General features: G+C 35.3%; 2 non-coding genes across 2 annotated transcripts; both read left to right on the plus strand.

Annotated features, from left to right (window-relative positions):
- Positions 1–44,097: 44,097 nt before the first annotated feature.
- LOC136402021 (U6 spliceosomal RNA) lies at positions 44,098–44,204 on the plus strand. Its single transcript, XR_010750926.1, has one exon. It is a non-coding gene; the product is annotated as a U6 spliceosomal RNA (small nuclear RNA).
- A 16,803-nt stretch (positions 44,205–61,007) lies between these two features.
- Positions 61,008–61,114, plus strand: LOC136401891 (U6 spliceosomal RNA). The gene has a single exon (XR_010750816.1). It is a non-coding gene; the product is annotated as a U6 spliceosomal RNA (small nuclear RNA).
- The last annotated feature ends 227,244 nt before the right edge of the window (positions 61,115–288,358 follow it).

The following is a 288,358-nucleotide window of genomic DNA, read 5'->3' on the forward strand; positions in this document are numbered from 1 at the left end:
CAGTTCTTCTTAAAGAGCCCACACACAGACTTATTCAGACTCACTTGCTCTGGGGCAGCAGCTTACAAGGCATCAAGGACATATGGGGAGGAACTAAATTGTGTAGCATGAGTAAGAACTGAAGAGGCAGGTTTTTCCCAGAGGAACGTGCAGGTAGAGGCCATTGTTCCTTTGATGAGCCCTCCCAAACAGAGCCAGCAGGTGGACATGATACCTGAAATTTCATCAACACTGCTCACACTGTTTTCCCTGCCCTGGTGATTCCCTGATGCCCTGCCTCACCCACTTAGGTCCATCCAAGCCGTTTCCAGTGGCTTTTCCATATGAATGGTCTTGGTTAATACTTCAGACTTTTCTAAAATTTCTCAAACAAGCAGCATCTGGCTTCCATGTGTGTCCTGTACTTCTTGCTAAGTGACCCCAGGCTTAGAGCTAGTGGCTGTGAGGCTTGGTTTGCAGGTTGGTCTCACCTGGGTATCTCCAAGCCCAGAAAAAGTAGCAGCTATCTGAAGATTGCTTTGAAGCTAAAGCCAGATGTCCCAGGGCAGGACACAGGTGGTGGCTGACCTTGGCCTGCACCTCTCAGGAAGCACCAGAAACACCTCCACAGGAACCATACTGCAAGGGCAGACTCAGTAGGCATCAGAGCCCCACTGAAGTAAGTCCTGCTCTATGGGGTGGGCCCTTGCACAGCTGATCCTCTGCTCTGGCAACAACCAGTCTTTGCAGTCAATCTGCCTGCAGGTAAATCCCTCCCATTGACCTACCAGTAGCAATCAAGGTTCAACTACAACAGGAGGGTATATGCAGCCCACACAGGGTAGAGTACTTGAAGTTCTCAGTGTGGGTGATTAGAGAGGCCATGTTACTGGACCCTACAGAACAAATACTACATAAAGCCATTCTACCAAGCCCAGGATATAGTAGCTCGGCCTAATTCATTAAACAAACACAGAGAAACTCCAAAATGAAGAGACAAAGAAACTGATTACGACTGATTAGACAAAGATACGTGAATTCCAAACTGCCCTCTTAAAATTCCGCTTATCTATCAGACCTCACCCTTGCTGGACTATCGCCCCTGAGACAGAGGAATTCCAAGAAGTTGGTCAACCTGCCCCAAGAAGGAGCATTCCAGAAAGCTAAAACCATAAAAGGAAACATACCAGAACCTTTGACTCAGTATCCCCTCAGGCTCTCTCAAACACTATATAATTTGCCCCTAGTCTGTAACTGGCACTCTTCTCCCCGGGAGAAGTGCCCGGCAAGGCTCCTTTCTTCCTTTCAATAAAGCCTGTTACTCTGGTCTTTTCAGACTCCCATGGATTCCAACAGAAACATGTCCCAAATAAAAGAATAGAACAAACATACTACAGAAAAACAACTAAACAAAATTGAGACAAGCAAACTACCAGATCTATGTTTGAAAGCACTGGTTATAAGGATGCTTAATGAATTAGGGAAAGAGTAGAGGAACTTAGTGAGAATATTAACAAAGAAATAGAAAACATAAAAACAAAACTAGAAAACATAATAAAAAAACAGTCAGAAATAAAAAAAAAATTAACTGAAATAAATATTACTGGGATTCAACAGTGAAGTAGATAAAGCAGAGGATCAAATTAGTGATTTGAAAGATGAGAAACAGAAAAAAATTCAAAAAATTGAAGGTAATATAAAGAGCCTCTGGGATAACTTCAAGTATACTAACATTTGCATCATGGGGGTGCTAGAAGGAGAAAAGAGAAAGCAAGGAATTGAAAATTAGATGAGGGATGATGTCAGAGTAATGGCGGGGTAGGAAGCGATACTGATAAATCTCCCCCAAAACTCAACAAGATCTTCAACCAGAAACAGAAAAACCTATACTTGGAGCCTCCAGATGCTTCGCAATACACCCAAAGGTATGGTCGAGTGAAAAATTGGCTAAATATATAACCAAACCCCAAAGGAAATAGGGAGTAAGAAATGCTCCGCCTTCCTCACTAACCTAAACAGGGCAGCTTTCTCTGGTAACTGTGAATATAGAAATTGAGGCGGGCAAAGGGGGTGAATAGATCCAGGCCGCGGCACAAATGGCCGAACCAGGCTGTGGCACGGAAATCCAAGCCAAGGAAAAACTGATCCTGTGGCAACCCGGGAAATACAAGCTAACACTCGTGCCAAACCCAAACAAAGAAAGACAAGCGGGGCAGCCATTTTACCCTGGTCGGTGCGCAGTTAGTGGGCGAGAGATTTCTTCCTAGGCCCCGAGAGTGGGTGCCTGTGTTACCCCACGGAAAGGCAGGTTCAGAGCCCTTTCTGTGGGGCGAGGACAGAGTCTCTGGGCAGCCCCAGCGCCCTGGGAAAGCCACGCACGGGAGGGAGTGAGAACTAATTCCAACGGTGGAGATTTTCCGTGCTGGAGGGGCTTTCACTCAGAGGGAAACGCGGCCGGCCTCATATCCTGGTTTGTGCGCGCAGACAGTGAATGAGAGATTCCTCCGAGTGCCTCGGCAGTGTGCGCCCGTGTTATAGCACAGAGGGGCAGAGTCAGGGGCCTTTGTGTGGGCCAAAGCAGAATCTCGGGCCGCCCCAGCGCCTTGCAAAAGCCACGCACGGGGACGGAGCGAGACTCAATTCCAACGCTGCAACTTTTCCCTGCGGTTGGGGGTTTCACTCAGAGCGTGAGACTGCTGTATGAATATCCTGGTCTGCGCGCGCAGATAGTGAGCGAGAGTTTCCTCCAAGCGCCCCGGAAGTGGGTGCCCACCTGTGTTACCGGACAGAGTGGCAGACAGAGCCAGAGGTCTTTGAGTGGGTGGAAAGCCCGCCTGATTAGGCTAGCAGCTCTGACTGACTAAGCCTTACCCAGAGCCCTGTGCTGAGTGGAAATAGAGTGGGGAGTTGCCAGCTCTTTGAGCCTCTTACTATCCAGGCAGAGGCAGCAGCAACCCCATAGCTGGATTATCAGGCTACTAATTGAGGAAGGAAAGACTAGGAGAAAGGCTCCAGGAACACGGACTCTCTCACTGTCGGAGCCTATAAATGCGAATGAGCCTCGACTGCCAACGAGACTAAAGCAAAATACATGACATTGCCATAGAGACTTATCATCTGCAAACCTCTACCTGAGCGTGCCAAAGGGGCAGAACCCGGGGTACAGAGTCACCGACCAGGAAGAGGCAGAGAAAAGGAAAAGCAAGAAGAAACCTCTCAAAATCAAAAATAATCTGCAGACTTTATAACCTATCCCATTTTATTATATTTGTTCATTTGTTTCTCTTATCTTCATTCTTGATACTATTTTTCCTCCTCCAATTTGGCCGATTAACTCTCTGCCGGTCTTACTCTCTCCTCTCCTTGAACTACACTACCCATAAGTGTTACATCTCCCATTATCTTTTCTCTTCTGTTCCTTTCTCTCTATGAGGGTAGCACTCCAAAACCCTTAACTCTCTCTCTCTCTCTCTCTCTCCTTTCTTTTTTCTTCTTTTAGTGGTTCCCTCTTTTTTTCTCTCTCTCTCTTTCTTTTCTCCCTCTATATTAGTTTCTTCCTTTCTCCTTTACATCTCCTCTCATTCAAACCTCAATAACAAACAAATTATCTTATCTGGGACTCAAACTTATGTTTGTGGCATTTTGGGGGTTTTTTACTTCACATTTTTAACTCACTAGCATTGCTCCCATCCCTGGCTCTCCATTTTATCTAGTTCTTGTTCCACTAAATACAATAGTAATTTTTTAAATTGTCCCCCCATTTTTCCATTTTCCTCTTATTCCTCTCATCATAACTCTTAGACAACCAATACCTAAAAGCAAATTATTTTATTCTTCACCCAAATTTTTTTCTTATTTGCTTTTTGTGGGTCCATACGCTCTTTTTTTTTCTTTTTTCTTTTTTTTTCATTTTTCTTTTTTTTTCCTTTTTTTTTTTGCCCCTTTATTACTTTTCACCAATTCAGGCCCTCCATCACAGGCATTGTTTGTTATAAATCACAGTTCACCACAAGATTTTCTCAAGAAAGAGGGGAGAGGAGAGGAGAGGAAAAAAGGAGGGGGGGATAATTTCCTTTTTTAAATATCCCTATTTTATTTTTTTTCTTTATTTCATTATTAATTTTTTTTTTAAAAAAAAACAACTCTTCGATTTTTTATTTTTTTTATTATTTTTTTTAACTTTTTATTCTTTATTAAATATCATTAATACTATCAACAAAACCACCCTCAGATGCCATTAAGGAAGAGAAAATCGAATATCATGGATACAAAAGAAAGAGAGGTAACACAGCTAGATGAGGAAAAATCTATGGAGAAAAAATTTAATATATTGGAAACCTTGGAGCTAAATGACAGAGAATTCAAGATAGAAATCCTAAAAATCCTCCAAGATATACAAGAAAACACAGGAAGGCAATTTAGGGAGCTCAGAAAACAACTCAATGAACACAAAGAATATATGTCCAAGGAAATTGAAACTATAAAAACAAATCAAACAGAGATGAAAAACTCAATTCACGAGCTGAAAAACGAAGTAACAAGCTTAGCTAATAGAAGAGGCCAGATAGAAGAGAGGATTAGTGAAACAGAAGACAAGCAACTTAAGGCACAGCAAAGAGAAGAAGAAAGAGACTCAAAAATTAAAAAAAATGAGATAACCCTAAAGAATTATCTGACTCCATCAAAAAGAATAACATAAGAATAATAGGTATATCAGAGGGAGAAGAGAGAGAAAATGGAATGGAGAACATACTCAAACAAATAACAGATGAGAACTTCCCAAGACTGTGGAAAGAACTAAAGCCTCAAGTTCAAGAAGCAAACAGAACTCCGAGTTTTCTTAACCCCAACAAACCTACTCCAAGGCATATCATAATGAAATTGACACAAACCGACAGCAAAGAAAAAATTCTCAAGGCAGCCAGGGAAAAGAAGAATACAACATATAAAGGAAAGCCCATTAGATTATCATCAGATTTCTCAGCAGAAACTCTACAAGCTAGAAGAGAGTGGACCCCAATATATAAAGTCCTGAAAGAGAGGAACTTTCAGCCACGAATACTATACCCATCAAAGCTATCCTTCAAATATGAAGGAGAAATAAAAACATTCACAGATACAGAACAGATGAGGGAATTTATCAACAGAAAACCCCCACTCCAGGAATTACTAAAGAGGGTTCTCCAATCAGATACAAAGAACAAAAAAAAAAAAAACAGAGCCACAAGTAAAAGCTCCAAGAAGACCACAATAAAACCAAATTTAAACTGTGACAACAACAAAAAGAAAGAGGGGGAGAAGATGGAGATTAACAGTAGCAAAGGACGATGGAGTGCAAAAGTACTCACAAAATAGTTCGCTACAATGAAAAGGGTAGGGACCCTTTTCATTACTCAAAGGTAACCACCATTGAAAAAACCACCACAGAAGCACATGAGATAAAAAAAAAGATAGCAACAGGGGAAAGATGTATGGAATACAACCAAATAAAAACAAAAGAGAAAAACGAAAGAGAAGGATCAAACAAGACACAAAACTAACAGAAAGCAAGATATAAAATGGCAATAGGGAACTCACAAGTATCAATAATTACACTAAATGTAAACGGATTAAACTCACCAATAAAAAGGCACCGAGTAGCAGAATGGATTAAAAAAGAAAATCCAACTGTATGCTGCCTACAGGAAACTCATCTAAGTAACAAGGATAAAAACAAATTCAAAGTGAAAGGCTGGAAAATAATACTCCAAGCAAATAACATCCAAAAAAAAGCAGGTGTAGCAATACTCATATCGGATAATGCTGACTACAAGACAGCAAAAGTACTCAGAGACAAAAATGGCCATTTCATAATGGCTAAGGTGACACTGAATCAAGAAGACATAACAATTCTTAATATATATGCAGCAAACCAAGGAGCACCAAAATATATAAGACAGCTACTTATTGATCTTAAAACAAAAACTGACAAAAACACAATCATACTTGGAGACCTCAATACACCGCTGACGGCTCTAGATCGGTCATCCAAACAGAGAATCAACAAAGACATAGTGGCCTTAAACAAAACACTAGAGCACCTGGATATGATAGACATCTACAGGACATTTCATCCCAAAGTGACTGAGTATACATTTTTCTCCAGTGTACATGGATCATTCTCAAGAATTGACCATATGTTGGGCCACAAAAACAACATCAGCAAATTCAGAAAAATTGAAGTTGTACCAAGCATATTTTCTGATCATAATGCCTTGAAACTAGAATTCAACTGCAAAAAAGAGGAAAAAAATCCCACAAAAATGTGGAAACTAAACAACATACTTTTAAAAAATGAATGGGTCAAAGAAGAAATAAGTGCAGAGATCAAAAGATATATACAGACTAATGAAAATGACAATACGATATATCAGAATCTATGGGATGCAGCAAAAGCAGTAATAAGAGGGAAGTTCATATCACTTCAGGCATATATGAACAAACAAGAGAGAGCCCAAGTGAATCACTTAACTTCCCACCTTAAGGAACTAGAAAAAGAAGAACAAAGACAACCCAAAACCAGCCAAAGAAAGGAGATAATAAAAATCAGAGCAGAAATAAATGAATTAGAGAACAGAAAAACTATAGAAAAAATTAATAGAACAAGGAGCTGGTTCTTTGAAAAGATCAACAAAATTGACAAACCCTTGGCAAGACTTACCAAGGAAAAAAGAGAAAGAACTCATATAAACAAAATCCAAAATGAAAGAGGAGAAATCACCATGGACACCGTAGATATACAAAGAACTATTGTAGAATACTATGAAAAACTTTATGCCACTAAATTCAACAATCTAGAAGAAATAGATAAATTCCTGGAACAATACAACCTTCCTAGACTGAGTCAAGAAGAAGCAGAAAGTCTAAACAGACCTAGTAGTAGAGAATAGAAAAAAACATTAAAAACATCCCCGAAAATAAAAGTCCAGGCCCTGACGGCTATACCAGCGAATTTTATCAAACATTCAAAGAAGACTTGGTTCCTATTCTAATGAAAGTCTTCCAAAAAATTGAAGAAGAAGCAATACTTCCAAACACATTTTATGAGGCCAACATAACCCTCATTCCAAAACCAGGCAAGAATGGCACAAAAATAGAAAGCTACAGACCAATATCTCTAATGAATACAGATGCTAAAATACTAAACAAAATACTAGCAAATCGAATACAACAACATATTAAAAAAATAATACATCATGATCAAGTGTGATTCATCCCAGAATCTCAAGGATGGTTCAACATACGCAAAACGGTTAACGTAATACACCATATCAACAAAACAAAGAACAAAAACCACATGATCTTATCAATAGACGCAGAAAAGGCTTTTGATAAAATACAACACAATTTTATGTTTAAGACTCTCAACAAAATGGGTATAGAAGGAAAATATCTCAACATGATAAAGGCCATATATGATAAACCATCAGCTAACATCATATTAAATGGCACTAAACTGAAGGCTTTCCCCCTTAAATCAGGAACAAGACAGGGTTGTCCACTCTCTCCACTCTTATTTAATGTGGTACTAGAGGTTCTAGCCAGAGCAATCAGACAAGACAAAGAAATAAAAGGCATCCATATTGGAAAAGAAGAAGTAAAGGTATCACTTTTTGCAGATGATATGATCCTATACATCGAAAACCCCAAAGAATCCACAAAAAGACTACTAGAAACAATAAGCCAATACAGTAAGGTCACAGGATACAAAATTAACATACAGAAGTCAATAGCCTTTCTATATGCCAACAATGAAACAACTGAGAAGGAACTCAAAAGAATAATCTCCTTCACGATTGCAACAAAAAAAATAAAATACTTAGGAATAAACATAAGAATGTAAAGGACTTATATAATGAAAACTATAAACCATTGTTAAGGGAAATCGAAAAAGATATAATGAGATGGAAGAATATACCTTGTTCTTGGCTAGGAAGAATAAATATAATCAAGATGGCTATATTACCGAAAGCAATATACAAATTTAATGCAATTCCCATCAAACTTCCAATGATGTTTTTTAAAGAAATAGAGAAAAAATCATCAGATTTATATGTAACTATAAAAAACCCCGAATAGCCAAAGCAATCCTAAAGAAAAAGAATGAAGCTGGGGGCATTACAATACCTGACTTCAAACTATATTATAGAGCCACGACAATCAAAACAGCATGGTATTGGCAGAAAAATAGACAATCAGACCAATGGAACAGAATAGAAAGTCCAGAAATAAAACCACATATATATAGTCAAATAATTTTTGATAAAGGGGCCAACAACACACAATGGAGAAAAGAAAGCCTCTTCAATAAATGGTGCTGGGAAAACTGGAAAACCACATGCAAAAGAATGAAACTGGACTACAGTCTCTCCCCCTCTACAAAAATTAACTCAAAATGGATCAAAGATCTAAACATAAGACCTGAAACAATTAAGTACATAGAAGAAGACATAGGTACTCAACTCATGGACCTGGGTTTTAAAGAGCATTTTATGAATTTGACTCCACAGGCAAGAGAAGTGAAGGCAAAAATTAATGAATGGGACTACATCAGACTAAGAAGTTTTTGCTCAGCAAGAGAAACTGATAAAAAAATAAACAGAAAGCCAAATAAATGGGAAATGATATTTTCAAACAACAGCTCAGATAAGGGCCTAATATCCAAAATATACAAAGAACTCATAAAACTCAACAACAAACAAACAAACAATCCAATAAAAAAATGGGAAGAGGATATGAATAGACACTTCTTCCAGAAAGAAATACAAATGGCCAACAGATATATGAAAAGATGCTCATCTTCTTTAGCTATTAGAGAAATGCAAATCAAAACGGCAATGAGATACCACCTCACACCTGTTCGATTAGCTGTTATTAGCAAGACAGGTAATAGCAAATGTTGGAGAGGCTGTGGAGAAAAAGGAACCCTCATACACTGTTGGTGGGAATGTAAAGTAGTACAACCATTATGGAAGAAAGTATGGTGGTTCCTCAAAAAACTGAAAATAGAACTACCTTATGACCCAGCAATCCCTCTACTGGGTATATATCCCAAAAACTCAGAAACATTGATACGTAAAGACACATGCAGCCCCATGTTTATTGCAGCATTGTTCACAGTGGCCAGGACATGGAAACAACCAAAAAGCCCATCAATAGATGACTGGATAAAGAAGATGTGGCACATATACACTATGGAATACTACTCAGCCATAAGAAATGATGACATCGGAACATTTACAGCAAAATGGTGGGATCTTGATAACGTGATACGAAGCGAAATAAGTAAATCAGAAAAAACCAGGAACTGTATTATTCCATACGTAGGTGGGACATAATAGTGAAACTAAGAGACATTGATAAGAGTGTGGTGGTTACGGGGGGGGGGGGGGAATGGGAGAGGGAAAGGGGTTGGGAGAGGCACAAAGAAAACAAGATAGAAGGTGACAGTGGACAAGTTGACTTTGGGTGGTGGGTATGCAACATAATTGAACGACAAGATAACCTGGACTTGTTATCTTTGAATATATGTATCCTGATTTATTGATGTCACCCCATTAAAAAAATAAAATTATTTAAAAAAAAAAAAAAAAAAGAATAAAATTAGGTGAAAACATAATGACAGAAAAGGCTGGTGAAGGGAACAGACATACAAATCCAGGGAGTCAGAGACTTAAACTAAATGAACCCATAAAGGCCCAAACCAAGACACATAATTAAAATGCAAGAGGTTAAAGACAGAAAAAATCCTAAAAGCATCAATAGAAAAGCAGTTTGTTACCTACAAGGGAGCTCTTCACAGCAAAGCTATCATTTAGAATGAAAAGACAGATAAAGAGTGTGTAAAGCCAGTAGTCAAGGCCAGGGCCACCATCACAGCAGCCTTCTGGCCCATGCAGGTTCGCATTGGATTCGGACAGTCGGTAAAGAAACAACGGAGCCACAAACTGGTGGGCCATAGTCTTTAATTCTAGCTTGCACCCGGCGGGCAATTAAAAATACACACTGGGCTCCAAAACCCACTCACATTCAGTGCTCACAAAGCTACTGACTTATTCGAGTTTCCTAGAATCAAAGGTTGCTAGCTCACCAGCCTTATTCACCTCAGTTCCCCATCTCCTTCCTTATCCCAGATACAAACTCTACACAAACTGGCATCTCACTCAGCACTCCACCATCTTGGCTGCTTCTCCTGGCCTACTCCACATGGCCTTTCTCTGCTCTCCTCTACTCTCTCATGCTAATCTCAGGAACCAAGAGTGCAAGCTCCCTTCTGTCCCCATTTCATAGTGTAGCTTCACAACCTTTAATCCAATATACAAAATAGGGAAGTCTCTAATACAAAGTCACTTCTCTGAGGCATGATTGGATTGCACCGCCCCACATCAAAAAGGGTAGGAAAGGCTTAATCCCAAAACCAAGCCCCAGGCTACAAGGATTCTGCCTGCCTTTAGCCCACCCCAACACACATTAATATCACCTGGGCGACGGCCTCCTCGTGGGCAGCGTAAGCTTTAATAAAGTGAGCATAATACATTTTATCTTCCCAACAGAGTGTTAGTGAAATAAGTTTGTAAATATGATTTATAGATTTGCTTGCTTATAGTTTGCATTGGGTGTCGGGGACAGACTGTAAGCATGCAGGGTTGTTATGCCCTAAGGCTTAGTTTTAGGACTAAGCCTTTCCCACCCTGAGTGATTTGTATAGAGACTTTCTTGTTTGTAAATATTGGATTAAAGGTTTTGATTTCTACACTATAAAATGGAGCAGACTGGGAGCTTGCTTTCTCTTGGTTCCTGAGATTAGCATTAGAGGAGAGAGAAGAGAAAAGAGAGCAGAGAAAGGCCATGTGGAGGAGAGGAGAGGCAGCCAAGATGGCAGAGTGCTGAAGGAGAAGCCAGTTTGTGCAGAAAGAAGGAGATGAGGAACAGAGGTGAATAAGGCTGATGAGCTAGAAACCTTTGATTCTAGAAAACTCAGATAAGTCAGTGGCTTTGGGAGCCCTGAATGGAAAGAGAAGTGTTTTCCCACTGTGTGTATTTCTTGCCCACCAGGTGCAAGCTAGGATAAAGATGATGGCCCGGAGTGACGTCACGGAAATGGCGCCGTGAGCAGCACGTCTGACAGAGCTCCCCAAAATCACAACAAATTTATCAACTAGAAACAGAAAAATTTATCCTCGGAGCATTCCGGAGTTCCACACAAACTGAAAGCGAAAGGACTGTTATCACTTGAATCTGAGAGAAGAGGGTGTGGAGGAAGCTAACTACCACAGAGACGTTCATTCAAGCCATGGAGGGAGTGCGCCTGTGGTGAGTCAGCCCACGCTTGGGAGCGGCGAGCAGCCGCTGGCGCGCGCCCGGACCGATTGCAGAGCGAGCACCGCTAACGTTCCCAGCGGCCCACGCACTGCGAGTGAGAGTCCCCAGCCACCGGTGCCTGGAGCACCCCTTTTGCACGTGTGCCCTACTGGCCCGCACACCCAGGGTGCCCCAATATCCTGTGCCCGGTGCGCCCTACTGGCCCGCACACCCAGGGTGCCCCATTATCCTGCGCACGGTGCGCCCCAGCCGCCAGCGGCAGGGCAAGCGGGAGAGGCGCCAGGGCGGTCTTCCCTACTTGGGAGATTCTCTCCGTGGGCGGGGCACCTCACCCAGCCATTCAAGCTAACAATCAAGCGTTGGGGGAGGGGCACGCAGGCAGCCTGAAATACCTTCGGGAGCACAGCCGCAGACCCAATCACTGAAATTAGCTTAACCCATGAAATCTGCGTACCCACGGGCTCTAATTGATAAGATCTCTCTCAGTTCAGCGATACAAGACAAGAGGCAGGATATTTCTTAGTGCCTCTCGCTAAAGGGGTGGGGTAACCTCTGATTGATAGAGCCTCCATATTCAGGGATAAACGCTAACAAGAGGGACTTGGCAGATAATAAGATCTTTACTACACTAGTCGCAAGCAGAGACTAGTGCCTCTTCTTCCCAACCAAAACAGGCTACAAAGTGTGGAAAGCCCTGGTTGAGTGGTCCAACTGAATGCTAGGCGCTGAACAGTCACCTTGACAACAATTGACTCCCACGCCCGCCTGATTACACTGGAGGCTCTGACTGCCAGAGCCTTTCCCAAAGCCTTGTGCTGAGTGGGGATAGAGTGGGGATTTCCTAGCTCTTTGAGCCTCTTACTCCCCAGGCAGAAGCAGTAGCAGCCTTATAGCTGGATCACCAGGCTGCTAATTCAGATGGGGGGACTAGGAGAGAGACTCCAGGAAAGCAAACTCTCTCATCGTTGGACCCTGCAAACGCCAACAAGCCTTGACTACCAGCAAGACTAAAGCCAATTATATGACATTGCCATAGAATCCCATCAACTGCAAATCCCTACCTAAGTGTGACACAGGGGCAGAGCCTGGGGTACAGAGTCACCGACCAGGAAGAGGGAGAGAAAAGAAAAAGGAAGAAGTTAACCTCTCAAAATCAAGAAAAATCCATAGACTTTACAACTTGTTCCACTAATTTTTTTTTTGCTGTTGTTTGTTTCTTCTATCTTATTGCCTTTATTATTATTATTTCTATTTCCTCCACCTCGGTCCTTCTATTCTCTGCCCATCTTATGCTTCCCGTTTCTTGAACTACACTACCCATGAGTGTTACATTTTATTTCTTATCTTCATCCTCACCCTCCTTTAAGGTTATACTCCAAAACACTTAACTCTCACTCTCTCCTCTTTCGTTTTTTTTTTGTTTTGCTTTATTTTGTTTTTTTCTCTTCCTTTTTTTTCTTCCTTTGTTTTTCTCTTTTTCTTATTTTTTTCCTTTCTATTCGTTTTTTCTTTTCTCACTTCACTTTTCCTCCCATTTAATCCTCAATCACGAACAAATTAGTTAATTTGGGACTCAAGGTGTTTTTTTTGGTTTTCTTTTTCTTTTTCTTTTTCGCTTTTGTTTTTGTTTTTTTTTGTTTGTTTGTTTATTTTTGTGGCATTTTGGGTACTTTTTACATTGCTTTTTAACTCACTAGCATTCCTTCCAACCCAAGGTCTCCATTGTATTTAGTCTTCGCTCCACTTAATACAACAGATTTTTACTTATTATTTTTATTTTCTTCTTTATTATTCTTTTTTTTCTCCTTTTTTCTGGTTCCCTCTTATCCCTCTCATTATATCTCTTAGTCGACCATCACTTACAAGCAAATCATCTTATGCTTGTCTAAGATTTTCTTCCTTTTTTTTTTTTTTTGCATTTAGTAGGTCCCTACTCCCTTTTTTTGCCCCTTGACCTCTTCACCCCAAATCAGGCCCTCCATTATAGGCAGTTTTTGTTCCATTTAGCATAATATAATTCACAGGTCATCACGATATTTCCCTGAGGAGGGGAGAGGAGGGAAAGGAAAGAAAGAAAAAAGGGGAAAATAATGAATTATTACTGTTTTTTTTGTGGGGTGTTTTACCTTTTTTTTTTTTTTTTCTTTTTACTCTTTATTAATTCTAATTAGTGCTATCAACAAGACCACCCTCAGATGCCAATAAGAAAGAGGAAATTGAATATTATGGATACAAAAGAAAGAGAGGTAACACAAATAGATGTGGAAAAATCTATGGAGAAAAGACTTAACATATTGGAAGCCTTGGAGCTAAATGACAGAGAATTTAAAATAGAAATCTTAAAAATACTCAGAGATATACAAGAAAACACAGAAAGGCAATTTAGGGAGATCAAAAAACAACTCAATGAACACAAAGAATATATTACCAAGGAAATTGAAACTATAAAAACAAATCAAACAGAAATGAAAAACTCAATTCATGAGCTGAAAAACGAGGTAACAAGCTTAGCTAACAGAACAGCCCAGATAGAAGATAGGATTAGTGAAATAGAAGACAAACAACTTGAGGCACAACAGAGAGAAGAAGAAAGAGACTCAAAAATAATAAAAAACGAGAAAGCCCTACAGGAATTGTCTGACTCTATCAGAAAGAATAACATAAGAATAATAGTTATATCAGAGGGAGAAGAGAAAGAAAATGGAATGGAGAATATACTCAAATAAATAATAGACGAGAACTTCCCAAGCCTGTGGAAAGAATTAAAGCCTCAAATTCAAGAAGTAAACAGAACACCGAGTTTTCTTAACCCCAACAAACCCACTCCAAGGCACATCATAATAAAGATGACACAAACCAATGACAAAGAAAAAATTCTCAAGGCAGCCAGGGAAAAGAAGATTACAACATATAAAGGAAGGCCTATTAGATTATCATCAGATTTCTCAGCAGAAACTCTACAAGCTAGAAGAGAGTGGACCCCAATATTTAAAGCCCTGAAAGAGAGGAACTTTCAGCCAAGAATACTATACCCATCAAAGCTATCCTTCAAGTATGAAGGAGATATAAAAACATTCACAAATACAGAAAAGATGAGAGAATTTATCAGCAGAAAGCCCCCACTCCAGGAAATACTAAAGGGGGTTTTCCAACCAGATTCAAAGAACAAAAGAAAACAACACCACAAGTAACAGCTCCACCAAGAACACAATAAAACCAAACTTAAACTGTGACAAAAAAGGAAAAAACGGAGAGAGGATGGAGATTAACTGTAGCAAAGGATGATGAAGTGCAGAAATACTCATAGGGTACTACAATGAATATGGTAGGTACCCTTTTCATTACTTAATGGTAACCACCCTTGAAAAAACCACCACAAAAACACTTGACTGAAAAAAGGTAGCAACAGAGGAAAGAAGTATGGAACACAAACAAACAAAAACAAATGATAGAAAAACAAAAGAGAAGAATCAAACAAGATACAAAACTAACAGAAAGCAATTTATAAAATGGCAGTAGGGAACCCACAAGTGTCAATAATTACACTAAATGTAAATGGATTAAACTTACCAATAAAAAGACACAGAGTAGCAGAATGGATTAAAAAAGAAAATCCAACTATATGCTGCCTACAAGAAACACATCTAAGCAACAAGGATAAAAACAAATTCAAAGTGAAAGGCTGGAAAACAATACTCCAAGCAAACAACACCCAAAAAAAAGCAGGTGTAGCAATACTCATATCTAATAATGCTGACTACAAGACAGAAAAAGTACTCAGAGACAAAAATGGTCATTTCATAATGATTAAGGGGAAGTTGAATCAAGAAGACATAACAATCCTTAATATATATGCACCAAACCAAGGAGCACCAAAATATATAAGACAGCTACTTATTGATCTTAAAACAAAAACTAACAAAAATACAATCATACTTGGAGACCTCAATACACCGCTGACGGCTCTAGATCGGTCATCCAAACAGAGAATCAATAAAGATATAGTGGTCTTAAACAAAATAATAGAACACCTGGATATGATAGACATCTACAGGACACTTCATCCCAAAGCAACAGAGTATACATTTTTCTCTAGTGTACATGGAACATTCTCAAGAATTGACCATATGTTGGGCCAAAAAGACAATATCAGCAAATTTAGAAAAATTGAAATTGTACCAAGCATATTTTCTGATCATAAAGCCTTGAAACTAGAATTCAGCGGCAAAAAAGAGGGGGAAAAACCCACAAAAATGTGGAAACTAAACAACATACTTTTAAAAAATGAATGGGTCAAAGAAGAAATAAGCGCAGAGATCAAAAGATATATACAGACAAATGAAAATGAAAATACGACATATCAGAATCTCTGGGATGCAGCAAATGCAGTAATAAGAGGAAAGTTCATATCACTTCAGGCCTATATGAACAAACAAGAGAGAGCCGAAGTAAACCACTTAACTTCACACCTTAACGAACTAGAAAAAGAAGAAAAAAGACAACCCAAAACCAGCCGAAGAAAGGAGATAATAAAAATCAGAGCAGAAATAAATGAAATGGAGAAGAGAAAAACTATAGAAAAAAATCAATAAAACAAGGAGCTGGTTCTTTGAAAAGATCAACAAAATTGACAAACCCTTGGCAAGACTCACCAAGGAAAAAAGGCACAGGACTCAAATAAACAAAATCCAAAATGAAAGAGGAGAGATCACCACAGACATCATAGATATAAAAAGAATTATTGTAGAATACTATGAAAAATTATATGCCACCAAATACACCAATCTAGAAGAAATGGATAAATTTCTAAAACAATACAACCTTCCTAGACTGAGTCATGAAGAAGCGGAAAGCCTAAACAGACCAATCAGCAGGGAGGAAATAGAAAAAACTATTAAAAACCTCCCCAAAAATAAAAGTCCAGGCCCAGACGGTTATACTAGTGAATTCTATCAAACATTCAAAGAAGACTTGGTTCCTATTCTACTCAAAGTCTTCCAAAAAATTGAAGAAGAAGCAATACTTCCAAACACATTTTATGAGGCCAACATAACCCTCATACCAAAACCTGGCAAGGATGGCACAAAAAAAGAAAACTACAGACCAATATCTCTAATGAATACAGATGCTAAAATACTAAACAAAATACTGGCAAACCGAATACAACAACATATTAAAAAAATAATACATCATGATCAAGTGGGATTCATCCCAGAATCTCAAGGATGGTTCAACATATGCAAAACGGTTAACGTAATACACCATATCAACAAAACAAAGAACAAAAACCACATGATCTTATCAATAGATGCAGAAAAGGCTTTTGATAAAATACAACACAATTTTATGTTTAAGACTCTCAACAAAATGGGTATAGAAGGAAAATATCTCAAAATGATAAAGGCCATATATGATAAACCATCAGCCAACATCATATTAAACGGCATAAAACTGAGGACTTTCTACCTTAAATCAGGAACAAGACAGGGTTGTCCACTCTCTCCACTCTTATTTAATGTGGTGCTAGAAGTTCTGGCCAGAGCAATCAGACAAGACAAAGAAATAAAAGGCATCCATATCGGAAAAGAAGAAGTAAAGGTATCACTTTTTGCTGATGATATGATCCTTTACATCGAAAACCCGAAGGACTCCACAAAAAGATTATTAGAAACAATAAACCAATACAGTAAGGTCGCAGGATACAAAATTAACATACAAAAGTCCATAGCCTTTCTTTATGCCAACAATGAAATATTAGAAAACGAACTCAAAAAAATAATCCCCTTCACGATTGCAACAAAAAAAATAAAATACCTAGGAATAAACATAACAAAGAATGTAAAGGACTTATATAACGAAAACTACAAGGCATTATTAAGAGAAATAGAAAAAGACACAATGAGATGGAAAAATATTCCTTGTTCTTGGATAGGAAGAATAAATATAATTAAAATGGCCATATTACCCAAAGCAATATATAAATTTAATGCAATTCCCATCAAAATTCCTATGAGATTTTTTAAAGAAATGGAACAAAAAATCATCAGATTTATATGGAACTATAAAAGACCCCGAATAGCCAAAACAATCCTAAGGAAAAAGAATGAAGCTGGGGGCATTACAATACCTGACTTTAAACTATATTATAGGGCCATGATAATCAAAACAGCATGGTATTGGCAGAAAAATAGACACTCAGACCAATGGAACAGAATAAAAAGGCCAGAAATAAAACCACATATATATGGTCAAATAATCTTTGATAAAGGGGCCAACAACACACAATGGAGAAAAGAAAGCCTCTTCAACAAATGGTGTTGGGAAAACTGGAAAGCCACATGCAAAAGAATGAAACTCGACTAAAGCCTGTCCCCGTGTACTAAAATTAATTCAAAATGGATCAAAGACCTAAATATAAGACCTGAAACAATAAAGTACATAGAAGAAGACATAGGTACTAAAATCATGGACCTGGGTTTTAAAGAACATTTTATGAAGTTGACTCCAATGGCAAGAGAAGTGAAGGCAAAGATAAATGAATGGGACTACATCAGAATAAAAAGTTTTTGCTCAGCAAGAGAAACTGATATCAAAATAAACAGACAGCCAACTAAATGGGAAATGATATTTTCAAACAACAGCTCAGATAAGGGCCTAATATCCAAAATTTACAAAGAACTCATAAAACTCAACAACAAACAAACAAACAATCCAATAAAAAAATGGGAAGAGGACATGAACAGACACTTTTCCCAGGAAGAAATACAAATGGCCAACAGATATATAAAAAGATGCTCAGCTTCATTAGTTATTAGAGAAATGCAAATCAAAACTACAATGAGATACCACCTCACCCCTGTTAGATTAGCTATTATCAACAAGACGGGTAATAGCAAATGTTGGAGAGGCTGCGGAGAAAAGGGAACTCTCATCCACTGTTGGTGGGACTGTAAAGTAGTACAACCATTATGGAGGAAAGTATGGTGGTTCCTCAAAAAACTGCAAATAGAACTACCTTATGACCCAGCAATCCCTCTACTGGGAATATACCCCAAAACCTCAGAAACATTGATACGTAAAGACACATGTAGCCCCATGTTCATTGCAGCACTGTTCACAGTGGCCAAGACATGGAAACAACCAAAAAGCCCTTCAATAGAAGACTGGATAAAGAAGATGTGGCACATATACACTATGGAATACTACTCAGCCATAAGAAATGATGACATCAGATCATTTACAGCAAAATGGTGGGATCTTGATAACATACGGAGTGAAATAAGTAAATCAGAAAAAAACAAGAACTACATGATTCCATACATTGGTGGAATATAAAAACAAGACTAAGAGACATGGACAAGAGTGTGGTGGTTACCAGGGGTGGTGGGAGGGAGGACATGGGAGGGAGGGAGGGAGAGAGTTGGGGGAGGGCGAGGGGCACAGAGAACTAGATAGAGGGAGGCGGAGGACAATCTGACTTTGGGCAAGGGGTATGCAACATAATTTAATGACAAAATAAACTAGACATGTTTTCTTTGAATATATGTACCCTGATTTATTAATGTCATCCCATTATCATTAATAAAAATTTATTAAAAAAAAAGATGATGGCCCACCAGTTCTTGGCTCCATTGTTTCATTACCATCTATCTGAACCAAATGCGAACCTGCATGGGCCAGGTGGCTGTGATGGTGGCCGTGGCTACTGATTTTACAAAGAGCTTCCCAGACAAGAAAAAGCTGAAGGAGTTTATCAGCACCAAACCAGTACTACATAAAATGTTAGAGGGTCTTCTTTAAAATGGGAGGATAGATGAAAAAAAGATGAAGGGATTAAGAATTACAGAGTGGCAGTTACAGAATTGTCATGGGGATGTAAAGTACAGCATAAAGAACGAAAGTAATAATGTTGTATTAACTATATATGGTGTCTGATGGTTACTAAATTTATGGGGGCAATAATTTAGTATTTTTGTTATATAATGTCTAATCTCTGGGTTGTACACCTGAAAGTAACATAATACTCCATGTCAACTGCAATTGAAAAGTAAAAATGTTATTTAAAGTAAAAATTTTTTTAAATAAAGAGTATTTCTTAAAGATATATCTTTAGTATTAGAAATAAAATGTTATCAAAAATAAATAAAAGATGATTTACAAATATGAATAAGTGCATATTTTTATATATGCCTACTATATCTAAAACAATATATATAAATATGTATAATTATTTTTAAAAATTGTTTTCTTTTTTATCCAGTGGGGATTTTCAAAAATTTTCATAAATTTCCTCAGCTTCTCTGTATCTGAAAAACATTCTATTTCTCCTTCATATTTAAAGAATAATTTTGATGGATGTATTATTCTAAGACTCATGGACATGGACAAAAATGAAATGGCCATCAAAGGGAGGAGGAGTGAGGAGAGCAGAGTAAAGAGGGCCAATATATGGTGACAGAAAGTGGTTTGACTTTGGGTAATGGGCACACATGCAGATGTATACCTGAAACTTATGTGTTCCTATGAAACAATGTCACCCCATTAAATTTAATTTCTAAATAAAAAAATTAAAATAAATAGTTTGTGAAGATAATACATGCCCTAAGAGATAATTTTTTTTTCTTAAAAAATGTGTGACAGTTATGTGTCAACTTGACTGGGCCACAAAATGCCAGGTATTTGATCAAACATTTAACCTAGTGTTTCTCTGATAGTGTTTTTACAAGATTAACATCTAAGTCAGTAGAATGAGTAAAGGAGATTTCCTTCATAATGTTTGTAAAGCCAGAAGCCGTGGCCAGGGCTGCCATCACAGCCGCCCAGCCCATGCAGGTTCGCATTGGATTCGGACAGTCGGTAAAGAAACAATGGAGCCAAAAACTGACAGGCCATTTTCTTTAATTCTAGCTTGCACCCGGCGGGCAAGTAAAAACACACACTGGGCTCCAGAACCCACTCACATTCAGTGCTCACAAAGCCACTGATTTATCCGAGTTTCCTAGAATCAAAGGTTTCTAGCTCACCAGCCTTATTCTCCTCAGTTCCCTATCTCCTTCCTTATCCCAGATACAAACTCTGCACAAACTAGCATCTCACTCAGCACTCTGCCATCTTGGCTGCTTCTCCTGGCCACATGGCCTCTTTCTGCTCTCTGCTCTGCTCCCTCTGCTCTCTCATGCTAATCATCCCAGGAACCAAGAGGGCAAGCTCCCGCTCCATCCCCATTTTATAGTGTAGAAATCCAAACCCTTAATCCAATATACAAAATAGGGAAGTCTCTACTACAAAGTCACTTCTCTGAGGCATGATTGGATTGTACTGCCCCACATCAAAAATGGTGGGAAAGGCTTAATCCCAAAACCAAGCCCCAGGCTACAATGATCCTGCCTGCCCCCAACACACATTAATATCACCTGGGCAAAGGACTCCACGTGGGCAGCATTATCTTTAACAAAGTGAGCGTAATATATTTCATCTGCCCAACAATGTTCCATATAATCAGTTGAAAACCTGACTAGATCAAAAGACACCATTTTCCTAGAATGAGAGTAGTCCCCTGCCTGAAAACCTTCAAACTCAACATTAGCTCTTTCTGCTCAATGCCCTTCAAAATGTGACATGGGCTCCTTCTGGTTCTACATAGCTGGCTTGGTCTTCTTTCTGAAAATGGGATGTTGGCTCTAGAAATTTTAGACTAGCCAGATTTCATAGCTTTGTGAACTAACTTATTATAAGTTTTTCCTTCCTGCCTTTTCTTCAATCTCTCTGTCTCTGTTCTATCTATCTATCATCTATCTATCTATCTATCTATCTATCTATCTATCCATCCATCTATCTATCTATCTATCTACATACATGTAGCATGCACCAGGTGAGAGAACAAACGTCGGAGACTTTCAGGAGTATAGATGTAACTTTATTGGCCAGTATAACCTGCGCAGGGGCGAATTCCCGAGATGTCCGGAGACACCGTACTCACAAGGAGCTGCAACTGGGAATAGCACCTGGCGCTTACAGCCTTCCCCTTGTATAGAGCCGAGCAAGCAAGCGGTTTACAGAAGCAGACATAGCCATTAGCTATTGGATAATTCAAACTTGCATCATAACAACCCAAATATGGAGTGGAAAATTTCAAAAACCTTTGAGTAAGCAGCGGGAAGCTAACAACTTAAATAATCTAGGTGGGGCAGGATACAACGGTCAGGATCAGGATGTTTACTCAACCCTTTCAGTTCTAATTGTGGACTTAGGCTCCACGTCCTGCCATTCAGAACTTTCTAACCTTTTCTGATTTTCTGATCCTAACAATACACACATACATATGTATCTTATTGACTCTCAGTCTGGATAACTAATACAGATTTTGGTACCATGAGTTTCTAGAATCTAGATTAAGAACAGACAGAATTTTAACAATGAATATTTAAATTAGGTTGGGGATTTCTTGAAGGAGCTTTCTAATCTGATTCAATTTAGAGACATTAAGACTCTATTTATAATAATAAAGAGAGCACTCATAATCTTTAGCATAATTTGACAATAGAGATACACAGAATATCTTCATTGAATATTTCCAATTAAACATTTGAAAGCAAAGATCTAGGTGATCTTTTATATGATATTTTTGAAAATTGTTGTCAAACTAATAAGTTTAAAAAGATTTCTTGGTTTCTCTAATGTTGCTAGACAAATTGATGCAAGGACATGATGAGCTCAGTAATTTAAATCTTCTGTTCAAGTGCCACATAAATAACCTAAAAGCTTCTACCTCTGCCTTAAAAGAGATCCTTATCCCCTGTGGCTGCAGAGTTGAGGTTGTTGAAAATCAAGCCAAGCATCTCATTTTACAAATGACTGAATTACAATACAAATTGAATTCCTAGCTTCACTGAGTGTGTACTGTTAAAAAATGTTAATTGGAAATAAATTTGATGCTGAAAGTTAGAATTGTGTTATATTTGAAGAACCTGATGGATCTGGGGACACTGAGCCTCTAAATTCTAATATCTTCATTTTTCAGTAGAAGCAACCTCTCCACCCCCAGTAGAATTGATCTCCCCATCCATCTCTACCCTCATATGAAGGGATTAACCCTGCATTGCCTGAGAAAACTGTAATGGCTTCCTCTTAGTTAGATGCCTACTAAGACAATTCTGACTCTTCTAAAAACTCCCACCATCTTATTTTGCTTCTAAAACTATAACTAGATTTAAATTGGTGAGGTGCAAAGTTTAACCTGTGAAGAGGTGAATTGCAATCTAAAAGAACTACTTGAGTTATCTAATTTATATAAACAGAAAACTTGGGAATATTTAAGAATAATTATTCATGGTATGGGATAATGGTGAAAAGAACATACAATTGGATCAGGCTGAGATTATTGATATGGGCCCACTAAGCAGATTGAGCATTTATTGTAGCAGCTCAAGGAGTTAGAAACTTCTCTAACAATATGTTTGGTTGATTGGCTGAAATATAAACAGAAAGGTGACCCACACTGTGTGAGTTAGAAATGCCAGATCTGCTCTGGTTTAATGTTGAGGAAAGGATTCAAAGACTTTGGGAAACTGGAAAGTTAGAGTGTATTTGTCATTTAAGAACCTCCCTGGGAGGGTCAAGAGATGTAATTTGTGAAGAAAGCCCCAGCAACCTTAAAAAGTTCTCGGATCATCTTCTCTGTAGGCCAGATATTAGAATGAAAACTATGGTTATTGAATTGAAAAATCTAAATGCAAAGAAGGTAATTAGATCCAGGAGTGTCAGGGACCAGTTGATGAGATTAAACTACCAAAAGTAAGGTAGTTATGTTAACATAATGGATACCATATTCAAATCAGAAGTCAGAGTAACATGATTTTTGCAGGCATACGCATTGGCTAGTTGATCATGGTGTTTTAGAATTGAAATATATAGGAAGTCTACTAAATTCTTACTTTATTTGAAAAATTAAAAAGAGTTCCAGGTTAAGGGAACTAAATTATAAAAATAGAGTCATGACTTCTTAATTAATTCTCAGACTTGAGTCAGTTTACAAACTCAGAACCACTTGAATAAAAGAAAGTATAGGTCCTCTTGAGAAAGAACTCTGGTACACTGCCAAAAATTTATACTATTAATATTTCTCTCAGTCTTCTTCAAAGGGAGCCAGTTTTATAATGATAACTGTATATTAAAGAAAATGAAATCAACCAATGAACAACTAAGGAGCTGCAACAAAGAATTGATACTTCTCATCTCTCTCCCTTCCTGTCTGTCTGTCCCTATCTGCCCCTCTCTCTGACTCTCTTTGTTTCTGCCACATAAAAAAGAAAAAAATTAAAGGAAATAATCAAAACTTTAAGGGTCTATTGGACACTGCCTCTGAGTTGAAGTAGTTCTAGAAAAACCCAAATTGTCACTGTGGTCCACTGGTCAAAGTAGGGTCTAATGGAGTTCAGAAGAACAATCAAGTTTTAGCTCAGATATGTCAAAATAGGCTCTGTTGGTCCCTAAACACTTTCTGTGGTTATTTCCCAGACCTCAAATGCATACATATAATAAAAATAACAGCTGTCAGAATCTCAATATTGGTTTCTTGACTCTGGAATAAGGGCTATCTATTATAGATGGAAGGTCATGTGGAAGCCATTAGAACTGTCCCCACCTGGAAAAATAGTAAACAAAACAATACTGCATTCCTGGAAAAACTGCCACGACTGGTGCCACCATCATTGTCTTGAAAGATGCAGGAGTAGTGATTCCCACCACGTCCCTGTGAAATTTGCCTTTTCTGTCTATACAAGAGACCAATGGGCCTTAGAGAAAGACAGAGGATTATTGTGAGTTCAACCAGGTGATGATTCTTATCACAGCTGCTGTATCAGATATGGTTTCATTGCTTAGACAAATTAATACACACCCTGGTACCTGATATGCAGGTATCAAGCATAAAAATGCCTTTTTCACCATACTTTTTAAATAAAGAGAACGAGAATTAGTTTGTTTTTAGCTGGTGGCAGCCATATATACACCTTCAGTGTTCCACCTCAGGAGTATCATATTTCCCCATGTAAGGTGCACCTTAATTTGGGGACCCAAAATTTGAAAAAAAAATGTATTACATAAAGTTATTGAACTCAAATTTTATTCATCATAATATTTCAACAACTCCTCGTCACTGTCAAAACTCCCATCCATTAACTTGTCCTACTGTAATATACCAGTAACAAGTGCAAAACAATGAGTGTAAAGATAACAAGCATTAAAAAGTAGAAAATGCAGGTAAAAGAAATCTACAATGACTGTGTAAGATGCACCCAGTTTTTTAAAAAAATATTTTTAAGACTTTATTCATTTTAGAGAAAGAGGGAGGAGCAGGAAGTATCAACTCTCATATGTGCCTTGACCGGGCAAGCCCAGGGTTTCAAACCAGAGCGACCTCAGTGTTCCAGGTTGATTCTTTATCCACTGTGGCACCCAGTTTTTAGATCCTAAATTTTTCAAAAAAAATGTGCATCTTATACATGGGGAAATATGGTATATTAGTTCTCCATCTCTATGTCATAATTTAGTTTTCAGGAATCTTTCCCTTCCACAAGCTATCACACAGATCCATTACATTGAAAACATTATGCTGATAGGACCTGGTGATCAAGAAGTAGCAACTACTCTAGATATTTTGGTAAGGCATTTATGTGTCAGAAATGAGAAATATGACAAATCCTCAGGGCTTTCTACTTAATGAAAATGTCTAGGAGTCAGAATTGCAGCATACAAAAATATTCCTTCTGGAGTTAAAGGTACATTTTTTGCATCTGGTCCTTATAGCAACCATAAATAAACACATACCTAGTAGGACTCTTTGTATTTTGAAGACAATATATATTTCATTTAGGTGTGTTTCTCTGGTTCATTTACCAACTGATCTATTAAACTGCTAGTATTGAATGGGACCCAGAATAAGAGAAGGTTATGCAATAGATCTAGGTGCTATACAAGCTACTCTGGTGTGTGAGCAGTTTGCACAGCTCCAGTGGTCCATGAAGCGCCAGTGTCAGGGATGCTGGTTGGAGTTCTTGCAGCCTGTACATGTAAATCAGCACAGACCTTCAGAATTTTGGAGCAAAGACTTGCCATCCTCTGCAAATAACTGCTATCTATTTGAGAAAAGACTTTCGCTTTTTCCTAGCCTTAGAAGGTTGAACACTTAATCATTGTACACCAGGTTACCATACAACCTGAGCTGTTTATCATGAACTCGATGTTACTGGCTAACCAAGTCATAAATTCGGGCATTCAGAGTATTCCATTATCAAATGTAAGTGATATACATGACTGGGTCTGAACAGACCCTGAAGGCACAAGTATGTTTTGTGAAGTGGCCCAAATGCCATGGTCTCACTCCTGCCACGTTACTTAGTTTACCCTAGCCTATACCTGTTGGGTTCAAATGGAGTTCTCCACTATATGATGACAGAGAATGAGAAGACTCAGTGCCAGGTTGCAGAGTTCTGTGTGATGTGTCAGCATCAGCCAAATAGTTGGCAGTTATAGCACCACTTCTCCTTTCCGGGACATCCCAGAAGGACAGTGCTGAAGGGAAATCCTCCCAATGAGCAAAGCTTCAAGCAGCACACTTGGTTGTTTATTTTGCTTGAAAGATTAACCTCTAAGATTAAGCAAAAAAACAAAAAACAAAAAACAAACCCCACAAACAAAAACACCCTTCCCCAAAAAAACATGCAGACATCAGTGTTCCAAATGAATGTCCATCAAAGGGTGACTTCATCAGAAGAGAATTTTAATATTCCAGTGGGTAAAATGATCTGTTCTGGGGATACCAGATAGTCCCTTTTCCCAGAGAGCCCTGTCATCACCTAATGGGTCCATTAATAAAGTCACCATAGTGATAGAGATGGAGGTTATGTTTAGACTAAGTAATATGCACTTTGACTTATGATGGCTGACTTGACTAAGGCCAATTCAGAATGCCTAATCTCCAAAGAGCAGAGACCAACACTGGATTCTTGATAAGGCATCATTATCCAAGTCAGTTAGCCATCTACCTGGTGGCAGGTTGATTACCTTAGACTACTTTATTCATGTAATCACTAGTATTTCCTTCTTACTAGAGCAGACACATACTCTGGGGACATATTTATCTTTTATATACACAATACTTCTACTACAACTATTTTCTGTAGTATTACAGAATTCCTTATTCATCATCATAGTATTCCATACAGCATTGCTTTTAATCAAGAAAGTTACTTCACAGCAAAACAGAAAAGGCAGAAATGGGCCTATGCCACCAAATTCACTGATCTTACCCTGTTCTGCAACATCCTGAAGCTGCTAGCTTGTTAGAACAATGGAATGGCTTTTTTTTTTTTTCAGAGACAGAGAGAGAGTCAGAGAGGGATAGATAGGGAAGACAGACAAGAATGGAGAGAGATGAGAAGCATCAATCATTAGTTTTTCATTGTGACACCTTAGTTGTTCATTGATTGATTTCTCACATGTGCCTTGACTGTGGGCCTTCAGCAGACTGAGTAACCCCTTGCTCAAGCCAGCGACCTTGGGTCCAAGCTGGTGAGCTTTGCTCAAACCAGATGAGCCCGTGCTCAAGCTGGCAATCCTGGGGTCTCTAACCTGGGTCCTTCCACATCCCAGTCCGTTGCTCTATCCACTGCACCACTGCTTGGTCAGGCTATGACAACACTTTTAACAATAACATGAAATAGCACAAAAGGAAAGGATCTAAGTTTATAATATGCTATAATGTATATTATGTTATATATGCTATTGTATTCCTAACTCCCTCCTAAAAAACTTCTTGTTCATTTATTCCTTACTATAGGCAAGATCCATCATCTACTTGAAATATAACAAAAAAGCTAATACCATAATATCTTTCACTTTTGCCAGAGTACCCAGTTCTCTTTGTAAGGAAATGTCAAGCACACTGAAATCCTTCCTAGCTCCATAAATGGTAAGTGAAATGCTTGACCTAAGCAGACTACCCACTGGTTCCTTGTAAAGGAATATTTTTACCAATCTTTGAGAAAAATGAGGAATTAGAGTAATAGACCCTTCATATCCTCAAAATGTTGTTGAGAAGTTGTGTTCCCCCCAAAAAGTAATTTAAAATTGATCACATAGTTTAAAGAGAAAAATAGGTATCAAGCCAAACCAAAATGAAAAAACTCAGCATAAAACTAACTGAAATAAGAGAAACTTATTTCTAACTATGTTGGTTGTAGCTGGGTGTAAATGCAGCCTAACCTCTAGGTTTCGGGAATCTGTTAATATTTGCTCACCAAAATATTCTACATAAAAGCAAAATTTAAAATTGATGTTGAAAATAATACATGGTCTTCTTACTAGTTAACGCTGTCACTTAGAATATTCTTAAATAAAGAGCAAGACTGGCCTGACCAGGCAGTGGCACAGTGGATAGAGCGTTGAACTGGGATGCTGAGGACCCAGGTTCGAGACCCGTGGTGCCAGCTTGAACGTGGGCTCATCTGGTTTGAGCAAAGAGCTCACCAACTTGAACCCAATGTTGCTGGCTTGAGCAAGGGGTTACTTGGTCTGCTGAAGGCCCATGGTCAAGGCACATATGAGAGAGCAATCAATGAACAACTATGTGTCGCAATGCGCAACAAAAAACTAATGATTGATGCTTCTCATCTCTCTGTTCCTGTCTGTCTGTCCCTGTCTATCTCTCTCTCTGACTCTCTCTCTCTCTCTGTCTATGTTAAAAAAAAAAAAAGAGCAAAACTGTACTTATGGATATAGATAGAACTTTAGAGCTCACTTAAAGTCTTTACCAATAATTATACTACTAGTGTCATTGGATGCAAAGGGAAATTGACCCAGGAAGGTTCTGCACATTTTGATACATGCACATAAATAAGAGCTAAAACCTCCTTTGCCATGAAAACTTGATTATCCTCCTGTCTCACCCAATCTTATGAATGTTTATTTTTTATATTTATGTTTGTATATTCCTTTCATTATCTGCTATCTACTCCATTGTCTGCAGGTGTTTGGTATTTTATTTATTTTTGAAACTACTATTGGTACTACATCTGGGATACGTTAAAATGATCAAAATCCATTGATTTAATGAGGGAGTTTTCCTACCACAGCCACAGTCTTCAATGACCATTTCATGCTACAGTCTCATGAAGTGAAGTGCTTTCATTAGTTTCTATGATATTCAAAGCAATGACATGAGGTCAATCAGTCAAAATTCAAGGCCCCATTTGATATGTCCAAAGGCAGACCTCAGAATTAAGCTAACTTCTCAAGTTAGTATTACAAGTAGGTGAGTTTCTAAACCAAAACAAGAGTTATTTGATTCCCAATGGGCTTCTTTCTATCACTTTCCTAGGTAGAAAATGGACAGCACATCATAAAGAATGTTGTATCTCTTGCTGTCTTAGGCAATGGGTAATGCCATACTATCATTTCAGCACTGAGACTGCTAAGGACAAATATTCAAAACAAACCTAAATCTGTTGTCCTGATGATTTTATAAAGTTTCTACTATTAGCACAAATATTTGTCCCCTTGTAATTATACGATTCTTAATGATGCAGTTTAATGTACTATCACCATGACTGTATGAGTCTCTGAAGGAGAAGACCATCTATTTTCCACATTATCTCAGGGAACAAGAAAGGGTAGAAAATTAAAATATACCTTGTTACAGCAGGACCCTTGGGAAGAATAGTATGGGTTTATCACGAAGGCACTTGAAAATCACAATATTTAGGTGATGACACTTTTTGTTTAATATTCTACAGTGCAGTGAAAACTTTACATTCTTCACCAGTGCTTTTTCAGGATTCCAAAATATGTATGCTCACATATCTGCTCCACTTAAAATGGCAACAATAATTCCTTTTAAAGCTTTAACCGATATGATCCATATTCATGCACCCTGTCAGATTCTAAATAGTCTTAATGTTTAGGTAATGGCATCTTTACACTTGACCTGTGCTGACAGCATCTAATCAGTCAGTGAAATGTTGGCTCCATGAGACAAAGCCAGAAAGGGATTGATCTATGCAGACAGACCTGTTATGGCAAGATAAAATTATAGGGGGAAGTGTTAATGTAGATTTGGAGTCTTCAACTTTCCTTCCTGTACAGAAACAAAGGCTTCCTGCCCAAGCCACTCATTCACTAGCCTCTCACAGCTTAACTCCCTGAATGCCCAAGCTACTTGCAAAAAAGAATTTCCCGCATTTAAAAATGATTTAACTTCAAAGAAATAAAAAGTCATAATCCATTTAGCAAGTTATAAGTCTACATCTAATTACCAACCATTAGTGGAAGAGGAATTATCTTTGAAAAAATAAGGAAGGTTGGAAAATATGATATTTTGGAGCATCCCCTGAATAAAGCAGATTGAAAGGATTGTGTCTGCTAAAACACATCTTTTCTGTATATTGCCACATATGTTTCGATGGCATGTTAGACTTGAGTTTTCAAATTCTAAATTTCTAAAATAGAACATATTTTTAATGTTCTTGTGTTATATCTAGATTAAAAATTATTTACAATAGTAAGTACATAGAAATTACATACAAATATAATTGGTAAGCCCAAAGATATATTTATATTTTGTGTACTGAGGTATTTACAACCCATACTCTAAATAAACAATATTATTATTAATTCTTTTCAAATATTTTTTTTGTATTTTTTTATTTTATTGTTTGATTTGAGAGAGAGAGAAAGAAAGAGGGGAAGCAGGAAGCATCAGTTCATGGTAGTTGCTTCTCGTATGTGCCTTGACCAGGCAAGCCCAGGGTTTCAAACCAGTGACTTCAGCATTCCAGGTTGATGCTTTATCCACTGCACGACCACAGGTCAGGTTCAAATCTTCTTGAACTTCTGTCTCACCTCTTGATTACAAATGTGTATCAAAATCTTTCACCAGGAATTTGGGGGTGGGAGAAAAGTTTTAAAAAAATCTTACATTCCAATTCCTTTTCTTTCATAGAATAGTGAAGCTTTTAAGTCTGCTTTAGAGTAATATGTAATTCATTTTCATTTGGAGCTTAAAGAAATCATTTCAGTACTTATCAACTCAGACTTGGGGGTCAGAATAAAATGAAGATAATGTGTTTGCAAAAGAAATATGGGCATTTCTATAGACCAAAGCTTTCTTCTTTTGAAGGTTGACATGTTGTGCCAGTTTAAGTCAATAAGAAAATCCATTGGAAGGTGATTTATGTTTAACTCTCTCCTTTTATTATAAGATGGTCTGAAATGAAACTTTTAGTCCATTAATGAGCAAACCCTCTTCTTCCTAGACCAACATCACAGAGGTACCTCAGGCCTCAAGGTGCCATATACATAGCCCTTGGTATTGTCAACTAATGGTTGGTGGTGTTAATTCAACACTAATAGAATTTCCTAATTTGGGGTGTGGTGAAGAGGAAACTATTCAGTGCAAACAGCTCTATTGTGCTAGAGCACAGCTGTGTGAATGGCACCCCTATAGAATAGCTCAATAGTGTTACAGCACAATTATAAAGCAGCACACCTGCAAAACAACATAGCTTTTAGGAGGCCCTGGGGTGACATGGCTTTGCAGCCAGGCCTCTCTTTAACTAGAAAACTCAGCTCAGCTCAGCTGTGCTCTGCCTTGCTCTACTCTGCTCTGTTCACTCTGCTTCCAGTCTTGTCTGTGACCAGGGAAATGTACTCTTCAGTCTTCATGGAAAGAAAGTACACCTTCCCAACTAGAACAGGACTGACTTATGAAGACAGAAGTCCCTACACTTAGTCTCTAATTGCTCTGTCCTCATGCAAATGAGTACTTCAAATATAAGTAATTTGATTGGTCCCAAAAGACATTCTCCTGATTGGTTAAAATAAAGACACTAATTGGTCAATCAAAATGTTGGAATAGGCCCTGGCCGGTTGGCTCAGTGGTAGAGCGTCGGCCTGGCTCGCAGAAGTCCTGGGTTCGATTCCCAGCCAGGGCACACAGGAGAAGCGCCCATCTGCTTCTCCACCCCTCCCCCTCTCCTTCTTCTCTGTCTCTCTCTTCCCCTCCCAAGGCTCCATTGGAGCAAACATGGCCCGGGCGCTGGGGATGGCTCCTTGGCCTCTGCCCCAGGCACTACAGTGGCTCTGGTCGCAACAGAGCGACGCCCTGGAGGGGCAGAGCATAGCCTCCTGGTGGGCAGGGCGTCGCCCCCTGGTGGGCGTGCCGGGTGGATCCCTGTCGGGCGCATGCGGGAGTCTGTCTGACTGTCTCTCCCCGTTTCCAGCTTCAGAAAAATACAAAAAAAAAAAAATGTTGGAATATAGCTGTGCAGCACTGATTGGTCAAGAAAAGCCACCATACTATTAGCTGAAATACAATTCCAGGAAATCCTTTATAAATGTTGGTTCCTGGGGCAGAAATAGTGCAGGCAGGCAGGCAGGCAGTTTTTACTGTGGGTGGCAGGCAGCTTACTACAGGCTTCTCCTTGAGGTGTGGATTGCATGTGAGGCCTCTATGTAAAGTGGCTGCTAGGCTTTGGTTTTTCAATTTGAGTCCAGTTAAGCCACTGGAAGCTGTTCTTAGTAGGTATCTTCTTTCTCAGGATCCACAATATCTACCAGTCAGCCTTTTTCCTGGTAGGACATTATTACTTGGTCCTACTCTTTCTCTTCTTTGGTCAAGTAGCAAGTATGTATCTGTGCACTATCATGTTGGGTCCTGTCTGATTTGAATTCAGATTAAATCCATTCAACTTATTGCAATGCATTATTTTGTTATTAAAATTTTCTCTAGCAATATAATCAATGCTAACAAATAGAAGGAAGGCAATTGCTTATGCAGATTTTGGTAGGCTCCAAATATAAAATAAAATAAACAAATCTCTGATAATGGAAATTTTGAGTTTCTTGATAAATTAGAAAGTAAGTGTAAGGCCAGTAGCCATGGCCACCATCACAACCGCCTGGCCCATGCAGGTTTGCTTTTAATCTGGACAGATGGTATGGAATTAACAGAGCCAAGAACTGGTGGGCCATTTCCTTTATTCCTGCTTGCAACTAGAGGGTGAGAAAATACGCACAGCAAAAAAACATTTTCCTTTCCATTCAGGGCTCCCAAAGCCACTGACTTTCTCCAGTTTTTGCTAGAATCAAAGGCCTCACTCAGTCCCCTCTGCATGCTGCCACTTTCGCTGGCTCTTCCACATGGCCTCTCTGCAAAATGGCCTCTAGCTCCTCCTTTTAAAACTTTTCGGTGCAGGCCCTGGCTGGTTGGCTCAGCGGTAGAGCGTTGGCCTGGCGTGCGGGGGACCCGGGTTCAATTACCAGCCAGGGCACATAGGAGAAGCGCCCATTTGCTTCTCCACCCTCCCCCTTCCTCTCTGTCTCTCTCTTCCCCTCCCGCAGCCAAGGCTCCATTGGAGCAAAGATGGCCCGGGCGCTGGGGATGGCTCCTTGGCCTCTGCCCCAGGCGCTAGAGTGGCTCTGGTCGTGGCAGAGCAACCTCCCCCCCCCCCGGGAGGGGCAGAGCATCGCCCCCTGGTGGGCAGAGCGTCGCCCCTGGTGGGTGTGCCGGGTGGATCCCGGTCGGGCGCATGCGGGAGTCTGTCTGACTGTCTCTCCCCGTTTCCAGCTTCAGAAAAATGCAAAAAAAAAAACAAAAAAAAACTTTTCGGTGCAAAAGTGCCTCCTCAGCACATATTAGCATAACCAAGCACCTTCCCAAACATAAAAGGCAATTAGCTGTATCACATAAGAGTATCATCACGTGAGCAGCAGCCATTTTTAACAAGAAGAGTGAGCATAAAAATCACATTAAACTCATTTGCCCAACAGTAAGGAAGAGAAGAAGATATATTTTTAGGCAGCAAAGAATGCAAGCATGTAAAAGATTGTACTTACTGGTAAATAGAGGCAGATTAAGGTCAGTTGAGGCTCTGGGGACAAAAGAAAATATTGGGTCCCTTAAAAAAAAGAGAGGCAGGGAAAATAAAATTACATGTTAACCATATTTTTAAATAAATAAAAAATATTATGCATTATTAATGTTAAAATTGCACATATGAAACCAAACTTGATGTCATTAGAAAAATGTGTAAAGTTGGGGTTTTGCAGGGGCCCTTCAGAGGCAGGGCCCAGGGTGTGCGCCCAGGGTACCTGCTATTAAATCCGCCTCTGCTGGTAAAATTGTATAAAATCTTAATTATCATAATTTACCTATAGTCTCTAGAAGTTATGTTTTTTCTGAATTGTTTCTGATTAATATAATGTTAATCTAGAAATCTTGTTGTTTGTTTTCTGGTTACCTTAGAGATCTTTTTTTCCCTCTTGCCATTACCATGGAGATTTAGGTAGGCAGCAACTGTTCTAACACTCCACATGAGGTAACATTTCGTAGCCTTCCAGGGAACAGAGGGCTAGATGAAGCTCTTCTCTTTCATTCCTTATTTCATTTTCAAATATGGCAAAACCATACCAAGCTAAGGACTCAGGGAGACAGCTATCTTTGTGTTGGTCTCTTTTCATATTAATTGGGAAGGTCTATTGGGAAGGAAGCTAAACATATTTGACTTTTGGACCTATTAGTGCCCATTCTCTAAACACAAAAGGTTTTACCTATTATGGAGGGGGAAAACTGTACATAAAATATATGCTCAGGTAAAATATAAATAAATAAAACATTTTTTCTCTTTATTTTTCAAATCTCTCATATAGGCTATATCTATTACTATTTTTGCGGCTCTAATTGTTATATTTGCATAGTGACAGTTGAACTCAGTGTTGCAATTTTCTTATAACAGAAGGTACTTGATCTATTTTCATTGATCTAATTAGAAAATTTACATATTGACAGACCTTAGAAGATGCTATCTGAAACTTGACCTTTTCATTTCTTGAGACACTGTTCTAAGTCTCAAGGCTCTTCCCTTTTAGGTATGAGCTAGTTTTTCATTAGGTAGCATGCCCTGGCACCCTCTGGAGGTGTTTCCAGTCCACTGTTTCCAGGAATTTGAAACTTGATTCATCTCTCTTTGTGAATAGCCTATCACATATACTATAGTGCTGATGTTTAGTTTGACTAATGCACTGATATGCAATTGATGCTGCTTTCACAAATGACTTAAATAAAGAAAATTATATCTTCTGTGTGCAAGAGGCTCATTTAATAAAATATGTATTTAGGTTGCATTTTATGCACCTGCATAAATTACGTGAAACATAACAGAATACTAAGCAAAAGTGAGTAAGATAGTTTTACTAAGGTTTCATATAATTTTGACCTAAAAGCACCAGCTAAACAAATTACAGAAAGCAATTTACATTTGTATTAGTATTTATTTTGTATATGCTTAAGTACCACCAGGAAAGGAGTTTACAAGATGTTCCCTATTAAATTAAAAAAAAAAGATAATAAGTTATATTGTTGTTTGTTAGTGCTCCTGAGTTATAAAATTTTTATAATTTTGTATATATATAAAGTATTTTCTTTATGAATTATTCTGTAAGGAATAACAAATTACCATATCTCTATTTGAATGTTTAGAAGAGCTGAACAGATAACCAATAGAAAGAAAAAAATTTTTTTTTAAGAAACAGTAATAAGAAATTACTTCTTAGATAATTCTACAAGTTTGTAAGTCAGCCTCTAACATGGGAGGAAAGTATCAATATCCTAGGCAAAAGGGAGTTTACCACTTCCTCTTTCTTTCTTTTTTATTTTTTATAAATTTTTTCTTTATTTTTTATTTATTCATTTTAGAGAGGAGAGGGAGAGACAGAGAGAGAGGAGAGACAGAGAGAGAGAAGGGAGGAGGAGCTGGAAGCATCAACTCCCATATGTGCCTTGACCAGGCAAGCCCAGGGTTTCGAACCGGCGACCTCAGCATTTCCAGGTCTACACTTTATCCATTGCGCCACCACAGGTCAGGCCACCACTTACTCCTTCTATCAAACTGATTGGTCAAGTTAAGATATTTCAATAGGTTTCAACACAGAAGCTGAGCTTTTTTCTTAGATACAGCAAAGGGAGTCCACAGAGGAGATACTGTGTCTGGACCTGCTTTCTTCCACGGGGAACACCCAGGTGGGAAGAAAGAGATTGCTTCACTTTGGGGAAAAGATGTTCTATTGTTCTATTCTTGCTCTTCAGGTTTTTATTTGTTTATGTATTGCCTGTTCTCTTTTATTTGTTTATGTATTACTAAACTAACCCGGGAAGAGCTTCTTCTCATTTAGAAGTAAATTTTCCCCCTCTCTTTGTCAATCCTCTTGAAAATCTATTGTTAACAAATGATGCATAGTGAAAGAAGACCTAACATTGTTCCTATTTGCCATTACCTCATATTTTTCAAGATTTCTTGGTCTACAGCTCAAAAGATCATCTGGCTTAGGATTTGAGTTAAAAGCTCAGCTAGCAATTGAACTTGTAATAATGCCATATATTTGTTCAAGAATATCATAGAGGTAAGAGTATGAGCTAGAAATCTGGATCAGATTGTTTCTGAATCTTGTATATTGAAATCTCTTCTTTTAATACCTTTACAACCCCAAAAATCAAAATATTCCACTGAGCCTTATGTTATTAAATTTAGAGAAAGATTTTTTAATTTTTTTATTTATTGATTTTAGAGTGAGGAGAGGAGAGAGATACAGAAAAATTGATCTCAGTAGTGGGATTCAAATAATTTAACAACTGGTTTTCTGTCCTAATGACTACTTTAAGTATAAAAAGTTGATATGGCTCTGGCCAGTTGGCTCAGTGGTAGAGCATATAGGCCCAGTGTGTGAAAGTCCTGGGTTTGATTCCCTGTCAAGGCACACAGAAGAAGTGACTATCTGCTTCTTCATCTTCTTCTTCTTCTCTCTTTCTGTCTTCCCCTTCTGCAGCCATGGCTGGAGTGGTTTGAGCAAGTTGGCCTGGTACACTAAGGATGGCTCCATGGCCTTGCTTTAGGCACTAAAATAGCTTGGTTGCCGAGCATTGGAGCAGTGGTCCCCAATGGGCAGAACATCACCTAGTAGGGGGTGTCAAGTGGATGTCAATCAGGGAGTATGTGGGGGTCTTTCTGTCTGCCTCTCTGCCTCTCACTTAAAAAAAAGATGTATCAAAAGATAAAAGAGGACATTAAAATAGGTACACAAAACTAGATTATGTTATGAAAGTTTTAAAATATTAATAAAAAATATTAAATAACACTTGACAAAAGAATTAAATTATTATTTAAAATATTTTCAGTAATAGCTTGTCACCTCCTGGTTGTTTGACACTTTTTCTCTTTATGTTATATGTTTGTTTACTGAAATAACAAATGCAAGGGAATTAAAATGTAGAATTTCATCAAAGGTATAATGAGTCTTATGAAATGAATAAATAAATATTACAAGCATAGTTCCATCAAATTTTTTTAACCTATGGATGAAATGAACATTACTACAGGCACTTAGAATACGCTGTTGAGCAGATGAACATTAAAAAAGAGTGAGGAATATAAATTTGTGATTCCACATTGGGTGGGTGTCCAGATACCCACCTTAGAGAGAATCCTGATTACAAGTGCCATTTTAACAACCGGTTTACTGAACTCAACAAAAAATTAAGTATTGGTTCTGCTGAACCAGTGTGAACTGGCTTGAATCTCACCACTGATTGATCTGTTCTAGTATGTGCCCTGACCAGGGATTGAACAGACAATTTTTGTATATCTGGATGACATTCTAACCAACCAAGCTATTCAGCTAGGGTGAGAAATATTTTATATTTACCTTACAGTTAACAATTTCTGTTTAAACCTTAGCTAGTCCACAATGGAGAATATTAAAAATCATTTTTATAAAGAGTTTATTCATTTCAATGATAATTTTATTTATCCCACTCACCTCTGCCTCCCATTCTAATATATCATTCTTATGGTTCAAAAATCCAAAATACAAGTGGTTTTTCATTTTTTAGCCAAAGATAAAATAATACTGTAGCATGTAAGTGGCTATATATTGGCTCAACTGCAATATGGAAGTAAAGCTTATTCAGGAAGACACAACTGAAATGACAAAAAGCTCTACCTTATTTTGACTAGAGACAGATAAGCATGGCCTAAAATTATGTTTGTAAAGTTTCAAAATTTTGATGAGTTCATATCTTCTGCTATGCCTTTTTCAATAATATTTTGAAACTATTTTTCAAACCATGCTGTGATTGATGAGTTTCTTGTTGAATACAGTTCATTTTGAAGATGCTATTTTTTCTCATTTCAAACATTCTGCTATCTTTTAGGTGAAGCCATTCACAAAAGCTTATGTATAAATGAATCATGAAGTAAGAAAGCAAATTCCCCACTCAATATTCAGGGTTTAATATTCAAAAGAATAAAATGTTTGAAAAGAAATACTTTTTTCTTTTGGTATTGCATATACTTTTATAAGACTTTAAGTTCTATGCACTAATCTATACTACTTCTAATATTTAAAACTAATTTGAACAAAAGTTGGGATACTTATGTAAATAGATATGTTTGAAATAGTATACCATTTTAACAATTACAAATAAAAATAAATAATCTATAAATTTTTTTTACATAGAATATGTTATTGCAAAAGTAATGCTACCATATAACCACGTCTATAATATAAGTATGTTCCACTGATGAATTTCAGGGCAAGAAATTTTCACCAATACTGTGATTTTCTTATACAAATAATTTATCACTTATGCAATTTAGTAAAAGTAGTCAGATTGCTGAGAAAACAAAGAATAATCTTAGTTTATTTTCCAGAAATCCCTTTTCTTATCATTACTTAATTTGATGATGCCTTTTAAAAAATTTATTGAATCTCAGCATATGCAAATTGTTCTCTTTAAACAAGAAACATGTAATGGACCAAGAAAATTATTTTCCAAATGGATATATGAATCAAATTATTTCATGAAGCTGAAAGAATCTAGGTTCTCAAATAAGAATGCTGGCTTTTAGGAAAAAAAAATAGTGCAGATAGATGATAAAATGATAAAAGTATGCTCTACAGGTATTCATTGGAACTGCTCCATGTCTAAAATTGACGTCTTTGTGAGTGTAGATGATGAGTTCTACCTTTTCAGCAAAAGTCTTCTTACCATCTACTAGCACAAAACTGACTAGCTTTTCTCTGGCAACTTAGATGTCACCTATTGAGACCTGGAAAAATACATTAGGTTAGGTATTTTACATCTTACATTGCTGGGTTCTAAAAGTCTATTTCTATCTATTTCTGTAAAAACAAACAAACAAATAAACAAACAAAATTAAAAAACACCACCATCACAACAGCAATCACCACTAAGATACCAACAGGCTATTCTCAGACCATATACTCAGGTAGTGACTTTGAGCATAAACAGTGACTAATTTACTTTAAAAATTATGCACTAAATCAAGTCAGGGTATATAATATATATATAGTAAATTCCTTTTTATCTCCAAATACCTTGCTAAGAGTTCCCATATCTAGGGCATACTATTTTACCAGAAAATAAGACAGAGAAAAACTAAAACTTACGATGATTTCACTTTGGAAAGAGTCAGTTTGACTCAGAAGACAGTTGAAAATATTTAGGTTTACAATATACACTGTTGAGTAAAGGAATAAAAAATCCACACATGTAAGAACTTAAAACAATGTTATTTTTTGTGCTGAAGTTTAAAAATACTGGAACCAGGAACATTTTTTTGTTTGTTTATTTCTCTGTTAAATAATGCAGAGAAAAAGCAAAATAATGAAAATACTTTATAAAGGGGAACATTTGCTAATGGAAGAAAGAATGTGAACCAAATAAGTACGTGATTATCAAGAATTACAGTTTGTTCATCAAGTGTTTTCTTCAGACTCTTGACTTCACTTTCCCATCAACTCAAAGCTCTCATCTCAAAAAATTGGCCCAATCACAAACAGCTCCTTACCAAGCAAGTCCTGCTTTAACTCATCCAGTTCAGGGTCTAAAAATACTATAAATTTTGTCAGGTGCCCCTTCTAAGACCAGTTAAAATTCTGTAGTGTCCTAATAAACTTATCTGTGCTTGACAAAAAGGCTATTCTTGCAATCGTTTAGTGAGCTAATGCTTGAAAATCTTGATTCTCAAGGTTCTATCAATACTTTTCTAAGACAATCATATTGCAATGGTTCAAAACCCTTAATTAATAAAATCTCATGGGTTTCTGGGCCTCTTGCTCAGGACAGTCTGTCAAAACATAAGAATGAGGTAGACTCTACATTAGATTTGAGGTTTAAGTTTCCTTTATTAAGTTTCCAAACTATATGTTTATTTTACTTTCTAGAAATAAGCAACAACTTTAACAATTATGTGAATAATTTATCAAATTTGAAAACTTTCACCCTTTCTGGAAAATTGCTTTGTTACTAACAGCATTACTATTTTTCTCTTTGTATTTTTTTTATATTATTTTGTAAATATGAAAAATAAATTTCATTAAAAAAAGAGTGGAAGGTCAGATAAGTCTATGAGAGCTGGCCTTGAGGCTTGATAATGTTAGTGTTTCACATCAAAATTGCATCTTTAAAAACAAACTTTTTCTTGGGTCAGTTATGAAACCTGTATGAGAAATTTTCTCAGCCATATCATTTTGTTTATGAGAGTCTTATTCAGACAGTGATCTCTCCAAACTTTCCTTGTATGAGAATTTCAGATTTTGTGGGTCTGCAATTGAAGATGGCTAAGTGTTAGTTTAGAGGCCTAAACGGTACAAGCAACATATTCAACAGATTATTGCTCTACACTCTTTTATTTACTTATTTATTTATTTATGTATTATTTTTTTTGGTATTTTTCTGAAGTGAGAAGCAGGGCGTGAGGGGATGGCAGGGGCAGACAGACAGACTCCTGCATGCACCTGACCAGGATCCACCTGGCATGCCCACTATGGGGTGAGGCTTTGCTCATCTAGGACGTTGCTCCACTACAATGGGAGCCATTCTAGTGCCTGAGGGGGAGGTCATGGAGCCATTCTCAGTGCCCAGGCCAACCTTGCTCCAATGGAGACTTGGCTGCAAGAGGGGAAGAGAGAGACAGAGAGAAAGGAGAAAGGAAAAGGTAATGAAGCAGACAGGAACTTCTGTGTGCCCTGGCCAGGAATTGAACCCGGGACTTCCACATGCCAGGCTGATGCTCTACTGCTGAGCCAACCGGCCAGGGCCTGTTCTACATTTTTAAAAGTCATCTTGGCCTCGATACAGGTTCAAATTGAGCCAAACTCCTGTAACTTAAATGTTTTTGAATTAAAATTATAATTCCCGAGCAAAGATGGCCCGGGTGCTGGGGATGGCTCCTTGTCCTCTGCCCCAGGCACTAGAGTGGCTCTGGTCGCAACAGAGCGACGCCCCAGAGGGGCAGAGTATCGCCCCCTGGTGGGCAGAGCATCGCCCCCTGGTGGACATGCCAGGTGGATCCCGGTCGGGTGCATGCGGGAGTCTGTCTGACTGTCTCTCCCCGTTTCCAGCTTCAGAAAAATACAAAAAAAAAAAAAAATTATAATTCCCCTGACCAGGCAGTGGCACAGTGGATAGAGTGTCAGACTGGGATGCAGAGGACCCAGGTTCGAGACCTCGAGGTCGCCAGTTTGAGCACAGGCATCTGGTCTGAGCAAAAGCTCACCAGCTTGGACCTAAGGTCGCTGGCTCGAGCAAGGGGTTACTTGATCTGCTGAAGGCCCACGGTCAAGGCACATATGAGAAAGCAATCAATGAACAACTAAGGTGTCACAATGAAAAACTGATGATTGATGCTTCTCATCTTTCTCTGTTCCTGTCTGTCTGTCCCTGTCTATCCCTCTCTCTGACTCTCTCTCTGTCCCTGTAAAAAAAAGGAAAAAAATCATAATTCATTTATCTTTTTTTTCTGTCATAATGAAGTAATACTTGCAGAATTAGGTTAGCTATTTGGGGAATTTTAACAAGCCATGAATTATTCATTTGTGAAACATTAAAATGAATAAAATAAGTACATTTTAGAAATTTCTAATTTCCGATAGTCTATTTTTTTTCACTGGAATACAAATGCTTGCAAAATAGATAAACTCTATTCTTTTTTTTTAAATAAGCTTATATATACCCAAGGCACATAACCACTGAAGAAAGTAAAACTATGTCTATTTGAGATCTTCCCAAACCACAACCTGAGTCTCACTGCCTTTATTTCATGATTCCTTTTCTCCTGTACATGTCCTTTATTACCTTCTCCTCGGAGCTCTCTTCTCTTACCTTTCTGTTAACAAGAAACCTGAGGTTTCTACTGCCTATTAGTGAATAACCCTGTTTGAAGAGAACAGCCTATTTGAGGTTGACTTTTAGGAATAGTTTAGATGTGAACTGAGAGCCATTGTTAAAAATGTTCTAGAGCCCACACCATTAAACAGAAATTTACAGAGGAATTTATTTGGCAGCACATAATCTCAAGATTCCATCCAATGTCACTTATTTCTTATTAGAAGAATGATCAATACAAATAATTTAATGGAAGAAAAACTAACTTAAACAACTTAAGAAACTGAATTTGTAGCAACTAGAGGAGTCTCAAAAATGATAAAGGGAAGACAAAAAATTTTGGAGCATATTTCTAAAATACTTTCTGTGAAAATTAACTAGAGTATAATCCAGTCATGAGAACAGAGAAAAAATAAATTGGTTAATTAATTCATGGATGGGCTTCTTATATCTAAGACAGCATGGAGGAGTAGCAGTTATGACCACAGTTTGTCCCTTACAGTTTGTGAATAGCCTTCAGCTGGAAATAAATAAATTTACATGTAAACCAAAAAAAAAAAAAAAGAAACAACAAAAACATAAAAACAAGGATAAGTTGATGAGACATATCTCCATTTCATATCACCTATTTAATCATTTCAAATTCAAAAGAGTAATAAAAATAAAAGGCAATGAAGACTCAGAATGAACACATGGCTGTAGAGCTAAACTAACTAGATTACTCTTTCAATAATTATTAAATCCAGAAAATATTTCTTTTCAGAAATGGACATGCATAATTATATGCAGAACATTAATTTCTTAGTACTACTGTAACAAATTACCACAAAGTGATAGTTTAAAACAATGCAAATTTATTCTCTCACAGTTCTGGAGGTCAGAATTTCAAATCTAGATATCAGGCTTGGTTCCTTCTAGGGACTCTGAGGGAGAATTTGTAATATCCCTCCCTCTTAGGTTCTGGAATTTTGGGGTGATCATAGCTTGTGGTAACATTAATTTCTATTTCTGCCTGTCTTCACATGACCTTTCCCTCTGTGTGTCTTTGTATCCAACTATCTCTCAACCTTCTAAAATATTGGCAAGATCCTATTTCTAAGTGAGGTTACATTCTAGATTATGGGAAGACATAAACTTTTTTGGTTAAAATTATTCAGAACACTACAAGCTTAAAGGGCATTATAACCACAATTGTCCAGCTCTAGGTAAAATGAAGAGGGGGGAAATAGGTTAGTTGTTTAATGAAGGCATTCTCAGGAAAAGTATAACTTTATTTTTCTTATACCCTTTAACTTACAGGAATAAAATGCCTCTAATAATTTTTAAAAAACTTCACAAATATCTGATACATAGTGAATATATCAGTCTATAAACCCCTCCATTATTATAAAGTCTCTTCTGCAGAATCAACAAACAACTCCATGATTTTTTATCTCTAATAATTTTGACATTTTCCAGATACATTCTTTTTTGCTTTATGATGTTCCCTCAATAACTTCAAAGAGGATTTACTGTGTCAATGGAATTGCCGAATTAAATGCTCTCTTGTGACCTGTGGTGGCACAGTGGATAAAGCATCGACCTGAAAGGCTGAGGTTGCTTGTTCAAATCCCTGGGTTTTCCTGGTCAGGGCACACACAGGAAGTAAATAGCATGAGTAAATGTTTCCTGCTTCTTCCTCTTCTTACTTTCCCTCTCTTTCTCTCTCTCTCTTTCTTTTCAAAAATCAGTAAATAAAATCTATAATAAAATAAGTAAATATATAAATAAGTACTTTCTTGATGTCTTTTTATTGGAAAATCCAAAAATTTGTACTATTCACATGCAACTAGTTCCAGTGGTGACTTACTTATACCGCTTGCTTTTAAAATATGAACAAATTTCATCCCACAGGATATGCCAGCCTCTATTATGTCAAATTATATTGACATATGCAGTTATTGGACCTGAACCTTTCAAGAATTATATTGAGTAAATAAAACATTTATCCAAGCATGCACAAAACCTTTAAAACTGAAAACTAAAACCTAATAGAGACAGGACTCATCTTGTTACCTTGCCACCTTGTCATACTCATACTTTCATTCAAGAAATCCAATGAGAAAGGTTATAGATATTTTATGATTTAGAACCATAAATAAAATAAGTATGTTCTTCTTTCCTAGGGAACAAAACCAAATAGTTATCCTCATCATAATCTTAGGCTATCTAGTTGACAATAGAAACTATGTTAATTAAGAAAGACCTTATATACATCCTTTTAGATAGTTATTCCTTAAAATTAGAACTATATATTTGGACAGTTAGTCCTTTGGAGTTCACTAAGAAAGCCACCTATTTTTTTTATGTCTTTCACCAGAACTTTAAAGGTAAATATTTTCATCTGATTCTATTCTTGTTCAATATGTGGATGAAATATTGCAATGTTCTAAATATAGCAATTGCAATGCTATTGATTAAATATAACTACATACTGTTCTAACTCAGAAAAGACAAAATTTCTAAAGAAATGTGATACAGTGATCCCGTTGGCAGTACATTTACTAAAATTGGAGTGATACAGAGATGATTAGCATAGCCTCTATGCAAGGATAATATACAAAAGAAAAACAAAAGAAAGAAAGAAAGAAAGAAAGAAAGAAAGAAAGAAAGAAAGAAAGAAAGAAAGAAAGAAAGAAGAAAGAAAGAAAGAGAAAGAGAAAAAAGAAAGAAAGAAAGAAAAAAAGAAAGAAAAAGGACGGAAGAGAAAGAAAAAAAAGAAAGAAAGAAAGAGAGAGAAAGAAAGAAAGAAAGCGAGAGAGAGAGAGAGAGAGAGAAAGAAAGAAAAAAGAAAGAAAGGAAAAAGAAAGGCAGTACATGCACTATTATGGTTAACCACACTTTGACTCAAACTTCTCCTTATCAACTCTTACTTCCACAAATTAACAGCTGGAAACAAAGGATTTTTTTAAAGCCCCAGATTTTTTTTTAAGATCTTATTTTTTAGAACAGTTTTAAGTTCACAGCAAAATTGAAGAGAATGTAGAGATTTTCCCCTACAATATATCCTACGCATGCATAGCCTTCCCTTAATCAACATCTCCCAACAGAGTGGGGCATTATTTGTTACAACTGATAAACATACACTGGTACATCATTATCACCCAAAGTTTATGGTATACATAATGGTTTACCTTTGGTTTTGTACAGTTTATGGATTTGGACAAATATATCATATAATGCATATATCTGTCATTATAGTATCAATAAACATAGTATTTTCACTGTTCTATTTTTTTAACTCCCCAAAATTTGCTGATAGTAATGAAACATCAAAGAAAAAGAAATAATCAGGCATTATTAACAGCTGTCATGGAAACTGAAGATTAAGTGCAGAGAATTTTTAGAACTTTTAGAGTAATAAGATAGTGTTTATTCAAGACCTTCAGCTCAAGTAGATGACAGGATGGAGACAGCGTCCCACAATATCCTTAGAATAATATCTAGGTACCCAGACCACATAATGTATGTTTTATTCTACATGTTGTTGTTTTTTTCTATATCTTAGTAGCTATATTTTTTCTTTTTGATAGTTTAAAATTCTAGCTCATTACCATTTTTTATTCACAAGGTTATTAATAAAGTGTTTATTTTTCATATTGCTATTTATAGTACTTACTTCATGTCATCTATCCAATACCTAGATATAATCTAATTAACTAAAAAAAAAAAACAAATCTTTGAGATAGTATTCACTTCCTAATGAGTGTCTCACATTTTCCTTTTATAGTAAATTCTGTTTAAGCCAGTTGATTTGGGGATAATTAAATTCGCTTAAATAGTGATATTTTAGATAGTAATCAATCCAAGCCAGGTATTCAGAAGTCTATCTCAACCTCCACTACAATATACCTAAAAAATCTGTTTGTTTGTTTTTTGTTAACACAAAAATAATACTTGAAAGTCTGTCATGAAAGTCATTAAATAAGTCATGAAAGTCATCTGTTGTACTATTGCACTTAAGCATTTACAATAATAAAATTGGAAAAGAGCAAGAAAATGATATATATAAATATTAAGAAATCATCAGAGTTTTCAGGTGTATTAAGAAAGATACATTGCTTAGACACCAGGAAGCTGTAGTTGACACTTGAACAACAAGAGATTGAACTGCATGGATCCACTTACACATAAATTTTTTTCAATAAACTCTATAAATATATTTCTCTCTTTTTTTACCATTTTCATTTCTCTAATTTATTTTATTATAAGAATACAGTATATAATTTGCAAAATATGTGTTAATCGACCTTTTATATTATTGATAAGGCTTCTGGTCAACAGCAGGCTATAAGTAGTTAAGTTCCGGAGAAGTCAAAATTAACATGCAGATTTTTGATTGTGTGGGGGGGGGTTGGCATTCATCAGCCCTGTGTTGTTCCAGGGTTACCTGTCTTTTACTGAAGCTTACCTGATAATCTTTCTAGTAAAAATTTTGTCTCCTACTGCTATATCAATCTTGAAAGGAGTGGCAAAATATTTTTTATTCTATTCAGCAAATGTACTATATAGATACTTTGGTTATAATACACATTTATATTTTATATTATATATAATATTACTTTATATGATATATTATACATAATATATCTATATCTATCTATCATCTATCTACTATACATATATATTTCCATGAATATGTGATTCTAAAAATTGCTATTTAGTTTGTGGCCTGCAAACCTACAGGCTACTTTCCAGAAATTGGTTAAGTGCTTATTTTAAAATACTGATAAATATATTCAAAAGTCTCTGATATTATTCAAAGGGATAAATTTATGACTCATTGACTTTTCATCTATGAAAAAAAAGTAATTTAATTTAAAAGGAGAAAAATTAAACTTAATTTGAGTAGAAAAACAAATAAACAAACAAAAAACTTTATCCCCAAAGTGGAATTTTAGACTATTTATATCTGTCTCCAAACTTTTTTAATGTTTTATAATTGGTCTAAAAAGTGGAATAATCTTACATGTTATGGTGCTGAGAATATTGTGAAGCCTAGAAAGAGATAATAAGGCCATAGAATTTTTTTCAAGAAAAGTTTAAGAAGTTGTGCAGATTGTGGTTCAATTAGATTTAGATTAGAAATAATGCAGTCTTGTTGATATAATGAATATGTACTGTGTTTAGGAGAAGCATATTGCATATATCCCTAAAGACCTCTCTTATTTTATCTATTATGAATAATATTTAAAAATATACATTCAAACAATTTACTAAAAGACACAATCTGACAAAACACATAATAATAAGAAATGGACAATCTCAATTGGTTTATATTTATTAAAGAAATTGAATCAATAATCAGTAACTTTGCAAAATAAGAGTTACTAGGCCCAGATTATTTCCTTGATGAACTCTACCCAACATTTAAACAAAGAATTTGACCAATTATGTATAATACCTTTTGGAATGTAGAGGCTGAGAAAATACTTTATACATAAATTCTTTGAGATCAGTATAACCCTAGTTAGCATCAGAATCTGACAAACTACAGACCAATATTCCTCATGCACAAATGTGCAAAAATTCTCAACAAAATATTAGCAAATTGATTTCAACAATATATAAAAACATGTACATCACAACTAAGTAGGCTTTATTCTAGGTATGCCTGACTAGCTTAATATTTGAAGATCAACTGATGTAAATCACCACATCAGTGAATCAAAACACAAAAATTATATGACAATATGAATAGATGGAGAAAAATTATTTGACAAAATCAAATAATCATTTATAATCAAGATTCAGTAAACAGGATAGATGGAACATTCTATCTCAATGAAAAATATCTATAAAAATTCTACAGCTAAATGTGAGAAACTCAAAGCTTTCACACTAAGATCAAGAACAAGACAAGGATTATCCTCCCCAGCACCATTTCTTTTCAACATCATACTGTAAGTCCTTGTTAATGTAATTAGATAAGGAAAAGACATATAAAGTATGCAGATTTAGAAAAAAGAAATGAAACTTTCTTTGAGCTTGACCTGTGGTGGCGCAGTGGATAAAGTGTTGACCTGGAATGCTGAGGTCACCGGTTTGAAACCATGGACTTGCCTGGTCAAGGCACATATGGGAGTTGATACTTCCTGCTCCTCCCCCTGTTCTCTCTCTATCTCTCCCTCTCTCTCTCTCTCCCCTCTCTCTCTAATAAAAATGAATAAATAAAATCTAAAAATGTACATAAATAAAAAAGAAACACTCTTTGTTCACAGAGGAAATGATTATCTATAGAAAATAAGAATCAACAAAAAAAATCTTAAAATTATTAACTAATTTTAAAAAGTTGCAGGATATAAGGTTAATATAGAAAAGTGTATAACTTTTCTATGCAAGAGTAATGAAAAATTGGAATTTGAAATTAAAAACATAATACTATTATATTAGCACCTCAAAAATGAAATACATATGCCTGACCTGTGGTGGTGCAGTGGATAAAGCGTCAACCTGGAAATGCTGAGGTCGCCGGTTTGAAACCCTGGGCTTGCCTGGTCAAGGCACATATGGGAGTTGATGCTTCCAGCTCCTCCCCCCTTCTCTCTCTCTCTCCTCTCTCTCCCTCTCTGTCTCTCTCTCTCCTCTCTAAAAATGAATAAATAAATTTTAAAAAAAATTAAAAAAAAGAATTAAAAAAAAAATGAAATACATATTTATAAATCTAACAAAATAAGTTTGGATCCATATTAGAAAAACCATAAACCTATAAACCAAACCAAATAAAGAAATATTGCATGTGATAATAGAAAACCTCAATATTTTAAAGGTATCAGTTCTTCCCAATTTAATCTAAAGATAATGCAATCTCAGTCAAAATTTAAGTAACTTCATTTTTAGATATAGAAAATCTAATACTAAAGTTCATATAGAAAAATAAAATACACGAAATAACCACAACATTAGTGAAGGAGAACCTAGTTAGAGAATTGACTGGCTTCAAGACTCACTATAAAGTTATGGTAATCAAGGCTATGGTATTGGCAAAAGAATAGATAAGTAAGAAAATGAAATATAATAAGAGAGCCAAGAAATAGACATATATATATATATATATATATATATATATATATATATATATATATATATATATATATATATATGGTCAACTGATCTTTGATAAAGGAGAAAGGGCAAAACAGTGAAGCAAAGATTGACTTTTCAACAAAAGGAGCTGGAAAAACTTGATATCTACATATAAGATAATAAATATAGATCTAAACTTGTACATTTTAGAAAATTTAACTCAAAATTGATCATAGACTTAAATGTAAAATAAAAAATACTAAACTCTTACCTGATAACATGATAGAATATCTACATGACTTTTGGTTTTGAAATTTTTTTTAGGAAATATACCAAAGGCATCACAATTCATGTGAAAAATAATGGATAAAGTGAAATTTATTAAAATGCAAAACTTTTACTCAGTGAGAAACAATGTGAAGAGATAAAAGTACAAGCCAAGCACTGAGGGAAATATTTGCAAAAAAAACACATCTAATAAAAGAATGGTGTCCAAAATATACAAAGAATTTTCAAAACTCAGCACGCAGAGAACAAACCAACCGATTAAAAAATGAGCCAGAGACTTGAATAGATATCTCTCCAAAAAATATACACACTTTGGAAGACAATTTGGATGCCTCTTATAAAACTAAATATAATTTTTTTATACAATGAAAAGTGTGGTATATAAAAGAAATGTTATTTAGTAGCAAATATATAGAAATAAGCGCTCAAGCCATAAAAAGACATGGAAGAAACTTAAATGCATATTACTCGGTTGAAGAGGCCAATCTGGAAAGGCTTTAGTGTGACTCTAGCCAGAAGACTTTCTGAGGAAGGCTAAATTGTAGAGACAATAAACAGAACAGTTGTTGCTAGGAGTGGGGGGGATGGGGAGAAGAGGGATGAATAAGTAGAGCATAGAGGACAGTTTTAAGACACTGAAATTACTCTATATGGTACTGTGATGGTGGATGCCTATCACTATATATTTGGCCAAACCCACAGAATGTACAATACCCAAGAGTGAACTGTATTGCTCATCAACTGTAACAAATTAACTGTTCTGGTGAAGGGTAATAAAATGGGGGAGGCTATGTATATGTAGAGCAAGGAATATCTGGGAAATCTTTGTATCTTCCTTTCAATTTTACTATGAGCCTAAAACCACTCTAACAAAAAAAAAATTAATTTTTTTTTCAAAATTTAGAGAATACCACTGTATCTTACTCTATGTACTCTTCAGTTTGGGATAGTTTATTGTATTAGTTATCTTTGCCATAATAGAAATTTCCACAAACTTCATGAGTTAAAACAATATGCATTTGTTAGCTTATAACATGTCAGTTTGTTTGATTAAAGCCAGCAAGGGAGAGAGTGTTCTAGCAAGAAGGATTTTATAAGTTCTTATAATGAAATCATTACTTCCCCCTCCAGGCTGATGTATTCTCCTGCTTAGAAGCAAATTACTCAAAGGGAGAGGATTATTTGACTGTGAATAAGAACAAATACTTCATATAGGAAACTTTTTCAATGATATTGATTTATGTATTTTTGTTACTTTGTGGAGGTTTTTTGTTTCTTTGTTAATTTTTGTTTCTTGGCTTAGAAGTAGTGTGTGTGTGTGTGTGTGTGTGTGTGTGTGTGTGTGTGTGTGTGTGTGTATTAGTATTTGACTGTTGCAGTCCTCAAATATGTAATTCCAGACTCTCATTTTAAGGAGCATGGCTGATTTCCTAACAAATGATCTACAAACCAAACCAAAATAGTTGACACTTCCCAGACATTGGAATAGCTGTCTTTAGAAATTCTCATCACTATTATACATTTAACAATGGAGATTGACTATGATCTTACTCAATAATGATCTATCATTATAAGTTTAGACCAGTCAAAAACAGGAGAGGAGCTTGGGAACTAAAAAAGAGTTTTCTCTTTTTGATATAAACAATACCAGAACCAAATTAATTTGCCTTTCTAACTTTAAAATGTTTGGGTATTAAACTTTATTGTATTGCATAAAGTTTTTAAAAATACTTATATATTGATTTAAGAGAGAGAAGAAGGGAGGAAGGGTGAGGAGAGAAGGGAGAAAGAGAGAGAGGAAGGGAGAAAAGAGGAGGGAAGGAGGGAGAGAGAAACAGAGAAACATGTATTTGTTGTTTCCCTTATTTATGCATTTATTAGTTGATTCTTTTTTTATAAATAAATTTTTATTTTAATGGGGTGACATCAATAAATCAGGGTACATATATTCAAAGAAAACATTTCCAGGTTGTCATTTAGTTCTGTTGCATACCCATCACCCAAAGAGAGATTGTCCTCTGTCACCCTCTATCCAGTTTTCTTTGTACCCCTCCCCTTCCCCCTCCCCCCTCTTCCTCCTCCCCTCCCCCCACCCCCCGTAACCACCCCACGCCTGTCCATGTCTCTTAGTCTCGTTTTTATGTCCCACCAATGTATGGAATCCTGCAGTTCTTGTTTTTCTGATTCACTTATTTCACTCCGCATAATGTTATCAAGATTCCACCATTCTGCTGTAAGTGATCCGATGTCATCATTTCTTCTAGCTGAATAGTATACCATGGTGTATATGTGCCCCATCTTTATCCAGTCTTCTATTTTTTTTTACATTGATTTAAAGCCTTTAAGCAAAATCTTGGCCAATACAGCAAGAATCCATAAAAGAGTAGTGTCCTTAACATGTTCACCAAGTCCAAGTTGGCCCCATCACCATGCCAAATTCCTGAAAAATGCAACCCAACCACAGTTCAGTCTGTTAGGAGCTGTCACAGGGAGCAGGAGTCCAAGAAAAGTCCGCATCCAGGAAAAGTCCTCATGGCACTGGAATTGTTGTCACCATTCTATACTTTGAAGCTCATGTCCAAGTCCCAATGACAGCTGCTTCTAGCTAGTAATGATTCAGGTAGACTGGAAAAGCCATTTGCAGCATGCGTGGATATGGAGCTTCTGTTCTCCTGTGCCTGGAGAGATGAGACCAGGTTGCTTTTCCCTGGAGCTCTGCGACTGTGGCATGGTAAAGAGAACCTTGGGATACACTAAGCTGGGTGGCAAAGGTAGATTCATAATAGAAGTTGGCAAAAGGGGGAAAGAGAGCTCTAAATTAGGAGTAGGTCCCAGCCTGAAATATGAGTGGGGCATTGAGGTAGGAGGGATAAAGGAAACACTATATATTAAGCAAAGCAGCAGAAAATAGGACTATCAACACCCACAACAGAGATCTTCGAGGGAAGAATAAAAAACCTGACTATTCAGGCAAAACATAGTTAAGTGGCCCTTGTGCAAATGAGATCAGTTTTCCTGCTTCTTGGAAGAAATACCCTAGGCTCGTCCACAGTGTCATAGATGGGGCTGACGGCCCTGGGCAACTTCAGCCTTCAGTGGCTAACCACAGCATTCTGGGCAAGGTTAGGTCATAAGTGGCTGGAACAGGGCTGGAAGAGACTGAACCCTCCCTTAGAGGAGCGAGGGGGAAGCCTACCTTCCAGTGTCCCTGTTTCCTCACAGCAGAGGCATGTAAGCCTGGCAGGCTTTAGCTCAATGACCTTCCTTTCCACTATTGAAGTAGGACCCAGATGGCATCCTATGAGACCCCTTTGGGGCGTTGGAGCCTTTAAGGGTGTATCCTAAAAGCTGGTAGTTCCCCTGATCTCTATTGGGCTTTTTCTGCCTCTAGGTATCTTAAAAGCCATGCTCAGAAGATCTTGCTGAGGGGTTTGAGGATCCCCATTCGCCTATATAAATCTTTTCCATATATCTGGAGCTATTTGGAAAAAGACAAAACAGTGTTATTAGCTGGATCTAATAAAGAAGGGAGTAGTTTGCAGGCGAAAAAGATTTGGTGTCTCCTGTTCATCATGTGCCCTGACTGGGGATTGACCCCAAAACCTTGGCATATCAGGATGATGCTCTAACCAACTGAGCTATCTGGCCAGGGCACAATGCAAAGTTTTGAATGAAAAAAGAAGAGATCATATGCCTAAGAATTAATACCAAGATATATTTTGGTTCTTATTTTAACAATTTTGTGACCAGGTGTACTTCCTGCTTTTATGCTAAATAATACTGAGCAAAAATGAATTCAGGTCCTGGCCAGATGGCTTTATTTGTTGGAGTATAATCCAGAACCTCAGAGGTTGCTGGTTCAATCTCTGGTCAGGGCACATAGAGTAACAGGTTGATGTTCCTGTCTCTCTCCTTTCTCTTTTTGTCTCACTAAAAGCAATTAAAAATTTTTTAAATGAATTAGGTACTTACTCTAGGAAACCTTGATTCAGGACTTTAAGACTGTGAACCAACAAAAAGAATCTACTCTTTAACAATAATTGATATGTCATCAGTTCAAAATCCTTGCTTTACTGTGTCTGCTTATCCCAAATTATCATGTGTAAATAGTGCTTAATTCTAATCAGTTTCCTACTTCCACAAACTGCTTTAATATCCTTCAGCTCAGGCCCTAAGTCTCTGTAAACAGGCTAGTCAGTGACTGACTGGTTATTACTATCTCAGACATGTCAAACATGCTCATCTTTCTCATCTCACAAGACAAAACTCAAATAAAACCTCTCAGTCTTAAAGTCTAATCTTGTTATCCTACTCTCATTCCTTTCTCATTCCTTTCATGATGCATGTAGCCTGTACAGTCCCAAAACCCTATTCTTAAAGGGTCCCATAGATAGTTTAATGCTCTGCTGCCATCATGTTGAAATTGTTAGCAATTTTTATTTTTATCTCTATGCTGTCCCTTGAAACTATGTCAGTTTTGCCTATTAATATATTCTATTAATTTTCTCCTTTTTGAGATATGACTAAGAATTGTTAGGGAATTTGCTTTTCTTGCTGAAAGCCTTATGCACTACCTTGGCTTGATTAACATATCTGGTGCTCTTTCATGAAGTTAATAGTTAATATCACTGTTGGCATATCCTGTCTTATTTATCTTACTGTTACTAAACTTTGCTTCACAAAATAAAATAAAACAGTTAAGTTTGACCAATAATGAAGAATTTAGTTTTACTGTTATTATATGATTCAAAATACCAATGGGAAACAACAGTGAAAATTTAACTAGATAAAAATTAAGATCCTACTTTTGCACAGAAACATTGTGTAAACATTTAAAAAAAGTTTAAGTTAGCTTTTATCTCAGCTTTGATGATATGAACATATGTTCTAGTTTAGCAGAGCACACTGGAAAATTTACCTTCCTTTTCTTATTTTTCCCTGGGAGATACAATGGGAATCATCATACTTTTTTAACGGGTCTTCCATCACAGTTATACAACTATGTTCTAAATACAGTCATCTATCTGAAGGTTTAAGTTACCCCTGAACTCTACATCATACTCTAATAACCAATTCATCAGCTCTAGAGTGAAACAGCGTCTTCCAGAGGAGGGGACACAGTTTTCCTAATTACACAAAGTCATTTTATAGTTTAGCAGTGGCATTGTGCACAAAAGTAGATGTTTAAATGGTAAAAATAGCTATTATTGGGACCAAAAGTGTGAGTTGAAGATCAATGGAGCCTAGGTACCACTGCCTTCTTCTTTTCTCCTTAATGTCTAGTAAAAAGAAAGGTCTAGTTATATGTGTTTCAATGAAGCACCCAGTGGTATGCATTTGGGAGAATGAGGAACATCTGCTTTTCCTGGCTTTTATTCTTCAAGTGAACTCAGGCTCTAGAAAGAAAATAAGCTAATGGTTGTTGCATACTAGTCAGTGACTGACTGGTTATTACTATATCAGACATGTCAAACATGCTCATCTTCCTCATCTCACAAGACAACACTCAGCTAAAACCTCTCAGTCTTGAATTCTAACCTTGTTATCTTACTCTCATTTTTTTTCTCATTCCTTTCTTATTATTGGAGTAATTCCTTATCTCTCCTAGAATTCTTGGCTTAGTGCAACAGGGCCTTTATTTTTGCATATGCAACTTTCTAGTGAACAGTTATATATAATCAGATGACATCACAAAAGGATTGGAAGGAAAAAGTTGCTTAGAGTGGATTAAGGTTAGTAATTGGGGCTGTACCAGAAGCTTGTCTGGAAAACGTCAGTAACTGAAGTGTAACTTAAGTACCTACGGGGGAAAAATGTAATTTAAAGTAAGCCCAAGAAATTGCTCCCCATGCAACTCATATGAATGTAGAAATTGATTTTTCCAAAGATGTCTATGTGAATATTTTATGTAACCTAGACAGACCAAAGACAAGGTTTACTCTCGTTTTGTTTCCAGTGGATAGTTTAACAATCCATAGAAGGATTTTAAGACAGGGCCAGGCACAGTGTTACCTGTTCCATTTGCATGAGAAGTCATGTGGACACTACTAATAAAAAGCATATATACTAGTCATTTAAATTTTACCCATATTTTATTTATTATTTCCAGCTGTACAACTAACAAATTGGTGTAGTGTTAACTGAGAACCAACCATAAAGCTGAGAACTAGGAGAAAAATCTGTAAAAATACTGAATGAAGGATCAGGATAATAGAGAGATGCTAATAACTTCATGTGAACTCCACAAGTTTTAGGTAGGAGAAAACAGTACTGCCTGTACTAAGACAGAAGAATAATGGGTGATCACCGTTTTCTGTCAGTAGGAAGAAGAAATGATGCTACACCTTGTCTTGGGAAAGTAAAAAGTACCATTAGAACCATTAGAACCTGGGTCCTTTGGCCCTGCTACTCATCACACCTTCTTATGGCAGAGTCCCCTGAATTCTGTGTGTGGGGCATTTCACTAGGTAGGAACATTCCACAGTACATCATCATCCATGATGGGGATAAATACTCAGCACAATAGAGAGTGAAAAGTAAAGTGTTCTATGATGTAATTGCAAGAATGGGCTACATCAGTGGTTTTGACATTTTTATACTTGGGGACTGGTGAAAATAGGAGAATTATTTTGAGAACCACTACAGAAGAAATCGCCCTAAGTGAATTCAACTAAAATCATTGGGTCTATAAGCAGTCATACTTACAACATAAGGGTGGTAAACTCTTTTGTGACTGGCACAGAAAACACTGGGCTGCATCATCTTTATTAGAGGGAATATCCAGTTTACCATAGATGGGATGGAAACTGTGATATAAATGACTCCAGCTTCAGCAAGAAGGCTTTTAAGTACAGTATAGGGAAGTATAAGGAAGAAGCCTTAGACTTAATTGGTATTAAAGTAATAACTTTGGCAGTGACTTAAACCAAAGATTATTACTGTTTTTATATTATGGCTCATACATATATTCTCATACATTTTTTTTATATAATGTTGTATCTCTCTTACATATAATTTTCTTCCTGAGCCTGTTTATTGTCCTTGGAGAGAGATTTACATATGTAAAACTCCCACAGGAAACTAACAATGGAGCTAAGAAGGCAAAGAATTCAAAATTGGAGGATAAGAGTTTAACAACAATATGCTAATTATTTAATTAAATGGTTAAAACCAACTCACTAATAATGAACTCAAAAATTTGATCTGAATTTTTAATTAAAAAAATATAACGGTAGAGAAATATTACAGATTTGCAAAGAGAAGTAGTCTATGAAAGGCTTCATGGAAGACTGAGGAACTATAATGCAAGGATAAGTAGGATTAACATACACTGGGGACAAAAGCTGGGTTTTTATGATAATTCAGAGAGCAAAATCTTCAAAACAGTTTTTTGTAAAATTGTTGCTTTGTAAATTGATGGAACAATTAGTTTCTACATCCTTCTCACTAAAACATTTGTCACACTTAATCTCTTCAATATGGGTCAAGTGCAATCTCAACTTTTGTTAAAATTATAGGCAAGCTACACCATTAGCAGGGAGAATTATATCCTTTTAGTTAGAAAGGAAAACCAAAACAAACTCAAAAACTGAATTGAGTTCTCTATATTAGGATCACTAATGTCTTTAAATAATCAACAGATCACTGGATTAGGCATAATCTTTTTTATTTATTTTCTCTTTAATAGTTTTAGAAGTATATTCATTTGACAGAAGGAAAAAATAATTAGTAGTACTGAAAAAGTATTGTTTTTAAAAGCTGCAGCAGCAATAGGATTTATTATTTTGAAAATATTAAAACAATGAACAATATTATGCATATATTATATCAACAATATTGTGTATATTATGTGTACATATTACAATCGTGTGTATATATTACATCATAACAATAGTTATTCATGTAAATAGAATAAAGTATTTTACTACAAAATTGACAGAAGATCAGCTAATAACTTTCAAATGCTTTTTTAGCATTCACCCCCATGAGATAGTATCATCTTGGCCAAAGGCTCAGATTCTAGAGATTTTGTCAGGACAGTTTAGCCAAATTACTTAAAGTTGTTGAGTCTTAATTTCTTGATCTGCTAACTGAGATAATGCCTGTATTTACATCATTGGGTTGTTTCTTGAGAATTAAGCAGACTAATATTTAGATATTCAGAAAATTACATATTTAGAAAATTAGACATTTAGAAAATATTTAGATTAATGACAGTGAATAAAATCTCAATAAATGTTTTTTTTATTATTACATCACATACTATATGGAAGAAATTATTTTAGGCAATTTTGGTGACATGAAGACTGAATCTTTACATTGTAGCAGACATTCTTCTAAAAGGTTAATGTATGTTAATTAATTTAATTTTCCCACAAATTAATGGTAATGAGTAAGAACATTCCATTAATAAATAGAGAACCAGGACTTAAATTTAGGATTATTTTCTCCAGATCTCACTTTCTTAAAGTTACAGATAGATAAATAGATAAATAGAAAGAGATAAATTTGTATGTTTCTTTAACTTACATATTAAAAAAGAATTTTTTAACTAAGTGATAAGATCACAGATGATGTTCATTTTCTGTACAGTTTATTTTTAAAAATTTTTGAGTTAAATAATAAAATAACCAAAATTATATTTCATTTTACTAAAATATATGCAGATTCTCAGATGCAAACTGTAATCTACTAACTATTAGTTTAATTGAGTAGTGATTGGATAAGAATTAAGATTTTATATTTTATTGGCTGACTAGGCTGTGTCGCAATGGACAGAGCATCAGACTGAAACGCAGAGGACCCACGTTCAAGATGCCACGTTTGAGACCCTGAGGTCGCCAGCTTGAGTGTGGGTTTACCTGGTTTGAGCATGTCTCACCAGCTGGAGCCCAAGGTTGCTGGCTTGAGCAAGAGGTCACTCAGTCTGCTGTAGCTTCCCTGGTCAAGGCACATATAAGAAAGCAATCAATGAACAACTAAGGTTCTGCAACAAAGAATTGATGCTTCTTATCTCTCTCCCTTTCTGTCTGACTGTCCCTATCTGTCCCTCTCTCTGTCTCTCTTTGTCTCTGTCACACAAAAAATATTTTATATTTTATTATAATAAAAATAGCTGTTAAGGATATTAACATTTTAAATGGTCTAGTTTCAGTGTGGTATGTCAAAAGAAAAGGAGGCTGTTTCAGGAGAGCAGATCCATGATACTAGTTATTGATGGTATGAGACACTAAAATGACAATGGAAAACTGGCAGAATCAATGAATGCAGGAGAGATTTGCAAAAAAGCACAGGCAAAGCTTAGTGTTGTTTTCTAGTAGATATAAATGTGACTCAAATATGATACTGTAGGACATCCTGTAAAATTTCTCACACTGTTTAGCAGTGCTCTTGGTGACATGCCGTCTTATAAATCACCATAACCAGCTTTTGTCATTGTAATATAAAAGTTCAATATGACAATATGTGAAGAATAAGAATTATCAACCAACAACGTTAAAGGAGGAGCAAAGAGACCACGATTCTTGCCTTCTTGAGAGAAAGAATTCAATCAAGAGACAAAGTGCAGCAAGTAAAAGAAGAATTTATTGGCCATGCAGGAAGAAAGTCAGAGAAAAGGGGGTCTTGGAGAGGAGTTCAGGGGGTTAGCCATGACGAGCTACTGCTGCTCACTGCTTCCTTGGTGCAAGTCTCATGGGGTCACTTAGAGCTTAGGAGAAAGAGAAGGGCAAGGAAAACAACAATGACTAGGGGGAAGAAGGGAAGGAGAAGAAGGAAGGAAAAGAAGTGGGCATGCTCCCAGAGAGAGAATGCTTTGGGACCTCAGTCCTAAGGGATTTTAAGCAGTGGTGGGATTCAGCCAGTTTGCGCAGGTTTGGCAGAACTGATACCTACTTTTTTGTGTTCGGCAAACCAGTTGTTAAAATGGCACTTGTATTCAGGGTTCTCTCTAAGGTGGGAGCCTGGGCAGCTGCCCAATGTGGAAGTCACACCTTTTTGTTGCTTACTCTTTTTAAAGGCTCATCTGCACAATAGCATCTTCCGAGCACTCGTAGTAATGTTAATTCCATCCATAGGTAAAAAAAACTGCAAGTGAGAACACCAATCAAGAAGCAATATGGAAATATCTTAAATTACAGTTTTACTGTTTTTTGTCAGTACTATTTAATATTGTTTCATTAATATTTTAAAACTTTTATAATAACCTAGTTTTGTGTACCTCTTTTATTATTATTTAAGTATTAAATGCATGAAATAATAAACTACCTTTCAGTATATCATTTTTTATTATACTTTAAAATGGTCATTAGAGCAGAGAACCGGTTGTTAAATTATTTGAATTCCACCACTGACTTCAAGGATGGGTATTTTTGGAGAGGTCCCAATGGAGGCTCTAAATAGAATATTCATCAGCTCTCCAGGTGTGTGTTTTAGGGTTATGATCTTCATTAATTAGTCAGTACCAAGGCAAAAGGGCATAAGTCAATGCAGTTGGTCAGCTGTGTCTTTCTGTTGTTTGGTTTTGCTGCTTTGCTGGGCTTGGAGCTGAAACATAAGTGAGGCCTAAATGTTACCTCTAGGGGTTAATGCTTAGGCACTATATTCTGGCTTTCTTGTTTGTTCCTCCTCTAAGGAGGTCTAACACCACTTAACCAGCTATATTCCAGGGGAGAAAAAGTCAGGGAAGGGAATGAATCCCATGACAAGCAATATGAAATCAGGAAGTCTCAACCATGGGACTAGCTAAGGGAAGAAAGGTTACACTGGGGGTGAGGTCCTTGTTTTCCCACTTTTGTCCATTGGTAGGCACCTGGGGCTTTCTACCCTGGTGGTCTCCTGTGGGTGGCCTATTGTCCTTGATCTGCTTATGTCTGTCTAATTGCCTACCACAACATTAGTAATGACTATGTGTTAATGTACCCTTGCGATACACTGATGATAATTTTTTAATCTAAAATTATAACTAGAATGTCTGAGAAAATACATTTAATCTCTTTTAACATCACAGTCTTTTAATGCTGAGAAATCTGAGTGGCAAAATAAAATTTAATTAAAACTTGCCAAATGAGCATAGAGTTTAAGTAAGGGTGGTTAATTACACAATTTAAACATTAATTGACATGAGTTAAGGTAGAGTGACAATTTTACCTGTGAAGTTATCTTTATACTCAGACCAGGGGATCTTTGTGCTAGAACTCTCCTTAGAGAGGGGTGAGGGTGGGTATATATATTTTTAGAACAGCAATGACAACAGATCTCTGTAAATCTTCTTATTCTCAACTTCATTAGTTGTTGACATCACTCATAGCACTTCTGCTTATTGACACAACTTTATGTTTCTTAATAAATTTAAAAAGCTTTTACAGTTAAGACCATCTAACCTGTGGGTTACTTGGAAATCAGATGTGATTTTCCATTTCCTGACTGTGATCCACTGTGAGTTGATTTACTTCTTGCTCAGTGAACAGTAATGGAAGCTGCCCTTTGACTTATTGTGAGAATAACTGAGCTAATATAAAAACATGCTTAAAGGGCGTCTGGCAAATGTACGCACTCTAGAAGTATTTGTTATCCTGCTATGATTATTATCATTATATTCTATTTTTCTTAAATCTTTAAGAAAGTAACACTGCAGAAAAATAGTATTGACATATATCCCAGGTTACTTTCCTTGATGACAAGTAGACTGATTCCATAATTCAAAGAGAGCACAGAAATTATGGTCACATTTATGTTTGACTTCCAGCTGTGCTACTTACTAAATATGAGTACCTGAAGAAAGTGCTTAACCTCTCTAATTCTAATTTTTGTAGCTGAAAATGTGGTCTTACCACCTTTCCTTGTTGTTTGGAGAACAGAGTACATATAGCAGCTGTTGGCAAATAAGTTTATAAAATGTAATTTTTATGTTGCTCACTTTTATTGTTAAAAATGGCTGTCCAGATATGTGATCTCTGAAACTGCTAATTATCTTCCCGCTTGGGAAGGGTCATTGTTATGCTAATGTGCCCTGGAGGAGGAATTTTTCACACCAAAAAAAGTTTGTGAGGAAGAAGGAGAAAAAAAAAGAAGCCAAGTGCTCATTTTGGCAGCACATATACTAAAATTGGAATGATACAGAGAAGATTAGCATGGCCCCTGGGCAAGGATGATATGCAAATTCATGAAGCGTTCCATATTTTTGTGTCAATAATTATACTAAATGTAAATAAATTAAACTCACCAATAAAAAGACAAAGAGTAGCAGAATGGATTAAAAAAGAAAATCCAACTGTATGCTGCCTACAAGAAACTCATCTAAGCTACAGGGATGAAAACAAATTCAAAGTTAAAGGCTGGAAAACAATACTCCAAGCAAATAACACCCCCCAAAAAAGCAGGCATAGCAATACTCATATCTGATAATGCTGACTACAAGACAACAAAAGTACTCAGAGACAAAAATGGCCATTTCATAATGGCTAAGGAGTCACTGAATCAAGAAGACATAACAATTCTTAATATATATGCACCAAATCAAGGAGCACCAAAATATATAAGACAGCTACTTATTGATCTAAAAACAAAAACTGAAAAAATACAATCACTTGGAGACCTCAACACATCGCTGACGGCTCTAGATTGTTCATCCAAACAGAAAATCAATAAAGATATTGGCCTTAAATGAAACACTAGAGAACCTGGATATGATAGACATCTACAGGACATTTCATCCCAATGTGCCAGAGTATACATTTTTCTCTAGTGTACATGGAACATTCTCAAGAATTGACCATATGTTGGGCCACAACAATAACATCAGCAAATTCAGAAAAATCAAAATTGTACCAAGCATATTTTCTGATCATAAAGCCTTGAAACTAGAATTCAACTGCAAAAAGGAGGGAAAAAACCCACAAAAATCTAGAAAACTAAACAACATACTTTTAAAAAATGAATGGGTCAAAAAAGAAATTAGCACAGAGATCAAAAGATATATAAAGACAAATGAAAATGACAATATGACATATCAAAATCTCTGGGATGCAGCAAAAGCAGTAATAAAAGGAAAGTTCATATCGCTTCAACCTATATGAACAAACAAGAGAGAGCCCAAGTAAACCACTTAACTTCACACCTTAACAAACTAGAAAAAGAAGAACAAAGACAACCCAAAACCAGCTGAAGAAAAGAAATAATAAAAATCAGAGCAGAAATAAATGAAATAGAGAACAGAATAACTATAGAAAAAATTAATAAAACCAGAAGCTGGTTCTTTGAAAAGATCACCAAAATTGACAAACCCTTGGCAAGACTCACCAACTAAAAAAGAGAAAGGACTCATATAAACAAAATCCAAAATGAAAGAGGAAAATTCACCACAGACATCATAGATATACAAAGAATTATTATAGAATACTACAGAAAACTATATGCCACCAAATTCAACAATCTAGAAGAAATGGATAAATTACTAGAACAATATAACTTTCATAGACTGAGTCATGAAGAAGCAGAAAGCCTAAACAGACCAATTAGCAGGGAGAAAACAGAAAAAAACTATTAAAAACCTCCCCAAAAATAAAAGTCCAGGACCAGACTGTTATACTAGCGAATTCTATCAAACATTCAAAGAAGACTTGGTTCCTATTCTACTCAAAGACTTCCAAAAAATTGAAGAAGCAATATTTCCAAACACACTTCATGAGGCCAACATAATCCTTATACTGAAACCTGGCAAGGACGGCACAAAAAAACAAACAAACTACAGACCAATATCTCTAATGAATGCAGATGCTAAAATACTAAACAAAATACTAGCAAATCAAATACAACATATTAAAAAAATAATACATTATGACCAAGTGGTATACATCCCAGAATCTCAAGGATGGTTCAACATACATGAAATGGTTAATGTAATACAACCTATCAACAAAACAAAGAACAAAAACCACATGATCTTATCAATAGATGCAGAAAAGGTATTTGATAAAATACAACACAACTTTATGTTTAAAACACTTAACAAAATGGGTATAGAAGGAAAATATCTCAACATAATAAAGACCATATATGATAAACCATCAGCTAACGTTATATTAAATGTCATAAAACTGAGGACTTTCCCCCATAAATCTGGAACAAGACAGTGTTGTCCATTCTCTCCACTGTTATTTAACGCGGTGCTAGAAGTTCTAGCCAGAGCAATCAGACAAGATAAAGAAATAAAAGGCATCCATGTCGGAAAAGAAGAAGTAAAGGCATCACTTTTTGCAGATGATATAAATCTATACATTAAAAACCCCAAGGACTCCACAAAAAGATTACTAGAAAAAATAAACCAATATAATATGGTTGCAGGATACAAAATTAATATACAAAAGTCCATAGCCTTTCTCTATGCCAACAATGAAACATTAGAGAACAAACTCAAAAAAATAATCCCCTTCACGATTGCAACAACAACAAAAAAATACCTAGGAATAAACATAACAAAGAATATAATGGACCTATATAACAAAACTACAAAGCATTGTTAAGGGAAATGGAAAAAGATATATATAGTGAGATGGAAAAACAATCCTTGTTCTTGGATAGGAAGAAAAAATATAATCAAAATGGCCATATTACCCAAAGCAATATATAAACTTAATGCAATTCCCATCAAAATTTCAATGACATTTTTTAAAGAAATGGAACAAAAAATCATCAGATTTATATGGAACTATAAAAAACCCCAAATAGCCAAAGCAATCCTAAGGAAAAAGAATGAATCTGGGAGCATTACAATACCTGACTTCAAACTATATTTTAGAGCCACAACAATCAAAACAGCATGGTATTGGCAGAAAAATAGACACTCAGACCAATGGAACAGAATAGAAAGTCCAGAAATAAAACCACATATATATGGTCAAATAATTTTCGATAAAGGGGCCAACAACACACAGTGGAAAAAAGAAAGCCTCTTCAACAAATGGTGCTGGGAAAACTGAAAAGCCACATGCAAAAGAATGAAATTCAAATACAGTTTGTCCCCTTCTACTAAAATTAATTCAAAATGGATCAAAGACCTAAATATAAGACCTGAAACAATAAGTACATAGAAGAAGACATAGGTACTAAACTCATGGACCTGGGTTTTAAAGAGCATTTTATGAATTTGACTCCAAAGGCAAGAGAAGTGAAGGCAAAAATAAATGAATGGGACTACATCAGACTAAGAAGTTTTTACTCAGCAAGAGAAACTAACAACAAAATGAACTGACAGCCAACTAAGTGGGAAATAATATTTTCAAACAACAGCTCAGATAAGGGCCTAATATCCAAAATATACAAAGAACTCATAAAACTCAACAACAAACAAACAAACAATCCAATAAAAAATGGGAAGAGGACATGAACAGACACTTCTCCCAGGAAGAAATACATTATTTCCATTTTATTTATATATATTTAAGTCTGAATGATGTTTTATTTTATTTATTTATTTTTTAAAGACTTTATTCAATTTTCAGAGAGGAGAGAGAAGAAAATAAGGAGAGAGAGAAGGGGGAGGAGCAGGAAGCATCTACTCCCATATGTGCCTTGACCAGGTAAGCCTGGGGTTTCGAACCGGCAACCTCAGTGTTCCAAATCTATGCTTTATCCCACTGCACCACCACAGGTCAGGCCCAGGAAGAAATACAAATGGCCAACAGATATATGAAAAGATGCTCATCTTCATTAGTTATTAGAGAAATGCAAATCAAAACTACAATGAGATACAACCTAACACCTGTTAGATTAGCTATTATCAACAAGACAGGGAATAGCAAATGTTGGAGAGGCTGTGGAGAAAAAGGAACACTTATTCACTGTTGGTGGGAATGTAAAGTGGTACAACCATTTTGGAAGAAAGTATGGTGGTTCCTCAAAAAACTGAAAATAGAACTACCTTATGACCCAGCAATCCCTCTACTGGGTATATACCCCAAAAACTCAGAAACATTGATACATAAAGACACACGTAGCCCCATGTTCATTGCAGCATTGTTCACAGTGGCCAAGACATGTAAACAACCAAAAAGCCCTTCAATCGAAAACTGGATAAAGAAGATGTGGCACATATACACTATGGCATACTACTCAGCCATAAGAAATGATGACATTGGATCATTTATAACAAAATGGTTGGATCTTGATAACATTATATGGAGTGAAATAAGTAAATCAGAAAAAAACAAGAACTGCATGATTTCATACATAGGTGAGACATAAAAATGAGACTAAGAGACATGGACAAGAGTGTGATGGTTGGGGGGGTGAGGAGAGGGAGGGAGAGGGGAAGGGGGAGGGGCACAAGGAAAACTACATAGAAGGTGACAGAGGACAATCTGACTTTGGGTGATGGGTATGCAACATAATTGAATGACAAGATAACCTGGACATGTTTTCTTTGAACATATGTACCCTGATTTATTGATGTCACACCATAAAAATTAATAAAAATTTATATTAAAAAAAAAGAAGCCAGGGTGGCAGGGTGCTAAGGAAGAAACAATTTGAGCAGAGACAAAGGTATGCAGATGGGGAACCAGAGGTGACTGAGGCGTTGGGGGCCTTTTTCCAGGAAAAACCAGGAAAGATTCTCCTTGTTGTAGAACTAGAGAATGTGTGAGTGGTTTTTTGGCGCCCTGTGTGTTTGTTTTTACTCACCTGCTTGTTGCAAGGCTAGAATAAAGGAATGGCCCACCAGTTTTTGGATCTGCAGTTTTTTACCATCTGTCTGGAACCAATGGGAACCTGCACCTGCCTGGCTGTGATGGCTGTGACTACTGGCCATACAATAGCCATTTGCCCATTTTTGGATAAAGTAATTACCATTTTGTAAAACCTCAGTGTTATTCACTAAATGTAAAGATTCCAAAAATTAAAAGTGCTTACAACTATATAGCCCTGATGATTAATTGTGTATATTTCCAATGTTTAAATAAGCAGATTCAAGATAAATGGAGAGTGATACTCATAATAAATATTTTAAACCATTACTACTCACTTCTATAAAAAAAGGTGTACTATACTAGATATGTTAGTAATTTTTTCCATTAAAATATCATATATAGAGAATTTTCCTACCTTCTCAGAAAAAATAAGGCATAACTTCTTTAGCCCAGTCATCCTATATTATTCCTCTTGGAACTTTTGAACCAGGACTCAGACCTAGAAAATTAACAGTAGGTCCTGGGTCTCTATGCCACCATAGGCTCGGGAGCTGTTTATACCATTCATTAAGTGCCTTTTGAAATCAGGAAAAAGAGCAGAAACAAAAAACAAGCAGAGGAAAATACAGAGTGAAAAATAAGTTTGTTGAATTTCAGTTAGACTTTTTTCTCTTGAGTGTGTAAAATACTCATACATCCTGGAAATAAGTCATTTTTATATGAAATCACCTGGAATAAATTTTGGTCTGTTTGCTTTTTTTATTTACAAACAAATGATTTCTGGCTAAAGTAGAGTTTGTTCAACATCATCATGTTTCAGTAGTGGCACATATTTGGAAAGCCAAGGATGTTGTCAGCAAAGTACAGGGCTTGAGATAAAGCTCTGAAACATGAAACATTTATTCTGTTCAGTGTTATTAGGGCACTGGGTGCAAAGCCAGAAGGCACAAGAGCTAAAGGGAGTTAGGCACGGCTCATGGATTGTCTTATTTGCTATGCTAAGTTTGATTATTTTTTCTCTGACAGGCAGGAATCGTGACATGGATAAATTTGCATTTTAGAGAGATTGCTCTTGGAGCTGTATAGAGAATAATGCAGGAAATTGGCAAATATAGATAAGGGAGGACAGATTAGGTCAAGGTATATAAGGTAAAATAAATACATTGTTTACATATGCCAGAAAAAAATGTGAACATTTTACTTACCCCTTAAAAAATTGCTTGAGATAATGTCAACTTTTGTTTCAAATGTGGTGAAAGCCTCTGATGATTTAAGTGGAGGCCAAAATTTGCATAGCTAGTCTGTAACCAAGACTTATTTTGAATCCAAAATTCTCACACTTTCAGATGTGTATTCTAGAGCTACAGAAAACTTTAATATGTTTTCCTCATTTCCCACGAGGTGTCCCAGCGGCCCACATGGCATCTGTGAGAAACACTGAGTCACTGGAGACTGGTTAACTTTTCAGCACTTCCATAGAGCCCTTGTTTGGAGTTCCACTGTTATCTGATAGTACACTTCTAGTTTTCACTATATTGAGTAGGACACTGAAACCATATCAACATAATAAATTAAAAATTACATTTTTGTTTTTACTTGGGATAAAAAGAATTAGGGTCAGGATGGGCTATACAGTTCTTAAAAAAAAACAAAAACAAACACCCAAATGTGTAACTATACCAAAATCAAACAGGGTTAAAAAAAGCCAACTCTTGAAACCTACACACTAAACAGTATGACCTTGAAGCTATTGTTTAAACAAAATGCCTTGAAGCAGGCAATGCAGAGAAGTGATCCTTGTGATGCTACATACTTCCAAATTGAAATAGGTAGGCTTTCATGAGGGAAGGAACTAATGTAGAACAAAGACTAGAACTCAGTTGTTAGCATCACCATTCTCCCTCAGGTTAAATCTGAACAATAATTAAAACCTGTTTTTAAGACATTCAGCTTCTAAATTAACTAAAAGTATACCTGATGTGTCTGCTTTGAGTGTTTTAAGTATATAGGCTATTTCAGCTACCCATTGAGTATGATAATAAAGTCTTTAATGGAAAAATCATTTTTACCAAAAACCAGAGATAATTTCAGATCTAGGAGAAAAACCCCAGTTAGAAGGTGGGTATAAGGCATGCCTAATTTGCAATTACATTGTATTGTATAATTAGACTGTATAATGCAGGAGCACTACTCTTCAGTAGAAATAATAATGTAAGCCATGTAGATAATTTGAAAATGTTTAGTAGTCACACTTAATAAGGCAAGGAAAGGCCCTAGCTGGTTGGCTCAGTGGTTGAGTGTCGGCCTCCCGTGTGGATGTCCTGGTTTGATTCCTGGTCAGAGCACACAGGAGAAGTGACCATCTGCATCTCCACCTTCCCCCTCTCCCCCTGGTTCAAGCACATTGTCCTGGGCACTTAGGATGGTTCCATGGAGCTTCTGCCTCAGGCGCTAAAAATAGCTCAGGTGTGAGCATGGACCCAGATGGGCAGATGGGCAGCCCAGACAAGGGTTTCCAGGTGGATCCCACTCAGAGCTCATGCAGGTGCCTGTCTCTCTTTCTCCCCTCCTCTCACTTGGAAAAGAAGGAAAAAAAAGTCAAGGAAAAAAAAAAACAGGTAAAATTTTTATAACATTTTATTTAATACAATATATTCAAAATATTATATTAACATAATGAAATAGCAATTGTTAATGAGATATTTCACTTAACCTAGATATTACATTGTTATTGGGAATTCTTGGTCTGTATTTGATTCTATGACATTTACAATTGCAAATATAAATTCACTTGACCAAGTCATTCCAAACATGCATAAGTGTTTTTCAATAACTAAATCTAGTTTTAAATTTGATTGAACTAAAATTAAGTAATATTAAAAATTAAGTTCCCCAATTACACTTGCCACGTTTCAAGGGCTCAGGAGCCACTTGTGGCCTATGAGTATATTAGAATGTCTGTAGATATTTATTGAGTGCAAATGATCAAGAAATGGGGAGTTGTAATTAAATACTTTTAATACCAAAGTCCATCTGTAGTTTTCATGCTTAATATTAAAAAACCATTACATTTTGGCCCTGGCCGGTTGGCTCAGTGGTAGAGCATCAGCCTGGCATGCAGGAGTCCCAGGTTCGATTCCCGACCAGGACACACAGGAGAGGCGCCCATCTGCTTCTCCACCCCTCCCCCTCTCCTTCCTCTTTGTTTCTCTCTTCCCCTCCCGCAGCTAAGGCTCCACTGGAGCAAAAGTTGGCCCGGGAGCTGAGGATGGCTCTGTGGCCTCTGCCTCAGGTGCTAGAGTGGCTCTGGTTGCAACAGAGCAACACCCCAGAGGGGCAGAGCATCGCCCCCATGGTGGGCATGCTGGGTGGATCCTGGTCGGGTGCATGTGCGAGTCTGTCTGACTGCCTCCCCGTTTCCAGCTTCAGAAAAATGAAAAACAAAATGAAAAGAAAAAATAAATAAATAAATAATTATTACATTTTTTAGTTCATTTTTCTGCCATGTATAGCCTAACTATCAGGAGTTTCATGGTTGCAATTTGTTAAGATATTAACTGGAGATACATGAGGTATAGAAGATTGGAAAGAAGAAAACTTGAAACCAGAAAATCATAGGTATTGTTATCTGTTCATTCACTCTTGTTTGCTTTAGTAAACCTTGAAACTTCACAGGTTTTCCTCTTTTTTCACAAAACAAGTGATGACTAAATCACTTTGTCCAATAGAAGTAATTGATATTCTGGGAAGTGTATTTTAAGACAGGTTTTCAACTGCTGATCTGCAGATGGGTCCGCCAGAAATTTTGTGCTGGTTGGCAAAAGTTAACCACCCTGATGTTTTAAGAAGGTTATAGACACAATAATCTTTGTTTAATTTGCTTATGCTCAGGGTGATTTCTGCTTTAGTGGTCTCAAAATAATTCTCCAGCTCTCAAATGTAAAAAGGTTGAAAACCACTGTTTTAAGAGACTTGCTTCATAAGTAAAGTAATACTTTACTTTGAGTTCATATAGTCCTCTGATTTATTTTTATATTCAGATTCTCTTTAAAAAAAAAAACTTCAGGTTTATAGAAAACTTGAGAAGGTGCAGAGATTTCTTATATATTGCTTATTTAGGGGAACTCACTGTGGTGATGTGACATGGCTGCAGCAGAGGTGCCTGGGGAGTGCTCTCTGTCACTCTGCAACCTTACGCAGACTGACTGCTTGGAAAGCCAGAATGCTGATGCCCAAAGACAAACATCACACCCCAAGCAGGAGGTACATGAATGCTCAGAGTGTAACAACTGCCTGATGTTATCCTTTAACATAGAAATGCATTGTTTTCCTGGTGGTCTCCATGACTATCCACATATGGTTTTGCTATTAGCCCCCTATAAAAAAAGGACCCTGTTGAAAGACCAGGTGGTGGTACAGTGGATAGGGCATCAGCCTGGGATCATGACAACCCAGGTTCAAAACCTCAAGGTCACCACCAACTTGAGCTTGTGGTCAGACATGACCCCAAGGTCACTGGCTTGAGCAAGGGGTCACTGGCTGGGCTGGAGCCCCCACCCCACCCACCAGGTCAAAGGTACATATGAGAAAGCAATCAATGAACAACTAAGGTGATTCACTATGAGTTTATGCTTCTCATCTCTCTTCCTTCCTGTCTGTCTCTTTCACAGGAAAAAAGTGGGGGGACCTTGTTCTGGGAGAGGTGTGGAGTTTGCTGGGAGGAAGCATCTGTAAGTTCCACATTAAAGTTCAAATGAATTTGGATAAAGCTACGTGTTGGTTCTTCAGAACAGGAGCTGCATTTAGATTTTTGGGGCTTTATCCCAACACCATGCCTCCCCCATTATCAACATGCTCCACCAGAGTAATACATTTGTTACAGTTGGTGAATGTACACCCTTATATTATAATCATGCCATGACTACATTTCACATCATGGCTTATCCTTGGTGTTGTATGTTCTATAAGTTTGAACAAAGCTTAATGGTGGGTATCCATTATTATGGTATTATATAGGGCATTTTTATTTCTCTGAAAATCCTCTGCACTCTTTATTTTTATCCCTCTTCTTCCAAACCCTTGGCAACTGCTTATCTTTTTATTTTCTCCATAGCTTGCCTTTTCTAGAATTGCACAGTTTGTAGCCTTTTCAGATTGGTTTTGATCGCATAATAATAAACATTTGAGGTCCCTCCATGCCTCTTCATTGCTTGTTAGCTCATTTCTTTTTAGCACTGAAGAATATTCCTTTGTGTGGATGGACCACACTGCAGGTTCACCTGCCACAGGATTTCTGCATTTCTTTAAAGTTTTGGCAATTCTGAATAAAGCTGCCATAAGCATCCGTGAGTATGTTTTTGTGTAGATATAAATTTCATAACCTTTGGGTCAATGCCAAAGAGAGAAATTGCTAGATCATATGGTATGAATATGTTCAGTTTTGTAAAAACTTCCAAACTGTCTGCCAAATTGGCTGTTCCATTTTGCATTCAGCCAACAATGAATAAGAGTTCCTATGGCTTTGTTTCCTTGACAGCACTTTTTGTCAGCATTCTTGGGGTTAGCCATCTTAATGGGTTTTTAGTTTAATGTCATTATTGTTTTAATTTGTATTTGCCTGATGACATATGATACGGAGCATCTTTTTCTACAATATTTTTTATCTGTATAACTTCTTTGGAGATGTGTTTTAGGGTCTTTGACAATTTTTTTTTTTAAATCTGGATTGTAGCCCTCTGATTTTAATGTGCTGCTAGCTACAATTTTCCATGATGGGTGCTATTTGCTAGACTATTATTCTAAAGTTAACATGATGTTTAAACTGGCAGATGGGAGTTATACCATTCTAGGTACTTCTGAATATTTTTGAACTTGTCCAGAGGTTACTTCTCTGGGCTAAATTTATTAACAGAATTAATATTTGAACCCATTCTGTCTGATCTCTGCTTTTGTATTACAACTTTCTTTGTACTCTTAACTACTACAAGAAATTAAGTCATGCATTCCTGGATGATAAACACCTTTCCAGAATTTTTTTATTCTTAGGGTTGTTCCTTCAGTTATGTAGCTTCTCGCACAGCATATATTTGTTTCCTATGTTCAATGAGAGATATATTATTTATAGGTAAAATAATTTAGGTAAAATTAATACTTAATAAGAAAAACTAGAGTTTAAACCTCTATCACAAGCTAAGTCCTATTTAAATGTTTATCTGAAAACAAGTTATGCAATACGTATAAAATTATGTGTAGAGTGATGTCAGAGAAATGGCACCATGAGGAGTGATCCTGATACCTCTCCTTGAAACTTCAACAAATTCAACAACTAGAGACAGAAAAAAAATCTCAGGAGCATCTGAAATACACATACATCAAACAAAGGTACAATTGGGCGAAAAGGTAGCTGAATTGGCTGAATATATAACCCACTCTGAAAGAAATAAGACAGAAAATGAAATATTTTGCTTTCCTCACTGACCTGAGCAAGGGCTGCTTTCACTTGGAACTGAGAGAAAGCGAGGGCTGGGGGCATGGAAAAGGCTGAGCTAGGGCAGAGATGTTTAAAGCTGAGAAGAGTGTGCCCATAGCTCAGCCCACATGGAGCTAATGCCAGCAGCAGACCCCGGCAGAGGTGAGCAAGCACTTGCCTTGTTTACTCCTGGTATCCTGGTTGGCAAGCGTGGGCAGTGTGCAAGTGGATCCACCTGGCACTTCGGGCGTGGATGCCTATGTTCCCAGATGGAGGATCTAGGTCAGAGACTGTCAAAAGTGACCCTCTGTGTGGGTTGTGACCAGAGTTTCTGAATAATCCCTGCTTCCCAAACAACAGCACACGGGAAGTGCACAAAAGCCGGCTTCCCTACACCCAGACCTGTCTGAGTGTGGCGCCTCTGCCAGCCATTCAGGCTAACAAAGAACACTCTTGGGGAAGAGAATTGCGGAAGTGGTGGGGGGAAGGGCACTCAGGCAGCTTGCAGACAGCCTTTGGAGAGCAGACCTGTGGAGTGCTAAGGCATACTAGGAATGCCCAGAGGCTCATAGAAAGACACCTGAAAGGCAATCGGCCCCCAGCCCTGCCTGATTACGCTGGTGGCTCTGGCTGGCAAAGCCTTACCCAGAACCCTGCATTGAGTGGGGATAGAGGGGAGATTTGGCAGCTCTTAGAGCCTCTTGCTCTTCAGGCAGTGGCTGGGGGAACCTCACAGTTGGGTTCCAGGCTGCTGGTTCAGGAAGGAGAGATTTGGGGAGAGGCTCCAAGAAAATGGACTCTCCCATTATCAGAGCCTGCAAACAATAACAAGCCCTGCCTACAAATGAAACTGAGGCCTAGTTTATGTCATCACCATAGCAACACAACAGCAAATCTCTACCTAAGAGTACCACAAAGGCAGAACATGGGGTATAGTGCCACTGGCCAAAAAGAGAGAGAAGAAAGAAAGAGGAAGAAGATAACTTCTCAAAACCAGGAAAAGTCCACAGTATAACTTTTTCATTTTTTTCTTGTATTTTTTATTGTTTTCTTTTTCTTTTTCCTTTCACCTTGGTCATTTTATCCTCTTTCTGATTTATTCTTTTCTTTTCATTTTGAACATTATTAACCATAGGTGTTACATTTTCCTTTTTTGTTATTTTCTATGAGTGTTACATCCCAAAATACTTAACTAATTTTTTTCTCTCTCTCTTTGTTTCTTCATTCTCTTTCACTTTTTCTTTCACTTGAATCTCACCCACATACAAATTATTTTATTCTGGATTCAAATATTTTCTTTGTGGCATTTTGTGTGCTTTTTATTTCACTTTTTATCTCTTTAGCACTTTCCCCAACTCTGGATCTTCATTCTATAGTTTTTGTGCCACTTAATACAATAGAATTTTTATTTTTCACTGTATTTTTTTTCTTTTTTCTCTTTTTCTTTTTTTTCTTTTCTCTTACACTATTTCTCTCATTTGACAAGCAAATTATTTTATTCTTGATCCAAATTTTTTCCTTGTGGCATTTTGTGGGTTTTTGCCTTGTTTTTTTGCCTCTTTGTCACTCACTCCCCCAACCCAGGCCCTCCATTCCGCATATATTTGTTCCACTTAGCACAACAGAATTTTCAGCTTTTCACTGCATTTTCTCAAAAAAAAATTTTTATTAACTCTTTTTAGTGTTATTAATGGTACCACCCTCAAATGACATTAAAGAAAAAGAAATAAAATATCATGGATACAAAAGACAGTGATGTGTCTCAGATAGATGAGGAAAAAACTAAAGAAAAGAATTTTAATAGCTTAGAAACCTTGGAGTTAAATAACAGAGAATTTAAAACTGAAGTCCTAAAAATACTCAGGGATATACAAGAAAGGCAATTTAGGGAGCTCAGAAAACAATTCAATGAACAGAAAGAATACTTCACCAAGGAAATTGAAACTATAAAAACAAATCAAACAGAGATAAAAAACTCAATTCATGAACTGAAAAATGAGGTAACAAGCTTAGCCACTAAAACACGTAGATAGAAGAGAGAATTAGTGACATACACAACAGGCAACTAGAGATACTACAGAGAGAAGAGGAGAGAGACTCACAAATTAAAAAAAAAATGAGATAGCCCTACAGGAATTGTCTGACTCCATCAGAAAGAGCAACATAAGAATATTGGGTATATCAGAAGGAAAAGGGAAAGAAAATGGAATGGAGAACATATTCAAACAAATAATAGATGAGAACTTCCCAAGTCTGTGGAAAGAACTAAAGCTTTGAATTCAAAAAGCAAATAGAACACCAAGTTATCTTAACCCTATAAACCCTCTCCAAGGCACATCACAATGAAATTGGCACAAACCAACGACAAAGAAAATATTCGAAAGGCAGCCAGGGAAAAGAAAAATACAACATATAAAAGAAGGCCCATTAGATTATCAACAGATTTCTCAGCAGAAACTCTACAAACTAGAAGAGAGTGGACCTCAATATTTAAAGTTCTGAAAGAGAGGAACTTCCAGCCAAGAATACTATACCCATTAAAGCTATCCTTCAAATACGAAAGAGAAATTAAAACATTAACATATACAGAAAAGATGAGGGAATTTATCACCAGAAAACTCCCACTTCAAGAAATACTAAAGGGGGTTTTCTGACCAGACACAAAAAACAAAACAAAACTACAAGTAAAAGCTCCATCAAGATTGCAATAAAAACAAGATTAATCTGTGACCAAAAAAAGAGAGGAGAGAACAATGATTAACAGAAACAAAGGAGGATGGAGTGCAGAAGCACTCATGAGATAATGTACTACACTGAACATGATATGTATGCTTTCCATTACTTAATGGTAACCACCCCTGAAAAAACCAACACAGAAGTACATGGCTTGAAAAAAAAAGTAACAGAAAATAAGTATGGATTACAACCAAACAAAACAAATGATAGAAAAATAAAAGAAGAACCAAACAAAATACAAAACACAAAACTATCAGAAAGCAATATATAGAATGGCAATACAAAACCCTCAAACATCAATAATTATACTAAATGTAAATGGATTGAATTTACCAATAAAAAGACACAGAGTAGCAGAACAGATTAAAAAAGAAAATCCAACTGTATGCTGCCTACAAAAAACACATCTAGGCTACAAAGATAAAAACAAATTCAAAGTGAAAGATTGGAAAACAATACTCCAAGCAAATAACATCCAAAGAAAAGCAGGTGTAGCAATACTCATATCTAACAATGCTGACTACAAAATGGAAAAGGTAATCAGAGACAAAAATGGTCATTTCATAATGATAATGGGGACATTGAATCAAGAAGACATAACATTTTTTAATATATATGCACCAAACCAAGGAGCACCAAAATATATAAGACAGCTACTGACTGACCTAAAAACAAAAACTGACAAAAATACAATTATACTTAGAGACCTCAATACATCGCTGATGGCTCTAGATCATTCATCCAAACAGAAAATCAATAAAGAAATATTGGCCTTAAATGAAACACTAGAACAATTGGATATGATAGACATCTACAGGATATTTCATCCCAAAGTGCCAGAGTATACATTTTTTTCTAGTGTACATGGAACATTCTCAAGAATTGACCATATGTTGGGCCACAAAACTAACATCAACAATTTCAGAAAGATTGAAATTATACCAAGCATATTTTCTGATCATAAAGCCTTGAAACTAGAATTCAACTGCAAAAAAAGGTAAACAAACCCACAAAAATATAAAAACTAAACAACATATTTTAAAAAATAAATAGGTCAAAGAAGAAATAAGCTCAGAGATCAAAATATGCATACAGACAAACAAAAATAACAATATAACATATCAGAATCTTTGGGAGGCAGGAAAAGCAGTAATAAGAGGGATGTTCATATCATTACAGGCCTATATGAACAAACAAGAGAGAGCCCAAGTAAACCACTTAATTTCACATCTTAAGGAACTAGAAAAAAAAAGAACAAAGACAACTCAAAACCAACAGAAGAAAAGAAATAATAAAAATCAGAGCAGAAATAAATGAAATAGAGAACAGAAAAATTATTGAAAAAATTAATAAAACCATCAGCTGGTTCTTTGAAAAGATTGACAAAATTGATAAATCCTTGGCAAGACTCACCAAGGAAAAAAGAGAAAGGACTCATATAAACAAAATCGAAAATGAAAGAGGAGAAATCATCACAGATATCATAGATATACAAAGAATTATTGTAGAATATTATGAAAAATAATATGCCACTAAATTCAACAATCTAGATGAAATAGATAAATTCCTATAACAATACAGTCTTCCTAGACTGAGTCATGAAGAAGCAGAAAGCCTAAACACACCCATAAGCATGGAGGAAATAAAAAAAAACTATTAAAAAAACCCCAAAAATAAAAGTCCAGGGCCAGACAGCTATACTAGTGAATTCTATCAAACATTCAAAGAATACTTGGTTCCTATTCTACTTAAAGTCTTCCAGAAAATTGAAGAAGGAACAATACTGCCAAGCACATTTTATGAGGCCAAAATAACCCTCATACCAAAACCTGGCAAGGACAACACACAAAAAAAGAAAACTACAGACCAATATAATAAATATAGATGCTAAAATACTAAGCAAAATATACTAGCAAATTGAATACAACAACACATTAAAAAAACAATTCATCATGATCAAGCAAGATTCATCCCAGAATCACAAGGATGGTTCAACATACATAAAACGGTTAATGTAATACACCATATCACCAAAACAAAGAACTAAAACCATATGATCTTATCAATAAATGCACAAAAGGCATTCGATAAAACATAACATCTTTTTATGTTTAAAACACTTAACAAAATGGGTATAGAAGGAAAATATCTCAACATGATAAAGGCCATATATGATAAGCCATCAACTAATATCATATTAAATGGCAGAAAACTGAGGACTTTTCCCCTAAAATCAGAAACAAGACAAGGTTGCCCACTCTTTCCACTCTTATTCAACATAGTGCTGGAAGTTCTAGCCAGAACAATCAGACAAGAGAAAGAAATAAAAGTCATTCATATTGGGAAAGAAGTAAAGGTTTTACTTTTTGCAGATGATATGATCCTGTACATCAAAAACCCCAAAGACTCCACAAAAAGACTACTAGAAACAATAAACCAATACAGTAATGTTGCAGGATACAAATCATTAGCTCTTAAAGAAATGCAAATCAAAACTACAATGAGATACCACCTCACACCTGTTAGATTAGCTATTATCAACAAGACAGGTAATAACAAGTGTTGGAGAGGCTGTGGAGAAAAAGGAACTCTCATCCACTGTTGGTGGGAATGTAAAGTAATACAACCATTATGGAAGAAAGTATGGTGGTTCCTCAAAAAATTAAAAGTAGAACTACCATATGACCCAGCAATCCCTCTACTGGGAATATACCCCCATAACTCAAAAACACTGGTACGTAAAAACACATGCAGCCCCATTTTCGTTGCAGCACTGTTCACAGTGGCCAAGACATGGAAACAACCAAAAATCCCTTCAGTAGATTATTGGATAAAGAAGATGTGGCTACTCAGTCATAAAAAATGATGACATCAGATTATTTACAACAATATGGATGGACCTTGATAACATTATACTGAGTGAAATAAGTAAATCAGAAAAAACTAAGAACTATATGATTCCATACATAGGTGGAACATTAAAATGATACTCAGGGACATGGACAAAAATGTGGTGGTTGCCAGGGGTGGGGAGGGAAAGGGAGGGGTTGGGGGAGAGGAGAGGCACAAAGAAAACCAGATAGAAGATGACAGAAGACTATATGACTTGGGTGATGGGTATGCAACATAATGAAATGTCAAAATAACCTGGAGATGTTTTCTCTGAACCTATGTACCCTGATAGATTAATATCACCCCATGAAAATTAATAAAAAAAATTATGTGCAGCAGGTAAAATTATCTTTACTTTGCAGATAAGGTACAGGGAGATTAACACCTTGTCCAGCCTCAGCTAGCAATTGGTGGAAACAGGATTCAACTAGAACAATAATTGTAGGCTTCCACTCCATGTAAAGCATTATAAAGCCCCAAATTGCTGCATGAGCCCTGCAATAGATTAAAACTATTTTTGAAATTAGGTGAGAATCTAGCAGGTGAGAAGCCTGTAACCTATTTAAGATGAACAATTTAAATACCAATTCAATTAAACCAAATATGTTGGAAACAATAATGAAAAAGTCTGGGTGATCATTAGCAGAAAGAGATTATCAGGATAAGCCTTTTGTAATGTTTAGAGTAACTGAACCCTGAAGGATGAGCAAACTTTGATTGTTGGAAGGAGCAGAGATGAGATTCCAAAGAAAGATTAAAAATTAATAAAAGTAGAAATATATGCCATTTTTGGAGCAGTTGGGAAGACGTACTGATTATAGCAAAGCTGCAATTTAGGAAAATAGACATTTTAAAACAATGAAAAATCAAGTTCCCAGAGAACACTTCTTCCTGGGGGTACAGATGCAGCATCTACTGTGTTTTCAATAGATTTATTTCTGTCTAAGAACACTGAAGCTAAGCTCCCAGCAAACAGTCAGCAATTGTCTCTGAGCATTTATTTGTACAGCCCTTGTGTTCATAAGCAAGTGCTAGCTGATCTCACAAGATGTTCACTATTTACTTCCTTCCTCAAGACAGTCCCACACCCTCTGTCAAATGTAAGCATACTTAACTGAGGTTATTCTTCTCCTCAAGTAACAAACTCAAGCCAATAGCAAATCTATGGACAATCCACATAGACAAATAGTGCTTGGCAAGGATAGAAGGACCTGAAATCTGTGAATGAGACACCAGTTAGGCTAAAGCCTGAACCACAGCTAGACTCACTTTGTGTAAAGCCCCCACTCTTGACTATTGCCTTAAAGAATATAAGCTCTGAGGAACTTGCTATTTCACAGGAGAGATACTCACTTAGACTTCACCTATTCAGGGAGCTCTGTGGATTAGAAGGTTAGAAAAAAAAAGGAGGGTCACAGAATGTTGTAAATATTCAGAGCAGGATTACACTGTCTGGTATTAAAAAAGGATAAGGAATTAGGTTGTTGAAGTAAGTTACAAACAAATATAAAGTTAACTAGCTCTAAGGGCTAGTTTGTGATTGTTCATCTAGGCAATAAGTCATTCTCCAGAAATTTTGAATGTGATCCAAACTGTGTTCTACCAACTTTCACTTGGTGCCAGTGTAAAATAACATTTTAGAAACTATTAAAGTAATTATGATTATTATTTTATTGTTATTATTAAATAGGTGAGGAAGAAATATTAGGTAATAGAAATAATTTATCCTAATAATGGTCAAAATTTACCATGTGTTTGCTTGCATATAGAGTTGTCCATAATGTTGTACGAGCCTGAGAGTTATCCATAGAAAAACTGTCCCATTAAGTGTTCAAAATCAGTAGATCAAGCTTAGGTTTATTAAATTTATTTTTCAAAATACTAATTCTGTCATACTCTTGTGTAAGAGAACTGCTAGACTAATTTTATCAATTCTCATTTATTTTGTCTATGGAGATATAACTGAAGAAAGGATTATTAAAAATCATGAAATAGTTATGTGCCTGTTTTATTGTGATTCATAATTTCAAAAGCTTATATATTTTAAAATTCACTAAACTTGTAACTATTATTATCCAGTACATTGTATCCAGTAATCATAAGCAAAATTAATAAAAATATTTATGACATATTTTCAATATACAACATATTGCATTCAACATAGATAAAATGCTATAAAAAGATCTATGGCAACTGTATATCAAGAGATTTTATGATTTGGTCCTGGCCAGTTGGCTCAGCAGTAGAGCGTGGGCTCGGCATGTGGATTCCTGGCCAGGGCACACAGAAGAAGCGCCCCTCTGCTTCTCCACCCTCCCCCTTCTCCTTTTTCTCTATCTTTCTCTTCCCCTCTCGCAGCCAAGGCACCATGGCAGCAAAGTTGGCCCCGGCGCTGAGGATGGCTCCAGGGCCTCCACCTCAGGCACTAGAATGGCTCGGGTTGCAGCAGAGCAACACCCCAGAGGCACAGAGCATCACCCCCTGGTGAGCATGCTGGGTGGATCCAGGTTGGGCACATGTGGGAGTCTGTCTGTCTGTCTGCCATCCCCCCACCTTCTCACTTCAGAAAAATACAAAAATAAAAAGAGACTTTATGATTTTATTGAACATATAATTTTGGTGTAAAGAAATAATTTATACATATGGAATAAAAAAGATGCTAAATCCTATTTATAATCAAGATTTAGGTTAAGTATGAGTTCCAGAAAGTATTTTTCAGATAGTTTGGGTCATTCAAGTGAAGTTCCCAGAAAGAGTTGCTTTGAGAAAATTATCAAGAGTAGAAGAACTGACAGGGAAAGAAAAAGCCAAATAAAAAAGAAAAGAAAAAAGGATAGATAAGAAAGAATACAAAGGCAATCAACTGTTGTTAGCACCAGGTACACCATAACCTCAAGTCTCCAATGTAGACATTATAATTTGAAGCTAGGCAGATTAGGTGAATTGTCAAAAGTTATACTGTTAGTGAGTGACTGAGAAAGTGTTTGTGCCAGGATTGCCAAGTTCTTTTAATTAATTACACTAAGGTATAGATAAGAAAGTAAATTAAAGTGAATATGAATAAACTATAATTTTAAGTTCACATAATATTACTACTCAAAGTTACATAAATAAGCCAACATATTATTAATGGTTGTAATAAGCATTCAATAAATTTGTACCCACTTTATAACAACTATATAGATACAGAAATAGAGATGATAGATCAAGATATGGGATTAGTATGCTAAAAACAAAGTCACTACATATATCAACTTTATAAATATGTACCCAGAGAAAACATCCAAGGACAAAACTAAAACTATTGTAGCATAAATTTTAGCATAAGAAAAGGAAGTCAAAAGACAATAAATATCTTTGGAAAAGTTCTTTTTGATTGAAAGTTATTATCATAAGATTCTAAAGCCAACTTATAGGAAGAACAAATCAGAAAACAAATGCTTATTTGTAGAAAAATGAATCTGGCTATTATGTGAAAATACCAAACTTGCTATTAACATCATTGGAGAACCACTTTTAGGGATTTTAATAATGCATAAGGCCTATTCTTTTGACTACAAAGAACACACATATTTATCATTGGGAGTTACTTTATAGATTGAGAATATTCAGTGAAAGTAACAGGGTGTAGAAAAAACTATGATTAACATTTTACTTCCCAAAAATTAAGAAACTTGTAAAGAATAAATAACAAGGGTGAAAGCTAGTAATACAGTTCTTATACAGAGATTGAATGCTTGCTTAATAAATACTTAATAGTAAAGTTAAATAAAATATATTAACATTCATAACTGACTAAAGTAGTCTCACCCTCAAGTGATTCATATAACATTTTCTGATGATTATTTTAGTAAAATATATTCACAGATCATTTTCAATGGAATGCATGAGATCCTAAGGCATGGTTTGGAATAAAGAAGCAACACAGAGAAAACAGAAAATTACATGGATATTGAGTTAGAGAGAATTAAAAGGGAGAGAAAAGGAAAACAAGCAACACATTAGAGTAGTGGTGGGTTGAGTGTTTCTAGAAAAAAAAATTAAAGAGAAATTACATCCTGAAAGTGACTTAAAGATTTTGAAGAATACTTGCATCTAATATTAAAATTAAAAATAATTTTAAAATGCAGCCTAACATCAGACAAGTGTACACTCATACCTTGAGTTGATACTCTTGAGAGACTATGGTCCAAACTGGCCCAGGCTCTAGGCAAACTCAAAAGAGAATAAGAGGTCAGCAAGATCATGCAAGTGAAAATCAGAGAATATAAATTTCTGGGATTTTCAGAATTCTAGGGAAGGATTTTGGACTTTCTACTAGAAATAAAAAGGAGGTTTAAAAAAAAGGTTTATGTAAATTTATTCTTAAACTCACAGTATTTATATTTGAATAGAGAAAAAATGAATACACTTACATCCCTCTATCAGTTTATGTATCTATCTTGGGTTATTTAAGAGGAAGCTAATTACAAATACTGTTAAAAATGATGATTGCCCGTTCCTTACATTATTAAGGCAAATAAAATTACCATCAATATTTGAATTTGTTATAAGGAACTAGCATTTATTACAGAGAACTTCCATGTGATTGACTTAATCTTTGTTGTCACCTTGTGAGTTAGAGTTTACTATCTAGTTTTCCTTTCAGGAAGTAAAGCTCGGAATAGCTAAGTGTTATGACTGATACAAATAACAAATTTTGTAGCCTAATTTAGGGTTTCTGATATCAATACATGTATTTTTTTTATGCCACTGCCTCTCCTGATGTTCTTACTTGACCTCACTTTGCTTTATTCTGATGGCCCCTAGGGAAAATTATGTCACAGCCACCATTTCCTCCACCACTAGGTCTGTGTTACTTCTTGGTTGCAGTTCAACTGTATTCCGGCTGCCTAGGACCTCCTGACCAATTATCTGACTCAAGTCTGTCTTTCCCAAAATTGCTAGTGTCCTTGATTTTCCTATCCAGGGCAGCTTGCTTCTGGAAGCAAACCTACTTTCATTACAGGACTTAACCTACTATCTGCTTATTGAATTCATTGCCTCTAAAAAGTTATCCTCTGCATTAATGAGAGACAATGATAAATTAACCAGAAGGTGCTAAAATCTTTTCAAGACCTTTTTCTCTCATATAATATGTATTGTATATATTTAATCTAGCATTGACCTTTAGATATTACTTTCTTTTTACCCAAGGGGCTGAAACATTTAATAAGGCACATCTGAGTCTTCTTTCAGGACCTAGAAACAATACAAATGGAGGCATCCAACAAATGACAATCTCCCTCACCTTGGACACCTCTGGGTGGTTAAGAGGTACATATTTCTGGGACAATTAGAACAAATTAATCCAAAACAAACAAACAATGTACTCAAACTGCAGTGACAGGTTCATTATACATGACCTACTTTTGGGATGATCCACTCTCTTTTCATTTTAAATGAATAAAATCATTAGGTACATTTTCGAATCTATTTGAAAAAAAAATACATATATTTTGATACCACAGGTGATGAGGTAAATAAAGGTAAGTTTTCATACAACTCTGAATACATGGCATGATTAGAAATTAGCTTTTTATCTTTTTGATATTTTAATATTTAAAATATAGGTAAACAGAGCTTAGTTTAAATTTGTAATTTTGAGCAACATGTCACAGGTCTGTTTTATGCAGGAATTATTCTAACCGAGTTTTTCTCAACAGAAATCTAAATTTGTAAAGGAAGGAATGCTAGAACATTTTGATATATGACCTTTAGTAAACATGTTCCATAAAATTTGATTTCATAAACTAATTTGAAAGGGCTTAGTTTGTAATATGTTGTTGAAGAGAAGAAAAAGAACTTGCCAGTTTACAGGAAAAGACTAAAAAACAATGAATAAATCAATCATTGTGATAAAATGTCAAAGAATATGAGTCAGAATCTGTGCTTCCAGGGATGCTGTGGAGTCAGGTGTCAATTAACATCTTCCTTAAAACCTTAGAAAAGAGAATTGATTGACATTGGGAACTGGAGTTGGCTCTTCTGCAAAAAACTATTTAGATAACACAAATGCTAGTTTTGAATTAAAATATACTCGTTTATTTTCTAAAGTAGAAGAAATTGGATTCTCAACAGAAACTTTACAGGTTGAAAATGTCAACAAATATTCAAAATTATAAAAAACAGGCCCTGGCCGGTTGGCTCAGTGGTAGAGCGTCGGCCTGGCGTGCAGGAGTCCCGGGTTGAATTCCAGGCCAGGGCACACAGGAGAAGCATACATCTGCTTCTCCACCCCTCCCCCTCTCCTTCTTCTCTGTCTCTCTCTTCCCCTTCCGCAGTCCAGGCTCCATTGGAGCAAAGTTTGCCCCGGGCGCTGGGGATGACTCTGTGGCCTCTGCCTCAGGCGCTAGAATGGCTCTGGTTGCTGCAGAGCATTGCCTCAAGATGGGCAGAGCATCACCCCCTGGTGGGCATGCTGGGTGGATCCCAGTCGGGCGCATGCGGGAGTCTGTCTGACTGCCTCCCCGTTTCCAACTTCAGAAAAATACGAAAAAAAAAAAAAAAAAAAAAAGAAAGAAAAGAAAAGCAAAGATCTGCAATCAAGATGACTCTATCCAGCTAAGTTAACATTTAGAATCAAAGGGAATTAAAATGCTTCCTAGAGAAAAAAAAATAAAGAAATTCATCACCACCAAACCAGCATTATGGGTAAATTTAAAGGTTTTCTTAAAGAAGAAAAACAAGAAGATCAAATATATGAACAATAAAATGACACTAAAATATGAATCTATCAACAAATCAAACAGTTATCAGTTATTCCAAAAGAAGTGTTGTCTTGAAACAATATTCTTATAAAATTAAAAAGCTGACCCTGGTCAGGTAGCTTAGTTGGTTACAGTATTTTTTAACAGCTGGTCTATGGACTGGTCCCCCAGAAATTTTGTGCTGGTCCACGAAAGAGGTCACCACTTGATATTGTATGAAGATTACAGATCCAGTGATCTTAGTCAAATTCGCTTATGCTCAGGGTGGTTTCTATCTTAGCGATCAATCCCTGAAGTAAGGCTCCTATTTTCACTGGTCTTTAAGTGTAAAAAGATTGAAAACCACCAGGTTGGAACATTGATCTTATACGCCAAAGTTGTGGGTTCAATCCCTGGTCAGGGCAGATAAACAATAAACCAGTAAATTCATAAATAGGTGAAACATCAGGTTGATGTTTCTGTCTCTCTCTTTCTTCCTTTCAAAAATCAATCAACACATTTCAAAAATTCAAATAGTTGATATTTTCTGATTTTATGAATGATCCAAGTTACTAATTATATAAGTTCAAGGCAATACAAAAGTTAAAGTAAAAATTAATTGGTAACTTCAGCACTTAGAGATAAGTATAGATGTCATTTTTTGCAAGCATTATTTAATGCTTATGTCTATGCATAAAAACATAGCCAAATGTATAACTTTACATAAATAAGATCACATTGTATATAATGTTTTGATTTTAAACACAATTTTATTTATTTTTAATTATCAATTATTTCATCTCATACCTTTTCTCTCTCTCTCTCTCTCTCTCTCTCTCTCTCTCTCTCTCTCTCTCTCTCTTCAGTGAGAGGAAGGGAGACAGTAAGGAAACTCCCTTGTGAGCTCAAACTGGGATCTAACCAGCAACGCTGTCTGGGGCTGATGCTTGAGTATCAAGCTATTTTTAGTGCTTGAGGTTGATGCACTCCAACAGAGCTATCTTCAGTGCCCAGGGTCATGTCAGAACCAATAGATCCACTAGCTGTGGAAGGGGATAGGAGAGAAGGCAGAAAGAGAGGGGAAGAGAAGCTGATGGACCCTCCATCCACTGAGCTACTGGCCAGGGTCTCACTCTCCTATTCTTTGACCTCCCACATCCTACACACTCTGCATGTCCAGAGTTAAAATATCAGATTTGTTATTATTTATTGTCATAATATATAATAATATAACACACACTAGCTTTTTGACTCAAACAGTATTCTAGAAATTTCTTCAAGTAAACTAGTAAAGCTCTAATTCACTATTATTAATGATTATATAATGACCCATGGTTGGTGATAACAGAATTTATTGAATGTTTCTCCTGTTGATGATTAACATTTATTAGAGTTCTTAAAGTTTTGTTTTTTCTGTCAGATAATACTACAGTCTACTGTTTTATTTTTATGGCATTAATCCTCAGAGTGGATACTATTTTAATAAGTAGGGCCATAATATAATCCAAAGACTTTTTAAAATATACATATGCATATTTTATTAGTAATAAATGAAAATGCCATGTTTTATGTCCAGAATCTCTGGAAACAATAAACTCATCACCCATTTTATTATTGTGTGTTTTTTCAGTCAGGTAATGGGGGTGGTACTTCACTATTTTTTAATAAGATTTTATAAAGAGAGGAGAAAAATAAGGAGAGTGAGAAGTATCAACTCATAGTTGCTTTATTTTAGTTGTTTCGTTGCTTGCTTGTTGTATGTGCTTTGACCAGGCAAGCCCATACACCTCAAACCAGAGACCTCAGCACTCCAGGTTGATGCTTTATTTACTGCACCACCACAACTCAGGCCCAGTATCTCACTTTTAATTAAGTTTGCATTTCCCTAGCTTCTACAGAAGTTACCAGCTTTTAGTGGCTATTTTTCTATGTACTTTAATGAAAAAATAATTTTTTCCTTCTATTTTTAATTGTGATTTTTAAATGCTTTTTTCTAAGTAATTATTTAAGCTCCTTATTAAATTTATATTCATGTATTATTTGCTATAAGCATTTCCAATATTTGATTGTAATTTATTATTTACATTTTTATTTTTAGAAGGGTAAATTATGTTACATCAAATTTAAAAATTGATAGTCTTAAATTATTAGCTCCTTGAAGCAATGTTTTTCTCTTGGGGGAAAAATAAGTCTTTGATAACAAATAATCACTCCATATTAATAGAGAATATAATTCTTATATTGAAAAAGCATTATCAGGGTTATGTGCATATATAGTAGCATAGGAACAACTACAAAGTCTAAAGAGAATTTCATAAAAATTTATACAGAGAAGTAGAAGAGAAAATAAAAATTCTCATGTACTTTGTTATTGTCTTATGTTTAGCTTTTAAGAGACCTTCAAGCTAGTTCTGGAGTGTTCCCAGGGTCAGAATGTCCATGGACTTTTATTTTAAAATCAAAAGATCAGTTTTTTTAAAATGGATCTATTATGTTCTTAAGGAAACACTCTAAGGAAAATGTGTCAGCAATCTCAGTTATCATTTTACCTCAAAAGTTTCAAAGATATTTTTTAAATGGCTGATTGTTAAAAACAATAAATTATTCATTCTGCTTTATCAACCATTCATTCCTAAATTGTTGCTTGTAAGCACATGACTCTATTTATGTAACAGTCACTATTGAACATTGGTTGTGTCTCTTGCTGTGCAACACAAGAAGAAAAAAATGATACCTTAACAAATATCATAATGATAAGGTGAAATAAGCAGATATTGTTCCAATTTTTTAAATGATAATTTTCAATAAATAGTGAGGGGCAAAAAAAAAAAAGTGGGAAGTTTGAAAGTTGTTCTGTGTTTAGCAAATGTGTGATTTTAACATCGTCACAGTCACAAATTATCCCTTTAAATGTAGCCAAGGGATTTGTACATTTAAGGAATTAAGAATTATTGAAAAGAGCTCAGGGCTAAATTGGCTAAAAGTGCATGTTAAGTGAACAATCAGAAACTTAGTCACACAAAATAGCTCGCAGCCAAAAGTAAATTATTTTCAAAAGTGAAATCAAAGAGTCAGTTAAAAATTGTAGACCATTGCATATCTTCTGCCAACACATTCTTTTCACAAGTAAGAACATCATGTTGTGAAATGAATGGATTACTTTGGGACAACCTTAGAAACTGTTTCAACAATAGAATTGTAGGTCACAAAGTGAATATGGTGAGTTTCTATTCTGTGATTAAAATTGATCATAAAATAATTCATCATATAAGGTTTAAAGCTATTAGAAAAAATTTTAGTATTTTGATCCAAAAAAGTCATGACAATAAATTGTATTTCAATTAACAGTAGCTTATGTAATTTAGATTCTTTAACACTATGAATACATAGAGAGGTAAAGTAACAAATTAATAATGCAATGATTTAATGTTTTAAATATTCTTTTTAAAGCAGTTTAAATGTGATGCCAGAAAATAGTGAAGTGAGACTATAACAATAAGCTGTATTTAGAAAGACAGAGAGAAAGCAGAAAATGTATTAATCACCAGAGTAGCTTTGTCCCTGAATAACTTAGAGACCAGGCCAAGCTTTGTCAATATTATCTATGAGTGCACTAAAAAGTGTACATGTGTGTGTATGTGTGTGTGTTTGTGTGTGTGTGTGTTTTGAGGCTAAAAAAGAGAGTATTTAGCTATCACTCAGCCGATCCATTATAATATTGTCAAAGTACTACTGGGCCAGGAAGGAACACTAATTAATGAAAGTAAAATGGTTGAAAGCCAGGAAAGTAAATCAATCAGTAAGTCAAATTAGAAGAATTAAAGAGAAAAAGAATTATAAAACAAGCAAAAAATGGTAAAAGTGAATACATTAGAGTTTTAGACATAATTCTTCTAACACCATTTAATATCTGGATCCACTCTCGTACAGGAGTGTCACTATCTCTTGTAGTAAATTCATGGCCCTGGCAAAGTCTGACCTATGTAATTACATAAACCTTTTCAAGGGTAGGTACTTCAGAAGATGGTAAATCAACTGCTCTGCACAGTTGAATGAATACCTTAGAGGCTTATATCTTCATTATTAAACTCTTACATTAAAATGGTTAACCCTGATTTCTTTATTATGTCTGATATGACAAGTTGTTATGTAAACACCTTAAAGCTATAAATATACATTTTGTGGATTAAATTTTTTTGATTCTTACTTTATATAATAGAAACCAATTTTGTTATAAACATTGCCATTTATTATGAACCTTTCACATTTTAGAAACATTATGTGCTTTTCTGCTCTCTCATAGGAAAAAAAAAACAACATTAAAAGGTAAGAGACCTAAGCTCAGGTAGAAGCAGTCTCTTGTCTAGTTATATAATTCAAAACTGCTCCTCTAGAATTCATCCCTGGGTCTGTGTGTCTCCAAAGCCTAGGCTCTTCATTTTATTTTGATATCACATGTTTGGCATATTTGTAGATTAAATATGCAAACTAATTCAGAATGGTTTGCTATAAACCCTAAGAAAAAACTTCAGAGCAAGCAATTAAGAATATGAGAAACCATTCCCACATGTCTGAAATTGACTTCTTGGGGAACAAAAGGACTCCATAACAAGACCATCAGAAAATGCCCTTGGTTAGAAGTATAGTCAAAGACTAGCTTAGGGTAGAATTCTCTACATTGTCATTCTCTTTTTTTATTCTGTCTTTGAGAGGACTTTAACATTACTAATTTCACCCTGTGCTTAGATGTATAACGCTAAGAACAAAATTAGAGACACCAAAATTTCCCTTTGTGCATGAGCCTTTATATTTTTATTTTTATAAATAAATTTTTATTAATTTTAATGGGGTGACATCAATAAATCAGGGTACATATATTCAAAGAAAACATGTCCAGGTTATCTTGTCATTCAATTATGTTGCATACCCATCACCTAAAGTCAGATTGTCCTCCATCACCTTTTATCTAGTTTTCTTTTTGCCCCTCCCCCTTTCCCTCTCCCTCCTTCCCCCCTATAAGCACCACACTGTTTTCCATGTCTCTTAGTCTCATTTTTATATCCCAACAATGTATAGAATCATGCAGTTCTTGGTTTCTTCTGATTTACTTATTTCACTCCATATAATGTTATCAAGATCCCACCATTTTGTTATAAATGATCCGATGTCATCATTTCTTATGGCTGAGTAGTATAGCATAGTGTATATGTGCCACATCTTCTTTATTCAGTCTTCTATTTTTTTTACAGTGATTAAAGCCTTTAAGCAAACTCTTGGCCAATACAGCAAGAATCCATAAAAGAGTAGTGTCCTTAACATGTTCACCAAGTCCAAGTTGGCACCAACACCATTCCAAATCCCTGCAAATGCAACCCAACCCCAGTTCAGTCTGTTAGGAGCTGTCACAAGGAGCAGGAGTTCAGGAAAAGTCCACATCCAGGAAAAGTCCACATGGTACTGGAATTGTTGTCACAATTCTATACATTGAAGCTCAGGTTCAAGTCCCAATGACTGCAGCTTCTAGCTGGTAATGATTCAGGTAGACTGTAAAAGCCATCTGCAGCATGTGTGGAGATGGAGCTTCTGTGTCCTCTGCCTGGAGAGATGAGACCAGGTTGCTTTTCCCTGGAGCTCTGCGACTGTGGCATGGTAAAGAGAAACTTGGGATGCACTGAGCTGGGTGGCAAAGGTAAATTCATAATAGAAGTTGGCAAAAGGGGGAAAGAGAGCTCTAAATTAGGAGTAGGTCCCAGCCTGAAATATGAGTGGGGCATTGAGGTAGAAGGAATAAAGGAAACACTATATTAAACAAAGCAGCAGAAATAGGACTATCAACATCCACAACAGAGATCTTCGAGGGAAGAATAAAAAACCTGACTATTCAGGCAAAACATAGTTAAGTGGCCCTTGTGCAAATGAGATCAGTTTACCTGCTTCTTGGAAGAAATACCCTAGGTTCATCCACAGTGTCATAGATGGGGCCAATGGCCCTGGGCACCTTCAGCCTTCAGTGGCTAACCCCAGCATTCTGGGCAAGGTTAGGTCATAGGTGGCTGGAGAAGGGCTAGAAGAGACTGAACCCTCCCTTAGAAGAGTGAGGGGGAAGCCTCCATTCCAGTGTCCCTTCTTCCTCACAGCAAAGGCATGTAAGCCTGGCAGGTTTTAGCTCAATGACCTTCCTTTTCACTATTGAAGTAGGACCCAGATGGCATCCTATGAGACCCCTTTGGGGCATTGGAGCCTTTAAGGGCATATCCTAAAAGCTGGTAGTTCACCTGATCTCTGTTAGACTTTTTCTGCCTCTAGGTACCTTAAAAGCCATGCTCAGAAGATCTCGCTGAGAGGTTTGAGGATCCCCATCCACATATATAAACCTTTTTTGTATATCTGGAGCTATTTGGAAAAAGACAAAACAGTGTTATTAGCTGGATCAAATAAAAGAAGGTAGAAGTTTGCAGGAGAAAAAGATTTGGCATCTCCTGTTCATCCGCATTCAAAAGAAATTTAAAAAATTTTAAGTAAAGAGCATGATATGGTAGACCCATAGGAGTTCCAGGATATGACTCCCCCTTATAATTTTTTTTTAAATTGACCTTAAAATATTTCCTGGGTACACTTGAATAGTACCTTGACTTTAAAGATTGTAAGAAATACCCCAAATTCGAAAGGTTTGACAAAATACAGTAAGTGTTTTTGCTACATATGCAGGAGCACTGTCAGTTTTAACCAGTTTAGAAAATCCAATAATAGAAAAATGCATACAGACAATGAGCTATAACATGCTTAGCAGCCTCTCCTGTTCTGACAGAGGTTACTATAAATCCAGAATAGGTATCCACTGTAACGTGGACATAGGACTGTTTGGCAAATGAAGGTATATGAGTAAGATCCATTTGCCAAAGTTGTCCTTGTAGGAGTCCTTGAGGGTTAACTCCAAATGAAGGGACAGATTGTAATATAGGACCCCTTGGACAGTATTTAATAATCTGCGGTGCTGCTTCCTGAGAAAGTTGAAACTGTTTACACAGGGCTGCAATGTTCTGCTGATGAATAGTGTGAGGCTGAATTGTTGATCTGTCATGGTTGCTCCAAATAATTTTCTTTTGGGTAGCTTGATCAACAAGGGCATTTCCTTGTGCTAATGCTCCAGAGAGCATGGAGTGAGGTTGAGTGTGTCCTATAAAACATGGAGCTCTATGTTGACATACAAGTCTTTGAAGAAGGAGGAACTGCTGAAATAGTTCATCAGCATTTGTCCCTAAGACAGCAGTCTTTATAGTGGAAACAACCATAAGTAAATATTTGCTGTCTGTATATAGATTAAAGAAGGAATATGGCAAATGCTGAAAAGCTATGACAATGGCATTTAATTCTAGTCTTTGAGCTGATTTTAAGTTGACAGTTTCAGTATAACGTTGTCCATTGATCTGCAAAAGCAATTTGCTATTTAGTGGAAGTTTCCCAGAGCCATTGTTGTTGATCCTTTGAAAAAAGGAACAACAATAATTTTGAGGCTCAAAACCTATAAGCTGTAAGGGTTGCCTATGCCCCTTGATAATCCAGGAGGAAACAAGATCAAAACGTGGAAGTGTATTCCATGGGCTATTAGATGGTTCAATGTGCCCAAGCTGTAGCTGCTCTTGTACCAATTGTGCAGCTGCCCTAAGTTTCTCCTGAGAAAGGGGCCATTGGTCTACCCATACAGGATTATTTGATTTCCAAGTAATTGGGTCTGCACAATGCATTATTAGGGTAGCAGGAGCTACTAAGGCCCTTATCCTAAATTTTGATATCCTAATCCACACCTTCTGGTATTGGGTGCCACTTCTATGGGGGTGAGAATTCCTCGCTCTTCTTTCCCTAGTCTATTAGTGGGCAAGAATCCCCAATCAAGCATCTGAGTACTGACTAAACCATTAGTACTGACAAGCAATGCTCCCATATTTTTCAAAACATCTCTACCCCACAAATTAACTGGCCATCCAGGGAGCACATAGGGCTTAAAAAATCCAGAATAACCTTCTTAATCTTCCCAATGTAAAAAACTAGAACTTTGTTTAGGGGATTTACTCTGCCCTATACCTTGTAATTCTGTGGCTGCTGCATGAGTGGGCCAGGAAGGAGGTCAATGTAGCTTAGCAATAACAGATACATCAGCTCCAGTATCTAAAAGTTCTTTAAATTTATACCCATGTATTGTTAGTTTCATTTCAAGGGCGTTCCTGACCTATTTTTTTAAATCCAATTGGCAAAATCAGAGAAGCCAAATCACCAATTTTCTTGGGGCCCCTTTTGTAGGATGTGGCCTGAGAAGCAGAATTAGCATCTTTATACTATTCTTCTAACTGCCTGAATTAGCCATGAGATAATTTTTTTTTATTAATTTTAATGTGGTGACATTGATAAATCAGGGTACATACGTTCAGAGAAAACATCTCTAGGTTATTTTGACATTTGATATGCTGTATTCTCATCACCCAAAGTCCAATTGTCTTCTGTTACCTTCTAACTGGTTTTCTTTGTGTCCCTCCCCTCCCCCAAATCCCCCTCTCCTCCCCTCTACTCTGTAACCCCCACACTCTTGTCCATGTCTCTGAGTCTCATTTTTATGTCCCACCTATGTATGGAATCTTATAGTTCTTTTTTTTTTCTGATTTACTTATTTCGCTCAGTATAGTATTATCAAGGTCCATCCATGTTGTTGTAAATGATGTCATCATTTCTTATGGCTGAGTAGTATTCCATAGTATATATGTACCAAAGCTTTTTAATCAACTCGTCCACTGACAGACACTTGGGCTGTTTCCAGATCTTTGCTATTGTGAAGAATGCTGCCATAAACATGGGGGTGCGTTTCTTCTTTTAAAACAGTGCTATGATGTTCTAGGGGTATATTCCTAAAAGTAGTATAACTGGGTCAAAAGGCAGTTTGATTTTTAATTTCTTGAGCAATCTCATACTGTTTTCCACAGTGGCTGCACCAATCTGCATTCCCATCAGCAGTGCTGGAGGGTTCCCTTTTCTCCACATCCTAGCCAGCACTTATTCTGTGTTGTTTTGTTGATGAGTGCCATGCAAATTGGCTGGTGTGAGGTGATATCTCATTGTGGTTTTAATTTGCATTTCTCTAATGATTAGTGATGTTGGGCATTTTTTCATATGCCTATTGGCCATCTGTATGTCCTCTTTGGAGAAGTGTCTATTTATTACTTTTGCCCATTTTTGGATTGGATTGTTTGTCTTCCTGGTGTTGAGTTTTACAAGTTCTTTACAAATTTTGGTTATTAACCCCTTATCAGATGCATTGTCAAATATATTCTCCCCATTGTGTAGTTTGTTTTTAGCTGTGCATAAGCTTTTTAGTTTGATAAAGTCCCATTTGTTTATCCTGTCTTTTATTTCACTTGCCTGTGGAGACAAATCAGCAAATATATTACTGCGAGAGATGTCAGAGAGCTTAGTGCCTATGTTTTCTTCTAAGATGCTTATGGTTTCACAGCTTACATTTAAGTCTTTTATCCATTTTGAGTTTATTTTTGTGAATGGTGTAAGTTGGTGTTCTAGTTTCATTTTTTGCAGGTAGTTGTTCAATTTTCTCAACACCATTTGTTGAAGAGGCTGTCTTTACTCCAATGTATGCTCTTACCTCCTTTGTCAAATATCAGTTGTCCATAAAAATGTGGGTTTACTTCTGGATTCTCAGTTCTGTTCCATTGATCTATATGCCTGTTCTTATGCCAGTACCAGGCTGTTTTGAGTACAATGGCCTTGTAATATAACTTGATAACTGGAAGTGTGATACCTCCAGTTTATTCTTCCTTTTCAAAATTGCTGAGGCTATCAGTGTTCTCTTTTTGTTCCATATAAATTTTTGGAATATGTGTTCTATATCTTTGAAGTAAGTCATTGGTATTTTAATAGGTATTGCATTGAATTTATAAATTGCTTTGAATAATATAGACATTTACATGATGTTTATTCTTCCTAACCATGAGCATGGTATATGCTTCCACTTGTTTGTATCTTCCCTGATTTCTTTTTATCAATGTTTTATAATTTTCCAAGTACAAGTCTTTACTCTCCCTGGTTAAATTTATTCTTAGGTACTTTATTTATTTGGTTGCAATGGTAAAGGGGATTGATTCCTTAATTTATTTTCTGACAGTTCATTGCTAGTATATAAAAATGCCTCCAATTTCTGAGTATTAATTTTATATCCTGCCACCTTGCTGAATTCATTTATCAGGTCCAGTAGTTTTTTGACTGTGACTTTAGGGTTTTCTATATACAATATCATGTCATCTGCAAATAATGATAGCTTTACTTCTTCTTTTCCAATTGGAATGCGTTTTATTTCTTTCTCTTGTCTGATTGCTGTGGCTAGGACTTCCAGAACTATGTTGAATAAGAGTGGTGAAAGGGGGCACCCTGCCTTGTTCCTGATCTTAAGGGGATTGCTTTTAATTTTTGCCCATTGAGTACGATGTTGGCTGTGGTTTTTTCATAGATAGCCTTTATCATGTTGAGGTATGTTCCCTGTATTCCCACTTTGCTGAGAGTTTTGATCATGAATGGGTGCTGGATTTTATCAAATGCTTTTTCTGCACCTATTGAAATTATCATGTGGTTTTTCTCCTTCCTTTTGTCTATGTGATGAATAACATTGATTGATTTGCGAATATTGTACCAGCCTTGCCTCCCAAGAATAAATCTCACTTGATCATGGTGAATGATTTTTTTCATATATTGCTGGATCCGGTTTGCTAATATTTTGTTGAGGATTTTAGCATGTAATTCGTTAGGGATATTGGCCTATAGTTTTATTTCTTTGTGTTGTCTTTGCCTTGTTTTGGAATCAGAATTATGCTTGCCTAATAAAAAGATCTTGGAAATCTTCCTTTTGAATTTTTTGAAATAGCTTCAGAGCGATAGGAGTCAGTTCTTCTTTGAATATTTGGTAGAATTCACTTGTGAGGCCGTCAGGCCCAGGACTTTTCTTTGTTCGGAGTTTTTTTTTTTCTCTTATTTTTATTAATTTTAATGCAGTGACATTGATAAATCAGGGTACATATGTTCTGAGAAAACATCTCTAGATTATTTTGACCTTTAATTATGCTGCATACCCCTCACTCAAAGTCAAATCGTCCTTCGTCACCTTCTATCTGGTTTTCTTTATGCCCCTCCCCTCCCCCCATTCCCTCCCTCTCCTTCCTCGCCCCTTCCCTACCCCTCCACTCCACTCCCTGTTACCATCACATTCTTGTCCATGTCTCTGAGTCTCATTTTTATGTCCCATCTATGCATTGGTTCATATAGTTCTTAGTTTTTTTCTGACTTCCTTATTTCACTCCAAAAAGTGTTATCAAGGTCCATCCATGTTATTGTAAATGATCTGATGTCATCATTTCTTATGGCTGAGTAGTATTCCATAGTATATATGTACCAAAGTTTTTTAATCCACTCATCCTCTGATGGACATTTGGGCTGTTTCCAGATCTTCGCTATTGTGAACAGTGCTGCTATATACATGGGGGTGCATTTCTCCTTCTGGAACCATTCTATGGTGTCCTTGGGGTATATTCCTAAAAGTGGGATAGCTGGGTCACAAAGCAGTTCGATTTTCAAATTTTTGAAGAATCTCCATACTGTTTTCCACAGAGGCTGCACCAGTCTGCATTCCCACCAGCAATGCAGGAGGGTTCCCTTTTCTCCACATCCTCACCAGCACTTATTCTGTGTTGTTTTGTTGATGAGCACCATTCTAACCGGTGTGAGGTGATATCTCATTGTGGTTTCAATTTGCATTTCTCTAATGATTAATAATGTTGAGCATTTTTTCATATGTCTATTGGCCATCTGTATGTCCTCTTTGGAGAAGTGTCTATTTATTTCTTTTGCCCATTTTTTGATTGGATTGTTTGTCTTTCTGGTGTTGAGTTTTACAAGTTCTTTATAAATTTTGGTTATTAACCCCTATCAGACATACTGTCAAATATGTTCTCCCATTGTGTAGTTTGTCTTTTTATTCTGTTCTTATTGTCTTTGGCTGTGCAAAAGCTTTTTAGTTTGATATAGTCCCATTTGTTTATCCTGTCTTTTATTTCCCTTGCCTGTGGAGATAAATCAGCAAATATATCGCTGCAAGAGATGTCGGAGAGCTTACTGCCTATGTTTTCTTATAAGATGCTTATGGTTTCTCGCCTTACATTTACGTCTTTTACCCATTTTGAGTTTATTTTTGTGAATGGTTCAAGTTGGTGATCTAGTTCTATATTTTTGCAGGTTGCTGTCCAATTTACCCAACACCATTTGTTGAAGAGGCTGTCTTTACTCCATTGTATTTCCTTACCTCCTTTGTCAAATATCAGTTGTCCATAGAGCTGTGGGTTTATTTCTGGGTTCTCTGTTCTGTTCCATTGATCTATGTGCCTGTTCCTATGCCAGTACCAGGCTGTTTTGAGTACAATGGCCTTGTAGTATAGCTTGGTATCAGAAAGTGTGATACCTCTCCCTTTATTCTTCTTTTTTAAGATTGCTGAGGCTATTTGTGTTCTCTTTTGGTTCCATATAAATTTTTGGAATATATGATCTATATCTTTAAAGTATGTTACTGGTACTTTTTTTTTTTTTTTTTTTTTGCATTTTTCTGAAGCTGGAAACGAAGAGGCAGTCAAACAGACTCCCACATGCGCCCAACCGGGATCCACCTGGCATGCCCACCAGGGGGCGATGCTCTGCCCATCCAGGGCGTCACTCTGTCGCGACCAAGGCACTCTAGTGCCTGGGGCAGAGGCCAAGGAGCCATCTCCAGCACCCGGGCCATCTTTTGCTCCAATGGAGCCTCGGCTGCAGGAGGGTAAGAGAGAGACAGAGAAGAAGGAGAGGGGGAGGGGTGGAGAAGCAGATGGGCGCCTCTCCTGTGTGCCCTGGCCGGGAATCAAACCCAGTACTTCCGCACGCCAGGCCGACGCTCTACCAGGGCCTATGTTACTGGTATTTTAATTGGTATTGCATTGAATTTATAAATTACTTTGGGTAATATAGACATTTTAATGATGTTTATTCTTCCTAACCATGAGCATGGTATATGCTTTCACTTGTTTGTATTTTCCTTGATTTTTTCTATCAATGTTTTATAATTTTCCGAGTACAAGTCTTTAGTCTCCTTGGTTAAATGTACTCCTAAGTACTTTATTTATTTGGTTGTAATAGTGAAGGGGATTGTTACCTTAATTTCTCTTTCTGATTGTTCATTGTTGGTATATAAAAATGCCTCTGATTTCTGAATATTAATTTTATATCCTGCCACTTTGCTGAATTCATTTATCAAGTCCAGTAGTTTTTTGACTGCGACTTTAAGATTTTTTACGTACAATATCATATCATCTGCAAATAATGATAGCTTTACTTCTTCTTTTCCAACTTGAATGCCTTTATTTCTTCTTCTTGTCTGATTGCTGTGGCTAGGACTTCCAGGACTATGTTGAATAAGAGTGGTGAAAGGGGGCACCCCTGCCTTGTTTCTGATCTTAAAAGGATTGCTTTTAATTTTTGCCCATTGAGTATGATGTTGGCTGTGGGTTTGTCATAGATGGCTTTTATCATGTTGAGGTATGTTCCCTGTATTCCCACTTTGCTGAGAGTTTTGATCATGAATGGGTGCTATATTTTATCAAATGCTTTTTCTGCACCTATTGAAATTATCATGTGGTTTTTCTCCTTCCTTTCATTTATGTGATGAATAACATTGATAGATTTGCGAATATTGTACCAGCCTTGCCTCCCCAGAATAAATCCCACTTGATCATGGTGTATGATTTTTTCCATATATTGTTGGATCCGGTTTGCTAATATTTTGTTGAGGATTTTAGCATCTATATTCATCAGGGATATTGGCCTATAATTTTCTTTCTTTGTGTTGTCTTTGCCTGGTTTTGGAATCAGAAATATGCTTGCCTCATAAAAGGAGCTTGGAAGTCTTCCTTCCTCTTGAATTTTTTGAAATAGCTTGAGAAGGATAGGAGTTAGTTCTTCTTTGAATATTTGATAGAATTCACTTGTGAAGCCATTTGGCCCAGGACTTTTCTTTGTTGGAAGTTTTTTGATAACTGTTTCGATCTCATTTGATGTAATCAGTCTGTTTAGGTTTTCTGATTCTTCCAGATTGATTTTTGGAAGATTGTATGTTTCAAGGAATTTGTCCATTTCATCTAGGTTGTCTAGGTTTTTGGCATATAGTTCTTCATAGTACTTTCTTACAATCCTTTGTATTTCTGTTGTTTCAGTTGTTATTTCTCCACTCTCATTTCTAATTTTATTTATTTGAGTCCTCTCTCTTTTTTTCTTAGTGAGTCTAGTTAAAGGTTCATCAATCTTGTTTACCTTTTCAAAAAACCAGCTTCTAGTTTCATTGATCCTCTGTAATGTTTCTTTAGCCTCTATGTCATTTATTTCTGCTCTGATCTTTATTATTTCCTTCCTTCTACTACATTTAGGCTTTACTTGCTGTTCTTTTTCTAGTTCTTTTAGATGCAGGGTTAAGTTGTTTATTTGAGCTTTTTCTAGCTTCTTAATGTGTGCCTGTAGTGCTATGAACTTCCCTCTCAGTACTGCTTTTGCTGTGTCCCATAAATTTTGAGTTGATGTATGCTCATTATCGTTTGTTTCTAGGAATTTTTAAAATTTCTTCTTTGATCTCATTTTTTACCCATTTGTTATTTAATACCATGCTATTTAGTTGCCAAGTGATTGAGTATTTTTCAGTTTTTTTGTTGTGGTTGATTTCTAGTTTTATGCCACTGTGATCAGAGAAAGTGCTTGATATGATTTCAATCTTCTTAAATTTGTTGAGACCGCCTTTGTGCCCTAACATGTGGTCTATTCTAGAGAATGTACCATGAGCACTTGAAAAGAATGTATATTCTGCTGCTTTAGGGTGAAAGGTTCTGTAGATATCTATTAAATCGAGTTGATCTAGTGTGTCCTTTAAGTCTGCTGTTTCTTTGTTAATTTTCTTTCTTGAGGATCTATCTAGTGATGTTAGTGAGGTATTGAAATCCCCTACTATTATAGTATTGCTGTTGATCTCACTCTTTATATCCATCAAAGTCTGTTTTATGTATTTAGGTGCTCCAATATTAGGTGCGTAGATATTTATAATATTTATATCTTCCTGTTGGATTGCTCCATTTATCATTATGTAGTGGCCTTCTTTATCTCTTACTATAGTCTTTGTTTTAAAGTCCATTTGGTCTGATATAAGTATTGGTACCCCAGCTTTTTTTTCATTGCCATTTGCATGAAATGTTTTTATCCATCCTTTTACCTTCAACCTATGTGCATCTTTTGTTTTAAGGTATGTCTCTTGTAGACAGCTTATGTATGGGCCCTGTTTTCTTATCCATGCAGCTACCCTATGTCTTTTGATTGGATCCTTTATTCCATTTACATTTAGGGTTATTATTGACATGTAGTTGTTTATTGCCATTTTATTCTTTAAAGCTGTATTCCTCTTTTGTTATATTATTTTCCCAATTTGATCTGTTTACACCATGCCCCTTAACATTTCCTGCAGCATTGGTTTGGTTGTAATAAATTTCTTGAGTTTTTTTTGTCTGGGAAACTTTTTATTTCTCCTTCAATTTTAAATGATAGCCTTGCTGGATAAAGTAGTCTTGGTTGTAGGTTCTTGTTCTGCATTACTTTGAATATTTCTTGCCATTCCCTTCTGGCTTCAAGTGTTTCTGTTGAGAAGTCTGATGTCATCCTTATGGGGGCTCCTTTGTAGGAGATAGCCTTTTTTCTCTCACAGCTTTTAATATTTTCTCTTTATCACTTAGCTTTGGTATTTTAATTATGATGTGTCTTGGTGTTGGTTTCTTTGGGTTTCTTTTTAGTTGAGTTTTCTGTGCTTCTTGAATTTGTGAGAGTTTCTCCTGCATTAACTTAGGGAAGTTTTCAGCTATGATATGATTGAACAAAGTCTCTATCTCTTGCTCTTTCTCTTCTTCTTCAGGAACCCCTATGATGCGGATATTATTTCTCTTTGTGTTGTCACAGAGCTCTCTAAGAGTTTCCTCAGATTTTTTAAGTCTCTTTTCTTTTTTGTTCTCTGCTTTCATGCCTTCATTCCAGTTGTCCACCAACTCGCTGATTCGATCCTCAGCTGTATCCATCCTGTTTTTAATTCCTTCCATTGTAGTCTTCATTTCTGATATTGTATTTGTCATCTCCGACTGATTCTTTTTTAATATTTTAATATCCTTTTTTATACTTGCTATTTCTTTATTTAGGTGTTCGTGATGACCAGCCATTGTTGTTCTAAGATCTCTAACATCCTTACAATCATTATTTTAAACTCCGCATCCGGAAGTTTGATTATTTCCATATCACTTAGTTCATCTCCTGAAGGTCTCTCTTGTGGTTTCATTTGGATTGCACTTCTTTGTCTTCTCATTGTGCCTACCCAGGGTGTTTTCTTTGTAGAGCTGGTTGAGTCTAGGCTTGGTGTTGTCTGCCTCTAGTTTTTACTTGTGTTGTTTCTAAGTCTTCTTGGGTTGGCATCAGCTATTATTTGTAATCCACTAGGATTTGGGCTGCTTTGAAGTCTTGATTTGTTTGTTTTCTTAACAGGTGATTGTCTTGTTTGCTGATCTCAACAGGGGGCTTATTTGAAACTGTATCCAGGAATGCGGTGGGTGTGACCTGAGGCTCTGAAGTCCTCTTCTGCCAGTTAATCTCTCTGGGGGCAGGTTGCTTTCTCAGCTTCAGTAGGGGGAGGTGTATCTCAGATCTCCAAAGAGATGTGAGTTACTTCCCCTTCTCCCCACTTCTTGTTTTCAGCTGTGTCTTATTGTGCTGATTGGAGCTGGAGAGATGTCTGTATCTCTGTGACCTGGAAGTACTTTTGTATTTTGCTTTGTGGAAGGATCAGCCCCTGCCCCAGTTATGGCCGCCTCCAGTACTGAATGAGTCAGCTTTTTATGTCATCACCTATATTCCTCTCCCCTTCACCATCTGTCTCTCTCTTTCTCCTCTTTTTGGAAGACAAGCGGGCCTTTTCAACACACCTCGTTCCCTGGTTGCCAGGTAAGTGGCTGTGAGCAGTATTTACCGCTCTTTTCCTTGGAATTGAGAGCCCAGCCTCCCCCCTCCCCCCTGTTCCTGTAAGCAGGAGAGATTCAGGCACTCTCTACCAGGTTTGTTGTGGCTTCTTCTTTGCTCCTTGATTTTTGAAAGCTGTTCTTGTAGTCCAGATTTGGTTTTTCATGCTGATTGTTTACAAATTAGTTTATAATTCAGTTCAGTGCTGTGAGCTGGGAGTCTGTGCATCTGCCTACTCCGCTGCCATTTCAGGTCTTGTATGTTCAGAGTTTTTTGATAACTGTTTCAATCTCATTTGTTATAATTGGTCTGTTTAGGTTTTCTGATTCTTCCAGATTAATTTTTGGAAGATTATATGTTTCAAGGAATTTGTCCATTTCATCTAGGTTGTCAAGTTTTTTGGCATACAGTTATTCATAGTATTTTCTTACAATATTTTGTATTTCTGTTGTGTTGGTTGTTATTTCTCCACTCTCATTTCTAATTTTATTTATTTGAGTCCTCTCTTTTTTTTCTTCGTGAGTCAAGTTAAAGGTTCATCGATCTTGTTTACCTTTTCAAAGAACCAGCGCCTGGTTTCATTGATCCTCTGTATTGTTTCTTTAGCCTCTATGTCACTTAATTCTGCTCTGATCTTTCTTATTTTCTTCCTTTTACTAGCTCTGAGCTTTACTTGCTGTTCTTTTTCTAGTTCTTTTAGATGTAGGGTCATGTTGTTTATTTGACCTTTTTCTAGCTTTCTGAGGTATGCCTGTAATGTTATAAACTTCCTTCTCAGGACTGCCTTTGCTGTGTCTCATAAATTTTGAGTTGATGTATGCTCATTATCGTTTGTTTCTAGGAATTTTTAAAATTTCTTCTTTGATCTCATTTTTTACCCATTTGTTATTTAATACCATGCTATTTAGTTGCCAAGTGATTGAGTATTTTTCAGTTTTTTTGTTGTGGTTGATTTCTAGTTTTATGCCACTGTGATCAGAGAAAGTGCTTGATATGATTTCAATCTTCTTAAATTTGTTGAGACCGCCTTTGTGCCCTAACATGTGGTCTATTCTAGAGAATGTACCATGAGCACTTGAAAAGAATGTATATTCTGCTGCTTTAGGGTGAAAGGTTCTGTAGATATCTATTAAATCGAGTTGATCTAGTGTGTCCTTTAAGTCTGCTGTTTCTTTGTTAATTTTCTTTCTTGAGGATCTATCTAGTGATGTTAGTGAGGTATTGAAATCCCCTACTATTATAGTATTGCTGTTGATCTTGCCTTTTAAATCCATCAAAGTCTGCTTTATGTATTTAGGAGCTCCTATATTATGTGCGTAGATATTTATAACGGTTATATCTTCCTTTTGGATTTCTCCCTTTATTATTATGTAGCGACCTTCTTTATCTCTAACTATAGTCTTTGTTTTAAAGTCCATTTTGTTTGATATAAGTATTGCTACCCCAGCTTTTTTTTATTTCCATTTGCGTGAAATATTTTTTTCCCATCCTTTTTCTTTAGTCTATGTGCATCTTTTGTTTTAAGGTGTGTCTCTTGTAGACAGCATATGTATGGGTCCTGTTTTCTTCTCCATGCAGCTACCATATGTCTTTTAATCAAATCATTTAATCCATTTACATTTAAGGTTATCATTGATATGTAATTTTTAATTTTTATTTTATTCTTTAAAACTGTATTTCTGTTTTGCTATATTCTTTTTCTCCTTTGATCAGTTTACAACAGGCCCCTTAGCATTTCTTGAAGCCTTGGTTTTGTTGTAGTGAATTCCTTGAGGTTTTTTTTGGTCTGGAAAGCCTTTTATTTCTCCTTCAATTTTAAATTATAGCCTTGCTGGATAAAGTAGTCTTGGTTGTAGTCTCTTGTTCTGCATTACTTTGAATATTTCTTGCCATTTCCTTCTGGCCTCAAGTGTTTCTGTTGAGAAGTTGAAAGTCATCCTTATGGGGGCTCCTTTGTAGGTGATAGTCTTTTTTTCTCTAGCAGCTTTTAATATTTTTTCTTTATCACTTAGCTTTGGTATTTTATTTATTATGTGTCTTGGTGTTGATTTCTTTGGGTTTCTCTTTAATGGAGTTCTCTGTGCTTCCTGAACATGTGAGATGTTTTCCTGCCTTAATTGAGGGAAGTTTTCAGCTATGATATGATTGAACAAAGTCTCTATCCCTTGTTCTTTCTCTTCTTCAGGAACCCCTATGATGCGGATGTTATTTCTCTTCATGTTGTCACAGGGCTCTCTTAGAGTTTCCTCAGACTTTTTGAGTCTCTTTTCTTTTTTCTGCTCTGCTTCCGTGCCTTTATTTATCTTGTCCTCTAACTCACTGATTCAATCCTCAGCTTCATCCATCCTGTTTTTAATTCCTTCCATTGTGTTCTTCATTTCTGATATTGTATTTGTCATTTCTTACTGATTCTTTTTTATTATTTCAATGTCCTTTTTTATATTTTCTATCTCTTTATTTAGGTGTTCAAAATGACCATCTATTGTTGCTCTAATATCTTTGAGCACTGTAACAATCATGATTTTAAACTTCACATCTGGTGATTTAGTTATATCTGATTCATTCAGGTCCTTTTCTGGGGATTTCTCTTGATTCATTTGTGTTGCATTTCTCTGCCTTCTCATTTTTTTCTGTGTAAAGGAAGGGTTTGGCCACTGGAGTCCACTGGGGTTGGCCTCTGTTCCCTAGGTATGGTCTTTTGCTGTTGCTGTCTAGAGCATTTGGGTATGGGCATTGCTGGTGCCTGCCCACTGGGGATGTTGCTGTGGTTTCCACCTCTCCTTCACGGGAGTGGCTGTGATCATGTGTGTACAAGCCTTGGTGGCCTTGGCCTTTGTTCTGCCCCCGTGGGTGGCATTATGCTCAGCCCTGAAGGCAGTGGCGAACACCTTTGCTCAGCTCGGGTTCTCCACCTTTTCGTGGGATGGCTGCTAGCCTTGGCTCCATAGGCCAGGTGGGACTACGTTCCCACACTCAGTAATGGGACTCTGCCTGTTCTGTGTTTTTGGCTCCACCCCTGCAGGAGGAGCCGGCTCCCAAGTCAGGCACAAACCTCGGATCTGCACCCTTGCTCGAGGGCTGGTCTCCACCCCTTTTTGGGTTCCTGCCCTTCTTCTGCAGGCTGGATTGCAGGCTGCCCGCAGCTGGGCTTGACCACTTTTGCACACCCCCTCCTCCCCAGCCGGGCAACACTGAGCTCACACCTGGGCTCAGTGGCGGCCAGCCGGCTTCCACCCTTGCCGACAGAACCACACTTCCGCATCCCACTGCCTGCCCTCTGGTGAGCCCTCAGCCATGTGGGTGGGGGTGCTGCAGCTCAGACCCTAACACTCACTACTGTAGTCCTGAAAGCTCCCTCCTTCTACGTGACACTGCTCTGAGTGCTGCAGGAGAGCTTGTTTGGCTGGTGTCCTGCTTCCCTTTGCTGGTATTGCTGTTTCCAGGGGAAATATTTACTTCAGATTTGGGGAATGACTCATCCCAGGGGTTATGATGGCTGTCTCCCAAAATGTTTCTCCCTGTGCCTCCTAGATTATACTCTCTTCCTGCTACTCCGGTCCTCTCCTCTCTTCCTATCCTCCAGAGCCCTGGGTGAGTGGTTTTGTGAGAGGTGTTCTATGCTGTCCCTTTAAGAAGAATACTGGGTCTGAGAAATCAGTCTTTCTCTCACAAACAGTATCCTGACTTTTTTCCAGCTAAATACTGACCATACGCCTCTTCTAGGCTCTGGGGCTGTAGGCTAGGGCTTTATTCCTAGAATTCAGGACCCTCCCCTCTCTGCTAAACTCACTTCCTGCCACATGAGTCTCTCCCAGCTGCCGTTTCCTTTGGGGAGCCGGGCAGCCCTCTCTGTGTTTCTGCTTTTCCTACCAGTCTCGGTGTGGCTTCTTCAGTGTTCCTTGGTTGAAGAGTCCTCTTAGTTTAGTCCAAAGTTGGTTCTTCCAGATGATAGTTCTTAAAATTAGTTTGTAATCCCCTTTGGTTCTGGAAGGTGGAAGTTGGCAATTCCTCCTACTCTAGCGCCATCTTGTCTTCTCCTTTTTCTGTTTTGTACTGAGATTTCCATGTTCTGAGAATATCCTCAGAAATGAGAATGATTGGCCACACTGCTTGAGATAGATACACTATAATACAAAAGAGTGTGGGTATACATCAACTTTTAAATGAAAGGTATTTTAAAGACAATGGATCATGTTTTCAAGTTTACATGGTGCAACTTGGTGGCAGTTTACAAAAAAGGTATGATAACTTTGACTTAAATTATTCTACAATGAATTAAACAAATAGAAGAGTTAGATTAAAAATATTTCATTTTTGGATTACCAAAATTAACATTTTTCTCCCTTTTGCCTATATTATGAAGAAGACTGCTCAGATCACCATAAACTTCTGTTTGAAAGATAGAGCTTTGTCATTAAGCAACTGAAATAGCAGGAATCTCTTCCTCCTTTGATGTTTTCTATTCATAACTTCTTGAAACTACAAATATTTCTAAAACATTTTACTTTTTATGTTTTAGTATGCATGTATCACAACTGGATTGCTTTCTCCAAGTTTGTTCTTAGAGTACTGGGAGTCAGGAGAGGAAAGAGGGAGAAAAAAGGAGACATGATAAAGACAATCAATAAAAATATTTGTCAAAATTAAAAAAATGTTTCAAAGGAAAATTATTTCTTCTTTTTGGACAGTAACACATTATCATTCTTGATGCTTATTCAGAATTTAAAAATCTAGAAATATAGTCAGAAGTCTTTTGTGTTAATTTAAAGTCACAAAGATAGAATAAGAGCCTATTTTCCAAAGGTGTATTTTCATCTTGTTTTTATTTACTATCTTTATCACTTTTCAGATCAGAGCAATATTAAATGAAATACTATCTCCATCAAAAACCCTTAATCCTGGGAAGCAGAAACCTATTTCATTGTAGAGGGTAGACCTGAATGTGTGATGTAAATGGCCTCACTCATTTTTTTCTAGAGTATCACAGAGGCACCAGCTGATTAATATCCCCATGGAGAGTTTGTGCATCTTTTATTTATTTATTTATTTATTTATTTATTTATTTAGAGAGTTTCTGTCTCTTTTTAGTAATATTTTTTGAATCATTTTTATTACTTTTTATTACTTCTTTCAAGTCATCAGTTTCTGAAAGCAATAATCTTTGTGGGAATTTGATAGCTCTACATATTTTATCATCAGCAGCTTGAGTTATTTAGGTGCTTCTTTTTAATATACATATTTTCATGTATATATTATTAAGTAATTGTACACAATTTAAGCAAATAAGGCTGAGATATCAAAGGCAGAAGAGCTTTATTCCTTATGTCAAAAAAAGTCACTCTATTAAATATTTCTTTTATTTGGTTTTGCATCCTTTTTTCATTTAACAGAATAATATGAACTCTTTCTCAAGTCAGTAACTCCTATGTACATATATAGATGAGGAGTGAATGGACTGGGTACATCTAACATGAATGACTGGTAGCATTAAAGCACCACTTGTGACTTGTGGTCTTAAACTACAGTGAGATGAATCAATGTGGTTATATATTTGCTCATTTCCCCCCCATGTACATAAACCTTACTTAGTATAAGAGCAGAGTATAAAACCTCTAAGTTTTACTCAGGAACATTGTTTTGGCAAGAAAGTTGGATTAATTGGTAGGAAAAATATTCAAGGTGTAGGTAATGGAGTGATTGATATGATTTATTATAAATTTTGAGCTAAACAAAAAATTGACAACTTCAAGGATGTCAGAGAATGTGAAAGATATTTATATGGAGTCATAGATTGTTGCTATCAAAACCCTAAAGGGGGTGGCCCTGACCTGTTGGCTCTGTGGTAGAGTGTTGGCCTGGCATGTGGAAGCCCCAGGTTCCATTCCCGGTCAGGGCACACCGGAGAAGCGCCTATCTGCTTCTGCACCCATCCCACTCTTCTTTCTCTCTATCTCTCTCTTCATTTCCAGCAACCAAGGTTCCATTGTAGCAAGGTTGCCCTGGGTACTGAGAATGACTCCATGGCCTCCACCTCAGATGATTCCTGTTGCAATGAAGCAACGACCCAGAGGGGCTGAGCATCAACCCCTAGAAGGCATGCAGGGGTAGATCTAGGTCAGGCACATGTGGGAGTCTGTCTATCTGCCTTGCCTCTGTTTCTCACTTCAGAAAAGTCCAAAAAAGAAAAAAAAAATCCTAAAGGAGGAAGGTAAAAAAAAGAAACAAACAGAGATACTAGTGGCAAAATAGAATGTATATGTAAAATTAAAGTGATGAATTGATTGTTAGGATTGAAAATGAAACTTGTAAACTACATCTTAAGTAGTGTAGAGAATATGATTGTTGGAAAAGATGAGCTCAAAAAGCAAGACCAGCCTGACCTGTGGTGGCGCAGTGGATAAAGCATCGACCTGGAATGCTGAGGTCGCCAGTTCAAAACCCTGGGATTACCTGGTAAAGGCACATATGGGAGTTGATGCTTCCTGCTCCTCCCCTCTTCTCTCTCTCTCTCTCTCTCTCTCTCTCTGCTCCTTCTCTCCTCTTTAAAATGAATAAATAAAGTCTTAAAAAAAAAAAGAAGCCTCAACTCTTAAAAAAAAAAAAAAAAGCAAGACCATCAAATGGATAATTTATCTGAAATTGAACCAGGGAGCCAGAGAATAATGTTTAAGCATTAACCCTTAAGTATAATATCTAGGCCTCAGTTGTGTTTCAGTTCTGAGCCCATAAAAGGAGCATAACCAGTTTGAGAAAAAGATCTTGCTTTGAGCATAAGAGAGCTGAAGTGGTTGACTAGTAGTTCATGTTGTTACCATCAATTAAAAGTCTAGACATGTTAACAAATATGAAGTCTGTGGAAACTGTGCATTAACAAGCCCCCCAAAAACTGTTGTGGCCATGCATAAAGAGCTTAGATTATTTGAATAAGAAGATAGTAATGTAATGTTAATTATATGAATAAAGGCAAAATTTGAAACTAAAACTGTTTATTATTAATAAAGGCATACTGTGTGAGTGGGAAGTAAATGAACAGATTATAAAATTTTCAATAAAAGGGGAAAGAATAAGTGTCCATTTTAACATGGGAACTGGTCTCGTTACAAGGCTAACAAACTATATCAGAGTTTAACAACCATGCTAGAATAAAACATGACTTTGTCAAATTAAACTCTACACAAAAGTAACAGAGGGCCTGAAGTGCTCCCTTCAAATAGTCTGCATTTCCTGAATTTATATTCTCATTATTGTTGCAAACCTTCTTCTGAACTCATTATTCAGCTCCCAGGCTTGCTATCTGATTCAATGAATATTTAGATTGCTTGGCTCAAGCTAACTTTATTTCAAAAGTTTAAGTTTTCCCTAGAGAAAATATTACCCCAGCTCAGAGGCTATAACATTTTTCTTCCATACTTCAGGCCTATTCAGGGAGGTGTCATTTTCCTAACGTTCACATTTTCTACCCCTTGATATTTCAGAGGGTTTTGATAAGCCTGACCTGTGCTGTACTGTAGCCCAAACTGGAAAGAAATATGTTAATAGGTCAAATTGATTCAAAGGCGAAATCCGTAAATCCAGTAATAATGGGGTCAGTTCTGAGAAATCATTTCCCTATCTTACACGATTTTCCAAAAACATTTGCATGTGGCCCACAGACCTAAAGGTGAATGAGTAACTAGAATAGAAGAAAAAAAAAAGAAAAAAACAGGATATTTCCTGATCTTGGGAATTAGCACAAAATAGGACAGAATTCAGTAGCCATCTAGAATAAGATGGATGAATAAGAGTACGTCATTAATAGAAAAGGAAAGAAAAGGCACATAACAGAAGATATTTGCTATAAATATATCCAATAAAGATTCATATATAAAATATGAGTCTTACTCTTTTATTCAATAATAAAAATATGGGTAAGTCATCAAAAGATACTTCATGAAAGAAGACCTCCAAAATGGCCAATTAATGTTTAAAAAGGCACATGCTGTAGTGGTCATCAGAATATCCTCAAGAAGCCTGACCAGACAGAGTGTCAGACTGGGATGCGGAGGACCCAGGTTTGAGACTCTGAGGTCACCAGCTTGAGCGCGGGCTGATCTGGTTTGAGCAAGGTTCACCAGCTTAAGCCCAAGGTTGCTGGCTTGAGCAAGCGGTCACTCGGTCTGCTGTAGCCCCCTGGTCAGGGCATATATGAGAAATCAATCAATGAGCAACTAAGGAACCACAACAAAGAATTGATGTTTCTCATCTCTCTTCCTTTCTGTCTGATGTCCCTATCTGTACCTCTCTCTGACTCTCTCTGTCTCTGCCACAAAAAAAAAAAAAGAATATCCTCAACAAAATCACTATGCAATTCTACTACATACCAATCCAAATAACTAAAATGTGTTTTCCTAAAAAACAGCATCAGTATGTGCAGAGTAGCACTATTCATAACTATGTATGTATCCACCCAGAGAAAATGTACAAGTATATGGTGGTATAGCCACAAAAAAATGCTACACATTAATGGAAATAAATAAATTACTTCAATAAGCAAAAACACAATTATATTTCACAAACATCGAGCAAAAGGAGACACACAGAAGAGTTCATGTTTCATGGCATCATTTAGCACATTTCAATGCAGGCAGAAATAATTTCAATAACTGATATCAGAGGGGTTGTTTCCTTGGTCAGATAGAGAGACCTAGTTAGGGTTTCCAGATTGCTGGAAGTGTTCTATCCTTTGAACTATTCTTAGATCTTGAAAATAGTAACATGGGTTATTCATTTTATAAAAATTAACTGGAATTTATGCATGATTTTTGCTCTCTTTGTGTGTATATACTATATTTTAATAAGTAAAAATTCACTCTAAAATGTATAAATCATGAATTTCTAATTATTAAAAAGAATGAAAAGTGTTTAATAATAATCTAGTGTCATATGTTTAAGCCAATTTTACATTATAACTTCTTCAATTTCCTTTGATTATTCAGATGGACTGAATAGTCTTGGTAAATTTCACTTATATTGTTTTTCCATGCATACTAGTTAATTGATTAAAGTAGTAATGTAGTCCGTCAGTGAGTAATGTATTGTGAGTCACTTAATGTCTTAAAACCTCAATTTTCTTTTGCAAAATGAGAGTTCATAACAGATAAGTAGCAGTTTGATATAATAAAAATATAATAAATATAATCAGTATTTCTGCCTTCAAATCTTGGCCAGCATCTTTATATAGTTGTGTAGATTAAGTTAGATGAATTTCTGGTGTCTGACCTTTTTTAATTTCTAACAGATTGGTAATACTACTTGTTCAACTGATTTTGGTAGAGGTGAGAAAAGTATAATTACAACATTTGCAACATATTAGATGCCCATTAAATAATAATTTTGAACATATAAAACATCTTTGCTCATCATTCTAAGTTCTGCTCCTATAGTTCAATGGCTTTTTAAAAATTAATTATTATTCTTTAAAATTTCAGAAAAGTAGTACATGTACATTAAAAATAACTTTAAGGTATTTCTTTTTAATTTTTAAATACAGTGGTACCTTGAGATATGAACAGACCAACATACAAATTTTTTGAGATTTGAGCTGCGATCGGTCTGTATTTTTGTTTGAGATCTGAGCGAAATGCTGAGATACGAGTCATGATTCAGGAAGCTGCCACTTCTTGGTGTGTTGTTGGTGCAGGGGTCCAGTATCGGCAGTTTGATATATGAGTTGACTGACTTATGAGCTTGGTTACAGAATGAATTAAATTTGTATCTCAAGGTACCACTGTATTTTATTAAAAGTAATTTTAAACTTAAAAGTTGTAAGAATAATAAAAGATAATCTATTACCCAGTCTATCTATTGTTAACATTTTGTACCATTTGCTTTATAATTTCCCTCTCCCATTTTCTCTCTTTCTCATCCTCTTCCTCTTGATGTATTTGTGTGTGAGAATGTGTATTATTAACTATCTGAGAGTATGTTACTTATATTGTGTCCCTTTATTAACAAACAATTTTGTGTGTAGTTTTTATAAATAAGGCTATTCTCTTATATAAGCACAGGTAGTTAATATAGTCTTTCTATTTAGCTTATTGTCCTAGTTTAGTCTTTTAAAACTAAACCTATAGTTTCCTTAATAATGCTTTTTATTATCCAGTAGAGGATCCAGTAAAAGAGTGAAATATTGAATTTATTTGTCATGTCTCTTTAGTTTTTTCCAACATGGAATATCAACACACACATTCTTTGTCCATTAGAACATTGATATATTTGAAGGTAATAGTGCTAGTTAGTTTTATCTGAGGTTTCTTCTTAATTCAGAGCCAGAATAGTACATCATTGATGTGTATCTTTCACAAGATATTTTCTTCTAAGAGCAGATTGTTGATGTTAATTTTGATCAACTGGGTAAATGTTATATGCTTCTCTACTGTACAGATATTATATTTTCCTTATAACCAATAAGTAATTTGTGAGGACACACTAATGGCTTTTTCTTTATTTGAAAGACCAAAGTGGCTAAGAAACTATCATTTTGCCACATTAAATAATGCACATTCTTAACATAATGCTATAAAGCACAGATTACGTAAAGTGTGGATATGAAGACAAAGCTCAAGACATCCCACTCTACTTGCACCTCTTGGACACTGAGAAAAGAGAACATATGTCTATGTGATTTAAACTTGAACAAACATAGATAAGAGCATTAGATATCCCTGATCAAGATTTGTGAGATTATCTTGTAAATTTCAATTAAATTTAACATAAGCATATAAACAGAGTTCCTTTTTATGTTACAGCAAAGCAAGTTGACATCAATATTTCTATAATGTTGTTACCCAATAAAGAATTTATAATTATTTCCAAGATAGTTGGCTAACAGGTAAAATTTTTTATCCATGTTTGAAGCTCTACATCGCTATTATTATTCCAATTCAAATTAAAACTCTGTCTTAGTATTTTTTCATTATCTCACAAATTTTAACAATAAATCACTTATCATCTAATTTTTCATTTAAGCCAGTTTCATTGTCATTCTTCTTCCTTCAGCTAATAATTCATAGCAGAAAATCACAATAAAGAAATTCATTGTTACAATTCTGAGGCAAAATTATACTAGGCCACCAAGTCTTTTATAGAAACACTATGGGTAGACTATTACAAACCAAAGGAGTGAAGGTTTGTTTTTGTTGATTTAAGTTCTGATGGCAGAGTACTCACATATAAAGTTTATAGTATCTATTAAAGATGCTCTATATTTATTCTTAGAAACAAAAATTATATATGCACAAATTTTCCAGTCAATTCAGCAAAGACAAAGATAAGCCCGGGCACAAGAATAAAAAGTCTTAAAGTGTTGTTTTATAAGACTATCTGGGTTTTTTTTTTTTTTTTTTTTTTTTTTGTATTTTTCTGAAACTGGAAACGGGGAGAGACAGTCAGACAGACTCCCGCATGCTCCCGACCGGGATCCACCCAGCACGCCCACCAGGGGCGACGCTCTGCCCACCAGGGGGCGATGCTCTGCCCCTCCGGGGTGTCGCTCTGCCGCGACCAGAACCACGGGCTATTATTACCACTTTTATTATAATAAAATATGATTAAAATGTTAAGAATTGAATTAATTTATTTGAAGACATGTGGTTAAGTACCAGTTATAATTTGATCCTAGGCAAGTTGGTTCTAGAGGTCACACTTTTATTGATTACATACCAGTCACTAAGCCTGGTTGGATGAACCTGGATTTGATATCTTGTCCCATATAAAATGTATGGTTTATTAACTTCCAGAATCTCTTCAGAAATATTCTTTTAATCCTGACCATTTTTAACTATATATATCTCTGTGTTTAATGCCTTTACTTAGACAGGAAGGACCCAGAGGACATCACCTAAGTTGAAATATGACTCTTGTAGTCACACCTTCCTATGAGGTAAATCAAAGCATTTTCCCAGAATGTGAGAGATGACACTGATTGGACACTTATTTAAGATCTATCAATTATGAGTGACCTTGAAATGAAAAGTTTTGGTCATATTTTCTGGATAAACTGTCAGTTTGAAGGAATAGATAGGAAGAAATTATCTAGAATAAAAAGTGGTAGATTCCAGATAAGAGGGAGATGATTTCAGGTTGAAGGTGGAGGATGAATTCAGAATCACTAAAAATGACCAAGTGTTTTACCAAGCCATTAAGAATATCTATAGTAACATTCCAAAGTAGATAAGTTAAACATATGAGATGAATATATGAGCAAAAATGGTTAAACAAAGTAAATATATGATAACTGCTGAAATAAACTAAGTGGTTTTGTTTATGTCCTTAAAAAAGTAAAGTTAAAAAAGTAAAGGTCTAGTTTATGCCAACAATCAGTCAAAAGGTATGACAGAAAACCAAAGCAGTCACTTTCCCAATAGTACTGCCTTCATATTTATGACAGCACAAGTCATTTATCATCAGTGCCAGTGCTGTTCAAGACACTGGATTACATTTATTTAAAAATTTACTATCATATTGCCTATAGTAAATCTAGGTTCTTAAATAGAGAATATTTCCAAAGCAGGGATAGAAATATATGAGCAGGGAATTACTCTGTATCAAGGTTATTTATCAAATTTTAATGAAATGGAGAGAAAATCACATTGCAAGGAGCATATGGTCTCATCATTTAAGGAGTTGCATGAGTAAATAATGCCATTTACATGATAATCAATTAATCAGTGATGGTAATTAAGTTGAATATACTTAAACTCTTACAAACCTTCAAGATATTTTTATTTTATTCAAGCTAAGACACTGAGAGTTCTTAAACTGGGTGATTCTATTAGCAGGCAGAGTCTGTTGCTGATGTAGAGGTTTCATACTTGGTAGTCATATGAACAGATAACATGAACAAAACATTGTCACTGCAAGGTGGCTGGACAGGACTCAACTGTAAATAATGGAAAGGCATGTCAGCCTCATACCTGGAGATTATGGCAGCAGATAACAATAGTCATCTAGCCAAGCAATTGCCAAAGGAAGAAATCACATGGTAGAATGAACATTTTGAGAGTGTAGGGGGAGGGTGTATCATTAGTATAAATCAGATAAAATAAAAAAAGATTAAGGTTGACAGTCAACATCAGGGAGGTTTTCCATTGGAATATTCTGGCTGAGTTTCCATAGAAAGTGTAGAGCCTAGCCTGACCTGTGGTGGCACAGTGGATAAAGGGTCAACCTGGAAACACTGAGGTCGCCGGATCAAAACCCTGGGCTTGCCTGGTCAAGGCACATATGGGAGTTGATGCTTCCTGATCCTCCTTTCTATCTGTCTGTCTGTCTGTCTGTCTCTCTCCTCTCTAAAATAATAAATAAATAAATAAATAAATAAATAAATAAATAAATAAATATTTTTAAAAATTAAAAAAAAAAGTGTAGAGCCTGGTTAGATTTAACACACCTCTCCTGTCCTGTTATTACACCTCACTTGTAATATGTCATAAAGTCCTTCATAAGGTGAAGTGTGGCTATAAGATTTACTCTGTAAGCTGCCCTCTCTTTCAAAATGGATAAATTTGGCTAGCCAAAATGATGCATTTGTTCAGTTGACCAAGAAAACAATATTAACAAACACCATTCCTACATGACAGAACATTTTTTCACTTTTTAGGCAACGTTTTTGTGTCTCATGGTACTAGCTGTTTCCTCATTCTTAACCAGAAAATTTAGAAAACAAAATATGAAAAGACCTTATTTTATAGAGTTTTCTATCTTTTGGTCATTATTTTTGTTCTCATTGTCAGAGTTTTGAGGATGTCATCTTCTTGATACCAGAACTAGAATTGTCTTAGGTTTTCTATAGGACCTAACAAAACAGGGTCAAAGCAAACCCAAAGAGGAGGTAAGATAGTTTATTATAAACAGTTGATCTAATCACATGGCCATTTAACTTAATTTGTTTTTTCTTCTAGTTATTAAGTACAAATAAGCATTTAAACTGAGCCAACTTAATAAGAATGAGGCAAAAAAGGAGTTAGTTGGACAGTTACTTCAATTAGTCTGACCATTTCTACAAATTCATTTTTAGGCAAATGTGGTAGGATTGGCTGGCTGATAATCAGTCTATCTGCAAAATGTGATACCTCTTCCCAAAGGTGTTTTCTCTATGCATCTTTGACAAATGTGGCTGCTTTCATATGCTAGCTAGTTTTTTTAATGTCAATTTAGGATTCTATTATATGTATGAATATAAATAGGCAATTCTCAGAAGAAGAAATATAAACTGAATTATAAATCAAATGAAGTGTTTCTGACCATATTTTAATTATTTAGTGTAAAAATAAATAAATCATGAAATTATTCCTTCGGTAAATTTTCAATATGCGTGTGTGGTGCATTTATGTTAATTTTTACTTAATACCCAGGATTAAAAAATTAAAGAAAACTTAAATATTAATATAAAAGTAGGTACCTAAATAATTTATAGTGCAGCCATACTGTGAAATTAGGCAGATTTTAAAATGAATGATTTTGTTATATGGTCCTAAAATATATATATAAATTTTAATAATTTTGAAAAACATTTTTTGAAACATTGTAAATCATCTAATTATGTTAGAAAAATGTAACAAAAGATATACATGTTAAAGGGCACAAGAGTATCCAAAATGATTCATAATACTGGGATAGAACTAACTATCTATTGATCGTAATAAAAGAAATTTAGGATAGTATTCCTTAGGGTAGAATGTGTGTGTGTGTGTGTGTGTGTGTGTGTGTGTGTGTGTGTGTGTGTGTGTGTGTGAAAGAGAGAGAGAGTGAGAGTTATATTTTTTCTATAAGCATTGCAAAAATTTTTTATGGTAAATTTACATATATATATAGAGAGAAGCACCCACACACATAATAATAATTAGGGGATCAGGGAGCATTGCTGATACTCCAGTACTTTCAGCTTCTTGTATAGGGCATTTTCCCCAATAAAATAAAAGTTGGTTTTGCATCTCATTTTCATAATCAAACAACTTTCTTTGACTTGTTGTTTGCTTTTCAGATGTTCTTGTTTAATAAAAAAAATCAAATGATTCTCTTTTTCTCTTTACAGTCATTTTGAAATATTACCTAATTTTTGTAAGCAGTATATATGTGTATATATCACACATAATCCTCCAATTCTATGCTAGCATTTTATCTGATTTGTATGATGTACCAGTGGTAGTCAACCTGGTCCCTATCGCCCACTAGTGGGCGTTCCAGCTTTCATGGTGGGCGGTAGCAGAGCAACTAAAGTATAAATAAAAAGATAGATTTAACTATAGTAAGTTGTTTCATAAAAATTTATTCTGCCAAACTTAGAGAAAATCCGACATAAAGTACTTGGTAAGTAATTATTATTATATGCTTTAAGTTGCTGTAACTCTGCTTTATGAATTTTATAAAGTAAAGTTACTTCCCTACTTTATAAATCACCATTACTGTGGAACCACTGTGTGGTTAGAAAATTTTACTACTAACAGAGATACAAAAGTGGACAGTAGGTATAAAAAGGTTGACTACCCCTGATGTACACTAAGACTGACTAGTCATAAGATTCATAAATGTTGAGTCTGCAAGAGAGCATTATTAGATTATACTCATCATAAAAAAAAATAGGTCTGGGTACTTGTTACAGTGAAAGATCAAATAACAGAACATTTAATTAGCAATTGTTTTGCTGAAGGTGTTTGATTTCTGCAATAATCACCTAACGCCACAAAGCCTGATTATTTTTAGTCAGGAATCATTTAGAAGGAATCATTTTTGTCTTTGAAACTAGGAATACAATACAGTCTCAGGAGGGTTCTAGATGCTATTTTGAGTGACTGCCACCTAGTGTAGTTTACAAACTAGACTTTATTGCTCACAAAAATTAGGGGATGTTTCAAAATGAATATGAAGCAATAAAATATCCCCTAAGTTTTGTGAGCAGTATATATGTCCGTACTATCAAACATGTAATTATTTGCTAGTTTTAATGTGGGTGCTTAACATCAGGAGCCCTGTATCTTTTTGGTTTTGTAGATTTTTAAAAAATTATATTTGCAGTCTCTTTGGCATCTTGAATTTTATCAACACTCATAAGTCTTTCAAATAAGCTCCCTTTCCTTTGCGGTTTTAGGTTATTGGTGTAGAAATCAAACACTTTCACCAAAATGATTGCTAATTAAATGTTCTGTTATTTGGTCTTTCATTGTAACACATACCCACACCTTTTTTATTTTTATTTTTTTCATGAGGATTTGACGTTTATGTATTTATGATTGCTCTGCACATTAAGTCAAGTAACTATCAGTCACTGTGCAAAGTTATCACACTTTTATTGACTATAGTCCTCCTCATATTTTCACTAATTTCTCTACCCTCTTCTCTTTGTCAGCCGTCACTTTGTTCTTTAATTCTATGAGTTTGTATATGTTTTGCTTTACTTTTTCATTTGTATCTATTTTTTTAATTCTACATATAAATAAGATTATATGACATTTATCATTCTCTTTCTTATTTCACTTAGCAAAATACCCTCTAGGTTCATTCATGTTGTTGAAAATGGCAGAACTTCATTATTTTTATTATTGAGTAATATATATATATATATATATATATATATATATTACATATATATAATACCACAACTTCTTTATTTATTCACCTATCAGTGGGCACATAGGTAGCTTCTATAATTTGGCTATTATAAATATAGTTGCAATGAAAATAAGAGTGTATATCTTTTCACATTACTGGGGGCTGTTTTGAGGGGAGGGCAATAAATACCCAAAAGAGAAATTGTTGGGTCTTATAATAGTTTTATTTTTAGTTTTTTGAAGAATCTCTATACTGTTTCCCATAGTGGCTTCACTAATTAGTGCACGAGAGTTCCTTTTTCTCTACATCCTCAACAACACTTGTTATTTGTTGACTTTTTGATAATAGTCATCCTGACTGAGATGAGGTAGTACTGTGGTTTGCTTTGCATTTCCTGATGATTGGTGGTGTTGAGCATCCATCTTTTATGTCTGTTGGCCATCTGTATGTCTTCTTCAGAGAATGTTTCTTCATGCCTTCTGCCCATTTTTTATGAAATTTTTATTTTTTTGGTTAGTGAGTTATATAAATTTCTTATGTATTTTGATATTATTACCTTATTTAATATATCATTTGTAAAATTATTCTTTTGTTCACTATGTTGTCTTTTATTTTTGTTACTGGTTTCCTTAACTGTGCCTAACCTTTTTAGTTTGGTTAAACACAGTTTCTTTATTTTTGCCTTTGTATTTTTTGCTCAGGGAGACACACTTAAAAAGATATTACTAAGACTGATAAAAGTGGCTTACTTCCTATTGTCTTCTAAAAGTTTTATGGTTTCAGGTCTTTCATTTAGATTTCTCACCCATTTTGAGAGTACTTTTTATAGGGTATAAGAGAATGATCTAGTTTCATTGTTTTGTGTGTATCTGTTCAACTTTTCTAACACCACTTGTTGGAGAGACATTGTATATTCTTGCTTCCTTTGTTATAGACTAATAAATAGATAAGTAAGGGTATACTTTTGGGTCTGTATTCTGATTAATTGATCTATGTGTCTGTTTTTTGTTTTTTCTTCTTTTCTCTTTTTAGTACCATATGTTTTTGGTTACAAGAGCTTTCAGTAGAGCTTGGAATTAGAGAATGTAATATCCTGTACTATGTTCTTTTTTCTTTAAATTGCTTTGGCTATTTATGGTATTTTGTGATGCCATATAAATTTTAGGATTATTGTTCTGATTCTGAGAAGAATGCTGTTGGGTAAACAAGTGGTTTTTATTTTTAGGATTGCTCACTTGTACTGGGGCAGCGCCATCATGTGTGTATTGTCTATGGAAGGCTGCAAATTACAGATTGCCTTCTTGCTTGGGAAGGGCCATTGTTTACTAGGGTATTTTCCCTCAGACTGTTTAGCTGCAGTGAAGAGAGAGGAGGAGAGAAGGCTGAGGGGTTTGGTGGCCAGCTGAGGCTGGTGGGGCCCTGTGGTTCCAGAGGGTGAGTCCAGAGAATGAGTCTGGGTTATGGAACCAGAGACAAAGTTGGGGCTTGGGAGCCTTGAGAGAAAGGGAAGAAGCTTTCCCTGCCTGTTTGCTCATTTGCCATTATGAGACTTTAATAAATGGAATGGCCCAACAATTTCTGGCTCTACTGTTCCTTTACCGTCTACTCAAATCCAATGAGAACCTGCATGGCCATGGCATGGCCACTGGCCTTACAATTGCCATTGGTATTTTGATAAGAATTGCACTGAATCTGTAGATTTTGGGGTGGAGGAAGTATGGTCATTATAATGATAGTAATCCATCCACTCTATGGTCAGGGTATATCTTTCCATTTGTTTACATCCCCTTCTCTTTCTTTTTTCAGTGTCTTATAGTTTTCAGAGAACAGGCCTTTCATCTCTGGTTAAACTTATTCCTAGGTATTTTATTCCTTTTTATGTAATTGTAAATGAGATTGTTTTCTTAATTTCTTCTTATTATTGTTTGTTAATAATTTGTAGAAACATGATGGATTGCTTTATATTAATTTTGTATTGTTACTTTACTTAATTCACTTATTAATCCTATAAATTTTTGGTGAATTTGTAAGATATTTAAAAATGTTCTTTCTTTCTTTTCTCCTTCCTTCTTTCCTTCCCTCCCTTGCCTCTTCCTTCCTTCCTTCCTTTCCTTTTCCATCCTTCCTTCCTTCCTTCCTTCCTTCCTTCCTTCCTTCCTTCCTTCCTTCCTTCCTTCCTTCCTTCCTTCCTTTCTTCCTGGTATTTTCTGTCTGTTTTAGCATTCTATTGCCACCTCAGACCATAGTGATTACCTAATCCTCCCCCTGTAACTACCTTAGTTATCTGCACCATAAACTTGAAAATTAAACATAAACAGGCTGTTTTATGACTTCTTCAACTCTTTTATTGAACCATTCTACTCTCCATATTCTATTACATAACTTCAAGTGTTATGGTCTTATATTTCTTTTTATTTTATACTTTATTGCATATTTAGTAAAATTCTACCTTGCATTTTAAGTCATAAAAATTTCAAAGTTCCTTTTCATAAATTAGCATGTTTCACAACAATTTATGAAGTAGTGTTAGGTATATATTATTTTCCCTAGTTAGGATGTATGAAAAATATATTAACTTAGGCTCACTCAAAAGAGTATGGAATAAAGTTCAACATTCTTACATCATCATAACCTTTAACACTATACCGTTAAATTTTAGCTGTGTGTTATTATTGGTATTTTATAGAGTGAAATTTATATTTTCACCTTTGTTTTCTCCTTTGAACAAATACATGTTTGTTATAACAACTCCTTTATTCTCTTAGTAAGGCATATAATTTTAAAAGTTCACAGATAATTATCAGTAATTATAATAATCAACATTATTATTTAACTACCATATGGTGGTATTCAACAAGGATAGAACTATCCTTAAATAAAATGGCTTTTCTTTGTGCTCCTGCACATTTTATTATACTCATTGAACAATTTTTTTGAAAAGGGGTCCTTAGACTTTAATATATTGCCAAGCAATTAATGAGGAAAAACTGAGGGCCAGAGCTGTCCTCCCACTGCTTTGTGTCACTAGTATCTCTGAACCCAGCGTTCCTCAAATTTTCAAATAAATATGTTTAAATTGTATGCCTGAATAAATGTATCCATATTATCCATATTATACTTTAAGGTCAAGGATTTATCTTACTAAAAATTTGTATTTAAATAAATCTTAGCTTTTATTAAAAAATAAAAATTTGCTTTAATATTTTTAATGTTTATTTTATTGATTTTAGAGCAAGAAGAGGGATAAAGCAACGGGATCATAGATTTGCTCCTGTATGTGCCCTGACCAGGAATCAGCCCACAACCTCTGTACCTCAGGAGGATGCTCTAACCAACTGAGCCATCTGACGAGGGCAAATTTGCTTTAATTTTTAAGTCTTTAAGAATTAAAGCTCTTTAAGGTTTAAAAATAAATCTTTGAATAGGACCAACTTATATTTTAATAAATATTTTACACTTTTCTATTTTTAAGTACCATTTGGGCAAAGTGAGCTCATATTCAGAGGGAAGTCATATTTGTTATAAAGAGAAAAGAGCTTTGCTCAGAAAACGAAAGTCCTGGCTTCACAGTCTGCTTCCTCAGGCAAAACAATCACTTTATTTAAGTTCACTTTGCTTATAACTAACACTGGAATTCATTAATTCATTTCAACAACAAATATTTATTAATAATTACCTATTATATGTTATGAGCTATGCTAATAAGACATAATAATACTTTGCCTTTACGAGGTTTTTGTGAGAATAAAATGATAATCTTTATGAAAGTATCTTATGAAATTTAATAAGCTATAAATATAAGGAATATCTCTAGTGTCCTGAAATGTTTTAAATTGCTTTTTAAAATAGGACAAAATTATATTCAGCAGATCTTTAGTATCCAGGGAATTTTATTGAATTATTTCTTGAATATTGCTTATAGCTTTTGAAAAATATATATAATCTTGTTTTACAAAATACCAAATTCTGTACCGCATTTTATATAGCTTTATTAAAGATTTTTATACTGTGTATGTTTTAGAGGAGAATGTTCTAGCTATTTCAGTGTATTCAGTTAAAAAACCTATATTTAAAAGCTTGTTGTGTCTGTCTCTAAATAAATGTAAGTTTTTATGAACCCCTCATTATTAATATATTTCCTTATAGCCTCCAATTCAAAATTTTTGCCCTTCATGTACAAAATTATTATTTGTTTTTGATAGTCATATCTGTCCTTGCATTCTTTAGAAGACATTCATGAAACAGACTTATGCTATCCATAATTTCTTTCCATTCTATCTAAAAGGAAGACACAGTAGCTTTATATTCAGGTAAAGTACATATAGGAGTTTAAGAGATTTGTATTATAACACTTCACCATTTTAAGAGAAAATATATTTGATTAAACATTACATGAACATTTATTAAGCAAAACTCACATCCAGAGTCAGTTAAATGTTATTGGAATAACAAAATATGAAGATTATTTAGCCTTATTAGTTTAAAAATTATAAATATACATTTTGGGTAGAATGTCAAGTGTTGATGGGGTGGTGGATGTGAGTTCTTTTCATTGTTTATGGGGAAGGCTGGAGTTGAAGTGATCCTTAAAGATGTTAGGGTAGGTATAAGTAGTGTGATGGATTATATATATGAGGACAACAGAAATAGAGGTGGGACATAAGCTCCCAGATAAGCAGGGATCCAGCAGCAGTGATGGAACAAAATGGGGGGTACCAGTTGCTTAAGGCATTAATCAAAAAACATATGTACATAACACATGGATACAGACAACTGAGTGGCGACAGCCAGACGGAAAGGAGAAATGGAGGCAGGCGGAGGAGGGAAAAGGTGGAAGAATGGGGAAAGAAAAAGACTTAGCTTGAAAAGGGCACAATGTAGTGTGTAGATGGTGTTATACTGAGTTGTACACTTGTAACCTGTATGGTTTGGTAAACCACATCATGCCAATAAGTTAGAATAGAGAGAGAAAGAGAAAGAAATAGCACGAAAGAGCTGCTATCACCAAGGGACAATGGGTATGTGATGGTGGTGGTGGGGGTGCTGAGCAGCAGATAGGAGTCAGCCAGGTTTCCAGACTCACCCAGAGAGGGAGAACAGGTGGAGGCGTGCGATTGTGGTAGGGAGGAGTGTTAAAGTGGGAAGTCAATTTCCTGGATAAATTAAACTTCTATGCTTTAAATACAAATATACCCTTTCTGATTCCTCACTCAGCCAAGTTAAAACTGCCTCTAGGGACAGCCTGGTCATCTGCAGGCTCTGCTCAATTGCATGTGTCCAAGAAAGTGGATTCAGGGCTATACTTGAAGCCATCTTTTCTTTTTCTGTGTAGGCATACTAGCTCATGCAATCCCATGAGTATGGGAGAGACTAAAACCTAAGTTACATTCCTCAATTACTTGATTATCAGAAAGCCCTGATTCAAATATGCGATGTAGGCTCAGTTATAAATGATAATTGATTTCCCTTTCATCTATTTTTTTCTCAAAAGTTCATATACTGGAATCTCTGGGTAATGGGACCCTGCCAGGAGAGTTAAATTAGGAAGAATAAAAGCTCCATATGGACTATCCTTTCTTTCTGGGATGAACCCACATATTCTATCCACCCTAAAAGGACAGTTGGAAGTCAACTGACATGAGTGCTGAGGTCAGGTGCAAGGAAACTCATTTCCAGATTCTTAGCCAGTGTCCAAACTGGATGTCATGGGAGAACTCATCAATTTCATAACCTCAAGTAGAATTGAGGTAAAGCCATGTTAATTGGCAGATGTTGTCTTGTAACTAAGACCAAACTACTTGTAGTCACTGTATTTATTCTGCATGTCTGATTGTAATGTGAATAAATGTGCAATCCTGATATATTATATAGTTAAATGCTGGTTCTCCCATATTAAACCAAAATAATCTGTTGATAGGCAAATTTTCTTCTTACTAAAACTAAAAAATATTTGCATCTGCACCTTCCTGGCAAGAGGATCCTGGCATAGTAAAGTAGTATTAATGAATAGAGTGGAGTAGGAAATTTATGATATAGAAATAGTAAGCTGTGTGAATGATCTCAGTTCTCATGATAAGCAAAGAAATGTGGCAGAACAACAAATGTCAGCATGCATGAAGTATACCAATAAATCAATGAATCAGGGCATATGTCAACATTACTCAAGATACTGCACAAGATTTCCACTGACTACCACATACTCTGTCTTTCATTCAGTACCCAATTCCTTGCATTGTGTCCTTGATATAATGAAACATCGCAGATCTCCGATGTTAAATGAGATCAGTATATTGCAGTGAAATGAATCCATGATACATCCCACTCAAATATTCTCCAGCTTGGTCAAAGACAAACTTGTCTTAACTTTCTGGAAAGATTGAGCTATGAAAAATAGAGTGATGCCAATCACTGAGGATCTTTTTTTTTTAATTCAGTGATAGGAAGGGAGGCAGAGACAGACCCTTGCACGTGCCCCAACTGGGATGCAGCCAGCAAGCCCTCTATGGGGTGATGCTCTTCCTATCTGGAGTGTTGCTCTGTTACTCAGCAACTGAGCTATTTTAACACTTGAAGTGGAGGTTGTGGAACCATTCTCAGAACCCGGGGCCAATGCACTGTAATTGAGTCATGACAGCAGGAGGGAAAGAAAGAGAGAAAGAGAGAGAAGCGAGAGGTGGAGAAGCAGAGGGGCACTTTTCCTGTGTGCTCTGACCAGGAATTGAACCCAGGACATACAGATGTATGGCTGACATTCTACCACTAGCCAACCAGCCAGGGCCATCACTAGAGATCTTCATAATGAAGGATTAACTGTGATGAAGAGAGTTTTTCAAATCACTTCAAATAGTTTTGACCTGAATTATAAGAAAGCCAATTCCCCATAATATAATTAAGATCAGCAAATAGTATAAAAATCTCTAGAAATTACTGCTGGTTTAATCCTTTATGAACCAAAATTAGGAGCCATATCAAAGTATCTGTCAGGGGATTGTTAATGCACCATGGACAGATATTTTATAAAGCATTTTGGTTTTAGTGGAAGGTAATAAAGTCCTTTAAGATATATAGGGATTTCAGACTTTGGTGAATGTTGAATTGGATACTCTAGAATTGTGTCCCCAACTACCTCTTTATTCTAGGAATTAATATTTTCCCTTTCTCTCCTACAACCCAAATGATTGTAGTGAGGAAAGACATAGTGTAATGTAAAACACTCTTCATTTAACATAGTTGAATAATCTAAAGATAGGAACATGTCCCAAATTTTACCATTTAAGATTTTGCTCTGATACTGTTGGATTTGGAGATAAGAAAATCAAGGTAAACTTTATCTCTATCCTGAAGATTAAATATTTTAATTATTGTACTTTTAAAGCCTGAAAAAGCAAAAGTTCTATTTGTAAATTAGAGGAAAGTTAAAGAAGTAGAAGCACCATGCACTAGGAAAAAGATATAGCATAAGGCTATATGCCTAGAGAAGTGGTTCTCACTGTGGCTAAAATATAGATTTCTCAGCCCCACCTTCAGATGTCCTTATTTATTAGAACTGTGGCAGGTCTAAAGGTTTGAATTCTTAATAAGTTCTCAGATGATTTAGATGAAGCTGGTCTGGAGACCATAATGCTCTAAAACCCTAATCTAGAATAAAGAGAAAAAGAGTACAAGGTACATGGAAAATCTTTTCTAAAGAGTGACAAACATGTGTGTGGTCATAATAATCCACATTACTGTAATTCCCTTCCTAGATTCATGTATTTAAATAGGTTCAGGTTACACAATAGTTGAGAAGAGTAATTTAAAGATAAGGAGAATATCTCAGGGTTAAAGGCTAGGGTGATTCTCAATGCAGGGTGGGGTTTAAAGTGAGGTAGAAATGCAGTAATTTTTTAACTTGAGAAGTGGGAGTTTACTATACCTAGCTGCCACTAGTTAAATCTCTCAGATAATTGCCAAATCTACTCTTGGCTTGTCAGTCCTGAATTAAAAGGAAATGTCAATATGCTAAATATGGCAAAAGGGACATCGTTACTAAGGTTTCTTAATAAGAGTGTATTTGACAGTTATGGAATAGCCCAGGGGTCCCCAAACTACAGCCTGTGGGGTGCATGCAGCCCCGAGACCATTTTTCCGGCCCCCGCCGCACTTCCAGAAGGGGCACCTCTTTCATTGGTGGTCAGTGAGAGGAGCACAGTGCTCCTGGAATACTGTATGTGGCGGCACCACGAAGCGCAGCATCACTCATGTACAGTACTACTTCCAGTGATACGGGACGCACGCTTCATGGCTCCAGAAGCACGTCATATCACTTGTTACGGCTAGCAGTGACAAATATGGAACTGGACATTGACCATCTCATTAGCCAAAAGCAGGCTCATAGTTCCCATTGAAATACTGGTCAGTTTGTTGATTTAAATTTACTTGTTCTTTATTTTAAATATTGTATTTGTTCCCGTTTTGTTTTTTCACTTTAAAATAAGATATGTGCAGTGTGCATAGGGATTTGTTCATAGTGTTTTTTATATTCTGGCCCTCCAACGGTCTGAGGGACAGTGAACTGGCCCCCTGTGTAAAAAGTTTGGGGACCCCTGGAATAGCCTGACAGTTCCTTGTGAGGTCGGTTGGCAATGGGAGAAGGTCACATGAGGAACCACCCACTCCCATGACTGCCAAAAGAAACAGCCCAGGAGCATTTTGAAAAAACAACTGTCCAATGAAATTGTGCCACGACCTATCACACCACCACCACCACCCTTCCAACGCTATAAATTACCCCCCTCCCCCTAAGGTGGGAGAAGCTGCGTGACTTCCCTGGCCCCTGTCTTGTGGACCAGTGAACCTCACTGGGGAGCACTCTAAATAAAGCTTTTGCTTGTCCACACTTGGTGGTTATGTTCTTCTTTCTTCCTTGGTGGAAAATACCTTACATTCCTAATAATAAAGTTTTGTGTTTCTGAGAATTTTTAGCCAGGCTAAACATGACACATGTATAACATGTTTTATATATATATATATAAACTTAAGATAGAAGTTTTATATATATATAAACTTAAGATAGATAGATTTTTTTTTTGTATTTTTCTGAAACTGGAAATGGGGAGAGACAGTCAGACAGACTCCCGCATGCGCCCGACAGGGATCCACCCTGCACGCCCACCAGGGGCGATGCTCTGCCCACCAGGAGGTGATGCTCTGCCCCTCTGGGGCATCGCTCTGTTGCGACCAGAGCCACTCTAGCACCTGGGGCAGAGGCCAAGGAGCCATCCCCAGTACCAGGGCCATCTTTGCTCCAATGGAGCCTTGGCTGTGGGAGGGGAAGAGAGAGACAGAGAGGAAGGAGGGGGGCATGGAGAAGCAAATGGGCACTTCTCCTATGTGCCCTGGCGGGGAATTGAACCCGGGTCTCCCGCACGCCAGGCCAACGCTCTACCGCTGAGCCAACCGGCCAGGGCCCATGTTATATTTTTTAATAAACAGTTGTAATGTAGTAGATGTTGGGGACCAACAAGGTTTTGCAGTTTATATTTTTGGGGACAGAGATATGGGGAACTAGCTGTAAGCTGACAGACTGCCCAACACCCCACCTCACTTGCCTGATTAAGTTGCAAAAGGCTAAGCCCTTCCTCACACCTCCATGTTAGCTGTGATGCTTGATTGTTTATACTCATCCTACCCCCTGTGACTCCCGGAAAGACTGGAGGCATGTTTCTTCTATCTTTTGTTTGTGTAAAATTAAGATGTTATGAATAGTGGGGGTTTTCTGCACTTGGTAAAATTTCTTGGGTTGCCTTGGAAACGTGATCAGAGATCTCATTGATTTGCTAATGGCTTCACTTTATAAATAAAGCAAGATCCGGTTTTCCCCGTTTTTGAACACTCTATTTTTTCTGTCAGCTTTGCAGAGCCTTCTGGAACCCATCCTTTTATTTTTTACGTGTATTTTCTTAATTTTGCGCCATTCCCACTCAGGACCTGGAATTACTAGCTGTGCTGGTTCACAACAAGTAGATATTTAAATGAAATTATAACCCCTATGTCTTGTCCCCGAGCTAGAAACAAAAAGCATCAATGTTAAAGACATTAATGAGATACAACAATTTTTATAAAAATAACCCTTAAGGTTAACACGTAGAATCAAATCCCAGCTATGTCTCTGTGTTAAGTAACATTTATTTGAATAATGAGCTTTGAGTAATTCTACTTGGATTGGTTGAAATATACAGTGTTGAAAACAAAAAGTTGCATGTCCACAGAAATGAATTAGAATTTTGAGAGGTCTTCAGTTTTCAGATAGAAGGCATAAAATTTCTTTTAAAAACTATTTTAAAAGTCTGACCAGGTAGTGGCGCAGTGTATAGAGCATCAGACTGGGATGCGGAGGACCCAGGTTCGAGATCTTGAGGTTGCCAGCCTGAGTACGGGCTCATCTGGTTTGAGCAAAGCTCACCAGCTTGGACCCAAGGTCCACTGGCTCGAGCAAGGGGTTACTTGGTCTGCTGCAGCCCCACGGTCAAGGCACATATGAGAAAGCAATCAGTGAACAATTAAGGTGTCACAACAAAAAACTGATAATTGATGCTTCTCATCTCTCTCTATTCCTGTCTCTCTATCCCTCTCTCTGACTCTCTCTCTGTCACTGTAAAAAAAATAAAAATAAAAACTATTAAAAAAATCACTCATGAAAGGATCTTCTCTAATAACATTCCATAGTTCTATGCAAAATGTAATGGACCTTAAAACAAGGCTAAATTCATTCTGTCACATTTTATAAATCTTTATTACTACATTTTGATTGTTTCTTTACTGTTGGTTCTTAATAAACATAATATGTATAATTTAGAGGCAAGACAATAAATGCATTAGCTTAGATACCAAATAGTGCCAAGCTTCTATCTTAAGTTTAAAACATTAATTGTTGATATTGATAAACCAATCAATTAAACCAATCTAATAGATACCTCTTTTTGCTTGTTTATTTAACTATTGGTCACTAGCATAATTTGAACAGTTTTTTTTATATTCATGAAATTTATTATAGGCTGATTCTTCACTTTGGACTTAACATATCATTATACTAGTTGGAATGAATAATTTTTCCTTACTTAGATTTTATGAAACAATATTATAAAACAAATTTAAATAATTTAAAACATAAAAGTAATTCATATGAGCTGTAAACATATGAAAAAATGTATAGCATCAGTATCTCCAATAATCTGGAGAATTCAAATTATGATAGAGATTTTTTCACTTAGACAATCATTTTGAGTTATAACTTATGCAAAATATATTGTACAGATTTTAGTATATAGTTTCATAAAAATTGAGAAATGAGAGCAATTATGTATTATTATCTCAATCAAGATATGGAATATGCAGATATTTGTTAATTTTGCTAAAATCATCAGTTACCGTTAATAAAGATATTTTAAATGGGAAAACTAATCTCTTTGATTATACATGTACCTACTATTTTCTCTGTTCTTAATTAATTGCAGAGTTCCAGATTTATATTGAGTATTCTCTTTCTGCATGAAAGAGTGCCTTTAACATTCATGGAATACACAGATAATCTCTTCTTTCATGTGTTGTATTTCAAAGAGATGATTTATTTCATCTTTTCTTTTGAAAGTTACTTTTAATAGGAATAAAATTCTAAGTTGACAGTTTTACCTCTTCAGTACTTTAAAGATGTTTCCCAGCTGTTTTTGAGCTTACATTTTTTATGACCAGAAGTCTTTCATTATCTTTGTTACCCTGTACAGAATGAGTTTTTTTCTGGCAGCTTTTAAAATTGCTTATCATGGGTTTCGAGGAATTTGACTATGATATTTCTTCATGCACTTTTCTTTATGTTTCTTGTGCTTGAAGTCAGTTTGTTAAATTTGTTGAATTTTGGAGTTGATATATTAAATTGAAAAAAATGTGGGCCATTATTTTTCAAAGAACTCTCTCCCTGCCACTCCTTTCTTTTAGGTTTTCCCATTACAAGAAACAGTCTGATATCTTCAAGTTTTGCTTTCAAGCTTATTTTTACAGAGAACTAAGAAGTCACTGGTCTAGGGACAGCTTTGGTATTCTAATGAAGCAAAACGTTTTCTGAGAATTCTATCCAATGTTCATTTTATTAAAGATTTTTCCATTTTAGCAGGTAAAAAATGAGCTATATGCAGCTCAATTTGAGCTCTGAGAATTGTTCTGCTTATTATTTTTTGATGGGCCTTTCTACAGACTTAGGTGTAATTTTGTCATATGCATGCACTGATCAGGACTCAGCTGAAGACTTGAGGGGAACCCTGTGTAGTTCTTCAGAAGTCTATGCTTAGCATTTCTCCTCTCCAGTACTCTGCCTAAAAATTTTAGATGGTCTTCCAAGTCAAGGTCCTCCAAACAAGGCTGAGTTTGAGTTCTACCTTTATACATTATGGCTTACAACTTCTCTCAGGTAATAAGTTGTGTCAACCATATGGCTACCTTATTTGCCTTTATTTCCTGCAGGGTATCTTTTCTAGGCTATCTATTGTCTCACATTAGAAAATTGCTATTTCATGCATTTTTTCTGGTTCAATAGTTGTTTAAACTATGAATGCCAATTTAATAAGTAGAGAAAATTCAGTTAGTCAGTTACTGATATTTATAGTATGTGTGAAATTGCTAAAACTCTATGGAGTTATCACATAGGTAAGATAAATTTAGAGAGGGTCCCTCCCATGTGGCCTACTTGGCAACTACTATAGTATAAATTGTGCTTCCCACCCAGAAAATTTGTATGTTCAAACCCTTAGCTTCTAATGTGATTGTAAATGGAGATAGGACTTTTAGGACTTAATAAAGGTTAAGTAAGGTCATAATAAGGGGGTCCTAATTCAATTGCATTGGTAGCTCTAGAAGAAGAAGAAGGGAGAAAAATGGCTCTATCTCTGCTATGCAAGGACAAATTGAGAGAGTAACTTGTCCACAAGTCACAGGGCTTATCAAAACCTTATCATTCAGGCACTCTGATCTCAGATTTTCAGCTTCCAGAACTGGGAAAAACTAACTTTCTTTTAAGTCCCCCAGGTTATGGTTATTTGTGGGCTAAGCTGACTAATACAATAACTGAGCAGGACAATTTGAAACTTCAGTGTACTTTAATAAAATCATAATAAACAATGATACTCATATTCCTGGGTAAGTGTATATTTGTGTTATATGGATGGCATAAGGACAGAGAAAATGTTTTTGGAGGAAATAATGAAGTGGGAAAAAGACAACAATGTAGAAAAACTAAAAAGGATATATAATGTTTATTGAAAAAATGAGATTGTATGCTATTTATGATAGTCCTGGAAATATTAATAACTTGAATATGATTAGGGGCTATTTTTGTAATAGTTACAGCACCAGAAAACAAATTCCAAATTTTAAAACTACACGATTAGTCCTTCACTTCAATTCTCAGCCCGCAAATAACATTATCTTCTCTATAATGGATTCCTTTCAAAAACTAAATAAAGGGAGGGTTACACACTATATAATTTGAGCAAAATAATAATAATAGTAACATTAAAATGTAAACCCCACAAAATATCTCAAAGAGATCAAGGTATGTTTATAAATATTTCAATTATCAAAAGGTTGAAGTCCAGAAATGAGAGATCAGTGCATAGATAGAGGAGGGATGTATAGTATATAATAAGTGCAGGCTTTATTTGTTTGTTTTGCTCTATTTTAATGAACACTCTGTTAGGTACTTAGCAGTGACTATATTGTGCAAAGAGAGCTCATTTGGTCAAATAATATTTATTCAGTTCCAATTTTATTCAATTCCAATTCTAGGAGGTACAGAATAAGGTTGAAATAGCTTGTAGGATTAGAAATGTTTATATCGTTTATCTATTATTAGTACCAATTTTTCACTGAGATGTAGTTGAATAAACCATTTGAGGCTTAAAATAAACATCAATTGTTCATATATAATCTCAGAACTATGGAATAAGAGAACTACTCTTAATGGCCAGAAGGTGATGAAGAAGGTAGACATGACCATCGTTTCGATTGTGGGTTATTGTTAAGATGAGCTTTTTTTTTATTTTTTACAATCAAAATTGTTCAAATATGAACTGAAGTATAGAAACTAATACTATGTTATAACTAGGAGAGCTTAGATTGTGCATAGGACTTAAAATTCAATTAGAAAGTACATGGCTGAATATATTAGTGGCTGAGTGATAAGGCTTTGCAGAGGGAAGTGAAGATTTTACTGGAAATAATTCACATATTATGCTGAAGAGAAATTATATGAGGTAAAAAAATAGAGAAATTACCTCTTTTAACCTCAACCTGAATCTTTCATAAAATGGGATAACTGTGATCATCTAAATGCCTGAATAAAATAAATTATGATTTATTTCCTAGCACTATAGATTATAGAAAAATATATATATATACACATGTATGTTTTAAAAATCAGTATTTGTTAACTTTTTCATATAATTAAATAATCTGTGTTTTGGCACAGAATTTTCAGTAAGAAATTTTGTGAGAAATGATAGCAAATGATTATGTAAAAATTAAATTAAAGCATATCAAGAATGTAAATATTCAATATAATTTTACATATTCTTTGTTTTTCTTCTTTTTGTTTTTTTCATTCAGTGAGAGGAAGAGAGGCAGAGAGACAGACTCTTGTATGCACTCTGACCAGGATCCACCTAGCAAGCCACTAGGGGGTGATGCTATGCCCATCTGGGGCATTGCTCAGTTGCTCAGCAACCTAACTCTTAGTGGTGAGACGATGGAGCCATGCTCAATGTCCAGGGCCAACTTGTTCCAGTTGAGCCATGGTTGTAGGAGAGGAAGCAAGAAAAAGAAAGAGAGAAAGAAGCAAGAGTCAGGGGTAGAAAAGTAGATAGGTACTTCTCCTGTGTGCCCTGACCAGGAATTAAACCCCAGACCACCACATGCCAGGCCGACACTCTACCACTGAGCAAACCATCAAGGGCTAATTTTATATTTTCATAATAGAAAAGTATCAATCAAGGCAATTAAAGAAATATATATTTATTCCAGTATCAGGAACCAGTTTTTAGATATTGAGATATATATGTTAAAAGTCTGGATTGTTATTCAAAAGAAAATAACTGAAAGTACTCTTTTTGATTCACTTATAACAAGATAGAAAAATGTATATTAGGGAATCATTCTTTAATGTACAGGCAGTTTGCAAATGCCTAAATGAGTAATATATGCATTGAAACCTATAAAAGACAAATACATATCTTCAGTTTTTAATTGATGTTTTCATTGCTTAGCTCTTCATAGATGGTTACTATTATTTATCTTTATTTATAACCAAAAAAAGCTGGAGTGAAAGCACTTTTAAAGCAGCATATTAGTAAATCTTCCCTTTACATTGGTAACAGCAATTTGGCTAGAAGAATAAAAACAATTTTGCTTTGAATTTAGTTAAAAAATAATACTGTCTATGAGAAATAGTCCCACAGTGTTCTTATATTTTAGTTCCTAAATACTATTCTTTATTTTTTTAAAAAAAGGAGAAGGAGGAAGAGGAAGAAGAGGAGGAGGAAGATGAAGAGGAGGAGGAAGGAAAGCAGAACTCTCTGGAGAAATGACTGATTCCCCATCTAAAGGCAAAGAAAATAAATAGTTTTGTAAAGCTTTTGTATGTGTGCTAGAAAGTATGAAGGAATGCTAAAGAAAAACGTTTAAAGAATATATGGTAGAGTTTGAGTGAATTTTTACTATCCAAGCCTAGATCTGTTAAGCATCAAAATGAATGATGACAACAATGAATTATATTGTTGTTATTGAAAAGAATAAGATTGTTTGAGGCTACATTGATAAATAATTGGAAAGAGATAAGGGTAAAAAATAAGAAAGTATAAAAAAAGAAGAAATAAAAATATGGAAGTAGGGAGCATAGAAGTAAAGATAAAAGAAAAGAGGAAAATAAGAAAAGAAGAAAAAAAGAGAAAAGGAAATAAAGAAAAATAAAAATTCTTTCTTGGGGTAGAAGGAATAATAAAGTTAAAAATGATAATCACCATTTTGCATCCATCATTGCAATGATGAATTTAGGCAAAAAACACTGGCTAGTGCTAATGTTATTGAGTAGAGATTTGATGATAAATGAGATTTTTACACCATTTCAAGGCCTCCTCTTATGAATCAGTTACTAATTACAAAATAAGGTCATATCTTCATCATGGAGAAATATGACAGGTATCATCTAATCCTGTGATCAGAGTTAATACTTTTCATGTTGGGACAAATCCTGTGGGTACTGATGTGCTGTGCTGACAGAAACATAGATGCATGTTCTTGATAGTCCTACTAAAACTGCACATTCTCAATGTAACCACAAATCAAAAAGCAAAACCAGCATAAGAGGTATTCTACAAAAGAACTGGCCTGTGCTTTTCAAAAAATATTATCAAAGATAAAGAAAGGCTAAGGAGCCTGACCAGGCATTGGCGCAGTGGATGGAGCGTCGGACTGGGATGTGGAAGACCCAAGGTTCGAGACCCTGAGGTCGCCAGCTTGAGCGCAGGCTCATCTGGTTTGAGCAAAAGCTCACCAGCTTGGACCCAAGGTTGCTGGCTCGAGCAAGGGCTTACTCGGTCTGCTGAAGGCCCACAGTCAAGACACAAATGAGAAAGCAATTAATGAACAACTAAGGTATGACAATGAGCAATGAAAAACTAATGATTGATGCTTCTCATCTCTCCATTCCTGTCTTTCTGTCCCTGTCTATCCCTCTCTCTGTCTCTGAAAAACAACAAAAAAGAAAGGCTAAGGAACTTTTAGAGAGTTAAAGATGCTAAAGCAGTTCAAGAGCTAAATGTAATTAATGCATGGTCCTGGGTTGGACCATGGGATAAAAGAAAGCTAATGATAAAAGTAATTTTAAAAAATCAATAATTAAATTTAAATATGGACTGTAGATTAAGTAATATGTAAATGTTGGCCCTGGCCAGTTGGCTCAGCAGTAGAGCATTGGCATCCTCTTATGCCCCCCTATCTCCGTCCCTTTTCTCTCTCTCTCTCTCTCTCTCTCTCTCTTTCTCTCTCTCTATCTATTTCTCTTCTCCTGCCACAGCCATGCCTTGGTTAGCATATTGGCCCTGACACTGGTGAGAATGGTCCTCTGGAGCCCTGACTAAGGTGCTCAAAATAGCTCAGTTGCCAGCAGCAGAAGTCTATTTCAGTATTTCCTCTACTCTCAGCTTAAAATACATATATATATATATATAAATGTTAAATTGCTAAATTTTTATTATTATGCTATTATTTAAGAGAATATACTTAGTAAATTCACAGTGAAGAGTCATGATGTCTGTAACCTCATCTTGCCTAATTCAGAAGAACAATGATAAACACCTATAAATGGAGAGAAATTGATTTCCTACAATTTTTCTGTAAATTTTAGATTATTTTAAACTAAAGATAGTTCCAAACCTTTGTGGATAAAAATTCCACACTCTAATTAAACATTCATTGTAGATGAGTTGGAGACTTCATTCTATATCATTACTTTTTTTCACTCCTGATGCTAGTTTGTAACTATCTTGAAGTCAACACAGCAGAAGGATCAGAAAAATAAAGATATACTCAATCATAAGGCTTTCAACTCAAAAGACACATGTAAACAGCTGCTCACAATTCATTGGCCAAAGTTGGCAGGAAGATATTATATTACCATGTGTATCTTTTTAGTGGATTTTTTTTTTTTTTTTCATTTTTCTGAAGCTGGAAACAGGGAGAGACAGTCAGACAGACTCCCGCATGCACCCGACCGGGATCCACCCGGCACGCCCACCAGGGGCGACACTCTGCCCACCAGGGGGCGATGCTCTGCCCATCCTGGGCGTTGCCATGTTGCGACCAGAGCCACTCCAGCGCCTGAGGCAGAGGCCACAGAGCCATCCCCAGCGCCCCGGCCATCTTTGCTCCAATGGAGCCTTGGCTGCGGGAGGGGAAGAGAGAGACAGAGAGGAAAGCGCGGCGGAGGGGTGGAGAAGCAAATGGGCGCTTCTCCTGTGTGCCCTGGCCGGGAATCGAACCCGGGTCCTCCGCACGCTAAGGCCGACGTTTAGTGGATTTTTAAAATTTAATTTTCTTAAAAATGTGGTTAGTTTCATAAGCCTACAAAGCAAAAGTGATCAAACGGAATTATCGTATATATTAGGCCTCAGTGTATTGGTATAAGATTAGAAAAATAACATGCTAAGTGTATAGAAAAGACAAGTGAAAGATACTCCATATCAATGCAATTTTTTTAGCCATTTGGTTATTTACACTAAGTATGCTTTTAATTTGCATTATTTAAAATTATTATTCTTTACTTCCATTTTTATTTGTAAATCATCAGAATGAGAATAGTGAACATAGGCTTTCTAAAGGTAAACTGTCAAATCTTAACTGGATCTTTATTTTAAAATACAACCACCAATACATGAATTTCATAGGACTCAGTCCTTAAAAGCATGGACTTTCGAGTCTTGAGTTCAAATCCAAGTTCCATTATACAATAATTGTGGGACTTTCAGTCAGTTACCTCAACTATCTTTGCTTCTATTCTGTCATTTATCATTTATGCTAAATGACATCAATTATTATACTTGTCTCATAGTTTTTGTTATGAAGACAAAATAAGTTAACATTTATAAAAGGCTTAGATGAGTGTCTGCCACATAGCAAGTGTGTGGCAAATGAGATAATGGTTTTAAGTGCTTAAATTAAATGAAAGAATAAAAGTACTGTACATATTTATGCTTCCCAATATAGTAATTGTAAAAATTAGGAAATTATACCATGAGTGGAACAGGGTGATATACTGATATAGGGTTCAGATGTTTTGAGTTACTGATTGGACAGGAAATACAGAACAGTAGTTTGTAGCAGGCATTGGCAAACTTCTTCTCTAAAGGCCAGGTAGTAAATATTTTACAACATACAATGTGCTTAACCTTGCCATTATTGTGAGGAAAGAAACATGGGATGTATGTAAATGCGTAGGTAAGGCTGTGTGTTGAGATAGTTTTATGTGCACAGTCTTTCAACCACTGCTCAGCCAAATAAGAATGGTCTTTGAGCCTTGAACAAGAGAGGAAGAGTCCACACAGCTTATGACTGGCTTATCATGACTTGCTAATTGCCTTCTGTGGAATATCTTTTCTTGTTTCATACTCAGGGAGCACGTCTTTGTTATGCTTAAGCTTGTATATCAGTGGTCATAAGGTTCACCTCAGCATTCAATATTTCAGATACCTCATAGGAGGGAGACCATACAAGGGGGTAATCATGGGCCAATTGCCTCATACCTGCATGGGCTAGAGGGGTGTGGTTGGAGATCTGCTAGATATAAGAGAATGAAACAAATTATTTGAGTTGGTCTTACACTCTCATATCCATGTGAATCAAAGCATTGTTCTCTTAGTGTTTGATTGCATTGTGTTTTCTTTGGTGACTCCCATAACAAGAGGAAGTGGGCAAAACAGTTTAGTCTTCTATTCCTGGTAACTGGCATTGTAATTACTTTTGTTATTCACCATGAACTTGGAGTCCAACCCTGGCATTGGTAACTGGTGCATTGAGTTCTGCTCAACACTGCTTTTTAATAAAATTTGACAAAGTTATGTTCATCCTTGCTTTTGAGAATGAACTGTGGAGATAGACTAATGGAGTTTCAGTTCTTGCTTTGCTACTTAATGAATGGATGACCTTAGAAATGTTACTTAACAAGTCAGTGCCAGCATTTCTTCCTCTAAAAATTTTGAGGATTCAAATAGTACTACCAATTTAGGACTTTCATGAGCATTAAAAGTTACTTTAAAGGCAAAACGCTATTTGAGTCTGGGCACATATTAAATCCTATGAAAGTGTATATTATTACTAATAGATTATGCAGAATTAACAAAGAGATAGAATTTTATTAAACTCTATATTTATTTTGACATTCTCAGCACTGTTTTAAAAATCATATTGTTCTACAACTTAGTCCTTACAGATTCGGCATAATTATGTACATCGTTTCTAATATCCAGGTATGTTAATTTAAATAAATTACATGGCCAAACTCAGCTATCAAGTTAATTATAGGGTGTTGCCAACTTTAAATATTATTGTATGTGAAATTCTCTGGTAGCTAAGGAACATAGTATATACCTAGCACTCTTTCTTTATATAAAGAAGATAATGTATACTGGGAAATGCACACACACACACACACACACACACACACACACACTGTTTTGAACAAAGATCCTATGTTTGATCTCAGCTCTCCACTTATTACCCACATTAATCTTAAAAACTACCTCTTGGTTTACTGATATATCTGGTGAAAAGTACTTCATGTGTAAGATTTCTGTGAAATAAAAATAAGAATGTGTGAAAGCATTTTCTGGACTGGTTTTTAAATATTAGTAATACTAATTGAGTGAAAAGTTTGTTTCTTGTAAATGTGAACTAAGTATGTTCAAATAATGACACAGTTACAGGTTTTTTTTGCAGAAGTAACTGAGTCCTTACATGCATTTATTAGAAACACAAAGCTAACACCTAGAATTTTGTAGTGAATTTATAAAAGTAAAAATACAACTTGTGACTGACTAGAAGGTGTTACAGATCATCAAAGAAGTGGGAGGAAAGAGAGAATGGAATCAATAGAAAAGACCTATCAAGAAAAGGTATGAGGTTGAGACCTGACCTGGAATTTGAAGAATGACTGAAATACCAATACTAGTCACTTATAAACCTTGCAGTTAATTAGCATTTGGAGGGAGCAGCCTTAGTAAATACCAAAGCCTGGGATTCTGCTCACATTCCAACTGGTATTTTTTCAAGTCTCCAGTTATTACAAGCAGGTAGCTGAGCTGAGAGGCAGCACTGTGAATAGGCTTTGAGTTGCTCTTACTGCAGCAGAACATCATGAGAGCTTGTTCAACATGTGAATTGCACTAACTCAGATTCTGCCCATTACAATTTTAGAAGTAATAGAAAACAAGAACAAAAAACAAAACACATCAGAGAATAAAATGCTAAAGTACTATCGGGCAGAAAGATGCCATTACCGACACTGAAAATCCCAGTCAAGGCTTTATGTGTTTCTTGTTCTGCATTCTGATGCTTGAAGTCATCTCCCAATTAAAATGACATAGACTGAGAACTGTATAGTCAAATATTCAATATAATTTTTTGAAATTTTAATAACATAAACAAAAATCCAGTTATATGTCATAAAATTTTCCTTTTGGACACGATCTTGAGAATTCTCTAATTTAAGCAACTGTGAGGAGTAATCACTTTCTTTACTTCTGTTTGAGGACTTAATAGTTTTATTTTCTTAAGTTGTTAAGACACTCATAATGTCTAAATAGATATCAGAATATGTCAGGGCCTGACCTGTGGTGGCACAGTGGATAAAGCATCGACCTGGAACACTGAGGTCACCGGTTTGAAATTCTGCACTTGTCTGGTCAAGGCACATATGGGAGTTGATGCTTCCTGCTCCTCCCCCCCCCTCTCTCACTCTCTCTTCTCTAAAATGAATAATAATAATAATAACAAAGAATTTGTCAGAATAAGAACACAGTTTAAATAGCATATTAAGTTATGAATGTTTTTAAAAAGCCAGATGTGGAAGTTCAAAAGTTGTGGGTTTTTTTTTAAGAGGAAGGGCTATTTATTGGCAAGAATGGAGTAGTTATTCATAGTTCTATGTTTCTTAGACAAGCATTCTTAGAAAATGACTCACCCCATGGTACTAAGCATACGAATTTCTCAGTTATTATTTTTAAAAATATAGTTTGAAGAAGTAGGTATTAATTTCTAAGAAATCAGACATCCAAATATATTGATCAGACAGAACTATATTGACCAAAAAAATTTATAAAGAAGAATGGTATGTACTGTAATAGAAGATGAATGTCTCTCTGCATCACTTTGCAAAATGATGTTGAAAGGGTTGTTTAAAGATAAGATGAGTGGTCCTCTGAAGATTTCTTTCATAACTTTTATAACTCAATCACTGCAAAATGGGTTATTTTTTTTTAAATAAAATGCATAAGAGCTAAAATCAAACAGGGAAGCTTGGATTAAATGCTTATTAAATTTTAATTTTGCCTGACCAGGTGGTGGTGCAGTGGATGGAGTGCCGGAATGGGATGCAGAGGACCCAGGTTCAAGACTCCCGAGGTCACCAGCTTGAGCGCGGGCTCATCTCATTTGAGCAAAGCTCTCCAGATTGGACCCAAGGTCGCTAGCTTGAGCAAGGGGTTACTCAGTCTGCTGAAGCCCTATGGTCAAGGCACATATGAGAAAGCAATCAATGAACAACTAAGGTGTCGCAAAGAAAAACTGATGATTGATGCTTGTCATCTCTCTCTGTTCCTGTCAGTCCCTATCTATCCCTCTCTCTGACTGTCTCTCTGTCTCTATAAAATAAGTAAGTAAGTAAGTAAGTAAATAAATAAATTAATTAATTAATTAAAAAAACAATTTTTAAATTGATTTTAGAGAGAAAGGATAGGGTAGAGAGAGAAAGAGAAAAATCAACTTTCTTGGATGATGCTAATATGTGCTCTGTACAAGGATTGAACTCATAACCTTGGTATATCAGGACAATGTTCTAATCAACTGAGCAGATTATATGTTCATTAAAACACTGCTTAGTAACGACAACATATAAGATGCTCAACATGCACAAATCTGCACTTGTTAACCAAATCCGGAGTACATCCTGTGTCATGGGTATTTTATAACAAGCTTTCTTCATTAGATCCTACTTCTTGTGACTGTGTCCTTTCTCATTTTCACAGTTTTTTCCTTTCTCCTAGGAGATATGTGGGAAAATTCAGACACTGAACGAAAAATCTTTCAATATGCTACAGAAACATTTAGATTTAAAAATAGAAGTAAGGAGACCTCTATATAAACTCAAAAAATGAATCATGAGTGATAAATTTAAATATGGCCTGGAAGTTAGGTAGATATATTGGGTGATACAAAAGTCTTTTTTCGTGTCCTTATCAATTCCTCCCCCCCCCAAAAAAAAAACAAAAGCCAAAAAAACCTGCATATTTTGTGAAAATATACTATTGATCTTTATTCCTTAAAGAATTCTGCTTTCTGAAATAAATTGTATTTTATTTTAGATTATATTTCTTTTTTTTATTTTTTTTTAATAGAAGACAAGATTATTTTGGTTATATTTCACTTTCATGGACAGTGACAATAGGGTCTTCAAATTTTCTTCGTGGCTACAGAGAAGATCCTAAAAGATAATAAAGGTTCTGGAGTCCCACTTCTCTTCATCCACTGATTTCTCATGTGGCACTGGACAAGTGTTTAAAAGATCCTCAGTCCAAGTTTGTTCATCATAAAATAAACACCTTCAGCCTAGCGATCTATAAAGTTACATTCTGCAACAATAGCCCAACTTTTTTTATAAATGATATCATTAAATCAGTGAATTATCTTATACAGTTTCATGAGTTTTGTACCATTTTCATCTCTATTACAAAGTAAAAGGAATTCAATGTAGTGTGAAGAGAGTAAATGAGTGTATTTTTTGCTCTTGCTCTCTTCCCTCTCCTACATGTGTGTTTCAAATATTGTTGAGCCTTTGAAATCTTTACAAAAATGTAATTGTTGTAGGCCATTGACAGACTTGTTATTTATGTATGTCAGAATCTCTGAATATACTACACAATGCTCAAGTCAATAGCAAAATTGCATACAAAAATTATGACCATTTAGATATATTAATTTTAAATAAGCACTCCTTAAACTCATGAGAAAGAGAATTACAAACTGTAATTGAAAATCAGTTGGAAATATTTAGATTAAGGATAATAATTAAAAATATAAAATCTTACATAAGTTATATTTAGAGGCAAATATATAGCTGTTCACACCTTTAATTATAGTTTTAAAACAATGTCTAAGACTTTATATTTTTAGAGCAATTTGAGGTTCATAACAAAATTGAGAGACAATTATAAAGATTTCTCATATACTCTCTTCCCCTCATATGCAGTTTCTCTCTCTCATTATCAGTATCCACTTACCAGTGTGCTACATTTCTTATACTTCATAAATCTATATTGCCACATAATTATCACTCAAATGACACAATTACCTGGGGGTTCACTCTTAGTGTTGCACATTCTATGGATTTGGACAAACCTATAATGACATGTATCTACCATTATAGTATTATACACTATGTTCACTGCCTAATAATCCACTGTGCTCTGCCTATTCATCTCTTCCCTTCAACCACGAGCAAACACGGGCACTTCAACTATCTTCAAAGTTTTCCCTTTTCTAGAATGTCATAAAGTTGGAATCATACAATATGCATCCTTTTCTGATTGGCTTCACCACAATGTTTACAGAAAGGAGAAAACAAATGTAAATATATGTAAAAGTACACTAATTAAACAATATGGAGAAAAAGCATTATATATATATATATATATATATATATATATATATATATATATATATATATGGTGCATATATACAGTGAAATACTACTCAGCCATAAGAAATAATGATGTATTGCCATTTACAACAGCATGGATGGACCTTAAGAACATTATACTAAGTGAAATATGTAAATCAGAAAAAGTTTAGAACTATATGATTTCACACCTGGGTTGGATATAAAAATGAAACTAATGGACAGGATAAAAGTGAAGTGGTTGCCAGGGAGAAAGGATTGTGGGGGAGGAGGTTGTGAAGGAGGAAAGTAAAGAGGGATTAATATATGGTGATGGAGAATGATTTGACTTTGGGCGATGGGCACACACCACAGTCAATAGTTCAAATGCTATAGAAATGTTTACCAATATCCTATGTATTCTTATTGACCAGGGGCACCCCATTACATTTAATTTTTTAAATCAAGTTTTTAAAAAGAAAATATGAAGAAAACATAGTAGTTATTATGACTAAATTTTAAATCTAGTTGTAAAAGTAAAGTAAAACTCAGATATAGAAGATACAAGAATAACCAGAAAAAAATAACTATACTGTTCTAATAAGTTTAAAATTTCAATGAAATTGATACTTTAAGACATTGTAAGGAATCAAAATTCACTTTTGAACAACATAGCTGGAGACTATTATATACTATGTCAAAGTTTCAATTAAAGTCACACATAAAGATATAAAAATATCATTTTCATATAAAATTATTATAGAGAAACTTCATTTTACAGTAGTAGTAGGCAGAACAGGTTAAATAACAAAATATGACCTACCTTCTCACTTAAAATATATATAATATCTTTAGAGCTCTTCTAAGATAGATTTCCATTTTCTTCATGTGCATGCAAGAGTATAATGAGATAAAAATATCATTTTCATATAAAATTATTATAGAGAAACTTCATTTTACAGTAGTAGTAGGCAGAACAGGTTAAATAACAAAATATGACCTACCTTCTCACTTAAAATATATATAATACCTTTAGAGCTCTTCTAAGATAGATTTCCATTTTCTTCATGTGCATGCAAGAGTATAATGAGATGGGGCTTATTTAAAAAATTAAGAATGCAAAAAAATATGAAGAATCATATATATATATATGTCTCTATTTCTATCACCATATTTAACTCGTAATCACTAAAATGTTTTACAGGGGATATTTAAAAATGAGAACAGTGGCATTTTTATATATTTTTCAATATACTTTAAAAAATAAAATACTGCATTGACCTAGATTTCTTCCCAGCCTCTCTGTGATACTATTTTTCATCAGAGAATTCTTATACACTGTTGGGAAAATGTAAACTGGTTACAGTCATAGAAAAGTGCATGAAGATTCCTCAAAATATTAAAAATAAAATTACTTTTTGATCCAGCAATTCTAGTTCTGGGTATATATTCAAAAGATTTCAAAGAGAGATCCCAGAGAGATTATTGCATTGCCATGCTCATTATGCTGCAACAATGCTGATAGAAATTATGCTTTATTCACAATAGTGTAGAGATGAAAACTACCTAAATATTCATCAACATAAGAAAAGATAATGGCAATGTGATCTATGTATACAATGGATATTATCCTGTCTTAAAAAAATATGAAAATTCTGTCATTTGAGGCAACATGGATGAACTTGGACATTATGTTGCATAAAATAATTCAGACACAGAAAAACAAACACTGCATGATCTCACTTTCATGTAGGATCTAAAAAAAGTTTTTTACTCATAAAGACAGAGAATAAAATAGTGATTAATAGAGGCTAGAAGTAGTGGAACTAGGATAAGCTTGGTAAAAGGGTATATACATGTTTATTTATAAGATAAATAACTTTGGAGACCTAATATGCAGCTTGGTGACTAGAGTTAATAAATATATATTGCACACTTGAAATCTGTTTTTCTAAGACAGTAGATCTTAAGTGTTTTGATCACACATAACAAAATGATAATTAAATGACATGTTGTGTTTGTAAATTATCTTAATTTTGGTAATTATTCTATAATGCATATGCATATCAAATAGTCACATTACATCATAAATACATATACTTGTTGCCAATAATACCTTAATTAAGCTAGGAACAACAAAACAAAATGAAACTAATACTCATGTGTGCCCTCTTTCTGGTTTATAGCAGGTATTATTTTATGTCCTGACATGGTAGAAGGAGTAAGAGATGACTTTGGAGCCACTTTTAGAAAGGTACTAATCCCATTCCTAAGGGTGGTGCTCTCATGCTCTAATCATCATCTAAAGTCCCACCTTGCCAAATTATCAGCTTTGGGATTTAGGATTTAAAAATATAAACTTTGGGGGGATATAACCATTCAGATTTTAGGAAGGACATAGAGAAATGGTGAAAGAGACCAGAACTGTTTCATTAATAATACAAACTACTCTATTTATATCTTAGTACTGAAATGTTTATAATATATTTGAAAGCCTCAGTCTCTGAGTTACAATTTCACCTACCAAAAATCTCATTTAAAATTAAACATAATTAAAGGTGATATATCTCAAAAGGAAAAATTTCCCAAAAGGAAGTATATCCTACACCAGGGAACTGACAGGGAATTAGCTTGTACTCTGCTGATCTCAATCTTTATTTATTCTGATAAAATGCTAATATGAGTGAAATTAAGGATGAGTTTTAATGTAATTCAAAAGAAGTTCAAACTGAGGATTTTAAATTTCAGGCTTTCCAAGGATTTTAGTTTTCCAATTAGGCATCTTTATCATTAAGACTTATGTATTTATCTAATTAAAATGAGTGAACCCATTGAAGTAATATTTTCTGATTGAAGCGAACATGTCTGTTTGGGAAAACTCTGAGTAAAAACTTGCCTAGGAATCCGGAACCATGGATCTGCAACAAAATGCCACAGTCTGTTTAGTAGGTACATTTTCTGCTCCCTGGTGTCCACGCCCTATATAATACTCTTCCTTTGAGTGTGGGCAGGAAGTGTAAACAGGATAAAATATCACTTGTGATTAGTTTACATTACATAGCAAAGATAATGCTAAAGGAAGTAATGGTTAAAGCCTTCAATCAGTTGATCTTGAGTTAACGATAAGGGAAATAACCCAGATGGGCTAGACTTGATCAGATAAACCCTTAAAATAATGTCTTCAAGTAAAAGACAAGAAATGTGAGGATTTCTCTAATAACTAAAGAAGATGAGCATCTTTTCATATATCTGTTGGCCATTTGTATTTCGTCCTGGGAGAAAGAAGTGTCTGTTCATGTCCTCTTCCCATTTTTTTATTGGATTGTTTGTTTGTTTGTTTGTTGTTGAGTTTTATGAGTTCTTTGTATATTTTGGACATTAGGCCCTTATCTGAGCTGTTGTTTGAAAATATCCTTTCCCATTTAGTTGGCTGCCTGTTTATTTTGTTATCAGTTTCTCTTGCTGAGCAAAAACTTCTTAGTCTGATGTAGTCCCATTCACAATGAGATACCACCTCATACCTGTTAGATTAGCTATTATTAAAAAGACAGGTAATAGCAAATGTTGGAGAGGCTGTGAAGAAAAAGGAACCCTCATACACTGTTGGTGGGAATGTAAAGTAGTACAACCATTATGGAAGAAAGTATGGTGGTTCCTCAAAAAACTGAAAATAGAACTACCTTATGACCCAGCAATCCCTCTGCTGGGTATATACCCCAAAACTCAGGAACATTGATACGTAAAGACACATGCAGCCCCATGTTTATTGCAGCATTGTTCACAGTGGCCAGGACATGGAAACAACCAAAAAGCCCGTCAATAGATGACTGCATAAAGAAGATGTGGCACATATACACTATGGAATACTACTCAGCCAAAAGAAATGATGACATCGGATCATTTACAGCAAAATGGTGGGATCTTGATAACATTATATGAAGTGAAATAAGTAAATCAGAAAAAACCAGGAACTGCATCATTCCATACATAGGTGGGACATAAAAGTGAGACTAAGAGACATTGATAAGAGTGTGGTGGTTACAGGGGGAGAGGGGAGAGGGAGAGGAAAAGGGGGAGGGGGAAGGGCACAAAGAAAACTAGATAGAAGGTGACAGAGGACAATCTGACTTTGGGTGATGGGTATGCAACATAATTAATTGACAAGATAACCTGGACATGTTATCTTTGAATATATGTATCCTGATTTATTGACGTCGCCACATTAAAAAAATAAAATTATTAAAAAATAAAAAAAAAGAAATGTGAGGAGACGTTCCATTGGCCTTGCATAATCCAACTGCAGCAAGGTGGAGAAGGCAATACAGCAGGGAATGTCAGCCTATAAGAGCTAAGGTCCTGCCATTTCAAAGTTCTGAAATCTATCACAGCCATGTGAGTCTGAAAAAAAATTAATGAAATTGCAACTCAGCCAACATATTTTTTTCAGCGTTGTGTGACCACGTGCAGAGGACCTAGTTAACTTGTGACTAGAATTTAGAGGAAGACAATCTGTGAAATAATAAATGTGGGCTGTTTTAAGCCATTATGTTTGTGGTAATTTGTTTTGTGACAAAAAGGACTAACATCAATTCTTACCGTTGTGTCAGAGGGGGTCCAGTTGAGATTTTCACCTCAGTAGTGACCTGATTCAACAAGTGTTAGTTAGGGTCCATAATCAAATTAAATTTTTTAAAGGCTGTATGTTATGTCCTATGTTTGAGCATTGGCATTTGGAAAGTACATTTATAGAGAATAGGTGTATAAAAATAAATACCACTTTATGCTCATGCACTGGAAGACATAAATTGTTAAAATGCTCATACTCCACCATAACTGACCTATAGATTTGTTGCAATCAATATTCAGTAATTCCTAAAATTTCTACTAAAATTCTGATGATAGTTTTGAAAAATTAGAAAAACAATCATCCTAAAATTATCATGAAATTTAAAAAAAACCTAAATAGCAAAAACAATCTAAAAAAAAACAAACAAACCAGATTTGGGAGCCTCCCACTTTCTGATTTGTTTCCCAAACAACAATAATGCAACAGTGTGGTACTGGAACAAGGACATATACAGACAAATGAAACAAATTAGAAAGCCCAGATAAACCCTTGTACACATAAAAAATTACTTTTATCAAAGGTGTCAAGACAACACAATGGAGAAAGAACAATCTCTTCAACAAGTAGTGCTGGAAAAAGTGGTTATTCAAATGTAAAGGAATAATTTTGAATCATTACTTTACACTGTATGTGAAAATTAACTCAAAATTAATGAAACACTTAAAACAATAAAATTCTAAAAATAAATGTAGAAAAGCTTTAGGACATTGGACTTTACAATGATTTCTTGGGTAAAACACAGCAATAAAAAAGAACTGATAAATGGAACAACATCAGACTTAAAAACTTATCTGCATCAAAGGAAATAATCAATAAAGTGAAAAGGCAATGTATAGACTTGGATAAACTATTTGAAAATCAAATAATAATATATATGGTAAGAAGTCAAGATGGTGGCATGGTAAATGTGGTACTGGCAACCTTCCATAATCATATCAAAATAAGAAGTAAACTACAAAACAACCTTCATTCAGAGCCACCTTAAATATGATAGATGAACAGAAGTCCTATACCTAAGGATATATAGAAAAAGCCATATTAAGACTGGTTGGAGCAGCTGAGACAAGGAATGAGCTGGTCCCACACCCACATGTAGCAGTTAAAAAAATTGGGATGAAAATTTCAGCTTTGAAGTTCTCTCCTGAAGATCAAGAAGTCCCAGACCTATGCCATGCCTCTCAGCCTAGGATGCCAGTGCTGGGAAAGACTTTCTAATAACATCTGTCTATAAACCAGTAGGATTGTGGCTAAATGAGACAGAGGGCTGCTGGAGTCCCAGGTGTTGCTCCTAAAGGAATCACACATAGACTTACTTGGACAGACTCTGAGCTCTATTGATGGAGCAGTAGCTCAAAAGACAGGAGAAACATAGAGGGGAAATGGGATAGTCTGGCATCAGGTGAGGGCTGGAAGCGCAGCTTTCTCCCAGGCAGAATTGCTGGCAGAGGCTATTGTTCCTTCGCTTAGCTCTCCGTGCCACAGAGCCAGTAGGTAGGCTCCATATCTGTCTCTTTCATCCTGGCTAACACTATTTGCTCTGCCTTGGTGACTCTCTGAGACCCCCCCCCCCAAATTTGGGGGTCAATGAGCCTTTTCCAGTGACTAATCCATACAAATGCCCTGCCTTGGTTCATGTTGCTCACTTTCTTAAAATCTCTCAAACAAGCAGCATCTAGCCTCCACGTGTATCCTGTAACTTTTGCTAAGTGGCCCCTGGACCAGCACTAGAAGCAGCCAAACTTAGATCCCAGTTTGGCTCTTCTGAGACACTTCACAACCAAGAAGTGGAAATAACACAAAATGTCCAATGTTGATGATATATAAAAATATATATGTATATATATATATATATATATATACATATACATATATATAAGTTTGTTTACATGTATATATAAATGTGTATATTGCAAACACACACAAAAATAGAATATAACCCAGCCTTAAAAAGGGAAGGAAACCCTGTTACATGCAAGAATGTAAATGAATTTTGAGAACATTATACTAAATAAAATAAGCCAGTTAAAAAAATACTGTATGATTACCATTCATAAAATACCTGAAGTAGTCAGAATCATAAAAGCAGAAAGTGGAAGGGTGGTTGCTAAGGGTGTTTGGGGTGCATATCAGTGTGTAAGGGTATAGAGTTTCAATTTTGCAAAAGAAGAAAGTTCTGGATTTCTGTTGCATAGCAATGTAAATATACTTAATACTATTGAATTTTACACTTAAAATGATAAAGATGGTAAATTTAATATGTTATTATTATTATTATTATTATTTTACCAAATTAAAATGTGTTTAAAAATCTAATTTAGAACTTTTGGAAATAAATACAATAATATCTAGCTCACATGCAGTAAATCAATTCTGTGAATGATGTCTTTTTTTTTTTTATTATTATTATTTTTTTAATTATTTATTTATTTATTCATCTTACAGAGGAGAGGGAGAGACAGAGAAAGAGAAAGGGGGAGGAGCTGGAAGCATCAACTCCCATATGTGCCTTGACCAGGCAAGCCCAGAGTTTCGAACCAGCGACCTCAGCATTTCCAGGTCGACGCTTTATCCACTGCGCCACCACAGGTCAGAAATGATGTCTTAAATTAAGGATAAGATGCTGCTGACTCAAAAATACTCAAAGTGTAAAAGATATAAAAGTAGCAAAAGAAAAATGACAATATACATTTCAGAAAATTGACACAGCAAGATTATTTAGAAGAAAAGTTTGTATATGCTCCTTATACAAATTCTTCCTCCATTACTTTTGAACATATATCTTGATATTAAGAAAAAATCAGCTTAGCCTGATAAGGCAGAGGCACAGTGGATGGATCATTGGACTGGGATGCGGAAGACCCAGGTTGGAAGTCCCAAGGTCTCCAGCTTGAACGTGGGCTCATCCAGCTTGAGCATGAGGTCGCTGGCATGAGCGTGGGATCGTAGACATGACCCCATGGTCGCTGACTTGTGCCCAGAGGTTGCTGGCTTGAAGCCAAAGCTCACTCACTGGCTTATGCAACTGCCCTCCATCAAGGCACATGTGAGAAAACAATCAGTGAACATCTAAGGTGCTGCAAGGAAGAATTGGTGCTTCTCATCTCTCTCTCTTCCTGTCTGTTTGTCCCTATCTGTCCCTCTCTCTGACTCTCTCTCTCTCTGTCTGTCAAAAAAAAAAAAAACAAGAAAGAAAGAAAGAAAGAAACATAAGCTCAATATGGCATTCAGAAAACAAGTACTGTATACAAAGTGGGGCAAAAGTAAGTTTACAGTTGTGAGTGTGACACAGAGTTTATTTCTGTATTATTTATTAATTATTGTATTATTTTTCATACAAACAACTGTAAAACTACTTCTGCCTCACCCTGTATAATTGTCTGCTGTTCTTGAAATGATAAATTCTAGGTCAAATCACAAAACTGTTGCTTAGGCCAACTGCTATCATCAATCTGTCTGATTTTCTTACATAATATACCAGCATTCACTTGCTGACCCTATAGATTACTTTTTGCATACATCATAAGGTGTAGAGTTAATATCATCACTGAACATCATCTGTCTATTTATTATATTAAAATAAGGTACCTAAGGAAGCCAGTGGTAATCAGAGCTGGTGGAACTAACCAGCCAGTTGAAGAGAAATCACTGGCCTGAACAAGTTTTCTATGCATATCATCACACAATATAAAGGTTTTAATCTATCTGGCCTGCCCCTGAGGATAGTTATTCTCATGGATGGGTCACTAATGATAAAACTGACACCTTTGATTCTTACCTATAAATAGAGTCATTTGGGGAGATAACCTTCATTCAGATCATTAAGAAGGAATTGAACCAGATAAAGCAAAAAATGGATTCTATACTGAAAATCCTGGAAAAAAAAATGAAAAGGAACAGAGCAAACAGGGAGCTGGAGTTGACCACGGATGATGGAAAAGAAGCTGAGGAAGGAAAGGTTGACAGACACAGCACCAATGGCGAGGAGGACTGCTAAGCACATAGTGGAGTTTAGAAATCTTGTCCCACTGTTTCTTTGTCTAGGCACTTATCTAAGATAAAAATTTTCACCAGATCCTCTCCCCTAGTATCTTCAGAACATGCTCACTGTTCTCCCTATCCTTGTCCCTCCCATGTTTATTAATTCATATTGCTCTTTGCCTAGTCCTATTTTCACTCCCTTTGACACTTCTAGTAGTTATGTTAAGTCTTACCCTGTAATTTTTGCTTTTAATTTTGATAGCTCTTTACAATGTAACAATAAAAAGAATGTACAGTTTAAAACAACAACAAGATGATATATAGGAAAAACACTTAGCGAACTATAAAAGTCCATAAAGGAAGTATCAATGCAATTTTAGAACATCTTCTTTAGACATTAAGTCCTAGTTAGAGCATGATGAATAAAATCTTTCCAAATTTCGAGATTTGAACTTCTTGTTCCTAGTTGTGCATATAAGGAACTTGAAATCACCAGTCCACACTTTCAACATGTAAAAAGCTCAGTAGACTGAAATTTCAACAAGTCTTCTTGGATTTATAAGTGAGGGGAGGACACAGGGCAAACCACAACCCCAAGATTCGAGAGATAGGTGAATACAGACAGTTGCTGTTTACCAGAGCAGAGATTCCTGAGAACAGGAACCACCTAGAAAACCAGTGCTGGAGTAGGAAAACCTGAACTGTATTTGATGACATACAAAAGGTTCAGTTGTACGAAACCAAGAGTTGAAAAGTCCAGGGAATCCCCATTTACAGGGTGTCCTCCACAATACTGAGAATGACCTCGATAAGCTTCACTAGTTTTCACAGTAGAAATCAGAGAAAAATCACCATATACTCCAACAGAGGGAGGGGAAAAGGATCAGTATTGTAATATGCCAAGCACATCATTTTTATTAACAAGATGTGCCCTCAGGAGAAACTTGTTATTTAGAGCCTAACCTGCTGAACTATTATCAGAGCCTAACTTACCCAAGGGTAGGGAAATACCCAACTCCAGCAAGTCCTAGCCATCCTGTCCCACTTGAGGAGGAAGAAAAATGCTCAGAATCGTCTGTGAAGTTAACAGCCCAGAGGCATAGTCTCACTAAAAGATTGAGAGCTGCTCATGGGAATAAGCATGCTCCCCATCCTCCTTCACTGCAGTATTACTAAAGACCTATTTACAGCAAGTCCTTTTAGCAGGTATGCCACATCCAGCTATCAAGAAAAAAATCACAAGGCATACTAAAAGGCTAAAAATGCAATTTGAAGAGACAAAACAAGCATCAGAATGAGATGTGGCAGGGTTTTTAGAATTAAAATAACTGTGCTTAATTTATTAAGGGTTCTAATGGTTAAAATAGAAAGAATGTTAATATGGGGGAGGTTATGCTTGTAGGTGGGTAGTAGTATAAAAAAAGCTCTCTGTATCTTTTTTTAAAATTTTTGCTATAAACCAAAAACTGCTCTAAAATAATGTCTTAATTTAAAAAAAAATAAAGCAAAAGAATTATAAACAATGCATATATTAGAGGCTCAATGAGAAAAGCAGGATGATGGATGGCAAAGAAGCAACCAGGTACAAGCAAATGATCAAGTTGTGTTTAGGGAAGTCTATTTCTTTATGGTTTATAACTCCCATAGAGGTTATATACCTTTCTTTGTATATCTAAATATTATGTAATACAACTTATAAACAAACTAAGTACATTTTTTATTTTATTTTATTTTTTTTCTTTTCCAACTGAGAAGAGGGTAGAGAGACAGACTCCTGCATGCACCCTAATGGGGATCTACTTAGCAACCCCCATCTGGGAATGATGTTCTGCCCCTTTGGGGCCATGCTTCTAACCAAGCTATTTTTAGCGTCTGAGGGGAAGGCTCCCGAGAGTCATCCTCAGCACCCCAAGGTGATGCACTTAAACTAATCAAGTCATGACTGCTGGAAGAGAGGAGAGAGAGAGAGAGAGAGAGAGAGAGAGAGAGAGAGAGAGAGAGGAGAGAGAGAGAGAGAGAGAGAGAGAGAGAGAGAGAAAGGGAAGAGGTGGAGAAGCAGATGGTCACTTCTCCTGTGTGCCCTGACTGGGATTTGAACCTGGGACATCCATATGTCTGGCCAATGCTCTATCCACCAAGCCAACTAGCCAGGGGCTCAACAAATTTTTTAGATGAGTCAACCTAATCATGGATAGTTAAACCAGCTTCCTCAATTTAAATTGATCAAAGAAAGAACCAGAGATAGAAATAAGTTTCTTGATAACCCTATCCTTTTACCTTTTTTTAATCTAACAAAAGTATATAAGTATCTTTATATATATGAAGTACAATATATTCTTTCTAGAGTCTCTAAATTCACTTCAGTTAAATCTATTTTTTTCTGAAATTATATCTTTTCATGACTTCATAATTCCATTTACCTGAAATGTTCACAATGGTTAAGATATACTGGAGATTAAAAGAGAAGTCTTTATTCTAAGTGGTGGTCTCACTTTGTCCATTGTGCTTAAAAGTATACCCTTCAAATATTTTATAGTTTTTTTATTATAATATATATAAACAATAATTTTTCTTAATAATTATTAACATGACAAAATATCTTAGTAAACTGTGGAGTGGTAACCAACACAACAATTCACAGTTCTTTCTCAACATCATTTAAATCACTGACATAGCTAAAGTTCTGTTTTTTGTTGTTGTTTTCTTTTGTGACAAAGACAGAGAGAGACAGAGAGAGGGACCAATATATAAGAAAGGAGAAAGATGAGATGCATCAATTCTTTGTTGCGGCACCTTAGTTGTCCATTGATTGCTTTCTCATATGTGCTTTGACTGGGGGGTTACAGCAGACTGAGTGACCCCTTGCTCAAGCCAGTGACCTTGAGCTCAAGCTGGTGAACCTTGCTCAAACCAGATAAGCCCACACTCAAGCTGGCGATCTTGGGGTTTCGAACCTGGGTCCTCTGTGTCCCAGTCTAATGTTCTATCCACTGTGCCACTGCCTGGTCAGGCCTAAAGTTCTGTTTTAATACTAGTTTCCATGATCATTTCTGTTAGAAAAAGTAATGAATAAATTATTAAAAATAATCACTAAATATCTTTCTTTAAGTGGTAGATATTATAAGAAACACAAAAGTAAATAATAGGTGGTCCCTTTCTTAAAGCTACTTAGATTTTAATAAGTTTCTTTTAAAATGTAATTAAGTACCATTATCATTACATTGAGAGTGGGGAAGAAGGCTTGCATTTCCACTCTTACTGAGGGATACCTACCTGGATCAATTGTTTTCACTGACTCTAGATCCAGAAGGACTAGGAGAGTAGACCAAAGAAAATATTTAAAGGTAGAATTCTGAGACTTTGTAGAACTGAGGAGTGACCAATGATAGAAATTATAAAAGATTTAAGAAAACCAAAGACTCACAAGAATTAGAAGCAGAATAAATGAAATGCCATTTATATATCATATATAATGAAAACCACCAAAGATAAGACATAGATTTTATAAACTGCAAGACTAAAATTTTACCTTTAAAGGGGTAACAATTTGACAGAATACTTCTTTACTGTCACAATGAATGTCAGAAGACATAAATATGATAATGTCAATGCACTGAGAAAGCAATAGCTGTCAGCCAGAATCATCATAAACAGTGATGGCATCTTTCAAAATGAAAGAGATATAAAGACATAATGTGCTAAAAAAATTGACATGGCATGCCACCCATAAATATTCTTTTAAGAAAATTCTAAATATTGTCATAATGGAAGATTTAACTATTAAAAAAGAAAGAAAGAAAAAACTGAATGTGTTAAATATACATAAGCAACATTAAATACATGTTAATTGTGTAAAAATAATAGTTTGTGGATTTTAAATTAAAAAGAAAGTAAAGTACACACAAATTAGCATTTTTGTAGTGAAAGAATAAAGTGTTATAATATATATATTTACAATACCTGGGACAAGGTAAAATATATTAATAAAATTTAGAGACTGATAAATTGTATTCCTTTTGTGATGTATAGAGTACATAATACAAGACACAAACAAAAATAACTTTCAAACCAGTAGAGGAATAAAGACAGAAAGAATAAAAAATAAATAAAATGGAAGCTAAAAGGTTAAAGGGAGAAGAAAAATCAGAAAATAAATAGAAAGTAAAGTGAAAAAAAGGTCCACATAAAGTATTAATTTATATAACTAAAATTAATAAAAATAGTTCTTATTTTTTTAAATTCATTTTTAAGACTTTATTTATTTTTTTTTTTAGAGAGGAGAGAAACAGAGAAAGAAGAGGAGGAGGAGCAGAAAGCATCAACTACCATATGTGCCTTGACCAGACAAGCCTAGGGTTTAGAACAAGCAACCTCAGTGTTCCAGGTCAATGTTTTATTGACTGCACCACCACAGGACAGGCTCATAAAACTCTTTCAAAAATTATCATCAGGGGTCAGAAATATAATCCAAATTATGCTATTTATAAGGGATGAAGCTAGATGATAAAGTATCAAAATGATTGATTGTAAAAGATGAAAAAAACTTTTAAGCAAATTTAAACTGAAAAAGCTGATACAGCTATTTAATAACAAATTAAAATTTAAGTTAAATATAATTAATAATATAAAAATGGATCATTCCAATGATAAAAATATCTAATTACTATGGTTACATAAATACTCTAAAAGAGCATTTATGGCTCTGGCCGGTTGGCCCAGTGGTAGGGCATCGGCCTGGTGTGCAGGAGTCCCGGCTTCGATTCCAGGCCAGGGCACACAGGAGAGGCGCCCATTTGCTTCTCCACCCCTCCCCCTCTTCTTCCTCTCTGTCTCTCTCTTCCCCTCCCGCAGCGAGGCTCCACTGGAGCAAAGATGGCCCGGTGCTGGGGATGGCTCTGTGGCCTCTCCTTCAGGTGCTAGAATGGCTCTGGATGCAACAGAGCAACGCCCAAGAGGGTCAAAGCATCGCCCCCTGGTGGGCATGCCGGGTGGATCCCGGTCCGGCACATGCGGGAGTCTGACTGCTTCCCCGTTTCCAGCTTCAAAAAATGGAAAAAAAAAAAAAAAAAGAGCATTTACTTAATAATTCAATCTCAAAATGTAGAAAGCAAAAATTAGAAATGCCAGGCAACATAGTACTAGAAGTCGTAGCCACAGCAATCAGACAAGAAATAAAAGACATCAGAATTGGAAAGAAAGAAGTAGAACTGTCATTATTTGCATATGATATGATTTTGTATGTAGAGAATCCTAAAGATTTCACCAAAAAACTAGAATTGATAAATTCATTGAAGTAGCAGAATACAAAATTAATATCTAGAAATAAGTTGCATTTTTATACATCAATAATAAAATATCAGAAAGGTAAACTAAGAAAACAATCCTATTTTCAATTGCTTCAAAAAGAATAAATTTATCCAAGGATGTAAAAGACCTGCACTCGGAAATTTAGAAGACACTAAAGAAGAGAATTGAAGAAGACACAAGTGGAAGCAAATACAGTGTTTATGAATAAGAAGAATTAATGTCATCAAAGAACTGTCCATAATATCAAAGCAATCTATAGATTCATTGTAATTCTTATCAAAATACCAATAGTATATTTCACAGAACTAGAACAAATATTCCAAAAATTTACATGGAAAGAAAAAGAACCCAAATAACCACAAGCAATTTTGAAAAAAAAAATAACAGTGTTGGAGGAATCATGCTTCCTGATGTCAAATTAACTATAAGGTCATAGTAAACAAAACAGAATGGTACTGGCACAAAAACAGACATATAGATCAATGGAAAAGACTAGTGCTCCCAGAAATAAGCTCATGCCTTTATGGTCAGTTAATAATGGACAAAGCAGGCAACAACATATAATGGGTTAAGGATAAGTGATGTTGGGGAAATTGGGCAGGTATATGCAAAAAAAAAAAAAAAAAAAAAGAGAGACCAGACCACCTTCTTACACCATACACAAGCATAACCTCAAAACAGATTAAAGACTTAAATGCTAGTCTAAAAAGCATAGAAATCCCAGGAGAAATAATAGGCAGCAAAATCTCAGACATTTCTTAAAGCAATATTTTTTTTCATATATTTCCTAAGGCAAGAAGGGTCAAAAAAAATTAAAGAAATAAAACTATATAAAACCAAAAAATTTTTGCACAGCAAAGGTGAATAGTGCAAAATAAAAAAGCAATTTACTGAATGAGAACATATATTTGCCAATGACATATCTAATGAGAGACTTATATCCAAAATTTACAAAGAACTTATAAAACTCAATACCATAAAACAATCTAATCAAAAAATGGGCATAAGACATGGATAAATACTTCTCCAGAGAACATAGGGATGGCCGATAGACATATGAAAAGATACTTCATGCCACTGATTACCAGAGAAATGCAAATTAAAACCACAACAAGTCAAAATGGTTCATCATCAATAAATCAACAGATAACAAGTTTTTCCGAGAATGTGGAGAAGAGGAAACCCTCATGCACTGTTGGTGGGAATGCAGATTGGTGCAGCCACTGTGGAAAGCAGTATAAAGTTACCCCAAATATTTAAAAGTGGAAATGTCTTATGATTCAGCAATTACACTTCTGGGAATTTATCTGACGAAACACTGAAACACTAATCTGAAAGATTACATGCACCCCTATGTTCACTGCAGTGCTATCTACTATAGCTAAGACTGGGAAGCAGCCCAAGTGCCCCTCAGTAGGTGAGTGGATAAAAAAGCTCCGGTACATTACTCAGCCATAATAAAGAAGGAAATCTTACCTTTTGCAACAGCATGGATGGACCTGGGGATTATTAGGCTAAGTGAAATAAGCTAATCAGAGAAAAACATGTGTCATGATTTCACTTATATGTGGAATCTAATGAATAAAATAAACTAACAAATAAAATAGAAACAAACTCATAGATACAGAGAACATACTGAAAGCTGTCGAGATGAGGGTTGGGGAACTGGGTGAAAAAAGATTAAGCAAAGAAATGAAACTCATTTGACACAGACAACAGTATGATGATTACCAGAGGGAAAAGTGGATGAATGAAAGTATAAGAGGTTAAAAAGGGGGTAAATGGTGACAGAAAGAGACTTGAATTGGGGTCATGAACACATAATACAATATTCAGTTGATTTTGTATAGAATTGGACACCTGAAACCTGTATAATTTTATTAAACTTTGTTACCCCAATAAATTCAATAAATGTTTTTAAAAAGTAAACCATTTAAGGTAATTTGCTATATCAATAATCTAAACAAAAAATACATTATCATTTCAATAGCTAAAAATAAACAGTTGACAAATTTAACACCAATTAATATCAAAATTCTCAGTAGAATAAGAATATACAAAGACATTCTCAACCTGAAGAAAAACATCTACAGAAAATACAAAATGTGTATTTTTTTATTCTGAATACTACTAAAAGGCTAAATTTTTGCCCTTATATTGGTAATAGCCCTCATATTGGCACATATGATTATTATCACACCTCTTCAATATCATATTAGCTGTCTTATAACCACAATAAGGTAAGAAAAATAAAATAAAAAGATATAGAATAAAAAAGAAAAATAAAAAAAGTGTTTTTTGGCAGAAAGCAGGACAGTCTACAAAGAAAACCCCCAATATGTCTACAAAAAATATATTAGAACTAATAAGTGAGTACCTTATAATTGTAGAAATAAGTTTGGTATACAAGATTTAATCATATTTCTGTATATTCACAATAAATAATGAAAAATTTAAATCATATTAATAAGATCACTATTGTTAACACGAAATACTTAAAAATATTTAATCATATGCTTGACAAAATATATGCAAAATCAGAACCCTAAAATCAACAAAACACTGATAAACAAAATCCAAGAAGACAAATTAATGGAGAGATAAATTAGGCTCATAAATTGATTATTTCAATATTTTTAAAACATTAGTTCTCCCAAATAATTATAATGGTTCATAGCAATCTCAGACAAAATCCCAGAAACATGTGTTTTGTTTTGTTTTGTACAGAAACAGAGAGAGAGAGTCAAATAGAGGGACAAATGGAGAGAAAGATGAGAAGCATTAATTTTTTGTTGTTGCATCTTTGTTGTTCATCAATTGCTTTCTCATATGTACCTTACCCAGGGGTCTACAGCAGAGTGAGTGACCCCTTGCTAAAGCCAGCAACCTTGGGCTTCAAGCCAGTAACCTGTGGGCTCAAGCCAGCAACCATGGGGTCATGTCCATTATCTCATGCTCAAGCCAGTGACCCCGCACTTAAGCCTGCAACTTTGGGGTTTTGAACCTGGGTCTTCCACGTCCCAGTCTGATACTCTATCCACTGTGCCCCTGCTAGGTTAGGTCCCAGAAACATGTTTTAATTGGAATAACAACCTACTTCTAAAATGTATATGAAATTGCTAAATGCCTACAATTACAAAACAATTTTGACAAAGAACAGTGAAATCAGAAGACTCAGATTACATGATTTCAAAACTCATCACAAAACTCTAGCAGTGAACATGGATAAATCTCATACATTTTATGCTAAGTGAAAGAAACCAGCCTCCAAGGACAATGCTGTATGAATGTATTTATGTGACATTTTGTATAAGGTTAAACGACAGTGACAGTGAATAGTCTGCATTTATCATGGGCTACGTGTATGGTGAAGAATTCACTTGAGGGAAGCTTGGAAGTAGTAGAGTTAATCTAAATTTTGATTGTGGGAGTTGTTACATAACTGGAGGAATTTATCAAAGCTTCCAAAAACTCTAACAAGAGTGAATTTTATTATATGTACATTTTAACTAAAAAACTCTAACAAGTATAACACTGGAGAACAATTTTATTTTCATTTTCTCTTGCATGAGGTTTTAGAACTGTTTCTATATATTTCTGCATTGCTGATTCCAAATCTGAAATCTATTTTTGGTGCATGCTCTATTTTTTATGCAATTTTAATTTATTTTGGTTACAGTTAATAGCATGCATTAGTTTATAAATTGGAGTTAAAGGGCAATGACTCTTGGATTGAACATAACCACAAGGCAATTAATGTTTTACATGCATCACTTTTACATAATTAAGTTGTTTTTAAATGTAAAAAATTATTATCTGATAAAAAACATATATCTGAAAAAATGACATATGATCACATATCTTAATATTCCTTCAGCAATACGACCTATGTCACACTCTGAGACACTCCCAGTTCCAGTTTTCAATGGTTTTATTTCTTCTAAGGATGAATAAAGTAGACATGATGATCAAGTGTATTTTGATAAAATGCACGAGGAAATGGCTGTAGAATCTGAAGGGTCTTCTTCTGATGCCAAGCAGTCATTAACCCCTCAGCAGTTTAGCCAACCCAAATTGAATGACTTAGTAAGAGATTTGGAATGATCAAAAAAAGCAGCTGAGTTATTAGCCTCCACGCTTTAAGAAAAGAATGTACTTCACCGGTCAGCTAAAGTATCCCATTTCAGGAAGTGTGAACAAATTTTTGTGGATTTATTTTCCGAAGACAAACACTTTGTTTACTGTCATGATATCAGTAGTCCTGTCAGCCGGCCACGTGTTACCACTTACAGTCCAACAGAATGGCAGCTATTTCTTGACAGCTCTAAACAGGGTCTGAAATGTGTTCTCCTACACAACAGTAATGTTTACGCAGTGGTTCCAGTTGGTTATTCAACTCATCTGTGAGAAGATTATAATGACATAAAAATTGTCCTTGACTTTCTGAAGTATGAGGAGCATAACTGAATCATTTATGTGGATCTTAAAATAGTAAATTTCCTGCTAGGACAACAGAAAGGTTTCACAAAGTATCCTTGCTTTCTGTGTTTGTGGGACAGCCGAGCTCAGGAGAAACACTGGACACAGAAGGAGTGGCTGAAACATGAAGCTCTGGAATCAGGGGTGCAAAATATTGTGAATGAACCTGTAGTTAATCGAGACAAGATCATTTTTCCCCCACTTCACATCAAGCTTGGCTTAATGAAGCAGTTTGTTCAGGCTTTGAATAGAGAAAGTGAATGCTTTCAACATATTATTTCTGCTTTTCCTGCCTTGTCTTTCGAGAAGATAAAATCAGGTGTATTCGATGGATCTCAAATTCAAACCTTCATATGTGATGAAGAATTTGCCAGGAAGATGAATAAGGAGGAGAAAGCAGCATGGCAGTCTTTTGTGGCAGTTACAAAGAACTTCCTTTGCAACAAAAAAGCAGAAAACTATGAACTTCTGGTCCAAAGGATGCTGTTGGCTTTCCACGACATTGGATATAACATGAGCGTTAAGATTCACTTTCTGAACAATCACCTTGATAAGTTTCCCGAAAATCTTGGAGCTGTTAGTGATGAGCAGACTACTGCTGGAGCATCAAACGAGATTGTTCTCAACAAGTATACAAACTCAAGAGCTACAAACACAAGTTTTTGCCTGAGTACAATTTAAATAAGTTTTGTGCAAATTTTATGATTAAAATAAGTGTCTTAATATATTCTATTTTGAAATTGGAGACAAATTTTGATATAATCATATCTTTTAGTGTATTAGTGTATTTACTACATTTTATAAATTATTATATTTTCACAAAGATGATGCCCAAGAAGACATTCTACTTCATTATGTTAAACTAAATGTTGAAAATTTTACAATAAGATGAAAACCTAAAATCTTGAATTGCAAAAAACTGTAGCTTACAGAGAAAAACTAATGTCAGATTTGAGATCAGCACACTTGAATTAGGTAAGAATAAGTGTTTTTGTGGATACAACAAAAAATTTTTTCCCCAGTGAAAATCATTCAATTAAAAATTTTTCCGCCCTGGCCGGTTGGCTCAGCAGTAAAGCGTCGGCCTAGCGTGCGGAGGACCCGGGTTCGATTCCCGGCCAGGGCACACAGGAGAAGCGCCCATTTGCTTCTCCACCCCTCCGCCGCGCTTTCCTCTCTGTCTCTCTCGTCCCCTCCCGCAGCCAAGGCTCCATTGGAGCAAAGATGGCCCGGGTGCTGGGGATGGCTCTGTGGCCTCTGCCCCAGGCGCTAGAGTGGCTCTGGTCGCGACATGGCGACGCCCAGGATGGGCAGAGCATCGCCCCCTGGTGGGCAGAGCGTCGCCCCTGGTGGGCGTGCCGGGTGGATCCCGGTCGGGCGCATGCGGGAGTCTGTCTGACTGTCTCTCCCTGTTTCCAGCTTCAGAAAAATGAAAAAAAAAAAAAAAAAAAAAAAATTTTCCAAGCAATAAAAGTAATTAATGTAGTGCTTAGGAAAAAACAAATATTACTAAGTCAAAAATAATGTTTATCTAATAAGAGAAGTAAGGCAGACACAATTACAGAGGAATCTACAAATAAACTGGAAAGATTCTACTTTTAACTGGCATGTGGTTTCCAGAGAAACATGCTTACTATTGGTTTTAAACTGTATATGTATGTATATATTTTTTTCAAAATCTGTAATACATTTCTTAAACAAATAAATATGAAGAGAAAGCTGTGTACTTTGAGAGAGATAGGAAATGATAAATACAAATGAGTATTTTGATTACCAGCGGCAGAACTACAATTGGCTAAGATTAAGATGAAAACAGAATATATTCTCCAATCTTATTTTGAAAACTAAATAGCTAAAGCTTTAAAATAACTTTCATACATTTTGATCAAGGGGCATAAAAATATTTCTGGAGTTTCATTTTTTTCATGCTTCATTTCTGCTCTGCAGGCTTAATTCTTTGGCCAATTGTTTGTTGTTATTGTTTGTTTTGGCAGATATAGGGTCATTACCCTTTGGCTTAAATCCTACTGATTTAGGTTGTCCGTAAGAGCACCAGAAGTTCTTCCCCACTATTTAAGATACAGTTTCACACTTGATTTTTTTCTTGTGGCAAATTGGGTCAGTTTGAAATGAAAGAAAATGAGAACCCAAAGTAGTGTAGAGCAAATAAATGTAAAGACACAAAATGTAAACACTCACTAGATATACAGTGTGTCCGTAAAGTCATGGTGTACTTTTGACCGGTCACAGGAAAGCAACAAAAGACGATAGAAATGCGAAATCTGCACCAAATAAAAGGAAAACCCTCCCAGTTTCTGTATGATGATGTGGCAGCATGTGTGCATGGCAGATGATGACATAACACCGTGTATACAGTGGAGCAGCCCATGGTCATGCCAGTCGAGATGTGGATGGTACAGAGAAAAGTTCAGTGTGTTCTGTGGCTTGCTAAATTCGAATCTGTGACTAAAGTGCAACATGAATATCGGCGCGTTTATAACGAAGCACCACCACATAGGAATAACATTACTCGGTGGGATAAGCAGTTGAAGGAAACCGGCAGTTTGGTGGAGAAACCCCATTCTGGTAGGCCATCAGTCAGTGATGAGTCTGTAGAGGCTATATGGGATAGCTACCTAAGGAGCCCTAAAAAATCTGTATGTGAGCCCACATCAAACTGCACTAAATAAGTATGAAATTGGGAGAGTTTTCCTTGTATTTGGTGCAGATTTCACATTTCTATTTTCTTTTGTTGCTTTCCTGTGACCAGTCAAAAGTGCACCATGACTTTACAGACACACTGTGTATAAACACACAATTAGTCCTGCAGGGGGAGTGCCCCCTTTGATTTTTTTCCCTGAGGTTCCTCAAATTACTCTCCCTATTTCCTGTCCTAAACAACGACATTCTAATGAGCTAAGCATAGGTGACATATACCCATTTCTTGAACAAGGAGTCTTTTCTGATTTTTCCATACCTTTAGAATTTAGAATAAGTGATTCTTCTAGAGAAAGCCACATCTGATTTTTTTCTTCTCGTAAGTAAGGAGTTTATAGTGTTCACTCTTGTCTAACCAGTAAAAAGCTAAACAGATTGAAAAAATAACAACTCTTTTAGGATCTGTAAGCGAGATTAGGAAACAGGGCAAACATCTGTTACCACAATTAGAGAGAGACAGCTGAAAAAAGGGAGTCCTATCTACTAGAGTAGAGACTCATAAACTAAAAACACTGTGAGGGACTGTGCCAGGAAAGAAAACCTGTACTTAATTGATGAAATTACTGGAGACTCAGTAAGAAAATTACTGAAAGCTGAAAACAAGAGGGGGCCCCAGTCATAGGGAAGGCCACCCAATTTTGTAAGATTTACCTTCAGGCTCTCTGCAGGGTTCTCACAATAAATATCAAAGAAAAATTACCTTGTGCTTCCCACACGAAGAAGGGAAATGGAACCATTTTGAAATACACCATAACACTGTGCTTCTTCTTCTTCTTTTTTTTTTTATTAATTTTAATGGGGTGACATTGATCAGTCAGGGTACATAGGTTTACAGAAAACATTCTATGCTTCTTAACAAGGCACTTTTTCCAGTGAAACCAGTTAACAAGTTTCTAACTAGCAGTATTATTGCCAGAGCCTAACTGCGGAGATAGAAATGCTTACCAGTAGTTAGCTTTAACCTTTCATAAAGGAGTGGGAAATGACCAATTCCAGCCCACTCCAGACATTGTATCACATGGAGGTGGGGAAAATAAAACTGAGACACACTTGTGAAATTCAATGAAAAGATTGCAACCTAAATATGAGACCTAACCTCCAAATCTTGTTATTAACTTACCAAATGCCAGAGGCAGATTTAACAGAAGGTGCACCAAATACATGCTCGGGGCCCCGACTTCTGAAGGGCCCCACAGAAGCCCAACTTTATATTTTTTTCTAATGACACTAAGTTTGGTTTTATATGTGCAATTTTAAGATTAATAGTACATAATATTTTTTTATTTATTTCAAAATATGATTAACATGTATTTTTATTTTCCCTGTCTCTCTCTCTTTCTAAGGGGCCCAACATTTTTTCTGTGCACGGGGCTTCAACTGACCTTATCGACCTCTGTAAAGGCCTAATGGCAGCATTTTTTTTTTTTTACCAAGGAAATGTCTGAATATCAATTAAAATATATATAAGCTATAGTAAGAGACCAAAAACAGAACTAAACAACAAAATAAAACAAAATTAAAGTGACAGAAATAGTATTAAAACCAGACATAGCAGGGATGTTGAAATTCTGAGACCAGGGATACAAAAAAACTATGCTTCATAAACTAATAAGGCTTTATTAGTTTGATGCTGTGACATAGGTACAATGAGGATAGCAGAAGAAGAAAAGAAAAAGAAATATTTGAATGAACAGTGCATGAGATTTTCCTACATGAACATCAGACACCAAACCACAGATCCAGGAAACTCAGAAAATACCAAGGAAAAAAATTCAGCCTCCCCCCAAAATAACACCTAGATATATTAATTTAAAACTATATAGAAGAATGATAAAAAAGATTCTAAAAAAGGTAGAATAAAATTCTTACCTGTAAGAGCACAAAGATAAGAATTATACCTGACTTCTCAGAAGCCATGCAAGCGAGAAGAAAATGGAGTAAAGTGTTTAAAGTGTTGAGAGAAAAATATCAACCAATCTAGCATTCTGTTTCCCTTGCAATTATCGTTCAATTAAGAGAAATAAAGATTTTCTTAGACAAACCAAAAATTAAGAAATTTATTTCCAGTAGATCTGCTTTGTAAGGAATATTAAATAAGTTACTCAGAGAGAAGAAAAATAATACTTGTATCTATATTAAGAAAACAAGAACACCAAAGAAAAAATAAGTAAAAGTAAAAAAAACTTTATTTTTCTTATTTCATCTGAAAGATATAATTTTGTCAAAAATAATAAAAGCAAAATGTATTTTTATGTATGCTTATCTATATGCATGCTTATGTGTAAGTGAAATGACTGTCAAGAATGATATAAGAGAATTGATGAAGAAATTAAAATTATTTTATTTTTATAATAAACTGCACTGACTGGGCATTGATATATCTATATAAATAAAAATGTAAATGCTTGTTTGTTCAAAATATTAAATCTCTGAAAGTTCTTCAGTGATTGCTTTGAAATTTTGATCTGACATTGCATTTGAATACAGGTGTGTTTCTATGTTTTTATATACCTACTATTATATAGATGTCACACCTGTAACAGGACATGATTTTATAAAAATTGGTGCTATCTGTTGGACATAAAAGGAACATGCTATACTAAATATTTTACAATTCCATTTCAATGTTATGGGAGAAATATAAATCACACATGGCTGAAGATATTTTCCATCGAATATGCAAGGAAAATTCAAATATGAACATGGATTTCATAGCAGAAATCTACAACGAAGCATTGATAATGATTGAAGATTTGTGCTTTGAAATTGCAAACAAAGTTCTCAATCAATTGGGAATGCCATCAGCAAATCAATCTGCTGCTGCTTCATTTGATGTAGAATTGCATTGTGAACAGAATTACAACACGGGCGATCTTTTGTCGTATGTGCAATCAAATATTCCTAAGCTAACACCTGAGCTAAAAGGCATTTATGATCAAATAATGCAAAACTGTCAATAACAGGGTTGGAGAAATCTTCTTAGATGTGCCGGGGGAACTGGTAAAATGTTCCTAATTAGATTGATTCTGGCATCAATTTGATCACAAAATGACATAGCCTTAGCTCTTGCATCATTCAGAATAGCTGCTACATTGCTACCAGGTGGAAGAACTTCTCATTCCGTTTTGAAATTGCCATTGAACATGCAATTCATTGAAACTCACACATGCAACATTTCCAAAGCATCCGGCATGGGAAAAGTATTGCAGAAATGCAAACTTATTGTTTGGTATGAATGCACAATGGCGCAAAAAAATTGCTCGAGGCTCTTGATCAATCATTGCAAGATTTGTGTGGAAATATCAGACCATTTGGGAATACATTAATATTGCTTGCAGAAGATTTCAGGGAAACATTACCTGTAATTCCTCAATCAACACCAGTGGATGAAATACAAATATTGATTGACTTATGACCTATGCAACTTACGACCATTCGACTTTATGACCACAATCGCTAGCTATGACTGCTCTGCTCTGGCAGCACAAGTGTTGCCCAGCTAGGTGTACAACAGTGCCGACCAGCTTCCGGCAGCACTACTATCTCCACATGCACCATTTCAACTGTTATCCCAGACTTGGTACAACAATTTGTGTTTTATGTCTTGAATATTTTTCATCAAACCCCTCCCAAGATGTCTACCAAGAGAAAATTGTCTTTGCAAATATTAAACCAGTTGTACTGGTAATGCAGTGTTTTACTTAAACCTGATGAATGTAAAATAAGAAACAAAATGGTGTAGAGATGATACAAATGGCATAAAATGAACAAAGAAAATTATGATATATAACAATAATGAAAGAAAATTATGATAAAATATATAACATCATTTCACAGTATTGTACATATAGCCTACTCAACTTATGACCAAATCATGTTACAACCAGTCTGTTGGAACCAATCATGTTTGTAAGTCGAGCACTAGCTGTAAATGCTTGCCTGAAATACTCTACTTTGTGGTGACATGTGAAGACATTAAAATTAAGTACAAATATGCATGTCCAGCTGCAAAACGACAATCAGCTGAAATATTCTCACATTAATTGCTGAAAATTGGGAACAGAAAGGTGCTGGTTGATCTGACCTCAGGACACATTTCATTGTCCGCAATTTAGTGATGTCAAAAGAAGAATTGGTTGGAAAAGTATTTCCCAATAATCAAACCAATTATAAGAATCATGATTGGCTGAGTGAATGAGCTATTCTTGTGGCCAAGAACAAAGACGTATACAAACTTAACAATATTATTCAGCCTAATATTCAAAGTGAGGCAGTCAAATACAAGTTCGTCAACACTGTTGTGGAAGCAGATAAAGCAGTTAATTATCCAACAGAATTTTTGAATTCACTATATCTGCCAGGGATGCCACCACACGTACTGCAGTTGAAAATCAGCGTGCCAATTATCATGTTGCAAAATATCAACCAGCCAAAGCTTTGCAACGGCACGCGGCTTGCAGTAAAAAAATTAATGAGCAACATTGTAGAAGCAGCAATCTTGACAGGACCTTTCAAAGGTGAAGTTGTCCTCATTCCTCACATTCCAATTTAAGAGATTGCAGTTCCCAATTTGATTGGTGTTTGCAATCACCATCAACAAAGCTCAGGGCCAATCTTTAGAATTGTGCAGTTTAGATCTAGACACGGATTGTTTCTCACATGGACAATTATACATTGTGTGTTCTAGAGTCAGCAAACCAGGCAATCTCTATATCTGCACAAACAATGGAACAACAAAAAATATTGTATACCCACAAGCATTGTGAAATTAAACAAATTAGATACATGTGCTTTCTCTTTTCTTTCTTTTCCACCTAACCAGACTGAGCCACAGCAACACGTGGTTGAGTACAGCTAGTTATTTCTAAGTGGCCTTAGGTAAGTTGTATACATATATACAGTGGTACCTTGAGATATGAACAGACCAACATACAATTTTTTAAGATACGAGCTATGATTCTGTACATATTTCTGTTTGAAATCTAAGCAAAATTCCAAGATACGAGTCATGATTCGGGAAGCTGCCACTAGTCAGTGCATTGGCACATGGGTCCAGTATCGGAAGCACAACACCAGCATCTTGTTCTTTCTCACTTTTTACCCGCACAATCAAGTCAAATCTCATGTGCTGTATTTGTTCTTGCATCATTTTTGCACTTTTTACTAACTTTTTTTGTATGCTATCATGGGGCTAAAGAAAGTGAGTGTAAAAGGACAGTGGTGAGAAGAAGAAGAGAAGTAAAGCAAGAAATAATAGAAAAAAATGAGTGTGGTTTACAAGTGATTGAACTGGCAAGGCTGTATTACCACAATACATCTACAATTTGTACCATCCATAAACAAAAGGATGCCATCAAAAGTGCAAATCCATGAAAGAAACTACAATTCTGACACAATTAAGGACAAATATCCATAAAGAAATGGAGAAGCTTCTGGTGTGGGTGAAAAAGAAAGAGCTGGCAGGAGAAACAGTGACGAAGACTGTAATATGCGAAAATGCACGTATTACTTATGGTGACTTGAAGAAGAAAGAACCATCAACCTCAAAAGAGGCAGCAGAAGATAAGTTTAAGGCAAGTCACGGCTGGTTTGAAAATTTCAAGAAAAGATCTGGCATCCACTCGGTGGTGAGGCATTTTGAAGCTGCGAGTGCTGATGTTAAGGCAGCTGAGAAGTACATTGCACATTTTGCTGCACTTATAGCAAAGAAAGTCTACATCCCCCAACAAGTGTTTAACTGTGACGAAACAGAGCCGTTTTGGAAAAAAATGCCGCAGAGGACTTTCATCACTGCAGAGGAGAAGAAGCTGCCAGGCCATAAACCCATGAAGGATCATCTGACTCTTGAAGTGTATGCAAATGCTAGCGGTGACTGTAAAGTAAAGCCACTGCTAGTGTATCATTCTGAAAATCCTCGAGCCTTTAAGACTCACAAGATTCTTAAAGAAAAACTGCAGGTTATGCGATGCGCCAATGCTAGGGCGTGGATTAGGTGGCAGTTTTTGATTGAATGGGTGACTCTCATCTTTGGTCCTGCAGTGAAGAAATATCTTCAAGAAAATAAACTCTCAATGAAAGCATTACTAATCCTTAAATATGCTCCAGCCCACCCACCTGGTCTTGAAGATGACATTCTTGATGAGTTCAAATTTGTGAAAGTACTCTATCTCCCACCCAACACGACTTCAATCTTGTAACCTATGGATCAGCAGGTCATTTCCAACTTTAAAAAGCTTTATACACAAAGCACTTGTTTTGCCATTGCTTTGAGGTGACTAGAATACAAATCTAACCCTTTGAGAGTTTTGGAAAGATCACTACAACATCGTGCTATGTTTATGCATTATTGACTTGGCATGGCAAAAGGTTACAAGAAGAACCTTGAGCTCAGCGTGGAAAAGTTATGGCCTGATGTTGTTGCAGACAGGGACTTTGACGGATTCAAACCAGAAACCAAGACCGAAGTAGAAGTGTTGAAGGAGATTGTGTCCCTTGGAAAGTTGATGGATCTGGACGTAGATGAGGGTGATATAAACGAGCTCGTCGAGGAACATGAGGAGGAACTCTCAACTGAAGAGTTGAAGGAGCTACAGATGATGCAACATACAGAGTTTCTGTAAGAGATTAGTAGTGAGGAGGAGGTAGATTTGGAGGAAGTGATTTCTACAAGTGAAATTAAAGACATGCTGGCAATGTGGGAGAGCTTTCAAGTTTCATTGAAAAGAAACACCCACAAATAAGTTTCAACTGTTCTCGCTTCAGCACTTTTTAATGACACTTGTTTGTCACATTTTCATAACATTTTAAAAGGCAAGCAAAAGCAAACCTTTTTGGATAGATTTTTTTCAAAAGTCCTGCAAGTGAAAGTGCTGAAAGTGCAGCCAAAAAGGCAAAAACAGGTGATGATTAAATGAAAAATACGTAATGTTAAGCTTAGGTTAAGTTTAAAGTTAAGAAAGTGCAGTTTTTTTTAATTAAGTTTTTGTGGTTTCATTTTAAGTAAAGAAAGTGCAGCTTTAGTGTTGTTTAATGTAAAGAAAATGCAGTTTTAGTTTACATGTTTACAGTGCCTGCATCTCTTCCTCCCTCCCTCCTACTCCACTACTCACCTCTGTTAGCAGCACTTGTCTGTCTCCAAGGTAAGAATACAATACTAAATAACACTTTTTTCTTTTATTTCATATATTTTGTTATGCATTGATAAAGTATACATGTGTGCTTCTTAATTAAAAACATTTCTTTTTTCATAATTTAGGATGGTTTGGGGATGTTTCACAGGGCTGGAATGGATTAAATCTATTTCAGTTATTTTAAATGGGAGAAACTTGTTTGATATACAAGTTGACTGATGAGCTCAGTTATAGAACTACTAAAAATTAAAGAAAAATGAAGACATATAACTGATCTGTTAAATGAGGGGAAAAATGTTTTAACATATAATGCTCAATTAGTACACCAATTAAGAGGTAAGGAAACATATTTAAAACAGTTATAAGTATGGTAAATCTCATTCAAATCATATTAGTATCCACTGGGAAGATCAATAGTTAAAATATAACAAATTTTAAAAAATTGTCTAAATGTGTCAAAAAACAGCCAACTACTAACTATATGTTGTCTATAAGAAAGTTGCATTAAATATGAAGACTCATATAAATCTAAAATAAATAGCAAGAGAGAGATATAACATGCTGACTCTAATCAAAAGAAAGCAGGAGAAGCTATATGAGAAAAGTTCAGAACAAAGAAAATTATAAAGGTTAAAGGAATGTATTACATAATGATAAAGTGATGAATTGTCTGAAAAGACTTAACAATTCACAACGTGTATTAGCTAGACAAGAAAGCCTCAAAATATGAGGCAAAAAATGATAAAAATGCAAGGAAAAAGAGATGAATTTACTACTATAGTGGAAAAGGCTAACATCTGTCAATTAGAAATAGATTGATTCAGTAGAGAGAAAATCAGGAAATTTAGTTGTACTCAACAACATCATTAATCAACTGGACAAAATTGACATTTGTAGACAACTTATTTCCAAAAAACAGCAGAATATAAATTCTCCTCAAGCTTATGTGAAATATTCAACAGTACAGATCACTTTCTAGGAGAAAAACAAAAGGAACTTGAAAATTTTAAAAAATAGAAATTGTTCAATGCATGCTCTCAGGACATCAGTGATCAATGGAATGTGACATTAGAGACACAGTACTATTTACATTAACAACCATAAAAATAAAACAAAGTAATTAAGTATACATCTAATGAAAAAGATACAAGATATATATGATAAAAACTACAAAGCTCTTATAAATGAAATAAAAACTGCAAAAAAAAAAGAGATATTTCAAGTTCATGGACAAGAAGACTCAATATTGTCAAGATATCTGTTCTTCATAGATTCAATACAATCTCAACCTAAAACACAGAAGTCATTGTGTGGATATAAGCAAACTGATCTTAAAATTTATATAAAAATGCAAAAGACCCAGGTTATCCAACATGTTTGAATGACACTATCTGACTTCAAAGCTTACTGTAAAGACAGAGTAATTAAGACTGTGTGGTATTGATGAAAAAATAGCCAAATAGATTAATAGAACAGAATAAAGACCCAGAAGTAAACTCCCATAAATATAGTCAACTAATCTTTGACAAAGGAACAAAGGCAGTACAATGGAGCAAAGATAGTATCCTCAATGAATAGTGCTGGGATGACTAAATTCGCATGTGAAAATATTATTGTTTGAAGACTTTACCAAAAGTTAACTCAAAATAGATAACAAAACTGAATTTAAGAGACAAAACTATAAACTCCCGGAAGATAATATAAAAAAAAAAACCCTAGAAAACCTTGTGAGCGGTAATAAAAATTTTTTTTCATGTTTTTTTCCTTCTTTTCCAAGTGAGAGAAGGCAAGACAAAGAGACAGACTCCAGCCTGCACCCCGACCGGTAACCACTTGGCAACCCCATCTGGGGTCGATGCTCTACCCATCTGGGGCCGTGCTCATAACAGAGCTATTTTTAGCCACTGAGGTGGAGGCTCAAAGGAGCCATCCTCAGCACCCGGGTTGATGCACTCGAACCAATTGAGCCATGGCTATGAAAGGGAAAGAGGGGTGGGAGAAGGGGAAGGGTGGAGAAACAGTCACTTCTGTATGCCCTGACCAAGAATAAGGATATCCACATGCCAGACAGATGCTCTACCACTGAGGCAACTGGCCTGGGCTGATAAATCCTTAGATACAGCCCCAAAGGCACAATTTATTTATTTATTTATTTTAAAGAGAAGTAGGGAGAGAGAGAGACAGAAACAGCAAGGGGCTCCTGTATATGCCCTGACTAGGAAATCAAACTGGCAACCTCCTGCTCTGGGATGATAAACTATCCGGTCTGGGATTATATTCATTACATGAAATAAATAAGTTAGATTTTATTAAAATTAAAAATTACTGTTCTATGAAAGACAATGTCAGTAGAATAAGAAGATCCACTGAGTAGGAGAAAATATTTGCAGAAGACATATCCAAAATATACAAAGAATTTTTAAGTCTCAACAATATAAAAAAACAAACCAATGGAAAAAACACCAAAGACCTTAACAGACCCCTCATCAAAGAAGATACAGAAATAGTCAATAAGCATATGAAAGAATGCTCCATATTATGTCATTAGGGAAATGTAAAGAAAAACAAGATATGCTAAAGAGAATAGAATAATACATCAATAAGAAAAGTTAGAACCTGAAACTCTGATAACAACAAGTGCAGACAAGGCTGTGGAACAAAAGATGCTGTCATCAAAGCTGTGAGAAAAACAAAATAGTGGCCCTGGCTGGTTGGCTCAGCAGTAGAATGTTTGCCAGGCATGTGGAAGTCCCAGGTTCGATTCCCGATCAGGGCACACAGGAGACATGACCATCAACTTCTCCACCTCTCCCCCTTCTCTCTCTTTCTCTCTCATTTTCTATTTCTCTCTCTTCCCCTCCTGCAGCCATGGCTCAAATGAGTAATATGGTCAAGGCCAGGCCTCAGGCACTAACTAGCTCAGTTGCTGAGCAATGGAACAGAGGCCCCAGATGGGCAGAACATCAGCCCCAGGTTGTGGTTGATGGGTGGGTCCTAGTCAGGCACAGGCAGAGTCTGTCTCTCTGCCTCCCTGCCTCTCACTTAAATAAAAAATAAATAAAATAAAAATAAAATTAAACAACAACATGCAGCATAGTATAAACACTCTGCAAGACAGTTTGGCTGTTTCTTACAAACCAAATGTATTGTTACCATATCATATAGCAACTGTCCTTGTTATTCATTGAAAAGAGTTGAAAACATTTGCTCACACAAAGACCTGCACTCAAATATTTGTTGTATTAATAATAGCCCTTACTTGGAAATAACCAATATTTCCCTCATTAGTTGAAGGGATAAATAAATGTAGTGCACCAAGACAATGTAATATTATTCTGCACTACAAAGCAATGAGCTGTCAAGCCATGGCAAAATATGGAAAAATCTTAAATTCATATTACTGATTGAAAGAAATCAATCTGAATAGGCTGCATACTCTATTATTTCAAGCATGTAACATTCTGAAAAAAGCAAGACTATGGAGATGGCAGAAAGATCAGTTGTTGCAAGGGGTTTAGATTCAGAGAGGAATGAGGTAGAGCAAAGAAGATTTTAGGGCTGCAAAAATACTGTATTATAATGTTAAATACATGCCATTTTACATTTGACCAAACCCAGAGAGTGTACAACAGTACGAGTGCACCCTAATGTGAACTATGAATTTTGGGTGTTTATCATGTATCAGTGTAGATTCATCAATTGTAACACTGCTGCTGGTGGTTGTTAAGAATGGGGGAGCCTATGCATTTGTGGGGTGAGCTGGTATATGAAAAATATCTGTATTTTTCTCTCAATTTTGCCATGAACCTAAAAGTGTCCTAAAAAATTAGGTCTTTTTAAAAACTAAAAGCTATATAAAAAGAAAAAAGAATACTTTAATAACTCATGTGCACTCCAAAGAAAGTTCAGTTTTATTTCTCAATTTCTGCCACAAGCCTGAAATATATTGGTTTTTCATATCTGATAGTTAACTATTATATCTAATGCCATTTAATCTTAGAAGAAATATATTTCTTTATGTTCAAAGAGGCAACAAAGTGTGAGACCTAGTTTCTCTAATTAGTAATTGTAAAAAAAATTGTCAATATTGTGTTTGTACTAAATTTCCATTTGGATCAAAATTTTTCCTAGAGAAGTGGATTTGTTAGCTTTTGCCAAAGCAACTGTAATCTAGGATTCAACACTCCAAAATAAGCTGTCAATATGCTTTAAAAAATGGGTGGGATAAAAATGTGATTCACAAACACAATGAAAGGTACCATTTGAATTAAAAAAATGGTTTTTAGATATCTTTATCACTAAGAAATTTGACTTTAGTTGATACATCTTTATGTGAAATGGTGTTTAATTTTAAGTGGGGTAATTTAATTGGGTGTTATGTATAATTATAAAATTAATAAATTGTCTATAGGTAAAACAAATTGGTCTGTATAAATGGATTAGTGGAATATAATATTCTAATTTAAATTTATGTTTATTTTTATTGGTGACTTGGGAAAAACAATAACACTAGTTATGAGAGCAATGGCTATTTAAACATTTTGTTATTGGGTTGATGTTCTAAATACTCTACATATATAATTAATTTTAATCATTACATAAATTCTATGACTCAAGTGATTCCCCATTTTATATATAAAGAAATTGACTCTCAAAGGCTGAGGTCACATAATAAAAGATGAAGATATAATTCAATTTTTATTCTGAGTCCAAACCTTCAACCTGCTTTTTCAGTTTGCCAAGTCTTTGGATAAAGGAAAGATGAGTATGCCAATAATTTTGATGGTAAGTAAAATTCAGAAGGAGTCAGGCAGATGGGGATAATGGACTGAATCATCTAAGTAGAAATTTAATGGTAAAAATAATGAACCATGAATTTATTAAATAAAACAATTATATAATGACTTCACTAGATTCAATAATATATAAAAATACATCAAGTTGTATATATCTGACCATTTGAGTAAATAATTTGCTGTTGCAATTCTGTAGTCTGATGTAATCAGTGTGATTGAAAGGAAGCGGTGTACTCAAGTAGATGTAAGCTGAAGATACAATACTGTGTTCCTGTTATTCCATACCACCTACAAATTAGTTTTGTTCTGGGAATCACATTTTTAAATGGTGACACTGACAAACAGGAATGTGTCCAGAAAAAGTAACCAGCGTAGAAAAGAAATCAATACCATATATAGAAAAAGAATTTTCAGTGATTAAAGACGATTCATTTGGAAATGTATTTTTATTTCATCTAAGTGCTGGTATTTGGAAGAAAGATTACATGTATTTTATCTGTACAACACGAGAGATTTTGGGACTAATATGTTAAATGTAAAAAGAAAGATATGTCATTATAACAAACAAATTTCTAATAGTCATAATTTCCAAAGAACTAAAATACTCTAGGATATCCGGATTTCCTTGAGTTGTTTAATTAGAAAAAATATATTCTCTCTTAGGAAAATTTTTATAGAAATTCATGCACAAGGAGTGTTACAACCCTTTATATGATCTTCCATTTTTAGAATTTACTAATGAACCAAATTTATATGTCAAAGAACCCTCTAGAAACAAACAGATACAGGACAAAGCACCTTTATCTCTAACTCCTCCACCATTTTTTTTAAAACTGGTAAATCTAAGACCATGTAATTGAGTATTTTATTATCTGCCCCAGCTTCTAGAGGAATCAAAATAAGTGTACTTAAAGCAGATAAAAATGACTGGAATATTAAAAAAGATGTCTTATAGACTAAGACTAGCCTTTTATTCAACACATTCTTCTTGCTTTTGAGTGCTCCTAATGCTTAGGTATCCTGAAAATTTCCTGATCATTCCTACCAACCACTGAAATAAGATCTTTGGAGACTAATCCTTACTCTGTTAAGGTTTCCTGCACATCTTCTAGAATCTAATTGATTTATTAATACATCTGCTTAACTCAAGAATGCCAACATTCTAATGAATCATGATTGAGTATTATCACTTCTATATACATATTTACATCTTTAAATACAAATTTTAATCATTCAATTTTTGTACTAAAAATAATTACAGTACAAATTCAGATCCAGCCTTAGGTCTGGGTCAATTGTTAGAGAGACTCTTTTGTTTCTAAAATCCCATCTCAAAATTACTGTACTTCTTGTAACGTTCTGACAAGCATGATTTAAATGGCTATATCAGATGATATTATTTTCTATTGAGCAAAGAAAGGAAGCATATTCTTCTGCTCACTCATTAATTGGCTTTTTCTTATCATTTTTATGGCCACTTTGGCAACATCAAAGACCAAGGAGGGACTGGGGGCCAGAGTTCTTATGAAGGTCAACAGTGTAGACAAAAGAAATTGTGAAAATTTGATCCCTATATATTTAATCCCTAAAAATTATATTTACAAAAGTTAATTTGACTTTTTGAATTGTAGTTTTTTTTGGTTTGCATTTGTTACCCTCCCAACCTTCTGGCAAAGTTAACAATGGGGAGCCATTGGGAGCAAAATGAAGCAAGAGAGGAGAGATTTATCATTCTTCCCTACATGCTCCTGACAGGTAATTTCTGCAGATTTTCTGGAGCCCAGTGTCTGAGTACTCAACTGGAAATGCCTGTTCCTTGTCTTCTTTGAAAACCAAGGTCTGTTTTACAACTGTAACCCTGTCGTTGTAAAGTCTTTAATTAGTATTGAACGCAGCCTGGCAGAATCCTAAGTATCAGAGAGACTACATTAGTTCTGTGATTTTTCTGCTCCAGTGCCTATGCATTAAGGACACTATCAAGTTCAAGGTTCTTCTTACTATTTCTAACTTTTCAAGATAGCCATTAGCTAGATTAATTTTATTTTTTCTTAATGGTTGTATCAGTCCTTTCTCCTCCAAATTATGCCTTTCAGATGACAAGTTTTTTTTTTTTTACCTTGGACTGAACGGGGAAATTGCACTTTTCTTTCCAAAAATTTTATGATGTCTCTAAGCTTAATTTAATTAACCTTTAAAATGTAGTCCTACATGGCCTTTATTAGCAATGAACTGTGACCTTTCTTCATTATTATGTTTATGTTTCTTTAACAAGGTTTTTAACTTAGCAAAAGGTCTTTCTGCAATCCAGATGACTGGACATAATTTCTTAAATAAATTAATACTAATATTGCTGGACAGCTCCTTTATGGCTGAACAACATTTCACCCCATCACAATGTTTATGGGAATAATTTGTAACACTATATAAGATATAATTCTTTCACAATAGTCCAATAATAAGCATATCATTACATGGCTGCACATATGTCTTTCCCTTCAATAAAACTTTTAGCAAAGTGAATACTCTGTTTTTCTTAATGACTTACAAATAAAGTATCTACCTTGACTTTTGCATTATAATACGGGGAGAGGAAGCAAAATCTATTTTTCAACATGACCTCACTACCTCATGATGTGTTTACCTGGGCATCAATATTTGTATCTGCCAGAGATTTTCTCTTTCCTTTAACTGAATTGGCATAATGCTAATTTAAACACAGAATGCCCTCTTAAGAGACTAATTGTAAACATTTTCTCAGAGTAGTTTGAAAAGAACCTCTGGTTTTAGAGATAGCCCTTTTCTCTCAGAACAACAACAAAAAGTTCTGTTTCTTGTTCCTTTTTTCCCCCATTTGAGGAATGATGAAAGGAAAACAAATTATTTTCAGAAAAGATAAGGCATATAAAAGTATTCACACATGTTTCCATAAAAAAGACAACTTAGGTTTAAGGAACAATTTTAAGAAAATTTGTTATGGTGTAGGTTATTTCTTGGTGCTGGACATGACTATACTTTGAATACTTAGCTTAGATCAGTGGTCACCAACCTTTTTTGGGCCACAGACCAGTTTAATGTCAGAAAATATTTTCATGGACCGGCCTTTAGGGTGGGACGGATAAATGTATAACGTGACCAAGACAAGCGTCAAGAGTGAGTCTTAGATGGATGTAACAGAGGGAATCTGGTCATTTTTTAAAAATAAAACATCGTTCAGACTTAAATATAAATAAAACGGAAATAATGTAAGTTATTTATTCTTTCTCTGTAGACCAGTACCAAATGGCCCACGGATGCAGTACCAGTCCGTGGCCCAGGTGTTGGGGACCACTGGCTTAGATAACTCATGAACTTAGCCATACAGTGTATGAGCTCATGCAGCACAACTCTCTACTCCTTAGCTAAAACATGCACATGGAAGTACACTCCATCTCCACCAGAGCCACCACCACAAATTCCATACCTGCCATGTGTCTTAGTCCACTGGGTTTGCTGTAACAGAATTCTATGGATGAGTGGCTTATAAACAACAGAAAGCTGAGAAGTCCAAGATCAAATTGCTGCCAGATTTGAAGTCTGAAGAAAGCCCCCTTCCTGGTGCATACTACCATCCTTTTTGCTGTGTCCTCACATAGCAGAATGGGAATGAGGAAGCTCCTAGCAACTCTTTTGTAATAATAATACATTTATCATGGCTCTACCTTACAAACTAATCACCTCCCAAGTGCCCCACCTGCAAATTTTATCACTCTGGGCATTAAGATTTAACATATGAATTTGGAGGCTACACAAATAGTGTATAGTATCAATTTTCTTAGTAATTTATACTGCACAAGAATCTGGTCATGGAAAGAGTTTCACTAGGTATCCAGGATTAATATTCTTAGTTTAGTAAAAATATTTCCAATAAAATAAAATAATCTCAGATTATGTTTTCTAATTCCATGGTTCCATAAATCTCTCTGAAATAGTTTCTTTAGGGTGGTTAGAACTTACTAATATTGGGGAAGTTAAAACAAAAAAAAATACTGTTTTGTGAATGAGATAATGAGTTTCATATCCTACTTAATGAGACTCTCTTTTTCACATAGGTTTCAAGTAAAACGAATGTAGGTTTGTAGGAAAAAGGGCTATGGTTACTTGTAATACTGCCAAGATAGGTGTTTTTCACATCTGTTCAAATAAGTCAATAAAATCCATATGGGCATATACATTTACATCCCTCCAATAAGGACACAAATAATAACAACAATAGCAAAATCCTTAGCAAAAGAATCAATGAACCCTGGCTGGTTGTTCAGTGGATAGAACATCAGTCTGGTGTATGGACGTCCTGGGTTTAATTCCCGGTCAGGGCACACATGAGAAGTGACCATCTGCTTTTCTTCACCCTCTCCCCTTCTCTCTCTTCTCCTCCCTCAGCCAGTAGCTTGATTGGTTCAAGTATGGCCTTGGATGCTGAGGATAGCTGGGTTAGTCCTAGTGCATCAACCTCAGCTAAAAATAGCTCAGTGCTGGAACATGGAGCATGGAGCATAAGCCCCAGCTGGATTGCCAGATGGATTCCTGTCTGGGCGCATATGGGAATGTCTCTCTCACTGTCTCCCTTCTTCTCACCTGAAAAAAAAAAAAGAAAAGAATAAATGGGAGTCTTATGGTAGAATGTATTGGATGCAAACACACACACACACACACATACACACATACTCACAGGTACAATGTGTTTGCAGCACAATTAAATTCAACTCAATTTCAAAGAAGCAGAGAGAGAGAGACAGACAGACAGAAACATCGAGCTGCTCCTGTATGTGTTCTGATGGGGGAATCAAACTGGCAACCTCTGTGCTCCAGGACAATGCTCTTGAGTTATCCAGCTGGGGCTTAACTTTTATTGATTTTTAGAGAGACAGAGAGAGGGAGAGTGAGGGGAGTGTGAAGGGAAGCATTTGCTGTTCCTTTCAATTGTGCAATTTTTGACTGCTTCCCATGTGTGGCATGACCTGAGATCAAACCCACAACTTTGTCATTTTGGGATGATGCTCTTAACCAGATGAGCTAACTGAATGATGCTCTTAACCAATTGAGCTAACCGGCCAGGGCCTAAATAATTGTTTTTAATTACCAAAGAGGCAACTGAGTTAGACTGGCTATAAACACTAGAGCTTCTATTTTCTAGCTATAGTCTCTTTAAAATGTCTTATAACTTATCTGATTTTTTTCTTTTATTTTTAAATGATAATAAAATGTAAAATTCCTTTTTTACTTTACCTGCAATGTTATTATCAGTGTCAAAATAATACAATATGTTTGTCAATTCTCCATAGACTGAAACTTACTCTAATATGCATTAAGGTTTCCAGATATAACATTTTCTCCAAAGATTGCTAATGATATTTTAAATATAAATCGACTAGACACTTCTTCTTTCTCTTTTTATTCATAGTGTATTGATGCTATTACTTTGCAAAATGACATAGTACACTTCATGTTCACAATTCAACTTTAGACTTACAAGATTTGGCTGCTTTTGAATTAACCATAGGATGGTAAAGAATATATTGATAAGTATTTTAAATCTTCTTTTAAACAACTTGATTACTTAAAGTTAGTTGTTTGTTTGTTTGTTTGTTTTTTGGTTTTATTTTTATTAACTTTAATGGTCTTTCTTAATATATACAAGAAGCTGTAAGTCCCTTATTAGTTGAAGAGATATCTCAAACAGGGGTTCACACTACCACTTCATCATGTGGAGGATTCAGGTTGTGATTTTGCAAGTTTATTTCTCTGTCTCCATTCCTTGCAGGGTTCTGAGCACTTAACATGAAGTGCTCCCCTGCAGCTAGGGGATGCAATTGCATATATCAAAATTACCATCCTAGGGAAACTGTTACTTCAGTGCATTAGCTAAGGCTACAATTAAAATATGACATTTGGCTAATTGTCATTCAGGCCCCAAAGACAAAGATGCTGACTCTAAGTTCCAATGCTGACCTTTTCAGAGAGAGCTGTTTGGAAAGGTTCCCTTCCTTCCCAGGTACTTCCTATTTAGCATCTTTAAATAACCTTCATTTACCATTACTGAGATACATAATGCAGTCACTTCCACTTACTCTGAGCCCTGGATTATATTAAATGTATCACTTGATTTAAATCATGAAAACCTACCAGCCTTCTTTTTTAATCAGTGGTAATTATTTCAAGCAGATATTAATGAATAATTCAATTATAAGACCTTCAGAAATCTGACAGTTTTAAAGACAATACATACAAACAAAATGCAGAAAAAATAAACTATAGAAAACTGAGAAAGAACTATGGAAATCCTAAAGCAAAACATGGAATTCTTTCCTATCATTTGATGTGAGAATTTGAATGAGATAAATGCAAATGTTAATCTAATAGGTGCACTATTTCTCAGTTATTCTTAGAACTCAGAACCACAAGTTGCTCTGTTAGATCTTCAATGCAGGAAACATTTCATAGACATTTATGTCTTCAAACCTAAAATTCAGATTTCAATTTCATTTCACAAATATTTCAGTATTTGTGTGCAGTGTGACTGCAATATATATATTCAGCCTACTTATTTTTTGTTGCCAACATATACCAGTTTTAATTTGTAGACCCTTAGATAAGAAAAGTCATAGGATAACAAGCAAAACAATAATAGAACTTTCTTCACTGGAATAAATATAGCAAGAGAAATATATTAGTAATCTGTCACTGCATAGCAAATTATGACAATTTAGCCGCTCAAACATTTATTATCTCTCTGTCTTTGTAGGCGAGGACTCTTGGCATGACTTATCTGAATTGTCTGACTCAACACAACTGTTCATAAGGCTGTATTCTCTGAAAGCTAGATTGGGGAAGGCTCCACTTCCAAGTTCATACACTTGGTGTTGTCATGATTTTATTATTTCTCCTGAGCTCTGAGACAAAGACTTTAATTACTTTATGACTTTTGTACAGACAGTGGCCTCAGTTTCTTGTCACATGTGTCTTTGCATTGGGTAGCTCAAAACACAGTAGGGTGCTTCATCAGAGAAGGTAGAGAAAATGATGAGAAAGAGAGGGAAAAAGCAGTATAAAGAGTATAAGAAGACGACAGAGGGGGTATAAGAAAGAGGGATCTCAGTGCTTTCTATCTAGGTTTGTAAGCGATGCCCTGTTACTTTTACATTTTATTTATTAGAAGCAAATCACTGGGTCTATCTCATTCTCAGAGGGAGATGACTACACAGAGAAGCAGACTGTTTTAGTTATTATAGAATGCTGCCTGCCATAAGTTCAATTGAGGTTTTGATTTCTCTGTTTTGCAAGGCGGTATGAAAGGCCATACCACAAACTATACTTCTGACTGATTTTTATAAGTAGCATATAAGGTAAATGGCTAGATAGGTCAGTAAATGATGATAGATAGATGATAGATAGATGGATAGATATTAAGCCCAATCCGGAGGGGCCCGAAACATTGAAGACACGAACAAGGTCCGTAGATTACACACCAAAGCTTTATTGTCTAGCTTGGCCAACCAGCGGCAACTTCAACAAAATCTGAGGGAGAGCGCGCTGGCCCTTTGTTTTACCTAGTTTTTATAGTTTTATAAGTGGGAAGTACAGAAGCAAAAATTTTAATTAGGAGCCCTTTACCACTATTGGTTATAGTCATATGTTCTTTAACATGATAAAATCATGTTCAATTTGCAAGCCATACATCATTTTGGAGAAAACAAAATTTACAAATCAACACAATGGTAGAAAGATGTCTCTTTACATATTAAAAGGCATTCCTATATTTTCTAGTGTTCATCCAACATCTCTCTGTTCAGAGTCACACATATTAACCACATGCATTCACATAGGAGAGGTAGTTCCTATGGGGACAAATGCCCGCAAATGGCTCATAGTTATAAGAAAAGGTTTATTTTGGCTTTTCTTTCCCTGTACCTGGCTAGCCATTCACCCTTTTCCCCACAGGCGTGGTGGAATGTCTGGGGATCCATGTTATCCTCCCCTTTGCATTTACAATACAATGCCAAGGGCCATCCTGGTTATGCCAGTCACACAGTACAGAGACTATTCTCACAATTTCTCTGCACAACTTAACCCAAATTAATAAAATGTTCTTCAAGCCTCTTAAAATATTAATATTAATTCTGTAGTTTTTGGTACCTTACAACACCTGCGGGTAAAGTGGTGCAGTGTCTCCTCAGATAGATAGATAGATAGATAGATAGATAGATAGATAGATAGATAGATAGATAGATAGATGATAGATAGATATGTACTTATATACAGACTGATATAGAGACAGATAACGATAGAGATGGTTGGTAGAGATAGATATTGATAGACTAAAGATAGAAATAGAATAGAGAAGATAGATATACGGATAGAGATACTGTTCGAGTATACGACCTTACCCTGGGTAAAGCAGCACAATTATGTGTGGTTGTCTTAGGTTGTCTGATACACTAACCCTTAGGAACAAATATACTACATATTGCAAGTAGAAACAATAGAGAGGATAAATTTTATACATTTTTAGGATTTTATAATATAATTTTTGAATATTACTTCAAATGTTTTAATCATTTGAATACTTCTGGTGAGCAAACATGTCCAATCTTAACAGTAGTAGCTGTTCTATTATTTCATAAGAAACACTTTTAAATAATAAATGCATTGAATATTAAATTTGAAGTCATATTAGACATGATATGTTTTGCACATCAGATATCTTAAAGTGCCCTTTCAATATTTACTCACTCTGAAAGATTCCATTCCAAAGTTTCTAACTAGGGCAAAACAAAAATAATGAATTGTTATTCTCTGCTAAAACAGTACATCTAGATTTGAGTGCAAGAATGTCATTTATTAACAATTAAGAATTTTAGCAGTAACTTTTTGGACTGCCCATCCCCGTATTTTATGTTTGCTTCCCATTTTTGACAAACATAAGAAATTAAGCCTATAGAGAATATGTACCTCTACACTCTCAATTTCTTCACCTAGTGATAGCCTTGGGCTAGAATCCAATTATTCATCTAAAGTTTAGTGCTTGTTTTAAAACTGCATATTTATACTAATATATTACAAACCATAGAACCAGGCATAGAGTATAATCTGTAAGATATAGAGGATCTATATGTGGGTGAGTTTAGAAGTGGATTACTTCCACTTGACTCTTCAGATGAAACCACACTCCCAGCTGCCACTGATAGAAGTTTTGTCAGAATTCTAAATAAAATGATCCAGCTAAGCCATGCCTAGATTCCTGACCTATAGAAACTATGAAATAATAAAATATTTATCCTAGGATAATTTGTTGTACATCAATAAATAACTAAAAAATATGAAATATTTAGTTATTTAAATCTGAATAGGCTTAGTGATCACAAAAAGTGTAAGGTGAATTAGTTTGCCATTATCTATAAAAACAATGTCAAGAAGAAAACTAAAGGTTTTAGCAAACTGTTCTGTAAGACAGCACAATCATCTTATGCTACTAATACAATGCAGCTGTGCACTGCATAATGACATTTCAGTCCATGACTGACCACCTATATAACGATAGTCCCATAATTTATAACGAAGCTAAAAATTTCTTCTCTAGTAATTATATTATAGTCATTTTAATGTCATAGCTCAATGCATGATTCACATGTTTATGGTGAGGCTGGTGTAAAGAAACTTACTGTGTTGCCAGTCATATAAAAGTATAGCATACACAATTATGTCTAATATATAATACTTGATAATAAAAATGCTATTGGTTTATATAAGGTCTACCGGAAAGTTCTGTCCGTTTTTGGAGTAAAACAAAATACAATTTTTCTTACCGTCAATAAACTTTATTAAATAATATATTTCCACACCAATCCTATCTTCTGAATATGGTCCAAAATGGTTTGCTGAGCCGAATTAAGCCTTTCTGTGATCTCCGATGTTGTCAGAAAAGGATCTTGCTCCAACATGGTCTTAACAACATCGTCATCAATCAAAGATGGTCACCCAGAACGTGACTTATCAGAAAGGTCAAAATCACCTGTTTCAAAAATTTCAAACCATCTTCTGCATGTCCTATTAGAAACTGTACCTTCACCAAACACTTTCAATAAATTTCTACATGCTTCTGTAGCATTTCTTCCTTGTTGAAATTCGTATACAATACAGTGGCATAAATGAACTTTATCAGTAGCCATGGGTACACTATCGCTTCACACATAAGACTAACGTGAATCAACTTTGTTTTAGTTAATTTGCTACGTCAGTATGTATACATTAAGTGATAAAAATAGAGAGGCACACATAGGCCAAATAAACATGGGCTACATGTTGAAACTTGTTGTGATAGGAACGAACAGAACTTTCCGGTAGACCTTATATATTTACTTTTTTGTATTTCATATACTTACTGTTTATATATTTATATTGTTTATTGTCATTTTGTTTTATTTTCTATGGTTATTTTAGAGTTTATACTTTCTACTTATAAAACACGTGTGTTGTAAAAAGTATACACTCTTACCCCAGCAGCAGCTTCATACATCTTTTGTGTATTGATAACATCATTTTCTCTTGTGCTTCATTTAATCTCTTCATTTAATCTCATGTTGTTGTTGTTGTTTATAATGACCCCTAATCATACAAGAGCCACTGTTAATGTTGCCTATAAGAAACCATTTCAAGTGATTGACCTGCAAATAAAATTAAAGGTGATTAAGATCCACAAAATTAAAAATCAGTCAAGCATGCCCCATTCCACCATAGCTACAATCTCCAAGAACAAGAACAAAGTGGTGAAAGTTGTTTAAAAATCTGGTTCATTAAAATCAGCAAGACTAATAAAAACTCAAGAAAGGCCTGTATCGGGCTGAAGAGACTTCTAATGATTAGCATTGAAGACCAGACACGGCAGTATATCCTTCTCAGCGCCATGTGATCATGGTCAAAACAAAAAGATTATTTGCAATGTTGAAAGGAAAGGCTGGACATAAATTATGGTGTTGAATTTACTGCTAGATATGTGTAATACAAACAATTCAAGAATCATTATTTATTACATAAGGTGAAAGTGAGAGTGGTTTGTCTGTAAATGCTGATGTTTAGGTAGCTGACGATTGTTTGGAAACTCTAGATAAGCTGATTGTGGAGTGACATTATTTTCCAGAGCAAATATTCAATGTGGATGAAAACTCCTTAATCTGGAATCAGATGCCTTGAAAGGAGTTTCATCCATACTAAGGCCAATTCAACACCCAGTTACAAGGCTTTTAAAAGACAGGATAATTGTTTTGCTTAGGAACCATTTTGTAGGTTACAAATTGAACACTTTGTAATCTGGCACATTGAGAACCCCAGGGCTTTTAAGGTATGAAAAGATACAGTGTAGCACAGGAACAATGAGAATTCACAATGACCCTGCTCTTCTTGCAAGCTGGCCTCATGAATTACAGTGCAAGTGAAATGGAGAAGGATTGTTTAAAAAATAACATATCTTCAGAAATTTTGTTTATTGTTGCTAATGCTCTTGAACATCCTCCTTTTATTGATGATCTTCATCCCAAAATTAAAGTGGTATTTCACTCTCCAAACACCACCTCTTTTTGATTCAACCAACAAATCAGGGAGTGACAGCAGCTTTTAAGGCCTACTCTCTGAAGTGGACCTTCGCCCAGGTTATTGCTGCAACTGTGGAAGACCCTGAGGACATTGGTGTAGTTCTGGAAGAATTACATCATTTATAGTTGCAGCAACAACCTTGTTTGGAATTAAAGTGATGTCCCCAAGGAGTGCATGAATGACATCTGGAAGAAATATTCACAACGTCAAATGATTTGCCAAGCAGGAGGTTGCAAAAGCCAACAAAGCTGTGGCTGAGATGGCAAACAATTTGAACCTTTATGTGAATGAGGATAATATTGTGGAGCTCCTAGAGGCAGTCGCTGAGGAACTATTGAGGAACTGACAGGACTGGTTTAAGAATGCATACCTGAAGGAGAGGAAAGAGAAAAAAAAAAAACTGCAGGAAAAGAAAAAAAAATTACTGTGAAGGTTTCAGCAGAAACTCATGCAGACCTCAGCAAACCCCTTAAAACAGTGTTTCCCAACCTTTTTTGTGCCATGCCCCACCTTAACCTTTCTAAAATTTTTATGTCCCCCCCTATGGAACATACATAATTTTTAACATTAAAAAATTGATTTGTTCACTTAATAAACATAAATGATAGGTTCTAGGAAGAAATCACTATGAAACTGTTAACAAAACACAGTAAGTAAAATTTCAAAACATATAATGAAAAACAGAAATTTAAATTCCAAATAATTTTAATACAGATTTTTCTATATTAATTTATTATTTTAATTTAGTGTGATCCTTGCGCTTGCTGCTTGCTGCACAGAGATTTTATATTAGGTTTCAATTTGGTTAGCTTTAGTCTCAAGTCTCCACATTGTGTTATATCCAGCCGATTTCTTTTCTTTACCAGTAAATCATTTACAACACTAAATCCACATTCAGCTAAAAATGAAGATGGAAACGGTAGCAATAGTGTTCTTGCACATTTGGTTGAATTTGGGTATTTGATTTCAGTTTCCTCACAAAGCCATGTCACCGTTGCTTTGATATTAAATAAAGCTTTAACTGACTCATCATTTTGCAATTCTGCGAGTTCTTCTTGATACTGCATATTTGATATATCAGACAAATCCACTAACATTGGCTGCATCATCCATGTTGGGAAATCAATTTGTTTTAAATCAGAAAATCTTTTTTTTTAATCAGCCAATAGAATATTCAAATGATTGACAATAACAAGTAAAGCAGTATCAGTTACTTCACATTTTTGGAGCCAATGAAACTGTTTAAAGTTTTTGTTGTTAATATGTTTCTGACATAACTCAATATTGGTAATGAAACCAAATATCTTTGCTTTTGCATCGACAAGAGTTTTATTTGTTCCTTGAAGTTGCTTATTTAATATATTTAGTTTTTCAAAGATATCGGCTAAATAACTCACAAATGCTTTACCATCTATTGTTAACAGATACTTCATTTCAGGTTTGTCGCTTAAAAAATCACTAAGAGTATCTTCACAAAATAGCTTGAAAAGACGCTCACATTTGGCACTAGCTTTAATAGCATTAACACACTTTATTACTGTATGTAATACTTCATTCAGAACAGGCAAGATGTTTTTAGCTACCAAGTTTTCCCTATGAATAACACAATGCACAAGAATCATTTCTGGATTCGCATCTTTCATCAATTTTAAGCAGTCATTTTTCTTGCCCATCAAATTTTCTTGTTTTCAGCTTTTCGATAAGTTGTTTTTCAATATCCTCACTCATTTCGTCTATTCTTTTGCTAACAGTATTGTCACTGAGTGGCATAGCTTTTACATCTTTGTCATCTTTTTCAAGAACCATTTTAAGAAATGCTGATATTGATGGTTTTATTAAATTCTCCCCTATAGTGTGATTTTCTCCAGTTTTAGTGATGAATAAAGAAATTTGATAACTAGCCTCAAGAACACGATTATTAGTTGAAGTATGAGCAGTGAATAGAGACTTTAATGTTGTTCTTTTTTCAAAATTTTTCTTTAAAGTTTTAAAGTAACTCAAATCTGAATTAATATGAGCACTGTGTTTTGCCTTCAAATGCGCCTCAAGATGACCTCGTTTCATTGATTCGTTGGTTAAGCATTGCTGGCATAAAAGACAAAAAGGAATCCGCTCATCATGAACAGCGGGTATGAACCTAAATTTTAAATATTCCTCCGAATATTAATGAGTTTTTTTCTTGCTTGCACCACTCATTTTACTATGGGCTATAAGAAATAAAAATAAGATCAATTAAAAACTAATATTAAAATATGTGTTAAAATATATTCAATGTGACATAGAGTAAACGTATACTAAAAATTCATATTTATTTAAATGTATATAACACATTTACTACACTACCACCGCAAATTAAAAGGTATCTATATTTTTTCCACTTGACAAAATTTTCTGGAAAGTTATGCTTCTAAAATTAAAATTGTCGTGCATGCACTATTATAGCCCCAATAACATTTATAAAATATTAGTGCTTTCTAGCCCCGATGCAAGAAGTACTTAATAAAGAGTTTAATATTGATAAAAATAAAATCAAATACTTACCAATTATATCTATACTATATATATGTATATTTATTAAATCAACGAGCTTTTACAACAGTTTTGACTGACACTGATTTCAAATTAACACCAACTGAATGATGTGAAACACTACAGAAGTTGCGATGGGCCAATTAGGTGAGAATAACTGCATTGTTTAGCGAGTTTTTAAAACGTCTGGGGTTCCCCGCAGCAGACGGCACGCTCCGCGGTGAACCCAGGATGAAGTTTACTTGACGACGCCAATCACCCAGTTGATATTTTGGTCTCATCAAATGAAATTATACTTAATAATTATTTACCGCAATTATTTAAGAATTGCATTTTTTGTTAAATTTGGCACCGATATCTAGCATTGCATTTAAATGGCCTGGGGCGAAAGAGTTAAAGTAGTGTCGAGTCCATTTTCAAATTGCCCCCCTTAACTATCAAATTGCCCCCCTGTGGGGCATGGGCCCCACGTTGGGAAACACCACCTTAAAATATTCGAAGACATGGAGCCTAACACTAAAAGATGAACCCCAACTGGAAAAGTTTTTGTTAAAGAAGAGGAATGCTAATGGTGCCTTATCTACTTAAAAACAAAATCATGAGCCCTGACCAGCTGGCTCAGCCATAGAGTTTTCACTCAGCATGTGGAAGTCCCAAGTTCAATTCCTGGTCAGAGCACACAGAAAAAGCGACTATCTACTTTTCCACCCCTCCATTCTCCTTCTCTCTCTCTCTGTCTCTCTTTCGTCCTCTCTCACAGCCATGGTTCAAATGGTTCATGCAAGTTGGCTTTGGGAACTGAGGATGGCTCCATGGCCTCACCTAGGGCACTAAAAATAGCTTGGTTGCAGAGCAAAGAAGCAGAGTCCCAGATGGGCAGAGCATCCCCATGTAGGGGCTTGCTTGCTCCGTGGATCTGGTCAGGGTGCATGCAGGAGTCTTTCTGCCTCCCCGCCTCTCACTTACCTAAAAAAAAAATCATGGAGAGAAAAAAAGCAAACCACCTAAAACAGGCAGATTCCCTAGAAGATTTTTTAGAAGACAGCATTTTTATCATAGAAGATGACAGTGTTATAGGTGAGGTGATCCCAAAGACCTTCCAGTGGGACAAGAAGTGGAGGGGAAAGACACTGACATTGAGTCCTTGTCACTAAGCAATCCATGACTGTTCCTGAACTTTATAATTTGAACAAAAAATTATTTTCACACCTTAAATACAACTTTAGAGGTAAATGATGTTTTATTTTTTGCTCGTAATTCTCACATATGGGGAAATCTGATTTTTATAACAACAGAACTTTTTTCTTTTAAGTTTGTTAAAACATATATATTACATTTGCAACAAGTCTAGTAAAATTTTATGTATAGGATAGGTCACTAAATGCTTTCCACACAGAGTAATATTTGATCATTTTTTATTTTAGGAAGTTTAATGCTATTATACTCTGAGCATATGATTGATAGTTACTAAAACATTTTGAAAGTGTTCCTCAATATTTTGTCAACTCTAGAAGAATGGCCATCACAAAACTTTAGAATGGAGCACTCTGAATTTCACATTGCATAATCAGTAGTATAAAAACTAGAATCACACAAATTGCACATTGTATATTTCTAAAAACATAGAGAATATTGACTCATAAAATCTTAGACTTAAAGAGACAGAAATAATTTAATTCAGTATTTGAAATGGATTTCATGTTGAATGTCAAGTTTAATCTATTTTATTCACTATTTGTTGTGCTGTGCTAAGAAAAATTCCTACTTCATCAATGTTCGGAACTAAAAACAAAGTACAATAATTAATTGTACCTGTAATTAGTAGAGCAGAAAACAGGAGTGCTTCTGATATATATAAGCCACTGCTCTTTCAGCATCCTCTAGAGCAGGGGTCCCCAAACTATGGCCCGTGGGCCGCATGCGGCCCCCTGAGGCCATTTATCCGGCCCCACCGCACTTCCGGAAGGGGCACCTCTTTCATTGGTGGTCAGTGAGAGGAGCATAGTTCCCGTTGAAATACTGATCAGTTTGTTGATTTAAATTTACTTGTTCTTTGTTTTAAATATTGTATTTGTTCCAATTTTGTTTTTTACTTTAAAATAAAATATGTGCAGTGTGCATAGGGATTTATTCATAGTTTTTTTATAGTCCAGCCCTCCAGTGGTCTGAGGGACAGTGAACTGGCCCCCTGTGTAAAAAGTTTGGGGACCCCTGCTCTAGAGCTCTGACATGGTAGAGTAACACTACATTTCAAGAAAGACACACATTTCAATGTGTCCTGAGAAATTTTCACATTGAACTGAAGTATGTTTTCTTGATTCACTAATCCCAGTTTTGTTCACGGTAAAACATAACTCAATTTTATCCATTCTTTTCACTGACCTCCACCACATAAATTTTAAAAGTACAATTTTTTAAACTCTTACAAAGTCTTATTCTGTTGCTTATAATTGCTATAAACTTCTAATATATATTCTTGTGGAACACTTGATATGGACATAATGTCTTGATTATATATTTTTATAGCACTGTTTCTCATATGTGGGTTAGGATTCAGGCTTCATGGGAAAGTTGTCCTACTGATTTTTCTGTGCACTTCTTATTACTAAAGATGAGTTTTCTACACCAGTACATAATAATCATTACATATAAACCAGTTTCTTCTTCCCATATGTCCACGCCATGCCTTGTAAATTGTGGTCTATAATTATGGACAATGTATCATCTGGATTTTATGAATATAATTAGAATAACTGACAAACATTAACTTTGCTGAAATATTAAATTCAGCCAATTAATGAACTTTGGTTTTATTCTCTGCAAAGAATGAAGTACAGTATCAAGTTCCATATACTCATCAGGTGAATTAACTTTTATTTTAATAACAGATATTTTCTCAATAGTTTGTTGTGTATTAAATAATATATGCTAATTAATTTATACTTTTCTGAATCTTTTTGTCAATTACTTCTTGGACTAAAGTTTTTATATCTTCAAGACTATAATCTCCCCTAAGCAATAGTTAATATCACGCCTTTATTGCATTGTATACAAAAATTCAAACATAGCTCTGCAATTTTATCTGTATCTATGGGTATTATAGAAAATGAGATCCAGCCTCAGTTTAGGAAACCCTATAAATTTAATAAGAATGGAAATTATTGCAATATTGTACTTTTGTACCATAGCTATTGGTTTGCTGTTGAGGTCTAGCTATTATTTCCTAGTCTTATACGTGTATGGCCAATGGTATTTGATTTAGAACAAATACACATATTTATTTCTTAGCTATTTAACATAGAGCACATATATTTTATAATGTTTTCTAAAGTTTTCTGTGATGGTCCAGTAACTTTCATCTGAATCGATGGTACAAAATATAAGATTACTGACTTAGCTTAATTTTGTTATTTTTTATAACATATAATGATAATAAAACTAATGCTGATAATGATAAGAACAATTTAATTATCATTTATAAAGGGCTTACTCTCTACTAGGCATTGCAACAAGCCTGTTGTATGTTATTTTTCACCAATATGACTATGAGGATTTTTTTTGCCACTTTGAAGATAAGCTGAAATTTACAAGATCACACAACTAATACGTATTAGAACTGACTTATCTTTAATATCGGAGTGCAATGTTTCACATTTTCAGAGAATACATTTAAAATTTGAGAACTAGGTCATTATTTCATCAAAAGCAATTTTTTTTTCTCCATTGAAGAAATTTTTTATACAATTTTCTGGTTATGTATAACTTGATAAAATGCTCAGTGATTGATACTGAGCACAAGTTTTATTTCAGAGAATTATGAGAGAAAGAGAGAAGAAATAGAAAATTTGGAAGAAATGTTTTTATATAGCCTTACCAATGGACATGAGAATGCAATTTATATTTTTAGTCTGTGCCACTAATTACTTTTAAGCTAATAATTTCTATAAATTTATTTTTAAGTTACAGTGAAATGTTTTATTGACCTTGAAATTACTTCTTTCAAGTGTTTAAGGGGAAAGGGCTCCATTTGAGTACTTCTGGCTGTGGGAAAACATTTCATGTTCCTAAAAATTTTTATAATTTTATAGACTTAATTTAGAAGACTTTTAGTATTCCTATTTCTATACTGAAAAGAATTATTGTTTCATGTCTACTATATTTATGGAACTTAAAATTATTTTGCACCTCTGGCTATGTTTGCTCTTACTGCAGAACTAAAGCCACATTCTACAGGGTTGGAATGTGATCAGGGCCTCTAATGCACATTTTAGTAGAGGACTGTGCCTATAGTTAGAAATTCAAATGAAATGTTTACGTGATGCTTCCTACAGACAATTGTCCTTTAGATAATTAGAAATCTTTCCTGTGATAATGCTCAACAAGTACAGATCTACAGTTCAGAATATGACTTTCCCACCTTCCAACTTCATTCTTCACTATTATTCTAAATATCTCAAAGATAATCTCTGACTCTTGACCTCTACTAAGATTCTGATTTCCCTATAATAAACAGGGTATCCAATCACTCCTTAATTTAATGTGATAACTGGAGTTTGCCCCACCTAATTCAACAATATATATGTCAGAAAATAACTGATAAAAAATGACACGATTTGGCAAAATAAATGAGGAGGAGTTGAATTGGCAAAGTCTTATTTGTGGATGGACAGAGTGAGAGAAAGTAATGAACCCAGGAAAGCATTAATAGAAAGACATTTCTAAGAAAAAGAGTATAAGGAGTAAAAGTATAAATCTTGGACATCTTCAAGCCTGATGGTAATGGAGAAAATATAGAAATAAGAATAGCTCTGTTAAAAAAAAGGTATTATAATAGAGATTGAGATTATAATGAAAACCACATAATTTTTAATCTATACTTTTATCTGGCATTATGCTAAATCTATGTATATAGATTATATTTATTTTAGCAACAACCTGATATATATCTTTTAATTTCCACTCTATACAAAAGAAGTCTGAGATGTAGAGAGTTTAAGAAATTTATTAATAATTACACAGCTAATAAATGAAAAATTTGAAAATTCAGTTCATTTTTTTCTTACTCTAACATGTCTTGTTATTAAACTTTGCATAATAAAACTAAGAGAGATAAGGGAAATAAATTTTTATCTCTATCTTCTTAAGGTTTTTAGTTGGGCTTGATAATTAAATAGAAGAGAGATTAATAGGAGAAAGCATACACATTTATATGTGTATCAAATATCACATTATATGTGATATAAGAACACCCAAAAGGAAAAAGAAAAGATTCAAAGAAGTGGTAGAAGCTAAATGAGTTTATAGTAGGCTGAGCAAAGAGGGGTATATGTGAAAAAGTAACTAAACTGTGATGCAGATAAAGAAAGATAAGAATTTGTTTATCAAGTTCTGTATAGAAATTGTCTCAGCTATTATGCTTCTTGAAGATCATTTTATTTTTTTTCTAGTACAAGGGTGGTATCTTTCACATGGGAGTTTTTATCTTCTGTTTCCAGGAAGAAAAAGGAAGATCAAATGGTCTTCTTATACTCGCTGTTTTCCAAGTGCCTTTAGCTCAAAATAACCATTATACCAAAGTGACATATATTGGAGTGTTATATGCTGCTACTCTTCAGAGACAAAAACAGTTAAGGCTGCTTTATATGTGATCTATTGATATTTATGAAAAACATAATCAACAGTTGTCAGAGATCTATGACTGATCATTATGACTGAGGACTTTATCTTAAATTACCCCCACTTAGCTTGTTGCAGAATTAATCAACATTCTTCTACAGAACTATGAAATTACTGATGCCCAAAGTTTGAAGAACACACGGAGATGGTAGATTATGCTGTAAGATTTTAGAAATATTTGCTCCCACAGTTGAACATAAAGTTCATCAAGATCGATTTTGTTGTTTCCCAGCCTATTCATTCCAGGTATATCTGTAATTATGTTTATATAGTTAAATTAAATATTGCATAATTCCAATTACAACTGTCAAAAAAAGAGTTGTTTCCATTAAAATTAGTTGAATGTTTACAAATTCAAGCTAGATAAGTCACTATAAATTGGCAAATTAAATGAAAGCGAAAAAGCTGAAAAGACTGAGGGTATTATATAAAAAATAAATGAAATGGTTTGCACTAACATGACTTTGCAAATGGCTTTTAAATATTTCTCTTTCAGTTTTCAAAAACTTGTCATCGAAAGCCAATAGAATTTACTCAAGTTTGTCTCAAACCTGCCTTAAAATTTTTTTGCTGGTTGAATTTACCTTTATTAGCAGCATCCTTATCTTCTCTTTCTGCAACTTCAGAATGTCTTGGAAACATCTTTTTCTTCCTAGAATATATTGCACCTTCTGAATGTCACTTTCTTTTTTCTGCACCTGCTTTGGTCTCTGCCATCAGTGTCTTCCTCAAGAATCCCAACCCCATTCATTTGCCCTGGCTCCACTTCTTGCTTTTCTTCCTTTTTGAGTTACTGGTCATGGCGTTTCATCACCCTCAGCCTCAGGCTCAGCCTCCTCATTTTTTTTTTTTTTTTTTTTTGGTGATTTTTGGGCTACAAACAACATTCTTTGTGGCTTTCTAACTTTAGTTATTTTTTTCCATTTTGTTTCATGCTCCCTTTCTTTCTCTTTTATTCTTTTCACCTCTACTTGCTTTTCTTTTTTTTTTAAGTTTCTGTTATCCAGTTTTATTATTACTCATCAACTTTTCATACAGCTTTTTTTTTTTTTTTTATAATTTTATTTTTTTAATGGGGTGACATCAATAAATCAGGATACATATATTCAAAGATAACAAGTCCAGGTTATCTTGTCGTTCAATTATGTTGCATACCCACCACCCAAAGTCAGATTGTCCTCTGTCACCTTCTATCTTGTTTTCTTTGTGCCCCTCCCCACCCCCTTTCCCTCTCCCATTCCCCCCTCCCCCCCGTAACCACCACACTCTTATCAATGTCTCTTAGTTTCACTATTATGTCCCACCTACGTATGGAATAATACAGTTCCTGTTTTTTTCTGATTTACTTATTTCGCTTCGTATCATGTTATCAAGATCCCACCATTTTGCTGTAAATGTTCCGATGTCATCATTTCTTATGGCTGAGTAGTATTCCATAGTGTATATGTTCCACATCTTCTTTATCCAGTCATCTATTGATGGGCTTTTTGGTTGTTTCCATGTCCTGGCCACTGTGAACAATGCTGCAATAAACATGGGGCTGCATGTGTCTTTACGTATCAATGTTTCTGAGTTTTGGGGATATATACCCAGTAGAGGGATTGCTGGGTCATAAGGTAGTTCTATTTTCAGTTTTTTGAGGAACCACCATACTTTCTTCCATAATGGTTGTACTACTTTACATTCCCACCAACAGTGTATGAGGGTTCCTTTGTATGAGGGTTCCTTTTTCTCCACAGCCTCTCCAACATTTGCTATTACCTGACTTGCTAATAACAGCTAATTGAACAGGTGTGAGGTGGTATCTCATTGCCGTTTTGATTTGCATTTCTCTAATAGCTGAAGAAGATGAGCATCTTTTCATATATCTGTTGGCCATTTGTATTTCTTCCTGGGAGAAGTGTCTATTCATATCCTCTTCCCATTTTTTTATTGGATTGTTTGTTTGTTTGTTGTTGAGTTTTATGAGTTCTTTGTATATTTTGGATATTAGGCCCTTATCTGAGCTGTTGTTTGAAAATATCATTTCCCATTTAGTTGGCTTTCTGTTTATTTTGTTATCAGTTTCTCTTGCTGAGCAAAAACTTCTTAGTCTGATGTAGTCCCATTCATTAATTTTTGCCTTCACTTCTCTTGCCATTGGAGTCAAATTCATAAAATGCTCTTTAAAACCCAGGTCCCTGAGTTGAGTACCTATGTCTTCTTCTATGTACTTAATTGTTTCAGGTCTTATGTTTAGATCTTTGATCCATTTTGAGTTAATTTTTGTACAGGGGGAGAGACTGTAGTCCAGTTTCATTCTTTTGCATGTGGCTTTCCAGTTTTCCCAGCACCATTTATTGAAGAGGCTTTCTTTTCTCCATTGTGTGTTGTTGGCCCCTTTATCAAAAATTATTTGACTATATATATGTGGTTTTATTTCTGGACTTTCTATTCTGTTCCATTGGTCTGATTGTCTATTTTTCTGCCAATACCATGCTGTTTTGATTGTCGTGGCCCTATAATAGAGTTTGAAGTCAGGTATTGTAATGCCCCCAGCTTCATTCTTTTTCTTTAGGATTGCTTTGGCTATTCGGGGTTTTTTATAGTTCCATATAAATCTGATGATTTTTTGCTCTATTTCTTTAAAAACTGTCATTGGAAGTTTGATGGGAATTGCATTAAATTTGTATATTGCTTTGGGTAATATAGCCATCTTGATTATATTTATTCTTCCTAGCCAAGAACAAGGTATATTCTTCCATCTCATTTTATCTTTTTCGATTTCCCTTAACAATGGTTTATAGTTTTCATTATATAAGTCCTTTACATTCTTTGTTAGGTTTATTCCTAAGTATTTTATTTTTTTTGTTGCAATCGTGAAGGGGATTATTCTTTTGAGTTCCTTCTCAGTTGTTTCATTGTTGGCATATAGAAAGGCTATTGACTTCTGTATGTTAATTTTGTATCCTGCGACCTTACTGTATTGGCTTATTGTTTCTAGTAGTCTTTTTGTGGATTCTTTGGGGTTTTTGATGTATAGGATCATATCATCTGCAAAAAGTGATACCTTTACTTCTTCTTTTCCGATATGGATGCCTTTTATTTCTTTGTCTTGTCTGATTGCTCTGGCTAGAACCTCTAGTACCACATTAAATAAGAGTGGAGAGAGTGGACAACCCTGTCTTGTTCCTGATTTAAGGGGGAAAGCCTTCAGTTTAGTGCCATTTAATATGATGTTAGCTGATGGTTTATCATATATGGCCTTTATCATGTTGAGATATTTTCCTTCTATACCCATTTTGTTGAGAGTCTTAAACATAAAATTGTGTTGTATTTTATCGAAAGCCTTTTCTGCGTCTATTGATAAGATCATGTGGTTTTTGTTCTTTGTTTTGTTGATATGGTGTATTACATTAACCGTTTTACGTATGTTGAACCATCCTTGAGATTCTGGGATGAATCCCACTTGATCATGATGTATTATTTTTTTAATATGTTGTTGTATTCGATTTGCTAGTATTTTGTTTAGTATTTTAGCATCTGTATTCATTAGAGATATTGGTCTGTAGTTTTCTTTTTTTGTGCCATCCTTGCCTGGTTTTGGTATGAGGGTTATGTTGGCCTCATAAAATGTGTTTGGAAGTATTGCTTCTTCTTCAATTTTTTGGAAGACTTTGAGTAGAATAGGAACCAAGTCTTCTTTGAATGTTTGATAAAATTCGCTGGTATAGCCGTCAGGGCCTGGACTTTTATTTTTGGGGAGGTTTTTCATGGTTTTTTCTATTTCTTCTCTACTGCTAGGTCTGTTTAGGCTTTCTGCTTCTTCTTGACTCAGTCTAGGAAGGTTGTATTGTTCTAGGAATTTATCCATTTCTTCTAGGTTGTTGAATTTAGTGGCATAAAGTTTTTCATAGTATTCTACAATAATTCTTTGTATATCTACGGTGTCCGTGGTGATTTCTCCTCTTTCATTTTGGATTTTGTTTATATGAGTTCTTTCTCTTTTTTCCTTGGTAAGTCTTGCCAAGGGTTTGTCAGTTTTGTTGATCTTTTCAAAGAACCAGCTCCTTGTTCTATTAATTTTTTCTATAGTTTTTCTGTTCTCTAATTCATTTATTTCTGCTCTGATTTTTATTATCTCCTTTCTTCGGCTGGTTTTGGGTTGTCTTTGTTCTTCTTTTTCTAGTTCCTTAAGGTGGGAAGTTAAGTGGTTCACTTGGGCTCTCTCTTGTTTGTTCATATATGCCTGAAGTGATATGAACTTCCTTCTTATCACTGCTTTTGCTGCATCCCATAGATTCTGATATGTCGTATTGTCATTTTCATTAGTCTGTATATATCTTTTGATCTCTGCACTTATTTCTTCTTTGATCTATTCATTTTTTAAAAGTATGTTGTTTAGTTTCCACATTTTTGTGGGATTTTTTTCCTCTTTTTTGCAGTTGAATTCTAGTTTCAAGGCTTTATGATCAGAAAATGTGCTTGGTACAACTTCAATTTTTCTGAATTTGCTGATGTTGTTTTTTGTGGCCCAACATATGGTCAATTCTTGAGAATCATCCATGTACACTGGAGAAAAATGTATACTCAGTCACTTTGGGATGAAATGTCCTGTAGATGTCTATCATATCCAGGTGCTCTAGTGTTTTGTTTAAGGCCACTATGTCTTTGTTGATTCTCTGTTTGGATGACCGATCTAGAGCCGTCAGCAGTGTATTGAGGTCTCCAAGTATGATTGTATTTTTGTCAGTTTTTGTTTTAAGATCAATAAGTAGCTGTCTTATATATTTTGGTGCTCCTTGGTTTGGTGCATATATATTAAGAATTGTTATGTCTTCTTGATTCAATGTCCCCTTAGCCATTATGAAATGGCAATTTTTGTCTCTGAGTACTTTTCCTGTCTTGGAGTCAGCATTATCCGATATGAGTATTGCTACACCTGCTTTTTTTGGATGTTATTTGCTTGGAGTATTGTTTTCCAGCCTTTCACTTTAAATTTGTCTTTACCCTTGTTACTTAGATGAGTTTCCTGTAGGCAGCATACAGTTGGATTTTCTTTTTTAATCCATTCTGCTACTCTGTGCCTTTTTATTGGTGAGTTTAATCTGTTTACATTTAGTGTAATTATTGATACTTGTGAGTTCCCTATTGCCATTTTATATCTTGCTTTCTGTTAGTTTTGTGTCTTGTTTGATCCTTCTCTTTTGTTTTTCTATCTTTTGTTTTTATTTGGTTGTATTCCATACATCTTTCCTCTGTTGCTATCTTTTTTTATCTCATGTGCTTCTGTGGTGGTTTTTTCAATGGTGGTTACCTTTGAGTAATGAAAAGGGTCCCTACCCTTTTCATTGTAGCGAACTATTTTGTGAGTACTTTTGCACTCCATCGTCCTTTGCTACTGTTAATCTCCATCTTCTCCCCCTCTTTCTTTTTGTTGTTGTCACAGTTTAAATTTGGTTTTATTGTGTTCTTCTTGGAGCTTTTACTTGTGGCTCTGTTTTTTTTTGTTCTTTGTATCTGATTGGAGAACCCCCTTTAGTAATTCCTGGAGTGGGGGTTTTCTGAGGATAAATTCCCTCATCTTTTCTGTATCTGTGAATGTTTTTATTTCTCCTTCATATTTGAAGGATAGCTTTGATGGGTATAGTATTCGTGGCTGAAAGTTCCTCTCCTTCAGGACTTTAAATATTGGGGTCCACTCTCTTCTAGCTTGTAGAGTTTCTGCTGAGAAATCTGATGGTAATCTAATGGGCCTTCCTTTATATGTTGTATTCTTCTTTTCCCTGGCTGCCTTGAGAATTTTTTCTTTGCTGTCGGTTTGTGTCAATTTCATTATGATATGCCTTGGAGTAGGTTTGTTGGGGTTAAGAAAACTTGGAGTTCTGTTTGCTTCTTGAACTTGAGGCTTTAGTTCTTTCCACAGGCTTGGGAAGTTCTCATCTATTATTTGTTTGAGTATGTTCTCCATTCCATTTTCTCTCTCTTCTCCCTCTGATATACCTATTATTCTTATGTTATTCTTTTTGATGGAGTCAGATAATTCTTGTAGGGCTATCTCATTTTTTTAAATTTTTGAGTCTCTTTCTTCTTCTCTCTGTTGTGCCTCAAGTTGCTTGTCTTCTATTTCACTAATCCTCTCTTCTATCTGACCTGTTCTATTAGCTAAGCTTGTTACTTCGTTTTTCAGCTAGTGAATTGAGTTTTTCATCTCTGTTTGATTTGTTTTTATAGTTTCAATTTCCTTGGACATATATTCTTTGTGTTCATTGAGTTGTTTTCTGAGCTCCCTAAATTGCCTTTCTGTGTTTTCTTGTATATCTCGGAGGATTTTTAGGATTTCTATCTTGAATTCTCTGTCATTTAGCTCCAAGGTTTCCAATATATTAAATTTTTTCTCCATAGATTTTTCCTCATCTAGCTGTGTTACCTCTCTTTCTTTTGTATCCATGATATTCGATTTTCTCTTCCTTAATGGCATCTGAGGGTGGTTTTGTTGATAGTATTAATGAGATTTAATAAAGTATAAAAAGTTTAAAAAATAATAAAAAAATTAAAAATCGAAAAGAGTTGTTTTTTTTAAAAAAATTAATAATGAAATAAAGAAAAATAAAATAAAATAAAAATTTTAAAAAAAAGGAAATTATTCCCCCCCTCCTTTTTTCCTCTCCTCTCCTCTCCCCTCTTTCTTGAGAAAATCTTGTGGTGGACTGTGAATTATAACAAACAATGCCTGTGATGGAGGGCCTGAATTGGGGAAAAGTAATAAAGGGGCAAAAAAAAAAAAAAAAGAAAAAAGAAAAAAGAAAAAAAAAGAGCGTATGGACCCACAAAAAGCAAGTAAGGAAAAAATTTGGGTCAAGAATAAAATGATTTGCTTTTAGGTGTTGGTTGTCTAAGAGTTATGATGAGAGAATTAAGAGTAAAACAGAAAAATGGGGGGACAAATTAAAAAATTACTATTGTATTTAGTGGAACAAGAACTAGATAATATGGAGAGCCAGGGATGGGAGCACTGCTAGTGAGTTAAAAAGGTGAAGTAAACCCCCCCCAAAATGCCACAAACATAAGTTTGAGTCCCAGATAAGATAATTTGTTTGTTATTGAGGTTTGAATGAGAGGAGATGTAAAGGAGAAAGGAAGAAACTAATATAGAGGGAGAAAAGAAAGAGAGAGAGAGAAAAAAAGAGCGAACCACTAAAAGAAGAAAAAAGAAAGGAGAGTGAGAGAGAGAGAGAGAGAGTTAAGGGTTTTGGAGTGCAACCCTCATAGAGAGAAAGGAAGAGAAGAGAAAAGATAATGGGAGATGTAACACTTATGGGTAGTGTAGTTCAAGGAGAGGAGAGAGTAAGACCGGTAGAGAGTTAATCGGCCAAATTGGAGGAGGAAAAAAAAAAGTATCAAGAATGAAGATAAGAGAAACAAACGAACAAATATAATAAAATGGGATAGGTTATAAAGTCTGCAGATTATTCTTGATTTTGAGAGGTTATCTTCTTGCTTTTTCTTTTCTCTCCCTCTTCCTGGTCGGTGACTCTGTACCCCGGGTTTTGCCCCTTTGGCACGCTCAGGTGGAGGTTTGCAGTTGATAAGTCTCTATGGCAATGTCATGTATTGTGCTTTAGTCTCGTTGGCAGTCGAAGCTCATTAGCATTTATAGGCTCCGACAGTGAGAGAGTCCGTGTTCCTGGAGCCTTTCTCCTAGTCTTTCCTTCCTCAATTAGTAGCCTGATAATCCAGCTATGGGGTTGCTGCTGCCTCTGCCTGGATAGTAAGAGGCTCAAAGAGCTGGCAACTCCCCACTCTATTTCCACTCAGCACAGGGCTCTGGGTAAGGCTCAGTCAGTCAGAGCTGCTAGCATAATCAGGCGGGCTTTCCGCCCACTCAAAGACCTCTGGCTCTGCCACTCTGTCTGGTAACACAAGCGGGCGCCCACTTCCGGGGCACTTGGAGGAAACTCTCACTCACTGTCTGCGACCAGCATATCCGGCCAGCAGTCTCACGCTCTGAGTGAAACCCCCAACCGCAGGGAAAAGTTGCAGCGTTGGAATTGAGTCTCGCTCCGTCCCCGTGCGCGGCTTTTGCAAGGCGCTGGGGCGGCCCGAGATTCTGCTTTGGCCCACACAAAGGCCCCTGACTCTGCCCCTCTGTGCGATAACACGGGCGTGCACTGCCGAGGCACTCGGAGGAATCGCTCACTCCTTATCTGCGCGCGCAAACCAGGATATGAGACCGGCTGCGTTTCCCTCTGAGTGAAACACCCTCCAGCACGGAATATCTCCACCGTTGGAATTAGTTCTCACTCCCTCCCATGTGTGGCTTTCCCAGGGCGCTGGGGCTTCCCAGAGACTCTGCCCTCGGCCCACAGAAACGCCTCTGACCCTGCCTCTCCGTGGGGCAACACGGGTACCCACTCTCGGGGCCTAGGAAGAAATTCTCGCCCACTAACTGCGCACTGACCAGGAGACCGGGTAAAATGGCTACGCCACTTGTCTTTCTTTGTTTGGGTTTGGCGCGAGTGTTAGCTTGTATTGCCCAGGTTGCCACAGGATCAGATTTTCCTCGGCTTGGATCTCCGTGCCACAGCCTGGTTCGGCCGTTTGTGTCGTGGCCTGAATCTATTCACCCCCTTTGCCCGCCTCAGTTTCTATATTCACAGTTACCAGAGAAAGCCGCCCTGTTTAGGTTAGTGAGGAAGGAGGAGCATTTCTTACTCCCTATTTCCTTCGGGGTTTGGTTATATATTTAGCCAATTTTTCACTCAATCATACCTTTGGGTGTATTGCGAAGCATCTGGAAGCTCAAAGTATAGGTTTTTCTGTTTCTGGTTGAAGATCTTGTTGAGTTTTGGGGGAGATTTATCGGTATCGCTTCCTACCCCGCCATTACTCTGACGTCATCTCTCTACTTGCTTTTCCATGGTTTCCTGTGTTTTGGAGGACCAAGCCTCATCACTTGCATGACTGATTACTTTCTCTACACCAGTGGTCCCCAACCTTTTTTGGGCCACAGACTGATTTAATGTCAGAAAATATTTGCACTGACCGGCCTTTAGGGTAGGACCGATAAATGTATCACGTGCCGAGACAAGAGTCAAGAGTGAGTCTTAGATGGATGTAACAGAGGAAATCTGGTCATTTTAAAAAATAAAACATTGTTCAGACTTAAATATAAATAAAATGGAAATAATGTAAGTTATTTACTCTTTCTCTGCGGACCAGTACCAAACAGCCCACAGACCGGTACTGGTCTGCAGCCCGGGGGTTGAGGTCCACTGCTCTACATGATAAGAAAAGCTCTGCTAGTACATTCTGCTTGTTCCTTACATAAATGAAGGTACTATTGTTGGAAATTAGGTTGCTGAAAGCTTCAGTTAATATATACCACACCTGTTCCAGAAAGCATTCCTTATAAACTTTTAAACCATTCTTTCTCCAATTCTGAATTTTTTTTCTTTTCCCTAGAACATTGTCCAGCCACTAATTTGTCCTAAAAGTTCTCTCACTTTGCAGATGACACTGGGTCTTTTTATTAAGCTTCTTCAACATGTCTACTATTTGATATTACTCTTGTGGGTTTCAATTTTATAGCCCTTACCACCACACTGTTGATCTTCACGTGAGATTCTCATGTGATGTTTATCTTCATTGCTCCCCAACCCAACCTCTCTCAGAAGGAGTCCTCTCTGCATCAGGGAGGAAGAGCTCCACCCCCGAGGTCACCTCTGATTTTCTTAGGCAGTGCGTAGATTCCTCTTCTGCCATACATCTCCCCCACAGGAGTGTTTATTAGCCAGTGCAAGAAAAGAAAAGTGCTCCCAATTTTTGCAAATAGCCACAAGTTTTTTTTACTTGCACTTTCTTCTCTTCACTGATTCTCCAAGTGCATTGTATATAAAAAATTTTAACAGAATAATTATCTATTTTACATTAATTAATATTGCTATTTAAATATTTCTCTTGCTTCTAATCCAATTCCTGTTAAAGATTTCAACCCACTCCAAGGAACATGTAAGTCTGCCATTGCTGCCTTGAGCGGCTACCACTTCCCTCTTGGACTTCCAACACAGAACTCATGCATTTGGATTTAAAGTTAAAATTTAAGAAGAATTCACATTGCTAATTTTGAACATTAACTGACATTTGCAATCAAGAAACTGTAAAGTAAACTATGTCAGGTAGGAAAGTTTCTGTAATATAGTTTTGAGTGGTATCAGAAAAATATATTAGTTTTTACATGGTATAGATTTATGCTTTATTGTATATTTATAAGAATTTTTAAATTTTGGTTATGGTCAGTCATTGATACATTTGTTCTCATTCATTCATCAATAAATATTTTTGAACATCAACTCAAGAAAAACAGCATTAGAGACCACAATTCTGGGTCCCAGCTACCTTGATGAGATTGATAGTCTCAGACAACTGACATAACTTCCCTTTACTTCAGTTTTCTCTTCCTAAGAAAGATAAAAGTGATTTTAAAAACTTAAGGTCCTTTTTTTTTGCATTTCAAATGAGTTCTGTGCTAAGAGTAATTTCTAGAATATAATAAAGGTTTTCATATAAGTTAAGTTAACTTTTGTTAATACCACCATGTGAAAAGTAATATTCTCTATTTTGATGAGAGTCAAAGCCAAGGTTCATAGAGCTTTATTCCTGTCTAGGTAATAAATGGGTATTTTTTGCACATATACACATATATTTGTATATATGTATATACATGCATTTGTTATATATTCATGAATATAATGTATATTTGATATATATATATATATATATATATATATATATATATATATATATATATGCAGCATGAAGAAGATAAAACATGGTAATTAGATATTGCCTGTAAAGCCAAATGTGGATGGCATGGATAGCATGGAGGTTACACTAATTTTATAAGATAGAACCAAAAATATTTAAGGATATTTAAACATTCTGAAAAAAAAATGAAGCCCTGGCTAGTTAGCTCACTTGGTTAAAGCAGTGGTTTTCAACACAAAGTTTTACAAACAAAACAGTATGAAAGAGAAAAGACATAAATGCAATATGGATTCTGTTCTCTGGTCTGTATAGTTTTATGATGAAGCCATAAAACCAGGACCATTAAGTATCTTCAAGTTGGGAAAGGTGAGTATTGAGGTTCTACTTAATGTTTAGGAAGAGAGGCCATTTGAACCATATATAGGTTTTGTGGCTATACTTAGACTTGTATAATGTTGAGCAGGGAAACAATTCCCATAAAAGAAACCCAATTTAACCCATACATAAAGTATATATTTTCACTTTCTAAAATCACCCTAATATTCTTTTGATGATAGAACCTTCTTCACCACAAAATTCTATGTAATAAAGCTCTGCCTTACCCTAGACAAAAAGTAGATGGAAAGACTAAGACAATTAAATCTACTTTTCTCAAAAAAAAAGAGAATTATTATGGAGAAATAAAGTCTCTTCAATAAATGGTGCTGGCAAATTGAAAAGCCACATGCAAAAGAATGAAACTTGACTATAGTTTATCTCCTTGCACAAAAATTAATTCAAAATGGATCAAATACCTAAATATAAGATCTGAAAAAATAAATTACATTGGTACATGTTATGAATTTGACCCCAAAGGCAAGGGAAGTAAAGGCAAAGATAAATGAATAGGACTACATCAAACTAAGAAGCTTCTGCACAACAAAAGAAACTGTCAACATAACTAATAGACAGCCAATTAAATGGGAGATGATCTTTTCAAACCATAGCTAAGATAAGGGTCTAGTATCCAAAATATATAAAGAACTCACAAAACTCAGCAAGAAACAAACAATCCAATTAAAAAAAAAATGGGAAGAGGACATGAACAGACACTTTTCCCAAGAAGAAATACAAATGTCCAACAGATATATGAAAAGATGTTCATCTTCACTAGCTATTAGAGAAATGCAAATCAAAACTACAATGAGATACCACCTCACACCTGTTAGATTAGCTATTATCAACAAGACAGGTAACAAGAAGTGCTGGAGAGGCTGTGGAGAAAAAGGAACCTTCATTCACTGTTGTCGGAATGTAAAATAGTACAACCATTATGGAAGAAAGTATGGTGGTTCCTCAAAAAATTAAGAATAGAACTACCATATGAACCAGCAATCCCTCTACTGGGTATACCCACAAAACTTGAAAACAAGGGTAAGTAAAGACACATGCACACACATGTTCATCTCAGCATTATTCATGGTGGCCAAGACATGGAAACAGCCAAAATGTCATTCAGTAGAGGATTGTATAAAGAAGATGTGATACATATATACATTGGAATACTGATCAGCCATAAGAAATGATGACATAGGATCATTTATGACAACATGGATGAAACTTGATAACATTATACTAAGTGAAATAAGTAAATCAGAAAAAACTAAGAACTGTATGATTCCATACATAGGCGGGACACAAAATTGAGACTCACGGACATAGATAAGAGTGCAGTGGTTACCAGGGGGAGGGGAAGGCAGGAGAAGGAGGAGGTGGAGAAAAGAGCGGGGCTTAAAGAGAAACAAAACATAGGGTGACAGAAGATGATCTGACTTTGGGTGATGCGTATACAGCATAATCAACTGTCCAAATGATGTGCAGATGTTTTCTCTAAATCTATGTACTCTGGTTGACCAATGTCACCATGTTGAATTTAATTGCCTAAATTAAAAAATATATTTAAAAAAAGGCAACTAAATGTTTGGAGCTCATTCAGTCATTGCTGTTAAATTCTCATGACATTGTTCCTACTGTATGACTGTCAGTTCCAAGCACATCTGAACTGCATTGATAACTACCTCTGTCCAAGTCTGGTTTCTGGCTTTTGCTTCCAATAATTAATCTTTTGCTTATGTAACTAAAGTCAGACCATCTTGATTGCAACCAAAGAATCCTAACTGAATGGAACTATTCAACAGAGCCTCAAATATATCAATTTACAACTGGGAGGAAACTATGTCTGTAATCTGGTATCAGGCTTCACAGTGCATGGCACATAAAGGAAAATCAATTAAGTACATTATTCTGTGGCAGTCGCTCTTGGTCATTACAGAACTGATGCCACAGATTTTTATGAGAAGCAAGAACTCACAGGTCACAAGTACAGAAGGTATTAAATGCTCCCCTGGAGAAATACAAAGTTAAAAAATAACCTGGTTTAAACCTTTAAATTCTCTTCTCAAGCTGCAAACTGAAAGTTAAGGACTATGTAAGACTATATTGAAATAACTGTCCTCTTACAATTTGGCAAGTGAGATGTCCAGAAATCAAATTTAGGATTTATTGCTGAATTGCATTGTCAGCTGTGTTCTTAGTTTTTTGTTTTTTTTTCTGGTATTTGTGTGATGTTACATTAATTCAAATAATTAAAGAAGAAAATATTAGTGAAAGTGTTTAAATAGTGCTGTCTGGGAAGATCTTGAGGTCTCTGATGCCTGAAAGTCCTCTTCTACCATTCTCTTTCCAAATAAAGACGTGGACCCTTCCTTTTCTGATCATTTTCTGTTGAAGATGTTGCAGTTCCCTGACCTGTGGGAATGCCCTAGGAGAAAATACCTAAAGGTATACCTCATTTCCCTATTAGTTGTTACCACTCTACCTGTAACTGACTTGCATCCTAGTTTTACCCATTCTGTCAAATCAAAATATATTCCGAAGAGAAGGATTGCTTTTAAAAAATGTGGGAAAAAAGCCCTGGCTGGTTTGCTCAGTGGTAGAGCATCAGCCAACACGTGGATGGCCCGGGTTTTATTCCCAGTCAGGGCACATAAGAGAAGTGCCCATCTGCTTCTCCACCACTCCCCTTCTTGTTTCTCTCTCTCTCTTTCTACATCTCTCTTATTTCTCTTCCTTTCCTGCAGCCATAGCTTACTTAGAGCAAGTTGGTCCTGGAGCACTAAGGATGGCTCTATGGCCTCTGCCTTACATGCTAAAAAATGGCTCCAGTTGCAATGGAGCAAGATCCCCAGATGGGCAGAGCATCACCTCATAGTGAGCTTGCCAGGTGGATCTTGGTAGAGGCACATGTGGGAGTCTGTCCTTCCCTCCCTTCCTCTCACTAAATTAACAAAAAAGGTGGAAAATATAGCAAAACCTAGACTATGTGTATGAAATGAATTTTAGGGTGATTTTTGAAGGAAGAAGGAGTATATATTTTAGTTAAGTTGTAATTGAATTGGAAGGTGTGTGTGTGTGTGTGTGTGTGTGTGTGTGTGTGTACTAAAATCCATGTTCATCATTGGGTGAGGTTTAATTGGTATGCAGGGTAAGTTAATGTAAATATAGATGAAATCATGGTCTATTAAAAGGAGATTAATAGAGAGATAACTCACAAAATTACAAAACTGGATGCATTTATGTCAGTACTTCTGCCTGATCCATAAAATATCTATCAAGTTGGTGCAGAGATTAAGGTCTTATTATATAAACTTGTGGTACAAGCATTGTGAGCCTTAGGAAAATGTGTTTAATAGATCTGAAGCCTTGGAATGCTGGTAGCCACATAGGAAATGTTTTATTACCAGTTCATTAAGGTAGAAAAACAAAATAATTCTGGTTTGAGATAGCATTGTATAATGTATTAGCACCAGCTTCAGTTTGATTAAAGTGACATCAGTCTTAATCAGAAAAGAACCTTAGTTATAGGCAGTGGAGAAAGGAAATTTTTTTCCAGTGAAAACTTACCTATTCTGACTTGTACAAGAGATGCTCTGTATTATGAATTTATACTGACACAAGGGCAGTATCTAACACTTTGTCTAAATGATCAAGGAATTGGAACACGTACAAAAAAATATTTTGAGAATTGGTCATAGGAAATTTGAGAAAGAAATGTGGAAATAACTTGTCAGTATCACAGAAAACATGAAGCCATACATGACCCACACATAAAATTTATCAAAAGCCTTATGCTTTCCTGGCCAGTTGGCTCAGAGGATAGAGTGTCAGCCCATTGTACGAACATCCCTGGTTCGATTCCCAATCAGGGCACACATGAGAAGTGACCATCTGCTTGTTGTCCCCTCCCTCTCCCCCTTCTCTCCCTCTTCTTCTCCCACAGCCAGTGGCTCCATTGGTTTGAGCGTCAGCCTCGGGTGCTGAGGATTTCTGTCATTCTCTTTTTCTAGCATTCCCAAAATTGATGAATTAGCTAACAGATGAAGTAACCATTGTAGCAAAAATGAAAGTTATTCCTTGACTCTCTAATGCTAACCATTAATTTTCTAGCAGCAGTGACTTACACTAGATTCCTGATATAAGGGATCCTGACAATTCCATGAGAGGAGGTTATCACTTGATTTTTCTTTTCATCAAAAAGGAGAAAGAGATTTGTCCTCACTAGGTTTAAATGTCTTTTATCCTGACAACTCTCTGAGACTATAGGATAATATAACATAACTTGCAATGTCCCAATGAAAATTTAATAAGACAATGTGTTTTATAAGACACCAGGAACATTGACTGATATATGCATGGGCTCACCCAATGCTAATTTAGGTTTTTATTTTCTGATGTTTAACTAGGCATAATTAAATAATTATTGAATAAATAAAGAAATGATGAAGAAAAATCAAATGAATGTGTGTAAGTCTGAAGAAAAAGATTTCTGGAACTTTTGGGTCTATTTCCAGTAATTATTGAAAAAGGTCATCCAGAAGACCTGGTTTACTTACCAGTTAAACCTGGATAATCTGAGGCTCCTCATTTCATCCCCTGGTTGGAGGGTAGTTCTGCCCACTGTTCCTACAATCAGAGCCATTTTCAAGAAAGCAGCCTTGAGTGAGTGAGCTGTTGAGAACATATGGATGGTACACATGACTGAATCCAGCTAAGGCCCCTGTGTAAAATTTTATGATTCTGGTGACATACGAGATTTACTCATCTTGCAGATACCCGAGATAAGCCTCCTATGTAAATTCCCTGGTTTATTAAATCTTCTACCCGCTAATCTAGGGTGAGCTGCCTCTTCTTTACCATCTTTATTAGGACCAGTTTGTGAACCAACAATAATGTATATTGAATTATTTGTAGATACCAAAAGCTTTCTCTTCTTTTTTTGATTGTTTGTTTCTGAAAGTATCCAGTTTTTAAAGAATTAAGTAGATAACTGCTCCAGCTAGCTCATTTCTTTGTTATTTAGAATCTTAAACATCAAGGGAGCGAGGCTTTGATGCAAAACAGAGCTGATGCCAAGTGTTGCTTCCCTCTTCTCGTGCTGAGTAGCTTCTTAAATGATCTCTGCCCATTCCTCATTTATAAAGGTAACTGCAACACACTTATCAGTTTGGTGGAACCTGAGATAAATTAAGGTATATAAATTACGGAGCATTAACTACCTTTGAGAACATGAGTAGTGCTGCATAAATGCTTTTTCGTATTCCCAGTTCTTGCCTTTCTCTGTGTGTGTTCTAACTGAAACCAATATATTTTGATCATGATTGCCCTTTCTGGTATTGAGCAGCTGCTCCAATTTTCTCTATGTGATAGTTCCAAGTATCCTCCACTTTTGTTTAAAATTTAGCTTACAAAAAGCCATTTAATTTACATATTGATTGAATTAATGAGGGAATTTTAGTGATTGAACATGACATCTTATTGTTGTAATAGTGTTACTGTAGATAGTTAGTTATTAAGAAAAGAAGGAAGCAAATGGAATCAGACATTAAGCCTGATTAACTAAGAAGGGGCAGCTTCACAGACACTCCAAGGAACAGCCACATCCTCTGCCAAATGCATGCTAATCCCCAAATAAAAACAGCTTTCTTATATCCCCAGGGAACAACTGGCCCATTCTCTCAGAGTAAGGGGGTGGGTGAGTTAAGGGAGGAGAGTTAAAATATAAGGAGGGAGTTCCTCTGCTGAAGTATGCACAGTAAAAGCCAGATGATGAAGCAAAACTCTGAGGCATTCAAAGTCAAGGCGAAAATGGCAACTATAAAGAGGAGGAGACAGACCTAGGAGAAGGTATTGGATAGGGGGATGCACAAGCATAGCCCTGGGAAGATCCAAGAAAAGGATTGGATAGTGTGAAAGAAAGCCTACTCTTGCCCAAACCCAAGGAAGTAAAATCAAAACTTAAGAAAAGCCAGAGGTGCTCTTGCTTTTTCTCTTCAGGAGCCGTGATGGCTGACCCTCAGTGCCGATGGAGGGCTTGATGGGAACAGACTGTATTGGACTACAGGAGCCTCAGAGGCTAATGGCGTGGCAGCTCCTGGTCCTGGCCTGCCTCCTGGGCTTGGTGAGGAAAAGTATGGGCCTGCGAACTCAGAGGCTGGACTTCTGCAGTGTACTGGAGCTGAGCCACCTGGCCATGGATGAGACATCGCCTAAGCCTTTTCCTTGTTTTGCTCGGTTACTCTTGCCATTATAGTTCAAATACATCTCCTGCAATACCATGGAAGAATCCTATTTCTTCCACAACAATAGTAGCATTATGATGCAATGGGAATCAACAGAATTTGGTTCTAGTCCTTACTTGTCTACTAATTCTATATTGATCTTGATGAAATTAATTTAAAAATTGAGGAATTAATTGTGTGTTCAGTAAAAAATGGTTTCTATATAGATATCTCTTATGACTGTTGGAAGATTGAATGATATATATATGCTAATTTAGATATGTTTTGTCTGACATTTATATATACACTAATGTGCTTCAAAAATATGAACAATATAGAAAAATGTAAACTATTTAATATTTTACATATTAATTTATCTTAATTTGTATGTGAACAAGATAATCCTGGTTATGAATGTCACCTGTATGTCTAAGACTTCCCATGTGTACCTGGTAGTAGCTACCAAAGTTGTCTCTAAGAAGTGTGGATGGAAAGTCATTGAAATAACCTTCAACACCCATACAGTTCTGTGATGCCTCTGTACCATACTCAAAATACAGATCATGTTAAATTTTACTTCAGATACATTTGGATATTCTAACTGATTCAAGTAAACTATATATTGTGTTGCTTCACTTAAATTACTCTGAACTGAGCCTAATAATAAATTTTTGTGACTCGAGTTTGGTTCATAATTTAATATTTTTTTTAATTTTAAATTTTGAATTAAGTGTTTCAGTGTAGCCAGTTATTAATTTGGTTATTGATTCATAATTTAATTGTAGACCTTTAATGTAGCGCAATTTAATATATAGTTTGGTCTCACATTTAGTGTCATTCTGGTATGCATTTGTGATACTACCTTCTACCTCAAATGTGAAGCAACTGTTCTGTCAAAGAAATGTTTCTGTGATTTGTTAATGTGTTTAAAATATTAAAATAACATCCACAAATTAATCACTTGTAAAGGAAACATACAAAACAGTTTGCTAAACGGACTATAATCACTTGTGTCTGAATTGAAATACAGGGGAGCGGTTGCAGGTGTTCCTCCTTTCTGACCTTGAACACAAAACTACTGTGAGTTCCAAAGGCAGTTTTATTTTACTTTAAAATGTGTTTTGATGTTTCAGCTATACAGAAATAAAATAGAAAAGGAAAGAATCAAGGAGGTCAGTAATCACTCTGATATCAGTGCAGGGCTGGAAGGAGCAGCTAAGAAACTTTTGCCATGTATTTAAAATTTCTACAGGTTGTTAGACTAACAGATAAAGAGAAATAAGGGATAAATAAGAGGAAGTAGTAAGTGGTTTTCTGGGTTAGATAATGAGAGGCTCTATTGTGTGGGCATAGGAAACAGCATGATCATTTTCTTTTGCAAATTGCAGCTAATGACTTTATTATTGGTGAAAGAAAAGTTCTAAGAACTAATTAAAAATAATTGATACATTAGTACTAATAAATGCACTTGCCTACCAGCACAAATAGACTTATGATTTGAGGGCATGTTCTGTGCTCACAGCAGCTTACATGAGTCTATAATTTAAAGATCATTGTTCAAAAAAAAGTGTCAAGGACTGACTTGAACCTAAAAGAAGTAGATTAAGTCCCCTGCTAAATTGAAAGCCAAATCCACCTTCTGAGTTAATAGGTGAATTAACAGTAGATTCAGGATATAATTAAGAAATCTTTCTGTCTGGAAATTCCCCTGTTATAAGGCATGGAATATGGGAAGCATTGGTCTGGAAACTAAGGATATGAGTGGCACAGTCCAGCTTATTGAGATATATAATAAGTGCTTGACAAAGGCAGTGGGGAGTTATATTATAGTAAAGGGAAAGACTCAAGAGTCACAGCTCATAGAGAGATTTTTTTTTATTATTGTGTTTTATTTTTTATTTTTTAACAGAGACAGAGAGAGAGAGAGTCAGAGAGAAGGATGGATAAGGTAGACAGACAGGAATGGAGAGAGATGAGAAGCATCAGTTTTTCATTGCGACACCATAGTTGTTCATTGATTGCTTTCTCATATGTACCTTAACCATGGGCCTTCAGCAGAGCGAGTAACCCTTTGCTTGAGCCAGCAACCTTGGGTCCAAGCTGGTGAGCTTTGCTCAAACTAGATGAGCCTGAGATCAAGCTGGCGACCTCGGGGTCTCGAACCTGGGTCCTCCGCATCCCAGTCCAATGCTCTATCCACTGCGCCACTGCCTGGTCAGGCTAGAGAGATCTTAACCAGTTAAATATATATGGGAATGGAGCAAAAGGAAAACAAAGGTAACTATGTGTCAAAAATGATTCAAAATTTAGGGAGTAGAGTGGATGTGGGGAAGTAGAGGAGGGTATAGGGGGATAAATGCTGATGGGCAGAGACTTGATGGAGTGGTAAACACACAATACAGTGTAAAGATGTGCTGTAGAATCATGTACCTGCAACCTGTATAATTTAGTTAACCAGTGTCTAAATAAAAAGGAGAAAAATTAAATACTATGGAAAATAAGTGAGGTTAATGAGAAAATAATTCAGGAGGAGATTTGACCTGTGATAAGATAATGAAATGAGTTAGTCTTACATTTTAATTACTTATTTATTTGTTTATTTAGTGAGTTGTTATGTTTTATGTACTGTCACAGCAACAAGGCCATGTTCATTATGCATTCCAGACTGGTCAAGGGAGCTACTGGAACTCCAGGTATAGACGTGGACTTCACTTGCTCAGAAAAGTCAACTAAATATATAAATTGAGAGTACAAAGAGAGACACTACAAAAGAAGAAATGAAGGAGCCAGACTTCTGGGCTTTTAGATTCAAAAAGCTTCAAAAATGTTAAGTGACTCATTTGTATTATAAATAGATTAGATGTATTGCATTCTTTTAGCATTTGGGTGCACATGTTATAAACTACTTTTAAATAAGTATCACTTCTCTAGTTATATTTCTGTACTCATTAGTATAAAGTTAAACCCCTTTTTCTTTCTGGATGCACCCACCACCTTTATAAAAGGGTTAGATCTCTGAAGTGTTGGAAGTATCTCCTTGCTTGTTGGCATACAAATAACACATAATTTATGGGGTTAAATGTCTTTTTTACCTGAATAATTTTGGTTTTATCAGATTTAATCAGAAAATTTAGGATAAACCAGGGTACTTTTAAAGATGAAAATGTCTAACTTGTTCAGTTACTCTTTATGCCAAATATAAGGATAGAAAATATGAATACAATGGATTTGTCATTAGGAGATTTATTTCATTGTGAAAGAAAGAAAATAATAGTGGGAGTCATGCCTCAAAGACTAAACAGAGGCTAAGATTAAGTCTTCGTTCTAGAAAAATCCATAGAAAAGTGCATTCAGGCAAAAGAAAACATGAAAATTTCTTAACAACTAATGAACGTACTATTTTTAAAAAATTTTTTTTTCCACATGAGAAGAGGGGAGATAGGCAGACAGATTACTACATGCACCCCGACTGGAATCTACCTGGCAATCCCCATTAGGGGCTGAAGCTCTTCCCATCTGAGGCCATGCTCAAAACTGAGCTATTTTTAGTGCTGAGGCGGAGGTTCCATTAGAGCAATCCCCTCAGTTCTGGGTCAATGCACTTGAACCAATTAAGCTCTGCCTGCAAGAAGGGGAGAGAGAGATAGAAAGAGAAAGGGGAGGGGAAAAGAAAGAGTAGAGAAGCAGATGGTTGCTTTTCCTGTGTGCCCTGACCAGGTATCAAACCCGGGACATACACACACCTGGGTGACCCAATCAGCCAGGGCCGAACCTACTATTTATTGAGTAGCAAAAGGTACTAGATATTGTGGTTTAATAAACATTTACATTTATTGTCTTCATTTTTCTTTACACAGTACCATCAAAATAAGGATCACTTGTCCCCATTTTACAGGTAAAGGAATTGTCTCTACAATATCATTAAATTGTTGTATACTTTGTACTCAAGAATTATATCTGAATCCTTTTAACTCCCGTGATTGTTAATTTTGCATGTTGACTTGGCTGGGCCATGGTGCCCACAAGTGGTCAAACATTCTGAGTGTTTCTGTAAGGATGGTTTTAGATGTGATTGGCACCTAAATTGGTGGACTTGAGTAAAGCAGAGTGCCAACCATAATGTGTATAGATGCTATCCAATCAGTTGAAGGCCTGAATTAAAAAAGATTGACCTTCTCCATGCAAGAGGGATTTTTGCAGCAAATGACCTTTAGATTTGAATTGCAACATCAATTTTTAAAAGAATCTCCAGCCTGCTGGTTTTTGGACTTAACAACAGCATTAATTCTTTTTGGGGCCTCCATCCTACCAATCCACCCCCATAGATTTTATATTTGCCAGCTCCATACTTCCCTTAGCCAATTATTTAAAATAAATTTTTTCCTATATACACATACACACACTCTATTGGTCCTGTTTTTCTGGTGAATCCTGACTTCTACAAATTACAAATACTTATTCTTTTCTGCAAACAACTTTCTTTAAATATCTGTTAACTGACTAGATACCTTAATGATAGCTAACTAAGCTTTTTGAGGTTTGAATATGACAAAAATGTGAGAAAATAAATTATATATTTCCAATCCAAATATGCATTCCCACTTGTTCCAAGATTTTATTTTTTTTATTTTTATAAATAAATTTTTATTAATTTTAATGGGGTGACATCAATAAATCAGGGTACATATATTCAAAGAAAACATGTCCAGGTTATCTTGTCATTCAATTATGTTGCATACCCATCACCCAAAGTCAGATTGTCTTCCGTCACCTTCTATCTAGTTTTCTTTGTGCCCCTTCCTCTCTCCCGCCCCCTCTCCCTCCTCCCCCCCCATAACCACCACACTCTTGTCCATGTCTCTGAGTCTCATTTTTATGTCCCACCAAAGTATGGAATCATGCAGTTCTTGGTTTTTTCTGATTTATTTATTTCACTCCGAATAATGTTATCAAGATCCCACCATTTTGTTGTAAATGATCCGATGTCATCATTTCTTATGGTTGAGTAGTATACTATAGTGTATATGTACCACATCTTTTTTATCTAGTCTTCTATTTTTTTTTTACAGTGATTAAAGCCTTTAAGCAAACTCTTGGCCAATACAGCAAGAATCCATAAAAGATTAGTGTCTTTAATATGTTCACCAAGTCCAAGTTGGCACCAACACCATTCCAAATCCCTGCAACTGCAACCCAACCCCAGTTCAGTCTGTTAGGAGCTGTCACAAGGAGCAGGAGTCCAGGAAAAGTCCACATCCAAGAAAAGTCCCCATGGCACTGGAATTGTTGTCACAATTCTATACTTTGCAGCTCAGGTTCAAGTCCCAATGACCGCTGCTTCTAGCTGGTAATGATTCAGGTAGACTGTCTACTTGTTCCAAGATTTTAATTGGTGGCTTTGATTCAGACTGATTAGGAAGATCAGTGTTATTATCCTTCCAAAATAAAGTTTTGGAGTAATAAATCCTAATCTCAGCACAGGTTATTACCTTTACATTTTTCTTAGCCTTTCTTTCTCCTGATGCCTGGTTATATCACACCTGCTAGCAGCATGTGTAAAAATATCTTTGCAAATTTCTCAACCCAGTCAGATATATGCTTATGAATTCCAGTCTTCAAATTCTACATCAGGTTTCTTGATTCATCATTAGTCTATCAATTTTGTCTGGGTCCTATTTCTGCACTTAGCTTTAGTCTTCCCAGGTATGTCATATGCCTGACATATACAACTTCATCTCAAGTATTCAATATGTTGATTTAAAACCAAACTTTGTTTTAATACCAACTGCTGCTGTTATATATCTGTTGCCTGTGCATAGACTGTATCAGACTGCATAGATTCAGTGTTAGAAGGATAGAAACTGGTGGTTCGTCACCCATTTTGGTAATAATGGAGACAATAGTGATTGAACAAAAGAAACTCATTGCCAGATCACATCCACTTAGAAAAAAGAATCCATCAAAGAATAATCAGGAAGAACATCCTAACAGATTCATTATTGGAGCTACAGAACTACTGAAGAAGTAATTTTTTTTCTTTCTCATCTAAGATGTATAATCTGCCCTGGGTTCTGAGGCTAAATAATAAATGCACATATGTTATAATAAACATATGAATATATCATTTGTATGTGTACATATTTATGTACCTGTACCTACTTGGGAAACAAATAATTTGCCAGGCAAGGCAAAAAGATGCAAGTACAGAGAGAAAATAATCACTGAAACATTTATGCAACACAAACATGCTTGGAAAGCACAGTTAAGCAAAACCACCCAGGTAAACATCACACGGAAAGAAAGGCTTTGGAATCAGATTAACTTTGTTCCAGGGTTTGTTTAATACTTACATTGAAAATGTTACCTGAACCTTCTGAGCCTTGATATCCTCATCAAAATAATGAGATATACCAGTGCCAATCATGGGATTTTCATTAAAAAAAGATAAGGTTATTAATTTAAAAATCTGAGTAGTATGCTGTTAATGTACCTTAGTAGCCAACTATCTTTAAACAGTGGATAGTTTAAATTAGCAGTTCTCAACCTGTGGGTCGCAACCCCGTCGGGGGTCAAACGACCAAAACACAGGGGTCACCTAAAGCCATTGAAAAATACATATGTATTATACAATACATTTTAAAATAAAATAATTATTCATAATATTAAGACATAATTAATTAAATCCATATTCTATGTTTTATGCTGCTTGGATGTGGGAAATAAAAATGATCAGAAAACAAAGTACTTAAAAGTCTGTACTTTAACTTCATATCTCATACAACAATACTTAAATATTACTAAAATAAATAAAGAAATGACACTAAAGAAATGACAAAAAAATGTATGAGGTGATTATTTATAGAAAAAAAAACAGATTTAAATGTTTCTCTTGAATTGCTTTACCAACATGAGTAGAATCTGTGTTTGAGAAAAGTGACTCAGAGTGGGTGTGTTTGAAATTGAGCAAAGAAGAAAAAACTTATAAACACAGACAACAGTGTCGAATTTGCAGAAGAAAAAGAGGAGTGGGGATAGGTTGAGGATGGCAGAGGGGGATAGGTGGTGATGAAGGGAAACTTGATCTGGGGCGATGAACACACAATGCAATATACAGATTATGTGTTGTAGAGCTGTGCACTTGAAACGTGTATATAATTTTATTAACCAATGCCACCCTAATAAATTGAATAAAAATTTTTTAAAAGGAAAAGAAATATATTTTATGTTCATATGTCTTATAATATATTCCATACAAGGAATAAGATAAGTTTATGGAAAAAGATACGAGTTTGAATTTTGGTGGCTCTGTTGTGCAAATTTGAACATATCAATTAATTTACCTTGATTAGTGAAATAAAAGTACTCTATGCTTGGAGTTGTTAAAACCAAATGAGAATACTTAGGAAAGTACTTAGAAAATTGCCATGCAAATAAGAAAAAATAATTATAACAAATTTTTTATCAATTTTGCAGGTGCATGCCTTATTATATCTATTAAATTTCCAGACATGTTGACATTTATTTTGGAGTACCTATTATGTGCTAAAAACTGTTAGGGAGATAATGGTGAATGAAACAAAAGACAGTATCTCCATTTCTTTTATCATGTACAGTCAAGAAACTCCATAATTTCTTATGTTCTTCAGAGCACTCAACATATATTTTTAAGCTGAGTGTTCTACAGAACCCATTTCTTTAATAAGTGACCAGAAAAGCAATTTAAAAAGTTGCACTCACAGGACAGAAATAAGATCTAATTTTGTGTGTTTGATATTTTGACAATGGAATCACAAAAATTTTAAAGTATATATACAATTTGTGTATGTGTGTGTATGAGATCTCAATAGTTTATTCAATTTTCTCAGATATTAATACTCAAAATGGTAATATTTTTTGACATCTTTGTATTTTTTGATGATATCTTTTGGACATGCCCTAAGAAGCTTAATTTTAAGTAGACCTTGCATGTTTTACATTAGAATAACTCTGAGACAAAAAAAAAAGAGTTTGGCATTATTTCTAAATATTATAATTTTAGAACCAGATGACATATTAAATATTATAATCAGCAATATTTTTTAGAGTTGCAAAAATTTAAGGTTCCTTTTTTAAATAGTAAATTTATTTTCACAGTAGTTTCAAAATTTTGGTTAGCTGATGCTTTTCAATGGTTTAAAGTCTTCCTTAAAAATTCTAAATTTTTTTTAATATTATGTTTAGGCTAAAATTCAAAACTCTTATCACTTGTAAAAGTTTTCAAAGTAATCTTAACTTTCTCTTTGCAGTTAAACTTACCCATTATTTCCCATTTGCTTTCCTCCCTAAATAAACCTTGCCCAACATTCATTTTGGGTGTTCACACTTACTTGAGAAAACCATAGAAATCTCTGTTTCTAATAGCTTTTCTAATACAGTACATCTCCAAATTCACACACACACACACAAACACACACATTTAATTTAATTGCAAAATTATTTATCAAAGGTTATGTGTCAGGTGTTCTTCTAGGCTCCTGGGTTAAGGCAGTGAATAAAACAAATGGAGGTGGTATCACACTTTAGATATTATGATGACAAGTGGAATTTGGAAGAAAGAGAAGAGTCAAGAATAATTTAAGATTTTTAGCCTAAAAAACTGGAAAAATGGATTTGCTAATAATTGAGCTAAGGAAACTGAGTAAAACATGTTGGAAATAAGCAAAGGCAGGATGGGATAAATGATTAATTTTGATGGATTATGTTTTATGTTTCTATTGCATGTTTAAGCAGAGATAAATTTAAACTTTGAGATTAAATTACAAATGAGATTTATTGTTGAGGTAAAAAGATGCTGGAAAGTGAGCCATTCTTACTCCAAAGTTAAGAAGCCCTGGTTAAACTAATATAACATTTTAGCAGTGGCTGGTTTTATTGATTTGATAACGATCTGTAGTTTAAGAACTCTGCCCTTCTCAAATCTGCAAGGAAGCTTAGGAATTGGCCACCCAGAAACTCAGTAAATCCGCTGTCAGTCTCTAAGGTCAAAGGAGAAGATGCCATGGAATCCCTGTTTCTTCCCTCACATTTCTAAGGGCCTACTTTCAAAGCTGATTTCTCACATATCAGCTAAAAATATAGTTATTTGATGTCATCAAACACAGCAGAATTTTGTGAGAGTTTAGATCCAAGCTATCCTCCACAAACTTGCTAGGGCTTAAATAATTGTTCATCTTAAAACTAGTTCAGTCTCTTCGCTGACCAGGTGGTGGCACACTGAATAGAGCATTGGACTGAGATGCAGAGGACCCAACTTGGAAACCCCAAGATTGCCGGCTTGAGCATAGACTGAGTGCAAGATCATAGACAGACTCCATGGTTGCTGGCTTGAGCCCAACGTCTCTGCTCTGGCTTTAGCAAGGGATCACTCTTTCTGCTGTAGCCCCCTGCCCCTGGTCAAGGCACATATAAGAACTCAATTAATGAACAACTAAGGTGCCAGTGCTGCAATGAAGAATTGGTATTTCTCATCTCTCTCCCTTCCTGTTTGTTTCTATCAGTCCCTCTCTCTGTCTCTCTCTGTCTCTGTTACAATAAATAAATAAATAAATAAATAAATAAATAAATAATATAAAATTAGTTCAATCTCCTTCCCCAAGATTATTTGGAATTAACAAAATGTGTCTTTAATATGGGTGTAAATTAAAGTGTAGTGGGATTACAGAAAAAAATGATCAAATATCTTTATCAATAGGAATATAAAAACTGTTATTTACAGATGCATTGTTTTCAAAGAATTCTGATAAAACAAATTGAATATTTAATGTATCACAAATATATTTATTTTCTTTTGAAGTTCTGCCATTCCATGTCTTGACAGCATTTCAGGTCATTATTAAAAAGAACTATCATCTTTGTACACAAAAGTTTGAGCACACCAGCTACCAGATCAAATTCATGTATATAATAAGAAAAATTGCACAGGAAAATTATGGGATTGTGGTTATTATATCACTAATTTTTAGCAAAACATTTTCAATATTTGGTTTCCAAAATATTTAATAACTATCAGTCATTGTTTAAGATCCTGATCACTTTTATGTCAGTCTAATTATTTTAGTGCCAAATTTTACAAACAGGAAATAACTAAAATTATCTCTAAAAATATTTAGTAAATCAAATAAATGCAATCTTTTTACAGAGTGTGAGCCCAAATTAATATAATTTTATGTTTTCAAAGGATTGACAAAATAATTGTTTCTTTTAGAAAGTACATATTGATAGTTTCTTATATAACTGAGACTTATCTTTTTTATTTGTCATGTAGATACTAGGAACGATTCTGTTTTTAAATCAAATGACTTCAATAAGATGTAATTTAAATACATATATATATTAAAGAAACATGGAAAAAAAACTTATTTGTTTTCAAATGTATAGATCACTGCATTGAAATTTTTCCAGCATAAATATTTTTTTAAATGCTTAATGAAAGTGTCATAAAAATGTAGAAATGCCAGTGGACAAATTTTGAATGTTAAACTGAATAAACATTTCCCTAATAAAACTAATTCCACAATCTATCCTCAGGTAAGAGAGAGTATAGAGATGGGTTTTTTTTATTTATTTTAGAGAGAGAGAGAGGAAGAAAGAGAGAGAGAAATACCAATTTGTTATTCCATCTATCCATGCATTCATTGCTTGATTCTTTGATTCTTGTATGTTGCCCTGACTGAGAATCAAATCAAACCCAAAGCCTTGCTGTATCCAGATGGTGCTCTAATCAATTGAGCTGCCCAGCAAGGGCCTAAAGAAGTTTTGATGTAGCTATTCCTTTCTAAATCCAAAGAGGAGGGGGAAAATGGTAACTTTACAGCAAAATAATATTTTCCTCTCAATTTGGATGTAAATCTCATCTTTAATCCATTTCTCTCCTAGTATGCATTAGCATTGGTTATTAAATGTTTAGCGTAATAACACTTCCAACAAAACTATCAGGATTAGATTTTGTAATTTGGAACTTGCATCATTTGCAGAAATGAGTCATTTATTTAAGGACAGTTGTATTCAATAAGTAATGCTTATATGTGAAATCATTGTGTGTGTGTGTTTGTGTGAGTATGAGAGGTGAGAGAGTTAGAGAGAGCAAAGGAGAGAGATGGAAAGAAAGTGAATGCACATGGACAGTATTTGGTCTCAGGATTGCCTTCCATCCACAGGAAACCATGAAAAAGAAATTTGAATAGACATAAAGATGGGCAATAGACATAGAAAGTGTTGCTCATCATCACTAATCATCAGAGAAATGCAATTTAAAACCACAATGATATACCACTTCACTTTTGTCAGGATAGTTATCATCAATAAATCAACAAACAACAAGTGTTGGTGAGGGTGTGGAGAAAAGGGAACCCTCAGAACTGTTGTTGGCAATTCTGATTGGTTCCCAGGGGTAGTCAACCTTTTTATACCTACTGCCCACTTTTGTATCTCTGTTAGTCAATTTTCTAACTGCCCACTGGTTCCACAGTAATGGTAATTTATAAAGTAGGGAAGTAACTTTATAAAATTTATAAAGCAGAGTTACAGCAAGTTAAAGCATATAATAATAATTACTTACCAAGTACTTTATGTTGGATTTTTGCTATGTTTGGAAAAATAAATTACTATAGTTAAATCTATCTTTTTATTTATACTTTGGTTGCTCCACTACCACCCACCATGAAAGCTGGAACACCCACTAGTGGGCGCTAGGGACCAGGTTGACTACCCCTGGTTCAACCAGTATAAAATGTGTGAATGTTTCTCAAAAAAATTAAAATGGGGACTGAATTATGACTCAGAAATTCCACTTCTGGGTATACATTTGATGAAACCAGAAGCACTGATTAGAAAGAATATATGCATAGCTATGTTAAATGTAGTATTATTTATAATAACCAAAACATGGAAGCAGGTAAAATGTCCATCAGTAGATGAATGGATAAAAAAGCTGTGGTACATTACACAGTGGAATATTACTTGACAGTAAAAAGAAGGAAATTTTGCTATTTCCAACAGCCTGGGTGGACCTAGCGGGTACTATGCCCAGTGAAATAAGCCAGTCAGAGAAAGACAAGTACCATCTGATTTCACTTATCTATGACACCTAATAAACAAAATTAACAAACAAAATAGAAGCATACTTATAGATTCATAGAAAAAAATGATAGCTGTTGGAGAAGTGGGGGCGTGGGAAGTTAGTTGAAAAAGGTGAAGGGATTAAGCAGTACAAGTTGATAGTTGCAGAATAACCACAGAGATGCAGATTACAGCATAGGAAATATAGTCAATAACATGGAGAAAAATAAATATGAGGCCAGGTGGGTGCTTGAAGCAGCGGGGAGACCATTCTGTAAAGTACATGATTTTTTAGCCACTTTTGCTGTACACCTGAAACTAACACAGAATAATATTAAATACAAACTAATTGATAAATAAATTAGCTTAAAAAACTGATGCAATTGCTGAAATTTCAAAGGTTGGTAAGTGAAAGGTTTTATTTTTTCTTATTGTAGTCTTTGCTTAAAAAATATAAATCATATTAAAGTGTTTAAACAAATAGTTTTTATAATCTTGTTCCAAATATTTTCTCCAACTGAATTGTCTTACTTCTAATTGGCCGCTGTCTTTGTGCTTTTATTGACACACCCATATCTATAGCCAAAATAATATGGAAAGTATGATAATTTAAATATTTCTTCTTTTTGTGGTGGCAACTATAGTTGTTACACAATTTATAAATTATTTCCTATTTTTCTATAAATTTAAAAATGTCATTGGTGCTTTTTAGTTTTTTATCTTTAACATCTAGTGTTTTCAAGAAGCCAAAATAAATAGGAGTGCTTACTATAATATATAAGCTAGAAAATATTCTAATTTTTTATTTAATTATATATATAACAGAAACAAGATCAAATCTGTCAGATTTTTTTTATTATTCATTTTAGAAAGGAGAGAGAGAGAGAGAGAAGGGGGGAGGAGCAGGAAGCATCAACTCCCATATGTGCCTTGACCAGGCAAGCACAGGGTTTTGAACCAGCAACCTCAGCATTTCCAGGTCGACGCTTTATCCACTGCACCACCACAGGTCAGGCATCTGTCAGATATTTTATATGTTCTCTCTACTATTGAATTTTCTTTAATCATATAGATTACCTTTAAATTAGATGTAAAATATTTTATTTAATTGATGATTGTTAGATTTTTAAAGACTTTATTTTTAAAATCTTTATTTTTAGTAGTTAATAAATATTGGTTGCATTTTTCAAATAGTGTGCTCCACCTTTAGTAGTTAAAATTAAATCACATGCTTTTCTTACTGTATTGAGATTGACATCATTTGTCAGGTTCAATAATTATCTCCTAAATATGGACACATTATAATACCCATAAATTACAGGCAGAAATTTAAAATGCACATGTTTTAATGTAATCAAATCAATAATTTTAAAATTTAAGTCCAAATTTAGGATTCTCACAGACTGTAACTCATTTTTAATTATGAGCATGTTATGGGTTGATGTAGTATTTGGATAAAATAACTAGAAAAAAAGAAGAAAACATCTTATCAAAAATATTTTTCTGCTTCAGATTTTCATTTGCTTATCTTGAAATAACTAAATAATCCCTTAACTACATATAAACACACTCTTACCGCCAGCCTCATACACTTATCGACTTAATAACAATTGTGTCAATGATTTGCTATAGTTAGAAATGCAGTGTTTGAAATGGGTGCTTTTCTCTGCTTCTATGTAAGGTTATCAGTTTTTCACAATACAAAATTTATAATATTGATTTCAGTTTTTCATATGGGATTTGAGTACTTAGTCAAGACAAATTTGTACAAGAATCATATTTGTTTTCTTATAACATATGTAAATTTTTTAACTAGGGCTATGGTATAAGAATGATATAATAATGTTCATAAAAATAAGAGTCAAAAAGCGACTTGTCTTTTTGAAAGTAAATGTATTCCCCTTCCCCCCCCACATACACCCTGGGGAAAAATTTTTATATGTATGATGCAAAGATAGCTAAGATGGAGATGTGATAGAAGTTCATATGAAGACTAGGTTGTTATTGGAAGGAAAGCACTGAGACCTTGAACAATATAAGTTCTGTTCAAGGTCCAAATATATATATCTATATATATATCTATATATATATATATATATAGATATAGATATAGATATAGATATAGATAGATATAGATAGATATAGATAGATATAGATAGATATAGATATATATAGATAGATAACCCTCAGGAAGAAAAAGTAGACAAGGACATGTTACAAGAAAAAACCCTTGAATAAAAAGCACTAGTTAGCACTTGACCAGGTGGTGGCACAGCGGATGGAATGCCGGCCTGGGATGCTGAGAGTCCAGGTCAAAACCCCAAGGTCTCTGGCTTGAGTGTGGGCTTGCCAGCTTGAGTGCAGAGTTGCAGGCTTGAGCATGGGATCATAGACATGACCTATGGTCTCTGGCTTGAGCCGAGAGGTCACTGGCTTGAGTAAAGGGTCACTGACTCAGCTATAGCCCCCCAGTCAGGGCACATATGGGAAAGCAATCAATTAACAGTTTAGATGTCAAAATAAAAGAATTGATACTTCTGATCTCTCCCTTTTTGTCTGTCTGTTCCTTGTCTGCCTCTCTCGCAAAAAAAAGGGGGGGGGGAAGAAGAATGAAGAAGGAAGAAGAAAGAAAGAAAGAAAGAAAGAAAGAAAGAAAGAAAGAAAGAAAGAAAGAAAGAAAGAAAGAAAGAGAGAGAAAGAAAGAGAAGAAAGAAAGAAAGAGAGAAAGAAAGAGAGAGAGAAAGAAAGAAAGAAAGAAAGAAAGAAAGAAAGAAAGAAAGAAAGAAAGAAAGAAAGAAAGAAAGAAAGAAAGAAAGAAAGAGAAAGAAAGAAAAGAAAGAAATTTAGGTTTTTGGTTTGTTAGATGCATCTGCATATAATAAAATTTGATCCAGACCAGTCTATTAAAAAAGTACTGTGCTATAATAATGGATTCTTGGAGTATTTTAGTGTAGAGTAATGTTTAACTGAGTTTTCTTTGTTTGAGTGTCAAGAACCAAACATATCTACATCTTTATACATAGATGTATACCTAAGCAGAATAGAAGCTACAGTAGTTCTGGCAAAGAGATATTAACTTCAAACAAATCAGAGCAGATGGCTACTTATGCATTGCATGTTGAGAAACTACTCGTAAGTCACAGGTGACAACACAAATCATGACAGTCCTCTGAAGCAATGAGTTTGTGCATAATTTTCTTGGATTAAATAAAATTTTGATAAAGTTTTTAGGTACTCCTTATGCAACATATTCTTTTTGATATTATGCACTGTATGATCTACTGAGCTATTCCCTTTCCATCCCCTTGGGCAAGAAACAGACCTTGATCAAGTATAAAAGGTTTGATATTAATTATTTTCTTCTTGACGGAGTTACATTTGTGTTTCCAGATTAATCTCCTATTTTGAACTGAAGGTCACTTCATTTTGTATTTTAAAATAAAGAAAATAAAACATTTCTATTCTATAAGAAAAAAATATTTCAAGAGTTATATAAAAATTTGCATTATTTATTTATCCACTTTTGTTATACATGTACTAGGCAATAACTCCTCATTCTTGAAAGACTTTTTGTCCACTTTTAGATAAATGTGGCAAAAGCCTAGGAGCAAGGTATTGCTAATGCTACTAATTAATTCAAATAATATTTATTAAACTTCTGTAATGTTTTATTGTCTTAATCACTGAGAAGATTAAATTAAAAATAAAATTATTTAGGCCCTGGCTGGTTGGCTCAGTGGTAGAGCATCGGCCTGGCGTGCAGGAGTCCCGGGTTTGATTCCCGGCCAGGGCACACAGGAGAAGCACCCATCTGCTTCTCCACCCCTCCCCCTCTCCTTCCTCTCTGTTTCTTTCTTCCTCTCCCGCAGCCAAGGCTCCATTGGAGCAAAGTTTCCCCGAGCGCTGAGGATGGCTTTGTGGCCCCTGCCTCAGGTGCTAGAATGGCTCTGATTGCAGCAGAATGACTCCCCAGATGGGCAGAGCATCGCCCTCTGGTGGGCATACCGGGTGGATCCCGGTCGGTTGCATGCGGGAGTCTGTCTGACTGCCTCTTCATTTCCAACTTCAGAAAAATACAAAAAATAAAATAAAATAATTTAATGCAAGCACTTGTACATAATAGTGTTTAATTTTGGAATGATGTCTGTATCCAGTTATTTTATTTTTAGAAGTTACCTTCTTTGTGTTATATATTCTATCATTTAAAAAATATTTGTAAATCAGATAAAAGGCTGTGAATGCTGTTGTAGGCAACTGAACGATGCTCCCATATCTACTACAATTTTATTTCTCTTCTTAAATCCACAAAGTACATCAATACTTCTATAACTTTGTCATTTTTTTCTATGTAGAAAGGTTTTACGTAGCTATACTCATGGTGAACTTACACATATCCTTGAAGTTCTGGTTCATCAGATTATCACTTCCCCTCACCAATAAAACATACCATGCACAAAAGAAAAGACAATTATTCATATGCACATATATCCCCATGCCACTTAGAACATAGTTCTTGTGTAAAAAATTACAAGTAATTAAAGCTGAAGTAACCATATACTCTATCTGCATTCTGATTTTTCCAGAAAAATCTAGGTTTAGTTGTTTTCTTCTTCCTGTAAGACTATCTTTTCTATTTTTGATATGATATAGCCAGTGAAATATTTTAAAAATGTATTCATCTTTAAAGACTTTATAGTAGAAGAATATTTCTGCTAGTTTCTAATTGTGCATTGTCACATTTTGTCAGTTTGGTAAAGTTTAATTCCATTGTCTTCTAATATTTACAATTATTATTTAAACTTTAACAGTCATAATTAACTTCTTTGAATAAAATGTTTTTTAGTTATCTTGACATTTTTATTCCTGTTTCTTTGTTTTTAAATTTTCACTTTATTTTTTGTGCCTAGTCTTTGTATTTATCCTTTTTAGATTTTCTGCTTGTGCCTTTTGTTGCTTGATATTTTCTTTTTTAAAAAATAATTTTTTATTAATTTTAATGGGGTGACATTAATAAATCAGGGTGTATATATTCAAAGGAAACATCTCCAGGTTATCTTGTCATTCAATTATGTTGCATACCTGTCACCAAAGTCAAATTGTCGTCTGTCACCTATCTGGTTTTCTTTGTGCCCCTGATATTTTCACTAATGTCAAAAAAATTTCAGTATTCCTCTTTCAAATATTTCCTCTATTCCTTTTTGGGGACGAGTGTCAAAAAATGTATAGCTATCCAAAAGCATTCACAATCCCAAAATCACTGTCATCACAGAAATATAGTCTAAGACTGGGTACCTTCTAATTTTTATCCAACATTGGTGACATTTTTATGTTTAATTAAAATTATAGACATAAATTACAATTAAATTGGTATCTTTCCAGTGGTCATAGACCAATAAAATGTTTAAAAAGTATGTTGAAGAAATTATAAAGAATGGCTTAATAACTGGGTGATATAACCATTAGCTAGAGAATACATATTGTGAATTAATTTGTAAGTGATTTAACACTAAAAAGCAATAGAGGAAAAACTTTTCAATACATTGTGCTAGGTTAATTGGATATATAATAAAAATGATTAATTTTGGCTCTCACCTCTTATAATAAATTCAAGTCCATCTGAAATTAGACTTAACAGTGAAAGTCTAACAAATATCTAAAAGAAAATATAGAGAAATATTTTCATAAACGTTTATACAAGGACTTCTTTAACAGGACACAAAGAAAATTAACATTAAGGGGAAAAAATAGATAAATTGGGCTGCCTTTACAATTAGTATCATCTTTCATCAAAAGGAAACATTCTTCAGGGTATGAAAATAAAAGTATACACTGAGAAAAGATACTTCTGATATATCCATCATAGTATGGCAGACAGACACAAGCAGACAAAAATGATAGGCCAGATACAAAAGGTCACCAGGGTAGAAAACCTTGGGTGCCTAACAATGGGCGAAACTGGAAAAACAAGGACCTTGTCCCCAGGATGACCTTTCTTCCCCTGGCAGATTGCTGGTCATGAGGAGAAACAAATAAGAGGACCGGAGAATAAGGGTTCTCCAGGACAATGAAGTTCTGACATGCATCAAATACATCTAGGCCTCAGCTGTGTTTCAGCTCCAGGCCCAGAGAAACAGCAAAACCAGACAAGGAACTCCACAGCTAACCTCAGGGCCAGCTACATTGATTACGGACTCCAGCCAATCAGTGGAGACCATGACCCTGGAAAGCAGATGGATATTTTATTGAGATTCTTCCCTGGGAACTCCCCTAAAATTTCCATCCTTAAAGCCCTTAGGACAGAGAACCCAGCATGTGTTCCCTCCAAGAAGCATGCCTGCCCCTTTTTCTATCCCCACAAGGTGCATTTCTCTTTTTCTCCTCTAAGCTCCCCTTCTCTTGCCTCTTTAACTTGTCTCTTAAAGCCCGTTTCTTCTACCTCTGTGACTTTCTAAATAAACTTTCTGTTATATTTTGAGACTTGGCTCTGAACTTTTTCCTAGCCAGAAATCAAGTACTGAGATTGCTGAACAAAGATCAGATTTGACCTCATTGGTCTAATTCCTGGTGCGGTTTCAGTTTTTGCCACCACCAATGATAAGATTTGTTCAAGGAAACAAATAGTGGTGATATATTGAAAAAAGTGGGAGCCTGACCAGGCGGTGGTACAGTGGATAGAGCATCGGACTGGGACATGGAGAACCCAGACTCGAGACCCCAAGGTTGCCAGCTTGAGAGCGGACTCATCTGCTTTGAGTGAGGCTCACAAGCTTGAGCTCAAGGTCGCTGGCTTGAGCAAGGGGTCACTCGCTCTGCTGTAGCCCCCCAGTCAAGGCACATATGAGAAAGCAACCAATGAACAACTAAGGAGCCGCAACAAAGATGATGCTCTCATCTCTCTCCCTTCCTGTCTGTCTGTCCCTATCTGTCCCTCTCTCTGTCTCTTTCTGTCTCTGTCACACTCACATACACACACACACACACACACACACACAAAGTAAGAGGGTATCAAAAAGACACTTCGATGGGGGAACCCAAGAGCTAAAGTTTTAGCTTTAGTAATAGTAGAATTTAGCTATAATTAGTAAACTTAATGATTAATTTAAGTAAAAAAAGGTTTGTTCCAGGAGCTGGGATACATAAATGGGCCTATGTGACTTCATGAGGGCTGCAAGCAAGCTACCCTTTCTTCCCCAGGGGTCTACAAGCAAAGCTTTTGTGTTCTAGAGACAGAAAAGCTGCCAGACCATGGCACAAGTAAAGAATTACTAGCAATACTAGAAAAATCTCTAAAATGCAACTTTTATCTAATTAACTTCCCCCTGAGTTCCAAACCCCTTTTCAACCTTTTTCTTCCCCTTAAGAAAAAGTTGGCTTGAAGCCCTGGCATGTTGGCTCAGTGGTAGAGTGTCGGCCTGGCGTGCAGGAGTCCCAGGTTCGATTCCCGGCCAAGGTACACAGGAGAAGCGCCCATCTGCTTCTCCACCCCTCCCCCTCTCCTTCCTCTCTGTCTCTCTCTTCCCCTCCCGCAGCCAGGGCTCCATTGGAGAAAAGTTAGCCCGGGCGCTGAGGATGGCTCTGTGGCCTCTGCCTCAGGTGCTAGAATGGCTCTGGTTGCAACAGAGCGACGCCCCAGATAGGCAGAGCATCACCCCCTTGGTTGGCATGCCGGGTGGATCCCGGTCAGGCACATGCGGGAGTCTGTCTGACTGCCTCCCCGTTTCCAACTTCAGAAAAATACAAAAAAGAAAATGTTGGCTGGAGGTGGGCTGTTAAGATGGCTTTTTAGGGTGCATAACACCCATCTTCTCAGATCCCTGGCCATGGGAACAAAGTGCCCATAAATATTCGATTATCGTCTCTACTTATTTGGCTGAGTGGTGACGGGCAGCATGAACACTGATATTTCTGGTTTCAATGTCACAAAAAAGATATTTAGTTAAAATATAGAGGAAAAAAAAGGAAATAGTTCTCAACTTCAGTAATTAAAAAGCAAAAACTAGCCTGGGGTAAGAAATGAGGATTTGGCCCTGGCTGGATAACTTGGTTAGTTAGAGCATCATCCCAAAGCACAGAGGTTGCTGATTTGATGTTTGGTCAGGGTACATAAAGGAACAGAATTATGTTCCTGTCTCACTAAAAATCAATATAAAAAAAGAAGGAAAGAAAGAAAGAAAGAAAGAAAGAAAGAAAGAAAGAAAGAAAGAAAGAAAGAAAGAAAGAAAGAAAGGAAGGAAGAAAGAAAGGAAGGAAGAAAGAAAGAAAGAAAGAAAGAAAGAAAGAAAGAAAGAAAGAAAGAAAGAAAGAAAGAAAGAAAGAAAGAAAAGAAAGGAGGATTTGTTCAGAATTGGAAAAGAAGTAGTAGTAACTGGTAAAGTCTAAATTAATGAGGGTGGCTTTTGCATTGCTGTTAAATTAATTTTTTTTTTAATTTTAAGGTTACCTTGTGTGTTTAGTTTGTAAAGTTTTATGCAGTTTTATTCTTATGTGCATTTCTTTGTACATATCATATACAATTTGAAAATATCAAAGTCCATAAGACACCACCAAACTGTTTTCCAAAATTACTATATGACTCTGCATTCCCACTAGCAATAAATGGGAATTCTTGATGCTCCACATTACTGTCAGCATTTGCTGTTGTCAGTGTTCTGGATTTTGATTTTTTGCAATAGGCATATTGTGTTATCTTACTGTTGCTTTAACTTGCTTACATTGTCATTTGATGCTTAGTATCTTTTTATATGTTTATTTGTCATCTCTGTATATTCTTTAGTGAGGTATCTTTTAGTCTTTGGCCCATTTTTAATCATGTTTGTTTTTTTATAATTGAGTTTTAAAAGTTCTTTGTATATTTTGAGTAACAATCTTCTAATAGATACATCTGTTCCATTGATCTATTTGATCAAAAGTGTAATTCTCTATTTCTAAATTAAAAACAAGGACAAAACATGGAAAATATAGAAATAAGTGATCATTAGCAGATACATAGTGATTGATAATAATGTACATATTCTAATCATAGAGTGTCTCTGGAGATACACATTTTGACATTTAAACCTCTGTTAAAATGTGAATTACTCAAGGGAAGAAATAAGGTTAGATATTATATAATTTATACTTTATAATAATTGAAAGTCATATATCTTCTTAGGAACAGGTATTGTTCAGTGACCTAGATAGAATGTTGTTGACATAAGGCAGAGTAGGAGAACATCTGTTTCATATGGATAATGTGTGAGTTGATGTAAATCTACAGAATTGGGAAGCAAGGGAATATCAATGACAGCCTTCACCTTGAAGGATTTGTCCGGAAACAGAGTTCTTGTATAATGCTGCTATTTAAAAAGTAAAAGATGCCATAGCAAAACAGCTAAATGAGTTATTTGCTTTGTAATAGCTGCTGCCAAGAACTACAATTGGAATGTCTTTATTTTAATGGGGAGGCAATTTTCAATGTCAGGAATACTAACAAAAAAAAAAAAAAGAAAGACTTCACGAGTATGCACACCTCAGTACACATACACAATTATACAATTATACAGTTCAGGTCACCCCCTCTCATGCTGTCTTATTCTCATAGCTCCTTGAAATCTAAATAGCTTATAATTATTGGAATATGTGTGTGTTTGTGTTTTGCAGTTAGAACACTTCTTCTGACCCATAGCTTTAGGCTGTGAAGGAGATACTGGCTGGGAAAGAAAGTTAATGTAGATAGAAACTTCCTGGCTTAAAACCAGGCAATATATCTCTGAATAAACCTCATAAGTAAAATTGTTTCCAGGTCGCATCACCTCCAGTTTTTCTTATGCATATATGTAAACTTGATAAATTCCATTTATTTCTTAAGATTAGAAAATATTTTATACTCTCCAAGAAGTAATACATTTATTTGTAGGTTGAAAACCACAACTATAAGCAGTGAGTATCTTCTACTGCCTTCCCCATTTTAACTGATAATTTTTTCCTAATGTAACAAAAATGCAGAATTTATTTCTCTTAGAAGGAGAGGCTAAAATTGCTAAGAAATGCAGAATATTGGAAGCAGAGTCTTTCTAATACCAAATGAACCATAATCTTGGTGTTAATATAAAGGTGGGCTGAGAAATTTGTATCCATGTGCTTGATAAGGGCAGGATCTCTGTAAGTTTTATGGACATTTTTATCTTTTGATACAATAAATATTTATTGAGTATCTATTTACTGCTGCATCACATTCTTGATAGAAGAAATACAGAGATGAGCAAAATAAAGTCCTACCTTAATGGAGCTTATATTTTGAGGAGGAAAGATAATAAATAAATAAAACAAAATATAGTAAAAGAGTGTGATAAATACATATTAAGGTTATAATAAAGCAGGTTAATTGGTGTAGAATATTCCTGAGAAAGAATAATGTGGTTAAGTAAAGTGGTCAGGAAAACCATTTTAATATGATACCTTTTAGAGGAGACTTGAAGAAAGTGAGGGAATAAACTATGAAGATACATGGGGATTAGATTTATTTCAATCGATAAAAACACAAGTGAGAAGACCTAAAAGTGGAAGATTGTTTATTTTTATGAGTAATAGCAGAAGGTCAGGAGTAAAATAGGAACTGGGAAGAAAGATTATTTGCAAACTTGAAGGTAGAGCCAATATTATTCATTAATAACCTGAATATAGGATTTGAAAAGTATTAAGGCTAACTGGAACACATTTTTTTGTTTGTTTGTCTTTGTGCAACTGGAAAGATGGGTATGTCATTCACTTAGGTCAGAAGTCTGCACATTAGCCAGTATTATTTTATTTGGGGGTGGTGATAGAAGGAAAGGAGGACAGTGTCTTGAAATGATTGAGTATGAGATCATAATAAGCATTCAAGCTGAGATGTCAGGGAGGCAAGTAGACAGATATGTATGAGTCTGGAATTCAGAAGAGAGACAATGTCTAGAAAGATAATTTCAGGAGTTGGCAGCATATAGATGGTTTTGAAGTCAAATAGAATGTATAAAACAAACTATAAATATAGATTTAAAAAATGAAATTTAGGTAGGCATTTGGTCACTGTTAAGGCACATGCAATGGAAAGTCTGAAGTGAATAATGACATAGAGGGAGACAATAAGGAGTTGTGTCTTGGAAATTTGTTTTCACAAGAGAAATTGTGTTAGTTTTCTGTAGCTATTGTAAGAAATTACAACAAACATAGTTTTAAAACAACACAGACTTATTGTCTTACAGTTTTGGACATTAGAAGTCTGGTATAGGTCACACTGGACTGAAATCAAGGTGTCAGCAAAGCTGTGTTCATTCATGAATGTTCTGAGAGAAAATCAGTTTTTTTGCATTTTCTAGATTCTAAAGGTTGCCTGCTGTTTTTATTCATGAATCCTTTTCATCTTCAGTCCAACAATGACCAGTTGAATGTTCCTTGCATTTTATTACTCTGACACGGATTTTGCCTTCTGTTTCCATTTTTTAAGGGCCCCTGTGATGACATTGAGCTCATTCAGTTAATTCAATATAACTTCACTGTTTTAAGGTCACCTGATTTCCTCTTCCATATAATAACATCTTCACAGGTTCAAGGGATAAAGATATAGAGGCCTTTAGAGAGTCTCTTATTCTGCCTACCATGGACAGGAATAAATGTAAAGCTAAATATTGATGATCGGCTACAAAGAGATGATTTATAACCTGAATAAGGGATGTTTCTGTGCAGTAGTTTGAGTAAAATCTGACTGAAATGTATTTAGAGAGAATGGGAAGATCAGATTTAGATTAGAAGAAAAAACAAAAACAAAAAACTAAAGATGATCTTTTGAGTGTAGCTCAGTTGGTTAGAGCATCATCCACATATGCTAAGATTGTGAATTTAATTTCCAATCAGGCCTTAGCCAGTTGGCTCAGTGGTAGAGAGTTGACTCAGCTGTGGAAGTCTCTGTTTGGATTCCCAGTCAGGGCACAAAGAGAGGCAACTATCTGTTTCTCCCTGGTCCCCCTTACTCTTCTCTCTCTCTCTCTCTCTCTCTCTCTCTCTCTCTCTTCCCATCCTGCAGCCATGGCTTGATTGATTTGAGCACATTGGCCCTGGGTACTGAGGGTGGCTCTGTACAGCCTTCCTCTCAGGAGCTAAAAATAGCTGAGTTGAAAGCATCAGCCCCAGATGGGCGGAGCATTGGCTCAGACAGGGTCTCCCAGTGGATCCTGACCAGAGCGCATGTGGGAATCTGTCTTCTCTCACTTAACTTAAAAAAAAAAAATCCCAATTAGGGCACATACAAGAATCAACCAATGAATATATAAACAAATGGAAAAACAAATCAATCTCTCTTTCTCTCTTCTCTCTGAAGTCAATAAATTAATAATAATAAAAAAAAGACAGACAAACAGGACGAGTTCAGGGTGGAGTGTTTTCAAGAAGAAAGGTAAACTGATTGAATATAAACTAATAAATGGGCCATCACAAAGAGATGCATTAAAGATGTAGGAAAAAGGAAAAAAATAACTTACAGGGATAAAATCCTTGAATAAGGGAGGGCTGATGGAATCTAGTCAAAAATAGTGTTATTGGATGGGACAGTTTCATCATGGTGAAATAAAGAAAAGTAGAATTCGGGAGTTGTTTTCTGAGTTGGGGATCTAGTGGGAATAAGGATAATTATGTCGTAGTGTAGCGTTTGTTTTCCAGTGATATGGGAAGGAAGGCAGTCAGTATAATGAAAAAGAGAACGAGGCTTTTAACACTTGGGAAGAAGGTGTGAAATAGTCATCTTGTAGAAGACTTCACAATATTTTCACATCATGATACAGGCAGAAAATATGTGTGCAAAATTCTAAGATACATTTCAGAGTGCTCACAGCTAAAGGTGACCGAGAGTAACTCCACAGTAACAAAAATTACTAAGCCACCTCAGATGTCACCTAACTTCCCTGTGAGTAGTGGTCCCCCATCTCAAAACATTCTATCTCTTCTGAAGATAAGAGAAGAAAAATAAAATGTTGCTATTAGAAAATTATCCTTTTCATTTATTTATTGTCTCCTGATTCTTCCCAGTCTCATATATTGAATCCTTTCATCTGCCTTTCATAGAATTCACGTGTCCATCTTTACATTGTTCTCCACATCAAATCACAGACAGGTTTGACGGCATTTATTTTTAATTCCATAGGGTAAGGCGTACACTTAAGATGCCTCTGCACTCAGCCTACTGAGGTCAAGACTCTGTGTCTGCCATTAGCTAAGTGTTCTGTGACATGTTTTAATATTTCCTCATCCTATTCTCTTCTTATGTATGTAATATTACTGACCTCATAGGGTATTGGGGATAGTACATTAGAGAACACATGTAAGTAACTTTCTATGGCTTCTTCCTTCTTCATAAGCACCTAATAAATGTGGGAAGACAAAGAATACTTTCCACAGGTTCTGCATCTATTGACTCCACCTTTTTTTCCACCATGTTCCCAGCATAATGAGAGCATTATTTATTCAGGGCTTCACTGCTCTACACTAATTTGCATGTATCTTTTTACCACACTATTATTTCCTTGCCACTTCCAGATAGAACCTCCTACACTCATTCTTTTCTTGATGCCATGTTGGAAGTCATCTCCTTCCATTTCATTAGGAAAAATACATATAAAAGAGTAATAACAAGAATCTGGGTTATAAGTGTGGGACTTCTAAAATGTTTCAGAGTATTTCAGAAACTAACCAGAAAATAAACAGAGAAACTTAAAAGGAAAATTGTGTCAGAACTGTGAGAGTTCTCCAAGGTCATTCAAATTCCTCATGCAAAAAACAATTTCTAAACAGACACCTACTTCACAGAGAGCAGCCCCCACCTTCCATATTTTGCTTCTCCACTTCAAAAGGGCTATTTAACTCAGAATAGAAGACAGGCAGTCCCCATCTTGAGTTTGGTGGCCATATCTTCAAAATAACTGTATGTAGTTTTTATATTTTCACTAAGAGTCCAAAACAGTTCTGCTGCTTTCTTGATTAATCTTCTTTGCCTCAAATTCCAAAATTGGACTAATAGGGGGACGGCAGCTGTCACTACTAATCCCCACATAACTCCTTTTCCATGTACCAGATATAGCACAGGATTGCCTTCTCTGGTATCTTTGTGGTCAGGTGGGACTACATAACTCCTTTTGGTGAATAAAATGTGAGCAGAGACAGCATGTGATGCTTCTGGCCTATAGTATGCTCTTACTAGTACAAAATCCTCCTAAGGTATTTATCCACTAACATAGTGACTATCATTTTTCCAATGATGTTCTCTCTATCTAACAAAATTTCTATATGACACTGAGAAGTGCACAACTGCTAATTCACAATTACATATGATGTGAGTGAGAAATGAATTCTCTTTTTAAAGACATTGAGACAATGGGATTGTTTAGCTCTTACAACAAGCTTATCTTTTCTTGGTTGATACAATCTGACTTTAATTTCTATCTTTGCTCCCACCTTGGACTTTAAAACTTCAAGCTTCACCCACAATTATATATAACATTGATGAGGATTTTTTTTTGTTTTTTTTCCCCACCTATGTTATACCAAGACACTGTATGATAAACAGACAACAAATATTTTCTTTTTCTCAAATGAAAATGTGGGTCTTAATCAATTGCAAAGAAACTGAACTCAAATGTAAGTCTTTAGGTTTCTGATAGTGATCATTTTCATATAGCATCTTTCACTTACTCTTATAAGAATCTTAAGATAATTTCTTTACTTTGTATTTAACTCTTGTTGTTTTTTTTTTGAGATTCACAGCAGGTGTTTTGTCTTCCTGGCTAAGCCAGCTCTCCTGAACCCATTTTGTCTAAGCTGGAGGACTGAAGAAGTCTGTGCTGTTTCAATAAGCAATCTAAAATTTATGTTTAATTTCTTGGATCAATGAGGATGTTTTTAGATGAATAGACAACATATGAAGTTTTTTTTAATAAAATTGTCTCATGGAAACACTGTGTTAATTATTTGTACCAAAATAATGGCATTTCATAGCATTTTCAGATTTATTTGCAATTAATTTTTTGAAAATTTTACTTCAGTTTTGGAGTGTGGAACTTCATATGATGTTTTTCAAGTCACTGAAACCTATATAAACACAGCATGTTTAAATTGATGGGGGTTTGAAACACTTTTCCTGGTGATCAGGCTCTAAATATTTTAGAAATGACAGGAATTGTTGATTCAGGTCTTCACTGATCTAATTTGCTGCAACAAAACTGTATTCATCAACTTGGTTGAGATAGTCTCACAACCTCAGTCATTTTTAGTTCAGTAAATATGACATTTAAATCTTAAAAAGGCAACTTAATTTTATATTTTCAGAAAGTGGACATTGTGTCAGATTTTTCTAAGTAGAACTTTGTGTCCTGATTTGAATTCGGTGGAAAAGTTAAATCATAATTCTCTTGGTCACCATACCCAAAACCCTACATATTCAGTCCTAGGGAAATATAGATGGAAATCTTATCACAAGAAAGCATATTTGGTAAAAAATAATCTGTATGTTATCAAACAATATAACTGTGATTATCAATAAAATATGAAGGAATTTGGGAGAAGTCTTCTCTGGCTATTCAATATGATTATTTAATCAATCACAGTGATGATACTGATTGGTCTTTGTATTTTTCAGGTCTAAATCCAAAGCTACAAAAATCATAGCACAAACTCAGCAAGATAGCAGAATATAAAATTAATACTCAGAAATCAGAGGTATTTTTATACACCAACAATGAACTTTCAGAAAGAGAAATTAAGGAAATAATCCCTTTCACTTTGCAACCAAAAATATGAAGTACCTAGGAGTAAATTTAACCAAAGAGATTAAAGACTTGTACTCAGAAAATTATAAAACATTGTTAAAAGAAATCAAGGAAGATATAAACAAGTGGAAGCATACACCTTGCTCATGGTTAGGACAAATAAACATAATTAAAATGTCTATATTACCCAAAGCAATTTATAAATTCAATGCAATACCAATTAAAATACCAATGACATATTTCAAAGATATGGAACACATATTTCAAAAATTTATATGGAACCAAAAAAGAACACGAATAGCCTCAGCAATCTTGAAAAAGAAGAATAAAGTAGAAGGCATCACTCTTCTTGATATCAAGTTATACTACAAGGCCATTGTATTCAAAACATCTTGGTTCTGGCATAAGAACAGGCATATAAATTAATGAAACAGAACAAAGAACCCAGAAATAAACCCACACCTTTATGGACAACTGATATTTGACAAAGGAGGTAAGAGCATACAATGGAGTAAAGACAGTCTCTTTAACAAATGGTGTTGGGAATATTGGACAGCTACCTGCAAAAAAATGAAACTAGATCACCAACTTACACCATTTACAAAAATAAACTTAAAATAGACAAAAGACTTAAATGTAAGCCATGAAACTATAAGTATCTTAGAAGAAAACATAGGCAGTAAGCTCTCTGACATCTCTCGCACCAATATATAATATTTGCTGATTTATCTCCACGGGCAAGTGAGATAAAAGATGAGATAAACAAATGGGACCATATCAATCTAAAAAGCTTTGCACAGCTAAAGACAATAAGAACAGAATAAAAAGACAAAGTACACAATGGGAGAATATATTTGATAATGCATCTGATAAGGGGTTAATAACCAAAATTTATAAAGAACTTGTAAAACTCAACACCAGGAAGATAAACAATTCAATCAAAAAATGGACAAAAGGAATGAATAGACACTTCTCCAAAGAGGACATACAGATGGCCAATAGACAGATGAGAAAATGCTCAACATCACTAATCATTAGAGAAATGCAAATTAAAACCACAATGAGATATCACCTCACACCAGTCAGAACGGCGTTCATCAACAAAACAACACAGAATAAGTGCTGGCGAGGATGTGGAGAAAAGGGACCTCCAGCACTGCTGGTGGGAATGCAGACTGGTGCAGCCTCTGTGGAAAACAGTATGGAGATTCCTCAAAATATTACAAATCAAACTGCCTTTTGACCCAGCTATCCCACTTTTAGTAATATACCCCAAGAACACCATAGCACTGTTTCAAAAAGAGAAATACACCCCCATGTTTATAGCATCATTTTTCACAATAGCGAAGATCTGGAAACAGCCCAAGTGTCCGTCAGTGGTGAGTGGATTATAAAACGGTGATACATATACACAATGGAATACTATGGGGCCATGAAAAAGAAGGAAATATTACCTTTTGCGACAACATGGATGAACATGGAAACTATTATGTTAAGTGAAATAAGCCAGGCAGAGAAAAAAAATATCATATGACCTCAATCATTTGAGGAATCCAATGAACAATGTGAACTGAGGAACAAAACTGAGACAGAGGAGAGATCAAAGGGACCAGAGGAAAAGAGAACAGAGGGAAAGGGGATGATAGGATGGGTTAAACCTGAAGGGAAGGGGAGAGGGCGCTTTTGGGAGGGGGGTAAGGGAGATGTTGAGGGAATATAGGGGAGGGGAATGCATTCAGGGCAACACTAGAATCTGTGTAAACATAAAAAATTAAAATCAGTTAAAATAAAATAAAATAAAATACAGATATTCAAAAATTATAATGAAAACAAAACAAAAATACACAATAAATTAAAATCAATTAAAAAAATAAAGAAATAAAAAAAAATAAATAATAGCCTCTTTTTTGATTAAAAAAAGTTTTTATAACATTGAAAAAATTATGAATTACAAGTTTTCGGTCTGTCAAACTGTCTTATATTACTGTATTTGTCTATTTTTCTTAGGATGGCATATTTTCACTTCTGAACATTACTGCTGCTGTAGGCCATTCAATAAAAATATTATTTCCTTCTTTAAAAAAATAATTATAGCACATGGTCCCTTTTATTCTTCCAAATAATGACAGAGACCCTTTTTTACTTTCTTTGAACATCCTTCCATCTCTCATTCTTCTCTTTAAGTATGACTATTGCTCTAACATGGAAAGACCAGGGATAGTGGTTCCCCAAGTGCATAGTCTTCAGTTTGGGAATTATTGCATTTAGTTAATTTCTGGGCTGACTCCAAATTTACTGTATCCATTGAAGAAGGTTTGCAATAAAAAATTGAATTTTTCTATAGAGTTCTACAATGATATCGGTGCTACCAATCCATAGCATGCATTTATGGTTATTGATTGAAGCACTGAGTTTAAATTCTAATTCTTATACTTTGAAAAAATCCACTTGTTTAAAAGTCTCCTCCACAGAATTAACTTGTCAAGTGATATCTGTATAAAAGCCAGTGGCTTAAGAAATAATGTTTTAAAGAAAAAATAGTGGTTCTCTCTAAAACTCTGTATTTTCTATTCCAATTTATTACACACCACAGTCTCTGAACATTAATATTCTATCTTTCTCCAATGTTCTATATTCTCATTTTTTTTAAAAAATTGTTCTTATTACTATAACTGGTAGGAATATACAGAAAGTCTGGGTAAGGGTTTTTTTTATTCAGATCTGTATCGACATACATACCTTCTGTACCTTCTGTCTAGAAACTCTGTTTAATAGGTGTGACTTCTCCTAAACTCCTTCCAATATTACTGATATTCACAGTAATATTAAGTCTGGTCACACAGAGAATCATATCCTCACAAAAAAATGTTTTTCTGTTGAAAAGTTACCACATTTCCTAACATCATGTGAATTGCCAGGACTAATGGACATTTCTAAATAGCTGCCCTAATTTCCCCTCTTGCAGCAAAAAGTAAGTCTCTTATGGTAAAATTTATACTAATAGACTATAGCAAATATCGTAGAAATCATCACCGTCATGCTAACTTGCAAGTTCATGAGTCTCAGTTTACAAACATTTGTTGGAATATTAGTTGTCCCTCGCAGTGCTTTGAAATCAGTCTTCTTGGTGTTAAGGAAAGCAGAAATGATGACTGGTTTGACATCCAGGTCTGATGCCTAGGGATTAAATCCATTAGAGGCAAGTGACAGCTGTTTGCACTCTGCTGTGTTGGCATTAACTGTCCATATTTGTCAATGACTCAAATCCTTTTCCTACGTCCTTTCTCATACAACACAGAGACCTTCTACAGTGTATGTGTATAGGTGTATGTGCGTGGGCTTGTGTGTGTGACCAGATTACCTTGAGCTGCTAGCTAACTGCTTACTACCTTGGACAATACTAAAAAAAATTCCTGCACCAGCACAGGTTTCACAAATGAGCTTCTTTATACTTTTTTTTTTCTTTTCAGTTATGTTGCTAGGTAATTTACTGAGAAGAGTCTTCGAAGTAAGGTTTTTAGAGCACCCAGTTTGAAACACGCCATTAATCTCCTTGGGCACAATAAGCCTATGCCAGTCTCTTAGGTTTCCTGTCTTCTGTTGCTCTACTTTCCCCTTCATTAAATTGATCCTCATTAAATAAAAGAACAAAAATATTTTGATAAATGAGGAATGGGTTTAACTTTAATAGTTTACAATGCAATTTCATAGAAAGACTTTTAATGATGCTAAATATTCTTAATGTTGTTAATCTTCTGTAAGAAGAATATTGATAATGATTCACTTTATTATATTTAAGGAAGGAATGTGTTCCTGAAAGTAGTTGCTTAATTGCTTTATCGAATTGTGTACTGCCGACTTGATGTGCCTCTCCATCTGTTTTCTTCAATTTATTGGATTGATGCCATTTGACAAAAGAACAAATGAAAGTCTCATGAGATAAGGGGAATAGGTCATCTGCTTCAAGGCTTTTGAGACTACAGGGTGGCTCAAAAACTTAAGTCTGCCCACGGAAGTGTAAAAGCCTGAACTTCAATACTGAGCTCCTGTGTTTCAATTCTGCCTCCTATCATTCATAATTAAATTAACTCATGAAAGCCTCAGTTTTATCAACTACATAATGGAAATAATAAACAATTTTATTGGCAAATACTTAACAATTTTTTTATGTGTCACATGTTCATTAAGAACTGGATATATGAAGAAAAATAGAAAAGTTAGTGATTTATACTTGTGTTGCCTGTCTTCCTGATGGAGTTATTGTGAACATTACAAGAGAAAATGACTAGAAAACTCATTTAACTTTCCCTGCCTTCGATATGGTGGCTTTGCTGTTGACCAGATTGTGCTCTATTATACCCTCTTCTGTAGAATTTCATGCTCTTTTTGCTTTGCAAAATGGGAAACGTTTATCATATATAGCTTTGATCAACTGGGGTAACGGAATAAGATGAGAACTGGTTCTTCTTTGAGAACTCTGACAATTCCCATTTGCATTTTTCAGTCTCAGTGAACGGTATACCAAAATTATTCTCTTCTCCTCTAAGACTGGTACCCTGACCGGATGAGTTGGCTTGTGACATCAATGTTCCCTCAGAAAAGTAAGCTTGCTCTCTCAGAGTCCTCTGTTTCGACGTCAAGCCATTCCAGTTCATCTATGGCCTAAAGTTTAAGAACACATACTTTAGATTCAACCTAAATTTTGTTCAAATCTTACCAAGTATGAACTATAAACTTGAACAAGGTATTTAATAGCTATAAGTATCAGTTAACATCTCTGAAAATTTGAGATATTAGTATCTGCCACATTAGGATTTGAGTATAAAAGAAACAAGGTGCATAAAGTGATTATAGCATTATTTGGTCTATAATAAGTACCTCAGAATGGCAGATTAAATAATATAGCTCAATCTAAATTTTTTACAACAGTAAAGTTATAATTTGTGCACCTAAATTTCATCTTTTCCTTTTCCAAGATACTTTATTTATTTATTTATTTATATTTTTCTGAAGCTGGAAACGGGGAGAGACAGTCAGACAGACTCCCGCATGCGCCCGACCGGTATCCACCCGGCACGCCCACCAGGGGCGACGCTCTGCCCACCAGGGGGCGATGCTCTGCTCCTCCGGGGGGGGGGGGGGTCGCTCTATCATGACCAGAGCCACTCTAGCGCCTGGGGCAGAGGCCAAGAAGCCATCCCCAGCGCCCGGGCCATCTTTGCTCCAATGGAGCCTTGGCTGCGGGAGGGGAAGAGAGAGTCAGAGAGGAAGGAGGGGGGGGGGGCTGGAGAAGCAAATGGGCACTTCTCCTATGTGCCCTGGCCAGGAATCGAACCCGGGTCCCCCGCACGCCAGGCCGACGCTCTACTGCTGAGCCAACCGGACAGGGCCAAGATACTGTATTTAGAAATCCATTGCTGGATTATATTTCTGACCTTTAAGTTAATAATCCAATGATACCTAAATAACTACAGATTGTTTCTAATCTTACTCTCAAAAAGATAAATAACATATAAAAATTATTGGAAATGTTCAGAGGTTTTGGAAAAACATATTATAAAATTTGAAGTATATCAGAATAAATAAATGTTGGAAAGGACTGAATCAGTGTTGTGTTGGTAAATGGCTAACAACTGGCTTTCACTATAAAAAATGAGAAAAAGAATGAGAAAGAGAGAGAGAGAGAGTGGAAGAGGACATGGGGAGGAAGAGGAGAATGAGGAGAAGGGAGCTAGGGAGAAAACAAGCAAACAAACCTGATTTTATTTTTCCCTATTTCCATGGTATAAATCCTCCCACCACTGCTTATTTCAAGCTACCCATACCAGTCAGTTCACAAAATTCCTGAAAATATTTAACTTTTACAAGATAGCTTGAATGATTTGTAACATACATCAGAATAATAATAGCTTTTATTAGATTGTCAAACCATATTTATGATTAAAGAATTGTTAAGAATCATTGTTTTTTTTCTTTTATTTATTTTATTTCTTTGCAGAAATGGACATTTATTTGGGTTTTAAATAAAGGGTAGTATTTGCATAGATAAAGGGCAGGTTGGGGAGGATACCCTAGGCATGAGAGCTGGGGAGAGATGAACAAAACGTACACTAAGAAATGAACATGGCAGGCTGGGGAAATGATCTTTACTAGTCCTCACCATCACAGTTGCCCAGCTGATTTGTAAATTCCCACATGCACAAGGAAGGCCTATGTTTCAGGGAGCCCTAGACAGTCCTGGTTTACATGCCTATTGTCCTGGTGTAATTATTAACAGAGCTCCCTTTGAATACTTGATAAATGACATCACATATTAATATGAACAGTGTTTATATTAAAAATGATTAAACAAAATGTCATTTCTGATAAACCCTGACTGTTAACTTTGACCTTGCCTTTTAGTCATAGGTTGGGTGCTTGATGCCATTGATTCTGGTTTCTGTGCCTTTGGCCACCCATGAAACACTGGGTGCTTTCATTTTCTCCTAGGAACCGATGGAGCCTAAAGAAATCTTCCACCTCATTCTTCTCTTGCTAGAACATGACAATCCCCCCTTAGGAGCTGCAGAGAAGTAAAAATTCAGTCATCTCTGCTCTCGTAAAATGTGTGTGTCCTCTTTCCTCCCAAGAGGATTTCCAGGTTTTCAAAGATCTCTCTTTGTTTGAAAGGGTTAGAGAACTGAATTGGATGACTTGAAAAGTGTTTTAAAATTCTTTGGATGGAGCCTGACCAGGCGGTGGTGCAGTGGATAGAGCTTCAGACTGGAATGCAAGGACCGAGGTTCAAGACCCCTAGGTCGCCAGCTTGAGTGCGGGCTCACCTGGTTTGAGCAAAGCTCACCAGCTTGGAGCCAAGGTCGCTGACTTGAACAAGGTGCTACTCAATCTGCTGAAGGCCCATGGTCAAGGCACATATGAGAAAGCAATCAATGAACACTAAGCTGTTGCAACGAAAAACTGATGATTGATGCTTCTCATCTCTCTCCATTCCTGTCTGTCTGTCCCTATCTATCCCTCTCTCTGACTCTCTGTCTCTGAAAAAAAAATTCTTTGGATGGAGGCATCAGAGAAATACCAGGTGGCTGCTGGGAAGTGAAGGGGTGGATCTCATCCAGTAGTGGTGTTATGTATCATGTTCAATGGATGGGCCAACTAGGATCCTAGAGGACTATACAACTAAGACTTGATCTCGCTCTCACAGCAGGTAATCCTAGCTTGGGCTGGCCTGGACTCCAGCTCACGTAATCTCCTCAGCTCTCTCCCAGCCAGCAGGGAAAATTTTAGGTGCTGTCACTGTCGATACAACACTTCTTTATGAGGACTAAATTTGCAAAAAATAATAAATGAAAATGAGATTGTGTGTCATTGCAACATGTGCCCTACATAATGAAATAAGATGGTGATATCAAATTACTGGCTAATTTAATTGCCTGGAAAAATTAATTTCTAAAAATGCCAAATAATTTCCAAATCAAACAGATTAGAAAAACAGTATCTATTTTTGGTTTTCATTTGGAGAGCATGCTCAGAGATTTTTTTTTCCTTTTAAAAAAATATCAAGGAAATCTACTTTGTCCTGGGCTGGGATATCAGCTCAGAGTGGGGGGTGGGGAGAAAAAACCCTTTTACTTTTATTTCATATCTGATCTGCACTGGTTTTAATTCTTCTTACCAATTTGTGTTTGAATTGTAGAGGTTTGCTCTTGATTTTCGCTTTTTATTTTTAAGAGAAAACACTTCTTGTTTTTTCTTTTTTTTATTGTTTTTCTTTTAATTTATTTTGTTTACATGGATTCAAGTTTCCCACTGAATATAACTCCCTCACCCCCAACCCGTGTCCCTTTTTATATCCCTCTTCTCCCCTCCCCCTAAATCCTTCCCCTCTTCTGTCTAGGATTTGCTATCCTGTTATCTATACCACTGTGCTATGTATATATAATTTCACTAATCCCTTCACCTTCTCTGATCCCATCCCCTCATTCCTTTCCCTCTGACAGCTGTCCCTCTGTTCCCTGTGACCCTGCCTCTGCCTCTATTCCGTTCCTCAGTTTACTTTGTTTATTACCTTCTACATATAGATGAGATCATATGATATTTTTTTTCCTGCCTGGCTTATTTTACTTAGCATAATAATCTTCAGGTCTTTCCAATGCTGTCGCAAAAGGTAAGATTTCCTTCTTTTTCATGGCTGTGTAGTATTCCTTTGTGTATATGTACCACTGCTTTTTAATCCACTCATTCACTGATGGACACTTGGGCTGTTTCCAGATCTTGGCTATTGTAAACAATGTTGCAATAAACATGGGGGTGCATATCTTCTTTTGAAACAGTGATTTGATATTCTTAGGATATATTCCTAAAAGTGGGATAGCTAGGTCAAAAGGCAGTATCATTTTTAATTTTTTGAGGAAACACCATACAGTTCTCCACAGTGGCTGCACAAGTTTGCATTCCCACCAGCAGTGCTGGAGGGTTTCCTTTTCTCCACACCCTCACCAGTACTTACTGTGTGTTGATTTGTTAATGAATGCCATTCTGACAGGTGTGAGGTGGTATCTCATTGCACTTTTAATTTGCATTTCTCTGATGATTAGTGACACTGAACATTTTTTAATTTGCTTATTAGCCATTTGTATGTCCTCTTTGAAGAAATGTTTATTCAGTTCTTTTGCCCATTTTTTAGTTAAATTGTTTATCTTTCTGGTGTTGAGTTTTACAAGTTCTTTATAAATTTTGGTTATTAAGCCCTTATCAGATGTATTGGTGAATATGTTCTCCCATTGTGTGTCTTTTTTTTTTTTGCAAGAGAGACAGAGAGAAAGAGAGAGAGAGGGACAGATAGGGATAGATAGGAAGGGAGAGAGATGAGAAGCATCAACTCATAGTTGTGGCACCTTAGTTGTTCATTGATTGCTTTCTCATATATGCCTTGATTGTAGGGGGTTGCAGCTGAGCCAGTGATTCCTTGCTCAAGCCAGTGACCTTGGGCTTCAAGCCAGTAACCATGGGATCATGTCTATGTTCAAGCCAGAGACACTGCTCTCAAGCTGGTGAACCTGTGCTCAAGCTGGTGATCTTGGGGTTTTCAACCTGGGTCCTCTGCGTCCCCGGCCAATGCTCTATCCACTGGCCACCACCTGATCAGGCAGTGTGGCTTCTTTATATCTTTAGTTATAAGATTTCTGTTCAGCTAGTCTCAGGTGGTTTTCAATGATTGCCGTCTTATAATTTTGTTGTAATTTTGGTGTGCTTGTGGAAAGAGGCAAACACATTTAACTACTTCGCCTTCTGACTGAAATTCCTTGTCAATATATTTTCTTCATGTAAAAGTACTCAATTTTTAACATAATTTTTAAAAAAGGAAAGGTAATAATAAGTCATTTAACTTAAAAACCTAGTTTCCTTATTTCTTTCTAAATAATATGTTAAATTAAATATAAACATTTTACTCACATATGAATATTTTTATTAATTTAATGTGTTATTAAGTTGGCAAAATCTTAAATTATAATCTCAACCACCTCTAAATTATCTTGTACAAAATTAGCTCTATACAAAAAAAATAGAATACATTCTTTTCATTATATTTTAAATGAACAAATAATTTATAGGTTAATAAAACACAGACACTTGTATTTTTCACTTAGCTTTGGTAGGTTGAATGTAACATATCAATATTTATTTAGATTTTCTTAATGAAAAAAAATTACTACTTTGGTCTACTTTTGGAAATACATCTCTCCAAGATCTGTGTGTATGTGTGTGTTTACAGTCATAAAAATCTTTTGGCTTTTGAGGTGACATTAGAAAGAATTTATATTGCTCTTTCATTTCTAAGTTCTTTGGTAGTATTGAATGCAACATTTTATGTCTTAGAATTTCTCTCCTGCCATTCATCTTGTTCTAGGTAAATTATAATTTTAGCATCTTTTTATTTGTGACCAGATATACTGCATCCCACAACTTCCAGAATCTCATTCCTTAAGGCAGGATGAATATGCTGTCAGGAAGGTCCATTGCCAATTTGTGAATTTTTCCAAATATAGTGAGTATCCTTCAGGAACCTGATGCCAATTTTTTAATCACTTCAAATTTTAAGTAGTATAAACACACTTGTCAGTTATGCTACGAAGTGAGAAGAATCTGAGATTTTACCTTACGTGCAAAATGAGACATTAGCCTGCTGCAGATTTGTGGTGACTGGCAGAAAAAAGAAACCCGTTTCAAAAAACAAAAGCCTGTTTACGAATGGTAAACCAGGAAGCATATACGTAAGTGTATTTTCTTTAGTTTCTCTTGCCCCTTAGTCCCCTGTGGGTAATATAGATGAGCCAAGACGGATGCCTTTATATGGAAGGGGCTGTAATACAGAAGAGTAATTTCAAATTTAGAGAATCTTTGTCTTTATAATGGACACTGATCGGTGTCAGCCTTTTTGGTGAAGGAAGACATTCCTTATATCCCAAGGCTATGATCATTGCTGCCCTTTGCTCAATCTCACAAGGCTTATATGAAAACCTGCCATTTTCCCAGAGGGATATACTATATCTATATTCTAAGGCTACTTTATATATAGATTCTGTTAAAAAAAAATAGTTCAGAACAAAGGGCAGTCAAAATGTGCAGAAATATGAAACACCCATCAGAAATTGTTTTCCAACAACTCTTGGCTGAATTCAGTATGTGTTACATTATGTATTTAATGATATTGGAGAGTTCTCAGAACAACACCCAACACTTTTACTAAGGATGGGTCCTCATGGTCCCTGCTTCTTTGTGTCAGTACCTTGCAAGGCCAGGTGAATCTATTTGATGCACTGTAAGTCCTGGTCCCAAATTTTCACTGCAAGAGAAGCAATTATTCAGAATTTTTATTACTGAATTACAACTGGTCTGGGGTTCAGGTCACCCACTGCCACAATAAGAATAAGCAGAAACTGTGTCTGAGAGGGTAATAGGTATCTTTAATCAAGATTGCCAGCCACCTGAGGAGACAGGCAGCATGCCCTAACCCCAAAACCTGCCTTATAATCTCAGTCGCAAGGACTGATTATATACTTTTTTGTTGAGGTTAGTACAATGGGGGCATACAGTTAGTCATAAAGTAGGATAGGTGGTTCCCAGCATTTTATGAGTCAGCAAACAAAATGGCTGGTTCCCAGATCATAATTTCTTCTCCATGGCATTTTAATCTAATCCCGGTCTTTATTGCTTCTTGGGCGCCAGTCATCTCCTCAGGAATATGGGAGCATCCAGCTTCAGTAATTCTCCTCAGGGCTATGGAAGTATCCGGCTTCAGTAGTTCTCCTGCATTCCTGGTTGGGGTGCTAAAGATAATCTAGGAAATAGGTTACATATAGTGTACTAACAATCATATATGATATATATGAATAGATATATTACTGATTGTATATTATATTAATACCCTATCACTTTGAGTCTATAGACAAAGAAAGGATGGCTTTGCCACAAACTAATAACAGTTTATAATTTTTTTTTCAAATACAGGAAGGAGTTAAAATACAAAAAATCCAAATATTACGGTTGTCTTCTACATTATGTTTGGGATAAGACAATATCTGAAATTTAACTGTGGTATGCAGAATTTCCACCCACCTGGAATTGTGCTATGAATATGCTACATTACATGGTAAATACTAATATATGCAATTAACATTGCTAATTAACTGACCTTTATAAAGGAAGAGTATCCTGATTATTTAAATGTTATTAATATACTCTATGAGTCCTTATTGCAGAAAAGGAAACCAGAGGTTCCAAGCATGAAAAGAATTCCATATAATTGCTGGCTTAAAGATAAAAACAGTCATGCCTGATCTGTGGTGAAGCAGTGGATAAAGCATCAATCTGGAACACTGAGATTGCTGGTTCGAAACACTGAGCTTGCCTGGTCAAAGCACAAATGGGAGTTGGTGCTTCCTGCTCCTACCCTCTTCTCTATCTCTTCTCTCTAAAATAAATAAATACAATCTTAAAAAATTTTTTTCTAAAGTTAAAAAGAGTTATGTTAAAAGTATGACAAGGAAATAAATTTTGTCAACAAGAGAGCTTGTAAGAAGACCTCAAGCTTCAGATGAATATGATATTAAGATGTTACCATGTAATTAGAGAAATCTTATTTTTAAGAAGTGGAGATTAGTTAGAATATGGTAGCAACATTATTTTCAGAGAGTTTCAAATGACAGTACTACTGTCTCCACTTGTGAATTCTAGGTTTTAGAGATATATGGTAAAAACAATAATTTTCAAGTATATATTAATAAAGTCATATGTATTAAAATTTTGCTAAATTTCTTATTTTAGTGCTTTTAAAATTATTTTGACTATCTAGAAGAAACTCATTTGTGCACTATTATACATTTACTACATCATAGTATTATTTCAAACAACAACAAAAATACATCCATGCACACACAAGAGCAGGTTTGACTTTTCAACATTAATTTCAGTAAGTAAATTAATAAAAATTAATTAATTAATTAGTTAGTTAAATAATAGTCTCCTTCCTTCTTTCTTTTTTCTTTTCATGTCCAAGGATAAGCACATCACAAACCTTTTTTGGCACTATTTTCAACATATTTCTAGAATATAGCCATTTCTAACTTTGTCTTTGGTTACCAACCTCGTTCATGACACTGCCATTATTCTCCCAGATTATTGCAATACCCATTCATCTGATCACCTTCCTTCTCCTTCCCACTCCCCAACAATCCTTAATTTCTGGGTCAATTCACTGGGGAACAATTTTTTTTTTCATTTTCTGTTGCATGAGGTTTTAGAACTGTTTCTATATATCTCTGCATAACTGATTCCAAATCTGAAATCCAATTTTGGGTACATGCTCTAGTTTTTATGCAATTTTAATTTCTTTTTGTTACAGTTAATGGCATGCATTGGTTTTTAAGCTGGAGTTAAAGGGCAATGACTCTTAGATTGAACATAACCACAAGGCAAGCTTACAGAGAAAAACTAATGTCAGATTTAAGTCAGCACACTTGAATTAGGTAAAAACAAGTGCTTTTGTGGATGCAACAAAATTTTGTTCCCTAGTATTATTAATTCAAAAAATTTATTTATTTAAATTTTTATTTTAGTATATTTATTTATTTGTTTGTTTATTAATTTTAGAGAGTAGACAAAGAGAGAGAGAGAAAGAGAGAGGGAGGCGGAGAAGCAGGAAGTATCTACTGCCTTATGTGCCTTGACCAGTCAAGCCCAGGGTTTTGAACCGGTAACCTCAGCATTCCATGTCAACACTTTACCTACTGAGCCATCACAAGTCAGGCTTTTTTTTTTTTAGTATTTAAAAGATTTTTTTTTAGAGAATTTTGGTTTACAATACAATGAAGACCAGAGAGAAGACTATATCATGGGTAATATATATTACCATTTCTATATCCTACTAGCACTGACAGATTCAGCTAATAATTTTGTCTACTTTGAATATTTTATTTAGGTGGCTTCCAGTGAAATAAACAATAGATATAAAAGTTGAAAGAATAAACACCAAAAATGCATTAGCTACTTCTTTTGTAATTTGCAGCTTAAAAGGCATGTGAGTGTATTTAATAGAATGTACAGCTATCACCCAAAAGTGCATATGACTAACTCAACATTAATATACTCCCATGATGTCAATTTGTTTCTCTGTTAATGTGAATTCCCTGTAATTTGATTTTGGGATCTGTGACATACTATATATATGATTTTATTAAACATTCTTTACAAAAAATGAATAACATCCTATATCAAAGAATGACTGCTTAGAAAAATATCAGCAGAAAGCTATAAATCAAAAAATGTAAAAATAAATTGTAAATTGTCAAAAAGATGAATGTGTATTTTAAAGTACCCTCCCCTAAAAAAAATTTGTCAATTTGCCATCATTACAGTGCAAATGTGTATTCACTTCCTTGAGTTTTAAAACTCCTATCGGTTGCATACAAGTGTAATAATTTTTACCATGAGATTTGAGCATTTGATTAACAATTTAAGGTCATACTCTGCATTCTTTAAGAAATGATCTTGTATAGATTGCACAGGCATTTTAGAAATTAATTTTTTAAACTTTTCTGGAACATATTTTTAATAAACTTTACTTTTTAGAGTGCTTTTAGGTTTGTGGCAAAATTAAGTGGAGAGCACAGATGTACATACCTTCAGATATTGGGCCTGCTTTATTAGGAAGTTACAGCAATTCATAAAGCTGACTTACTAGGAAGCTATAGCATTCACAACCTATTCATTCATACACTCTAGGAGGGACCACCACATTCTCCACTGAGAAATATTTAATCCTGAATTGGACAGGAAAAGGTTTCTCTGGGAGATTGTCTGCCCTGTACGAGGTTATTGGGGAGAGAAAGGGGATAAACTCTTCTGCTGGATATATGTGCAGTAAAAAACAAATAATGCAATAAAACTTTGGACATCTGCAATGAGAGTCAAAATGGCTCAGAGAAGTGCTTCTACTTAGAGGCATGTTCAGTAAAAGCTAAAATGACAACAGAAGGATTAGAATTTAGCTTGGGAAAATCTGGAAGAAGAATCGGATTGGATAGAGGAGATGAAATCCTGGTTGGTCCAAAGAAGAGATTGGGTATGAAAAGAGCCTAATTCAGACCTGGAAAGAATCAGTGAGTGGGTTGGATGGTTTAAATGACAGCTTGCTAATGCATGAGAACTGAGAAAATATATACATGGCGGATGATCAGGAACTTTGGGGAAGCTTCTGCTAGAGCCTACTTACCCTCCATGACCCCGAGGGTGTATTATTTCCCTTCACCTCAGTAAAATGTTAGCACTATGTTTAAACTTTTCCACACATGTGGCTTTGAAATTCCTTTCTCTCAATATCGCAAAAGAACCCCTTTTCACTGGTGACAAATATAAAGATATAGATGAACAGATTAGGAGACTAAAAGGGTTTTTTAAAATGTAAGGACTTGTTGATTAGCTAGATGTTAGAGATGAAGGATCAGACTCCATCTATCAAGGCTGAATGAATGTCAAACCATATTTAGGAACATGAACGAAAGTATTATATAAAGGATACCAAGATATCTAAAAAGTATTCTATTGAGAAATTCTCACTGTTAAAGCCCTGTTTGAAAAGTTGAAAACATATTTAAGCATATTTCCAATAATGTGAAAAAGTATGCACATGCTTTTAAAGAACGATTTATGGAAACAGAACTGTTTTGTTGGTTTCTGTTTCCACATATAAGAAGTTTGATAGTTACCACTCGACCTAACAACAATAAAAAGCTCAGCAAGCTTAAAAATCCCATTGCCCCTGTTGGGCAAATGAGTTTGTGAAATTTGTATTTTTTGAGTTTGCTCACTTTTATTGTTAAAAAATGGCACTGGGCCCTGGCCGGTTGGCTCAGCGGTAGAGCGTCGGCCTAGCGTGCGGAGGACCCGGGTTCGATTCCCGGCCAGGGCACATAGGAGAAGCGCCCATTTGCTTCTCCACCCCTCCGCCGCGCTTTCCTCTCTGTCTCTCTCTTCCCCTCCCGCAGCCAAGGCTCCACTGGAGCAAAGATGGCCCGGGCGCTGGGGATGGCTCTGTGGCCTCTGCCTCAGGCGCTAGAGTGGCTCTGGTCGCAATATGGCGACGCCCAGGATGGGCAGAGCATCAGCCCCCTGGGGGGCAGAGCACCGCCCCATGGTGGGCGTGCCGGGTGGATCCCGGTCGGGCGCATGCGGGAGTCTGTCTGACTGTCTCTCCCTGTTTCCAGCTTCAGAAAAATGAAAAAAAAAAAAAAAAAAAAAAAAAAAAAAAAAAATGGCACTGGGCAGCCACATGTGTGCTTGCTCTCAGAGCAGGGTAGTTGATTGCAAATTGCAGATTGCATTCCTGCTTGGGAGGGGTCATAGCTTTGCTAATGTTTGCTGGAGGAAGGGTCTTTGTGAACCCAGGCAGTTTTGTAGGGAGAGCGGAGAGACTATAGAGTGCTGAAGAAGAAGTAAGTTTTGCAGAGAGAGAGAGGGTGTGCAGATGGGGAACCAGAGCTGAGTGGCTTTGTGAGCTCTCGTGAGACTAGTGGGACCTTTGGTTCTAGGAGGAACCAGAAAGATTCTTCTGGTTGTGAAACCAGAGAATGCATCAAGACTTTGGGAGTCCTGAATAAAAGGAAGTATTTTCTCTGTCTGTTTGCTAGTGAGAGACTTTAATAAAGGAACGGCTCACCAGTTTTTGGCTCCATTGTTACTTTACCATCTGCCCAAATTCAGTATGAACCTGCATGGCCATGACAGCAGCGACCACTGGCCATAAAGCCCCCCTCCCACCAAATGTAAGAGGCAGACAGCCAAGTCAAGATGTCACAGTTTACTAGATGATACTCACGTGAACACATCTATGAGAGCCAGTGTCAGGGTGAATAAACTTGAATGGTAATTGGAAATTGTTGGAAGCTTAGTATGGCAAATTCTGAGAATTAAGAAACCCAAGGGCACACCATCTTAGGGGGGACCACATAGATTTATGAGGATTGCCTTCAGGAACTCAACCAGATTCTCACAGAAAATATTAAAGAAAATTCCCCTCTGGTTTATGGAAAGGGGAGGGGAAATAGGACCATTTTGAAATAGGCAAGAACACACTTTTCTTCTGACCTCAGGAGAAACTACTTAACAGGAATGTAACCCTCCATGGTGTAATGCAAGCCTAACTGACCTGAGAGAAAGAAGATAACCAACTCCAGTTAGCTGCCTCTAAACTCCCAAGTGGGAGAAGGACATACGCAACTCCAGCCAACTCAAGACACACTCTCCCATCTACTACGGGGGAGGGAATTTACTGAAAACACCTGTGCTCTTCACCGTCCATAGTCATAGGCATCACAGGCACAATAAAACACTGAGACCTAATAATAGGAATACACAATTATTCCCCTCCCCCCAATTCCTCACTATCAAATTACAAAAGGCCTATTTAGAGCAGTTTCTTTTACAGGGTACATCCAGTCCAGCTATCAAGAAAACATTTCAAGACTTAACAAAAGGGGGAAAAAATCACAATTTGAAAAGAAAGAGCAAGCACCAGAACCAAACATAGCAGGGAAATTTGTATAGTCAACAAGAGATTTAAAACATCTATGATTACCATTCCGAGAGCTCTGGTCAAAAAAATAGAGAACATCCAAGACATATGGGCAATGTGAGCAAAAATAAAAGTCATAAGAAAGAACCATAAATAAATTTAAAGATCAGAAAACACTGTCAAAGAAATAAAAGATGCTTTTGATGCGCTTGTTAGTAAACTGGATGCAACTGAGGAAAAGATCTCTGATTTACAGATTATAACAATAGAATCTTCAAACCTAATAAGCAAAGAGAAGAAAGGCTGATAAAACAGACAGAATAATCAAAGACAGTGGGACAAGTACAAAAAAATGTGTAACATATATAAGATGGGAATACCAGAGAAGAAGGAGAGAAAAAAATGCAAATGTTTGAAACAGTAATGACTAAGAATTTCCCTAAATTTATGCCAAACACTAAACCATAGTTCCAGGAAGCTTAGAGAACACCAAGCAGAATCAATGTCAAAAGTATGTTACCTAGGCAAATTATTTTCAAACTACAGAAAATCAAAGACAAAAACATTCTGAGAAGATATCAACTGAATAAAAAATACACCTATAAAGATAAGAATGTCTCATAACTTCTCAGAAACCATGCAAGAAAAAATAAATTAAAATTAAATAAAATGTTGAGAGAAAAATCTGACCAACCTAGAATTCTGTATGCAGTGAAATTACCTTTCAAAAAGTAAAAAAAGAAATAAAAACATTTTCAGACAAACAAAAATTGAGGAAATTTTTTGCTAGTCTGTCTTACAAAAAATGTTCAAGATGATTTAGAAAGAAGGAAATGCTATATAGGTTAGAAACTCAGATCCACATAAAGACAGAATGAGCCTCAGAGAACAGACAAGTTACAGTCAAACAAAAACTTTTGTTTTAATTGATCATATATGAATATTTTAAAAACAATAACAATGTACTGAAACATACATAAATCATAAACACACATACACCTGCCTATATGCATGCCTACATATTAGTGAACTGAATAAAAGCCATAAGAGAGAAAGGAATTGCTATTATTGTCTTTCAGTAACTTAATAACTACCTCTGAATCAGTATAGTGTTATATGAAAGTAAGCTTTGATTGTAGTAAATATGTATCATGAACTCTAAATAGGTCAAATTTGACTTACTACTTCAAGTTTATGGTGGGCAGGGGATTTTAGATTGGATTGGACCGTATCTTTTCCAGTTTTTCTCCAACCAAACTACTCAGAGCCTGATTTTTCTGTTGGATTACTCTGATTTTTTTCTAATTATTTTGTTGTGCAGACACTTCAAGGAACTATTTAATCCTAATATTCATTGGGGGGTGCAGCCTGCTTGGTTTTGCCAAGACTAAGCAAAATTCTTATGCCTATAAACAGTCTGGAAAGAAAACAGCAATAGGGCTCAGCAGGAAGAAGAGGAAAGAAAAGTTAGCTTTTCCAGATTTGTTTTTATTTTTCTAATTCCAAAGGATTATAATCTCTTCCAATTAATACAGGCAAATCTACCTTTTTGCAAACGTATTTTTTAATAAAAAAATAAAGAAGGAAACATAGCAGCTTGCTGGCATGTGGCTCATAAATTCATCTCTGAGGTTTTTTTACAGCCAACTAGAACCCCAGGACATTGAGTATTCCATGCCTGAATCACCTGCAATTTTAGCAGAAACAGCTCTTGGCCAGTGGTGGGATAGGGAAAGGATGGCATTAAAATAGCCTGGTGTGAAACCAAAGGACTTGATAAGAATACCGAACCGCTTTTGTTTCAGATATCTTCATTAAATCTTGCTCACTTTTAGACTTTGAAATACAAGAAGTTCTGAAAAATGATTATATTTATCCATATCTGAACATGCTGAAGCCTAAAACAAGGAAAAATTATCAGCTTTTTAAATGTCTACAGATCTAATTTTTACATTAAAGCATGTGCCCTCCAAAAGCAAGAATCACTTCTAACTTCCTCCTTAACCCAGCTTTTCAGGTGGGAAATCACTGAGATCATTCGGTGAATGAGTAAATAATATAATTTAACAAAGTCCCACAAGACATACTAATCAAGTTTTGATTCTTCTAATCTGCCTGGTAATCTTTGGTATATTAAAACTCTTTGAAGGTTGTTTTTACATGTCTCTCTGACTTACACATTATTATGCTCAGAATAACTCTTAAAATGATTGTGTAATGAAACACAGTCACATCAATACTCCAGCTGTGAAATTCACATAGCATATGACTTCTGATATATAAAGTTTAGGATTTAGCAAAATAAAGAGATTTAGTAGACCAGTATACTTTCACTTATTTTCTTTCTGCCTGACCCAGTAAAATGCTAACATTGATGGCTATATCACATAGTCATTGTATAGAATTAATTGCAATATATACATGAAATAATTATAATATGTCTGAAAAGTATCAATCACTTTATTAATATATTTATGACTACTGCTATCACTAGTAACATATAGCATAATAGTTTAGAATAAAAATTCTGAAGTCACACTTTCTTAGTTAAAATCTGAACACCACCACTTAACAAGCTGGTTACATGGACAAGTGAAAAAATTCTCTCAACGCCTCTATTTTCTCATCTCAAGGAAGTTCCCTCGACTTAATTTTTAAACACATGAAAGTTTTTGTACTTTTCTCTTAGAGTAAAATGTGTTTTAAATTATTTTTTTAAATAATCCTACTTTCTTGATAAAATAATTTTCTTGGAATTTTACCTGGTTTGACAATGAAGTTAGTTATATACTGATTTCAAAGTTTTAGATATGAAAATACACTGAAGTAATTAACACTTGTCAAAAATAAAATATTAAATTCAGGCTAGTCAGTAATAATAATGAATCTTACCAAGTAATAAGAAAAAGGATCTGGTTGCTATTGTGGCTAGCAACAATTGACATAACCACTTGACTGTGTTTTGCTTATGAAGCAGAAAGGTCTTAGGTTGTTAAAATATAACCATAGTTTTCCTTAGGTTAGTTGTTCTTATTTTAAATTAATTATAAATTGTATACCTTTGGAATAAGTTAAGCAAGAAATTTCCTGCACTGGGTGACATATAATTCCTTTTAACAGGTTTATAACTTCTAGGTATTTGTTTTAATAATCCGACAAGCTAAACTGTATATGTACCTTTCTTAAAGCCTGAAATATTTGTGGATCCCAGAAGTGTAATTAATATCCATTTATCAAGTGTGAGTACTAACTAAACTAAGACAAGAAAAAAAGTAATAATAAACATTCTTTGAGTGCTTGCTATGTATCAGTGACTGTGTGGGAAGAGTTATTTGCCTAATATCATTTAATTCCCACACAAAATGTTTGTGGTAATGCTTGTGAGTATCATTGTAAGCCTACCACATCCACGGCTTATAAATGAAGGAACTGAAAGTGTAGGTGGGTAATTATTTGTCCTGTGTCACTTAAGTATTAAGTGGCTGTATATCTGAATCCATATTTTTAACTGTTAAAGTGAACTTCTGTATACTTCTTTACTATAAGCAGCAGCCAAGAGTGAAGGCCAAATCAAACGTATCTTTCAAAAAAATTTATAACAAGATTCTAAGAAGATGTAAGAATAATCACCAAGAATCTCTCTCCACCAAGCAATTGCATTGACGGGATTTGACTGGTGCAACTATTTTGCAACTCTATAGTCTTCTGAAGGCTTACAACTTCCAAGGGAAGGCTTGAATAGTAACTTGCACTTAGTTTCAGTCAAAATCAGCTCTTTGCACTATATGAAGTAACTAACCATCCCCTTCCTCCAGACTCTGGTGGAAGTCATGTAAACATTAGAGGAGTGAGTGGTTTACACTCACTTATGGGAGTCGAGGAACACAGAAACTACCTTGTTTTCCAAGTAGTGAGCATTTGTGTTCTTATTGCTTCTTCCTGCTTCTGACCTTAGCAGTACAGACAGCGACTTGGGTGGGCATTGCTGTTTTCTCTTCCACTTGTTACAAGCCTCTGCCTTTCTTCCTGAGGTGAGTTCCAAGGGATTTAGTGGTCTGATGCCCTTTTATTTCTCATTTATTTTTTTTTCTTTTCGCTTTTTGAGAACCATACATAAACACTAGGATGTTTCTAAAGCTTCTATATGTTCAAGAAAAATGAAAAATAATAGTGCATGCTCAGGGAAAGTAGCATTCTGATAATACCTTAGAGTATCCAAAGTTTACCTCTCACATTGATCCTCATCACAGACACATCACACACACACACACACACACACACACACACACACACACACACACACACCAAAACTAAACAACTGTCTTGATCAGATTATATGCCAATATTATTCTTTCTTAATAAATAAAATGAATTTAAATATTTTTCCTTTAAAAAAGTATGAAAAAAAACTTATTAACCCAGAAGAAAGGACAGAATCTTATTTCAAGAGATAACATATTAGATTCAAAGTAACAATTAATTTAACAACCAAAGAAAGCACAATGCATTCGCCAAAAAAGAAAAATATGGCTTACTCAAAAGAACCTTTAAAAATATGTTCATAAAAGAGATTACATGACAGATATATAAGACTAAAGTTTTTAAAAAACTGGCTTAAAAATGCTCAAAAAAGTAAATCAGGTGTAGAGAAAATTAAGAAAATAACATATGAACAAAATGAAAATATTAAAAATATGGAAAACCTAAAAATAAAAACAAAAAGATCTAGAACCTAAAATTACAATAACTAAAATAAATAATTTTCCAAAGAAATTCAAAATCAGATTTGAGTTGGTAAAGTAAAGACAAAGAGAAAGAGAAAGAAAAATTGTTTTAAAAAATTGCACAGCATTTAAGGGACTTGTGTAATATCATCAAGCATTATGGACAACTCAGAAGGAGAAAAAATATAAAGAAGTAGAAGAAATATTTTTTAAAGAATGAATAATTAAATTCATGAATATAAAATCCCAAAAGTTCAACAAACTCTAAAAAAGATGAATCCAAAGTTACACATTATAGCTAAACATTGTAACTCAAACACAACAATAGAATCTTATAATCAACAATAAATAAATAATCAAAATATACAAGAATTCTTCAATAAAATTATCAGTAGATTTTTCATCAAAAGACAAGAAACAGTAGCCTAATATATTCAAGGTGCTAAAAAACATATTACTGAAGTAATTTAAAGAAAACATATATAAGTAGAAACACATGACATGTTCATGGTATTAAAGACCTAATATTAAGATGTCAGTATTATTCAATGCATTCTACAGATTCAGTTCAATTCTCTATTAAAATTTCAATTATATTTTTTATAAAAATAAAAAAAGTCTAAACAGAACTTTTGTATTAACTTAACTAAAAAGAGACTATGTCAGTTACAAGCAATTTGATTATCCTTGAAACCTAGAAAGCAATAGTCACATAGTCAAACAAAAGCAATCATTATCTTAGCACTGTCGAGATGAAGACAATCTTAGTCAGTAATCTTAGAATGTTCATGTTATAGCAGGAAGTCAGCTCTAAGGTGGAGATAGATTATAGGTCGATTTTATTTAATGCCATTAGGTATTAATTCTGACCTTTCTTGGTTCCATGTAAGCCAAATATAATGTTTACTAGGTATTATTGCCAACCGTAAGAGAGCTGGTCAATTTAAGTTTAGTTATTGGTGACAGATTTATTTAAAATTATACTTTTCTTAATAGGCATCTGACTTTCTACATGGTCTTGGCTTATTAGAAAAGAATGTCACTTGATGTGCAGACAAATAAAACCACTGTGGTTACACACAGTGGGGCAGCTTTTTCTCCCTGAAAAACCAAATTACTTATCATATAAAAATGCCTAAAGAGAAGGGATATCAGAAGACATTTATCTTTCTCCTGAACATGGTAATATTCCCTTTGTATGGTCATTCTACCCAAGATGGTTCTCTATTGTCATATGACTATCGCTGCATTGTTTATGTTGCTTCTGTGGATCATCAGCTTCACATCATCTCTCATGTTTGGAAAGCATTTTGATGACAACACAATGTTCCCACATACCATCTCATTTAATACTCACTATACAATTAGTATTATAATTAGTATTGTACAGAGGCAAACATTTAAACTGAGTGGATAAATGACTTTCTTGGGTTTAAAAGCTTAAAACTGTTGAGATCAGGATTTCAAGAATTAAACAGTTACTGTGAGAAAGACTCTAGTCAGAAACCAGCTTAGAGCTAAATGATTATATAAGATTCTGCATATAATCTTGACTTACTACTTTTATTCATAGTGAGAAAAGCCAAACATTAGAATGGGTTTCTATGTAATTTCAAAAAAAATTTTGTTTAAAGCATTATAAAATCATATAAATATGTTAAAATTGTGATTTGTGTCTTTCTGCAGTAATCAAATGTTTATTAGCTCTGAAAATCTATTGACTCATCAAAAAAGAAAATGAGTTTTAAACTATTTCTTTAAATGTTGACTAAGCTTGGAAAAAAAATTAAGATGAATACTAATACTCATTATTCATAAAATTAATCAATTTAGAAACATATACAGCAATGCATTTGCCATTGTCTCCCACAGTAAATGTTCAGGGTTTCAGATTAGTAATGAAGTTGTATAATTATGACAGTGGAGGACTGAAACTATTAAATCCAATCGGTTTAAAGCAATATTATGAAATAATTAATAGAAGTCATGGAGAGTCAAGAAAAATGGGCATTTAATTTTTGTATAAAATAAAAATAAAAACTATATAACAATACTCACTAGAAAAATAATGTACTGTCCCTTATTCTATATAATAATCTCCAAATGTATTATTCACAGTCTTACAATGTAAAGCATAGGTTTTGTTTATAGAAACACTAGTAATAGCCAATAGAGTTTCTACTATCCATCCAATGCTTCTCTTTCTTATTTTTAGATTTGTATTGCATTTATTTATTTATTTATTTATTCATTCATTCATAGATTTTTTCTGTAAATATTAATTATTCTCAGACATTACTAAAACTTAGCAAGTGTAAGCAATAAAGAAGATGAGTTCAAATTTAGATTATATTATGGACTTGATATGGCAAAGCAGCAAATATTTAAGACACTTAAAAATAGCTCAGATTGTGCATAAACAGCTCTTGATGTCTTTTTGGTAAAAGGAACCATAAATTACTATATTGGCAGTAACAAAACAAACAGAATAATTATGTCATTAAAACAAAAATTACTTTTTCAATACCTGTCATATAATCGCATACATTTGATTAGACACCTAAAGTGACTGGAAACTGCCAGGTGTATACAGATGAAAATGTAGCTATACATATGCACTTTTTAACTAGAGGAAATGTTTACTTGTCCACATCTAACTTAATGCAGCTCATTGTAGTATTTTCTTCCAAGTGCTAAATCGGGATCCAAGCTGCTTCTATGCTATACTTCTACTATGTAGTCACAACACATTGCTTCATTTTGTGTAGGCTGTGAATGAAAGTTTATGGAAAGCAAAAAAGCACATTCTTAACAGCACTGTAAGATGGGTGTATTACTTTTTCTGCCTTCTATTGGTAGGCAACAGGGTCATTTGATCTCCCTGATTCCAAGATCTGCATACTGGGGATCATGACGATACTCAGAAAGCACTAGTGGTCTCTGACCTGGTCTATTCTTCTTGTAACTACGTACATATATAAATTTTGCTTTCCATTTTATGAAAAAATAATATATTTTTAAGACATACTTCTCAAACCGCTTACTTATATTTTTTAGTCCTCATGCCTGCCTATTTCAACCTAACTGCCAGCTACACTGAGGCTATTTGGAAAATAACTAAAAAGCTATACCATGAAGCTAATTTATTTTTGAGTTGTTTTACTGAATTGATATTTTTTGGAAGCTTTTTGTTTGGATGTAATTTCAAATGTACACATTTTTTTATAGAAATAGACCAAGTGTGCATACTTACTCAAATTTACCAATTTTTCAATCTTGCACTGTTTGCATTTTTACTCTTTCTCTCTCTTGTTTGTCTGTCTCTCTATCTATCTACATACACACACACACATATTTTCTATATCTTTGAAAATAAGTTGGAAAATTTCTGCTACTTTAATGTCAAATACTCCTATGTGTGTTTTTAAAACAAATAATTTCCATACAACAAATAATTTCCATACAACAACAGTTATGAAATCAAGATACTTGGCTTTGGCTGGATGGCTCAGCAGAAGAGCTTTGGCCTGGCGTGTGGAAGTCCAGGGTTCGATTCTGGCCAGGGCACACAGGAGAAGCGCCCATCTGCTTCTCCACCCCTCCCCCTCTCCTTCCTCTCTGTCTCTCTCTTCCCTTCCCACAGCCAAGGTTCCATTGAAGCAAAGTTGGCCCGGGCACTGAGAACGGCTCCATGGCTTCCTCCTCAGGTGCTAGAATGGCTCCAGTTGCAACTGAGCAATGCCTCAAATAGGCAGAGAACATCACCCCTGGCGGGCATGCTGGGTGGATCCCAGTTGGATGAATGTGGGAGTCTGTCTGACTGCCTCCCTGCTTCTAACTTTGGAAAAATACAAGAAAAAAGATACTTAACATTGGTGCAATATTATTAACTAATTCACTGGAATCCCTTCTAAAATATTTTTGACAGGTCTACTTACAGTGGTGAGAAACACAACTCTTCTGGAATTTGCAGAAATCCTGATGAGTATTTGGTGGAAAGCTGAATATTTTGGAGTTGTGGAGTAAAAAGATGACTTTTGAAAATTAGTGTTTATTTTAATTATATAAATATATACATAAATAATGATAGATAAAATATTCTCAATTTATACTGTTAAAGAAGACAAGAATTTTAAAAAATCTTTGATTTGAGATAAACATTTATGCATTTACAGTCATATCTCAGTATAAATAAAATGCACTATATATTTGTACCTTATTTTTCTATTTTAAATATAATTTTTCATGAAATATTTAATTTCAAAATAATGTTACAGTGGTTGAAATATCACAACACATTATAAAATATTTAACCTGTGTCATTCTATTGCATAATTTATTTTTCAAATTTTTAAGATAAGAAATAATACCAAAATAAATACCTTCCAATATAAATATTTTTATCTCTTGATATTTCCTTAAGGTAAGATTTTAGAAGTAGAATTTCAGATTAAAGGTATAACCACCTTTTAAAGACTTACAATATTTATTCTGAAACTACTCTGCAGAAGCATATTCCTTGGCATACTCACTGATGGCATTTCTTTGCATTCTTTTCAATTGCAAGATGGTGATTGACAGAAGCTAGCATGTCTTTTCATTTAGAAGAAAATATGGAACATAATTAAAGGTAAAGGAATTAAGCATAAGCAGCAAACAAAAAACCCAAATAATCTTCATAGACACAGACGACAGTATGGTGATTACCAAAGAGAAAGGGAGATGGCAGAGAGAGTAGAAGAGGGTAAAGAAGAGATAAGTGCTGGAAAAAGACTTGACTTGGGATGATGGACACATATTACATTATACAGATTATGCAGTATAGAATTTTATACCTGAAATCTATATAAATTTTTAACCAATGTCACCACAATAAATTTAATAATAAAGAAAAAAATCTTGGTCTTGAAAATAAATATTATATAAAATTTTGATCCTAAAGAATTTGATAATTTCTGAACATGGTATGTGTGATATGCATACAATCTAATTTGTGCCTTTCTCATTATAATATTTTTAAAGCTGTAAAAAAAGATGACTTTACACACATGAGTAGTCACCATATTTTTTAATCTATTACTAATAATTTGTCATATGTACACCTTTATAAATACAATAAATATTAATTTGAAGCCTTTATGAAAAACACTCCTCCTTCACTTACTAAAAGTAATCATCTTGTATCTGGTCTTTATCATGCCTATAGGTATTTTGTACATCTTGTTTCATGTGTTAACATCAAATTCAAATACAGATTAATTTTCATGTTTTAAATTTTAACAAAATAAAGTTTACTTTGTAGATATAATATCCAACTAGAATTATTGGTGTATAATTTTTGCATGTATTCTTTAATTTAACTTTGTTATAGAATTCATTTGTTTAAATTATGAAACAATTTATTCCACTTAAGTGAAAATTTAAATACCTCTACCTTGATGTTGGTTATCTATTAAGTTTCTTTTTTTGTGCTACTACAGTGTGGCAAGAAATATTTTTGCAAAGAAAGAGTTTACCTATATGTGGAAAGATTAGGTTAAACATTATGTATGATATATATATATGATATATATATATATCATATATATATATATTGCACACTACCCACTTGCTCACCAAAGTTAGTTATTGTAACCATTTACATTTCAGCAGTAGTTTCAAGAGGAGTCACTTATATATTATTGTATTGCCAGACATTTAGATTTTACAAATATAAAGTGCCTACAATGCTACCTTCTTGCTGTTTGATTGCTTTTCCTTGGTTATAGGTAATGTGGGGCTTTATGTGTGTGTGTGTGGGTATACCTATGTATTTTTTGACCATTCATTTTCCTCCTGTTATGCTTTTATTATCTATTATAAATCTTGCCTATGTTTTTATTTCTGTTGTAAAGTTTGTCTCTTCCTTGTTAAATTTAGATGTTCTTGATATATTTTGGAACCTGATTTTTATTAGTTATATCTCTGGTGATGATATCTATATGGCTTATTTATCTGTTATGATGTTGCTTATAAACAAAATTTTACACTTTAGAGTTGTCATATTTGTGCCTATTTTATTATTGGCATTTTCAGTCATTGTAAGAAATTATTTATAACATTAAAGTTTTGTTTATTGAATACAATTCTTTCTTCTCTTATATGTAAAGATACCCTTGTCAACATGGGCCTCTTTTTGACTTATTAAACCTTTTCATTACTGACTAAAATGTAACACTTTATTTTTTATTACTGGAACTTGAGATTCATTATAAGCTTTAGAAGATGCAGGATAATTTAAATTATCTTGCTCATTTTTTAAATAATCTTGACTGTTCTTGGCCTTTTATATCTTCTTTAATCATTTTAGGTCTTTTGTGAAAAAAATCCATAGAAATACACTGGTTTTATTTATATTTAGTTATTGGATTTGAATTGAATTTCTGATACATTTGAAGAGAACTGGGATCTCCAGTTTGGGGTTAGTTTTGATATTTTGTCACTGTCTGTTTTCTTTTATTTATATTGTCTTTATATTGTACCAGCATCTTTTTTTTTAAATAAGGGGATCACCAAATCCCAATCTTCCATATGATTATATCAAAGCCTATTATTAGTGGGTTCCTGAATAGTCAGTTATTTTCTCCTGTGTTCTAGTGTGATGTGAGAGATTTTTATGATATATAAACAAACAAAAAAAATGATTTCACATGCCACAATATTCAGGCTTCCTTTTTGTTATCTCTCAAGAGGTAAAAGACAATTCCCTGGGACACAACACACACTCCCCATTCAATCTTGAAAGTTCCTGATGTTTGGCCATTTAAGCACTTGATATATTATATGTATAATCACTCAGAAATTCAGCCCAAACTCAACCACCTTTAAATGTAAAGCTATCACTTGTTTCTTGGGATCAACATATGTTTCTCCCCACCTGCTGGTCTTCCCAAAAAATCTTCACCAGTTGGAGAACTTGTCTGTACCACAGAGCTGCTGATTAATCAGATGACCTACAAACTGCAGCCAGATGAGGGCATCAAACCATGGTACTGAAGGAGTCTTTGGGTGAATTATTAAGATTCTTCAAAGATCATGTTTGAAGACTCTTGTAATCCCCCTGCATTTGAAAATACCATTCTCAAATACAGCAAGGAGAGATTATTACCAAGACTCAAAAGCATGAAGGAAGAACAAGAATGCAAAATATATAAGTACTTCAATTTCAGAATATTTAATTTCTTCATTTCAAAAGTTTCTACACTTTTTATTTTTTATTTTGACTCTATTATATCTCCTCTTGTTGCCATATTGTATCATGTCTCTCTCACTTTAAGCATTGAATGATTTCTCACTAGATAAAGAAATTCCCCACAATGGTCTTCATAGTATTGGCTGAATCCTTTGACAAATTCAAAATCAAATGGTGTCAATAAAATATAAATAAAATGATGAATGTAATGTACTTTTTAGTAACTAAAAAACAAGACATTTTTATACATTAAAGGTTAACCCTACATCTGAGAGCACAGTAATTAAATTATGTCTCCTTTCTGTGCAGACTTGTTAAAACAACAGAGAACCAGAATTATTTGCATTCAGACAGCTTGCTGTTTAACATGACTTTATTGTCCCATTGTTTTCTGTAGCATAATTTTATTGTTTCAGGAGATTCTTGCTCAACAAAATACTTTAAATTCTACAACAGAAATTACCTGAAAGACTCATCAAGTCTTCATTTTTGTAATTTATTATTTTTTTATTTATATATAGTTGGTATACACTATTAAATTAGTTTCATGTGTACAATATAATGATTCAACCCTACATGTGATTACCACACTAAATCTAGCATCTTCTGTCAACATGCAAATTTATTACAATATTATTGACTAGGTTTCCCTTCACCATTTTCAACCATCCTCACTTCCCTGCCCTCTGGCAGCCATCAGTTTGATGTCTGTTTTTAAAAGTCTGTTTTTGTTTTATTTGTTCATTTTTTATATTTTACATATACCTTCATTCATATGGTATTTGTCTTTCTATGTCTGATTTATTTCACCCAGCATAACACCCCTGAGTTTCATCCCTAGTGTTGCAAAAGGCAATATGTCATTCTCTTTTATTGGTGAATAATATTCCATTCTATATATACAACTGCTTTCTTACTAATTTCACACCTAGATTGCTTCCATATCTTGGCTACTGTAAATAATGTGGTACTAAACATAAAATTGCACACATCCTACTCAGTGGTGAAATGCTGAAAACTTTTTCTGTATCAGGAACAATACAAAAATGCTCCCTCTCACCACTCTTATTTCATATAGTATTGGAAGTCCTATGCTAAGCAATCAGACAAAGGAAATAAATAAAAGGTAGCCAGCTTGAAAAGAAAGAAGTAAAACTGCCACTATTTGCAGGTGACATTATACTATAAAAAAAAACCCGCTCAGGGCCTGACTGGTGGTTGCACAGTGTATGAAGTCTCCACCTGGAATGCTGAAGCTGCTGGTTGAAAACTCTGAGGTTGCTCGTTCTGAGTGTGAGTTTCTCAGTGTGGGATTGCTGGCTTGAGTGTGAGTGGAGCGGGATCATCCATATGATTCCAAAGATGCAAACTTGAGACCAAATGTCACTGACATGAAAAACCCAAGGTTACTGGCTTGAGGAAAGTGTCACTGGCTCAGATTGAGTCCTTCCAGTTAAAGCACATACTAGAAACTCAATACACAACCAAAGTGAAAGCAACTACAAGTTGATGCTTCTCATTCTCTCTCTCTCCTTTTCTGTCTCTCTCTCTCTCATTTTTTTGAAAAAAGAAAAGACAGAACAACAGAAGGAAAGAAAACCCTAAGCAATCCACCAAAAAATAATGAATTAATATATAGATTCAGCAAAGTAGCAGGATACAAAATTAATATACAAACATCTGTAATGCTTTTTATATACTAATAACAATCAGGAGAAATTCAATTTACAGTTGTCTCAAAAGAATAAAATGCCTAGGAATAAATGTAATCAAGGAGGTAAAAGAGCTGCACTCAGAAAACTATAAGATATTCAGGAAACAAATTGGAGATACAAATGGGAAAATATCCAGAGCTCATGGATTGTAAGAATTAATATCATTAAAATGACCAGTGCCACCCTAGTAAATTCAAATTAAATAAAATATCCATATTACCCAAAGCAGTCTACAGATTCAGTGCATCTCTATCAAAATATCAATGACATTTATCTCTCAGAACAAATAATACTAAAATTTATATAGAATTAAAAAGACCATGAATAGCCTAAACAATTTTGAGAAAGAGGAACAAAGCTGGAGGTATCATGTTCCTTGGTTTCAAATGACAGTCGTCCCTCACCATATCACGGTTCACTTTTCACGGTCTCACTGTATCATGGATTTTAAAATTGTATATATCTAATTTTGTATCGTGGATTTTTTATTATATTGTGGGATTTTGCGGTATATAGATATTTTATATATTTATTATTTTAATTATTTTTTGCAGTTAAATAAACAAAACAAGTGTGGGAAAGGTTAATAAGAGTGTGGGGAGGTTATAAAACCTTAAAATATATATAAATAATAAAATAAATATAAGGTTGTTATTTCACAGATTTTCACCTATGGGGGTAACCTCCATGATAGACAAGGGACCACTGTATACTACAAAGCTAATCATCAAGGCTTAATACAATCAACAGACATCATAATACCATTTACTTTTTGACCTCAAAAACTTTCGCCAAAATCATAAAGTATTATATTATGAACCTTATCAATCTTACTCAAATCTCACAATAAAAAACTTGCTTAAGCTTAATTTTAAAATGTCAGTAAATTTGGCCCTGTCCGTTTACATTGGAAACACTACCAAATCATTGCCAAGACAATGTTCTCCTTTAATGAGGTAAGAAATAAATGAAACTTTGTCTTCCGTACATGTAGTATAGTACTATAAGTGGTATCTGGAAAGCAAGCTTTCCTAACAAATTTTGACTAATCTTCAGTTCTCAAAATATTAAGTTTTTGGAAGGAGAATACAATAAATGTGACAATTAATATGGAAACAAATTAAACAGAAAATAAAGGTATATAAATACAAGTGGACATGAACTAACTGAACTCATTTACAAGAAGTTATACTTTGATTTTAAAACACTTTCTATAGTAATAAAATTGATTGATTTTGGGTATTTACCAGTTTCAAACTCTCTTGCATAAACACTATCATTTCCTCTTAATTAAACTATCTCATATATCAATGCAAGTTGACATCAAATATCAATGCCAAAAATGCATATGTCAATGTCCAGGACAAAGAATTTCTATTTCCATTTATTAAAGATGTCAACAAAGGTCAGATATCAGTTAGTATACTCAGTTCACTAAAGATAAAGGGACAGTGGTAGAGAAAATGCTGTGAACCTTCCGAACAAAAGACTTTTTAATTATCATTGTATTCTGCCACAAGGGTTGTGGAAGGAGTGGGAGGAAGTGAGAACTGAACACTGATCATAACCTTCTGAATTAGACATAGTTAGAGTTTGTGAAATTAACAACATTCCCCAATGTTATGAAAGGCTCACAGAATTTCCAAATCAAGAAATTAAATATGGAAACAATGTACCACAAACACAAAAAGAATTGAAGGGGAATTAAAAATCTCCTGAAATGTTACAAAAATCCTGCCTAATTAAGTTGAACCAGTATTTTAACTATGTCCCTAAACAGAAGAATTGTTTTATAAAAGTAGGTAAATATAATCAGAAAAATAATTTTATTAAAAAATGTATAAAATTTCAGTTTTACATTTCTGACAAATATGAAGACATTTTTTTCAGAAGCTGTAGAAAGAAGGTAAAAATCTAGCTACTTATATGTCTTATTGGTGAAGAGAAGGGCTTTACTAAGATATAATTTACCCATTTAACAATGTGATGTGGTTTTTTTTTATATATATTGAGTCGAGCAACAATCACCACAATTTTAGAATATATGTATGATTGATAAAAACCCTTTCTCATTAGCTTTCAGTCTCTCATTACCCCAGCACGAGCAACTACTAATTTACTGTCTATATCAACAGATGCCTACTCTGAACTTTTCATATAAATGTAATCTTATAATGTGAGACATATCTACAATATAGTATGGAGTCTTTTGTGTCTGGTTTATATCCCTTAAAATATTTTCAAGGATCATCCATGTTGTAGCATGAATCAATACTTTATTCATTTTAATGACAGAATCATACTAAATTGTATGGATATGTATATTGTATATAACATTTCATCAGTTGATAGAGCTTGGTATATTTTTCACCTTTTGGCTATCATCAATACTATTGTTACGAACATTCATATACACAAGTATTTGCATGGACACGTTTTTTCAATTATCTTCAACACCCAAGAATAAAGTAACTGGATCAAATGATAACTGTATGTTTTACTTTTTGAAGATACATCACTATATTCCAAAGTAGCTGTATTACTTTAATTTCCACCAATAGGGCAGGAGGGTTTCAATTTTTTTTTATATCCTCATCAAATTTGTCCTACTATGTGTAAAGTTGTTCCTCATTGTGGTTCTGATTTCATTTTCTTGATTCAGATTAATAATGTTGAGCATTCATTTATAGGTTTATTTGTTGTTTTATGTCTTCTTTATGGAACTGTCTACTCAGATCTTGTACTAATTTCTTTTTTAGATTCTTATTTATTCATTTTCAAGAGGGGAAGAAGAGAGAGAGAGAGAGAGAGAGAGAGAGAGAAAGAGAGAGGGTGGGAGGAGCAAGAGGCATCAATTCCCATATGTGCCTTGACCAAGCAATTCTGGGGTTTTGAACCAGTGACCTCAGCATTCCAGGTCAATGCTTTATCCACTGCGCCACCACAGGTCAGATGTGTACTAATTTTTAATAGGATTATTTGTCTTTTTATTTTTAAGTTGTAAGCATTTTATATATTCTAGAACAAAAGCTCTTTATCAGATGTTAGATATATAAATTTTTTATTCCATTTAGTGTGTTGTCTTTTCAATTTTTTTGATGGCATTCTTTTAAGCACACAGGTTCTAAAATAGATGATAAATATAGTTTAGTTTTTTTGGTCCTCTGTTGCTCATGCACTTAGTGTCATATTTAAGAATCCTGTACCAAATTCAAAGTGACAAAAATTTAACCCTATGCTTCTTCTAGTATTTTTATAGTTTTAGCCATTACATTTAAGTTTGTTATCCAGCTTGGGGTTAGTATTTCTATAAAATGTGTGGGAGGGATCTGAATAAATTATTTTTAATGTGGATATTTATATGTTTTAGCAATATTTGTTGAAAGTTCTTTTACAACTTATAGGTATGTCAAATCATCACAGTACATACTTTATACATCTTTTCTTTTGATTTACCAATTATACCTTAATAAAGCTGAAAATCAATTTATTGCTAATATAAGGGTTCAGTCTTAATTGTTAATCTTATTTTACATGCCTCTGTTTCTCTAATATCACACTGACTTTATTATAATAGTTTTGTAGTTAAGTTTTTTAGTCATAAAGTGTGAGTCTTCTAAATTTGTTCTTATTTTTCAAAATTATCTTGATAATTTTGGACCCAGTATATTTTTTAAATGATTTTTATGATCAGTTTGTCAATATTGCAAAAAAAGTAGCCTTGACTTTGATAAGGATGGTATTAAACTTGCAGATAAATATGTAGGTCAGTCTGAAAAATATTGTTTCTAATTTATAAAGAGTTTATTTCCATTTATTTAGGATTCCTTTAATTTGTCAATAATCTTCATAATTTTACACTTCAACTTTAAAATATATTTCTAAGCATTTTATTCTTTCAAATGTTACTGTAAATGGATGTGTTCTCTTAATTTTTCTATATTGTTTATTGCAATTGTATTGAAATACAGTGGATTCTTCTTATATTTGTCTGGATAGTGCCACTGGATGAACTTATTAGTTTTAATAATTATTTTGTAGACTCCTTAAGATTTCTATAAGAACTTAAGTCTGAAAATATAGTTTTTAATTCTTCTTTTCCAATGTGAATAATTTTTACTTCTTTTTTCTATTTTCCCAATTTTAAATAGTAATAGCTAAACTGTATATCCTTGGAAAAGCATCTAGTTTTTCACTACTTGATATAATATTAGCTGTGTGTCCTTTGTAAGTGTTCTTCATCAGGCTGAGAAAGTCCTCTTTTTTCATAGTTGTTGAGTAGTTTTATTACAAAATTATGCAGATTTTGTAAAATGATTTTTCTGAGTCTATCAAGTTGCTCATATGATTTTTGTTCTTTATTTTATTGATAAGGTATACTACAATAATTGATGTTTATATGTTAATATAATCTTACATTCCTGTAAAAAATCCCACTTGATCACAATGTATAATCCTTTTATAATTTGCTTCTTAAGATTGCTAATCTTTTTTTTCAGGACTTTTGCATTTATTTATATAAAATAGTGGCTTATAGTTTTATTTTCTTGTGATGTCTTTGGCTTTTATTGATATAAGGGTAATACTGATCTGATAGAATGATTTGGAGAGTCTGTTTTTCTCTAATAAATGCTGAAAGACCGTGAAAAGTTGCTATTAGTTCTTTTTTACTTGTTTGTAGCATTGACTAGCAAAGCCATCTGTGGCGGAACTTTTCCTTCTAGGTACATTTATTATTATTACTGATTTGATTACTTTATTGCTCCAACTTAATTCAGATTTTTTTATTTCTTTAATCAGTTGCTATGGTTTGATCTTTCTAAGAATTAACTTATTTTTCTAAATTATTTAACTTATTGACACAACTTTTCTTAGCATTCTTTTATATTTCTTTTTATTTCTGTACAGTTGTTAGTATTGTACTTTAAATAATTTATAAATTTAGTTACTTTTGTGGTAGAAGGAACTTACCATTTTTTGTGGTGCCAGTGCTCTCACCAGGGTCAATTTAAGCAGCAGTGTATTACCGAATGTGGATTTTAGACTGAAGTGCTGGTGCATACCATTATATAATATTTCCACCATATAAATACAATAAGTACAAAAATATCTCACAATTTATATATAATGGAAAAATATGGTAAATATGTAGGAATTACTGTGTTATGAGTATGAACTACTTAATTTTTAATTGTAATTTTATATAATTTGATTTTTATCATTTTTTTTCCTTAACTGCTTTTTAGAAATCTTTAAACTTAACAATTGGTTCTCACCAACCATTAAAATTGGTCCCAGGAATAATCTGGACTTAACAAAAATTTAGGCCTGACAGTTTACTCATTACTGCATACTTTTTCTAGCTCATTTAATGCTGTTCATCTTTGAAAATTATCTGTTTAAATAATGTATGAGAATGAAGGAGTTAAGGAGCACAAAATGATTAACTAACTGCTTGGTGTTTGTTTTTATCAATACCTTGAACAAAGTTACAATGTTATATAAAACTTATGTAAGTCTCTTCAGTGTTCCTCCAATTTAATTATTTCAATAGCTCCCTAGTCATGGTTGTGATTGTGTGTTTTATTTTATTTCGATAATATTGAACGTTGTTAAATAAGATATGCTATAATTTGAACTTTAAAGCTTGCTTAATTTATAGCTTGATGTAATACATATTATTCTGTCATACTTCAATTACTCACCTAGAACACATTTAGACTTTACTGTAGTATTGTCTACTCCATGTTATCTTAATATTGACATGGTAAAACTTCCAGTATTCAGAAGAGCATAGTACTTTGTTATTAGAAATATTGTTATTTATTCAATACCAACTTTATTTTCACACAAGCCTTGTTCAAACATTTTTCAATCAAAAGCTTAATATCCTTAAAAGGTAAAATATAAACCCCCAATGACCCATCAAGAAGAAAAAGATGGTGGTTTCACTTGAATGTTTCCCATCAAACAGAAAGAATGAGGGGATGGTTCATCATGTAGGAAGTAAGTGTATTATTCTGCAGATGGATGTCTAACTAATCAAGGTTAGAATGTAAGGATTCTATATCAATTATCCAAGTAAATTTATTTATGGCATCAGATGGCATAAAAAAATGTAGCATACAGTAACTGGTAATCAAGAGAAAATAAGCATGGAAAATAAAACAAGTATCTGTTACAAAAATGATGCTTAATATTGGCTCTGTAATTTACACCCTGTGTAAAAACTCAAGGTACACACAATTGAGAATAGTTAAGTACTTAATCTTGTGTTAACAAACTAAAGTATCATGGAAGTTCATTGAGATCATCTATGGGCTAGAATAACTAGTGTGAGTTTAATGAGTAAAAAAATAGTTAGGCCTGAAGGTATGGCAAACAATTATTAATTAGAGGTGAGGATGAATTTATTCACTTCAAAGAACAGTGTGATTAAAACAGTCATGGGAGAAAAGAGTGACCCAATTTGATATGCTATTGTTAAGGTTCTCCTATAAAAGGAGCTAGTAGCTTTGTGTGTGTGAGAGAGAAAGAGAGAGAGAAGGAGAGGGACAACAGGAACATGCAGGCAGGAAGGGAGACAGATGAGAAGCATCAACTCTTAAGTTGTGGCATCTTAGTTGTTCATTGATTGCTTTCTCATATGTGCTTTGACTGGAGGCTTCCAGCCGAGCCAGTGACCTCTAGCTAAGCCAATGACCTTGGGCTCAAGATAGCAACATTGGGCTCAAAGTAGTGACCATGGGGTCTTGTCTTGCATCCCATGCTCAAGCCAGCAAACCTCTCAAGTTTGTGAGCCCACACTCAAGCTGGCAACCTCTGGGTTGCAAACCTGGGTCCTTAGCATACCAGGATGACATTCTATCCACTATGCCACCCCCTGTTCAGGCACTACTAGCTTTTATAAGCTTTGCTCTTTATTATTGTTTCTTTTCTCTTATCCAAAGAGAAACAAGTTTGCAGAACCTCAAAATAAATTGAACATTTTATTATTTTTGACAATTCAGATAGTGGACTTTCTGAACATTATTATTATTTTTATTTGCTGTGTGGGAATATTACCTAAGCTTTTTTTCCAATTCCATCTTATCTTCTCATCCTTCTACTCTCAGTTTTCTCTTATATATCTGTTTTCAAAAGAGAATAATAAAAAATGCCAAGAGAAGCACAGGAGTCAGGAAAATGAGCAATATTTTAAAGTAAATGGTAAAGAAAGAGGATGTGGATATGAAGTAGGAAGAAGAGATTTTTTTAAAATTAATTTTAATGGGGTGACATTGATAAATCAGGGTACATATGTTCAGAGAAAACATCTCTAGGTTATTTTGACATTTAATTATGCTGCATTCCCATCACCCAAAGTCCAGTTGTCTTCTGTCACCTTCTAACTGGTTTCCTTTGTGTCCCACCCCTCCCTCTACCCTCTCACTCTCCTTCTCCCACCCTGTAACCCCCACACTCTTGTCCATGTCTCTGAGTCTCATTTTTATGTCCCACCTATGTATGGAATCATATAGTTCTTAATTTTTTCTGATTTACTTATTTTGCTCAGTATAATGTTATTAAGTTCCATCCATGTTGTTATAAATGATCCGATGTCATCATTTCTATGGCTGAGTAGTATTCCATAGTATATATGTACCAATGCTTCTTTTTTTTTTTTTTTTTTGGATTTGATATACTTGTCTTTTTTTTTTTTTAATGTTAATGGGGTGGCATTGATAAATCAGGGTACATATGTTCAGAGAAAACATCTCTAGGTTATTTTGCCATTTGCTTATGCTGCATTCCCATCACCCAAAGTCCAATTGTCTTTCATCACCTTCTAATTGTATATATGTACCAAAGCTTTTTAATCCACTCGTCCTCTGACGGAAACTTGGGCTTTGTTCACAGTAGCGAAGATCTGGAAACAGCCCAAGTGTACCAAGCTTTTTAATCCACTCGTTCACTGACAGACACTTGCACTCTTTCCAGATCTTCGCTATTGTGAACAATGCTGCCATAAACATGGGGGTGCATTTCTTCCATTCAAACAGTGCTATGGTGTTCTTGGGGTATATTCCTAAAAGTGGTATCGCTGGGTCAAAAGACAGTTCAATTTTAATTTTTTGAGGAATTTCCATACTGTTTCCACAGTGGCTGCACCAGTCTGCATTCCCACCAGCAGGGCAAGAGGGTTCACCTTTCTCCACAGTTATCCTGTGTTGTTTTGTTGATGAGCACCATTCTGACTGGTGTGAGGTGATATCTCATTGTGGTTTTAATTTGCATTTTTCTAAAGATTAGTGATGTTGAGCATTTTTTCATATGCCTATTGGACATCTGTATGTTCTCTTTGGAGAAGTGTCCATTCATTTCTTTAGCCCATTTTTTGATTGGATTGTTTGTCTTCCTGGTATTGAGTTTTACAAGTTCTTTATAAATTTTGGTATTAACCCCTTATCAGACATATTGTCAAATATATTCTCCCATTGTGTAGTTTGTCTTTTTATTCTGTTCTTTTTTTAATATAAATAAATTTTTATTAATTTTAATGGGGTGACATCAATAAATCAAGGTACATATATACAAAGAAAACATGTCCAGGTTATCTTGTCATTCAACCATGTTGCATACCCATCACCCAAGGTCAGACTGTCTTCCGTCATTTATTCTGTTCTTATTGTCTTTAGCTGTGCAGAAGCTTTTTAGCTTGATATAGTCCCATTTGTTTATCCTGTCTTTTATTTCACTTGCTCATGGAGATAAATCAGCATATATATATATATATATTGCTGGGAGAGATGTCAGAGACCTTACTGCCTATGTTTTCTTCTAAGATACTTATCATTTTACAGCTTACATTTAAGTCTTTTATCCATTTTGAGTTTATTTTTGTGAATGGTGTAAGTTGGTGGTCTAATGTCATTTTTTTTGCAGCTAGCTGTCCAATTTTTCCAACACCATTTATTGAAGAGGCTGTCTTTACTCCAATGTATGCTCTTACCTCCTTTGTCAAATATCAGTTGTCCATAAAAGTATGGGTTTAATTCTGGGTTCTCTGTTCTGTTCCATTGATCTATATGCCTGTTCTTAAGCAAGTACCAGGCTGTTTTGAGTACAATGGCCTTGTAGTATAGCTTGATATACAGAAGTGTGATACCTCCCACTTTATTCTTCCTTTTCAAGATTGCTGAGGCTATTCGTGTTCTCTTTTGGTTTCATATATATTTTTGAAATATGTGTTCTATATCTTTGAAGTAAGTCATTGGTATTTTAATTGGTATTGCATGGAATTTATAAATTGCTTTGGGTAATATAGACATTTTAATGATGTTTAATCTTCCTAACCATGAGCACGGTATATGCTTTTAATTGTTTGTATCTTCCCTGATTTTTTTTATCAATGTTTTATAATTTTCCAAGTAGAAGTCTTTAATCTTCCTGGTTAAATTTATTCCTAGGTACATTGTTTTTTTGGTTGCAGTGGTAAAGGGGATTGATTCCTTAATTTCTCTTTCTGACAGTTCATTGTTAGTGTATAAAAATGCCTCTAATTTCTGAGTATTAATTTTATATCCTGCCACCTTGCTAAATTCATTTATCAGGTCCAGTAGTTTTTTGACTGAGACTTTAGGGTTTTCTATATACAATATCATATCATCTACAAATAATGATAGTTTTACTTGTTCTTTTTCAATTTGGATGCCTTTTATTTCTTTTCCTTGTCTGATTGCTGTGGTTAGGACTTCCAGAACTATGTTGAATAAGAATGATGAAAGGGGGCACCCCTGCCTTGTTCCTGATCTTAAGGGAATTGCTTTTAATTTTTACCCATTGAGTATGATGTTGGTTGTGGGTTTGTCATAGATGGCCTTTATCATGTTGAGGTATGTTCCCTGTATTCCCACTTTGCTGAGAGTTTTGATCATGAATGGTGCTGGATTTTATCAAACGCTTTTTCTGCATCTATTGAAATTATCATGTGATTTTTCTCCTTTTTTTTGTTTATGTGATGAATCACATTGATTGATTTGCAAATATTGTACCAGCCTTGCCTCTCAAGAATAAATCCCACTTGATCATGGTGTATGATTTTTTTAAGTATTGCGAGATTCGGTTTGCTAATATTTTGTTGAGGATTTTATCATCTAAATTCATCAGGGATATTGGCCTATAATTTTCTCTCTTTTTGTTGTCTTTGCCTGGTTTGGGAATCAGAATTATATTCACCTCATTAAAGGAGCTTGGAAGTCTTTTTTCCTCTTGAATTTTTGACATAGCTTGAGAAAGATAGGAGTTAGTTCTTTTTTGAATATTTGGTAGAATTCACTTATGAAGCCATCAGGCCCAGCCCAGGACTTTTCTTTTTTGGGAGTGTTTTTTTTTAACTTTTTTTATTTATTCATTTTAGAGAGAAGAAAGAGAGAGAGAGAGAGAGAGAGAAGGCAAGAAGATCAGGTAGCATCAATTCCCATATGTGCCTTGACCAAGGAAGCCCAGTATTTTGAACCAGCAACCTCAGTGTTCCAAGTTGATGCTTTATCCACTGTGCCACCACAGGTCAAGTTTTTTTGGGAGTTTTTTGATAACTGTTTTAATCTCATTTGTTGTAATAGGTCTGTTTAGGTTTTCTGATTCTTCCAGATTAATTTTTGGAAGATTATATGTTTCAGAAGATTATATATTTTATCTAGGTTGTCTAGTTTTTTGGCATACAGTTTTTCATAGTATTTTCTTACAATATTTTGTATTTCTGTTGTTTCAGTTGTTATTTCTCCATTCTCATTTCTAAATTTATTTATTTGAGTCCTCTCTCTTTTCTTCTTGGTGAGTCTGTTTAAAGGTTCATCGATCTTGTTTACCTTTTTAATGAACCAGCTCCTATTTTCATTGACCCTCTGTATTGATTCTTTAGCCTCTATGTCATTAATTTGTGCTCTCATCTTTATTATTTCCTTCCTTCTATTACCTCTGGGCCTTACTTGCTGTTCTTTTTCTAGTTCTTTTAGATGCAGGGTCAAGTTGTTTATTTGGACTTTTTCTAGCTACTTAAGGTATGCCTGTAAAGCTATGAACTTCCCTCTCAGGACTGCTTTTGCTGTGTCCCATAAATTTTGAGTTGATGTATGCTCGTTATCGTTCATTTCTAGGAATTTTTTTTATTTCTTCTATGATCTCATTGTTAACACATTCATATTTAATAACATGTTATTTAGTTTCCAACTGTTTAAGTATTTTTCAGATTTTCTTTTGTGGTTGATTTCTAGTTTCATGCCATTGTGATCAGAGAAAGAGCTCAATATGATTTTAATCTTCTTAAATTTGTTGAGACTACTTTTGTGCTCTAATATGTGGTCTCTTCTAGAGAATGTACCATGAGCACTTAAAAAGAATGTATATTCTGCTGCTTTAGGTGGAAGGTTCTGAAGATATCTATTAAATTGAGTTGATGTAGTATGTCCTTTAAGTCTGCTGTTTCTTTGTTAATTTTCTTTCTTGAGGATCTATCTAGTGATGTTAGTGGGGTATTGAAATACCCTACTATTATAGTATTGCTGTTGATCTTGCCCTTTAAATCCATCAAAGTCTGCTTTATATATTTAGGTGCTCCTATATTAGGTGTGTAGATATTTATAACGGTTATATCTTCATGTTGGATTGCTCCCTTCATCATTATGTAGTGACCTTGTTTATTTTTTACTATTGCCTTTGTTTTAAAGTCCTTTTTTTCTGATATAAGTATTACTATCCCAGCTTTTTTTTTCATTTCCATTTGCGTGAAATATTTTTTTCTCTCTCCTTTTATCTTCAGTCTATGTGCATCTTTTGTTTTAAGGTGTGTGTGTCTCTTGTAGACAGCATATTTATGGGTCCTGTTTTCTTATCCACACAGCTACCCTATGTCTTTTGATCGAATAATTTAATCCATTTACATTTAAGGTTATTATTGATATGTACTTGTTTATTGCCATTTTATTCTTTAAAACTGTATTCCTCTTTTGCTATATTTTTTTCTCCTTTGATCTGTTTACAACAGGCCCTTTAGCATTTCTTGCAGCCTTGGTTTGGTTGTAGTGAATTCCCTGAGGTTTGTTTTTTTTTTTTTTTGTCTGGAAAGCTTTTTATTTCTCCTTCAATTTTAAATGATAGCCTTGCTGGATAAAGTAGTCTTGGTTGTAGGCTCTTGTTCTGCATTACTTTGAATATTTCTTGCCATTCCCTTCTGTTCTCAAATGTTTCTGTTGAGATGCAGAAGTCATCCTTATGGGGGCTCCTTTGTAAGTGATAGTCTTTTTTCTCTAGCAGCTTTTAATATTTTCTCTTTATCACTTAGCTTTGGTATTTTAATTATGATGTGTCTTGGTGTTGATTTCTTTGGGTTTCCCTTTAATGGAGTTCTCTGTGCTTCTTGAACTTGTGAGATGTTTTCCTGCCTTAACTGAGGGAAGTTTTCAGCTATGATATGTTTGAACAAAGGCTCTATCCCTTTTTCTTTCTCTTCTTCTTCAGGAACCCCTATGATGCAGATGTTATTTCTCTTCATGTTGTCACAGAACTCTATTAGAGTTTCCTCAGACTTTTTGAGTCTTTTTTCATTTTTCTGCTCTGCTTTCATGCCTTTATTTATCTTGTCCTCTAACTCACTGATTTGATTCTCAGCATCATCCATCCTGCTTTTAATTCCTTCCATTGTGTTCTTCATTTCTGATATTGTATTTGTCATTTCTGACTGATTCTTTTTTATTATTTTAATGTCCTTTTTTATACTTGCTATCTCTTTATTTAGGTGTTTGTCATGACCATCTATTGTTGCTCTAATATTTTTGAGCATCCTGACAATTGTTATTTTAATCTCTGCATCTGGTAATGTGGTTATATATGACTCATTCAGGTCCTTTTTGGGGGATTTCTCTTGATTCATTTGTGTTGCATTTCTCTGCATTCTCATTTTGTCTGTGTAAAAGAAAGTTTTGGTCAGTGGAGTCCACTGGGTGTGGCCTCTGTGTTTCCTTGATATGGTCTGTGTGCAGGCCCGCCACCCCCTCTGCTGTTGCTGCCTAGGGCATTCTGGTATAGATGTTGCCGGTGCCTGCCCACTGGGGCTGTTGCTGTGGTTTCCACCTTTCCTTCACGGGAGTGGCTGTGATCACGTGCTCGGGTATAAAAACCTCAGTGGCTTTGGCATTAACGCCTCCCCCATGGGTGGTGTTATGCTTGGCCCTGAGGGCAGGGGTGAGCACCTTTGTTCAGCTGTGTGTCTCTACCTGATTCTGGGCTTTTGCCCCACCCTTGCAGGAGGAGCCCACTCATGGGACGGCTGCAAGCCTTGGCTCCACAGGTCTGGCAGGACTGTGTGCCTACATTCAGTAGCAGGACTCTGCCTATTCTGGGCTATTACCTTCACCTCCGCTGGAGGAACCGGCTCCCAAGTCAGGCCACAAGCCTTGGTTCTGCGGACAGAGCAAGGCTGTGCTCATGTGCCCTTGCTCAAGAGTGGGTCTCCTCCCCTTCCTGGACTCCCACCTTTCGCCCACAAGCTAAATTGCAGGTGGTCTGCAGCCGGGCTTGACCACTTTTGCACATCCCCTCCTCCCCAGCTGGGCAAGACTGAGCTCAAACCTGGGCCTCAGTGGTCGCCAGCTGGCTTCTGCCCTAGCCGACAGAATTACCCTTCAGTGTCCCACTGCCACCCACACTCAGAGGAGACCTCAGACATTTGGGTGGGGGTGCTGCAGCTCAGATTTTAATACTCACTACTCTAGTCCCGAAAGCTCCCTCCTTCTAAGCGATTCTGCTCTGAGTGCCGGGGGAGAGCTTGTTTGGCTGGTGTTCTGCTTTCCTTTGCTGGTATTGCTGTTTCTAGGGGAAATATTCACTTCAGATTTGGGAAGGGACTTGTCCCAGAGGTTAGGGTGGCTATCTCTCAAAATTTTTCTCCCTGTGCCTCCTAGATTACACTCTCTTCCTGCTACTCTGGTCCTCTCTCCTCTCCCCATCCCCCAGAGCCCCGGGTGAGTGGTTGTGAGAAAGGTTTTCTGTGAGGTCCCTTTAAGAAGAATCCTAGGTCTGAGAAATCAGTCTCTTTTTCACAAACAGTATCTTGTCTTGTTTCCAGCTAAATACTGTCCATATGCCTCTTCTAGGCTCTGGGGCTGCAGACTGGGGCTTTGTTCCTGGGACTCAGGACCCTCCCCTCTCTGCTAAACTCACTTCCCGCCACGTGAGTCTCTCCCGGCTGCCATTTGCTCCGGGGAGCTGGGAAGCCCTCTCCGTATTTCTGCTTTTCCTACCAGTCTCAGTGTGCCTTCTTCAGTGTTATTTTGTTGAAGAGTCCTCTTAGTTTAGTCTAAAGTTGGTTTTTCCAGAGGATGGTTCTTAAAATTAGTTTGTAATTCACTTTGGTTCTGGGAGGTGGAAGTTGGTATGTCTGCCTACTCCATCGCCATCTTGTCTTAGGAAAAGAGATATTAATGAAAAGATATTCATATTGGGAGGATAATGTGATATAAATATCAATTTATCTGTCATGAATCTAGAGTGATATAGAAGTTCATTCTCTCTAAAATACCTTAGAAATTATATAACTAACTATATCTAAAAAAAACAGAAGACTAACTCTGAAAATGTACTCATAAATTATAGTAACTCACTTATAATTACTGATATGTGGTGATGTTCTTTAGAAAAAATAGAGTAGCACCTCTTATAAACAGAAACTCTTAAGAATAGTTAATTGAATTTTTTGACATTTACTAACATTAAAAATAATTAAATCTAATAAAATTTCTAAAAATTGCTGTAGTTAAACTAATGATCTTTCTAATCTCCCAAAGCACAAACAATAAAATGTTCTTTCTCTTTTTTAAAATGTATGTGGGTCCTGGCTGGTTGGACCAATGGTAGAGCCTTGACTCAGCATGTGGGTGTCTTGGGTTCAATTCCCAGTCAGGGAATATAGGAGAAGTGACCATTTGCTTCTCCACCCCTCCCCTCTTCCTTCTCTCTCTCTCTCTCTCTCCCTCTCTCTTCCCTTTTTCAGAACAATGGCTCAATTCCTCTGAGCATATTAGCTCAAGTGCTCAGGATGGCTCAAGGAGCCTCAGTCTCAGGGGTAAAAATAGCTCAGCTGTGAGCATGACCCAGATGAGCAGAGTATCACCCTCAGATGGGGTTTGCCAGGTGGATCCCAGTCGGGGTGCATGTGGGAATCTGTCTTTCTATTTCCCCTCTTCTCAATTGGAACAAAAAGAAGAAAATAAATAAATAAACAAACAAACAAATGAATAAATAATTGTTACTGACTCATTGAAATGCACAGTAAAAGTGTAAGGCCACTTTAAGGAGACACTGCATATAATTCTAAATGATTCTAACTTTTATCTACATATGCATGCATTTCTTCACATGGCCTGATCTGTCCAGTGGGTATTTTGTGTGGCTGGAAGTAAGGGCTATCTCCAGTTAATGTGCAAAGCGTAGAAAAGTAAGCAGCAAACAATCCTCCTATGAAGAAAAAACTTTGCTTGTTCAGCAAGGATTTTTTTTATTTATAATCACTATTTAGTTTTTCCTAAAAAAATTTATAACACATTCTTCTCCTCCTTCTTCTTTTTTTTTCTAAGTGAGAAGAGGGGAGATAGACACTCCCGCATGCACCCCAGCTGGGATCCACCCAGCAACCTTATCTGAGACTGATGCTTGAATCAACTGAGCTATCCTCAGTGTCTGAGGCCGACACTTGGACCACCCTAGCTATCCTCAGTGCCCGGAGCCATGCTTGAACCAATTGAGCCAATGGCTGCAGGAGTGGAAGAGGGTGAACAGAGGGAGAGAAAGAGAAGCAGACGGTCATTTCCCATTTGTGCCCTGATAAGGTGAGGAACCCAGGACACCTGCACACCAGGCCAATGCTCTATCCACTGAACAAACCATAACACTTACTTCAACATCTATCAAAAGGCTTTTGATAGATAAAGTTTATAATATGGGAAACTCAATAGGTTACAAGAACTTTTAAACTAAAGTGCCTCAAATAAATAGTGTTTACTAACAACCTAGTTTTCTAAAGTCTATAAACCAATTACTAAGAAACAAGCTATAGTTACAAATTTGGAAAAATATACAACATGAAAATGATAAAAAAAAAAACTAAGCAAGCACACATTACAACATTTTACTTTCAAGTGTGACAGTATTATTTTTTTATAGTAGATTTTGCTCATTTTTGTTTATGGTTAAAATTTTGGATAATGTTATTTGTTTTTATTAATATAATTTTTAAGAAATTTTATTAACTTTATTAAGGTGATATTACTCAACAAAATTATTTAGGTGTCCAGGGTACAATTTTATTACACTGGGGAACAATTTTTTTTTAAAGTGTACCAGCCAAGATGAAGCAGCAAACACACTTTAAATTTATTTTTTTATTTTTATTTATTCATTTTTTTTAGAGAAGAGAGAGAGAGAGAGAGAAAAGGAGGGAGGAGCAGGAAGCATCAACTCCCATATATGCCTTGACCAGGCAAGTACAGGGTTTTGAACCAGTGACCTCAGTGTTCCCAGGGTGATGCTTTATCAACTGCGCCACCAGAGGGCAGGCTGGGGAACAATTTTTTTTTTAATTTTCTATTGCATGAGATTGTAGAACTGTTTCTGTATATTTCTGCATTGCTGATTCCAAATCTGAAATCTGTTTTTTGGTGCATGCTCTAGCTTTTTATGCAATTTTAATTTCTTTTTGTTACATTTAATGGCATGCATTGGTTTTTAAATTGGAGTTAAAGGGCAATGACTCTTGGATTGAACATAACCACAGGCAATTAATGTTTTCCAAACATTACTTTTACATAATTGTAGTTGCTTTTAAATTTAAAAAGTTATTATCTGATAAAAACATCCTCTTATTTTGTTTTAAGATTAAATCATGGCTTCTTCGAGTAGGCGTAAATGTAAGAATAGTTCTGAAACCTTTGGTTATAT

Source organism: Saccopteryx leptura, chromosome 3 (assembly GCF_036850995.1).
Source record: "Saccopteryx leptura isolate mSacLep1 chromosome 3, mSacLep1_pri_phased_curated, whole genome shotgun sequence".
Taxonomy (NCBI): Eukaryota; Metazoa; Chordata; class Mammalia; order Chiroptera; family Emballonuridae; genus Saccopteryx; species Saccopteryx leptura.